A 244,167-nucleotide genomic window follows, 5' to 3' on the forward strand; every position below is an offset into this window, starting at 1 on the left:
GACGTACTTTGACCCCCAGAGTTGACATAAAGATTGTTTTTAAGTGAAAACATTGAGCTACAGAAGATATAGAAAGAAATCTTAATGAAACTTCCCTTATCTGACTAAAGCAGAACCTCCCGAAAACATGGTGCCATTAAAAGCCTCTCGGAGTATTCAGCTGCCAGGAAGACAGACTGTCCCATTACCATTAGCACCAAAAAAACCCAATGGGCTGGGTGCTGTGGCTCAGCCTGTAATCCCAGCACTTTAGGAAGCCGAGGCAGTGGGAGGATTGCTTGAACCCAGGAGTTCAAGACTAGCCTGGGCAACATAGTGAGCTCTCTTCGATAATAATAATAATAATAATAATAATAATAATAATAATAATAACCCGGGCATGGTGGTGTACACCTGCAGTCCCAGCTACTCGGGAGCCTGAGGTGGGAGGATTGCTTGAGCATGGGAGGAGGCTGCAGTGAGCCGGGATTGTGCCACTGCACTCCAGCCTGGGCGATAGCACTGAGACTTTGTCTCAAAAACACAAAACAACCCAATCAAAACTTCCAAACTCTCCTACTGAAGCCCTAAAAATTTCCTTTTCGTTAAGTTGAGGTATATAAACCTTTCTTTACTTTTGAGTTTTCTGTTACCAGAAGCTCCTGCCTGCATGTGTAAATAAACTTTGTCTTTTCTCCTGTTTATCTGTCTAGTGCCAGTTAATTTTTAGGCCCCCAAAGACAGGACACAAGTTGAAGAGGAAAAAGTTGTTTTTTTTTTTTTTTTCCAACATCTTCAAATAAAATAGATGGGTCATTGATCAGATAAGAAATACATCTTTTTAAAAAATAATAGAATCTGGTTGCCAACTTAGAAATACTTCAAAATGATTAATGAGAATTCTCCTCAGTTTTGTCATTCATGGTATATAAACCCTCTTTCAGGAATAGAGTACTTTGTTATGAAAACCAGCCAAACATGGGGGCCACATAGGATCATCTTAGGATGTCTAAGAGGGACATCTTGTTCCCTCTAGTTGCTGCTTCTATAGTTGTCTTTTAATCCACTTGGCCTTATTTGTGGTCTGACAGGTTCCCAGGGACCTTTTATTATCAAATCAACTAAGTTCTAGATGTTTATTGACTATCTTCTATGTGGTCTTTACATTAGTTAGTAATGTAAGAACATGCAGAAGTTTAAGAAACAGTCCCTGCACTCAAGGAGCATGTATGCGAAGACATGAAAAAATGCCTGGAAATATAAGCAAATTCGTGGGTAAATGCCCCAATGGGAATATAGAAGATGAGAGACCGAAGAGTCTAGATTGGCTACAGTGGTTGGGAGTACAGGCATAGAATTTCCTCCAATTTGAAGCCATGAAAAATGATTTAAGGGCCAGGTGCAGTGGCTTGTGCCTGTAATCCCAACACTTTGGGAGAACAAGGCAGGAGGATCATGACCATCCTGGGCAACATAGTGTGAGATCCACCTGGGTAACATAGCAAGACCTCATCTCTACTAAAAATAAAAATTAGCCAGACATAGTGGTATGTGCCTGTAGTCCCAACTACTTGGGAGGCTGCGGGGAGAGGATTTCTTAAGCCCGGGAGTTCAAGGTTGCAGTGAGCTACAATTGTGCCACTGCACTCCAGCCAAGGCAACAGAGGAAGATCCTTTTGGAAAGGGAAGAGAAGAGAAAGGGAAAGGGAAATGGAAACAGAAACGGAAAGTGAAAGAGAAAGGGAAAGGGAAAGGGAAAGAGAAAGAAAAGGAAATGGAAAGGGAAAGGGAGGGAAAGGAAAGAAAGGAAGGGAAAGGAAAGGAAGAGAAAGGAAAGGAAGGAAGGGAAAGGAAAGAAGGGAAAGGAAAGAGGGAAAAGGAAGGAAAAGGAAAAAAGGAAGGGAAAGGAAAAGGGGAAAAAAGAAGAGAAAGTGGAAGGAAAAAAGAAAGGGAAAGTGAGAGAGAAAGGTGATTTAAGGAGTTCTGGGAAGGGAAAAGGAGACATTTTGAAAAATTTTGAAGTATGTGCCATCAGAGATTGGGTTCTCCAGGAAGGAGATCCTGAAATGGAGTTAAGAGTGCAGAACTTTCTCTGCACTTTTTCTGGGGCATAATGCCAGAAAAAGTCAAAGGAAAAAGCATGATTGATCTATGGGGCCTATTAGACTTTGGTGCGGACCTGACAAAGTCTCTGCCAGCCCAATGAGGAGCTCTGGAGTAGGAGTCCAGCTTTGGACAGAAAAGGCTAGGCCCTTGTACTGCCTTGCTCAGCCACTGGTGGGGGCCACCGGAGAAGTGGATGACTTCAGCTCTAATGCTGGGGCAGATCTTGAAAGAGCTAAAGCTGGAGGATTTCAGCTAAACATGCTCCTCAAAGCTGGGCTGCAAGCTTGACCTGAGTGCCACACTGTGTCAGCTGTAGTCCACCCTTTGTACCACATGGCTTTCTTTATCCATTTGTATTTAGGGAACAGACTTTTCAGAGTCATTCTTCCTACAAGGAAGCTTACAAGAGGGAAATTAATGGAATGAACTATAGTCCTTGTCACTGTAGTTGGTCTCAAGACCACAGCTGGTGGTCTGGTCCTCATCATATCCCTCCACCACTATCCATTCCAATCCCTCTCACCCTTGGCCACCACCTCAGCTGCTCTCAGTAGCTTAATCTGGTCAGGTGCCCTATTTGTAAGTGGTCTGAGCACATCTCAGGCCCAGCTGGGCAAAGGATTACCAAGAGGCACCAAAATAGGTCACCAGAATTCCATACATATTCCACCTGCCCACATTGTGTAACAACAGCCACACCTCCTGGTGACCAGCAACAGTTACCTCGGATAAGATGGCCATTCCCTTTCTTACTTGCTAGTCTCTGACCATTAGGAGGCCAAAGTACCTGGTGACAGCCATCACTGTAGTCCAGTGGGATCTCTGCTGTATCTCCAGGCAAGAGTGTCCCCCTTTGGGGAACCAGGACCTCTAACTCTGCAGAGCCCAGCATTTCAGGGAGAGGAAATTGCAGGGGGTCATTGGAATTATACTAAGTAGGGCCACTCAGGCTTACCCATTCTTTCCAGACTCAAGTATGGACACAGTACCATACTAACTTGACCGATTCAAGGCATATACCACAATGTTCTGGAGTCTATGTCATCATTGTAGGGTATCACTTCCATGCTGGTGCTTTGACTCCATCTTTAACTGGCCATTCCAATACTTTATCCTATAGCTACTGAGTGGTGAAGTGTGTGATAGGACCATGGATACCATGTTCATGGGTTCATACTCTCCACTTTCTGTGCCATGAAAAGATTCACCTGATAAGATGCTATGTTAAGTGTGATTCCATGTCTGTGGATGGGGCAATCTTTAAGGCTCCAGAAAGTGGTGCTACTGGCTGGGCACGGTGGCTCACGCCTGTAATCTCATCACTTTGGGAGGCCAAGGCAGGTGGATCACTTGAGTTCAGGAGTTCCAGACCAACCTGACCATCATGGTGAAACCCTGTCTCTACTAAAAATACAAAATTAGCTGGGTGTGGTAGCACACGCCTGTAATCCTAGCTATTTGGGAGGCTGAAGCAGGAGAATTGCTTGAACCCAGAAGGCAGAGGTTGCAGTGAGCTGAGATCGCACTATTGTACTCCAGCCTGGGCAACAAGAGTGAAACTCCGTCTAAAAAAAAAAAGAGTGCTACTACTGAGGCTCTGCGGGGAGGAAGGGCAACCCCAAATCCAGAATAACTGCTTCTTCCTGTGAGAACCACCACTGGTTCTGCCAGGACAAAAGGGGCCCGATGCAGTCTGCTGGTCACCAAGTAGTCTATTGGTCTCCTTTAGGAATAGAGCTTAGCGTTGGTCTTTTTGGCTGGCAGATCGGACATTCAGAGATGGCAGTAGCTATGCTTATTTCGGCAAACGATAATCTATGCTGTTAGGTTCTTGCATCGCTTCCATCTTGGCCACCATGGCCTCTTTGTGCAGCAGTGGGGGAGGGGGCCTCTCACTAAGCCTGGCCAACATTAACTGGCCTAGTTATTTTGTGTAGTTGGCATATCTTTTGTGGGTCTTAATGTAATATGAACTGCCCACTTCCATACATCTATTCATATGCTTCCTTTTACTCTTAGGCTCCCAAACTCCCAGCCAGGCCACCATCACTGCCCATGAGTCCATGTATGTTCTAACCCTAGGCCATACTCCTTCCATACGAAATGATGACTAGGTACACTCTCAAAGCTCCTCCCGCTGGAGAGATTTTCCCTTACCACTGTTTTTCAAGGCCTTCCCTGAGTGAGACTGTAATATAGCTGCCATGCATTTTCAGCTTGTACCCACATATTAAGCTAGCCTATCATTAACCCAAACTTGGTCTTTTTCCCTCCTCCTTTAGCTGGTTGAATGGGACCCCCTCACATGACCACAGGTGAGGCTGGGGGAGGGGTGCTGGTGCAACTGTAGTGAGTGACATGGAAATCTGGGCTAATTGCTCATGCAGCTTGCGTGTGCATGTGCTCTCTGGTCCCACTTGTGTTCAGTCCCAGATGTACCAGTTTTACCCTATGATGGCTTTGATAGTGACCCTGCCTGACCTTATCACTTGGTGTATCTAACAGACATAGCTGACGGCAGCCAGTTTTGAATCCATGATCACTTGGTGTCTCCACCAGGGCCCAGTAGAAGCTAGGAGCTGTTTTCTGAAAGGAGTGTAATCCTTCACTGCAGTTGGCATGACCTTGTTACACTGTCCAAGGAGTCTGCATTGTGATTCCTCTATTGGGACTTACCATAAATGCCATACTACATCTTTTTCCATCACTGACATCTCCAACATGAGAAACTGTGCCAGATTTTATGGTCTAAGCAAAACAGCTGCTTGTATCACAGCCTGGAGAGCTCTTTCCTGTTCTGAGCCCCACTCAAAGCTGGTAACCTCTGTGTAACCCAGTGTATGTGCAGCAGCAGTATTCTTAGGTGTGAAATGTGTTTTGTCGAGAACCCAAAGATTCCTAACAGACTTTGTGCTTCCTTCTTTCCAATAAGTATAAATGAGGCAACAACTTTTGTTTTGCCTTGGAAGGAATGTCCCAGCACACTGGCGACCATTGGACCTTTCAAATCGTTAGTGAAGTGGCAGGTAACCGTATCTTTGTAGGATTTATTTCCCACTCTCAGGAGCACATGTGTCATACCAAGGCCTCTACCATGCTCTTCACCTCTTTCTTATCCTGCCTGAGCAGCATGACATCCTCGATGTGACGGATCAATATGATGTTACATGAGATGTCCAAATGCTCCAGTTCTCTTTGGACTAGATTATGGCAGAGGACTGAAAGGAACATAGCCCTGTGGCAAAACTGTAAAGCCTTGTTGCTATGCATTCAGTATGAATATGAACTCTCTGATCCTCTTTCTTGATTGCAATAGAAAAGAATGCATTCACCAGATCAATGGCCTCAAACCACTTCAAACTGCATAAATCTGCTCTGGCAAAGATGCTATATCCAGTACAGAGCTACTACTTCCTTGCAGTAGTCTGAAGTCATTCTCTAGGAACCATCCCATTGCTGCAGGGTCCACACTGGCAAATTAAACAGAAACATGATAGGGACCATGCTTCTTCATCCTTTAGATATTTAAGAGTGGCACTAATATCTGCCATCCTCCTCATCCTAGACTGCAAGGCTATTTTGTAGTTACTACATTGGCTGGGGTGGGGGACAGTTTCAGATACTTCCACTTAGCCTTCCCTACTGTGATAGCTCCCACTCTACAAAACCAGGATGTGAGAGTTAACCCAATTCCCAAGTGTGGCAATCCCAACCACAAATTTGGGGATTAGTAGGACGATTGGTGGGTTCATGGACCCAGGGAACGCACTGTAAGCTGGACCTAGTCAGGACTCCATTTGCTCCCACTCTAACATGGAAGCGATGAGAATGCTCCAGTTCTCTGGGCATCAGTTGACCTCTGACCTTGTACCCAACAGTCACCAAAATGTCTGCATATTCTCCTATCCCCAGTGTTCCATCACTGGAATAAATATTGTAGATCCCTTTAGGGGAAGAATCAGAGGAACTGTGACAATACGTTCTTGCCATAGTGTTACAGGTCCTTCATCTTGGTGACTTGGCCACCACTTCACTCAGTGGGTTCTGAGTCTGAACATTGGTTCAGGAATCGAAACCAGGCAAGGAAATGTTTTCTCATTGTCCTGCTTATTAATTCTTTTATTTTAGATTATACATATGAAGCAGGACAGATGCTCCTTGACCTACAATGGAGTTATGTCCCAACAAATCCATCATACATTGAATATACTGTAAGTAAACAATGTATTTAGGCCAGGCACAGTGGCTTATGCCTGTAATCCCAGCACTTTGGGAGGCTGAGGCAGGCAGATCACTTGAGGTCAGGAATTTAAGACCAGCCTGGCCAACATGATGAAACCCCACCTCTCTTAAAAAAAAATAACAAAAATTAGCCAGGCGTGGCAGCTCACACCTGTAATCCCAGGTATTCGGGAGGCTGAGGCAGGAGAATTGCTTGAACCGGGAGGCGGAGGTTGCAGTGAGCCTAGATCACCCCACTGCCCTCCAGCCTGGGTGACAGAGCAAGACTCAGTCTCAAAGAAAACAAACAAACAAACAAAAAAATCTATTTAATACACCTAAACTACCAAATATCATAGCTTAGCCTAAGCTACATTAAATGTGCTCAGAACAATTACATTAGCCTACAGTTGAGCAAAATCATCAAACACAAAGCCTAGTGTATAATAAAGTTCTGAATATCTCATCATGTAATTTTTGAATTCACTACACTGTACAGTATCAGTTGTTTACTCTTGTCATCATGTGGCTGACTGGGAGCTGTGGCTTGCTGCCACTGCCCAGCATCACAAGAGGGTATCATATGGCATATCCTTAGCCTGAGAAGAGATCAAAGTTCAAAATTCAAAATGCAGTTTCTACTGAATGCACAACATGGTGAGGCAGAAAAATCATATGTTGAGGGCCATTTGGACTTTTTGACTCCCCATGCGTCTATGTTCTTCCTAGAGAAACTATGTGCTATTTACAATCCCTACAACTCCCGAAAAGTCAGGTCCTGTTAGCTGCCACTCTGATTTGGTGGTTCCGCCCTTAAGTGCCATCATTCTGGAGTCTAGTGCATCAGGGTCCCATCATCTTCATTGCTGTCAGTGAGCCAAGTTCCAGGACAGCCCCTCCTTCCATCAACTATGTTCTACTGGGGAAAGCACCACTGAACTTACTAGCGATGTTGCTGTCCCTCTCACCAATGCGTTCCCTATGGCCTTGATGAATATGGCTCCTTGAGCCATCCTATGGGACATAATCCCCTGGTGGGTGTTCTGGCCTAACCTTACATCTGTTTCAGCATGTCCCCTTTTCTGAGACTTTTAATCCTTTCCTCTGCTGCCTGACATAGCAAGTTAGGCACTTCAGACTCACTCTTCATGAACCAGCACTTCTCCAGGATTCAGGGAGCCACCCTAGCAGCAATTTTGTACCATCTCCTGGTTCTTTTTTTTTTTTTTTTTTTGAGACAGAGTCTCGCTCTGTCACCCAGGCTGGAGTGCAGTGGCGTGGTCTGGGCTCACTGAAAACTCTGCCTCCCGGGTTCACGCCATTCTCCTGCCTCAGCCTCCTGAGTAGCTGGGACTACAGGCACCCGCCACCACGCCCGGTTCATTTTTTTGTATTTTTGGTAGAGACGGGGTTTCATTGTGTTAGCCAGGATGGTCTCGATCTCCTGACCTGATGATCTGGCCGCCTCGGCCTCCCAAAGTGCTGGGATTACAGGCGTGAGCCACTGCGCCCAGCCCATCCCCTGGTTCTTGCCAGGATGCTCAACCTCGTATCCTGAGATGTGCCCTTATATCAATAAATTCTCCTGTATACAATCTCATATTATTCCAGCTCACTGACAGAGCAGTTCTCTCAGAATGCTGAAGTTGGAAATCAAAGTGTGTGAAGTAAAGAAATAAAACAATTGAGTACAGAACATTCATTTTAGAGGATTGACAGAGAAGGCAAGGGAATGGGAGGGGAGGAGAAGAGAGGGAAAAGATTGTTCAGGCAATGAGAGGGAGAATTTTTTTTTGTTCAATTGATACTTGCCCTTGTTTTGATTTTTTTTGTTTTTGTTTATTATTATTATTGTTTGTTGTTATTTTATTAGAAGATCTGGGTATTTGTGAAAGTTTCAATGAAATAGATCTGAGGAGAGTGCAAAGCTGAAGTTGCTAGGGCATGTTAGGGTGACATTGAGCCATATGAACTTGTTGAACCACCAATCAGAGAGGGAAGCAGAAAACACACAGGCTGCAATGAGTCAGCTATGCTAAGTCATAGAAATGAAAAGTACATAAACATCAGAGAGTTGAGTCAAATTTGGACATTTGGAATGTCCAAAGTCCATGCCAAACAGGTGTTCTACAGGAGATATGGGAGTCGAGAGAGGCATTAATCAAAGGTCAGACAAATAGGGGAAAGCTGCAGTGGGGGGCAGTCACCAGGGATTTCCCTAGCTCGAACCTGCATCACTGCAAGTGCCTCCGGGAGTACTGTACTGGCAAGGGAAGGAATTGCAGGTATACTTTTAGAGTTGGAGAAGGGCCATATTCCTCTCAGAGGATTATTTACAAACTTTGTTTTGGTGATGTTAAAATGAGGCTGCAACCCTTCTTCCAGTAACGTATCTGAGAGCACAGAAAATGGGGATGTAGAAATCCAGAGGTGGGGTTAACTTGGTGATGATGGCCTGATGTGGTAACCAGCTGGCTCCCAGTGGGTTTTACCCGCAGGTATTTGTACCTTTGTGCACCCTTCCACACTAAACAGCACAGATCTGTGTAATCAATAGGATACTGTCAAAATAACAGTGTGACTTTCAAGACTAGGTCATAAAACAACTCTGTGGGTTTCTCCTTGCTCTCTCTTGGATCCCTTGCTTTGGGGAAGCCAACTGTTATGTTGGGTGGACACACAAGTAGCCCTAGAGAGGGGTCCATGTGGCAAGTAACTAAACCTTCCCACCAATGGCCAGCACTAACCTGCCCAGCATGTGGGTGAGCCAGTAGGAAGGGGAGCCTTCAGCCCCACTCAAGGCATCACATGACTGCAGCCCCAATTAACTGTGACCTCACCGAGACTCTGCACCAGAACCACCCAGCGAAGCCACTCAGCAGAAACTGAAAGAGATAAGAATGTTGATTGCTTACATTATACTGCTTCATGCTTATGTATCTGGTGAGTCTTAAGAAAATCAGTGAGGTAAATTTAATTACCTCGACTTACAGAGGAGAACACTGAAACTCAGGTTAGCACACATTGGAGGCAGCAGAGGCAGGATTCAAATCTGGGTCTTGCTGACTCCAAGGCATACAACCCTATGTCACCTTCAGTTCTTGCTAGCAGCTGCCTTCAGCACTAGAGGAGGAAGTGAACCACGCAACACAACAGGGCCTGGCACCTCAGAAGCTAGCTGACATAGAGGGGCCCTCCTTACAGGGCTCCCTGCATTGGAACACCTGATGTTTTCCCATTAGCATCCTTTTATGTTTATATTGCTTTCTGATTTCTCAATCATCTTTCTGCCAAATAAATGGTTACACTAGCAATTACAAGTTGAAAATTATTTTTTATAGTATCCTCACACAAAGCCACTTAGTTTTTTTGTTTTTACTTGTTTATTTTTGAGATGGGGTCTCTGTCACCCAGACTGGAGCACAGTGGTGCAATCTCAGCTCACTGCAACCTCTACCTCCCGGACTCAAGCGATTCTCCTGCATCAGCCTCCTGAGTAGCTGGGATTACAGGCACATACTACCATGCCCAGCTAATTTTTGTATTTTTAGTAGAGACGGGGTTTCACCATGTTGGCCAGGCTGGTCTCGAACTCCTGGCCTTAAGTGATCTGCCCACCTCAGCGTCCCAAGTGCTGGGATTACAGGCGTGAGCCACTGTGCCCAGCCCAACAAAGCTACTTCGTTTTAACTGCTACAAAGATAAGTTACCAGGAAGGACGTAGTGGCTCAGGCTTGTAATCCCAGCACTCTAGGAGGCTGAGGCAGGAGGATTGTTTGGGCCAGGAGATTGAGACCAGTCTGGGCAAAATAGGGAGACCTCATCTCTACAAAAAAAATTTAAAAATTAGCCAGGCATGCTAGCACATGCCTGTAGTTCTACCTACTAGGGAGGCTGAGGTGGGAGGATCGATTGAGCCCAGGAGGTTGAGGCTACAGTGAGCCATGGTTGCACTACTGCACTCTAGCCTGGGTGACAGAGCAAGACCCTGTCTCAAAAAAAAAAAAGAAAAGAAAAGAAAAAAAATAAGTTACCTTTTATATTGAAATAAATATTGACTCCCATATCTTTAACTCATTTCAGTTAAACTTCGGCCATAAAGAAGAATTTGGGAATTTTCTTTTTTTTTTTTTTTTTTCCTGAGACAGAGTCTCGCTCTGTCACCCAGAGCGGAGTGCAGTGGCCAGATCTCGGCTCACTGCAAGCTCTGCCTCCCGGGTTTATGCCATTCTCCTGGCTCAGCCTCCCCAGCAGCTAGGGCTACAGGTGCCCACCACCACGCCCGGATGATTTTTTGTATGTTTAGTAGAGACGGGGTTTCACCATGTTGGCCAGGATGGTCTCGATCTCCTGACCTCGTGATCCGCCCGCCTCAGCCTCCCAAAGTGCTGGGATTACAGGTGTGAGCCACCGTGCCTGGCCGAATTTGGGAATTTTCAAATAAATTTCTTTTTAATTTTAGATTACAGAAAATTTCTACACAAAAATAGAATAGTACAATAAATGCCCATGTATTCATCATATAGCTTCAACAATTATCACCTGTAGCTGTCTCGTCTGCCAACGTACTCATAGTTGAGCCACAACATGGTTGTCCCTTAGCACTTGTTAAATCATTTTTTAAAAAGCACCAAAATGTTAACAGGTGTTGTTTCTTGGTTATAAATTTTATAGATGATTTACATTTTCTTGATTTTACTTCTCAGTACCTTTCCAAATTTCCACAGTGAACATGAAGTAGTTTTGTAATAAGAGAAAATGCTATTTTAAAATGATTGAAAAAATGTCTTTTTTTTGGCCAGGCGCGGTGGCTCACGCCTGTAATCCCAGCACTTTGGGAGGCCGAGGGGTGTGCATCACGAGGTCAGGGGTTCAAGACCAGCCTGACCAACATGGTGAAACCCCGTCTCTACTAAAAATACAAAAAAAAATGAGCAGAGTATGGTGGCGGGCGCCTGTAATCCCAGCCACTCAGGAGGCTGAGGCAGGAGAATTGCTTGAACCCGGGAGGCAGAGGTGGCCGGAGGTCGCAGTGAGCCGAGATCGCGCCACTGCACTCCAGCCTGGGCGACAGAGTGAGACTCCATCTCAAAAAAAAAAAAAAAAAAAAAAAAGTCTTTTTTTCTCTTTTCTTTTTTTTAGAGAGGGGATCTCACTATGTTGCCCAGATTGTAGTGCAGTCATTGTTCACAGGCATGATTATAGTGTACTATAGCCTTGAACTCCGGGGCTCAAGGGATGCTCCTGCCTCAGCTTCCTGCATAGCTGGGACTACAAGTGCATGCCATGTCACCTGGCTTGAAAAAAATGTATTTCTTTAAGGAGTATATTTTCAAATGCTTGGTCCAGGAGTCATTCTTGTTCTTGCTTGGAACAAGCCATCAGTAATCCTTCCCCATGATTTCATATAGTTCACTTAAGAGGGAGCAGAAAAATATTTGGGCTTTATTTTTGAGACAGGGGCTTGCTCTGTCATCCAGGCTGGAGTGTAGTGGTGTGATCATAGTTCTCTGCTGCCTTGAACTGGGCTCAAGGATTCTCCCACCTCAGCCTCCAGAGTAGCTAGGACTATAGGTGGCACACCACTGCACCCAGATAATTTTTTATTTTTTGTAGAGCTGGGATCTCACTATGTTGCCCAGGCTGGTTCTTGAGCTCCTGAGCTCAAGCAATCTTCCCACCTCTGGCCTCTTGAAGTGCTGGGATTATAGGTGTAAGCTACCGTACTCAGCCAAAATATGGTTTTTAAAGCCTTCTCTTTTTTCAGAAGGAATAATCTCTATCAAGAAAAAACAAAACATTCTTTTGGTTTTTTGGTAAGGCAGAATATTTGTAAACCTAGCAAACAAAAAGAGAAAAAACTAACAGCCCTCAAACAGAGCCAATGAATAGATTTACTGTGGCTCTGCAGCAGAGAGTGGAGGATTCTTCCTTTCATGAGATTTTTTTTTTCCTTAAGGAAAATCAACCCTAGCAGGAAATGCCAACACTTAGTGCCTTGGCATTCCTTCAGCAACTCATGGCCCTAGTCAATGACAGAGACATGATTTCTACAGTGATTTCTAAGGACCTAGGGTCAGTATCACTGTGTATCAAGGCTGAATTGGAGAAACAGAGACTCCAGAGCAGCACTCTAAGCTCTGGGCTGGATTATCGTTAAAATAAACAAACGAACAAAACCAGATTTAGCAAGATACAATTTACTTACTGTTAACAAAAAGAGTCAAACTCTGTAAAATACATGAAGAAATTTATTCTGAGCCAAATATGAGTGACCAATGGCCTGTAACACAGCCCTCGGGAGATCTGAGAACATGAGCCCAAGGTGGTCAGGCTACAACTTGGTTTTATATATTTTTAGGGAGACATAAGGTATCAACCAATACAGGTAAGCTATACATGGGTTGGGTCTGGAAAGGTGGGACAGTTATAAGTAGGGGCTTCCAAGACATAGGCAAATTCAAAGATTTTCTGATTGGCAATTAGTTCAGAGTTATTATCAATAGAAAGGAATGTCTGGTTTACAATAACGGTTTGTAGAGACTGAGGTTTTATCATGCGCATGAAACCTCCAGGTAGCAGGCTTCTGAGAGAATAGATAATAAATGTTTCTTATCAGATTTAAAGAGTCTATTCTATCTGTAATTCCAAAAGCGAGGAGAGTATAATGAGGTATGTCCAGCTCCCCTGTCCCATCATGGCCTGAACTAGTTTTTCAGATTAACTTCGGAATGCCCTTGGTTGAGAGGAGGGGTCCATTCAGATGCTTGTGGGGGTGGGGCGGGAGCTTAGAATTTTATTTTTTGTTTACAGTACTATATAATTCACCTATTCAAAGTGTACAATTCAATGCTTTTTTTTTTTTTTTTTTTGAAACAGAGTCTCACTCTGTTGCCCAGGCTGGAGTGCAGTAGCATGATCTCAGCTCACTGCAACCTCCACCTCCCAGGTTCAAGTGATTTTCCTGCCTCAGCCTCCTGAGTAGCTGGGATTACAGGTGTACACCACCATACCAGGCTAATTTTTGTATTTTTAGTAGAGATGGGGTTTCCCTATGTGGGTCAGGCTGGTCTCGAACTCCTGACCTTGTGATCCACCCACTTCGGCCTCCAAAAGTGCTGGGATTTCAGGCATGAGCCACCGCGCCTGGCCAATTCAATGCTTTTTAATAAATTTTTATAGTCATACAATCATCAAAACTTGGATTATGTTTTACAGTCCCTCAGAATCCACTGCTCCATTGCAGCTGCAATGAAATTGCAAGTTCCAACTTTGCCTGTTACCTATGCAACCGGGTTTTGTGTGCCTATGTTATGATGTGTTTCATAATACCATTAGAGCCGTAGTTAGGAATAATAACTTCTTCGCAAGTACACTCAATGTCATATTCTGCCCTTCATAACTACAGCTACAGTTCAAACAGTCTCTACCAGGATGTAGAGATTTAAAGCTAAACCCAACTGTTGGAAGTCAGTGGTCATTTCAATTGATTTAGGAAATTCAGCAGGGTTGTTTATAGTATCATCAGCCCTTTAGACCCTGGCAAGAGAAGCCCCTGCTCTGGGCTCTGTACTGTGGCCACATCCTAAGCCAGGTATGAAAAGTCCATGGAGCTAAGGGGTCATTGCACCTCTCCTGACCATGCTGTGGTGCCCAGGACTCTGAATTCCCTGCTGATGCAACCCCAAGCCTGTTTCCACACCTGAGCAGGTCTCTTCCTGGGGTCTGTCCTCCCTATAGGTCTATTAGGAAATGACAGATCACAGGTGAGTTGGGTGACTACAGCTTGAGTTTGTGGGCTGGGTGTCCACACACATGCACAAAGCCCTATATGGTGTGGGAAGAGAGAACCTGGAGTGAGACGAGATGGGTTGTGGGCTGAGGGTTGGGGCTGGATCTCTTTGCACTGCCACATCCACAACAGAATTTTGAGAAGTCTGAGAATTCCAAATTGGAGTCTGACCTTCTTCATAATGGTATATTTGTCAAGGTAGGAGGATAAAACATCGTATTGAACAGTTTGCTAAGCTGACTTAAAATTTTCCAGCATTTAGCTGCATGGTATATGGACCTCCATATGTATGATTTCATTTATATTAAATGTCCAGAATAGACAAATCTATAATGACAATAAAGAGATTAGTAGTTGCCAGAGGCTGGGAGGAGGGGAGAAACAATGAGTGATTGCTGACGGGTGTGGGGTTTCTTTCTGGGGTGATAACAGTGTCCTGGAATTCAATAGTGATACTGGATGCACACTGTGAATATACTAAAAGCCACTCACACTTTAAAAGTGTGGGTTTTGGCTGGGCGTGGTGGCTCACGCTTGTAATCCCAGCACTTTGGGAGGCCGAGGCAGGCGGATCACAAGGTCAGGAGATCGAGACCACGGTGAAACCGCGTCTCTACTAAAAAATACAAAAAATTAGCCGGGCGTGGTGGCGGGCGCCTGTAGTCCCAGCTACTCGGAGAGGCTGAGGCAGGAGAATGGCGTGAACCCGGGACGCGGAGCTTGCAGTGAGCCGAGATTGCGCCACTGCACTCCAGCCTGAGCGAAAGAGCAAGACTCCGTCTCAAAAAAAAAAAAAATAAATAAATAAAAGTGTGGGTTTTATGGTAATTTGAATGATATATCAAGCTATCACCAAAAATACACAATGGGAGTTCAGAAATGCCACCCCAAACTATGATGCTTTGACATATTCATTACTTTGAACTGATGTCACTTGGGGAAAAACAGATGCAGGCAGAGGCTTTCTCTGAGCTCTGCTTATCTGCCTAAGACAGATCAAGGGATCCTCCAAAAGGAACTCAATTGTCATGAATCCCCTCCCCTGGAACCTTATCAACCAGGGACAATGAACTTGGATCACAAACGGGGAGACTGGAGGTTGACATCATGCCTAGACAGCCATCTCTTCTTCTGAGGGCTGCTCCAAGAGAACCTTTATTACTTGAGAGGCTTCTCATTTGCATAACAAGAAACCTTTGTTCACCATACACTTCCTCCCCTCATATTCTCATAACTGGTGTCACCACCACCCACACAGAAGTCTAAAGCCTCTATTCCCTTCTGTACCTTAGGGTGCTATATAAGCTTCAATTGTCTGACCCTTCTTTGAATCTCATATTTTGTGGGCTTGCATGGGTATGTACATAATTAAAAATGGATTTCCTCTTGTTATTCTGTCTTATGTCAATTTAATTCATAGCCCAGCCAAAGAACTTAGAAGAGTAGAGGGAAGTCATTTTTCACTCCCCTACAAGAACATTCTGCTGTAAAGAGGAGCTAGAAATAATTTTTGTTTTAAATTCAACCAAATATAGGGATAATTCTGAAATTTGGAACCAAAAGAATTATAAGTACACTACTGGTGAATTTGTGCTTATCTGAAATCTACACATGTAGCTGTCTTTATGTATCTCTGTATATTGATGTTTTTCTATATATATAATCAGTGAAGTAAGATATCCAGTCATTCATTTACTCACCAAGTGACTGCAGTGGGGTGACAGGGACAGTGGGGGGTGTGGTGGCGGGTTGCCAGAGCATGAGGAGTATGTAATAGAATCCAAGAAATCATACCTACTCAGCCAGGCACAGTTGCTCATGCCTGTAATCCCAGCACTTTGGGAGGCAGAGGCAGGCAGATCACTTGAGGTCAGGAGTTCCAGAACAGCCTGGCCAACGTGGTGAAATCCCAGCTCTACTAAAAATACAAAAAATTAGCTGGGTGTGGTGGCACATGCCTGTAATCCCGGCTACTCTGGAGGCGGAGGCAGGAGAATGGCTTGAACCTGGGAGGCGGAGGCTGCAGTGAGCTGAGATTGTACTACTGCACTCCAGCCTGGGTGACAGAGTGAGACTCCGTCTCGAAAAAAAAAAAAAAAAAATCAGACCTGCCTTCCATGAGCTCGTGGTATACTTGAATCTCCATAGGCTAGTTATTCAGGAGGGTATGTAATGTAACTCAACAATGCAATTACTTAAATTCGCTTGGGAGAATTGCCTCACTTTGCCCAACTTGTTACTGTGAAAAAAAAAAAAAAAGAAAGAAAATTTCAGGACCTTCCAAATTTATTATGCCAAAGGGAAGAGTCAAGCCCTGGAAACCAAGTCATGTAACACGGCTGTTTTTCTTCTCTGGTGCATGACTGTTGCTTCCTGATCTTTTTACTGATGTTATACATTAACCAGGCTCTCTATTCTTTATTCAAACCTAGACTAAATGACGTTGGAGATGGAGACTCTTGTGATTGTTACCTCTTTACAACAAAATGTTAAACAACCCCCTTAGAGTGTAATCAACAATAGTGAATTAAATCTTCTGTGTATATTAGTCTTATATAGAAAATGCTGGCCGGGCACGGTGGCTCACGCCTGTAACCCCAGCACTTTAGGAGGCCGAGGCAGGTGCATCATGAGGTCAGGAGATCGAGACCATCCTGGCTAACGCAGTGCAACCCTGTCTCTACTAAAAATACAAAAAAAAAAAAAAAAAAAAAAAAAAAAAAAAAAAAACATTAGCCAGGCATGGCAGGCACCTGTAGTCCCAGCTACTTGGGAAGCTGAGGCAGGAGAATGGCGTGAACCCCGGAGGTGGAGCTTGCAGTGAGCCGAGATCGTGCCACTGCACTCCAGCCTGGGCGACAGAGCCAGACTCCATCTCAAAAAAAAAAAAGAAAAGAAAAGAAAAGAAAATGCTGTAATATGCTGTAATTCTGTGCAGCACACCTGTGGTTGCCTATATATACCACCCTCACCTTTCCCTACATTGGGGAGCACTGATCACCATTCTGTCTTTGGTGTCTGTGTTTACCTGATGGCCGCTCTCACACTTCGCACTTGAATAAACTCTTTTAACTGGATCCTGAGCTGTTTGATTATATTAGATTGACATTTTGATGATCCAGAGACTCTAAGTGGGCCTCCTTAGATCTGTGCCTCTTCGCTGACATTCGGAGCTTTGGTGTCTACAGGAGTGGCTTTTGCTCGTCCCACCTCATTGGAACTGGCAGGGGGCTCTGGCAAGGCTCCTCTCCGGTTTTGAATCTCCCTGGCTTTGACTGAGATTCAGACTTTACGCAAGCGATTCAGTTCTATGCTCCACAGAGATGGAATTGAAGCTCTACTTTAAGATAGAAGTTTTGTTTGCTTGTATTGTCTTTCACAGATTTATGACGTTCACTTTTCTTTGAGGTTAAGGTTTGTTTGTTGAACTACTTGCTAGACTTTGTATGGTCCTTTTGGTCATTCGAATTTGATCAGAGAACAACATAGGTTCTCTCTCTGAAAAGAGAAAGTGAATGTTTGTGGCTTTAGGTAAGTTTGTGGTTTTAGGCCAGGCCCAGTGGCTCACACCTGTAATCCCAGCACTTGAGAGGCTGAGGCAGGCAGATCACTTGAAGCCAGGAGTTTGAAACCAGCCTGGCCAACATGGCAAAACCCCATTTCTACTAAAAACACAAAAATTAGCCAGGCATGATGGCATGTGCCTGTAATCTTAGCTACTTGGGAGGCTGAGGCAGGAGAATTGCTTAAACCCAGGAGATGGAGCTTGCAGTGGGCCCAGATCATGCCACTGCACTCCAGCCTGGGTAACTGAGTGAGACTATGACTCAGAAAAAAAAAAAAAAATTGATTGTGGTCTTAAACTGGACCCAGGTTGGTGACCCAGGTTTTGGAGCTCAGTAAAAATTGACATTTAAGTTTTCTTCTTGAGTGACCAAAAATTTATAAAAGGGTTCATATGAGAACATAAGTCCCAAATACAAAAGACCTTGTTCCTCCCAGAAGAAAAGCACCTTAGGTGATTGAAGTCATGTAAGAATGTCAGAGTTCATAGCTTGGGATGTGTAACTATGCTCTAGGGAAATCTGCTTAACTCGGTGGGCACACATAAGGGGTTGGGCTCCCGGTGCCTTAAACCGCCAGAAATCTCTGGGTTTCATTGGGACACATAAGAGGGGAGAGGTGACTCATGGGTGAAACCTTGAGGAGTAAAAACTATTAAGCAGCACACTAGACCCAAAACATCTTTCCCTTTCAATCTTTGGTCAATTTAAAAGAGGATACAAATTATGGACAACTGTTCATCTAAAACAAAGTCCTCTTTAAGGGTGGACCCACTTTTAGAAACTCCAGCTAAATTTATGTACAAGACTTATGGTGCCACCTCCTGTGTGTGTGTGTGTGTGTGTGTGTGTGTATATATATACACACATATATATATATACACAACCTACATACATAAATATGTGTGTATGTGTGTCTGTATGTTTTATGAGGCAGGGTCTCACTCTGTCATCCAGGATGGAGTGCAGTAGTACGATCTCGGCTTACTGCAACCTCCACCTCTGGGGCTCAAGCAATCCTCCCACCTCAGCCTCCCGAGTAGCTGGCACCACAGGCACACCCCCATACTGGGCTAATTTTTTGAGTTTTTATAGGGACAGTCTCACTACATCATCCAGGCTCATCTCAAACTCCTGAGCTCAAGTGATCCTCCTGCTTCAACCTGCCAAAGTGCTGAGATTACAGGTGTGAGCCATTGCACCTGCTACCTCCTGTCAGTATTGGGAAAAATGGTCTTACTTGACCCAAGAAGATCTTGAATTACAATGGCCAAAGTGGGGTACTTGTGAAATGCCTAAGTTAGTTTGCTCACATGCACAATTAGAAAAAGCCAGCTCTAGAATTAAACAATATAATTTGGAGAGTTATTTCCAATGCTACCCAGAAGCATGCAAAAGAGGCTGTGACAGAGTTCTTTTCCTATAGAAAGAGAATGAAAAGCCTCTAAAACTTTAATTCAGAAAAGCTGCTGAAACTGCTGCTTCTCCTCCTTCTGCTCCCCCTTCTCTCTATCCCTCCTTATCAGAACTACCTTGCCCAGACTGACCTTCTCTTCCTTCTCCTCCCCTTCCACCTGCTCCCACTTTTTTGGCTTCATTTCATGAACATCCAGCATCTAATAGAGGGAAACCTGCTTTAGTTTATCAACCATGGTCTAAGGTAGAACTTAAAGACATAGTTAAATAATTCCCCGACCTTAACCAGGATCCTGTTGGTTTTGCCAGGGAATTTGAATTAAATATCTGAGCTTATGGCCCTGGTTATTCTGATTTATATCAACTAACTCACATGTGACTATCAGAAAGTAAAGCTAAAGATTAGACAGACACAAATTGTCTCTGTTTGCAGATGACATGATTGTATATTTAGAAAACCCCATCACCTCAGCCCAAAATCTCCTTAAATTGATAAGCAACTTCAGCGAAGTCTCAGGATACAAAATCAATGTGCAAAAATTACAAGCATTCTTATACACCAATAGCAGACAGAGAGCCAAATCATGAGTGAACTCCCATTCACAATTGCTTCAAAGAGAACAAAATACCTAGGAATTCAACTTACAAGGGACGTGAAGGACCTCTTCAAGAAAAACTACAAACCACTGCTCAACAAAATAAAAGAGGACACAAACAAATGAAAGAACATTCCATGCTCATGGATAGGAAGAATCGATATTGTGAAAATGGCCATACTGCCCAAAGTAATTTATAGATTCAATGCCATCCCCATCAAGCTACCAATGACTTTCTTCACAGAATTGGAAAAAACTATTTTAAAGTTCATATGGAACCAAAAAAGGGCCCGCATTGCCAAGGCAATCCTAAGCCAAAAGAACAAAGCTGGAGGCATCACGCTACCTGATTTCAAACTATACTACAAGGCTACAGTAAACAAAACAGCATGGTACTGGTACCAAAACAGAGATATAGACCAATGGAACCGAAGAGAGCCCTCAGAAATAATACCACACATCTACAACCATCTGATCTTTGACAAACCTGACAAAAACAAGAAATGGGGAAAGGTTTCCCTATTTAATGAATGGTGCTGGGAAAACTGGCTAGCCATATGTAGAAAGCTGAAACTGGATCCCTTCCTTAAGCCTTATACAAAAATTAATTCAAGATGGATTAAAGACTTAAACATTAGACGTAAAACCATAAAAACCCTAGAAGAAAACCTAGGCAATACCATTCAGGACGCAGGCATGGGCAAGGACTTCATGTCTAAAACACCAAAAATAATGGCAACAAAAGCCAAAATTGACAAATGGGATCTAATTAAACTAAAGAGCTTCTGCACAGCAAAAGAAACTACCATCAGAGTGAACAGGAAACCTATAGAATGGGAGAAAATTTTTGCAATCTACTCATCTGACAAATGGCTAATATCCAGAATCTACAAAGAACTCAACAAATTTACAAGAAAAAAACAATCCCATCAAAAAGTGAGTGAAGGATATGAACAGACACTTCTCAAAAGAAGACATTTATGCCGCCAACAGACACATGAAAAAATGCTCATCATCACTGGCCATCAGAGAAATGCAAATCAAAACCACAATGAGATATCATCTCACACCAGTTAGAATGGCAATCATTAAAAAGTCAGGAAACAACAGGTGCTGGAGAGGATGTGGAGAAATAGGAACACTTTTACACTGTTGGTGGGACGGTAAACTAGTTCAACCATTGTGGAAGACAGTGTTCTAGATTCCTCAAGGATCTAGAACTAGAAATACCATTTGACCCAGCCATCCCATTACTGGGTATATACCCAAAGGATTATAAATCATGCTACTATAAAGACACATGCACACGTATGTTTATTGTGGCACTATTCACAATAGCAAAGACTTGAAACCAACCCAAATGTCCATCAATGATAGACTGGATTAAGAAAATGTGGCACATATATACCATGGAATACTATGCAGCCATAAAAAAGGATGAGTTCATGTCCTTTGTAGGCACATGGATGAATCTGGAAACCAGCATTCTCAGCAAACTATCACAAGGACAAAAAACCAAACACTGCATGTTGTCATTCATAGGTGGGAACTGAACAATGAGAACACTTGGACACAGGAAGGGGAACATCACACACCGGGGCCTGTCGTAGGGTGGAGGAAGGGGGGAGGGACAGCATTAGGAGATATATCTAATGTAAATGATGAGTTAATGGGTGCAGCACACCAACATGGTGCATGTATATACATGTAACAAACATGCACATTGTGCACATGTACCCTAGAACTTAAAGTAAAAAAAAAAAAAAGATTAGACAGACAAGGCCCATTATAGAAATCTCTCAGAATACTTTCATAAATGCTCAGGACTGTAGGCAGACACACAAAACTGCAAAGGCATTGCTTCAAGCCACTCCTCACTGTTTCTAAGAGTAGCTGACTGTAGTTAAAATACAACAAGGTCAACAAAATCCAGATGATTCAGTAATATATTTTGAGAGGTGTGAGTAAACTTAAACAATATTTGGGTTTATTTGAATAAAGCTAAGCTAATAATCAAGATGATATTCTTCTCAACTACAGTTTTATAAATGGGTTAGATGAAGAATTAGCACTAATAGTGAAAAGACAAAACTCTCGCTGGGACACTTCTCAAATTCATAATTTGGTCAGTCTTGCTGCCCAGTTGTCTCATAACTGAAGACGAAACTGAGAAGGAGGCCAAACAAAAGAGCAAGGTTAATAAAATTATGAATTTACAGTCGAAAGAAATGTCCACACAATTTGGACCTTCAAAATATCCTTATAAACCCCCAAATAGACCTAACCATACACTTTCAATTAATGCAAAAAGCCTGATCACATTAAAAAGAACTGCCAAAAACTAAAAAGGAAAGAACAACAGGTGGAGGCAGAAAATAAAGAATGGGGGTGCTCCATGGAACTTAAAGAGGCCTTTCCTTTTCTCCTTACACTCTGGGAGAAAAGAAATTGTTTAAAACTCCCCTTACTGTTTTCATCCCTCATTCTGTGGAAGCATTGCTAAACTGACACCACACTCAACATTATTCAATGAGTAGACTAGCTTCATAGGAAGTTTCACTTCTTTTAGCTTCTCATGTCACCATCTCTAGATGTAATAAGCTAAATATTGCAACTCTTCTTCCTTCACTTTCAGATGAAACACCACACAATTGCATAACTCTAATTGATAAACTTGTTTTCTCCTAGGACTGATCTGCAAGAGACTTTTCTTACTTAGGCTGATGTTGTTTGGTTTACAGATGGATGTTATTTAAAGGATGAATCTGGAACTTACTGTAAAGGTTTACGCAATAGTGTCTTTAACAGAAGAAATAGAAAGTTCTTACCTTCCAGAAGCCACTTAGATTCGCTTCTGTCTTTGTACCACAACTGGGTATTGAAGATGTCATTTGCCATGTAGAGGCCCTAACCAATTACACACAAAAGGCCCCAAATGACCGCCACATGAATGTCTCATTATTAAATAATGAAGTTACTCTCATGAGAAGACTGTATTACAAAACTGTATGGTCTTAGACATACTCACTGCAGCCCAAGGAGGAACCTGTGCTATGACAGAAACTGAATGCTGTGTTTCTATCCCAGATGAATCAAATAATGTCACCAAATTAATGACTGATTTGAAAAACTCTAATAATTAACCTTTCGGATCCAAAACCCTCTCTAAGCTACTGGTTAAGTAGTTGATTGAGATCTTGGGGAACTTGGTGGCAAAAGCTGTTATGTATTTTAGGAATTACCATAGTTCCTGTTTTGTCTTGCCTTTGTCTGCAGAGCTGTTATGGTATTTATCTGCAATTGGGTCAACACACAGCTGAGAAAATTAGAACAAAGACTACTCAGAGAATTGTTTGATTGAAGAGGCAGCCACGTAGCCTGAATCAGGTTCCAGAACTACTTTCCCTTGTTGCATTATAATACGGACTTGGTCCTTTCCAATTTCCCCTCCGCCCTGGGATGTGACTGCCAGGAAGGGGCCTTCCTAGTGACATGAGGTTTGATCAAATACACGGCCTGAGAATATAATTCTTCTATAATGCTTTCTCTGAAAGCTTTTGAAGAGAAGGGGAAAATGTGAACAGAAAACTTCAGCACCTTCCAAACGTGTTACGCCAAGGGGAAAAGTTAAGCCCTGTAACCTAAATCACAGAATATGGCTGTTTTTCTTCTCTGGTGCATGACTGTTGCTTCCTGATCTTTGTGTTGATGTTATATATTAACCAGATTTTTTATTCTTTATTCAGACTAAATGACGTTGGAGATAGAGACCCTTGTGATTGTTACCTCTTTACAATAGAATATTAAACAGCCCCCTTAGAGTGTAATCAATAGTAGTGAATTGAATCTTCTGTGTACCTTAGCCTCATCTCGAAAATGCTGTAATTACGTACAGCACCCGTTTTGGCGATATAAACGACCCGCACCTTTCCCTACATCAGGGAGCACTGATCGCCATTCTTTGCTGTCAGTGGTTCCCGGGATAGCCGCCCTCACACTTTGCACTTGAATAAACTCTTTCAACTGGATCCCTGAGCTTTTTGGTTATTTTAGGCTGACATTAGTTAACTAACAAGATGTTAGTTCTTCAGTCTGTTAATTCTGAGGGGTTGACCAGAGGTCCTGTAAGGTCCCTTCCAACTTTAACATTCCACGATTTCGTGAATTTAAAGACTATGGTTGCCCCTGTATTAACTGGGTTCAGGAGTAAGATAGATAAATTAAGTCATTCAATCGACAAATATTTATTACAGTTCTCTATTGTGTGTAGGTGTATCTGTGGAAATAGGAAACAGTATTTTGGTGCACTCCTGCCTCCAAATCACAGAACTACAACCCCTTCAACAGAAATTTTCTAAGCTTCCCGCACCAGCCGGAGACCAAGATTCTGCGGTGCACATAGCCAAGGGTTGCTATGGAGTCCAACGCGGCCCAAAACGGAAGTGGTCCCTGAAAATTTATTTCCCAGAAAACTTGCATTTGAAAAACAATGCCATTCCAATTCGCCTTTTCCTAAAGTAAACTCATAAATAGAGACACAACCAAACTTTCGCTATCAGCACAGAGAACGACGCTCTCCTCCCAAGAGGAACCTCTGCTCTTCCGCTGCAGAAGCTGCACGGAACCAAGAAGCCGCGGGCGCTGGTTCTCCAACGAGCTTTTCTCCCGTACGTACCAGCCTCCCGGCGGGGTTGCCGTGGAGACAGAGCGTGCTGTGTGGATGCGGCGAAACGCTGAGGAGCGGCCTTTGCTATCTGGAGGGGACTCACAAGACCGACGTCAAGATGGTTAGTGGCTCTGAACAGTGAGGGAGTACTTTGAGTAGGTCCTGAGGCTGGCGATTAGAGGTTCCCAGCACACTTCTGTGTAAAGTCTAGGTGTGTCCGCAGAGGGTAATCACCAGCTCTCCCCGTGTTCCCACGGGGGACAGAGATACAACTGTAAATACCTCGATTCTTTCTTCCCTCCTGCTTCTCCGTTTACCCAGTCTAAACCACTCGTGGGATGGGAAGCAGAGGAAGGGAAAGCTGAGATGACAGAAGCTGTGCGAAAGCATCTCTAGCCAGAGAAGATAAAGTTAGGAATAGCTTTTTGGTCCTTCCTAAGTATTGGGTGATGGCTCTTCTAGTAGAATACTTGTTACAAAACGAGTTTGAATAGGCTTTCCTGGGGTTCGTTGTTAAGGATTTGACTTATAATTTTTTTTTTTTTTGAGATGGAGTCTCGCTGTGTCGCCCAAGCTGGAGTGCAGTGGCGTGATCTCGGCTCACTGCAACCTCCGCCTCCAGGTTCAAGCGTTTCTTCTGCCTCAGCCTCCGGAGTAGCTGGGACTACAGGCGCGTGCCACCACGCCCGGCTAATTTTTATATTTTTAGTAGAGATGCGGTGTCACCATATTGACCAGGCTGGTCTCAAACTCCTGACCTCGTGATCCGCTGCCTTGGCCTCCCAAAGTGCTGGGATTACAGGTGTGAGCCACTGGGCCCGGCCTTGATTTATAAATTACAGAGCTGTCATTCTCAGTTTCAATCTGATAATCAGAACTGGACCATACAGCTGTCTTTGTTTCTTTTACAGATGCTTTCAAGGGCCAAACCTGCTGTAGGCAGAGGCGTACAGCACACTGACAAAAGAAAGAAGAAAGATAGGAAGATTCCAAAACTAGAGGAGCTACTTTCAAAAAGAGATTTCACTGGAGCTATTACCCTGTTGGAGGTAATGCCCAAAGAACGTTGCTTCTTAGCGTATGAATACCAGACTGTAGATGAATGCTTGGGTGAATGCTGGTTGCTATGCTGTTGAAATAGGTGGGTGCGGGCCGAGCGCGGTGGCTCACGCTTGTAATCCCAGCACTTTGGGAGGCCGAGGCGGGCAGATCACGAGGTCAGGAGATCGAGACCACGGTGAAACCCCGTCTCTACTAAAAAATACAAAAAATTAGCTGGGCGTGGTGGCGGGCGCCTGTAGTCCCAGCTACTCGGAGAGGCTGAGTCAGGAGAATGGCGTGAACCCGGGAGGCGGAGCTTGCAGTGAGCCGAGATTGCGCCACTGCACTCCAGCCTGGGCAACAGAGCGAGACTCCGTCTCAAAAAAAAAAAAAGAAAAAAATAAAAGAAATAGGTGGGTGCATTCTGGGGCTTCCTGTACAAATCCCCTGTAAATCTAGTCAGGCACAGATTCCAAATTCCAAGTTAACTATAAACCTGATAAAAAATGAACTAAAAAAACTAAACTTGGCCGGGCGTGGTGGCTCACGCCTGTAATCCCAGCACTTCAGGAGGCAGAGGCGGGCAGATCACGAAGTCAAGAGATCGAGACCATCCTGGCCAACATGGTGAAACCCCGTCTCTATTAAAAATACAAAAATTAGCTGGGCGTGGTGGCACGTGCCTGTAGTCCCAGCTACTCAGGAGGCTGAGGCTGGAGAATCACTTGAACCCGAGAGGCGGAGGTTGCAGTGAGCCAAGATCATGCCGCTGCACTCCAGCCGGGCTACAAGGCAAGACTCTGTCTCAAAACAAAACAAAACAAAACAAACAAACCAAAAAAACTTATTTCTTGAGGGCCACTTTTGAGTATGTCTAGTTCACCAATGGTGATTACAATCTAAAAATATGAAGAGATATTTAATACAATGTCATTTCACACATTGCTTATCCCAACCCTTGTTCAATGTATGATTTTTTCCTATTATGTGTTCTAAAATTTTGATCAAATTTAAATAATTCTAACATGCTTATGGTTGAAAATATAGCCCCAGAAAATATTTCAAATCTCCAAGGCAGTAGTTCTCACCTTTTAATATACATTGGAATTACCTAGGGTACTTAATAAGAGATCGATTCCTGGGCTTCTGCTCTAGGTCTGCAGTGGTGCTCAGGAATCTGCATTTTAAGGTGAGTAGTCTAAGTGCTTCTGATGGAAATGGTCCCAGGAGACTACACTTTGAAAAACTGCTTTGTGGGAAACACATGTTATAGGAGGGTGAAGGGTTGCACCAAAGAATGAAGAGTTCTGACAGCATGGTCTGGTTTTCTTGTGCCACACTCATTTCTCTTAAAATGCTGCTCCATCCATGTTACTCTGAATCTACCATTAATAATTGTTATAATTAGGTTTACATATATTTCTCCATCTTCCATGAATAGTTCACTTTCTTTTTTTTTTCTTTTTTCTTTTTTTGAGATGGAGTTTCACTCTTGTCACCCAGGCTAGAGTGCAATGGCGCAACAGCTCACTGCAACCTGCACCTCCCTGGTTCAAGCAATTCTCCTGTCTCAGCCTCCTGAGTAGCTGAGATTAGAAGTGCCTGCCACCATACCTGGCTAATATTTGTATTTTTAGTAGAGATGGGGTTTCACCATGTTGGCCAGGCTGGTCTCAAACTCCTGGCCTCAGGTGATCCACCTGCCTTGGCCTCCCAAAGTGCTGGGCTTACAGGCGTGGGCCACCGCGCCCGGCCTAGTTTGCCTTCTTACTAAGTGCTCTGGCATTGAGCGTGTTGTTTAGCTTTTTGGGCATCAGCTTTCTCATCTTTACAGTGGGGGAGTTGGCATGGAAGAAACTTCTAGTTCTGTGAATCAGTGGACTGAGTGCTATGTATGTATCTATTTTCATCAGTCTGTTTTCCTCTTTTTTCTCTAAGACAATGACCACATTTTCCTTATTGCATAACACCAGGTTGCCTTTATTTATTTTATTTTATTTTTGAGACAGGGTCTCATTCTGTCACCCAGGCTGGAATGCAGTGGTGTGATGGTGGCTCACTGCAGCCTCAACCTCCCAGGGCTCACACAAGTCTCCCACCTCAGCCTCCCAAGTAGCTGAGACTACAGGCACGTGCCACTATGCCTGGCTAATTTTCATTTGATTGGCTATTTGTGTGTGTGTGTGGAGACAGGGGTCTCACCATGTTGCCCAGGCTGGTCTTGAACTCCTGGGCTCCACGGATCCTCCTGCTTCTGGCCTCCCAAAATGCTGGGATTACAGGGCCAGGCTGCCTTTAAGTTGGCAGGGAGGCTCTGCTCTTTGCTCACATTCTTAGGTCGTTAGTTGGAGTACCCTGCTGCGTGGGAATGGAAACTGCTATGGTTTGGAGTAAGGAAGTCTCATGGGCTTTCCTGTAGCTCCAGGGAATTCAGGGAAACCTCACATGAGAATTTCTCTAGAATTAAGGCACGATACTCAAATTCATAGCATTTGGTATGAGAGGATTTCTAATGTTGTAGAGTTAGCTACAGGAGTAAATTCTTAGCCCAGACAAGAAAATATCAAAGGGATGTCTTCATCTTGTAATGACTGAGGCACCTGAAGTTCTATAGTGATGCTCCGTAAATATGTGTTGGCTCCCTATTTGATTTACACCCTGTAGAGTGAAAAAAAACTCATCTTACCATGGAAATTCAGAATTCTCTGTCAAGGTCTCAGTCTTTTCCTCCAAAATAAGGCTTTTCTTTTGTTGGCTGAGGAATTCATAAATATTTGTTCACAATGGACATAAGTGAGGCCAAGTCTTCTGAACATCCTTAACTCTTGTAGGCCTTGTAAGCTAGCCTGCTCAAGGGTAATAGAAAGATTTAATGGCTTGTCCTCAGTGAAAGGTTACAACCTATTAGTAAATATATGAGTGTGTTAATGCAACAGGACTCAAGCGGGAGGTTAAATGCAGTAGAGCATGGAGGGTGACAACACGGGCTTTGGAGTCAGGCATTTCTTTAAGTCCCTGCCAGCACACATGCTGGCCGTGTGGCCTTGAGTTCATGGTTCAGCCTCTCTAACCTTCAGTTATTTGGCTTTAAATATTTTACATAATTCTCTTCCTTATATATCACCCAGAATTGTTAGGCAACTCAAATGCTTTCTGGAGTATAATATCGGTAAATACAGAAAGCCAAATATGAAATACTTGAAAATATAAATTTCTGTGACAATTAGAAGATACTTGTCCTATAGGTATAGGTTTAATTAAACCTCATATTGTCATGTTTCTAATACTTAGATTGCCTGTTGTTCGTCAGTAACCCAACATAGCATTTTTTTTTAAACAGAGAGTTTACTATTCAAAATTTTCATGTTTTTTAAATACATTTTTAACCTGAAGTTCAAACGTCATGTTGGGGAAGAAGAAGAGGATACTAATTTGTGGATTGGATATTGTGCCTTTCATCTGGGTGACTACAAGAGAGCTCTGGAGGTTAGTGTAAAAAAATTTTTTTTCCTAACAGAACTGTGTTTAAAATGTTATTAAACTTTATATTATAATAATACATGTTCATGGTAAAATTCAAACAATGCAGAAGGAAACAAAAAGAAGTTACCTATTTGCATTCCTCAATTATACTTGTTAATGAAGGTGACCACTAACTTTTTAAAAATTTATGGCTTCAGTAATCATCTGATGTTAATATGTTCCATTACAGTAGTTCCCCCTTGTCTATGGTTTTGCTTCCCGAGGTCCATCTGAGTTACCCAAGGTCAATCTCAGTCTAAAAATAGGTGAGTACAGTATAATAAGATATTTTCAGAGAGAGAGAGCAAAAGAGACCACATCCTCATAACTTTTGTTACCATATAGTGTTATAGTTCTATTATCCATTATTGGTGTTAATCTCTTATTGTGCCTAGCTTATAAATTAAACTTTATCACAGGTGTGTATGTGTAGGAAAAAAACATAATATATATAGGATTCAGTACTATCCAAGATTTCAGGCATCTACTAGGGATCTTTAAACATATCCCCTGTGGGTAAAGGAGGGCTACTGTATATGTACATGTATCTTGTGTACGTTTTACTTTTACATGCATACTAATGAGATTGTACAACATATTGGTATTAGCATTTATTAAGTCAATCTTCAGAACAGGGAAATTAAGCCATTTTGATAAAAACTTTCATGAGTCTTCTCTCAAGAGAATTTCACTTTTCCTTTGCTTGGTTATTTTTAGACATAGGAATGATTATATTTATATTTTTACAAGTAGAATTGTTTTGGGGAAATTGTTTTTCTTGGTCATTGTAAACCCTACCCATCTACAATAATTAATCAATAGGATTATGGATTTACTTTCTTTTTTTTTTTTGAGGAGTCTTGCTCTGTCGCCCAGGCTCGAATGCAGTGGTGCAATCTTGGCTCACGGCAACCTCCGCCTCCTGGGTTCAAGCAATTCCCCTGCCTCAGCCCCCCGAGTAGCTGGGACTACAGGCATGCGCCACCATGCCCGGCTAATTTTTTTGTGTGTTTTAGTAGAGATGGGGTTTCACCATGTTGGTCAGGATGGTCTCGATCTCCTGACCTCGTGATCCACCCGCCTCGGCCTCCCAAAGTGCTGGAATGACAGGCGTGAGCCACTGCGCCCGGCCACGTTTCCTACATATTCTCATTCCCAAGATGTAATCTAAGCAAATTTGAAGAACCTTCATAACTAAAATGAAAATATTCAAGGACAGGTAATGAGGAGGCGAGTTGAAGAACAAAGGAACAAAGTTGGTGAAGGAAAAGGGAAGATGTGAAAAGGACAGAATAGAGGCTGGTAGTATTAGTAAAAGGCATAGGAGGATAGAAAGAACAACCCACTTGTAGTAAGAAAATGAAATAAAGGCACCTGGGAAAGACCGATAAAAAGTGAGAGTATATGGAAAATGTCACTAACAAAGTGAGTCTTAGAAAGTGTCCTTGGCAGGAAAAACAAAACATTTTAAAAATATGAAGGCCCCCTCAATGCCAAAAAAGCCAGAAAACAATTAGAATGAAATGAAACTTGTAGTGTATTAAAGCCATCAGATTTTAAGAATGTGTGAATTTCTTAAAGGGTATCTTGTATGTCTTTTTAAGTTAGCAGAAATAAAATATTTCAGTTACTTTTTTGTTTCTACTGTTTGTTAGTCCCTATCAGTATTAATTGGGGGACAAAAACCACAAGTATAAGATTATATGGACAATAGCCCTGCAGATGCAGGACTGAGCTTTAGCTTCAGTATTTAACCTTTTCAGGATAGAATAATTGCAGAGTGTGTAGGATTCCCTAAATGTGAAGTTGCTTAATCTCAGTATGAAATCCTATTCCATTATGGAAGAATGGCCCATCAATTGCTTTGCTGCCAAAACGAGATCACTGCTTACTATATATTTCAGGAATACGAAAATGCTACGAAAGAGGAAAATTGTAATTCTGAAGTCTGGGTGAACCTAGCTTGCACCTACTTCTTTCTTGGGATGTATAAACAAGCTGAAGCAGCTGGATTTAAAGGTAAAGGGGCTCTTATATCTGATATTCTTCATTCATAGTTAAGAGTTGTTTTGAAGATTTTAAAACTTAATGTATTCCTTCTTCTCTTGAGAAAAAAAATTGATATTAGAAAGCTAAAAAAATAGCTTTAATCCTCAAAGAATATTGGATTAGAGTAACTATGTTTAAAGAGAGAGTTAGTGCTACGCCCCACCAGGCTACAGCCAAAAAACAGAAGGACAAAAGAAGAAAAAGGTCCATGTGTCTTTCTTAGGCCCCATCACAGGAGGGTGGGCATGCTGTTGGTGGTAGTTAGGTATAGTTTTGTTCAGGCTCTTATGGCTGTGGACTTTATGGCTGCTTTTCCTGTTTCTAAGTGAGAAACCCAGCAATTTCAGTTTGAAGAATCCAGAAATCATCCCTTCTGCTTTCTTACATATGATATTCATCTCAGGGCGATTGTACTCAAATTAAAAAATAAGAATAAAAGGGAAACATGGTAGAAAAAGTTAAAGATGGCTGGGCGCGGTTGCTCATGCCTATTATCCCAGCACTTTGGGAGGCTAAGGTGGGCAGATCACCTGAGGTGAGGAGTTCGAGACCAGCCTGACCAACATGGAGAAACCCCATCTCTACTAAAAATACAAAAATACAAAAGGTGGTGCATGCCTGTAATCCCAGCTACTCGGGAGGCTTAGGCAGGAGAATCACTTGAACCCGGGAGGTGGAGGTTGCAGTGAGCCCAGATCACGCCATTGCACTCCAGCCTGGGCAACAAGAGTGAAACTCCACCTCAAAAAAAAAAAAAAAAAAAAAAAAAGTTTGTTAAAGTATGAACCAAATTAAGTTCAAGGAAATGCAGAGAAAGTGGGCACTGTAATGTTTGATTGGGAAGAATGTATTCGAGGTAGAATTAATTTATACATATAAAGAATTTCAGCCCAAATTCATGGCAAACATGGAACTTGAAGACTTTTTTATTTTTTTAAAGAGACAGAGTCAGCCGGGCGCAGTGGCTCACGCCTGTAATCCCAGCACTTTGGGAGGCCGAGGCGGGCGGATCACGAGGTCAGGAGATCGAGACCATCCTGGCTAACACGGTGAAACCCTGTCTCTACTAAAAATACAAAAAAATTAGCCGGGTGTGGTGGTGGGCGCCTGTAGTCCCAGCTAATCGGGAGGCTGAGGCAGGAGAATGGCATGAACCCGGGGAGCGGAGCTTGCAGTGAGCCGAGATTGCGCCACTGCACTCCAACCTGGGCAACAGAACAAGACTCTGAAAAAAAAAAGACAGGGTCTCACTATGTTGCCCAAGCTGGAGTACAGTGGCTATTCATAGGTCCGAGCATAGCATGCTATAGCTTCAAACTCCTGGGTTCAAGCCATCCTCCAGCCCCAGCCTCCTGAGTAGCTGAGACTACAGACACGCCTGCCACCACGCCCAGCAAAGCCTCTCTTGATTTGCACCCAAATTATTTCATATGTACTAGTGTAGTTTTTCCTAATTTAGTTATAAGGTCTTTTATATTACTTACTTTATCTCATATTTGTAGGCTTTATCTGTGCTAAGAACAGTGTTAGACACATATAAGGTGATCGTGGTAGCTATCTCTATTTCCATATTTTTTTTTCTTTCTTATGCATTGAAGTATGACTTTTTCTGTAAAAGAGATAGAATCGGGTATCCAGAGGCCGGGCGCGGTGGCTCACGCTTGTAATCCCAGCACTTTGGGAGGCCGAGGCGGGCTGATCACGAGGTCAGGAGATCGAGACCACAGTGAAACCCTGCCTCTACTAAAAATACAAAAAAGTTAGCCGGGCGTGGTGGCGGGCACCTGTAGTTCCAGCTACTCGGAGAGGCTAAGGCAGGAGAATGGCGTGAACCTGGGGGGCAGAGCTTGCAGTGAGCCGAGATTGTGCCACTGCACCCCAGCCTGGGCGACAGAGCGAGACTCCATCTCAAAAAAAAAAAAAAAAAAAAAAGAATCGGGTATCCAGAATCAGAAAGTTTTCCAAGAGTGTAAAGGAGATTTGGAACTTAAAAGCTGTTAACATTTTTGCTTGACTGCCTGTTTCAGTATGGCACATAATTATGCTAGAAAATCTGTGGGATAGAGACTGGGCTAGTATTTAGGAAAATATGGCAGTATAATTGTGGAAAAGGAGATATCAGAAGGAATTAACAAAGAATACTGGGACTAAGAGGTGAATGAGAGTGGATTCATACACACATTGAGATGACCGTGGTTGTCTCTTACCACTGTTTGGTTTGGTATATGAACAACACAGAGGCGGGCTGCTACTATAACCCTGTGTGTGGAGTGTTGCGTCGTGGATCACCGTAATAAGATCAGGTAGAACAAGCAGTGGAGAAGAGCAGAATCTTAGCACATTTCTCTTCTAGTTCTTGATGCTGTTTTCGCTACTGCAGGTGGAGACCAGACTCAAACACTATGTATTCTAGCAGAGACATATTAGGATCAGATAAGTAAGGTTTGGGAAGATTCATCCGAGTCTCATTTCATTCCTACAAGGGACTGCTAGACTGTTGAGTTCTTTAATAAGCAGCTTGGATTTTTTTTTCAGCTTCAAAAAGCCGACTCCAAAACCGCCTCCTCTTCCACTTGGCTCACAAGGTATTTATGTTCTCATTTCACATTTTTTTGTTTTAAAAATATTTTTATTTTTCTTCCTTCTTGTTACTAACACTAGTGAGAGATACTTAATTAGAAATTCTTGTTAATGGTTTTCTAGAACAAGTGGAATATAACTGTTAATTGTATAGAGGAGAAATTGATATTTTCTCCTCTATCAATGTTCTTTACCTGCTGAATTTTTTCAGAGATGTTAGGTTTTATTTCTCCTTAAGCAACAGTCATATAAGAAGTTTAGACTGCGCATGGTGGCTCACGCCTGTAATCCCAGCACTTTGGGAGGCTGAAGCGGGCAGATAATCTGAAGTCAGGAGTTCGAGACCAGCTTGGCCAACATGGTGAAACCATGTGTCTACTAAAAATACAAAAAAAATTAGCCGAGCTTGGTGGCACACGCCTTTAATCCCAGCTACTGGGGAGGCTGAGGGAGGAGAATCACTTGAACCCAGGAGGCGGGGGTTGCAGTGAGCCGAGATCGTGCCACTGCACTCCAGCCTGGGCGACAGAGCGAGACTCTGTCTCAAAAAAAAAAATAAGTTTAGTTTGTGTCAACTATCCTATTATCTCTTAGGAAACAGACTCAGAGTCTCCTTCTCCTGACTCCTAGAAATAAATATACACTTTTCAGAATTGCTGTATAACTTTGTAAAAATTTTGATAATGATAAAATTATTTTTAAATAATTTTTCAAATTTAAAATTTTAAATAATTGTTTATTTAAAAAATTGTTTTATAGCATTCCACCAAATGCATCATATGTGCCATTATTTATTCAACTTTTCTTAGTTATTTGACTTTTGGATTATTTATAATTTTAAAAATTTATAAAAATGTCATTCTGAACATCCTAGAAATGGACATACCTATTGGATATGAGCAACTTTAAAGCTTTTAATTGATATTGCTAAGTTGTTTTACAGAAAGTTTAATCATCCACAGGCATTATATGAAAATAATTATTTTTGGTACATTTAGAAATTCCACATGGTAATTGTCACTTTGTCTCTTTCTCTTTTTAGTTCTGCGTTACATGTTTTGCAGACTCTGCCATTAAGTGCACACAAACTTAGAATTGCTAGTAGACTGTCTAGCAATAATGTCTTCCTAGTAGACTGAAACATATTATCATGAAATATCTCTCATCTCTAAAAAATTTCTCTTTGTCATATTTGTAAGCTATACTAGCTTTTTTGGGTAGCATTTGCCTATTATATCTCTCATCTATCCTTTTACTTTCTACCTTTCTACGTCCTTAAATTTAAGGTGACTCTTATAAACAGCATATAAATGAGTTTTGTGGGTTTTAAAATCCAGTTAAAATCTTTATTAAAAAAAAACTCTAGTATATAATCCATTTACTTAATGTATTTACAAATACGGTTAGCTTCATAACTGCCATCCTATTATTAGTTCTCTATTTGCCCAGCTGGTCCATGTGGTCTATGTTCCTTTTTCTCTCCTTTCTTGTCTTTTTTTGGATTGATTTTAAAAACTATGTATTTATCCTCAATTTGCTTGCTAGTTATGTACATTCTTAATATTATTTTAGCAGTTACCATATCATGTGTCTTTTGCATATTAAAAAGTTTGATATTGATTAGTACTTTTACCAATTTCTAGAAAATTAAAGGACCTTAGATCATTTAAACTCATTTACTCTCCATCTTATGTGCAAATTTGAAATATATTTTAAGTGTCTATATGTTTCTAATCCCATAAGACTGTTTTATTACTGTTTTATGCAGTTAATATTCATTTGTAATTAGCCATATTTATCCTTTCCATTGCTCTTCATTTCTTCTTGCATGTTTGTGCTCCTATCCAAAATCATTTTCCATTTGAGGAATTTCCTTTAATATTTCCTTTAGTGGTGATGAATTCTCTCAGTTTTTGTCTAAACGTATTTTTATTTGACTATCTTTTTTAAAGGATTTTTTTCTCAGTGTAGAGTTCTAGGTAGGTAATTATTTTTGCTTAGCATTTTGAAGATGTTGCTTTATTGCTTCCTAGGTCCTTGTCTCTACTGAGATGTTAGCCATCAGTCTTATTGTTGCTCCTATGAAGATGTTTTTTTCTGATCATGTTTAAGATTTATACATTGGTTTTTGTTATTAGCACTTTTCCTATAATATTCCCAGATACGATTTTCTTTGTATTACACTACATCAGGTTCATAGTGCTTGCTCGAGGTCTTTTCTTTTTTTAATTAAGAAAATCCTTGGTCATTGTTACTTCAAATTTTGCTTCTGCTCTATACTCTCTTCTTTCCTTCTAGGCTCCCAGTAATATGTATGTATATAGACCTTTTATTTGTATCACATGTAAACACTTTGTCACATTTTCTGTATATTTCCTGCAGAAATTTATTTTACTAATCATCGTCCTTCAGCTGTCTAATCAGCTATTCCATTTATCTATTTCGTTCTTAATTTCAGTTATTGTATTTATTTTTAGAATTTACATTTTATTACTTTTTAAATTTCTAATTTCCAGTTAAAATTTCCTACTTTTAAATTTAATTTCTTAAATATATTGATAACAGTTATTTTTAAAGTCCATGTCTAGTAATTCCAATAGTAGACAGCTGTTTCCTGGTTTTCAGTCAAATGTTCTTATCTCCTGGTTTGCTTGGCAATATTGTGTTTAATGCTGGCTATTGTATATTAAAATATATAGAGATAATTTGAGTCTCTGGATGCTTTTGTCTTCTTCCAGAGAGGATTTAGAATTTACTTTTACTTCTGGCAGGCACATAGAAAAGGGGCAAATCAACGATACCTGTCAGAGATTGTAACAATTTAAAGCTGGTCTATTTCCATTTTACCTCTGTTTCTAGGGTAGCTTTCCAATGGTCCCAACTGATAGCTTGGTGGGCCCCAATCTCTATTTTTTTGTCCATTAAGCCCATAAGACTTCTTGAAGCTCTGCTTAATTTTCAGCAACTCAGCCACCAATTGAGAATTGGTAGGTACCATTAGAGAAAAAATGGTACTAAATATCAGAATCACCTCTTTGCACTTTTGTTCTGCTTGGGATCTTGGTATCTCAAGTCTTCACTCACTTGGTAGCTCTCTGAACCCTTCACACAGATTTTTTTTGTTTGTTTTTTTGAGACAGGATTTCACTCCCCGTCACCCAGGCTGGAGTGCAATGGCGCCATCTCAGCTCACTGTAACCTCTGCCTCCCAGGCTTGAGCAATCCTTGTGCCTCAGCCTCCCAAGTAGCTGAGATTACAAGTGTGCACCGCCATGCCTGGCTAATTTTTTTAGAGACAGGGTTTTACCATGTTGCCCAGGCTGGTCTCAAACTCCTGAGCTCAAGTGATCTGCTCACCTCAGCCTCTCAAAGTGCTGGGACTACAGGTGTGAGCCACTGCCCTGGCCCCTTTTACACAGATTTTTCAGTAGTTTTTAAGATTTTCTAGATGTTCTTGGTGGGAGCACTGCATACTATAAGCTACTCTAATATTATTAGTAGTGAAAGTCTTTGAATTTAAAGAAATATATTTTATCGTGTTTTTCTTCTGATTACAAAAATAATACATGTTCATCACAGTACTTTTAGGAAATAGCAAATTACATACATACAAAAACCAAGATTTCATGTAAGATTGCCACATAGAGCTAACACTGTAATATTTTACTCTCTTTTCTTCCAGTCTTTAAAAAATTTGTATTTTTATGTGTGTATATATATCTATATTTATATTGCCAAATTTGGATCATAGTGTATATTCTGTTTTATAACCAGGCTTTTCACTTAAAAGTGTATCATGAACATTTTTCCATGTAACTAGATAGTCTACAGAAGACAATTCTTTACAAAATTTTTAAGCTAATAAGTCATTCTCTGTAACAGGCAGGAGTGAGCAATCTACATATTAAGGGTCACTGTCAAAAATATATCTGTTCTGCCCCATATATAAGCAAAAGGCAACTAATATTTGCAGCAGCCGTCTAACGAAATAAGCATTACAAGGTTGGGATAGAATTCTGACAATCTCAAACAACAACAATGTATAGTAACTGAAGAAAGGATGAAAAAATGTAGAGCAGGAAATTAAAAATTGAGTACACTAGGTTACCTGATGAGAAATACATTTTGATTCCCTATTGTCTACCAAGAAGAATGAAATATGAAAGAACAGATTGGCTGGGCACAGTGGTTCATGCCTGTAATCCCAGCATTTTGGGAGGCCGAGGTGGGCAGATCACAAGGTCAGGAGTTCGAGACCAACCTGGCCAACATGGTGAAACCCCATCTCTACTAAAGATACAAAAAATTAGCTGGGCGTGGTGGCACGCTCCTGTAATCCCAGGGACTTGGGAGGCTGAGGCTGGAGAATTGCTTGAACCTGGGAGGCGGAGGTTGCAGTGAGCCAAGATCGTGCCATTGCACTCCAGCCTGGGGGACAGAGCAAGACTCCGTCTCAAAAAAAAAAAGAAAGAACAGATTAAAAATGTTACCAGGTAATAGTAAAGAGAGTAGACAGAAAAAAAAGGAAAGGGAGAAAATATAAAGAAAAAGAAAAGATAAGGGGAGGGGTCAAATAATATTAACTCTAACCTAAAGGCTTTCCATTGTCATTGTCAAGCTATGCCTCCAGAGGCTATTTCCATTCTTTCTTTGCAGGGGAAATGAAGTAGAAGACAAAGAACCTAAGGGAAATAGGAAGAAGAGAGAGACACAATGGCTAAAGAAGGAAGAGTTAAAATCTCTATCACATAGATAGTGATTTCTCTAACAACACTAATAAGAATCTTTACATGTCTTTTTCACTCTCACAATTTTAGTTTAATGATGAGAAAAAATTGATGAGCTTTCATCAAAATCTTCAGGATGTCACAGAAGATCAACTCAGTTTGGCCTCAATCCACTATATGCGATCTCACTACCAAGAAGCTATAGATATATATAAGCGAATACTGCTAGATAACAGGTCTGTGTCCTTTTATGCCTACTCTACATTTCTTTCATTTTGTTAGTTTCTTCTGTAACTAGTTTGAGAATCTAGTGTCCTCTGGATCTAGTACCACTACATGTTCAAATCTGTTTAGTTGATAATTTGGTGAGATTAAGAATTAGATATTGTCTAAATCAGGCTTTCTCTACCTTTTTTGTGCATTGTCACCCTTCTAAAAGACTTTTCCCCCCAAATGCCCTCTCATGAAATTTTCATATACTGATAGATGTATATTAATATATATCCATTTATGTACCATATGTATAACTGTGCTTTACATATAAAATGAATATGATTTTTTCATCCTCCCATTAAGAACCAATTTTTCCCCTTTGGGGGTGATATTGATATTACCCCGGTTGAAATGTATGGTCTAGATGTATCAAACTTAGTGTTATAGTTACATTGTAGGTAACTTGCTGACAAAATTAGATACAAACCATTCTTAAGAATTTACATTCCAACTTTATCACTAAACACTTGGCCTCTCTCTCCCTTCCCAAAAATATCTCATCCCCCTTCCTTCCATCCTCTTTTGCATTACCTTCTTAGTCTCCTACCTGCTTCCATTTCCAGCCATCAAGCCTACATGTCTTGTCTGTTGGTCTTCTGTGTGGAGTGTGCTTGTGTTTATGTTCAATTATTGCATATATTAGTTTTTCGGTATGAACAGCATGAACTTTCCCTTCTCTGGTTGTCATCTTTCACTCTACTTATATCAAAACACCCAAATATTGCAATGCGAAAAGAAAAAAATTATACTGATTATATCTTGCCCTCTTTCTTCATAAGGCAGGTTCATGAACTGTCCTCTTTGCCTTGTCCATTTGAGCTTTGTAATTTGACATTTCCGTGAAGTAGACTTAAATGGTTAACCCTAATTCTTTCATCTAATAGGGAATACCTTGCCCTCAATGTTTATGTAGCCCTTTGCTACTACAAGTTGGATTACTATGATGTGTCTCAAGAAGTTTTGGCTGTTTACCTTCAGCAAATTCCTGATAGTACCATCGCACTCAATCTTAAAGCCTGTAATCATTTTCGCCTTTACAATGGCAGAGCAGCGGAGGTATTGATGGAAGTGTGTTTTTAATGTACTTCATTCCAATTTGAATTACTTTATACTTTCCAAGTTATTCATGAAACTCTGTTATCTGTAACTCTTGATTAATATCCCTTTGTCATTGCCAGTGTGATTCTATAAGAACCTAATTATATGTTTATCGGGTATTCTAAAAAGAATGTTGACTTCTGAATTCTCTGTGTTATGTCCATTAAATTGTAGATTATGTTACTGAGATGCCTTACATTTAAAACCAAATGCTTATGTTTAAAACCAAATGCTTCTGACCGGGCGCTGTAGCTCAGCACTTTGGGAGGCCGAGGTGGGCAGATCACTTGAGGCCAGGAGTTTGAGACCAGCCTAGCCAACATGGCCCCATCTCTACTAAAAATACAAAAAATTAGCCGGGTGTGGTGGCGCATGCCTGTAATCCCAGCTCCTGGGGGGTTTGGGGGCCGGCGGAGGTTTCAGTGAGCCCGAGATTGAGCCACTGCACTCCAGCCTAGGCGACAGAGCGAGACCCTGTCTCAAAAAAACCCAAAAACCAAAAAGCAAATGCTTCAGCTTCTTCCTCTAAAATCTGTGTGTGGCTCTGTGATTGAATGTCACCAACATACATCCAGTAAACCACATTAGAAACCTGGCATATCTGGGCTGGGTGCAGTGGCTCACGCCTGTAATCCCAGCACTTTGGGAGGCCGAGGCGGGTGGATCACAAGATCAGACCATCCTGGCTAACACGGTGAAACCTCATCTCTACTAAAAACACAAAAAATTAGCCAGGTGTGGTGGCGGGCGCCTGTAGTCCCAGCTACTCGGAGAGGCTGAGGCAGGAGAATGGCGTGAACCCGGGAGGCGGAGCTGGCAGTGAGCCGAGATCGTTCCACTGCCCTCCAGCCTGGGCGACAGAGCAAGACTCCGTCTCAAAGAAAAAAAAAAAAGAAAGAAAGAAACCTGGCATATCTGTTGGCTGTCTTCTTCATCTCCATATAATCATCCCTTAGTTCCTGTCAGCTATACATCCTAGATATATCTTTTATCTATCCCTTCCTCTCCTTGGCCACTATTCTAATCCAGGAGTTTCTCACCTCTTATTTTGGCTCTTTAAATAGTGTTCCTGCCTTTAGTCAGTCTTGTTATCTTCAGTCCAACCACTGAATTTGTTCTACATGTCATACTCTCTTACCACCATAGCTTCATGTGCAGCATTCTCACTCCTGGAATGACTTCCTTCTTTCTCTGCTTGGTACACGTCAACTTCTTTTTTAAGGTTAGCCCAAGAGGCAAAAATAGTGGACATTTTATAAATACTTAGAAATTGGCTAACTTGTAGGCACCATGCAGAACACTTTAAATCCATTATTTAATTTCCCTGACAAGCCTGTGGTTAGAGGCTATTGTAGTTCTCGTTTTGTAGGAAATCGAGAAAACACAGGAGGCCATAGATTATTACCTCCTTTTATTTAATTTAACATGTTTTAAATAACATGTAACTTTACTAACATTTTAATAACATAATTTTATTTAACATATACACATATATATACATAGATAGATATAGGTAGATACATACATAGATAAAGAATAGAGAATATGTTCTACACTATATCTATATACAAATATATGGATAGAAATAGATAATTTAACATGGTTATTACTTTAGTTGACGTCAGAAGCCACCAAAATTTAAATGTAAAATTTCTGCATGTGTCAAACTTTAAAAATCCTACCCTTGCCCTCCAAACTGAATTGCTTAGTATACACTTGAGCACATAATATATACTTATATATTAAATAAAATACATTCTTGGGATAATAGTCATTTCAACTAAAGAGTCCCCCAAGTCTGCCTAATTGGCTTGTTTCCAGCATCAGCAGTTTAGTAATAGACTGAATTAGCAATTTGGTGTCTTTAGAGTTTTCACCCATTAGTAAGAACAAATAAATGAAATACATTCTTGCCCTTCTACCTGGAGTCAATCAGTCTTGGGGAAATTTACCAATTTTGGTGTATGGTCCAATTTATTAAATGTTTACATTTTGTCTGTATATGTCATTTCCATAGTATGGTTACTCAATATCCTATCTATAGTACACACCTAGAATTATCCAAGTTAGGACATCAGAGTGTACTTCTAACCCCAAAAGACAAGCTTTTTCCTTTGAAATTGTGTCAATGTAGTTTATATATTGATTTTATAATGTACTCCAGCAGTAGAAGGCTATGTCAAATGTACCAGAAGAACCTTTTTTTGGTAGCAGTAAGATAGAGTTTATGTTTAATTACTATAATTTTAATAAGCTATTTAAATTCAGACACTCTTCTAACTTGTATAACAGGGTCTATATTATATTGTTTAGTCTCTCACAAACACCAATAGCATCCTGCTTTTCTAAAGTAAACAGGAAATAATTTGTAATGATTGACTTAGTTCTTAAAGTACTTTGAGTAACTTGTTCAGACTTATGCAACTAACATAACAAGTGGCAAATTCAAATCTCAAACTTTTGTCTATCTGACTCCAACATAGACTTAACCACTAAAATGTCCTGCCATACACACACACAAAATGTCTCCATTCTGCTTATTATTTGTCAGTTGCCTAATTATCTTCAATCTAAACAAGCTCATTGATGGTTGAGACTGTGTCTTTTGACATTTGTGTCCCAGGACTGAGCACAATGCTTGCACAAAGTTGATGCCAACTACTTATTTGTTGAATGAGAAATTAAAAGTATGACTGACAAGTTAAGGAGAATCACATTTAAAAGAAGGAGGAGGTACAAAAGGTCAGCAGAAATGAAGACTGAGAAAAGGCCATTTTAATTAGAGTTTCCTACATTTCCTTATCTGATTAGGATATCATTTTTTTTTTTTTTTGAGACGGAGTCTCGCTCTGTCACCCAGGCTGGAGTGCAGTGGCCCAATCTCGGCTCACTGCAAGCTCCGCCTCCCGGGTTCACGCCATTCTCCTGCCTCAGCCTCTCCGAGTAGCTGGGACTACAGGCGCCCGCCACCATGCCCGGCTAATTTTTTGTATTTTTAGTAGAGACGGGGTTTCACCGTGGTCTCGATCTCCTGACCTCGTGATCCACCCGCCTCGGCCTCCCAAAGTGCTGGGATTACAAGCGTGAGCCACAGGATATCATTATTATTGGAGCTTGAAGCTAGGTTGCAAGGAGATCAGGAGTGAGTGAGTAACAACTCAGATTGAGAATTCTCATAAAGGGTGTGGCAGAAAGGATGGCAAGTAGATGATGAAAAAATAGAAACATTGAATGTAAGATGCTGGTTTAAAAAAATAAAATAAAAAAGGAGGAGAAAGCTGCTGGTTTTAGAGACTAAAGAGTTGAAGAACTTTCCCCCCAAAACTGGCACAGCCTCTAGGGTAGTGATTATGAGTTTGGGCTTGGAATCGGATAGACCCAAATTTCAACCCTGGCATAGTTGCTATGTGACTTCAGGTGAAATACTTAACTTCCTTAAGCATCATCTGTAAAACAGGGAAAAAATAGTATTGACTCATTGTAGGTTCTTGTGAAGATTAAATGGTATGAGGTATGTAAAGTCCTTAACTTGATATACATAGTAAACTGTCAGTAAATATTTGTAATTATTAAAGATTTTATAGGCTGAAACATAGTCACATTGATCTTTTTCTTTATGTTTAGTGCTTTCTGTATCTTAAGAAACCATTTCTGGCTAGGCACAGTGGCTCACGCCTGTAATCCCAGAACTTTGGGAGGCCAATCTGGATGGATCACCTGAGGTCAGGAGTTCGAGACCAGCCTGACCAACATGGTGAAACCCCATCTCTACTAAAAATACAAAATTAGCTGGGCGTGGTGGCACATGCCTGTAATCCCAGCACTTTGGGAGGCCGAGGCAGGCAGATCACTCGAGGTCAGGAGTTCCAGACCAGCCTGACCAACATGGTGAAATCCTATCTCTACTAAAAATACAAAAATTAGCCAGGCATGGTGGCATGCACCTGTAATCCCAGCTACTTGGGAGGCTGAGGCAGGAGAATGGCTTGAATCTGGGAGGCAGAGGTTACAGTGAGCCAAGACTATGCCACTGCACTCCAGCCTAGGCGACAGAGCTAGACACCATCTCAAAACAAAAACAAAAACAAAGTAAAAAAGGAAATATCCTTGTAAGGTTTTTTATCTCAAAGGAAAAGCTTTTGATGATATTTCATCATTAAGTATGATGTTTAACGTAGATTTTTAAAGATATCCTTTATCAGATTAAGGAACTTCCCTTCTAGTGTTAATTTGCTAAGAGGTTTTATAAGGATCAGATGTTGAAGTATAACATCTTGTATTCTTCGTCTATTAAGACAGTCATATCATTTTCCTTTATTCTTGTGGCAAATTATTTGAAGTATTTTCTACTGTTAAATCAACTTTAGGCTGGACATGGTGGCTCATGTCTGTAATCCCAGCACTTTGGGAGGCTGAGATAGGTGGATCATTTGAGGTCAGGAGTTTGAGACCAGCCTGGACAGCATGGTGAAATCCCATCTCTACTAAAAATACAAAAATTACCCTGGTGTGGTGGCATGTGGCTGTGGTTTCAGATACTTGGGAGGCTGAGGTGGGAGGATCACTTGAGCCTGGGGGACAGGGGTTGCAGTGAGCTAAGATGGTGCCACTGCACTCCAGCCTGGGTGGCAGAGTGAGACCCTGTCTCAAAAAACAAAATATTTTAAAAATCAACGTTATACCAGAATAAACCCAGCTTCATCATGGTTCATTCTTCTCTTTACATATCACATATTAGATAGCTATTATTTAATTTGTTGCATCAATACATATTGGTTCGATTGGTTTATAATTTGCTTTTTTGGTATAGTTCTTGTCAGGATTTGGTGCAAAGATTATCTCAAAGGAAAATGAATGAATTGAAGCAGGTACCATATGTTTCTATTTTCTGGAAAAGTTTGTATAAGATTGGCTTTTATATTTCTTAAATGTTTAGTAGAACTCATTGACAAAACTGTCTAGGTTTGGAAGATTTTAAATTACCTAATTCAGTTCCTTTAGTGGTTATAGGACTATGCATGTTTTCTATTTCTTCTTGTGTTATTTTTGGTAAGTTGTATTTTTCTAAAAATTTGACAATTTCATTTACATTTTCACATTTTTTTAGTCTTTTCAAAAATCAACTTTCAAAAATCCTATTATATAACTGTTTTTTTATTTTATTAATTTATGTACAAGGGGCCCCAAAAAGTTCATAGGAAATTCCATTTTATCCTTCCTTTGCCAGTGTAGCTCTTTAGTAGTTCCTGCTGATTGTGGGAAGGGTCTTTCACTAGACTTCCCACCTTGTGCTGGTATTGGGCTTTCTTTTTTGTCCTTGTCACCTGGCACCATATGGTCTTAAAATAGATCAAATGCAGATACAGATATGACAATCCATCTATCCCCTGTTAAGCCAGACATTAAAGAGATTTGCAAAAAGTGTAAAACAATAACACTGTTCTCACTAAATTTTTGATTTGATAAATACAGTTTCTTAAAGTAAAAAATATGTATGTCAATATGTAGTGGGGTCTATTATTGTTATTTTTAAACTTTTAAAAAATTTAATTGTTTTTATCTTCAGTAATGACAAGTTGCTCTGAAATTGAGACCAAATGTTAATTCCAACATATTTTAAGGCGTATTATTACTACCATTTTCAATGAATTGAATACTTAAAATTTTCTGTTTTAATTTCTGATATGATAAGTATTGATGGCCATTTCCCACATAAACAAAAATTCTTTGAGATTATTTATAGAGTATAAAAGGGATCTTGAGACCAAAAAGCTTGAAAACTGCTGATGTAAACTAATACTACCCAAAACTTTGGAATTGTACTGTGGACAAGAGAAGAGTGATAAAAAAAAATTGCTGAGCAGACATGCACTCCCAACTATGAGATCAGGCAGAATGAGTTTGTGGTAGTTAGTGAAGAACAATCAAGAATTTAATGATTTTATCCAGAAAAGCTTAGCAACCCACTCATAGAAATAGAAAAGGGATGAAAGGAGGATTTCTTAACATCTCCTTTCAGATTAAAGAATCAACCTTAGTTGTTTAAGGCTTAGCTCGTTAATCACCTTTGACACTGAAAGAAAAAACTAACTCTAGGAGTCTTCAGACTTGAGTATCCCAGTTTTCAAACTTGCTGCTTAGTATAAGTTTCAAGTCACTTAACTTTTTTTTTTTTTTGAGACAGTCTCGCTCTGTCACCAGGCTGGAGTGCAGTGGCGCAATCTTGGCTCACTGCAACCTCCACCTCCCAGGTTCAAGTGATTCTCCTGCCTCAGCCACCTGAGTAGCTGGGACTACAGGCGCGCGCTACCACGCCTAGCTAATTTTTTTGTACTTTTAGTAGAGATGGGGTTTCACCACGTTGACCAGAGGAAACATGGTCTCGATCTGTTGATCTTGTGATCTGCCCGCCTTGGCCTCCCAAAGTGCTGGGATTACAGGCATGAGCCACTGCGCCCGGCCCAAGTCCCTTAACTTTTATAAGCCTCATTGTTTCCATTTATTATTGCCCTCATTTGAAAATGTGGATAATAATAATTACATTGACCTAGAGTCATGAGGATCAAATGAAATAGCATGTTAAATTCCTTGTAAATTATAAACCATTGTGTCAATATATGGTATAAGAACTATACACTTGTCATTTTCTTAAGCCTTTCTTTTTTAAATTTCAGGCAGAACTCAAAAGCTTGATGGACAATGCTTCTTCATCCTTTGAATTTGCTAAAGAACTCATCAGGCACAATCTGGTGAATAACGATTTCCCGTCTCGACTGAGTTCAGTCCTATTCTGCTTTGGTACATCACAGCAATTAGAAAGATGAATGAAAGGAGATGCCCCAGCAAATAATGCTTTACTCCAAGGAAACCCCTCCTCACTGTGGAGGAGATAAGTTTTAAAGTACTAATCTGTTTCCTTAAGGAAATCCTTGTGAGAACAGGAATATATTTAATATTTGGAAAGAAGCACAAGGCAGTGTAGATCCAGGTGTCTGTTTTTTTGAGCAAGACAAAGGAACATATCCCCCTGTGGTTTAAAATAAATGGGAAATATTTTTGCATCTTTGAAGGATGACTGAGAGTTCATTCTAGTCAAGGACATGGAGCTAGAATGAGGCTGACATATGTAAAAGATTGTGAGCAGATTGATCTTACTAGAACAGTAAATTTGTACTGGGGAATAGCAGACACTCAAGTTGGATGGGTGGTTGGGTTTAGGGCTAGATTATGATTCTGTTGACCAAGTAATATAGTGAGATGCAGAACAGCTGCTCTCAATTCAGATACCTGGGAACACTGGGCAAATCAACTAATACTACTGAGATTCTTCATCCAAAAGTGGCAATAATAATAACTATGCTTTTTCCTTCTGATTTCTCTATTCCTTTTTGTAGTACCGATTCTTCCAGTAAACCACAGCTGTTTTAGACTCCCCTTCTCTTTATCTCCAATCTCTATTCAGTTACTAAATCCTATTCTCTTCTTGTTGACAGTATCTTATATTTACTCCATTTCTTCACTAGTTCAGGCCTCCATCACAGATACAGTTTTATTTGGATAGTTACTACTATGAGTTTCTGCATCTAATCTTTTAACTTCAAATTTAGTTTCTAAATTGAAACCAGATTAATTTTTCTGGAGAATTATGGGTTATATAGTAGTCTGGAATTTAAGCTTGGAGAAAGATAAAGACTTGAGAATAGATTTAGGAGTTATTGTAAGAGTCTTGACAGATTAATATGGAAGGTTTTCAATTGCTGAAGTGAAATAAATACTGTAGAAAGGATTAAAAATAGAAAAATATGGTTCCAAAACAGCATCTGTATTTATGGGACAGGAGGAAGGAGTATCAACAAATGAGACAAGAAAGGGCAAACAAGAAGAAGCATCTAGATAATGTAATGTCATTTACAACTGCACATTTTAATCACCTGGGAGGCTTTCGAAATTAATGATGCATGGGCCCCATCCCCAGGTAATCTTATTTAATGGTTGGTCTGGAGCCCAGCTATCAGTATTTTTTTGAAAGCATCCCAGGTGGATATAATGTACAGCTAAGGTAAAGAACCACTATATGAATATATGACTGAAAGGAACATATGAAATAGGGATAATTCTTAGAGAGTAGGATTAGAAAGAGAAGTAACGATATGGAAATTTTTCTTTCATAATACTTTATTTAAGTTTTTTCCAATGAACACATATTACTTTTATTTTTTTTTTTAAACCTGAAAAATATCAGGGCAATATAAGTGGTTGTTAAAAAACATCAACTTTTGAAGTTAGATTTGAGGTCAAAATCAAGTTCTACCATGTACTAGCTTTGTAACTTTGAGTAAGTCACTTAACATTGCTGAGTCTGTGTTCTCATATGTAGAATAGGGAAAATGAAAGTACTTATTTTGGCTGGGTGCGGAGGCTCATGCCTGTAATCCTAGCACTTTGGGAGGCCAAGGCGGGTGGATCACAAGGTCAGGAGTTCAAGACTAGCCTGACCGACATGGTGAAACCCCACCTCTACTAAAAATACAAAAATTAGCAGGACGTGGTGTCATCCGCCTGTAATCCCAGCTACTCAGGAGGCCAAGGCAGGAGAATTGCTTGAACCCAGGAGGCAAAGCTTGCAGTGAGCCAAGATTACACCACTGCACTCCAGCCTGGGCGACAGAGTGACACTCCATCTCAAAAAAAAAAAAAGTACTTATCTTGCTTTTTTTTGGGAAGATTACATGGGTAATATGTGTAAGGTGCTTCACACAGTATGCATTTAGAAAATGGCATTGATAGGCCGGGCGCGGTGGCTCACGCCTGTAATCCCAGCACTTTGGGAGGCCGAGGCGGTCGGATCACGAGGTCAGGAGATCGAGACCATCCTGGTTAACATGGTGAAACCCTGTCTCTACTAAAAATACAAAAATTAGCCGGTCGTTATCGTGGGTGCCTTTAGTCCCAGCTACTCGGGAGGCTGAGGCAGGAGAATGGTGCGAACCCGGGAGGCGAAGCTTGCAGTGAGCGAAGATCGCACCACTGCACTCCAGCCTGGGTGACAGAGTGAGACTCCGTCTAAAAAAAAAAAAGAAAAAAAAGAAAATGGCGTTGTTATTATTGGCATCTTGGAGGCATCAGTGTCAAGACTGCAGACACATCATGGGAGCAAGAGAACAGAAAAGTCCATTGAATTTGGCTAAAGAGATTAATTTGTGACTCCTGAAAGTGAGTTTATTTGTATACTGAGAGCAGAAGCCAATGTTTTGAGAGGTTAAGGAGTGTGAGGATGAGAAGAAAGTAGAAGCAGTAAGCAACATACTTTTGAAGTGTGGCATTGAAAGAAAAGAGAAAAATAGGGCACTATCCAGAGGAAACAGTGGGGCCAAGTGGAAGATTTTTCAAGAGAACAAAAACCCCTTGTGTGTGTTTAAAGTGAGAAGTAGGACCAGGGCTTTGGGAAGATTGAAGGTACAATAATTAATGGAGAAAAGAGGTTCAGATGGAGTTAGAAGTCATGGGATCAAGAAGACAGGTGAATGAATCTTGGCAAAAGAAGGGAATATCTGAAAAAGGAACCAAAAAAGATCACTAAATAGATATTTCGGGATCGAGAGAAGAGATTATGTAGTTCATGCTGGATGACCTTGCTTTCTGTGCATTTATTTGTGAAACAGCTTGCTACATTCCAGACACTATGCTAGGCTCTAGAAATACAACAGTACACAAAATAAATTGTCCTTTCATGGATTTTTTTGTTTGTTTGTTTTGATTTCTAAGCTTTTCTCTGTAACACTTATTATCACCTGATAACATATTTATTTGCTTGCTTTATGGAGGTCTGTCCCCACTTGACTAGTCTGTGGTGACAGAGGAGTGGCCTGTTCCTGCTATAACCCCTGTGCTTGTTACAGTAGTGGGCATATAGTACACGCTAATGAATGTTTACTAAATTAATTCAATGAAACACTGAAATATGTGCCACACATTTAGCCCACTTGTGCTCATTTAATCCTCATAATAACCTGAAAGGTAGGCATTACTAATGCCATTTAGAGATGAGGAAACAGGCTCAGAAAGGATATATAAATTCCATCATGGAGTTTTTGATTTAGAATGTCTGCCTAGAAAAGAGTTTTGTTAATTATTGGGTACTTTAGGAGTTTTCTGCAGTTCTTATGAAGAGGAAAAGAGAGGTACACAATAAGGGTTATGCTTTTATTCTATTTCTCATAGTTATAATAATTTTATGTTTTAATCTTTTTAATTTAAATTTTTGTGAGTATACAGTAGGTGTATATTGTTATAATTTAGATCATGGCTTTCTTTCAATGAGGTCAAGGTTATATATATAAATAGAGCTTCAAAAATATATTCGTCCTTTCAAAAAATAACTGAGTGCCGACTATACTAGTCACAGTTCTCGGGGCTAGGAATACACAGTAAATGCAAAGTTCCTTGCCATATGGAGCTTATATTCTGGTGGATGTAACAGATAAACAGATAAAGAAATATACAATAAAATAAGGATATAAGTGCTGCGAATACAAAAGAAGGGCAAGGGTATAGAGAGAATGATAATGGAGGTAGGTTTTACATAGGGTTAAAAATAAAATGTTTAATTATGACAAGGCTGTCAAGAAGGATCAAAAGCAGAGAGGAAAGAAAAGAAGAGAGATGGTAAGAAGCATAGGGATTACGTAGGCAATAATAAATTCAGCCAATAGTAAAAGTTCTCAATATATCAACTGATTCCCAGAACTATTTTAGTTGAATATCATAAACCCAGTTATATGTGCCAGCTCCTTAAACATTGTCACCAATAAATATATACATCATTATTGCCATAATAGCATGATTTCTGTGTCTCTAGGTTGTTTTCCGAGGAGGTGAAGGGGCTTTGCAGGTTTTACCTCCCCTAGTTGATGTCATTCCTGAAGCTAGGCTAAACTTGGTGATTTACTACCTTCGTCAAGGTAAGAAAAATTTGTCCTGGTCTTACTTACAATGAGATATTTTAGAATAGTTAAATATGTCTGATGGAACTATTTGCTTCACTTTTTAAATTCATACTTCCAAAAATATATTTGCAACGAGTTCATAGAACAAGTTTATTGGTGGTTATTTGTTGTGCCTTTTTTTATCCTCTTTCCTCTTCTGTCGCCTCCTACCTTCTCCCTCATTCTGCTTTTTCTTTTTTCCTTTTATTTTTCTGCCTTTATTCCCTATCCATTCTTTCTTTTTCATTGTTTTTCCTCCCCTTCCCTTATAGTTCTTTTTTCTTTTTCTAGTTTCCCCGTTGTATAATGTACATTCACATTTTCTTGTGTCTTTTGGAAAAAGTATTAACTGTTTCTTATTTGCTTTGATTGTCTGCCTTTCTGTTTCTTTGTACCCCAGGCTGCTTATGAGAAATACTATGATTCAAAGAGGATATGATATTTATTTCCCCTAATTAAGATTAAAATTGTCAGACACACACCTAAAGCAGCCTTTTCTAACAGCTATGAGTACAGGGTAGTAGCCACCATGCATTTGTGGTGGCATTTGGTCATGGGCCCTGGACTAACAATGTGGGCCTTTTTAGGTGCATGGTAGAATCCAACCAGGACAACAGATTCCTCATGGAGGAAAATGTATTTATTAAAATAAGAATATGAACTTGCAAACAGTCCTATTTTATTTTATTTTATTTTATTTATTTATTTATTTATTTATTTATTATTATTTTGAAACAGTCTTACTCTGTCGCCCAGGCTGGAGTGCAGTGGCGTGATCTCCACTCACTGCAACCTCTGCCTCCCAGTTTCAAGCGATTCTCCTTCCTCAGCCTCCCAAGTAGCTGGGATTACAGGCGTGCGCCACCATGCCTGGCTAATTTTTGTATTTTTAGTAGAGACAGGGTTTCACCATGTTGGCCAGGCTGGTCTTGAACTCCTGATCTCAGGTGATCTGCCTGCCTCAGCCTCCCAAAGTGCTGAGATTACAGGTGTGAGCCACCGTGCCCAGCCTCTCTTTTATATAAAAGCAAAAAGAAATATGTTTTGGACAAGAATGAAATAAACAGCATATATATTTTATAAATTATTTTTATTATGGAAAATTTCAAACATAGACAAATAGTACAATAAACACCCAAATACTCACCCTGGATTCGGCACTTTTCAAGATATTTCCAATCTTCTTTTTTCATAACCTCTTTTTTGTTCCTGAAATGTTTTAAAGCAAATCTCAGACTTCATGTCATTTAATTCCTATATACTTAATATATATATCTCTCTTTTTAAAAAAAAATCGTTGCTTTTCTTATCTAATACAATGCCATTGGCATAGAATGCCTCATCCATGTTCTTAGCTTCAACAATTTTTAAGGTACTTCATGGCTTAATATGAGTTTTCTAAGGATATTTCGTTATTTTTAGCATAACTACTCAACACCGAACATGGAGAGTTAGAAGACAGATAAAACAGATCATATTTCCCACGAATATTTAAGTACTGAAGGATCTTATCTTTTGGGAGGACTGCTTCAGGAGGGTTTTCTGGAATACAGGCTAGTATAATTACTTTGTTGTGTTACAGATGATGTACAAGAAGCTTATAACTTAATTAAGGATCTGGAACCTACTACTCCTCAGGTAACTGAGAATGTTTTACATTTTTACTAACCAAGTTCTGCTAAAAGTGGAACTTCAGAAATTTAGTTGGAAGTCATATTAGAGAAGATTAGGCAGACTCCTGCCTGTAGAATCCCAGGAAAAGACCATATGTATTCATTTAGGAATGTTATATGCGACTTGTGATATGAGAATGAATGTTCTAGGCTTTTTGATGTTTTTAAACCCCCTTATATGTAGTCATTTTGTCAAAAAGGGTAAAGAAATTTGGAAAATTCCTTTAGTATTTGGAAATATGAAAATTTAGAATTCTGATGAAAGTAACAACTGGATACATGCAATTATCTCATAAATTGTCTGTAACTTGTCTTTCTTCCCCATTGGATTGTTAACTCCTTGTAGTCAGGGACTGTGTCTATATTGTATCTCTAACACTATGTACATAAAGTATATAGTAAACATTCCATTTATTGAATGAAAGACTGAATGAAAAATATTTCCAGACCCCATGGAGTTTAAACAACTATATTTCTCAAGTATATTAAAAGATTCAGCTTCTTTCATGCTGTTCTTTGTGAGCTCTCTTAAATGAAAGATTGATAAAGCTGCTAGCTAGGGAGGGTATCTATTAAAGAATTGAACCAAGTCTGAAAAAAGGGATACACGTGAGGCCCCAGGACTCCAAAAGAGAGAATACCTTATAAATGGACATCAGAGGACACTTTTATTTATTTTTTTTTTAGGAAAAGGATTTCTAGCAAAGAAAAGTTACTATAACATTGGAAAGGGGCCAGGAGTGGTGGCTCACACCTGTAATCCCAGCACTTTGGGAGGCTGAGGCGGGTGGATCACCTGAGGTCCAGAGTTCGAGACCAGCCTGGCCAACATGGTGAAACCCCGTCTCTACTACAAATACAAAAAAATTAGCCGGGCGTGATGGCTGGGGCCTGTAATCCCAGCTATTCGGGAGGCTGAGGTAGGAGAATTACTAGAACCCTGGGGTGGAGGTTGCAGTGAACTGAGATCCTGCCACTGTACTCCAGCCTGGGTGACAGAGCGAGACTCGGTCTCAAAAAAAAAAAATTGGAAAAGGAAAATAATATATATGATATGGTCACAGAGAATGGCAGTGGTTGAGAAGGTAATAAAAATTATTATATCAACATTTTACTTTTTTTTCCATAGAATTGAAATAAAATGAAACTTATCTCCTGGAGCTTCCACTGAATTATTTTTGCTTAAGATTGAGAATTTGCAAATATGGTAAATTATGTTATATAGATACTTGGCTGCTGGAAACTAAATGAGTGTCTCCAAATTCTTTCATTCAAGCCAGGGATAGAACAGAGAAAAGTAACTGTGGGTAATCTTTGATAATTTATATAAAGTATTGAGTTAATACAAGGGGTTAATTCGAAAATGATCTCATAGCTCCATATTCCTCTTAATCAATGTTATTCCATGTTTCTAGGAGTATATTCTCAAAGGAGTGGTCAATGCAGCCCTTGGCCAGGAAATGGGTTCAGTGAGTATGAAATCACTGATAATCTATAGGTTGCAAAGTTATAGGTGTATGGAAGAGAACAAAATGACTATCAAAGTGCAAGCAGCAATAGGCTCTCCGGTAGCTCCTTTTATTTCTCCATATCCCCCAATCCAGACAGCATTGTGAAAAGAATGTTATGTTATTTAAAGACAAAAAAAAAACAAAAAACTTGTAACCCTAAAGACTCCTGCTTGTTTAAAAGGGTCCAATTTTTAAATAGCAACTTATTTAATAACAAACTTAAAAATCATTGCACAACTTCATTCTTATTTGCAGTGACTTTTTTTAACTTACATATATCTAGTTGTAATTTTGGCATCTGTAAAGTGGGGAAAATTGTTTCTCTGGAGAAGTTATTTTTATAAACACCAAAACACTGTCTAAAATTAAGCTCTTATCCATCTTAATACAGCGTTATTTGTTCTTTTTGGAACAAAATGGGATACGAATAAATCTTTTTATCTCAAGTTCATTCTACAGTGCCTTGTGTAGTAGATAGGCAGCAAATATTTATTAAATAAATGAGTTTAATAAATACTCTTTGTTATATCTAGAGCTCCTGTTCCAAGGTCTGATATACGGTAAAAGAGCAATAGATATTTGTAGAGTGATTGCGTTCATTTAATGAAGTTTTAGGATAGAATTTAAGGATTTGATTCTTTTTCTTCTTTTCTGCCTGTCCCCGCACAGGTTTTAGTTCAGTTTCAGGTCTAGTTGTTATGTTAATGAGAATTAATATTGTTTGGGGCAAGATTTAAAACAAGGGTATATTTTAATCCTGACAAATATGTTAGAAAGATAAAGTATAATAAAATAAAATATTTTTACCTTATTCCTCTATATCAGCTCAGTTTGTTTTTCAGAGGGATCATATGAAAATTGCCCAGCAGTTCTTCCAGCTGGTGGGAGGATCAGCTAGCGAATGTGGTATGTCTGAAATCTGTACTTATGATCTGCGTCATAATTGGAGTGGGGCATATATTGACTGTGAAGTTTGATTCTCTGTCTAGGGATGTATCTATTAGGCTTCACATTATAAAGTGTGAGGTCAGAAATAAGAGAATATTTGAATTAGTTCTTCTCAACATCTCAGTGAAAGTGGGATAAGAGAATAAATAAAGTAAATTTGCTGTTTTGTTCCTGAGAGTTTTAAAACTTTGAATCAGTTTTAGATATAAAATGTTATTTTTTACTGAGTTTTCAAGAGCTCTTTTGAGCATTAACTTTTGTCACATTCTGGTAGGTCATTTGCCTTTAAACTTTGCCTATGATATTTTTTTCCATATAAAAATATTAAAACTAGCCAGGCATGCTGGCTTAGGCTTGTAATCCCAGTACTTTGGGAGGCTGAGGCAGGCAGATGGCTTGAGCCCAGGAGTTCAGGACCAGCTTGGACAACATAGGAAGACCCCATCTCTACAAGTAATAATAAAAAAATTAGCCAGGTATGGTGGCACGCACCTATGGCCCCAGCTACTTGAGAGGCTGAGGTGTCAGGACTGCCTGAGCCCAGGAAGTTGAGGCTGCAGTGAGCCATGTAATTACACCACTGCATTCCAGCCCGGGCAACAGAGTGAGACCCTCATCTCAAATATGTATACACCATACAACCAATACTACAGAAATTCAAAGAATCACCAGAGGCTACTATGAGCAATGATATGTCAACAAATTGGAAAACCTAGAAGAAATGGATAAATTCCTAGACACATACAACCAACCAAGATTGAACCATGAAGAAATCCAAAACCTGAGCAAACCAATAACAAGTAATGAGATCAAAGCCATAATAACAAGATTCCCTGTAAAGAAAAGCCCAGGACCCATTGGCTTCACTGTAGAATTCTACCAAACATTTAAAGAAAAACTAATACCAATCCTACTCAAACTATTCCAAAAAAGAAAGCAGGGGGGAATATTTCCTCTCATTCTTCAAGACCAGTATTACCCTAATAACAAAACCAAAGACACATCAAAAAAAGAAAACTAAGGTCCAATATCTCAAATGAAGAGGGATGAAAAAATTGTTAACAAAATATTAGCAAACAATTCAACAACACATTAAAAAGATCATTCATCATGACCAACTGAGATTTATCCCAGGAATGCAAGAATGGTCCAACATATGCAAATCAATGGGATACATCATATCAGCAGAATGAAGGGCAAAAACCATATGATATTTCAATTGATGCTGAAAAAGCATTTGATTAAATTCAACATCCCTTTATGATAAAAATCCCCCAAAAAACTGAGTATAGACGGAACATGCCTCAAAACAATAAAATCCATATATGACAGACCCACAGCTAGTATCATATTGAAGGGGAAAGTGGAAAGCCTTTCCTCTAAGATCTGGAACAAGACCAGGATGCCCACTTTCACCACTGTTATTCAACATAGTACTGGAAGTCCTAGCTAGTAATCAGACAAGAGAAAGAAATAAAGGACATCTGAATTGAAAAGGAAGAAGTTAAATTATCCTTGTTTGCAGATGATATGATCTTATATTTGGAAAAACCTAAAGACTCCACCAAAAAACTATTAGAACTCATAAGCAAATGCAGTAAAATTGCAGGATACAAAACCAACAAACAAAAATCAGTGACATTTCTATATGCCAACAGCAAACAATCTGAAAATCAAAAAAGTAATCCCATTTATAATAGCTACCAATAAAATGAAATACTTAGGAATTAACTTAACCAAAGTAGTGAAATATTTCTACAATAAAAACTATAAAACATTGATGCAAGAAATTGAAGAGGACACACAAAAAAGGAAAGATATTCCATGTTCATAGATTGGAAGAATCAATGTTGTTAAAATGTTCATACTACCCAAAGCAATCTGCAAATTAAATGCAATCCCTATGAAAATACCAATGATATTCTTCATAAAAGTAGAAAAAATAATCCTAAAATTTATACAGAACCACAAAAGACCAGAATAGCCAAAGCTGTTCTGAGCAGAAAGGACAAAACTGGAGGAATCACTGTACTTGACTTCTAATTATACCTCAGAGCTATAGTAACAAAAACAGCATGGTACTGGCATAAACACAGACATATAGACCAATGGAGCACATTAAGAGAACCCAGAAATAATCCATACATCTACAGTGAACTCGTTTTTGACAAAGGTGCCAAGAACCTTTAGGGAAAGGACAGTCTCTTCAATAAATTATGCTGGGAAAACTGGATATCCATATGCAGAAGAATGAAACTAGACTTCCATTTCTCACCCTATACAAAAATCAAATCAAAATGGATTAAAGACTGAAATCCAAGACCTTAAATAAGGAAAATTCTACAAGAAAACATTGGAGAAACTCTCCAGGACATTGGTGTGGGCAAAGACTTCCTTTTATGTTGTTGTTCTTGTTTTTGTTTTCTTTCAAACAAGATAGGCTTTATTTAGATCACCAAAACTAACATTTTACAGAAAAGTAACCATAACATTACACAGCAAAGTATAGCTGTAAAATCTCAAACAAGAAACGCAATGCTTTCTTTAGACCACCAAAAATAATGTTTCACAGAGAGGGAACTGTTAGAAGCAAATGTGTAGCTGCAAATTTTCTTTTGCCATCAATATCGAGTCCCTCTAAAATACTTTGAGACTACTTTGTGGTTTCCAAGTACAAACTAAACCTTGTTGGACAGAGTTGCTCAGCTTCATCAAAGGAATGAAACCAATTTGCAAAAAAAAAAAAATTATTTAATGCTAACAAATAACAAAACAATGTGGTTCTAGCTAATTAACTGCAATGTCTATTGAAATAGCCTAACCTATGTACGCTTCCACGAACATTTCACTGTGGACCCAGTTGCTTTTTCCCTGCCATCACAGATGGCCTGCACAGTAGCAAGTGTTGTGTTAGAGCACTATAGGCACCCAGGAAACAATTCCTAACAGAATAACTACAGTATGTGGGCAACTCAGGACCTACCTCTGTCAGAGCTGCCAGGTGGGCATTGTGTTTGTGCTCTGGGTAAAGACCCACTACCTGGATAGTTGTTCATCTGGAACCCAGAGCGCTGAGCTAGACAGAGGAGTTATTCTTACAGAACCATCAACACTGTAATAAATTGCTCGGAGATTCTTGCTGCTGTAATGCACCTCACAGGCAGCAACACAAGCTGACTCTGGGAAAAAGTAATCACAGTATTCTGCTAAAAACCTCAAATAGAGATCAAAGTGCTTCAACAAAGCCTTCAGATTTTTCTCAGAAAAGGACATCTTTCCAAGGATTTCTAGAAGTTTTAAAAACAATCGCAGCAAATGTTATGCCCCATAAATGTAAAAGGGTGGAAGCGGCTGGTCACCTGGTGGGTAATTGTCAGGCATAAGCTTCAGGACAGGACCTCGTTCATTTCATTAGTTTTTCTCCCTTCAAAGCCAGCAAACACTGCACTTCCTTCCTTGCTAGGGGTCAGAGGAATAGGTGAAGACAATCTGCTATGCACAGGTGTCTTCTTTTCCAGGTGCAGGAACAGCTTGGTTATACTGGCGGATGTGTCCTGCTGCTGGCACTTGGGCTGAGGTGAGGTGCTGCTGTCAGAAAGTCTATCACAGTTGGTGGTGTGGCTCATGGACGGCCTCAGAGACTGCAATGCTTCCAACTCAGCTTTGCGCCTTTTGTGGGTGGCTGGTTCACTAACGGTTGGCTGACTCTCTGTGGACTGTGGCGTGGATGGATTCAACAAAGGCAGGCTGGGAGAGAGTTCCTCCTGGATCGTATTACTGTTTGTGGCACTTACCTTAATTGGAAAAAAAAACTTAGACAAAGTCACCTTTTTTTTTTTTTGAGATGGAGTCTCGCTCTTGTCGCCCAGACTGGAGTGCGGTGGTGCGATCTCAGCTCACTGCAACCTCTGCCTCCTGAGTTCGAGCGATTCTCTTGCCTCAGCCTCCCGAGTAGCTGGGGATTACAGGCTCCTGCCACCATGCCCAGCTAATTTTTGTATTTTTACTAGAGACGGGGTTTCGCCATGTTGGCCGGGCTGGTCTCCAACTCCTGACCTCAGGTGATCCACTCACCTCGACCTCCCAAAGTGCTGAGATTACAGGTGTGAGCCACCGCACCCAGCAAAGTCACCTTTTTATACTGAGCTTGTTCATACGGATAGAGTAAAACCAACAGGAGAGTGTAATCAAAGGTTATTCTTAATCCATCCACCATCTCCTTAAAAAGGTCAACATTCTTTTCTTCTGGGATATAATGCACGTTCATATTGGCATGTGGCATAGCATGATGGTGACGAGGCCTCTCATTGGCTGAAAAGGCTGCATTGAGAGCAAAATGCTTCCAAAATCATTATGATGTTGGTCCGGCATGAAAGTTTCATTAACCATTTCCTCTTGTTAATGTAATAACAATCATCCTTCTGCTGCTTCAGAACTTCAGGTATTTCTATAGTTATTGTTGTTGCTTCCATTTCTCTTTTTGTTTGAAGCTCTGGTTCTTCTTTCACTTCAGTCTTTTCTTCAATATCACTTTCTTCACTTATTTCTTCATCCTTTGCTGCTGTCAGAGGAACTGCCTAATGAGTTTTCATCATTTTCATCTTTTTCATCAATGAGGAGGCCTTTTAAGACAGAGTCAATCAACACTAGGCAACCTGCAGGACTTCTTTCTTCCTGTGCTCCTCAGGAGAGCTACAGCTTTTCTTGCCAATTTATGCTGTAATCTACGATTTTCATCGGTATCATGAAGCACATGATCTTCGGTTGCCCATTTATCCCAGCTTCTGTTCCAGCCATTAAAATGGATCAGATATTCTGGGATCTTTCTGCCTTTTTTGTCTTTCCCAACAATAACATTAACAATCTGGGTCTGACAGCAGGGCGTCCCATGGGAGCCCACCTGGCGCTGGGCCACACTGGAGGAGAGATTTAATATGAAGACAGGAACTGTAGTCCAGAGGCCTCCTCCACTGGCAGCCCACGGTGGCGTCAGGGGGTGCAAACAGTAACAATAAAGCACACTTGAGGTTCCTGACCTCGTGTGAGTGGCCTGGCCCAAAGATTTCTTGAGTAATACCGCACAAACACAGGCAACCAAAGCAAAAATGGATAAATGGGGTCGCATCAAGTGAAAAAAGCTTCTGCACAGCAAAGGAAACAATCAACAAAGTGAAATGAGAACCCACAGAGTGAAGAAAATATTTGCCATCTGACAAGGGATTAATAATCAGAATATAGAAGGAGCCCAGACAACTCAATAGTTAAAAAATCTAACAATCCAATTTAAAAGGGGCAAAAGCTCTGAACAGACATTTCTTAAAAGGAGACATACAAGGCCAGGTGTCATGGCTCACACCTGTAATCCCAGCACTTTAGGAGGCTGAGGCGGGTGGATCACCTGACGTCAGGAATTCAAGACTAGGCTGGCCAACGTGGGGAAACTCCGTCTCTACTAAAAATACAAAAAATTAGCTGGGCATGGTGGTGGCGCCCGTAATCCCAGCTACTCAGGAGATTGAGGCAGGAGAATCGCTTGAATCCAGGAGGCGGAGGCTGCAGTGAGCTGAGGTCACGCCATCGCACTCGTCTGGACAACAAGAGTGGAACCCCGTCTCAAAAAAGAAAGAAAGAAAAAAAAGACATACAAATGACAAATGGGTATATGAAAAGGTGTTTGACATCACTGATCATCAGAGAAATGCAAATCAAAACTACAGTGAGATACCATCTCACTCCAGTTAAAATGGCTTTTATGCAAAAGACAGGCAACAATGAATGCTGGAGAGGATGTAGAGAAAAGGTACCCTCGTACACTGTTGGTGGGAATGTAAATTAGCACACCTACTATGGATAACAGTTTGGAAATTCCTCAAAACACTAAAAATAGGATGACCATATGATACAGAAATCTCACTGCTAGGTATATAGCCAAAAGAAAGGAAATCAGCATATCAAAGAGATATTTGCACACCAATGTTTATTGCAGCACAGTTCAAAATGGTGAAGAATTGGAAGCACCCCAAGCATCCATCAACAGGTGAAGGAATAAAGAAAGTGTGGTACGTATACACAATGGAATACTTACTGTTCAGCCATAAAAAGGATGAGATGAGATGAATGAGATGAGATCCTGTCATTTGCAACAACATGGATGGAGTTGGAGGACATTATGTTAAGTGAAATAAGCCAGGCACAGAAAGACACACTTTTCACTTATTTGTGGGAGCTAAAAAATATTAAAACACTTGAACTCATGGAGATAGAGTAGAATGATGGTTAGCAGAGCCTGGGAAGGGTAGTGGAGTGGGAGGACAGTGAGGATGGCTACAAAAAAAAAATTAGAATTAATAAGATGTAGTATTTGTTTTTTGTTTGTTTTGTTTTGTTTTTTGAGATGGAATCTTGCTCTGTCGCTGAGGCTGGAATGCAGTGGCATGATTTCGGCTCACTGCAACCTCCACCTCCCGGGTTCAAGCAATTCTCCTGCCTCGGCCAGCCTCTCGAGTAGCTGGGACTACAGGCGCCCGCCACCATGCCCAGTATTTTTAGTAGAGACAGGGTTTCACCATGTTGGCCAGGCTGGTCTTGAACTCCTGACCTCAAATGATCCACCCACCTCAGCCTCCCAATGTGCTGGGATTACAGGGGTGAGCCACCACACCCAGCTTAAGATCTAGTATTTGACAGCACAACAGAGTGACTACAGTTAACAATATAATTTATTGTATATTTCAAAATAACTAGAAGAGTATAATTGGATTGTTTGTAACACAAAGAAAGGGTAAATGCTTGATGTGATGCATACCCCATTTACCCTGATGTGATTAGTATGCATTGTATGCCTGTATCAAAATATACTGGATATCCATATGTAGTATGGATATATGGACTACATACCCACAAAAATTTAAAAAAAAAGTAGGTTAACAAAAAATATTAAGACCATATTTAATTAAGTTTTTCTTTTCTATAATGATTTCTTGCATGGGTATTAAGCTTAGAAAATGCTTTCTTTCTGCCACAGTTATATAATGTTCACCTATATTGCCCACTAGTAGTCTTGAAACTTCATTTTTATGATTAAAGTATTTCATCAGCCAAGATTCAGTGAAAGATTTGAGAAAGGGGTATAAAAAGAGATGCTAATTAGCCAGCATGAACCAATATGGTGCTGCCTGTACTGGTTGTCTGTGCCTGGCATCTATTCTGAGTAACAGTGTTCATGCTGAACTGAAAATTAAATATTTTTATCACTCCTGGAGATTCGCAAATGTTTCACCAACACTGGTTATTGAGTACAATTTTCCCCATTTCATTCATTCATTCATTCACACAATAAAAATTTATTGAGCTGTTGAGGATGCAGCAGTAAACAAACAAAACTCCCAACCATTATGGAACTTAAGTCTAGTAGGGCAGATGGACTAGAAACACTATACGGTGGCCGGGTACGGTGGTTCACGCCTGTAATCCCAGCACTTTGGGAGGCCGAGGCAGGCGGATCACGAGGTCAGGAGATTGAGACCAGTCTGGCCAACGTGGTGGAACCCCACCTCTACCAAAAATACAAAAATTAGCCAGGTGTGGTGGCGTGTGCCTGTAATCCCAACTACTCGGGAGGCTGAGGTAGGAGAATCACTTGAACCCAGGAGACGGAGGTTGCAGTGAGCCAAGATCGCACCACTGCACTTCACCCTGGGCAACAGAGCAAGACTCTGTCTAAAAAAAAAAAAAGAAAAGAAAAAAAGATAATATATCATATATATATATAGTATGTGTGTATATATGTATTTATACTACATATGTATATCTGATATGTGTATTCTGATCCTTATCCAACTTTTTGCCTGATATCAGATTCCTATTTGAGTGGTGGAGGATTAGTATAACTCCCACCCTTGCCACAGGCATTCCTAAGACTCCTTATTCTGTTTAATTTTTTTCCTTTATCAATTATCACAGTCTGATATTCTATGTATATCAGATATATATATATATATATATATACTATATGTATGTACATCTCATCAGATATACCAGAAAATTTTGTGTGGTGGCATTAGTGGCATCAACTAATCCTTAAGATTAGTTTTGTGTTTATCTGGTATAACTGATGGTTTTATATTTTATATGTATATCTGATCGGATATACATATATATAGTGTGTGTGTGTGTGTGTGTGTGTGTGTATCAAACGTACATCGTATATCAGACTGTGATAAATGCTAAAGGAAAAAAATTAAACAGGATAAGGAGCCTTAGGAATGCCTGTGGCAAGTAAGGGTGGGAGTTATACTAATCCTCCACTACTCAAATAGGAATCCGGTATCAGGCAAAAAGTTGGATCAGGATCAGAAGCAGATGGTTCCATGGCAAATTATTTTTCCGTTTGAGATTGGAAGTGCTAGGTTGATTTAGAAAAGTGATAATGGAGACCAGGCCACACTAATTGAATGTGCACATGTTGGATGAGAGAATCAAAGCCCTGGAAAATGACCTGGGTAATGTCATAGTTAGTGAACGTGCAGGGTGTGTGTTCATTTTGGACTCTGGGAGTTAATCCCCAGAGAGATTATTGGTCACTGTCAAGGACTGTGACCTCCATTATACTGGGGTTTTGTCCACTGAGCAAAATATATAATGTCAGAATCTAGAAAGATATTTTGGAATATTTTCCTGTCTCTAAATTATTAAATAACTCAAACTTCAGCTAAAGAGGATTTTAGTTTCATGAATATATGTGGGTTTTTTTCCCCTGCATTTCAGATACAATACCAGGGAGGCAGTGCATGGCTTCCTGTTTCTTCCTGCTTAAGCAATTTGATGATGTTTTGATTTACCTCAACTCATTTAAGGTCAGTATAGAATTATCTACAAGACTTTATATACAAAATACTATAGAATGTGTCAGAGAAGATAAGATACCCTTAGAGATGGCCCATTTTCTGTGGTGGCATTAGTGGCATCAACTAATCCTTAAGGATAGTTTTGTGTTTATCTCGTATAACTGATGGTTTTATACTTTATATGTTCATTCGCAATGTGACTTGTTCTTGGGATGTTTTTCAGAGTTACTTCTATAATGATGACATCTTTAACTTTAATTATGCCCAAGCCAAAGCTGCAACAGGCAATACTAGTGAGGGTGAAGAGGTGGGTACCTGCTTTTGAAAGCATTTGAATGATTCTGCCTAAAAACATCCTTATCTTTTTCTCACTGGAATAAAATGGTCAAGGGTTAAGGATTATTAAAGATTCCTCTATTCTTAGGATGCATTAAAAAGTACACTGTGGAGAAGGTGCAGTGACACACACCTGTAGTCCCAGCTACTTGGGAGGCTGAGGCAGGACAATGGCTTGAGCCTGGAAGTTTTAAGCTGCAGTGCACTATGATCATGCCTGTGAATAGCCACTGCACTCTAGCCTGGGCAACATAGCAAGACCCTGTCTCTTCAAAAAAAAAAAAAAGTACAATGTGAATAGACATAGATTTTATAACCATATTAAAATTTTCCCCTTTTAGTAAATTTTATAGAACTATAACATATGTACAGAAAAGTATACATAAGGATACAGCTTGATGACTATCAATATGTTTCTTATTTGATTTCTAACTCAATTGTATTTTTGTGGTCATAGAATGTGCTCTGGGCTGGGCGAGCTGGCTCACACCTATAATCCCAACATTTCAGAAGGCTGAAAAGTGGGAGGATCACTTGAGCTCAGGAGTTTGAGACCAGCCTAGGCAATATAGTGAGACACCATCTCTACAAAAATTTTTTTTAAATAGCTGAGTATAGTGGCATGTGCCATTTGTTGAGGCTTGCCTTAGTGACCTGTGTGTAGCCTGGTCATATATGCTTAAAAAAGAATATGTATCATACAGTTGTTAATTATTCTGTTTAAATCTTCTATATCCTTACCAACTTTTTGTCAACTTGTAATATCAATTTCTGGTGTAATATTTTAAAATCAGCACAATTTTGTCCCTCACTTTTCTTAGCAGCCTGTATAGAATTTGGTTATCTATAATGCTACAGTGATTATCAATCTAAGGCAAGCCAATAATGGGTATTTTTATTGCAAAACCATCCTCATGTGTATTCCCCTTTCTTTCCTCTTCTTGCAGGCGTTCCTCTTGATCCAAAGTGAGAAGATGAAAAACGATTACATTTACCTCAGCTGGTTAGCTCGGTGCTGTGAGTCTTCTTTTTTTAAAGTTACAAGAAGAATCCTCTTTTTCTTTTTGGTTGCATGATCTGTTCGGAAATGACATTGAATGTTTTCTAATTTTATTTTGCATTTTGTTCTGTAGAATGAGTAAACACTGAAATTAAGGGTTGTTAATGCTACTCAGTAAGAGTTGCCATGTAAATGTGTCATACAAGTTTACCCTGTGATTAGTTCTACTATATAGCATTGACCTAGTACTTATAGCCTGAAAAATGTCAAGTTCTTCCTAAAGTCTCATTAAAGTTTCCAGAGTCTCAGTTTATAGTGTTGTTTGTGAAATGATGTTGTTACACTGATTTTAACTTTTCACTATGGGTCAAGTCTGAAAAGTGGCAAAATGTCGAAAATGTAATTTTTTGGTATGTTATAGAACTTTACGTTCTGTCTCTTTCTCTCTCTCACTCACTATCGTTTCTTGTTCCTTTTTAAAACTCAAGATTTAAAATGTTGTCCAGGCACAGTTGCTCACACCTGTAATCCCAGCACTTTGGGAGCATGAGGCAGGCAAATCACTTGAGGCCAGGAGTTTAAGACCAGCCTCGCCAACATGGCAAAACCTCAGCTCTACTAAAAATACTAAAATTAGCTGGGTGTGGTGGCACACACCTGTAATCCCAGCTGCTTGGGAGGCTGAGGCACGAGAATCACTTAACCTGGGAGGCAGAGGTTGCAGTGAGCCAAGATCGCACCACTGCACTCCAGCCTGGGTGACAGAGCAAGACTCTGTCTCAAAAAAAAAAAAAAAATTAAATTAAATGTTCACTGAGTTTTTGTAGTCAGAGGAAAATTTAGCAATCTTATCTTCTAAGTGAGATTGAAATGATGAGTAGGATTGAATGAATGATAGGTATCCTCTTTTAAGCATATGAGCAAAGTAGGAACTACCAGAAGTCAATCCAATCTGAAAGACATAATTATGTGACTCCTAACTTAAATATTTTAAGTATGGTAGAATTCTGGCAGGGAGCCAGCTTAATGCCAACATTGCAAGCTTTCCATGAAAGCTTTCCATTACTTTATTTGGAATATAGAACGAAATCCATAGAATAATAAAGGTGCAGAAATTATTTTTTGTACATGTAAAAATGACTCATTTGTTTACAACTCTTTGTTTCCTTTTGCAGATATTATGAATAAGAAACCAAGACTAGCCTGGGAACTTTATCTTAAGATGGAAACCTCCGGCGAGTCCTTCAGTCTCTTACAGCTCATTGCTAATGACTGCTACAAGGTGAGTCTGACTGAGACTAAAGGGAACGTTAAAGATTCGTATCACGTTGCTGCATTGGCTAAATATTAGGGGAAAATGTCCTGCAGACTAAATGGCTAGTAGTGAGAGGATTCACGTAGTGTTATAAGAGATGCCGTTCTTTTTATGAATTAACTGAACTCAGAGATAGGCAGTATTTCAGAGATTTACGTGTATATGAAATAATTATTTAGACAGGAAGTTTTAGATTTCTAAAGGATATGAATCTTTAGTCAGCGCTGATGTATAGATATTCGTCTGGTAGTTGGAAATTTGGTTCTGAAGTTCAAGAAAGATGTCTTCTGACATCTAGAGACATAGACTGGGAGTCATCAACATTTAAGTACAGTCCTGTGTTGCTTAATAATGGGGATAAGTTCTGAGAAATGTGTCATTAGGTGATTTCGTCATTGTACAAACATCAGAGTGTACTTACACAAACCTAGATGGTATAGCCTACTATACACTTGGGCCATATGATATAGCCTATTGCTCCCTAGGCTACAAACCTGTACAGCATGTTCCTGTAGTGAATACTGTAGGTAATTATAACACAATGGCTAATATTTGTGTATTGAAACATATCTAAACATAGAAAAGGCACAGTAAAAATATAATATTATGATCTTATGGAACCACAGTCATATATGCTGCCCATCATTGATCAAAATACGGTTATGAAGTACATGACTGGATTAACTGAAGCCCTGAAAAACAGTGAGATGACCCAAGTAAAATGTAAAGCGAGAAGAGGTGCAAGCCAAACTTTGAGGTGCAAATGGTAGACAGGAAAGACAAAGGAACCAGAAAAAGAGAATAAAAAATTAGTCAGATTTAGTAAAGAAATGGCTGTTTTGTGTGCATGCTGGGGTGTGTGTGTGTGGAGGGGCGGGGGGAGTTGGAAAGGCTGGTAGTAGTTTGGGGACCTAGCCTATAGATTAAGATTATTTTTAAATCAGCCTCAAATTCTGGAAGTTCCTATTTTTGGAATATTTCTTCCAAAAATGTCAAAAATCAGGTAAATGTCAGGTAAAGAGAATCTCGTATTAAATTAATCAACAAAAGCTCATTTCAAAGTGAATCATTACCAAAAAAAGAGGTGAAACCCCATCAGTGGAAAATACTTTAAGACGGCCGGGCGCGGTGGCTCAAGCCTGTAATCCCAGCACTTTGGGAGGCCGAGGCGGGCGGATCACAATGTCAGGAGATCGAGACCATCCTGGCTAACACGATGAAACCCCGTCTCTACTAAAAATACGAAAAATTAGCCGGGCGTGTTGGCGGGCACCTGTAGTCCCAGCTACTCGGGAGGCTGAGGCAGGAGAATGGCGTGAACCCGGGAGGCGGAGCTTGCAGTGAGCTGAGATGGCGCCACTGCACTCCAGCCTGGGGGACAGAGCAAGACTCCGTCTCAAAAAAAAAAAGAAAAGAAAAGAAAAGAAAATACTTTAAGACACAGGAAACTTAAAAATAATAGTTTAACATGACTTGGTGGGTGGCAAGGCTCTTAAATAAGTTAGGGGAGGCAGAGGGAAGGAAAACATTAGTAAGACAGGAAATTATTTCAGTTTTAGATGTATTAAATCTGAAGTGTCTTTGAGGCTCCCAGCAGAGATAACAGAAGTAGGAAATTAACAGGCTGTGCTTGGAGCTTTGGTATTCATCAGGATTAGCAATGTAGATTTAGTAGTTAATAATGTAGATTTAGAAGTCAACCGTAGTTAGTGGTGGTAGTAGCAGCAGCAGCAGCAGCAACAGCAAAGTATGAGAGAGAATAAGATTAGCCAGTAAATGGGGTGAGGAACCTTGCGGAACAGCAGTGTTTAAGGGCTAGAAAGAGAAAGAAGAGTAAATGAAAGAGAGGATGAACAGAAGAGAAGGAAAACAATGAGGACAGGAAAAAAAATGCTTTTCATTGCTTTTTCTTGCTCCCATTTAATCAAAAACCAAGGCAGGAGAGTGTCAAATCTGCAACTGGATAGAAATGCATGAGGACTGAGAAGACAGTAAGGGTAGAGAATAGACTCAGATTACAAAGCAGATGCAGCGAGTGTAATGTAGACCACAGTCTTAAAAAATTTGATATTAAAAATAAGGAAAAATGTAATGCTAACTTAAATGGAAAATCAGGGTTTGGAATTGGGGGGGATGGGGTGGAGAGTTCTTTTAGAATGGAGATAGGGGAGTATATCTGTAGGCAGAAGAAAATGAGCCATTGAACAGTAAGATTAAAGATTCAGGAGGATGGGGCATTTTTGATGGAGTTAGGCCCTGAGCAGATGAGAGGGGAATAGGGTTAACATCAAAGGAAGATAACTACTTGAAAAACAAGTTGGCATTACCTAGTGTCTCAGTGGTCCCATGACCACCCACTAGTTTGGTGATTTACTAGAAGGACTCATATGACTCAATATATAGTTATACTCACGGCTAAAATTTATTACACTACAGGAACAGCAGGAAAAAGATAGGTATAGGTGAAGGCTAGAGAAGCCAAATACAGGTTTTCTTATCTTCCTTCTGTGGGGATCACACAGTCAAGTCTTTATCAAGCATATGTGTGAGGTCCTTGTCAAAGAAAAACAAAGAGAATAAGGGGGGAAATGGCAGAATTAAGCCCTAACATGTCAATAATTAAATGTAAATGGTCTAAGTATGCCAATTAAAAGACATCTATTGAGAGAGTGGATTAAAAAACATAACCCAATTATGTGTTCTCAACAAGAAATTCACTTTAAATATATTGATATACATCGGTCAAAAATAAAAGGATTAAAAAAAAACCCACCATGAAATAGTTTGGCAGTTTCTTTTTTTTTTTTTTTTTGAGATGGAGTCTCGCTCTCTTGCCCAGGCTGGGGTGCAGTGGCGCAATCTTGGGTCACTGCAAGCTCCGCCTCCCGGGTTCACGCCATTCTCCTGCCTCAGCCTCTCCGAGTAGCTGGGACTACAGGTGCCCGCCACCACGCCCGGCTAATTTTTTTGTATTTTTAGTAGAGACGGGGTTTCACCGTGGTCTCGATCTCGTGACCTCGTGATCCGCCCGCCTCGGCCTCCCAAAGTGCTGGGATTACAAGCGTGAGCCACCGCGCCCGGCTGGCAGTTTCTTTAATAAACATACTTGCCATATGACCCAGCAATTGCATTCCTGTGTATTTATCCCAGATAAATGAAAACCTATATCCACAGAAATATATAAATGTTAATAACACAAATTTTAATATTTAAATGTTAATAGCAGCTTTATTTGTAATAGCCTAAAAATGGAGACAGTCAAAGTCTTTCAGTAGGTGAATGGTTAAACAGACTGGTTTGGCATAGAATACTACTCAGTAATAAAAAGGAACTATAATGAGAAGTCTGACTCCATTTCTGGATGTTTGACTGCTGACAGCTTTTAAGCCTCACCCCTGCCTCTTGCCCTCATGCCCCACATCTGGACAAAATGATAAGAAAACCTATGTGCTCCCTTCTTTGGCACCATAGGGTGATTTAAACCACACAAGTCCCTGCCCACGCACAGGAACCTTCACCATGGCCCCACCTCCTAACCACAGTAAACACCAAAGCCAGTCTCCTTTCCTTGCTCTCTCAGGCCTTTTCAGATCTGCTTAATAGAGCCGTTCTACTCTCCCTAGACTTCAACTATGTAAGAAAACGTTTCATATCCTCTTGCTGTGTGTGTGTGGCATCATCAGTTTCACCATCCAAACCAAACTTTGGTTGGGAGTCCCTCTTGCATTTGCAGGATGACCAGAACAGGAGCAAGCTATTGGAACACACAGTAACTTGAATTAACAGGGAATAACAAGGACATTATACTGAAGGAAAAAAGCCAGTTTCAAAGGGTCCCATACTGTTTGCTTTCATATATGTAACATTCTTGAAATGACAAAATTATTGAGATAGAGAACAAATTAGTGGTTTTTAGATGTTAGGGATGGTGAGCAGGGAGGGCTGTGCATGTGACTGTAAAAGGGTAACAAGGGAAATCTTTGTGATGATATAATAGTTCTGCATCTCTTGGTCAGGCATGGTGGCTTATGCCTGTAATCCCAGTACTTTGGGAGGCCAAGGCAGGAGGATTGCTTGAGGCCAGGAGATCAAGGCCAGCCTGGGCAACATAGTGAGACATTGTCTCTATAAAACATTTTTAAAAAGCAGCTGGAAGGCCGGGCGTGGTGGCTGATGCCTGTAATCCCAGCACTTTGGGAGGCTGAGGCAGGCGGATCATGAGGTCAGGAGATCGACACCATCCTCGTTAACACAGTGAAACCCTGTCTCTACTAAAAATACAAAAAATTAGCCAGGCGTGGTGGTAGGCGCCTGTAGTCCCAGCTACTCAGGAGGCTGAGGCAGGAGAATGGTGTGAATCCGGGAGGTGGAGCTTGCAGTGAGCCGAGATCGCGCCACTGCACTCCAGCCTGGGTGACAGGGCGAGACTCCATCTCAAAAAAAAAAAAAAAAAAAATTACCTGGGCATGGTGGCTACCTCAAGAGGCTGAGGCAGGAGAATCACTTGAGCCCAGAAGTTCAAGGTTGCAGTGAGCTGTGATTGCCTTACTGCACTCCAACCTGGATGACAAAGCAAGACCTTGTGTCCAAAAAAAAAAGAGTAATTCGGTATCTTCATAGTTGTATGGCTGTGGTTACATGAATCTACACATAGGATGAAATAACAGGACCATCATCAACATACATGGTACCAGTGTCAATTTCCTGATTTTTATATTGTGATATTTTACTATCCTTATTTAAGCTGTAACCTTTGGAGGATACTAGGTGAAAGGTACATGTGACCTCTGTCCTTTGTCCATGGATCTATAATTATTAATACTTCAAAATAAAAAAAATTTTTAAATGAATCAACTAGAGCTATATACAGCAATAAAGATGAGTCTTATAATATTGAATCATAGGTACAAGACATAATAGAATATTTACAGTATTCGTTCACATAAAGTTCTAAGAAGCAGAACTCAATTATATTGTTTAAAGATGTGTATACTGAAGAGAGAACATAAAAGTCAGAAGAGTAGTTACCTCCGGGTATGGAAAGAGGGAGTTATGGTCTGGAAGTGACACACAGAGAGCTTTTGTGTTGCTCTCAGTGTCTTGACCTGGGTAGTGTTTACAGTATTTTCACATTATAATTAGTGAGATGTACATGGATGTTTCATATACCATCCTATATGTGTGTTATTTCACAATAAAGAGTATTGTTTTTTTTTTTTTTTTTGAGATGGAGTCTCGCTCTGTCACCCAGGCTGGAGTGCAGTGGCGCAATCTCGGGTCACTGCAAGCTCCGCCTCCCAGGTTCACGCCATTCTCCTGCCTCAGCCTCCCGAGTAGCTGGGACTACAGGTGCCCGCCAACACGCCCGGCTAATTTTTTGTATTTTTAGTAGAGACGGGGTTTCACCATGGTCTCAATCTCCTGACCTCATGATCCGCCCGCCTCGGCCTCCCAAAGTGCTGGGATTACAAGCGTGAGCCACCGCGCCCGGCCGATAAAGACTTTTTTATTTTATTTTATTTTATTTTTTTTTTTATTAATTTTTTTTTGCACACAAAACAATAAACATTTTCTAAAAATACATACAAACAAAAAGATGCATATCAAACATATTAGGAAGGTTGCACATGGGAAGACGGGGAATAGAAATGGGGGGTGGGAATTAAAGAAAATAAATGAGAGAGGGACTTTGTATGGATCAATGATAATAACTCAATCCTCTATTTGACAAAGAAGAAGGAGAAGGAAGAGGAAGAAAAAGAAAGTGGGATAAAGGATCAGAAAGGGAGGAAAATAGAAAAAATTAGAGTATGACTCCAGGGTAGACCTGTTTTGTTGTCACTGGGTTGGTTGGTTGGTTTGTCTGTTGTATTTTTCATATGTTTTGCCATGTTGGCCAGGCTGGTGTGGAACTCCTAGCCTCAAGTGATCAACCCGCCTCGGCCTCGCAGAGTGCTGGGACCACAGGCGTGAGCCACCACGTCCAGCCCCCACATTGCATCTGGCCTCCGTGGTAGATCTCCCAGACAGGGCGGCTGGGCAGAGGTGCTCCCCACATCCCAGATGGGGTGGCCGGGCAGAGGCGCTCCTCACTTCCCAGACCGGGCGGCCGGGCAGAGACGCTCCTCACTTCCTAGACGAGGTGGCGGCCGGGCAGAGGCGCTCCTCACTTCCCGGACGGGGCAGCCGGGCAGAGGCGCTCCTCACTTCCCAGACGATGGGCAGCCGGGCAGATGTGCCCCCCACTTCCCAGACGGAGCGGCCGGGCAGAGACGCTCCTCACTTCCTAGACGGGGTGGCGGCCGGGCAGAGGCGCTCCTCACTTCCCAGGCGGGGCGGCCGGGCAGAGGCGCTCCTCACTTCCCAGACGATGGGCGGCCGGGCAGATGCGCCCCCCACTTCTCAGACGGGGCGGCCGGGCAGAGACGCTCCTCCCTTCCTAGACGGGGTGGCGGCCGGGCAGAGGCGCTCCTCACTTCCCAGGCGGGGCGGCCGGGCAGAGGCGCTCCTCACTTCCCAGACGGGGCGGCCGGGCAGAGACGCTCCTCACTTCTTCCCAGATGGGGTGGCCAGGCAGAGGTGCTTCTCACTTCCCAGACGGGGCGGCCGAGCAGAGACGCTCCTCATTTCTTCCCAGACGGGGCGGCTGGGCAGAGGCGCCCCTCACTTCTTCCCAGACGGGGTGGCTGGGCAGAGACGCTCCTCACTTCTTCCCAGACGGGGCGGCCGGGCAGAGGTGCTCCCCACTTCCCAGACAGGGCGGCCAGGCAGAGGCGCTCCTCACTTCTTCCCAGACGGGGTGGCCGGGCAGAGGCACTCCCCACATCCCAGACGGGGCGGCCAGGCAGAGGTGCTCCCCACTTCCCAGACAGGGCGGCTGGGCAGAGGTGCTCCTCACTTCTTCCCAGATGGGGTGGCCGGGCAGAGGCACTCCTCACTTCTTCCCAGACGGGGTGGCTGGGCAGAGAAGACTTTTTTTTAAAAGAGTACATAAATAGAAGGACAAACCTTGAAAATAATAATAAAAAATCTTTGCGTGAGATTAGGCAGAAAGGAGGAAAGGAAGAATGAAGGTGTAAATATAATTTGAACTGAAGAGAAGAAAGTTGTGTTTTCCCTATGAAGTACAGAATAAGGCTAAGCTAAGAAGGCTGTCTTAAGGAAATTGTCAAAGATTTAGAAAAACATCTGTCAGGAATAAAGAAGTAACTAAACCATAAAGAGAGTTGCCCAGCAATTTGAAGCCTTAAGTGAAATTGGTAACAGTATGTATTTATGATTGCCAAGTAAGAAAACTCATCTGGCCAGGTTTCGTTCTTTTGATGAAGCTGAGCAACTCTGTCCAACAAGGACAACATAGTGAGAGCCTGTCTTGCAAAAAGTTAAAAATTAGCTGGGCATGGTGGTGTGCACCTGTAGTCCCAGCTGCTTGGAACAGTAAGGCAGGAGGATCTCTTGAGCCCAGGAATTTGAGGTCGCAGTGAGCCATGATGGCACCACTGCACTCCAGCCTGGGCAATAGTGCAAGATCTTATCTCTAAAAAAAATATGAATAAAAAATTTTTTTAAATAAAACTAATTAAGCAAAATTTAATGGCATTCAACATGTTCTATGAGGCCAAGGAAATGTGTAGTATATTTGGGAAAAATGTCTGTCAAAATGCACTAAACATTTAAAAGATTTAGTGTTTAGAATAGTAGTCAGTATACATCTAAGCATTGTGAGAATGTAGGAACAAGACTAGGGAAAGACCATCCTGGAGTTGAACATGATCAAATTAGCATAAAATGAATGATAGTAGTCATCTGAAAAGAATGTATTGAAGAGACTTGAAAAATACTCAGTTCAAATCACAATCCTCAGAGTTTATCCTCAAGATTAGAATACAATTAGAAGAAAAGGCAAAAGTGCTGATTGTAGCATAACTTGACTCTATGTAGAAAAAATGTTATACTGTTGAAAACTGAGTGAACATAAGGTAGTTTAAACTGAACCCGTGTACCCAAACTGTAATTTTCCTTCTTATTGTTTTAATTAGGAATTGAAGTTTTTCTAACTTGCTAACTGAAAATGTTGTCAGCACCCATGCACTTATTTCATACAGTCCCGTTTCATGTTATCTTTATGTTCAGGTTCTTTCTGTGCAATCTTTTTACTGCAAGTATTACCACATACTTTCTCTTATTCAGATGGGCCAGTTTTACTATTCTGCCAAAGCTTTTGATGTCCTTGAGCGGCTGGATCCTAATCCTGAATATTGGGAAGGCAAACGGGGTGCCTGTGTGGGCATTTTCCAGATGATCATAGCTGGGAGAGAACCCAAGTAAGTCAACAGGCAAGAAATACTACCTCTACTCATTTGCTGGTTTGGGAGGGAAAATAATTGTTCTCTTGGATGATATCTTCTGAAAACGCATAATTATAATGATGTTTTAGAATGATGAAAAAAAGGTTGATGTTAAATATTTCTATCTGACCATTTTCCTCCAGAATTCATTTTGTAGAATCAGATAATTCTAAATCATATATAATAGGATCAGATCATTCTAAGTCATGTATACATTGAGTACACTAACAGCCTCCAAATATAAGAGCAGGGTGTATATTTGGTTCAAAATAAATAGCCATTTTTATAAACAAGGTGTTTTTTTTTACTCTTCTACTCTTCGGGGTTTTTTGTTTGTTTTTTGGTTTTTGCCTATTGGCTTTTTCTTGTGTCCTTTAGTTTAGGTCTCAAAAAATTAGGAATGGAGTAGATGTGGTTGATAACTCTTTTGTTTTCTTTCACCTTCTCATATTCTAGGAAATACTGAGATATTAGTTTACATAAAATTAATAAAATTAAGTCATTTATACTTTCTTTTTTTTCTTTTCTTTTTTTTTTTTTTTTTTTTTTAGATAGAGTCTTGCTCTGTTGCCCAGGCTGGAGTGCAATGGCGTGATCTCAGCTCACTGCAACCTCTGCCTCCCGGGTTTAAGTGATTCTCCTGCCTCACTCTCCTGAGTAGCTGGGATTACAGGCACGTGCCACCATGCCTGGCTAATTTTCGTATTTTTAGTAGGGACAGGGTTTCACCATGTTGGCCAGGCTGGTCTCAAACTCCTGACCTCAGATGATCCTTCCACCTCAGCCTCCCAAAGTTCTGGGATTGCAGGCATGAGCCACCATGCCCAGCCTATAGTTTCATTTGAAACAAACGTTAAAACACAACTCGATTCCATTTTCTAAAAATAACTTCATGGAATGTATTTGTTACTGATATATGAATAGGAAATGTGATAATTTTATAAGAAAATAATCTATCAAAAATTACTTCCTACCTTATAGTACTTCTAGTTCTAAGTAAAAGTTTAAAAGCATTTGGTTAGGTGAAGGAGGTTGTTTGTGGGGAAAAAGAAGTAGAAAATATGAGAAGACTCTTAAGCAAATAGGTTCATAGGCAGTCGCCTATAGATTTGCTAGGGCAATAGGGAAATTTTAGCATTCATTACTTAAAATATGTTTTAATTTTAATTAAATTTAAATTACTTCAAATATAAATGCTAGGCTTAGTCCTTAATGTTCATCTCTTCCATATTTATTCATGTATTATTTTTCTTGAAAAAAATCCCTTATTCCTTTGGCTTTGTAAAATTTTATGAATTTGACAGTGATGCCTAGTTGAAGGTGGTTACCACCTTAAACAAGGGAGAAATCCATGAGTTAGATAAACTAAGTGACTTGCTGGTGTTAGAGCTAGAACTTGAACCCCAACTTCTGGATATACCCTTTCTAGTCATGCAGAATAAGAATAGAAATGGGAATGTTTAGGCCATCTCAGAAAGGACAAAAAGATTATCAGTATGTATATAGGTAGTATGGATAAACAAGGAACACTTGGATTGATAAGAAAGATTTCACATAATTTCCATTTTACTATGCCACCATAAGAACATAAGGCTAGGCAGTTTGTAATTGCTTTATGAATACACAGTGGAAGAGTCTATTACCAAAAATGCCCTACAAGACATACAGTCCGAAGGACAGATCAGAGTTTATTTTATTTTTTAATTTTCATTCTTCATTGAAACACTTTGTCTTTTCAAATCTTTTCCTCAGAGAGACCCTTCAAGAAGTGCTCCATTTACTAAGAAGCACAGGTAACACCCAGGTAGAATACATGATCCGGATCATGAAGAAATGGGCCAAAGAAAACAGAGTGCCCATCTAAAATAGCTCCAGCATCCTAGGAACCAGCTTCTACTTTGACATAAAACTGGAAATCATTTTCACTCCAGTTTAATCTGTGATACAGGGCTCTGTTTTATTGATATTTTCCTTCCTTGCTCTTTAAGCCTCAAGGTCAGAGACTGACTTGCTGAGACCTAGTCTCCTGGCTGAACAGAGTGCCATAGTCTGTGACCCTGTATGATCCTAGTAGCAATAAGACTTTGGACTTATCTGGTGCCTTTCTTCCAAAAATGCTCAGAGTACTTTTATGCAATTTACTGACTTTAAGGAAAACAGTATAACTTTTTTTTTTTTTTTTTTTTTTTTTTTTTTTGAGACGGAGTCTCGCTCTGTCACCCAGGCTGGAGTGCAGTGGCGCGATCTCGGCTCACTGCAAGCTCCGCCTCCCGGGTTCACGCCATTCTCCTGCCTCAGCCTCTCCGAGTAGCTGGGACTACAGGCGCCCGCCACCACGCCCGGCTAATTTTTTTTGTATTTTTAGTAGAGACGGGGAACTTTTTTTTGTTAGCATTTTATGGCATTGTTTCCTGGCTGCAATAACAAATATCTTTGATGTTCAAGAATCAGCATCATTGTATCATTTAACTTTAAGGCATCTCTGTACCTTATCCCATTTTATTGGGGAATTCCATAAAGGGTTTTATAACTTCACCTCTGAATCTTGGGAGAATAACTAGCTATGTGATTCTAAGAATGGCAGTAAGCTACTTTATCAAACTGTCCAGTCATTAATAGGATAGATTTATGGGATTACTCTTTCAGTAATTAAATTGTTGATGATAATAACATGTTACAGTGCAGTAAGATGAGTATTGCAATGTTTTAAAAGGTGAGTACTATGAAAAAAATTGTAGTACCTCTAAAGGTATTCAAGAAACAATGTTTATGAATCTCACTAGTCCATTATATTTTGGTACCATCATATTTTCGGTAACAAAGCAGGTTAGGTTTTTGTTCATGTATCTCGCTGAACAAACATCAGTTTTTGTTGTTGTTGTTGTTGTTGTTTTGAGAAGGAGTCTCGCTCCGTCGCCCAGGCTGGAGTGCAGTGGTGCAATCTCGGCTCACTGCAAGCTCCGCCTCCTGGGTTCACGCCATTCTCCTGCCTCAGCCTCCTGAGTAGCTGGGACTACAGGTGCCCATCACCACGCCCGGCTAATTTTTTGTATTTTTAGTAGAGACGGGGTTTCACCGTGTTAGCCACGATGCTCTCCATCTCCTGACCTCGTGATCCGCCCGCCTCAGCCTCCCAAAGTGCTGGGATTACAGGCATGAGCCACTGCACCTGGCCCAAACATCAGTTTTGAAAGTAGGGCTACAGTGATTTATATGCATTGTAGGCACTTATTAATGTAACGATAATAAAACATGAATTATATAAAGTCCTTTGAGGGAATCTCCTAATGGCTAGGCTGTCTGTTGTAAGTCATATTCCAGCCCCATGTTTCTGAGCTCTTATAACATAAACCTGCTATACAACTGAGCATTCTTAAGCTCACAACCTATTTCCAGAAAAGAGACCCACATCTTTCTATGTTTTATACTACCTTTGTTTTTACACCATATAGTTTTTTTCTATTAGTTTAAGGTACCTAGTGTTACAGGTCTAGAAAGTGCAGAGCCATCCCTACCTAGAAGAGAATAGATGGGAAGAGAACTGAAAGAAAGAATTCCTTAAGCACTGAAGTCAGGAAAATCCCCGTAGGCACTGTATTAGTTGTTCCACTTATCCCAGCACTCCACTTGTGGGTGAAGGAGTTGTATAGAAAGGAGATGAGAAAATGGCAGGAGTGGAAGAAGCCAAGAAGAGATCAATGACTGAAGATCGCCTTCACCTTCAGGACTGTCGCAAGGGGTTATTTCACCTCTACTCGTGAAGATGGCCAGTTTTTCTGTCTTTTATCTTAGACCCATATATAATCAGTTGAGAGCACAAATCAAAATAAACTGGCCTAAATAACTGAATTCTAGGAAGCAAAGCTACATCTTTTTTCATATGCCAAAGCTTCTGTTTCCTCATGTTGTTCCTACTTTTTAAATAATAAATGGCTCTCAGCATCTTAGGAACTAGGTGGGTCCTATCTGGGTAGAACCTGCTATAATTTTTAGAATCATTCTTGTAATTCTTACCTCACTTAAAATATTAGGAAACACAGTAATAGACAAGACAGGGAGAACTCGTCAGCAGGTTTTGGCAGTGAAATTTGTCTTCCAGTGAATTGCTATTATTTTCAAATTGCCTGTAGTCAAAAATTGCTTTTCCATTGATGGAGACTTATTTCAAATGAGCTTTTGTTGAGTTCAACACTCTAGATTCTCTCTGACATTTTCCTGTCTTTTGGGAAAAAAAAGCAGATATTCCAAAAATGGCAGAAATCTAATTTTTGTAAACTTTTTCATCTATAGGACTGAGCCAAAAAACATACATACTATTTTAAAGAAAGGTACCATCTAATTCTGTTATTAAAGATAGCTACTTCTGAAGTGTCTTAACAGAGTTTCGAGATTGCAAAGTAGTATTGCACAGCTGGTTTTCTTACATGTAATGATGGAGGAGAGAGGAAGACCCAGACTTAGGCATGTAGTGAAATATGTACAGTTTCTGGCATTTATAGTCTATAGCATACATTACTTGCAAATGGGAAAAGTATTTTATAATTATTTTTGTACCTCAAAATAATTATTCTACTGTATTATATTCAAATTAAAGTTTATTATTTGGTTCTTAGTATGATATTCTGTTGAGTGCGATGAGGGTGGGACCTAAGTATGTCATGTGCCTTCTACCCTTTCTTTCCTAGCCCTGGAATGAAAGGAGAGAAATTAAGTTTTGGGCCCCATAAGTTACTCTTTAGAAGAGAGGAAAGTACATATTCCCCAAGAAGCCCTTTCCACTAAGAGGCTGGTGGTTCCTGCTGAATCATACTAGGCTTGGCTCTTTGCTGAATTACAGCCCATTCAGAAGTTATATGACCAGTGCATAGTGTAGTACCTCACACATAGAAAGCTCTCAAATACTTGTTGACTGAATAATTAAACATACAGTAACTGGTAGAGCAAGTGACTTGTGAAGTCTAACCTCATATATTCAGTTCCCATTTAATTATTATTTTATTGTGTGCTAAGCATATGCCAGGTACTTGGGATGCAAAGGTAAATAATGCACAGGCCTGACTCTCAAGGAACTCTAACAGAAGTATACACAACTAAACACAATATAACGTGATTGATATAATCAGTGGGAATAAAGTATTGAGCAATAAAAGAAGGCAATGGAATGTTTGTATCCATGTAAATGGGATGCATCCTGCCTCATTTGGGAGAAGCAATCAGAATGGATCCCAAAGCTCAACAGCTAGCAAGATGCCCACGGCTCTGCCACGTGTGCCACACACATCACATGCATCCAAGTAGACGGAAGCCAAGGGACTGCTTTCCTCCTCTGTGGCTTAGTGCACTTTCAGAAAGGTGCTAGCAAACAGGCATGATATCACAATAGTTATATCTACTTTCTAATGGCAAAAATGAAGTAGTGATTTACTAGATCCTGTATTAAGAACATCTCTGTCTTAGATGAATAGTTGTCTTATCTCTCTTTTCTTCATCCTGTACAATACTTCTTGGTTGGGCATAGTGGCTTATGCCTATAATCCCAACACTTTGGGAGGCTGAGGTGGGAGGATCACTTGATGCCAGGAGTTTGGGACCAGCCTGAGCAACATACCAAAACCCTGTCTCTACAACAACAAAAAAAATTTTTTTAATTAGTCAGGTATAGTGGCACATTCCTGTCATCCGAGCTACTTGGGAGGCTGAGAAGGGAGGATCACTTGAGACCAGGAGTTCAAGGTTATAGTATGTACTTTATAATAATGTTCAAACAGTACTCCAGACTATTAAGATGGTCTCAGAGCAGCAGAGCTAGGGACTTAGTGACTTGCCTGTAAACTACCTTAACACAGAGCTTCAGGAATATAAGAAGAATATAAGACAGCACACAACAAAATGAATGTCATCAGTCAATGTGTGTGTGTTGAGTGTGGAGTGTGTAGAGAAGTTTGCACATTTGTTGCCATCAAAACTTTTTCTTTAAATGAAATCTGAATACCAAAAACACCTAGGGGCTGATTTGGTGATTGTAGTGAAGGAGGAAGGAGATGGCCGGTCACGGTGGCTCACGCCTATAATCGCAGCACTTTGGGATGCTGAGGCAGGTGGATCATGAGGTCAGTAGTTCGAGACCAGCCTGGCCAACATGGTAAAACCTTGTCTCTATGAAAAAATACAAAAATTAGCCAGGTGTGGTGGCAGGCACCTGTAACCTCAGCTACTCAGGAAGCTGAGCCACAAGAATCACTTGAATCTGGGAGGCAGAGGTCGCAGTGAGCTGAGATTGCACCATTGCACTCTAGCCTGAGCAAAAGAGCGAAACTCCGTATCAAAAAAAAAAAGAAAAAAGGAAAAAACCCCTAGGCTAAGGACATAAATAGACAATTCTCAAAAGAAGACATAGAAATGGCCAACAAACATGAAAAAATGCTCAACATTACTAATGATCAGGGAAATGCAAATCAAAACCACAATGTGATGCCACCTCACTCCCACAAGAATGGTCATAATTAAAAAATAGAAAAATAATACATGTTAGTGTGGATGCAGTAAAAAGAGAACACTTCTACACTGCTGGTGGGAATGTAAACTGGTACAACCACTATGGAAAACAGTGGAGATTCCCTAAAGAACTAAAAGTACAACTACCATTTGATCCAGCAATCCCACTACTGGGTATCTACCCAGAGGAAAAGAACTCATTGTATGAAAAAGATACTTGCACACACATATTTATAGCAGCACAATTCATAATTGCAAAAATGTGGAACCAACCCAAATGCCCATCAATCAACAGGTGGATAAAGAAACTGTGAATATATATATATGATGGAATACTACTCTGCCATGAAAAGGAATTAATTAGTGGCATTTGGAGCAACCTGGATGGGATTGAAGATGATTATTCTAAGCAAAGTAATTCAGGAATGTGATTTACTAGATCCTGTATTAAGAACATCTCTGTCTTAGATGAATAGTTGTCTATTCATTGGAAAACCAAATATCATATGTTCTCACTCTTAAGTTGGAGCTAAGCTATGAGGATGCAAAAGGCATAAGAATGACACAATGGACTTTGGGGACTCAGGGGGAAAGGGTGGGAAGGGGGTGAGGGGTAAAAGACCGCAAATTGAGTATATACTGCTCAGGAGATGGGTGCACCAAAATCTCACAAATCACCACTAAATCACCACTACTTACTCATGTAACTAAATACCACCTGTTCCTCAAAAACCTATGGAAATAAAAAGAAAAGGTGGCATGGGAGTAGTGTATCTTAAGATGAAATTTGAAGTATAAAATTTAACTACCTGTCAGAACTGTTCCCAGGAAAACCTAGAAACAACCCAAATATCCATTCACAGGAGAATAGATAAATAAACTGTAGTAAAGTCACAAAGGAATATTATACATAATAAATGAACTACAGCCTCTTGCAACAATATATTGCTGGCCGGGCACAGTGGCTCACGCTTGTAATCCCAGCACTTTGGGAGGCCGAGGTGGGCGGATCATGAGGTCAGGAGATCGAGACCACGGTGAAACCCCGTCTCTACTAAAAATACAAAAAATTAGCCGGGCGTGGTGGCGGGCGCCTGTAGTCCCAGCTACTCGGAGAGGCTGAGGCAAGAGAATGGCGTGAACCCGGGAGGCGGAGCTTGCAGTGAGCCGAGATCACGCCACTGCACTCCAGCCTGGGTGACAGAGCGAGACTCCGTCTCAAAAAAAAAAAAAATATATATATATATATATATTGCTTAGAGCAATAACCTTTTATAAGTTAAAGACAACTCACATATACACTCATAAGGAAAGCAGGGGAATGATGAACGCCAAGTCATCGTGGTGGTTACCAAGTTGGGGAGGAGGGGCTGAGATGGAGAGGAGGCCACATAGGTAATCATCAGGATTCATCATGTCGTATTAGGTTATTATCAGGATTCTAGTTTTCATGTAGATGTTGAGTCACAGCGGTTTATTCCTTAATAAACTATAAATATACTATTAAAAATAAACTATAAATAGTTAAATAAAAGAGGGCCAATGGTGAGAGAGTGTCCTCTTGAGCCAAAGAGTATGACCAACCCAATCCTGTGCAACTGAGGTAAAACAAAGCAAAGTTTATAAATATATAGCTAGAAGGAAATGCTCCTAAATATAAGAACAATGATTATCTTCAAATGATGGAACTGGGTATCGTATATTCTTCTTTCTGTATTCTGTATTTTCTGATTTTTCTAGAATGAGCACATATTATTTGTATCATCAAAAAAATTTTTTTGTTTTGTTTTGTTTTTGAGACAGAATCTCGTTCTGTTGCCCAGGCTGGAGTGCAGTGCCACAATCTTGGGTCACTGAAACTTCTGCCTCCCGGGCCCAAACGATCCTCCCACCTCCGCCTCCCAAGTAGCTGGGACTATGGGCATGTGCCATCACATCTGGCTAATTTTTGTTGTTGTTGTTTGTTCGTTTGTTTTCAGACAGAGTCTCGCTCTGTCGCCCAGGCTGGAGTGCAGTGACGTGATTTCGGCTCACTGAAAGCTCCGCCTCCCGGGTTCACGCCATTCTCCTGCCTCAGCCTCCCGAGTAGCGGGACTAGAGGCACTCACCACCACACTCGGCTAATTTTTTGTATTTTTAGTAGAGACGGGGTTTCACCGTGTTAGCCAGGATGGTCTCAATCTCCTGAGCTCGCGATCCACCTGCCTCGGCCTCCCAAAGTGCTGGGATTACAGGCGTGAGCCACCGGGCCTGGCCCACACCTGGCTAATTTTTGTAACTTTTTTTGCTAGAGCTATGTTGCCCAGTCTGCAAAACAAACAAACAAACAAACAACAAAGTGTAAAATAAAAGAAATCTTTACATCTAGCAAAATAATTTCTTCATATCATCTAATGCCTAGTCTTTATTCACATTTTTCCAGTTGTCTCCAAAATGGTTTACTATAATTAGGATCCAAACTAAGTACAACACTATATTTAGCTATTGTATCCCTTACACTTTTTTTTTTTTTTTAAAGTTAGAGATGAGGTCTCGCTATGTTGGCCAGGGTGGTCTTAAACTCCTGGCCACAAGTGATCCTCCCCGCCTCAGCCTCCCAATGTGCTGGCATTACAGGTGTGAGCCACTGTACCTGGTCTACACTTTTTTTTTTTTTCAAAACAGAGTCTTCACACTGTTGCCCAGGCCAGAGGTGCAATGGCACGATCTTGGCTAACCGCAACCTCCACCTCCCGGGTTCAAGTAATTCTCCTGCCTCAGCCCCCCGAGTAGCTGGGATTACAGGCGCCCACCACCACGCCCAGCTAATTCTTTGTATTTTTAGTGGGGACGGGATTTCACCATGTTGGCCAGGCTGGTCTCGAACTCCTGACCTCGTGATTCGCCTGCCTCAGCCTCCTAAAGTGCTGGGATTACAGGCGTGAGCTACCAGGCCCGGCCCACTTATTTTTTTAATGGCTATCCTTTCCCCACTGTTCTCCCAAGCCATTGATTTGTTGGAGAAACTGAGTCATTTGTGTTGTGGAATGCCCCATGTTACAAATTTGGTTGGCTGATTCCATGTAGGATTGTTGAACATGTTCCTGTGTAACTCAGATTGCCTTTACATTGGTAATTGGATGTAAAGGCTGATGCTAAGGATCAGTCCGCTCCCTCTGATCCCTCCATTGCAAAGCTCGCCTTCGACCTTTAATTTAACTGTTGGAGCAGCCATGATGATCATGCTGAGAGGCCTTCTTTTATTTAGGGTTGCAAAATAGTGAGTTCCTAATTCTGTCATTCATTATCTGCTTTTTGACTGAAATTCTGTAAAGAAGAACTTTCTCATTTAACTATTTGATTACTCTCAAAATCAGTTTATACAGGGAAGGTGAGAGGAAGGAAAATTCTTTTATCAGTTTTCAAAAAAATAAATAAGTGCCCTAGCAACCTTCTATAGTAACCAACGAGGTTTTCTTTCCTTTCCTATTTTTTTCTTTTCAAGTATCATGAAACCATGGAGATTTTTTATTTTTTAATTTATTTTTAATAATAATTTAATAATTTAATTATTTTTTATTTTTATTTTTTAAATTTTATTTAAAATTTTTTATCTATTTATTTATTTTGAGACTGGGTTATGAAACTGGCTAATTTTTGTATTTTTGGTAGAGACAGGGTTTCGCCATGTTGCCCAGGCTGGTCTGGAACTCCTAGGCTCAAACAATCTGCCTGCTTGCTGGGATTAGGAGCCTTGAAACCATGGAGTGTTACATATTTTATATGTATCAGTTAACTGCAAACACTATTTATTTTGATGTTTGAGCTTTCCAGCAAGAGCTCCTTTAAACTGGCTCCTGTGAACTGTAAAAAAATGTTTTAAATTGTGCTAAAATACACATAACATAAAAGTTACCATCTTAACCATTACTTGCAACAAATTATTGTAAATTGACAATTTATAATTGTATAAGTTTATGGGTCACAAAGTGATGTCATAATTTTTGGGTACAATGTGGATTAACAAAATCAAGCTAGTTAACATAACCATCAATTCAAATACTTAACATTTTTGTGATGAGAACATTTGAAATTTACTCTTAGCAATTGTGAAATGTATAATACTCTATTATTAGGGCCGGGCGCCGTGGCTCACGCCTGTAATCCCAGCACTTTTTGAGGCCGAGGCGGGCGGATCACCTGAAGTCAGGAGTGCGAGACCAGCCTGACCAACATGGAGAAACCTTGTCTCTACTAAAAAAATACAAAATTAGCCAGGCATGGTGGTGCATGCCTGTAATCCCAGTTAGTCGGGAGGCTGAGGCAGGAGAATCGCTTGAACCCGGGAGGCGGAGGTTACGGTGAGCTGAGATTGCACCATTGCACTCCAGCCTGGGCAACAAGAGTGAAACTCCTTCTCAAAAAAAAAAAAATACTCTATCATTAACTATATTCACCATACTGTGCAACAGAACTCAAAGTATAAAACGTCTTCTTCCTGAGATTTTGTACCTGGACCATCATTTGAATTTTTTTTTTTTTTTTTTTTTTTGGAGACAGAGTTTCACACTTGTTGCCCAGGCTGGAGTGTAATGGTACGATCTCAGCTCACTGCAACCTCTGCCCCCCGGGTTCAAGCGATTCTCCTGCCTCAGCCTCCAGAGTACCTGAGATTACAGGCACCTGCCACCACCCCCGGCTAATTTTTTGTATTTTTAGTAGAGACGGGGTTTCACCATGTTGGCCAGGTTGGTCTCAAACTCCCGACCTCAGGTTATCCACCTGCCTTGGCCTCCCAAAGTGCTGGAATTACAGGCTTGAGCCACTGCACCCGGCCTTAAAATTTTTAAATGAGACAAAATATCAATTTCAAAACAGCATTAAAACAAGTGAGCATAATTATTCATACTCAGCTCATAATGGAGCAAATGGGTGAATAGAATAATAATTCATGCTATTACATGTTTAATGAACTGGCAGCAAGAGAAAATTGGTCAAAGAAAGGCAGAGGAAACTGGCAACAGGAGGAAAATTGGTCAAAGAAAGGCAGGGAAACTTTGTCTTGTAAGAATTAGAATCCAGGGACTCCATAATCATCTGTCATTCATTTGATGTTATATCTATGGTTAGAAATGTACATGATAAGAACTCCCAGAATCTTACAGATTCTTCTTTTAAGGTCCTGGTCAACCGTGGCCACAATGTAACATTTGTGCTGAGTTTCTCTCTGTACTAAGTCATCTGCGTAGGTTCCTTTGTGTGTGCATGGTAATCATTCAAATGCTGGATCCTTGGAGATCCTTAGGACCACTCAATACTTCTGCCCCAATTTCTCAATTTTAGCCATTACATAATCAGTTATATAAGGGATACACTTGGCCTACGGACAGTCCATCATTGACTGCACTAAGTCTGGTTTGGCTTTAATGGAAAAGTTGATAAAGTTAGTATCAACAAGGATGTGGTAAGGTGGCCCAGCTGTGTATTATATTGGAAAAATAAGCAGGAAGGGTGTTGAGGAACTTCTCTTTCCTTTAGTATGTTGGAATCTTTCTTTTCTTCATGGCTTCATGGTCGCATAATTCCTTGCTTTCTTTTGCCTCTGCACACTCACATCACGCTCTTGTTTCTTCTGGAATCCCATGTTAGCCTTTTTTTTTTTTTTTTTTGAGACGGAATCTCACTCTGTCGCCCAGGCTGGAGTGCAGTAGCATGATCTCATCTCGTTGCAACTTCTGCCTCCCGGGTTCAAGTGATTCTTCTGCCTCAGCCTCCCGAGTAGCTGGGGCTATAGGCGTGCGACACCACGCCAGGCTAATTTTTGTATTTTTAGTAGAGACAGAGTTTCACCATATTGGCCAGGCTGGTCTTGAACTCCTGACCTCAGGTGATCCGCCCGCCTCAGACTCCCAAACTGCTGGGATTACAGGTGTGAGCCCGGCCCATCTTAGCCATTTGAAGTATACAGTTGAGTGGTGTAAAGTACATCACATTGGGTTTTTCTATATAATATTTTTATCTGCCTTTCATTTGTGTTTAGTGCATGTTATAAAACTGCATAAGGCTATCAAGTAACCTGAGGAGTTATAGGCCAGGTGCAGTGGCTCACAACTGTAATTCCCAGCACTTTGGGAAGCCTAGGTAGGAGGACTGCTTGAGCCCAGGAATTTGAGGCTACAGTGAGCTATGATGGCACCACCGCACTCTAGCCTGGGTAACAGAGCAAAACCTCATCTTAAAAAAATAAAGAGGTTAGGCTGAGAGCGGCGGCTCACGCCTGTAATCCCAGCACTTTGGAAGGCCAAGGCAGGTGGATCATCTGAGGTCAGGAGTTCGAGACCTGGTCAACGTGGCGAAACCCCGTCTCTACTAAAAATACAATAATTAGCTGGGGATGGTGGTGGGTGCCTGTAATCTCAGCTACTTGGGAGGCTGAGGCAGGAGAATGGCTTGAAACCAGGAGGTGAAGGTTGCAGTGAGCCGAGATCGCACTGCTGCACTCCAGCCTGGGCAACAAGAGTGAAACTCCATCTCAAAAAAAAAAAAAAGTTATAATAAGAAATAGCTCAGGCCAGGCGTGGTGGCTCACGCCTGTAATCCCAGCACTTTGGGAGTCTGAGGTGGGCAGATCACGAGGTCAGGAGATAGAGACCATCCTGGCTAACACAGTGAAACCCCGTCTCTACTAAAAAAAATACAAAAAAAATAGGTGTAATGGTGGGCGCCTGTAGTCCCAGCTACTCGGGAGGCTGAGGCAGGAGAATGGCATGAACCCAGGAGGCGGAGCTTGCAGTGAGCCGAGATGGTGCCACTGCACTCCAGCCTGGGGGACAGAGAAAGACTCTGTCTCAAAAAAAAAAAAAAAAAAAAAAGAAATAGCTCTTAATGAAGACTTTTTATAGTTATTAATCTTTCTTTCCCCATATTCTTTTTGTCCCTAGCTTTATGAGGTATAATTTACAAATATGATTGCATAAAACTAAGATGTACAAAGTGATTATGTGATATATGTCTATATTGTGAAATAATTACCACAATCAAGTTAGTTAACACATCTATTGCCTTACCTAGTTACCATGTGTGTCTCTGTGATGAGAATACTTGAGATCTAGTCTCTTAGCAAATTTCAAGTATACATTGTTATCAAATAATGTCACTATGCTACATTAGATCTCCAGAACCTACTCATCTTATGACAGTTTTTATCCTTTGACACACATCTCCCCATATCTCCTACCTCTTAGCCCCTGCAGCCACCATTTTACTCTTTCTGTGAGTTCATCTTTTTAAAATTTGACATAGAAATAAGATTATATAGTATTAGTCTTTCTCTGTCTGATATATTTCACCTAGCATCATGCCCTCAAGGTTTATACTTGGCTATTATGAATAATGTTGTTGCAAATAGCAGGATTTTCTTTTTGTGCCTGAATAACAGTCTATCACATCTCTATATGTACATGTGTGCGTGTGTATATGTGTATGTATATATATATAACAATGTATCCATTCATCTACCAATGGACACTTAGGTTGTTTCCATGTCTTGGCTATTGTGAATAATGCTGCCAAAGAACATGGGAGTGCAGATGCCTCTTTGACATACTGATTTCATTTCTTTCAGATATATACCCAGAAATGGGCTTGCTGGATTATATGGCAGTTCTATTATTAATTTGTGGAGGAATCTCCATAAGGTTTTCCATAATGGCTTCTACCAACAGTGTACAAAGGTTCCCTTTTGCCCATATCCTTGCCAACACGTATTATCTCTTGTCTTTTTGATAATAGCCATCTTAACAGGCATGAAGTTATATCTCCTTGTTGTTTTAATAAAATCACATTGTTGTGCAGCCAATTTCCAGAACTCTTTTCCTCTTGCCACACAATATCTACACCCACTTCTGTCCTGTGAACTTTGTTTTTAGAGAATGGAGTCTTGCTGTGTTGCCCAGGCTGGACTCTAACTCCTGGATGCAAATTTCCTCCCACGCCAGCCCCCTAAGTAGCTGGGACTACAAGTGCACACCACCATGCCTGCTGGGACCACAGGTGCACACCACCATGCCTGCTGGGACCACAGGTGCACACCACCATGCCTGCTGGGACCACAGGTGCACACCACCATGCCTGCTGGGACCACAGGTGCACACCACCATGCCTGCTGGGACCACAGGTGCACACCACCATGCCTGCTGGGACCACAGGTGCACACCACCATGCCTGCTGGGACCACAGGTGCACACCACCATGCCTGCTGGGACCACAGGTGCACACCACCATGCCTGCTGGGATCACAGGTGCACACCACCATGCCTGGCTCCACATTGTTGTTGTTTTTGTTTGTTTGTTTGTTTGTTTGTATTTTGAGATGGAGTCTCGCTCTGTCACCCAGGCTGGCGTGCAGTGGCATGATCTCGGCTCACTGCAACCTCTACCTCCCGGGTTCAAGTGATTTTTCTGCCTCAGCCTCCCTAGTGGCTGGAACTATAGGCATATGCCACCACACCCGGCTAATTTTTGTATGTTTAGTAGAGACGGGGTTTCAAACTCCTGACCTCAGGTGATCTGCCCACCTCGGCCTCCCAAAGTGCGGGGATTACAGGCATGAGCCACTGTGTCCGGCCTACATTGTACTTTTTAATGTAACCTAAGAACAAAGGAATCTTTAATAATCCTTTACCAGCCAGGCACAGTGGCTCATGCCTGTAACCCAGGGCTATGAAAGACTGAGGTGGGAGGATCACTTGAGCCCAGAAATTCAAGACCATTCTGGGCAGCACAGCAAAACGCCATGTCTAAAAAAAAAAAAAAAAAGAAAAAGAAAAATTATTACCCTTACGTGGTGGCAGATGTGTGTAGTCCTAGCTACTCGGGAAGCTGGGATGGGAGGATCACTTGAGCCCAGGAGTTCGAGGCTACTGCGAGCTATGATCGTGCCACTGCACTCCAGCCTGGGTGATGGAGCAGGACTCTGTCTCAAGAAAAATAATAATAATTCTTTACCCCTGATCATTTTATTTCAGTGAGAAAAAGATAAGGATATATTTAGATAGAATCATTCAAATGCCTTCTAAAGCAGGTACCCAGCAACAGCCACCGTGCCTGGCTTCCTGTGACTTTTTTTTTTTTTTTTTTTTTTTTGAGATGGAGTCTCGCACTGTCGCCCAGGCTGGAGTGCAGTGGCAGGATCTCAGCTCACTGCAAGCTCCGCCTCCTGGGTTCACGCCATTCTCCTGCCTCAGCCTCCCGAGTAGCTGGGACTACAGGTGCCTGCCATCACACCCGGCTAATTTTTTGTATTTTTAGTAGAGATGGGGTTTCACCGTGTTAGCCAGGGTGGTCTCAATCTCCTGACCTCGTGATCCACCCGCCTCGGCCTCCCAAAGCCCTGGGATTACAGGCGTGAGCCACCGCACCTGGCCTCCTGTGACTTTTGACATGACTCCATCAGTCTTTGATAATTTCCTTGCTCTCTGACGCAAGTTGTCTCTGATTTATCTTGTTTCTTTTCTACCCTAGACTTGGAATCATTCATTCTTCTGAGGAAAGCTAAGGGTTCATATTGATTTTTAAAGTAATACCTTTCTTTCTTTCATTTGTTATTTCTTTTTTTTTTCTTTTTTTTTTTTTTTGAGACAAAATCTGGCTCTGTCACCCAGGCTGGAGTGCAGTGGCATGATCATGGCTCACTGCAACCTCTGCCTCCTGGGCTCAAACCATCCCCCCACCTCAGCCTCCTGAGTAGCTGGGACCGCAGGTGTGTGCTACCATGCCTGGCGAATTTTTGTATTTTTGGTAGAGACGAGGTTTCACCATGTTGCCCAGGCTAGTCTTGAACTCCTCAAGCAATCCTGCTGCCTCAGCCTCCCAAAGTGCTAGGATTACAGGCGGGAGCCACCATGCCTGGCCTTAAAATGTTTCTTATAGGTGCCTCTTCCTTCCTATATCACTAAGGCACTTGTACCTAGGAATCCAAGATCCAGATGAGAAATTTATTTAAAATTTTTGATAAACATATGACAAAATATTCAATCTCCAGGATAATGATATTTTTAAAAGATATTCAGTCTCACTAGAAAGCAAAGATATGCAACTGTAAATTTTGTCACTTCTGTGTTGGGTAAATGTTAAAAATTTGAGAATAACCAGCTGGGAAAAGAGTAGAAAAAACTCTCATGCACCAATTATGAGAAAATAAAGATACTACCTTTATTTGGCAAGCAGTATGACAACTGTATCAAAATGTAGACTATCCTTTGATCCATCATTTCCAAATCTAGGAATTTATTCTAAGGAAATAGTTGGAGATATGCATAAAGATATAGGCACAAACCTGATGATTAAAATATTGTTTATAGTAGTGTAAAAGGGAAACAACATAAATGATTGCTCCCAAATATATCCCTAGCACCTAACATGCAATATGGTAGGTATCCAATGAATATTTCTTAGGTGAACTAATAAGTGAATATTCAGCTACAAGATGTTGGTTACATAAATGCAGGTGCATCTATAAAATATAATACTTTGCAATCATAGGCTGGGCACAGTGGCTCATGCCTGTAATCCCAACACTTTGAGAGGTCAAGGCAGGAGGACTGCCTGAGCCCAGGAATTCAAAACCAGCCTGGGCAACATAGTGAGACTCTATTGCTACAAAAACATTAAAAATTAGCTGGGCATGGTGGCCCAGGCCTGTAGTCCCAGTTACTCAGGGGGCTGAGGTGGGAGGACTGATTGAGCCCAGGAAGCCAAGGCTGCAGTGAGATCTGTGATCACACCACTGCCCTCCAGGCTGGGTGACAGAGTGAGACCCTCTTTCAAAAAATAATAATACTTTGCAATCATCGAAAAATGGTGAGGTAGATTTACATTTAATGACTGTGGTAGTCAGAATAATGGTCCCACAAATATGTCCATATGAAAATCCCTGGAACCTGAAAATACTTGCAACTACATGGCAAGGGGGAATTAAGGTTTCAGACAGAACTAAAGTTGCTATTAAACTGGCCTTAAAATGGGGCAATTATCCTGGGTTATCCAGGCAGATGTGGTGTAATCACAGAGGTCCTTAAAAGTGGAAGAGGGCGAACCAAAGAGATGGCAGCATGAGAATGACTCAGCTGAAGCTGCTGGCTTTGAAGATGGAGGAAGAAAGCCATGAACCAAGTAATGTAGGCTTCCTCTAGAAGCTGGAAACAGAAAGGAAATGGATTCTCTCCTGGAGTTTCCAGAAAGGAATGCAGTCCTGCCAACAATCTGACTTTAGCCCATTTTCAGACTTCTGACCTATAGAATTGTAAGATAAAATTTGTGTTGTTTTAAGCCACTAAATTTGTGATAACTTGTCACAGCAACAATAGGAAACTAATAACACTACAGAAACATTTATAAGATATACTGATAAGTCTTAAAAGTAGGTTACAAAATAACTTTGTGTTGTCGTTATAGTTTGAATGTATCCTCCAAAACTCATATGTTAGAAACTTAATCCCCACTGCAACAGTGTTAAAAGGTAGGATCTTTTGGGAGGTGTGTAGGTCATGAGGGTTCAGCCCCCATGAATGGATTAATGCCACTATGAAAAGGGCTTTTGGGAGTGGGTTTGCTGTCTCTTGCTCTTCTGCCTTCCTTCATGGGAGAACTCAGCAAGAAAGCACTCAGATGCTGGTGCCTTGATTTTGGTCTTCCCAGCCTTCAGAACTGTGAGATAATAACTTTCTGTTCATTATAAGTTACCCAGTCACAGGTATTCTGTTATAACAGAACAAAATGGACTAAGACACATGTGATTTTGTTTGTGCATATATATTTGTATATGCATAGAGACGTTAAGAAGGGTACTCATGAAAAGTTAAATTTAGACTTTTATTAATAATCATTATACATCTATCTATGAGTAGCTGAAGAAAAAATATTTTCTTCTGGTATAACCAAAAGACTGGAAGAGGGTTTAGTGGCATAGTTTCAGTGGAAGGAGAAATGACTACCCAATGGTCTTAGGGACCCAGTGAACCCACAGTAAGATGGACTTTGGCCAGGACTGCACTTATTACCTTGTCTGCCAACTCCAACAAAGGGGACCAGGATGACATTTTGGGTCTCTGTGTATAAATGCTAACTAAAACCCTGTGTCTCATAATCCTCAAAATAGCTGGATATTCCCTAGTGTACTGTCCCTGAGCAAATGGCGATAGGTCCTTTTGGGAAAGGACTGAGGATATCATTAATGTACATGTATATGGTAGTCATTACATTGCTGTATACATTTGCCAACACTCATAGAAATGTACGTTTTAAATAGGTGGAGTTTTTTGTATAATAAAGCTATTTTTGAGGGAGTGGAGTGAGGGTTGAGAAATTAGTATTGGGTACAATATTCACTATTCAGGTGATGGGTACATTAAAAGCTCAGACATCACCACTATTCAGTATATGCATGTAAGAAACCTGGACTTGAAATTCAAAAGATCATAGAGGCTACTGTGGGCAATAATAAGCCAATAAATTGGAAAACCTAGAAGAAATTGATAAATTCCTAGACACATACAACCTACCAAAATTGAACCATGAAGAAATCCAAAACCTAAACAGACCAATAATAAGTAACAGAATCAAAGCCATAATAAAAAGTCTCCTAGCAAAGAAAAGCCCAGGACCCAATGGCTTCACTACTGAATCTTACCAAACATTTAAAAAAGAACAAATACCAGTCCTATTCAAACTATTTCAAAAAAGAGAAGAGGAAGAAATATTTCCAAACTCATTCTATGAGGCCAGTATTACCTTGATACCAAAACCAGACAAAGACACATCAAAAAAAGAAAACTACAGGACAGTATCTCTGATGAACATGGATGCAAAAATCCTCAACCAAATACTAGTAAACAAAATTTAACAACACATTAAAAATATCATTCATCTTGACCAAGTGAGATTTATCCCAGGAACGCAAGGATGGTTCAATAGATGCAAATCAATCAATGGGATACATCATAACAACAGAATGAAGAACAAAAACCATGCGACTATTTCAACTGATGGTGAAAAGAATTTCATAAAATTCAGTATCCCTTCATGATTAAAAAAAACCTCAAAAAACTGAGTATAGAAGGAACACACCTCAACACAATAAAAGCCATATATGACAGACCCACAGCTAGTATCATATTGAATGGGGAAAATGGAAAGCCTTTCCTCTAAGATCTAGAACAAGACAAGGATGCCCACTTTCACCAATGTTTTTCAACATAGTACTGGAATTCCTAGCTAGAACAATCAGATAAGAGAAATAAATAAATTGTGTCCAAAGTAGAAAAGAATAAGTCAAATTATCCTTGTCTGCAGATGATATGATCTTATATTTGGAAAAACCTAAAGACTCCACCAAAAAAAACTATTAGAACTCATAAATTCAATAAAGGTGCACCAGTACCATTTCTACATGCCAACAGCAAACAATCTGAAAATGAAATCAAGAAAGTAATTCCATTTACAATAGCTACAAAGAAAATGAAATACCTAGGAATTAACGTAACTAAAGTAGTGAAATATCTCTACAATAAAAACTATAAAACATTGATGCAAGAAATTGAAGAGGACACACACAAAAATGGAAAGAGATGCCATGTTCATGGATTGGAAGAATCAATATTATTAAAATGTCCATACTATTCAAAGCAATCTACAAATTCAGTGCAATCCTATCAAAATACCAATGACGTTCTGCACAGAAATAGAAAAAAAAAAAATCCTAAAATTTTTGTGGAATACAAAAGACCCAGAATGGCCAAAGCTATCTTGAGAGAAAAGAACAAAACTGGAGGAATCACAGTACCTGACTTCTAAATATATACCTGACTCCAGAGCTATAGTAACCAAAACAGCATGGTACTGGCATAAAAACAGACACATAGACCAATGGAGCACAATAGAGAACCAAGAAATAAATCCATACATCTATAGTGAACTCATTTTTGACAAAGGTGCCAAGAATATATATTGGGGAAAGGACTGGATATCCACATGCAGAAGAATGAAACTAGACTCCCATCTCTCACCCTATACAAAAATCAAATCAAAATGGATTAAAGACTTAAATCTAAGACCTCAGACAAGGAAACTACTACAAGAAAACATGGGGGAAACTCTCCAGGACATTGGTATGGGCAAAGATTTCTTGAGTAATACCCCACAAGCACAGGCAACCAAAGCAAAAATGGAGAAATGGGATCACATCAAGTGAAAAAAGCTTCTGCATAGCAAAGGAAACAATCGACAAAGTGAAGTGACAACCCACAGAATGGAGAAAATATTTGCCAACTATCCATCTGACAAGGGATTAAAAACCAGAATATAGAAGGAGTTCAGGACCAGGTGTGGTGGCTCATGCCTATAATCCCAGCAATTTAGGAGGCTGAGGTGGGTGGATCATGCAGTCAAGAGTTTGAGACCAGCCTGGCCAATATGGTGAAACTTCGCATCTACTAAAAATACAAAAATTAGCCGGGGTTGGTGGCGTGCGCCTGTTGTCCCAGCTACTCGGGAGGCTGAGGCAGAAGAATCGCTTGAACCCAGGAGGCAGAGGTTGCAGTGAGCCGAGATCGTGCCACTGCACTCCAGCCTGGGCGACAGAGTGAGACTCCATCTCAAAAAAAAAAAAAAAAAAAAAAAAAAGAAGGAGCTCAAACAACTCAATAGGGGAAAAAAATGTAATCCAATTTGAAAATGGGCAAAAGATCTGAATGGACATTTCTTGAAGACATACAAATGACAAATGGGTACAAGAAAAGGTACTCAACATCATTGATCATCAGAGAAATGCAAATTAAAATTAGAGTGAGAGATCATCTCACCCCCTTAAAGTGGCTTTTATGCAAAAGACAGACAACAACGAATGCTGGAGAGGATGTGGAGAAAAGGGACACTCCTACGCTGTTAGTGGGAATGTAAATTACCACAACCACTGTGGAGAACAGTTTGGAAGTTCCTCAAAAAACTAGAAACAGGATGACCATGTGATCCAGCAATCTCACTGCTAGGTATATGCCCAAAAGAAAGGAAATCAGTTTATCAAAGAGACATCTGCACACTCCTGTTTATTGCAGCACTATTTACAATAGCCGAAATTTGAAAGCAGCCTAAGTGTCCATCAACAGACAAATGGATAAAGAAAATGTGATACATATGCACAATAGAGGACAATTTAGCCATAAAAAGAATAAGATCCCGTCACTTGCAACAGCATGGATGGAACTGGAGGTCATTATGTTAAGTGAAATAAGCCAGGCATGGGAAGACAAACTTCACATGTTCTCACTTATTTGTGGGAGCTAGAAGTTAAAACACTTGAACTCATGGAGATAGAGAGTAGAATGATGGGTTACTAGAGGCTGGAAAGGATATGGGTGGGGCACACTGTGGGGATGGTTAATGGGTACAAAAAAATAGAAAGAGTGAATAAGATCTAGTGTTTGATAGCACAACAGGTGCTAAAAATAAAAATAGCCAGGCACAGTGTTGTAGGGCTCTAGTTCCAGCTACACAGCAGACAGACAAGAGGATCCCTTGAGCCCAGGAATTCAAGGCTGCAGTGAGCTGTGATCGTACCACTGCACTCCAGCCTGGGCAATACAGCAAGACCCTGTCTCAAAAAATAAAATAATAATAATAATAATAATTTAGTTGTACATTTTAAAATAACAAAAAGAATATAATTGGATTGTTTTTAACACAAAGGATAAGTGCTCAGGGTAATGAATACCCCCATTTACCCCCATTTACAATGTGATTATTACACATTGTATCCTTGTGTATGAGATATCAAAGTATCTCATGTGCCCCGTAAATATATACACCTACTATGAACCCACAAAAATAAAAAATTATAAAAAAGAAACCTGTACTTATACTCCCTAAATATATAAATATTAAAAAAAACTATAAAGCTATTTTTTAAATCCCAGGTTTAATTTACTTTTTCCAGCCTTAGTAGTGCTCACTCTCCATGATCACAACTACTAACCAGAGACTAGAATTAGACCTAGGCATCATTCCAGGGTGTCAATGAAATTGAAAAAGAAAATTATAGGAACACCAGAGACAAAGAGAACTCAATCATGGGGGGAGATGGGCACAAGTTGCAAACGATCAAAAATCACATCAACAAATGACATCGGACTTTTTTTTTTTTGAGACGAAGTTTTGCTCTTGTTGCCCAGGCTGGAGTGCAATGGCAGGATCTCAGCTCACTGCAACCTCCGCCTCCCAGATTCAAGTGATTCTCCTGCCTCAGCCTCCTGAGTAGCAGGAATTACAGGCACCTGCCACCACGCCTGGCTAATTTTTTGTATTTTTAGTAGAGACAGGGTTTCACCATGTTGGACAGCCTGGTCTTGAACTCCTGACGTCAGGTGATCTGCCTGCCTCGGCCTCCCAAAGTTCTGGGATTACAGGCATGAGCCACCATGCCTGGCCGACATCAGACTTCTCAGTAGCAACTCTGGACACTAAAATAATGATGCGATGCCTTAAGAATTCTGAGGAAAATATGTTTCCAACTAAAAACTGTCATTCAAATATGTAGTAGAACAAATATCTTTTCAGACATGTATATAGCATAAAATTATTTCCTGAATAATGTACTCCATCAAAAATAGGGGAACAAATTCAGGGAAAAAGACATGGCGTATAAGAAACAAGGGCTCCAACTTGAGTACAAGAGAGATGAAGGGACTACCCTGACTAATGGTGGGGACATATTTCAAGACAGGTCAGAGGCAGGTCAGAAGGCTCTAAGATAGGCTCAAGCAAGATTAAATACACAAACACCTCATTTATCAACACTTCAATAACATGTTTATTAACATTGTGAGAGTTTGGAGATGAGTTACATAGAAAACTAAGCAAATGAGAAGACAATTAGAAGGTGTACAAGAAACGAAAAGTATTCAGAAGATACTTCATGGATCAGCCGTAAAAAGTATTTATTTGGTCCTAAAACTGTAAGCACTGAACACTGATTCAACCAAAAATTGACCCAACTGTATTAGGAGGATGGGGAGATAGGAACTATCCATGTGTGGGGGTTATGTGTGTGTGAGAGAGAGTGTGTGGGCACCAAATCCTCATATTTCATTGCCATATGATAGATGCAATGCATTTAGACTGAAACTCTCATATTTATTTCTGAGAAGCAGAGGAAGCTGAGCAAAGCAAAGAATCACAGCGACAAGCCATATTTGTAGGAAGCACTTTGCCCTGCAGAAGAGAAGACATCATTGTGAACAGTTCCACAGCTGCTTATCAAATAGGATGGAGAAGAGTAAATGCAAAATTCAGAGTCAGGTAAATGCCCGCTAAATAGGTAGGCACTTGGCTCTGGGGTCCCCCTACAAGTATATTCATCAAAATAGCTGGTCCAGGAAAACTCTTCCTCAAAGATGAGCAACTACACAGACAACACAGCTGAGAGTCTATAGAAAATTAACAGAAGAGAAAAAAAAAAAAAAACAGAAGGGAAAGGAACAAAAAAATCAAATGGTGGACAGAGAATATCAATAGAAAATAGATAACTAGAACATTCATGTATAGGAAAGCTATCACCAAACATTTTACTCTGACAGTGTATTAGTCTGTTCTCGCATTGCTGTAAAGAAATACCTGAGAATGGGTAATTTATAAAGAAAAGAGGTTTAATTGGCTCATAGTTCTGGAGGCTGTAGAGGAAGTCTGGCAGCATCTGCTGGACTTGCGGGGAACCCTCAGGAAACTTACAATTATGGTAGCAGGCGAAGGAGGAAGGGGGAAGCAGGCTCATCTTATATGGCCACAGCAAGAGGAAGAGAAGCAGGGGAGGTGGCACACACATTTAAACAACCAGATCTCGTGAGAACTCACCACACAGTGCCAAGCGGGGGATTATGCTAAACCATTCATGAGAACTCTGCCCCCATGCACCAGTCACCTCCCTTACCTCCAGCAGTAGGGATGACATTTCAGCATGAGATTTGGGTGGGGACACAGATCCAAACCATATCGGACAGAAAGGTAGAAAGTAGTGTTAGTACATTGATATTAGGTCGGTGCGAAAGTAATTTTTTGCCATTACTTTCAATGACAAAAAATGCAATTACTTTTGCATCAACTTAATATATTTAAGATATCATTTAAAGGTGATAAATCAAATAGTAGGACTGAGTGTATTTTGCAATACCAAGTTAAACACAAAATGTAGAAAAAAACCCACTAATTTCATCATTGAATTATAGTATGAAATGATAGATGTGTTTCCAAAAATTAAAGGTTAAAGGCATAGAGTAAGACCCTGTCTCAAAAAAAAAATAATAATTTAATTGTACATTTTAAAATAACAAAAAGAATATAATTGGATTTTTGTAACATGAAAGATAAATGCTAGAACAAAAATATAAACCTTCCAAATTATTGGAAGTAACATACACAAAATAAAGCAAATGGAGAAGCTCATGGAGGATTTTTTTTAAGGTTTAAAGGAGAGAGAATGACATAAAATAATGTGATAGATCTATGCTCAAACATACCTCTGGTGTCAAAAATGCAAATAGGCTGAACTCACCTATTAAAAGAAAAAGATTGGCAGATTGGACCACAAAGCAAAATCTAACTCTGTGCTGTTACTTCTACTCAGAACAAAGTGATGCATAAATGTTGTTAATAAAAAGATGGGCACTAGTACAATTAGGCAAATGCAAATAAAAAGAGCAGGTGTCACAATCAAACAAGGTTGAATCCGGGTCAAAATCATTAAGCAAGTCAAAGAAACACGCGTTGAATGATAAAGGATCCATTTCTCAATGAAGATATAGCAGTTATGAATATGTAGCAAATAAAATGGCATCAATATTCAAAAACAAAAATGGTAAGAGTCACAAGGACAGTAGTAACAGAAGATTACAGGTCATGAGAGTTGACATGAAGAAAGGAGTAAAGCTTATAGGCAATCTAAATATCACAAATAATAAAGAATAGATTGTAAATATAGCTTATGCCTTGAAAACAAAGAATAGGATCCATAGCATGTTCAATAAAACTGGCTGTACCTTAGGTCACAAGAAAATAACACTAAACACTTACACAGCTTACTATGCCCCAGCCATCCTTCTAAGCAATTCATGTATGTTAACTCACTTAATTCCAGCAACTTTTAAAAGTACATATATTATGATTCCCATTTTGCAGGTGGGGAGACTAAGGCACAGAATGGTTACCTCACTTTTGCCAAGATTGCAGGGAGCATGCTAGTGAGCAGCAGAGCTGGAGTTTAACCCAGGCAGCCTCACTCCCAATCTGCTCTTAACCACTAGGCCAGAGACTTTTTTCAGTGAAGTCTCAAAAGTAGAACCGCTGCAGATAGTTTCCAATCACAATGCCCTAAAAGCAGAAGTTAATAGTAAAAACAAAAAAGCTTAAGAACTCTGCCACCTAAAATTTAAAAAGAAAAAATAAATGAACGAACCAACCAATCACCCAAAGAAACAAACAGTTAACAAACAAAAACTACCCTTTAAGTTTTGGGTAAAAGACAATCCAAACTGGACTAGAGTTAAAGCACAGAAGGTAAGGTCTTTAGTTTTTATATTAATAAACAAAAAAATAAAAATGAATGACTTAAGGATCTTATCAAGAGGTTATAAAAAATAATTGAAATAAAAATAAGGAATCCACAAAGAAAAATAAAATGAAATTAATGAATTTACAAACAGAAAAAATGGTACTACCAATAAATACGTGAAGGAGCTGGTTCTTTGAATAAAAGGTAAACCAATAAAACAGAAGAGCCTTTAAACAATCAAAAGAAACGAAAACATATAAAATATTATAGATCTTAGAAAAATTCACAGAAGTGGAAAATCCTGGTTAGAGAGTATGAACGTTTATAATTTTGACAGATACTGCTGATTTGCCATATACAGAAGATTTTTCCAATTTCCATCTCCACCAGCAATGAATGCAACTGATTGTTTCCTCACATGTTCAGCAACGCAGTGTTAGCCATTTTTACAATGTGTCAACCTGAAAGATGAAAAGTAGTGCCTCTGTATAGTATTATAGATAAATGTCTATTTTGTTTTGTTTTGTTTTGTGGTTATAGTCTTTGCCAGAATTGGAATCTGTTTTGCTTGAGTCATGATAAGAAGTTGGAAGGTTTTCTTCCATGCTGTATTACTTTAAATAATATTAAACCTATTTTTCTATAAATGCTTGGTTGGATTCCCCTGTAAAACTGTCTGGTCCTAGTTTTTTTGTTTTGTTTTGTTTTGTTTTTGAGACAGGGTCTCACTCTGTCGCCCAGGCTGGAGTGCTGAGGCGTGATCATGGTTCACTGCAGCCTTGAACTCCTGGGCTCAAGTGATCCTCCCACCTCAGCTTCCCAGGTAGTTAGGACTACAGGCATGCACCACCATGCCTGGACAGTTTTTTAAAAATTTATGTAGAGAGAGGGTCTTGCTATGTTGCACAGATTGCTCTTGAACTCCTGGCCTCAAGCAATCTGGCCTCAAGCAATCTTCCCAAGCAATCTTCCCACCTTGGCCTCCCAAAGTACTGAGAATACAGGGCAACATTCTTGATTTCTTTTATAGTAACTCGTCTGGATTTTCCGTCTTTTCTGAAACCAGTTTTGTTATCCTTTTTTATGGATAAGCCATCACTGTAATTCACATTTTTACACAAAGCTTCCTGAATCTTTTTTTTTTTTTTTTTTTTTTTTTGAGACAGAGTCTCGCTCTGTCACCCAGGCTGGAGTGCAGTGGCGCAATCTTGGATCACTGCAACCTCTGCCTCCTGGGTTCAAGAGATTCTCTTGCCTCAGCCGCCCGAGTAGCTGGGATTATAGGTGTTTGCCACCATGCCTGGCTAATTTTTATATTTTTAGTAGAGAAGGGATTTCAGGCGTTTGCCACCATGCCTGGCTAATTTTTGTATTTTTAGTAGAGACGTGATTTCACCATGTCAGCCAGGCTGGTCTCACACTCCTGACCTCGTGATCTGCCTGCCTTGGCCTCCCAAAGTATTCGGATTACAAGCGTGAGCCACCGCGCCTGGCTCTTTTTTTTTTCTTTTTGAGACAGAGTTTCGCTCTGTCCCCCAGGCTGGAGTACAGTGGAATCTTGGCTCACTGCAACCTCCACCTCCAGGGTTCAAGCTATTCTCCTGCCTCAGCCTCACGAGTTGCTGGGATTACAGGTGCCTGCCACCAGGCCCGGCTAAATTTTTTTTGTATTTTTAGTAGAGATGGGGTTTTGCCATGTTGGGCAGGCTGGTCTAGAACTCCTAACCTCTAAGTGATCTGCCCTCCTCGGCCTCCCAAAGTGCTGGGATTACAGGCGTGAGCCACTGTGCCCAGCCCATCCTGCATTGTTTTGTTCTGCTATCTCATGTTGTAAACATCAGATGGATTGCCTGACAGGCCCCTTACCCTTTCTTGGAATAGCATCTTGCCCCCTAAGCCCCTTCCACCTAATCAGAAGCTCCTGGTAGCCATACCTTTCCTCACAGTTGTTTGACCTAGGAGTGAGCCTTGGCCTCCCAAAGTACTGGGATTACAGGCATGAGCCACCGAGCCGGCCTAAAAATTTTAAAAGATGCAAATGTTCTGCTATCAGAGTTTGCCCCAAGGCTAAACAAGCACAGCTGGGCTGTCTCCATAGTTAAATCTACGGGTCTCTCTTCTGTTTCTAAGACTGTCCCAAAATAGGTCAATCACAGATCCTTCCCTAGAATTTTGGAGGTAGGTGTAAGGGTCTTCAGTCTTAGTCTGGACTGGTCCCTTCAACAAAGAAGGTATTTTTTAAAATTGCTAATTATAATAAGGCCATATTTTTAACCATGTAACTTGGGGAGTAGAGAAAACTAATCCACAGAGAGGGGAACAGAATGAAGTAGATCTTAGATGCATAAATGAGACAGAGATAAAATTGCCTGGAATCCATATGATTTTTTAAACTCCCAATTCTGGTTCCATCTTCTTGGGACCTGACTGCAATCCTTCCCTTGGATTCTGGGAGATATCCCTACCTCTGCTATAAAAACTTTTCTGTTTAAACTAGCTTAAGTTGATTTTATAGTGCATGCAACCAAAAATTCTAACACATTCTTCAGTTCTAATTCCCACTGCCCCTCTTCTGGCTGTGTTCTGTCGGGGCAGCTCACTCCACCTTCCCAGGCTGTTGAGTTCATCTCTAAACTATAGTCATGCCTGCCTCTTTTCTTTCCCTTCTTTCCTCTTTCTTTCTTTCTTTCTTTCTTTCTTTCTTTCTTTCTTTCTTTCTTTCTTTCTTTCTTTCTTTTCTTTCTTTCTTTTTCTTTCTTTCTTTTTCTTTCTTTCTTTCCTGCCTTCCTTCCTTCCTTCCTTTCTTTCTTTCTTTCTTTTTCTCTTTCTCTCTCTTTCTCTCTTTCTCTCTTTCTTTCTCGGAGTCTCGCTCTGTCACCCAGGCTGGAGTGCAGTGGCATGATCTCAGCTCACTGCAACCTCCACCTCCTGGGTTCAAGCAATTCTCCTGCCTCAGCCTCCTGAGTAGCCGGGACTATAGGCATGTGCCACCATGCCTGGCTAATTTTTGTATTTTTAGTAGAGGTGGGGTTTCACCATGTTGGCCAGGCTGGTCTCAAACTCCTGACCTCAGGTGATCCACCCGCCTCAGCCTCCCAAAGTGCTGGGATTACAGGTGTGAGCCACCGTGCCCAGCTATGCCTGCCCTTTTCTATTTATCCATATTCTCATCAAGTCCCCATTTCCTCCATCAAGTTTTCCCTGACTATTCTAAATTTCGTTGATTTCTCCCTCCTCTGAATTTCCATGTTGCATTTATATATTGGAAGAGCTGAAAAATGTTACCCCAGCTATGCCAAATAACACTCAAAGCTTTTTAAATCTCAAGCCTCTGAGTGAATTTCACATGGAATCTTTTAGTCTTTCCGCTTCTGCAGTGAAATTCCCACAGCCTTGACCCATGGTTACAATCTCATCAACCTATTCAAGACTAAATTGGCTGGGCGCGGTGGCCCACGCCTGTAATCCCAGCACTTTGGGAGGCCGAGGCAGGTGGATCACCTGAGGTCAAGAGTTCAAGACCAGCCTGGCCAACAGGGCGAAACTCTGTCTCTACTAAAAATACAAAAAAAAAGATAGGCGGGCATGGTGACAGCCACCTGTAATCTCAGCTACTGGGGAGGCTGAGGCAGGAGAATCACTTGAACCTGGGAAGCGGAGGTTGCAGTGAGCCAAGATCGCGCCATTGCACTCCAGCCTGGGCGACAAGAGTGAAACTCCATCTCAAAACAAAACAAAACAAACAAAAAAAGCCAGGACTAAATCTACTATTAATTTATTATTTCACCACTTCCAGCACAATTTGCAACAAAACAAGTTTTGCTCAAGGGAACTGTTCAACATTAATTAAAAAACAAAATTAATATACTTTATAAGCACAAAAACTGAATAGTACATAAAATGTCCATTATAAGTTCACAGTATAAACAAATGGTGGTATATTCATAAATGGAATACTATACAGCAGGAAAAAGGATAAACTACTGATGATATGCAGTAACATGAATTTCAAAACCATTGTGTTGAGAGAAAGAAGCCAGACATAATATATAAATACATATTGCAATGATTCCATGAACGTAAGTTTCAAGAACAGGCAAAACTTATCTGTGGTGATGGATGTCAGAATGGTTACCTCTGGGAGCATATGGACTGGAAAGGGGAAAGATGGACCTTTAGAGGTGATGGAAATCTTATACATCTTGAATGGATAGTGGTTAAAGGAATGTGTGCAAAGGGTAAAATTCATCAAGTCGTATGCATCTTTCTGTAAGTCTAGAATCCCTTAATTAAAAAAAAAATTTTTTTCTTTTTTAGACAGAGTCTCACTTTGTCACCCAGGCCTGGAGGGCAGTGGCACAATCTCTGCCCAACCGATTCTCCTGCCTCAGCCTCCCAAGTAGCTGGGACTACAGGTGTGAGCCACCATGCCAGGCTAATTTTTTTTTTTTTTTTGAGAGGGAGTCTTGTTCTGTCACCCAGGCTGGAGTGCAGTGGTGCAATCTCGGCTCACTGCCAGCTCCGCCTCCCAGGTTCACGCCATTCTCCTGCCTCAGCCTTCTGAGTAGCTGGGACTACGGGTGCCCACCACCACCACGCCCGGCTAATTTTTTGTATTTTTAGTAGAGACGGGGTTTCACCATGTTAGCCAGGATGGTCTCGATCTCCTGACCTCATGATCCGCCTGCCTTGGCCTCCCAAAGTGCTGAGATTACAGGTGTGAGCCACAGCGTCTTCTTTTTTTTTTTTTTTAAACTAGAAATGGGGTTTCACCATGTTGGCCAGGCTGGTCTCGAACTCCTGACCTCAGGTGATCCTCCTGCCTTGGCCTCCCAAAGTACTGGGATTACAGGCATGAGCCACCGTGCAGGCCTAAAAATTTTAAAAGATGCAAATGTTCTGCTATCAGTTTGCCCCAAGGCTAAACAAGCACAGCTGGGCTGTCTCCATAGTTAAATCTACAGGTCTCTCTTCTGTTTCTAAAACTGCGCCACATAATATCCCTTTTGAGATCAGTTCTCAGTGTTGTAAATATACACCAAGAGATTTTTTTTATAAATTCTTATATACATACACATACATAGATACATGCATATACAAATAATACATTAGTTCTCCCTTTTAACAAAATGTTCCTCTTTTTATCCTAATGGTAGTATATTAAATAATAGTCTGCATATTCCTTTTTTCACTTAAGAATAGATTTTGGTAATTAATGTTTTAAAAGATTGCATAGAATTCGATTGCATGGATTTACTCAAAATAAGAGACATGTACACCAAAATCATTTTTTGAAATATATCATCTTTTGGCAAAGATTAAAACATTTGATAACATAAGTTGCCAAGGGGATTGGGAAATACAGACCCTCATGTATTGCCAGTGGAATATAAATCAGTACTTTCTATGGAAGGCAATTTATCAAAGTTAGAAATACACATATTATTTTGTTCAGCAATTGAGTTAGGTTGAACATATTTCATTCATATAAGAGCCTCATATTTCCTTTCCTGTGAACTATTTGTTCATATCTTTCTCCATTTTTCTTTTTTTTTTTTTTTTTTTTTGAGACGGAGTCTTGCTCTGTCGCCCAGGCTGGAGTGCAGTGCAGTGGCACGATCTCGGCTCACTGCAAGCTCCGCCTCCCGGGTTCACGCCATTCTCCTGCCTCAGCCTCTCCGAGTAGCTGGGACTACAGGCGCCCGCCACCACGCCCGGCTAATTTTTTTGTATTTTTAGTAGAGACGGGGTTTCACCGTGGTCTCCATCTCCTGACCTCGTGATCCGCCCACCTTGGCCTCCCAAAGTGCTGGGATTACAAGCGTGAGCCACTGCGCCCGGCCTATCTTTCTCCATTTTTCTAAGAGGTTATTGTTGTTTCTTTGATCTGCAGGAGTTCCTTATAGATTAGGGAAATTTACTCTTTGTGAAATGTATTGTAATTTTTTTTTCCAGTTTTGTCATTAATCTTTTGATTAATGCTATTGAAGCAGTTGAAATTATCAGTCATACTTGGAAAGGCCTTTCTTAGTCTGTTATTTTTTTAATCTCAGCCTATTTCTTCTACAAATATTATAACTTCTTTTTTCTATTTAAAACATTTATTCACTAGAAATTTATCCTTTTGTAAGGTGTGAGATAGAATTTTATTCTAGTCTAGATAATTACCTATTTGTCTTAAGCTATTTATTGAATAATCTAAGCTTTCCTCACTGATTTGAAATGCTTGCATATTCAACCAGAAAAAGACAGGAACCATAATAGAAATATGAATAATGATTATAAACAGGCAATTTACACAAGAAGAAACTTAAAAGACTAGCAGACATATGAAGACATGCTCAAATTCCTTAGTCATCAGAGCAGTGCAAATTAAAATAATAATGAATGGCAGAAATTAAACTGTATTTATTGGTGGCAATGCGGCGGGAGAAGAGGAGGTGATACAGCAACCCTCACACCACTGGTGTGACCATTTTGGAGAATAGTCTCTTAATGTGTACAGGCCTGAAGATCCAACGGTTCTTTCCTGGGTCTGTGTCCGAAATAAATTCTCATATAGACTCAAAGAGCACATGACTGAGGATGTCCATAGTTTCACTGTGGTGGTGGTGGGGTTGGGGGTAGTTGGAGGCAAGCTGAGCATCCATCACTGAGGAAGTAAACAGGCAAAATATGCGATTGCAGATTACCACTCAAAAGTTGTTAAAAATAAAAAAAGTTGCAAAGTGAATATATTATACACAGCAGCATGAGTGGTTCTTAAAAATACGGTGTTGAGCAAAAAAAGAAACAGAATGAGATATATAACATAGTAACAAATTACAAATATATGCATGTAAAATAATAATATATACAAGGTCACATACAAAAAGTTAAAATTGGCCAGGCGCGGTGGCTCATGTCTGTAATCCTAGCACTTTGGGAGGCCGAGGTGGGTGGATCACCTGAGGTTAGGAGTTTGAGACCAGCCTGACCAACATGGTGAAACCTCGCCTCTACTAAAAATACAAAAATTAGCCAGGCATGGTGGCAAATGCCTATAATCCCAGCTACTTGGGAGGCTGAGGCAGGAGAATCGCTTGAACCTGGGAGGCAGAGGTTGCAGTGAGCCGAGATTGTGCCACTGCACTCCAGCCTGTGCGACAGAGCGAGACTCTGTCTCAAAAAAAAAAAAAAAAATTTAAAATTTTAGAATTTTTGCCATTGGATGCAATGAATGGAAATAAAGAGGAATTTCACAGAGAGAGAAAAAGACTGATGATGATAATGTGCCACAAACTGTGAAATATGATTAATTCAACCTTCTTTGCCTGAAGTGAAAATTAAAAATAAAAAGGTCGTCAAGGTTACCAATATCTCAGCTCTCATCTTACTAGAATTCTTGGTAGCATTCAACAGTTAGTTGGCTACTCCTACTTTCTTGAAATGTGTTTGTTATAAGATCATGTCACTTTTCTACTTAAAATTTCCCCAATGGCTTCTGGTTTCATTTACAGTAAGATCCAAACTCTTTTTTTTTTGTTTTTGTTTTTGAGACAGGGTCTTGCTCTGTTGCCCAGACTGGAGTGCAATGTTACGATCACAGCTCATTGTAGCCTCAAACTCCCGTGCTCAAGGAGTCCTCCCACTTCAGCCTCTTGAGTAGCTAGGACTACAGGTGTGTGCCACCATGCCTGGTTAATTTTTTATTTTTAGTTTTTTAAGAGACAGGTCTCATTATGTTGTTCAGTCTGGTTTCGAACTTCAGGGCTCAAGTGATCCTCCTGCCTTGGTCTTCCAAAGCGCTGGGAGTATAGGTGTGAGCCACTGCACCTGGCCAGATCCAATCTCTTTATGCCATTCCACGACCTGGCCCTTCGCTCCCTCTCAGATTCCATCTTTGCCCACCCTGCTCACTGCACTTTGGCCACCCTCACCTTTCTTCCAACTCACCAAACCACTCCCTCCATAGGCTTCGTACTTGCTTTTCTTTCTGATACTCTTCCTTTGGATCTTCACAAGGCATTTTGGTCTTTAAACTTATATGTTGTCAAGAAGGGATGAGTAACTTGATCTCACAGGGTATTTTATTATGTATTCATTTATTTGCTAAATAAAACAAGAGTGCCTGATCTGACCTTATAGCATTACAGTTAAATAATATTAAAGGTATTTTGACTTTGTATTCTACAGGAATTGACTTTGACCTCTTCTCAGCCTCCTTGAAGGGCCCCCACTACCCAACAAACGCATTTTGGATTTTCCAAATTTACATGGAAATGCATAAGTAGGTGTGCTCTACCCCTAGTCCCTAGTAACAAAATTACTTTCTCATCACCTGCTCAGTCTCTGCTGGAAGAGACTGAACTAACTTTCAAATTGGTGATCGCAGCCAATTAGAAGTTTGTGAAACAGTTTTGAGGATCACAAGCAGCATTTTAAAAACATGCAATATATTACAACAGAATCTTATGGAAAATATCAGAGTGTACACACTGATCCTTATCCAGGAATACAGACACTCTAACTGCTGATGAAGACAAGGACAGGGAGGGAGGGGTGACTGCAGTCACTGGGATCTCACTGGAGCTCCTAGGTTCCTTTGTTGGACAGAAGACATGGTACAGCCTAATTTTATGTTATCACAACTGCCCATGACTTATGAAATGAAGTAAAGGAGAATTTCATTCAGTGATAAAAAACTCATAATTTTCAACTGGGTTACAGTGAAGAGCTTTAAGTATGTTTTTGGGAAAGCACCATCAGTATGACATGTGTGTGTGAACTATGATATATTAAACTAGTATAAATTGCTCTCAAAGAGATTGTTTTATTATTAGAAGAAAAAGGAATAAGAAAGTGAAAAATACAGAAACATATTCCAATTCAGCTGCTGGGTCTGGAATTATAGTGGAAATACTGAGAAAATGTTAACTCTATCATCAAACATTGACTTTACATCTCATTCTAAAAAGAAAAAGCACTTTTCCTGCAAATGAGTTTAATACCTTCAAAATTAAAAGGACATCTGAGGCTGGGTGCAGTAGCTCACACCTGTAATCCTAGCACTTTGGGAGGTTGAGATGGGCAGATCATGAGGTCAGAAGTTCGAGACCAGTCTGGCCAACATGGTGAAACCCCGTCTCTAAAAATACAAAATTTTCTTTTCTTTTTTTTTTTTTTGAGACGGAGTCTTTCTCTGTCGCCCAAGCTGGAGTGCAGTGGCGCAATCTCGGCTCACTGCAAGCTCCGCCTCCCGGGTTCACGCCATTCTCCTGCCTCAGCCTCCCGAGTAGCTGGCACTACAGGCGCCCGCCAACACGCCCGGCTAAATTTTTTGTATTTTTAGTAGAGGCGGGGTTTCACCGTGTTAGCCAGGGTGGTCTCGATCTCCTGACCTCGTGATCCGCCTGCCTCGGCCTCCCAAAGTGCTGGGATTACAGGCTTGAGCCACCACGCCCGGCCCCAAAATACAAAATTTTCAAAAAATTTCTAAAAATACAAAAATTAGCTGGGCATGGTGGCGCGTGCCTGTAATCCCAGCTACACGGGAGGCAGAGGCAGGAGAATTGCTTGAACTCAGGAGGCAGAGGTTGCAGTGAGCTAAGATCGCACCACTGCACTCCAGCCTGGGTAACAGAGCAAGACTCTATCTCGGGAAAAAAATAAAAGGACATCTGAAAATTTAACATGATGAACTTGTCAATAAGTCCCTCAAATATGTTCCTAAAAAAGGGGGGGAGGGGAGTAGAGTTATTGGCACAATTTCTCAGTTTTTCCACAAATCTTTTTAATTTTTTTAGTTACATAAATTAACCCATTTATTATAGGCTAGTGATGTCTCAAAGAGTAGAGGAGCGTCTACTGGTCTTTCAGTCACTTCAGTCTTCTGATGGTGGACTTTACCGTGAGAGCGGAAGTGGTATTGTAGGTCCACACAATGTGGTTCCTGGATGAAGACACCGCTACTGTCTTCATGCAGGAACCACAGCGCCAGATCCCCACAGCTCATCTCTTCATCTTGGTTTTGCCACAGAAAAGAGCAAAGGTACTTGGCGTACTGGCTGATTTCAATTTTCTTCACCATTTTCTGGAGGGAGGCCCCATAGCGGGTCCTGTATTTACCAACGATTCCAACTTCTTGGTTTAGCGATGTGGCCGTTAACTACGTCCGAGCTCAGAGAGCTGTTCCACAAATCTTAAGGATAAAGACAATCAGTGTGCAAAAGAAATATGGGTCATAGTTAAGTGCTGAAAAACTTCATCCAGTATTTATGGGTATGGTGCACATGCTTTCAGTGACAAATCAGCTGATCAATGAAAAACTATATTTCTTGGCAAAAACACAGTATCAGTGTATTACCTACCACAGAATATTTACAGCAACAATAACTATGATGTAGTAACAGTCCAACTTGCTGAGAGTACTAATACTGAAAGTTGCATAATACTTTTATGCCAGATATGTGTAGCAAGATAACTTTATAGAGGAATTATTGACTGTATAAAGAAAAATATATTCAGAATTTTAAAATAGTTCCCTTGGCTCCATCATGGCAAGTAGTAGCAGCATCTGGGCAGCAGCAGTGATCAGAATGCGGTGAGGGAGATCGTGGACATTCTGCTTGTAGTCCCAGCTACTTTGCAGGCTGAGGCAGGAGAAGGTGGTGAACCTGGAAGGCAGAGCTTGCAGTGAGCCGAGATCGCGCCACTGCAATCCAGCCTGGGCGACAGAGCAAGACTCCATCTCAAAAAAAAAAAAAAGAGATTTCAAGAATTCTGAATACTGGCTTACTGGAAACTCTGGCTATTTGTGTAAAGCTTTGTGAGCAAGGACTTAACCCAGAATTAATAAATAACCAAGGAAATATCACCGGTTATTAAGGAGCTTCGAAAGACTACCAAAGCACAAAAGGCTGCTGAAAACATGACAATCTAACTTTCTGGAGAAATCCTGATATGTCGAGCTCTTTAAGAGGATTTGAAGACTGTGTTGTAATCAAGAACGTACGGGGAAATTACTGCATGCAGTAGTGTAGAAAAATCGTCCTTTTTAAAAGAATTATAGAACCATAGCTTTATAAATCAGTGGGAAAGTGGCTTACAGAGGGAACTATCAGGTGTGTTTACACTGCATCTTATTCACTTTTTAAAATGGCACTGATGTATTGGCATTGATATGTTTATATTTAGGCATTCCTTATTTATAGCTCTAACAACTTTAATTTTCTGAGCAGTCTATCAGATGTTTCTATCTGCTGTGCCTGGGTGAAGTGTGGTGAAACCCATTAGTAATAAGGTGTGGTGGTTATATGACTTGTTGGCGTTTCCTTTATAAACTAATTTTGAATTGTTTATGCACAATAACTATGGATTTATGTTGTACTCTGACAGGATTTCAGCCACCATTTGTGAATTTTGATTTAGGTTCATTATATGAGAATCTTGTTTTTTAAATTAAGAACATGGAAAACATTTCTTGTAATCTGCCCTTTAACAAAGAATATATAGTTTTCAAACAGTTTGTTGGGCAGTTAATAGGGTGAACCAGATCATTTTTATTGACTTAAATAATTAATTTGATTAAACTTGGTATTTTATGAAGAGAATACATTATTACAGCTTAGTACTTCATTTACACAGAAAAATGATTGTCAGGTATGAAATTTATCATGATGTCAGACTAAGATTAAAGAAGAATTTATTACTATGTCGAACATGCATATGCATTATTACTATTCATGACTGCCTATATATCTGAACTAGGTTTTTCAATTTTGATCAGTTTAGAAAAAGAAAAAGATCAAGCGCCATAGTGGATCAGATGTTCATGTACCACTGTCCTCATGAATTCTGGAGTGCAATAAACCTATGAACAGGCAAGAACTTCCATGGCATTAAAATCTTTCCTAATTTGCTTCTATAGGATGTTAACTTTTTTTTACACTGTATTATAAAATATTTTATATTAAATTAACTCTGTTGCGTCTGTTGCTTTTACTTTATCCTAAGCAGTAGGGAAGTATTGTGAAACTTATATTTCAGATATGCACATATATGTTATGTATATATGGGTGTATATTCTGGGTTACAATGTAAAATTTCTTACTGTGGGTTGTGGATCAAAAAGTTGGAAAACTCAGTGGGTTAGAAGATAATGTTGGATAAGTAACACACCTGTAGGAGGATTTGGCCCACAGACCACCAGTTTGCAGTCTCTGAGCTAAATTGTGGAGGATATTGAATACGAGTATACACACATAGAACTCAGTTTGTAGGTAAGTTGTAGCCAGAACAGAGAACGATATAATAAAAACTCTTTGAGAGATATTAATATGACCCCTTCTCAAGGCTGGCGGGAATAGAGACTGAAGGCAGAAAGGTCATTTAAGTATCACTAAGACAATCTAAAAATGAGACCCGAATTCAGAATCAGAAAAGGAGCAACAGGGAAGGAGAGAATGTAGGTAAAACATGGTGCCGAGTAGAAAAGATAGGGTTTTAGAGCTGGGAGAGACCTTTGGAATCATAGATTTCATCACCATCTTCGTCCACGTAGGGAAAGTAACAGGAGAGGAAAAAACGTAACCCTCTCAGAATTTGTCTATGACGTCACACTGACTTAATAAAAGAGATTTCAATAGTTAATCCAGTTAATGCAATTAACAGAAGGCTCGGATTCCCTTCAGGATGTGAAGGGCGAGCCCTCAAATTTACTTTTTATTCAATGGATTAAAATGGCCAGTAATTCTTATCCTTTTAAACCCCACTTCCAATTAATTAATTACAAGTGAGCCTATGGGGCGTGCCCAATCAATTCCTTCCCCATCCTGAAATGGGTCTTTTAGCATTCTTTTAAACAGTACGTTTCCTGAAATACCACTAAACCCTCTTAAGCAGTTTTCTATTATTTCAGCAGTTTAAGCCTTCTGAATGAGCCCAGAACTCCTCATCTGCTTGTTAATTTTCCAACTGCAAAGCGTTATTGAACATTTAATGACCCTGCCCCACGCAACGCCCACTGCGGCCGGGCGAGGGAAACCAGAGTAGGTCGAGGAAGGGGAGCCCTGCGCTTTCGGGAGGGAAGCCGCTGGGGCTAGTCTGGCTGAAGCTGGGCACTTCCTTTTTTCCCTCGATACTTAAGGGTACGGGGACACAGGGCGGGCAGGCAGGCACAACGGCTGGCGCGTCTCTCTACCCTTGCCCAGAGTCTGCCTTGAATAATCAGCTAACAACCCCAATTCCCTTGAACCCAGCGCCGGAGACCCGGCGCCAATGGCTAGGTCGGTCTCAGTCCCATCCCGATGCTAGCCCCGGGAAGCTGCTGGAGCGCCTCTGGTTTCCGGGTGCGAATAGTAAGCTACTCGGGAAACCCCAGAACCCTCCCTTTGAGGAAGGGTGCAGACGGCGTCTCCGTTTCCACGGAAACAGGCCGAGCCATGTCGTCACTTCCGCCGACCTGTCTGGACTCCAGACTGTTGGGAGGAAAAGAGGAAAACTGAGCAACAGCCACGACAGTGGACGCGAGCGTCTCCTCTGTGCGCATGCGCCCGCTCAGCGGCCTGCTTCTATTTATGTGGGGGATCCAACATGGCGGCCGCGGCGACCCTGGCGATGGCGGTGAAGCCCATCAGAACGTAGTAGCGGGGAAGGCGACACGGTCCGCACTCACCGTGGCGTCGGCGGAGACGGCTGAGGGTGGTGGAGGGAAGAAAAGCGAGGGAGAGCAAGAGGAAGGGCGGGCAGGCACGCAGCGCGGCGTAGAAGCGAGCGCCGGCTCGAGCAAAAGCGGAGGGCCAGAACAGTGGGGATGGCGGAGCCGCGCAGAGTAGCGTTCATTAGCTTGTCACCGGTGCGGCACGCGGGGCCCGAGCGTGAGCCCGAGTACCCCCGCGAGCCCCCCCGGCTGGAGCCGCAGCCGTACCGCGAGCCGGCCCGGGCGGAGCCACCGGCCCCGCGGGAGCCTGCCCCCCGCTCGGACGCGCAGCCCCCGCCGCGGGAGAAGCCGCTCCCCCAGCGCGAGGTCAGCCGCTCCGAGCCGCCCATGTCGCTGCAGCGGGAGCCCCCGCGGCCCGAGCCGCCGCCGCCGCTCCCGCCGCTGCCCTTGCAGCCGCCCCCGCCGCGGGAGTCGGCTTCCCGGGCTGAACAGCCGCCGCGGCCGCCGAGGGAGACGGTGCGCCTGGAGCTGGTGCTTAAGGACCCCACCGATGAGAGCTGCGTGGAGTTCAGTTACCCGGAGCTGCTGCTGTGCGGAGAACAACGGGTACAGAAGATTCCTCTCTCCTGCCCCAGACCCCGGGAGCCTCAGGACCCGCCGCCTTTCCCAGCTGGTTTGCACCTTGGGACGCCCACCGAGCGCGTCCAGGTCGCCCCGAGGGTGGGGTGCGGGGGGCCGGGGCCGAGCGGGTGGACGGGGCGGTGAGCGCTGCTTTCTCCACTCCCCGGGGTGGCCGAGGCTCTCACCCGGCTGCGCCGAATCTCCAAACCCCCGGCACTCGCTTCCAACGCCGCGCCGAGCCTGTTTTCTTGTGCACCTTTCGGAACCTCAGATTTTCCTTCTTTCCTTTCTGCTACCCACACAAAATCCTGGGGCCCTGCAGGCCGTGTGGCTGGGTTCTCCCTGTGGCGCTACAGCTGTCGTTCCAGTAGAAAGGAAGAGAAAACCTTGGGGGACACGCCCCCGAGTCTGAAGCAGAGAGATTGTGTAACCCCTCTCGTATCATCCTCATCCTCATCACTGTTTGTTTTGCTGGGCGCCGTGGCTGCTGAGGTGTGCTTGCGTGCCTGTGATATTTTTCTTAATCGAAGGGAATTTAAGAATAATTAAAGGTTTTCAGAGACTTTAGGAATGGAGAAGTGGGTTAATCTGGTTACTAATTTTTCTCTCGTGTTGGTGTTGGAAAACCTTTTTAGCTTTCCTTTTTCGTGGAGTTCGTTCATATTGTAATTGAATGGGAAGGTGTCTCCTGTTTTATTTGACACCTACCCGTCATATTATTTAAGTGTACTATCATTAGTTTATAGAAGAATATTGTACTCAGCCTTTGTAATTTTCGGAGGATGATGAAAAAAATCTCAGCTTTGAATTTTTTAAAACAATTGAAAATATGTAGGTATGATTTTGATGTAAGAGGTGAACAATGGAGAAAGAATAGGGGTTATGTTCGTAATTGTAATTTTTATTGTTGTGGGTTGGTGAATCTTCAGAAGTAAATTAGAAAAGGAAATGATAGATTAACAGTAAAGAAAGAACAGTTTTCTCTGTTGCTTAGCAATTATGCACGTTATTGGGTTTTGCTTTAGCTTGGGTCTAATGGACTCCAGAAGTCACTTGTTTTGTTTTCATCTTCAACTACCTTTATGGTCAAAATGACTGACTGCTTAGTCACAAAGTATCATGTTGAACAGTTTCACTAGATTTTGTTTACTTCATGGCCAGCTAATGTTTTCATCATTATTTAGAAATGTTGTGTGGTCAAATCATTACAAAATGTTTTCAACCAAATTGAGTTGTTTAAAGGTAGAGATCATTTTGGTCACGTCCACCTAAGATTTTGCTCTTTAGACTCACTTGAATGCTCCCTCTTTATAAATGTGAGGTCACTTTTTTCCCAAAAGAATATTAAAAATATTGGATTGGAGCATTTTTCAAACATTGTATTTGAGCTGCTAATCTAAGTTCGTTTGCAGTTTTTGTAATTTTCATAAATTACAGGAGAAAAGCATTATCTTTGGGTAAAAATACATAGCAATAACTACATTTACTGAGTTCTTACTGTATGCTAGACACAGTTCTAAGCACTGCACATGGTTTTTCTAGTAGTCCAACAGAACTCCATGAGGTAAAAACTATTATCCTCACTTTACAAATGTATGTAATTTTATTAGTACTTCTTTCCATAGTGATACAATTTCTTAGTAAAACAAAATTTCTTAAAATTAACTCATATAGTTTAGAGGATTCTGCCAAAATGACGTAAAATGTAAGTCATAGTAGAAATACAAAGACCTTTATTATGTCCCTGTTTATGCTGTAATATTCACACGATGGCAAATTAATAATGTGTATCATTTAATTATAAAAAAGAAAAAGGTTTGACACCCTAGCTTTGTTAACTTGATAACACCGGAAGTACTACTTTCATGCAATAGGAGAAAGAGGAATAATTCCATTTAATTTTTCTTTTTACTTATTAACAGTGTAGGTGTCTATTGGCCCAATTATCTCGTATATCACCTTCTATTTTTTCATATACCTCTGAACAAAACAAAATCCATTGTATATAATCACCTTTGCAGCAAAGATTTGCCACATTTTCCTGTGATTGCTATCAGCGTATATCCTTATTATGCAAGAAAGCATAGAAAACATCTGTTTAAGTAAAATTGTCATGGTTTCATGAAAGGAAATCCTAGAAGAGAGACCATCAAAAAGCAAAATGCGAACATTAGGATTCATCTGGAAAGTTGGTGGTTCCCAAAATTAGAAGAATTAGAAAAGGAAGGGCTCCACATTTTTTGAAATAGCCATCTATCACTAAATAAGATTTTAGCTCCAGATGCTGAAATTGGTAGATGTGGGGCTATTAAAAAAAAAACAAACAACAAAAGGTATGTTACATATGGATACCATTCATATGGGTGCATTTAAATCAGTTCCCTTCTTAAATACTAAATGAACAGTAAAACCCTGATTTACTGGAACACAATCAGAAATTTTTCTATGCTCTATTTGTATTAATGAGGAAAGCACAATTAAATAATTTACGTTGGGAAAATATGAAAAAAGCAAAACCACAGGTTAGCTAAACCTTTAACCTTATTGTCTCTAGGCAGTACAGTGCTGTGATTGAGATGGTTTAGGATGATGACCGGCATTGGAATCATCTCTATCCTGAAAGATTAATTTGGTCACCATTTCTGGCTAAAGGGTAATAGTGCATTTTAGAAATAAATTTTGGCAATGATTGATACACAAGAAAAGGTTTAACTCTTAGTAAACCAGAAAAATCAGTTAACCAGAACACCCATTTGTGAACATGCTTAATTGAACATTTACTGTAAAAAGAAAAATAAGTGATTATAGTGTGTTAATATAACTATACTATTTGAGAATTCCATGGTATTTCATTGTTTGCATATTTTTGATGAAATTTGTGAAAGACCTCCTGAAAATGGTATTGATGAGTTAAGATCAAAGGACAAAATTATTGCATCAGTTTTGCATGTGGGTAGTTGGTAATTTTCAGATTTTTTTTCACCTGAAAAAACAAAAATGCTTAGTGTTGATTGGGGGAGGGTGTTTATTCTTAACTGTAAAAGAAAAGTGAGTCCATTTTCTTAAATTTGTTTTTGTAGGCTGTCAAGAGAAAATAAGAGCTGTACTTTTGATACCTACATAAAGTACATAAAATATTTTAGAATGGCATATAAAGTGATTCTTATTAAAAATATAGATCCATGTGTTTATATTTATACATATAAAATGAGTCATACCGTAGTAAGTATTTGGGCTTCACAGTGCATGAGGGAGCAGTTTGTAATAGGCATGGCAATTGCTTACTGTCCGTAACCTGAGCCTCTAGTTAAGGCTATACCCTGGACATGCCTAGGATTCCTTATTAGTTTATTCTCACTAGTTTATTCCCTTTTGGATCATGTTTCTGTTTTGCATTGGTAAATTTTTATATATTTATTTATTTATTATGTTTTTTGAGATGAAGTCTCACTCTGTCTCGACCAGGTTGGAGTGCAGTGGCGCAATCTCAGCATGTCAGCTCACTTGCAACTTCCACCTCCCAGGTTCAAGCGATTCTCCTGTCTCAGCCTCCTGAGTAGCTGGGACTACAGGCATGTGCCACACACCCAGCTAGTTTTTGTATTTTTAGTAGAGATGGGGTTTCACCATGTTGGCCAGCCTGGTCTTGAACTCTTGACCTCAGGTGATCCACCCACCTTGGCCTCCCAAAGTGCTGGGATTACAGATGTGAGCCTCTGTGCCCGGCCTTTCATTGGAAACTTCTATTGGGGTGAACTTTTCTATAAATTTATTACTTATTACAATAACTTTAAAAATTGATTCTAAAGTTAACTCCTTTAAAGAAGTATCCCTATATTCTAATGTCCCAAGTGTGAGGAATTGTCTCATATTCATTCTGTCCACATTTTTCTATCGTGTTTTTTAGACCGATCATGTCTCAACCTTTATATCCAGGATGAAGTGTCTCAGTTTCAAAGTGTGCAAATCTTCTTCTGCATTTTTTCTTGCTCTTCAGGGTCCATTGAATCTATATCAGTATTTCAGTTGTAGTATACCTTCATTTTTAATTACCTGAGTCCATTGTCTGAAATTGGATAAAAGTAGTATTTTTATCCTTGTTTTGGTTTTTTTGTGCATTGAAAACCATATATATGTTTGTATACTAAAATAGAAGACTTAAGGATGTGATCGCTATTTTTGTTTTGTTAAATAGATGGTTCATGTGGGCTTCTAGCTCTGTGTGTGTGTGCTTTAAACCATGTATTATAATAAACTTTCACTTTCCCCTACTAGAAGAAAGGCATGGTAATGTAATCTTTTTGCAGCTATTTCTCTTTTCTAGCTTTGTTTAAAAGTAATGTGTATTCCCTGAATGGATATCCATTGACAGGATATTGGTGATACAATGGTTGTTGATACTGGACCTCAACAGAAAGCCTTAGCCGCTACACACACAGTGTTAACTCACAGGCAGATGATTAAGTGTTGATTTTAATTAATAATCTAGAGCTCCTTTTAGAAGCATTTCCTGATCAAAGTAGTTAATCTTTGTTAGTGAAGATATCAATCTAGAGTTATAAGTGAGATTGTCGTATTTAGCTAGGGTTCCTGGGGATTTTTTTCCTTGTTATTTTGGATGAGGTGACCATATGATCATTTTGCAGGTGAAGACAATTTGGATTGTTGAGTTCTTACTCATCCAAACACTGTGAAATGTATATGAGTCCATTACAACTGGAAATATTTTTTGCTATAACCAACTTTTTTTAGTTTTAATACTTCTGACTTACTTGTTAGTATTAGGAAAAGTTGTCTCATATTGATTAAATTTAAGATGCAGTCTCTGAGTAATAATATAATTAATTATATAACATGTTATATATTCTCACTAGTTTATGTCCTTTCAGATCACATTTATTGAAATAGAATTGAGGTGGTTGTTACATAATGATAAATACATAAACAATAATACTATTTGTAATACTAATGGATACTTCTGTTTCTTTTCCCATTCACCTTGAATCAGAAGAAGCTCATTCACACGGAAGACCCGTTTAATGATGAACATCAGGAGAGGCAAGAGGTGGAAATGTTGGCTAAGAAGTTTGAAATGAAATATGTGAGTATAATAAACTGATCACTTAGGTAATTTTATCGTTTTGACCTGTTTGCTTTCTGTGGCTGGTTGGGAGGGCCTATAAATATCCATTGCCTGCGTTACCTTGTTCTCACCAATGGAAACCAAATGAATGGTTAGACAGTCAAAGATTCCAGTAGGCTTGTGATAGTTAAAGTAGCCATCATTCATTTTTATTTTTATTTATTTATTTTGGAAACAGGGTCTCACTCTGGCGCCCAGGTTGGAGTGCCGTGGTGCAGTGTTGGCTCACTGCAACCTCCGCCTCCCAGGTTCAAGCGATTCTCATGCCTCAGCCTCCCAAGTAGCTGTGACTATAGGGGCAACACCACACCCAGCTAATTTTTTGTATTTTTAGTAGAGATGGGGTTTCACCATGTTGGCCAGGCTGGTCGTGAACTCCTGACCTCAAGTGATCCATCCTGCCAAGTAGCCATCATTTATTATAGTCTTTCTAGAGTCTGAGCGGTTTGCTTTACATATATTATCTCCAATCTTTGTAATAAAACCACAAGCTAAGTAATATTGACCATATTTTACAGATGAGGAAACTGAGGCTCTGAGTTCAAGATTAAGTAGCTGATATAATGTCACACAGTGGCAAGAGTAGGCTACAGGTCCAGGTCTGTGTAGCTTTAACTCTATTCCCTTTCTGCCACCATCGAGAATGCTATTTTAATTCCTTTGGTATAGTAGTTCTGAAACCTTCCTGCCTCCTAAGAGTTTGAGAGTGAATGTGTGTACTTCTAAGCTCATTGCGTCAGACTCAGAACCAGCATGAGACTTCTTTGAAAGTGTCCGGTTTATGCTAAATATTCATGTACATTTTATATTCAATGCCACAACATAGTGATGTTTGTTTGAATATAAAAATATTTTTTAATTACCTGATTAAGTTGCTTAACATTTTTCTCAAATTTTCTAGTATTACTAAATTTGTAGAAAGCCCCACTCCTCACCCCACATTTACACTATGGCTTTAAATACTCTTGGCACTTTGCTAAAACATAACCCAGTTGAGAAGCAACATCTTATCCCTCTGATTCCTCTGTGAGCATTGAAAAATATCCCACAAGAGAAAGGATATCAGCTCACATTGGCCTTGTCATTCATACTACCCTCAATATACAACTGGGATCTTGACCCATATGTGCTGGCTCCTTGTGGTAATTAAGAAACCATTTGAAGGTAGAAGAAGTAGATGAGAATAGATTGGAATTGGAGTCAGGTCCTAGGCCATACTTTGTCATCTACCAATTGTGTCCTTTTGGTGAGGTTTTTTAGCTTTGGGCCACAGTTTTCTTTTTCTCTCTTTTTTCTTTTTTTCTAAGACAGAGTCTCTGTCACTCAGGCTGGAGTGCAGTGGTGTGATCTGGGCTCACTGTAACCTCCACCTCCCGGGTTCAAGCAATTCTCCTGCCTCAGCCACCTGAGTAGCTGGGATTACAGGCATGCACCACCATGCCTGGCTAATTTTTGTATTTTTAGTAGAGATGGTTTCACCATGTTAGCCAGGCTGGTCTCGAACTCCTGACCGCAACTGATCTATCCACCTTGGCCTCCCAAAGAGCTGGGATTACAGGCGTGAGCCATTGGGCCTGGCCAAGGCCACAGTTTTCCCATCTATAAATTGAGAGGTTCAGATTTTTCAGAGACCCTATTGGTTCTCTATTCTGTGACTATATAATAATAAATTTAGGGATGGACTGGTGGGTTTTTAAATAGAAGGAATAGCGTTGTAGTATTTAATTACAATGTAATCTTTTGAGACTATATTGTATCATGATGTATAAATCGTAAAATCCTATAGGATGTATAAATCCTAGCATGTATAAATCGTAAAATACTGTGCTTTTTATACAAGTTACACATTGGTTACACTTAATGTTTTAACCAGCTAGTACACTTATGTGGCTCAAAATTCAAAAATTAAAAATCTTCCTTTTGTTGTATTGCCCACCCATGGAATCCCACTTCCTAGGCAAGTAACATTCCTATGGTACTAGAGATATATCTCTGTACATATGCATCTATTCCTTTCCCACCCCCTTTTTATACATATTATAGAATTGTACACACTTAAGCTCTTTGCTTTTTATTTACTGTATCTTAGTATATTTGCGGGGGTCATACCAGGACAAAGTGCTTTCTCTCCCTTTTTTTTGAGGCTGCATGCTGTTTCATTGCATGGAACTGTCACACTGTAACCAGTCCCCAAATGATTTAGGTTGTTTTCAAAAATTTGCCCTTATTAATAGTGCTGCAGTAAATTAGTCTGTAAAATGGCATTTTACACAATTTCAAGTTTATCTCTAGGACAGATTCCTAGAAGTAGACGATTCAGGTCGGAGGATTTATGCATTTATAATTTTAGTATATATTACTAAATTACCAGTCCTACTCCCTCCATCACTATATTAGAGTGTCTTTTTTTTTTTTTTTTTTTTTTTTGAGACAGTTTCACTCTTGTTGCACAGGCTGGAGTGCAATGGCGCGATCTCGGCTCACTGCAACCTCCACCTCCCAGGTTCAAGCAGTCCTTCTGCCTCAGCCTCCCAAGTAGCTGGGACTGCAGGCATGCACCACCATGCCCAGCTAATTTTTTGTATTTAGTAGAGACAGGGTTTCACCATGTTGGTCAGGCTGGTCTCGAACTCCTGACCTTAGGTGATCCACCGCCTTGGCCTCCCAAAATGTTGGGATTACAGGTGTGAGCCACTGCGCCCAGCCTAGAGTGTCTGTTTTGCCGTGGGTTACAAAATCAAGGATTAGAATTGCCCTTTGCAAATGGAAAAATTCCTATATATAATCCTATAAGTAAAGTGATTCAGTATATGACGCACTACCTTAAAGTTAGCATTAAGTCTTCTTAGTTAACCCTAGGATAGTATCTGGCATAGAAAGACCAGCGTTCTGAAGAAGTTGTTTGATGCGTGAAATTGAGTTTCAGTTGACTTAGATATATTCAAGCCTTGTTATTTTGATTACAGTGATAAAATATTACTCTTGTTATAATCTAAATTAATAGGCCATATTTCTTGTCTGGATTTTTATTTTGCTGACTTACTCTCTTATTTCCATTCTAATTAGAGATTGTATGTATATTAACCAAAAAGCATGCCCAAGTGTTATATCTATGAGTATTAAGTGTGTGTGTGTGTGTGTGTGTGTGTGTGTGTATGTATATATATTTATTTGGTAGAGACAGGGTCTTGTTGTGTTGCCTAGGCTGGTCTTAAACTCCTGAGCCTAGGCAATCCACCTGCGTCAGCCTCCCAAAGTGCCGAGTTTACAGATATGAGCCACTGTACCCAGCCTAAATATATATATATATATTTTTTTTTTTTTAAATAATTATTTGGAACCTTTTAAGAAAATCATCAGGCCAAAAGTGACCTGAGAGAAGATACATTGTCCTGCCAGGTGCTATAGGCCTAGAGCTCTAGGCTATCACAAAATCTCTCTCTCAAGCTACGATGATCTTTATTGGTGTTTGGGGCAGGTGTTGCAGCAGTTGAACATCAGTGATATCAGAAATTATAGGGAGTATAAAATTGTAAAAAGAGCACCCTGCATTGAATTTATGGGGTTCTCCCTCCCATTGTGTCCTATTTTTGTGGCCATGTTCTGTTTTCTGTTATGTTGTTCTTATGCTCAGGTAATGTGACAGTTCATATTCAGCATCAATTACTAAATGGTTTTTTGGGAAAAGGTCAATATGACTATTAAGTACTTATTTTTACCTAGATTATACTAAATTGGTTGTTGTACATAAATCTTTTTAAATAGCTAAGTCCAAGTTTTGACATTTCTACAACTGTCTAGGCTCCAGATTCATCTTGATGGTTAGAAAGGAGGCAGGATACAGGTAAAAGAGGCTCCCATGCCTCTCTTTATTCCCAGTTAAGGCTCCAGAATGTTTAGGCAAAACATCTTGGTTTCCAATTCAGTTTTTAGATGGTCTCTAGGTAATATATGCCTTTTATGAGGCCACCTATACTCTATACTCGGGAGTAGGATGCTTCAGTTTGATGGGTATAGACTTGTTCTCTTAGCCTTATAGGACATAGGATAACCTATAATTGTTGGAAGATTTCTCTTAGTGATTTTTTTCTCACTCCATTACCCCAGCCATTTGGAAAGATCATACTGTCCTAGAATTGGATATAAATTCAATAATCTAAATGAAAGCACCTAACACAATACCTTGTGCCTAGCAGGGGCTCAGTTAAGACTATTTGAATCTGAATGACTCTCTGAATAGGAAGACATATATTCTGCCAGGCATTTATTAATAATCATGAAATCACATTATAACTTTAAAAAAAAATCTGCTTACTGTGCTATATAGACCTTGAATACCATCTTTCACGCTTAGTTCTATGTGATTTTGGGCTCTCAGAGCCCTAGTAGTTTCATATTTGTTTTAAAAAGAAGGGTAAGGGTAGATTTGATAGTAGAAAAGTAATTCTGAGCAGTCTTATAAATAAAACAGTTGACCAAATGGAATAACACTGTTTTTACTCAAAGACAAATTATTCTTCTAAATACTCTTGATTTTCTTGAGACCCTGTCTCTAATAAGAATAAGAATAATAAAATCAGCTAGGTGAAGTGGCCCGTGCCTGTAATCCCAGCCCTTTGGGAGGCCGAGGCGGGCAGATCACCTGAGGTCAGGAGTGCAGCCAGCCTGGCCAACATGGTGAAACCTTTCCATCTCTACTAAAAATACAAAAATTAGCTGGGCATGGTCGTGGGTACCTATAATTCCAGATATTCGGGAGACTGAGGCAGGAGAATCCCTTGAACCCAGGAGGCAGAGATTGCAGTGAGCCGAAATCATGCCATTGTACTCCAGCCTGGGTGACAAGCAAGAATCCAGCTCCCCCCCCCAAAAAAAGTCTTGATTTTCTTTTGTATGACTTGTAAAAGTGATTCTTTCCAGACAATGTTTTAAAGAATGGCAGTATCCTGGAATAACTAATTTCTGATGAGTAACTTCTTCACAGTAAATACTACTTGGCTAAGTGGAAAGAAATATAATTTTGTCTTAAAATAATTATAGATTATTGTTTTAAACTGTCTTCAAATGTGAAACTGATACCAAGTAGTTAGTTTTGAAAGCATTTGTGTACTGTTTCTGGGAGTTGTAAGAATCATATCAATTACTCATATTATTAGTTGATCATCCACACTTGCTGAGGGGTTAGAGCTTCCTTGGGAACTTCATAGGCTGGTTAACCTGTTTGTTTTGGCCTTATGTGAGGTCTGGTCCCTAAGGATGATCTCCATATAGAGCTTTGGGCAAACTTGTTGACACCACCACAAAGTAAATTCTACTTGCAAAACACAAATACCAGTGGATTTAGGGTTTTGTAGACCAATACTAGTATGATATTACATGTACAATAAAAATGTAAAATAATCTTTCAGAGCAAACTGGGGGAGGGGAGAGGGCCTTAAAAAAAGGGCAAAGAGGAATCCTAGCTCAAATAATAATTTCTTTATTGCAGTTACCCATTCTAATCACTTGCTGTGACATGCCCTTTTAATTCCTTGGCCTCTTTGAATTGAATAAATTCTCTTCAGCCTTCTTTAATCCCTTAGCAACAATTGAGAATCAGCAGTTTTAGGGTATTTAGGAGGAAGGACTGGTATCCATATGTGGTGATTATAGAAATTCTGTATACTATTTTTGTGCTATGTAGTCAGCTCTTGGCTGTATTTCCACTGCCTTGAAACTCAGCTCCTTTCTATTGGTAGGTTGAAGAAATGGGCATAGATGTAAAGAGATAAGGTTGTGGCAGGGCTGGGACAAGTAGGGAGTCTTGTGATGACAGGATGTTTTCTTCTCACTTACAGGGCTGGTGTGTTTTTTAGCCATCAGGGTCATTCTTGCTCTGTCTACTAGAGGTGATCAATGAATGTTGGTTTTTGGTTTGGTTTACTATTAGCTGGAGGCAATTTGGGGTCAGGGGGTCCAGTACTAAGAACATCTTGTTTGTTTGTTTTCCAGTTTAGTGTTACACTGTAATGAGGCGGCATTGGCCTAAAACACTGATTGTCAGGTTAAGCAAGTACTAATGACTCAGTAAGGAATATTCTTCTGAGTCACAGGGAGCTAGTGCCTAGAAGAGTAGATAAGAAGGAGGTTCTTCACTTTAGATGTAGCAAAATTCAGGGTTTTTTTTTGTTGTTGTTGTTCTTGTTTGGAAAATAAGTTTTGATTTTTATAAGATCTACTTAATTTATAAACTGTGTAATATCAACTGCGGAGGTTCAGAGAATTTATCAAGTAAGACTTTGATTCTGCTGCAGTAAGGGTACTGAAAAAGAGTAATTCAACAGAAGTCTTTCTAGTAGGGAAGATACTGTAATCCTTTGCCAATGTAACTTGAGTTTCTTTAGGTTAAATTTTAATATTTGTGAATTAATTTATATGTACCTTTCTGGCAACTGCCAAAAGTTTGGTTCCAACTTATACAATTTACACATTATTGAATTTTAGCACAGTTAAGGAACCGGAGGGTGGAGAATAGATATGGGGTGGTAAGGCAGGAGGCAGGTCAGGGTTAGAAGTTTTCCAGGAAGACCACAAGTGAGGAAAAGCAAACTGTACCTAGAAAACTACTCTAATGACCTCTGTGATGAAGGAGGGAACTGGAGATTGTGCCTTATAGTTGGCAAAAATCTATTTATAAGTGGAGCAATGCCTTTGGAACTCTGGTTGTTGGAGAGTGAGTTAAGAAAGAGCTACTCAGGTATGGGTGTGTCAAATACAGGTTATCCAAAACTCCCCACAGTGGGACTGGGAAGTAGAGCCAAATGAGGAGGAGTTGGAAACTTTGGTAGTGAACATTTCGTGGGCCAAACCTAATAAAATAAGATTTATTGAGTGGGTAGTACGTGTCCTTAATAAAACTCGGAAGATACAAAAGCTAATGATAAAAAGTAAATCTCCTTTCTACCCCTGACTCCCAGCTAACCAGGTCACTCCCTAGAGACACTGTGAGTTTCTTGCCCCAGAGAGCTATGTGTATGTGGGCAGTCACATATTTCAAAGATTTTTTTTTTTGGTTACTGTTCACTGTAAGAGGATATATAAATACAGATAAATGAAAAGATCAAAATAAAAATCAGCAAATCACCTGTAAGTCCACTGCCAGGCAGAACCACTGTGAATAGTTTGATGGTTTAAAGTGTATCCTTTCAGGAGTTTTAAAAATGCATGTGCAATTACATTTATACTTTCTTACACTATAAAAAAATTTTTTTAGAGCCTGGTGTGGTGGCTCACACCTGTGATCTCAGCTAATTGGGAAGCTGAGGCAGAGAAGATGTCTTGAGCCTAGGAGTTCAAGACCAGCCTGGGCAACATAGCAAGACCCCATCTCTTAAAAAAAAAGTTAGATCACCTGAACAATACATGAATATGTTCCTTTTATTAAAAACAAATTCAAATAATACATCAAAGTCTTCCTGCACCACTGCTTCCAGTTCTATCCCTTCTCCATCGTAATGACCATGGTTATCTGCTTGTTGTGTATTCTTTGAGCATTTTATACATATCTATAGATATATATTGCTATGTTTTGTTTTTCATAGATGAGAATATTCTGTTCATATGATAGTGGAAGAAACAGTATCTTGTTATTTAGATGTTGTCTCCATAATTACCAGTTAAGTTGAGGACCTTTTCAAATGCTTAGTGAACACTGATAGCACCTTTTCGTGAATAGCCTGAGCTGTACATAACATTTAGGAAACTCTTCTTGTTACCTTCTATATTAATAAATACTCTGTATCACAACTTTTAAAAATTTATTTTGGAGACAAGGTCTTCATCACCCAGACTGGAGTGCAGTGGTGTGATCATAGCTCACTGCAGCCTTGACCTTCTGGGCTCAAGCGATCCTCCCACCTCAGCCTCCCAAGTAGCTGGGACTAGAGGCATGCACCACCATGCCCAGCTTTTTTTTTTTTTGGAAAAACAGGATTTCACCATGTTTCCCAGGCTGGTCTTGAACTCCTGGGCTCAAGAGGTCAACCTGCTTCAGCCTCCCAAAGTGCTGGGATTATAGGCATGAGCCACCTCGCCCAGCCTACCACATTATTCTTCGATGGCTATTAACATTGAATGGATATGTGATAGTTTGTATAATTTATACTTTAATAATTAATATGCTTGGTGAAGACCTTATACCTGTAAGATCATTTTGGGGGGAAGCATTTTGGTCAGATTAATACTATTATGATCAAATAAAGCTTTAAGTCTTTTATTTGCTCCCCTTGATAAGATTTATACTTATTTAACAATACTAATCATTTTACTACTTTGATTAGATTATGGACTCAGAACTATTATGGTTTCTGGTGGCAACAAACTAGTCACTTTGGCTAGACATAGATGTTCCTAAATCTCTAATTACCCATAAATTGTTTGCACTTCTGCATATATCTGATTGTGCCCATTACAACAGAATCTGTTTGTTTAGTTTTCCCAGGTAAATCTTATAGGCAGCTATTTATGCCTAGACAAAAAATATGTTAGGAGAGCAGAAAAAGATCATTGTCATTGTGATTTTAATTAGAAAGTATCCTGGAGAAAAGATTGAAAATATAGGCTGATACGTGAAAGCTGGGAGGATTAAGTGAGTAGCAGGAGACTATCCCAGATGGGGAGAAAGCACAAGGAACAGTAAGAAGGTGTGTTTGGGGGAGAGTTGGTAGACAGTTTGAATGGATGAAGGGTTCGTGTTGGAAAATTGTAAGAAAAAAGTTGGAAAGGTGGTTTGAGTCAACATGCAGAAGGCATTTAACTGGTGCCATGTTAAGGGTTTTCTTTACTTTTTTTTTTTTTTTTTTTTTTTTTTTGAGAAGGAGTCTCGCTCTTTGACCCAGGCTGGAGTGCAGTGGCGCGATCTCGGCTCACTGCAGGCTCCGCCCCCCGGGGTTCACGCCGTTCACGGGGTTCACGCCTCAGCCTCCTGCGTAGCTGGGACTACAGGCACCCGCCACCTCGCCCGGCTAATTTTTTGTATTTTTAGTAGAGACGGGGTTTCACCGTGTTAGCCAGGATGGTCTCGATCTCCTGACTTCGTGATCCGCCCGCCTCGGACTCCCAAAGTGCTGAGATTACAGGCGTGAGCCACCGCACCCGGCCAAGGGTTTTCAATTCTTATAGGTGGAGTGCTTCTGAAGCATTTTGAGCAGGGGAAATAATAGGGTATTTTCAAAATATTAATTAGGTGGTAATTATATAGGATAAATTTGAGGGAAGAGGCCGGGTGCGGTGGCTCACATCTGTTATCCCAGCGCTTTAGGAGGCCAAGGCAAGCAGATCACCTGAGGTCAGGGGTTCGAGACCAGCCTGGCCAACATGGTGAAACCCTGCCTCTACTAAAAATACAAAAATTATCTGGATGTGGTAGTGCGCACCTGCAGTCCCAGCTACTTGGAGGCTGAGGCAGGAGAATCACTTGAATCTGGGAGGCAGAGGTTGCAGTGACCTGAGATCATACCACTGCACTCCAGCCTGGGCGGCAACAGAGTGAGACTCCACCTCAAAAAAAATTTGAGGGAAGAGAGGCTAATTAAGACATTCATTATATTTAGGTGAAAAACAAAGGCCAGCATTCTAGCATTGACAGTTAGAATGGAAAGGAAGCTGTAGATGTGGTTAATCATGGCAACAAAGATTTATGGGGAGAGACACTTGGAAGCAGAAATTATAAGAGACTTTTGAAATAGCATTATTGAGGTATAATTTAAATAAATATAATTCATCCGTTTCAAGCGTACAGTTTGATGGATTTTAACAGATGCATGCAATCCTGTAACCACTACTACAATCATGATACAGAACAATTGCGTCACCCCAGAAAATTCCCTTTATAGACAGATCTGTCCCTCCAGACTTAGCCTCTGGCATCCTCTGATCTGGTTCCTGTGACTCTAGGCTTTTTTGGTGTTTGTTTGTTTGCCTTTTCTAGGGTTTCCTGTAAATGGAATCTCACGTCTTCTGCGTCTGGGTACTTTCACTTAGCATAGTACTTTTGAAATTCCTCCATCTATTGCCTGTGTCCCTTTTTATTGCTGAGCAGTAATCCACTGTATTCCTGCTGTGGATTATGTACCACAGTTGTTTATCCGTCCACCAGATGATGACCGTTGGGTTGTTTCCGGTTTTTGGCTGCCATGAGTCAAGCTGCTATAAACGTGAGAGTACAAGTCTGTGTGTGAATACACGTTTTCATTTCTCTTGGGTGCATGTAACAGTGGGGTTGTTAGCTCCAATGGTAACTGTATGCTTAATAAGAAATTACCTGATTCGTTGAGAGAGAGCTTTAAAAGAAAAAAAAAAACAAAAAACTACCAAACCATTTTCCAAAGTAGCCACATCATTTTGCATTCCTGCTAGTGATGTATCAGAGAACCAATTGCTCCATGTCCGTGTTAGCATTTGATGTCATCACTCTTTTAATTTTAGCCAATAATGGTTTTAAGGCAGAAAAAATAGTCAGGATGAACAAAATGGAATGTCAAGTGGGAGAAGCTAATTTGGAGACAAATGACAGTGGAAACACTAATTTCAGTTTTGCTTTATTAGAGTTTAAGGTGTTTTCAACTAAAAAAATGGCCCTATAGGTTCTATAACTTCTCATATAGAATTTTTAAAAGAATGGCCTGTTGGAGTTAGGCAGTCATGAGTTTGAAGATTGGCTCGCCTACTCTCTGTGTGACCTTAGATAAGTTACTTGTCCTTTCCTAGCCTTCTTTTTTCCCATTTGTCAAATGTGAAATAATAGATGGTTGTACTTAGTATAGGATCTGATGCAAAGTTGGCATTCAGTGAATGGTAGCTTGGTATTTAAATATATATTTTATGCCCCCAGTAACTTGTGAATTTCTTGCAAATCTGAGCATTTTTTTTCTTTCTAGCTGTTTTATTCTCCAACTGTGTTAATTCCCCATACCAGTAGTCAGAGTGGTTTTGTTAAACACTGATCTTGTCAGTTACCTCCTTGTGCTGATGCCTTCGGTGGCTTCCACAAGTGCTTAACTCCACTTGCCCTTGTCTGGGTATGAATATCTTAGGAAGAAGCCTTGATGAGGTCCTCTGTTGAAAAGGTCTCCTTTCAACCTTTTTCCTTTCTACCATTTATAACTACTGTAGTAATTTGTTTAATCTTTCTCTTCCCCTCTCTGTACTTAACTGCTTGTGTATAACTATAAAATCCATGAAGGCTGGCATATGGTAAGTGCTCAGTAAGTTTATTTAATAGATTATCTTGTTTTAAGTTACTTGAAGACAAGGACATTTCATACTAAAACTCTGATGTTTTAACATATTGCTTTCTATGGCATAAGTTCTTAACAGATATTTTTGACTCTAAGTAATAGTTCGAAATAAGCTATGTAGAATTATTGGGTCAAATAAGATGAAGAGTTTTAAAAATTATTTTAGCATATTTCTGTTATAACAGTAATACTTCAGAGGAAATTTGGAAATCATAGAAGAGGCAGAAGAAGAAAATGTAAGAGTATTGCAAAGTCTCTTGGCAGGTGCTTTCAGATTGCTTTCCAAAAGGGTTTTATTGGTACATTCTTTATCAGCAGTGTTTGAGCAGTCCTATTCTCCATCTTTTCAGAATTTAAAGGTTTATAATTTGATAGAAGAAATTGATACCTTTCTTTAATCTCATTTATTTATTGATCATTTTCCATTGAGTTGTAATGCTGCCTTTTTCATCTTTAATTCTTAAATAGTAGGGTAGGTTTCTGAACAATGCTGTTCATTAATCTTTTTATTCTTATATTCCTGCCTCATCTATTTTAAATCCCATAACTTTAAAAATATTTCGTATGTGGCAAGACTAGTCCTCTTCATTAGTTTTGTCTGTGGATTTTTATATATTTCTTAGATCTCTTCCTCTCTCTCTCAGTTTAGGGTGAAATCATCCCTCATGTCCTTAACTGCTTGTGTGTAACTTTTTCTCAATAGACTACCTCCTACCAACCTCTCTTTCCTTTTCCTGAATGCTGATTCTCACCGTAATTCTATAACATAATGTAAAGGTCTCAGTCTGCAGACCTGCCAAAATGGGAAAAATAAAGGACAATCTAATATGTATTTTGCATCTAAGCACATGGGTATGTTGTATGTATATATGTGTATATGTGTGTGTGTATATATATATATATTACATTGTGTGTATGTGTGTGTGTGTGTATATATATATGTATATGTGTGTATGTATGTGTATATATATATATATATATATATATATATGCATGTATGCATGTTGTTTAAGGTTGCCAACTGGCATTTCTTGAGAAGGATTGTCATTGTTCTGGGATTATACCCTCAGTAGCCCTGTTTAGCAAGATGTTGCCACCCTATGTTGCTTCCTAGAATTGTACTTGAAACTTTTACCTAACTTGTAAAATCTAAAAATATGGGAACCATTACTTATATTTCGCACCACAGTACCTTTCTTGGTGATGATGGTATAGTAATCGTGTTGTTTTGTCCACTGAAAAGTGTACAGTGGAGGCACAGCTTATGTGGGAGTTAGGTTTTTTTAACATCACTGTGTAATACAGACATAGCAGTTAGTCAGAATTGCTTTTGCAAGTTACTTGTAAAGTAATGACACCATGTTGGAGATGTCTTTCATAAGTCTGGCATAACTTTTTTCCCTCAAGCACTGGAACAGATGAGTGTTTCTTTGCGCTGAAACAAGGCGAAGCAATTTGCTTTTATTTAAGGGCCATGTTACATACAACTTACTCATCTTTAACCGTTAGAATCACACTTTTCATTGAGAGGTATGCGGTTTGAGAGCTGAAACCAAATGAGGTGACTAGAGATTTACATCTTGCATCTCATGCTCTCAACAAGGCTCACTGTAGCTTAGTGGTGGCATGTTGGTTTGCAGAATCTTTTGCACTAATCGTTTTCTTGGTTTTGTTTTTGCTTTTGTTTTTAGAGATAGGGTCTCGCTCTGTCACCCAGGATGGAATGCAGTGGCATGAACTTGGCTCAGTGTAGCCTCAACCTCCTGGGTTCCTCCTGCCTCAGCCTTTCAAGTAGCAAGGACCACAGGCACATGCCACCATGCCTGGCTAATTAAAAAAAAAAAAAAGTTTGTAGAGACAGGTCTCACTATGTTGCCTAGGCTAGTCTCAAACTCCTGGGCTCTCGCAAACCTCCTGCCTTGGCCTCCCAAAGTGCTGAAATTACAGGTGTGAGTCACTGCATCTGGCCTTCTCTTCTCTTTCTAAGCATCCTCTTCCCCCCTCCCCTACCAAAAAAAATATCATGGGACAGGGAAGTCTTAGAAGATGCATAGAAAATTTAAGATGGTTACCATAGCTTGTGTCTGTAGTCCTGGCTACTTGGGAGTGTGAGGCAGGAGGATCACTTGAGCCTAGGCGTTCAAGGTGAGCTATAACCATACCATGGCACTGTAGTCTGGGCTACAGAGCCAGACCCTGTGTCATTTTTTTTCTTTTGGAGACAGAGTCTCGCTTTGTTGTCCAGGCTGAAGTGCAGTGGTACCATCTCGGCTCACTGCAACGTCCGCCTCCCCAGTTCAAGTGATTCTTGAGCCTCAGCCACCCAAGTAGCTGAGACTACAGACGCATGCCACCACACCCAACTAATTTTTTTGTGTTTTTAGTATAGGTGGGGTCCCGCCATTTTGGCCAGGCTGGTCTCGAACTCCTGGCCTCAAGTGATCCGCCTGCCTCGACCTCCCAAAGTGCTGGGATTACAGGCCTGAGGCACTGCGTCCGGCCCAGACCCTGTATCAAAAAAAAAAAAGAAGAAGAAGAACTATAGACTCACAAAAGGTTGTAAATATACTACAGAGAAATCTCATGTGCCCGTTGAACCCAGCTGCCTCCAGTAGTAATATCTTACATGTCTACAGTTATCCAAACTAGGAAATTGACATTGGCATAATACAGTTAATCAGATAATAGATCTTAACTCAGATTTCACATACTCATTTCAGTTTTTACATGCACTCATTTTTCATTTTGTTGTATGTCTGTGTATATAATTATAATTATTAAAACAAATACTTTTAGGCTGGACCCAGTGGCTCACACCTATAATCCCAGCACTTTGGGAGGCTGAGGCACAGGATTGCTTGAGCCCAGGAGTTCAAGAGCAGCCTGGGCAACATAGGGAGACCCTGTCTCTACAAAAATATTTAAAAATTAGCAGGGCTTTGAGGCATGCACCTGTAGTCCCACTTACTCAGGAGGCTGAGGCAGGAGGTTCACTTGAGCCCAGGAGGTTGAGGCTGCAGTGAAGCCATGATCATGCCACTGCACTCCAGCCTGGGTGACAGAGTGAGACCTTATCTCAAAAAACAAACATGCAGTCAGCCATGATCATGCCACTGCACTGCAGCCTGGGCAATAGAGCAAGACCCTATCTTTAAAAAAAATAATAATAATTTAAAACATAATTTTAGGTTTATAGGAAAGTTGCAAAGACAATACAGAGAGTTCCCATACAGCCTTCACTCACTGTCCCCCGTTGTTGACATCTTGAAATTTGTACGTTTGTTACAGCTAAGGAGCCAGCATTGGCACACTACCATTCAACTCCACATTTTATTTGGATTTTACTAGTTTTCCCCTAGTGTCTTTTTTCAGTTCCTGAATCAGCCAGGTTACCATATTACACTTAGTTATTATTTCTCCTTAGGTTCATCTGTACTGTGGCAGTTTTTCACATTTTCCTTGTTTTTGATAATTTTGACAACTTCGAAGAACGCTGGTCACTCATTTCATAGAATGTCCATGAATTTGTTTTGTCTGATGGTTTTCTCAGGGTTAGGCTGGGGTTATAGGCTATTGAGAAGATCACAGAGGTGATGAAGTGCAGTTTTTATCACAGATAATGGATACATGCAGTCAGTATGATATATCCCTGTTGATGTTGACTGTGATCACCTAGAGAGGTAGTGTTGGCCAGGTTTTCTACTATGAAGTTACCCTGTCCCTCCCCTTTTTATACTCTTTGGAACAAGTCAGTAAGTGCAACTTGCACTCAAGGTGTGGGAGGACTTAAACCTCCTGGAGAGGGGGATTATCTACAAAAATTATTTGAATTATTCTAACAGGTCTTTTTAAACTTTATGGAAATAGCATGAGCACCAAATCAGTCTAACGTATCTGTTCTTTGCAGGGTGGGAAACCCCGTAAACACCGGAAGGATCGGCTACAAGATTTAATTGATATAGGCTTTGGCTATGATGAGACAGATCCATTTATTGATAACTCAGAGGCTGTGAGTAATGTATCTTTAATATAGCAGCAAATTCATTGTTTGTATGGGATAGTACAAATCAAGGGTAAAGTAACTTAAATAGTGCAGTGAATGTTTTTGTTTGTGCTTTTTAAAGCCATGTTCACTACTTAAAGATTTTTTTAACCTTTTTTTTTTAAAGAATACTGCAGATTGAGAATTATGTAATTTCAGGTTTGTCTGTGGTGAGTTGTTATTACACTGTTAAAATAGACCAAATTTTATCAAACCTTTTTCTGTAAAAGGCCACACAGTATTTTAGACTTTGTGAACCCTATGGTTTCTGTCACAACTACACAAGTTTGCCATTGTAGCATGAGAGCAGCCATAGATAATACCTAAAGAATTAGCGTGGCCGCGTTACCATGAAACTTTATTTATGGTCTGTGAAATTTAAATTTCATATAATTTTTCGTATGTCATGAAATATTAATTTCTTTTGATTTTTTTTCCCAATAATTTTTAAAATGTAAAATCCATTTCTAGCTCGCAAGCTGTTTGAAAACAAGTCGGTGGACTGGATTTGGCCAGTGCATCTCATGGTTTGCTGACTCTGTACAATGTCTTTATTTTCATATGCTCTGTTCCTTTCCAGTTCCGGAAAGAATCTCTTGGGATTCTCTAGTCGTTGCTCATTTTCAGAAGTCTAATTATAGTGTTGACTCCATCCTCACCCCTTGCTGAAACAGAACAAAAATAAGTTTTTTGAAAAAAAAGAGAAAAAGGAAAATCAAATGCTGAAAAACATTATGTTAAGCTAATGGTTCTCAATCAAGGGTGAGAGAATATTAGTACACTTGTCTTAACTCAGACTTAAGGAATTAGGATTTCTGGAGGTGAGGCCTACAGAGATTTTAGTGTTCTTTTTTTTTTTTAATTTTAAGATTAACATACGCTTATGGTAAAACAGCAATAAAGTACAAGGTGGTTATGAAGTAGAAGGTAAAGTACCCAAAGGCCCCACTCCTGAGAGGTAAATACTACAAATCTTCTTATGTAGTTGTCCAGAAATTTCAATGATACTTACATATTAGTATATGGATATAATCCTTTTAATGGCTGCTAGTGAATATACCTAAATTACATAATGTATTTATCTACACCTATTTGATGTACATCTAAATTGTTTCTGGTTTTATGTGCATACAAATAATTGAGCATCTGGGTGCATTTATCTACTTAAGTAAATGTGTATGAAGGGTATTTAGGGGGTGCATTTATATGGGTAGGATAAATTTCTAGCAGTGGAATTTATTGGTCAAAGGGCATTTATTTGCATCTTGATTTTTATTGATATTCCCAAACTTGGGCAGGTGTGTTTCAAAATGACTTCCAAGATAAGAACCACGCAATCTTAAAGATTGGTGCTACTGGGTTGAAATTAATCTGGCAGACATCTCTAATATCTATTTAATTCTTTATTGCTGCCAGGATGGTACATTGAATGCCAGTCTTTATCACCAGTCTGTTTTGATTGAGCCCTACAGCTTTTCCCCTGAAATCCCCTTTCTCTTACAAAAGGAAGAGGAATTTAGGAAAGCATTTAAGGACTGTAGCAGCCCCTTAATCACATAGCAAATAAAAGACAGTAAGTCATGTTTTGCAGTAGAGAAGGTATATGTTCTTCCATTCTTGTCCGTGTACTAGAGTAATCTAATCCCTGGGATTATGATATCCTCTGCAGTGTGCAGTAATTAAGCATGTACAGAAAGTGACACTAGGTGACTATTACACTACCCACAAATTATATAGTATGTCTTTTTTCCTGTTGCTACAGTGCTTGCTTATAAAGTTGATGACAGAACATATAAAGGTAGGAGAGTGACAGTAAGGACTTCAACAGGAGACACATTGGATACTCTGTCAAACTCCTAAGTTAATTCTGTTTTCCTGGCCGGGTGCGGTGGCTCATGCCTGTAATCCCAGCACTTTGGAAGGCAGAGGTGGGCGGATCACGAGGTCAGGAGATCGAGACCATCCTGGCTAACACTGAAACCCTGTCTCTACTAAAAATACAAAAAATTAGCCGGGTGTGGTGGCGGGTGCCTATAGTCCCAGCTACTTGGGAGGTTGAGGCAGGAGAATGGCGTGAACCTGGGAGGCGGAGCTTGCAGTGAGCCGAGATTGTGCCACTGCACTCCAGCCTGGGCGACAGAGCGAGACTGCGTCTCAAAAAAAAAAAAAAAAAATTCTGCTGTCCCGACGTAAACTTATTTACCATACTAGGCAGTCTGGTCTGTAGAAGTAACCTATTGCCAGTGCCCTTTGGAGTAAAGTGGCCTTCGTCTTACAAAAAAGGTTGTCAACCAGTAAATCCGGGCATGGAATGTTTTCCAGAGTCTTGACCTTGATTTGTAACTCGGTGCAGAAGTCTAGATTGTAATCTTAATTCAGTTTCTAATTTGCTGTGTAGCCAGGAGCAAGTCTTTTAGCACCACCCGGTTTTCTCTGCTATGACTTGCTTACCCCACAGAATTATTGAGCCTTAAATAAGGTAATGAATGTAAACCACCTGAAGAACATGAAGCAAGTGCAAAGCATCAGTAGAAGTGTTATGTGTACATTTTGAATTCTAAATAACCCAAGAAGGAACTTAGCCATATATAAATGGGCATCACGTGTACTCACACTTACATAAATAGCTTTTTTAAATTAATAAACTTCATTTTCTTAGAGCAGCTTTAGAGTCACAGCAAAACTGAGCAGAAAGTACAGAGTTTCCATGAACACCTTGCCCGCATGCACACGCTACCTTCCCCCACCATCATCCTGTACCACAGTAGTACATTTGTTATAGTTGATGAGCCCAGACATTATGACACATCATTGTCACCGAAGTCCATAGTTCACATTAGGGTTCATTCTTGGGATTGTACACTTCGTGGGTTTGGACAAATGAATAATGACACGTATCTACCATGGTAGTATCACACAGAAGTATAGTTTCACTTCCCTTAAAATCTTCTGTGCTCTGCCTATTCATTCCTCCTTCCCTCCTAATCACTGGCAACTACTGGTCTTAACTGTCTTCAGAGTTTTACCTTTTCCAGAATGTCTTATAGAGAAAATCATATAGTATGTAACTTTTATAAATAGCATTTTTAATATCTCCTTTTGTAGCATTTAGGATATTTTCATGCTGACTTTTGTAACCCATAATTGGATTATGTATCAACTTAAAGGGCATGACTGGTATTTTTAAAGAAAATGAAATCAAATAGAATAGGAACTAGTACGTCATTGGTAGACTATACAGTTTTTATTGTGTGTGTATGTGTGTGCTAGATTTTGATGGGTAATGTATTTTCCACTTGGGTTGTGGTGAAGAAAAATTGAAAACTTCTGTTTTAATAAGTCAGGATAAATTTTGTAGATACAAATTGTTTAGTCAAACAACTAGTTTCTGAACAAGGTGGGTTCCTGTTTTATAAGAAGAAATTGAACTGAAATGCAGGTTGCTTGACTTAACAAAATAACTTAGTGTCTTTGCCCTTGACATATTATTTGTTTTTTTTTTTAGTGAGATACTTCAAACATAAAACAACTATGGTTGAACCGAATGATTCTTGTTCTTTTCATTTATTGTATTGCCAGTAAGCTTTCAGTGTTGGCATATTATTTAATATATTCCGAATCATGCACTAATTACTAAAAATAAATACCTGAAAATAAATGCTTTTGAAGATTATTTTTAGTCTCATATTTATGCTACCAAATTGTAAAAGAGCTGAAAGAAAATGTTTTATTTATTATTAATAAATAATGATACCAGGCATGAATCACACTTTTATTTAGATAGTCTCTTTTAAATTTCACTAGAACTTTGTGAAGTAATATTGTCCCTGTTTTATAACCCTCCAAAATTGATGTTAAGTGATTTTCCCTGGGTCGCAGTAGCTAGTCATAGGCAAAGAATCTAAATCCAGGCCTTTTGATTCTTAAGTTCAGTGTGTTACCTCTTAACACATTCTACTGAAATGACTGAACTAAATATTCACAAAGAGTGTACTCCCCTGAAGAGTTTTCAGATAGGAAAAGCTCAGCAGAATACTGCATAAGAAAACAGACTTTGAGCACATCAGAATTGCCCTGTATACCTGGAGATGAACATATTTCACTCCCACGTGAAGCTGCTTGGTATAGTAGATGGGTTGGAGGCAGCCACTGACTTTGCCATAAACATATGTATAGAATTGCTTTGGTAAGGCTTTCATTTTTAAAGTGGGAGTAATATTTGCCTTTCTTACCTCACAAGGGTATCATGAGGACCAAATGAAATAATTTATATGAAGAAGTATTGAAAATTATAAAGCATTGTACAAAACAATGTAGACAAAGAGTACAGGTGTTTTTATCTTATCACAGTTAGTTTTCAAAATTATTACTGTCTCACATTTAATCCCTCACTCCTCATATCACTTTATTTGCAGATGGTACTGCCCCTTTTCTGTAAGATCTTTATAATAGTGTAGATCTTTGTAGTAGATCTTTCTAGTAGTGTATCAAGTAGAACGATAAGAAAGTAGTTCATTTTTTTCTTTACCTTTCTTCAATCATTTTATTTCTTCTTAATTCAGTGTGATTAAACTAGACCCTCTTCCTTTTTCCATTCTCCATATAACTGAAAAGGATACAGGTTAAAATTACAACTTTTGTACTTAGCCTTAATATTCTTACAGTAACTAATAGGATATGTATATTCCTTGCCCATGGCAATGAAGTTTCCCTAAAAATCTGACTTTCTTAAAGACTAGTTAGATGATGAAGAACCTTGGAAGTAGAGGTCTGGAGATACCAGGTGACAGATATCTTTCTACAATCAAATAAGTTCCCTTTTTCTTTCCTACTTTGAATACCTTCATTTGGTTAAGTTGTCCTTCACTTAGTGTTTGCTTTTTACCCATCTTCATCAGGTGAGGTAATGATAAACCTTAAGATCCAGCCTTTGGGAACATAAGTGTGATTTAAACAAATTGAGTTCCTTGCTCCAAGCAAAGTACCTCCTCATTCTAGGTCCTCAAGTATGTGCTTTCTGAACTGGGCAGTTGTTTTTCTATGCTATTCAATTCTTTTAAAATATGTGCTATTCTTTTTATAAAATATATTTGCTATTTTTCTTTCTTTTTATTTTTCTTTTGAGACAGAGTCTCGCTGTGTCACCCAGTCTGGAGTGCAGTGGTATGATCTTGGCTCACTGCAACCTCCACCTCCCAGGTTCAAGCGATTCTCCTGCCTCAGCCTCCCAAGTACCTGGGACTATAGGCACCCACCCCACCACGCCCGGCTAATTTTTTTTTTTTTTTGTATTTTTAGTAGAGATGGCGTTTCACTATGTTGGCCAGGCTGGTCTTGAACTCCTGACCTCATGATTCGCCTGCCTTGGCCTCCCAAAGTGCTGGGATTATAGGCGTGAGCCACCATGCCCGGCCTAAATTAAATGTTTTTAAGGTTTTCTCTGCTTAGAAGCGTACGGCTAAGACAGAAAAAATAGTTTCTGTTAAATAGAATGTTGTTGCTGTTTTTTGTTTTTTTAGACCAAGTTTCGCCCTTGTTGTGCAATGGTGCGATCTCAGCTCACTGCAACCTCTGCCTCCCAGATTCAAGGGATTCTCCTGTCTCAGCCTCCTGAGTTGCTGGGCTTACTACACCCAGCTAATTTTTGGTATTTTCAGTCGAGACAGGGTTTCACCATGTTGGCCAGGCTGGTCTCGAACTCCTGACCCCAGGTGATCCACCTGCCTCAGCCTCCCAAAGTGCTGGGATTATAGGTGGAGCCACTGCGCCCAGCCAGTTTTGTTATTCTTTATAAAATCTCCTTATGGTAGGAAATGAAATTTACTCCTTATCTGGACACTTAGTCTTTTTTTTTTTTTTTTTTTTTTTTTTTTTTGAGACGGAGTCTCGCTCTGTTGCCCAGGCTAGAGTGCAGTGGTGCAATCTCGGCTCACTGCAAGCTCCGCCTCCTGGGTTGACGCCATTCTCCTGCCTCAGCCTCTGCGAGTAGCTGGGACTACAGGTGCCCGCCACCACGCCCGGCTAATTTTTTTGTATTTTTAGTAGAGACGGGGTTTCACAGTGGTCTCGATCTCCTGACCTCGTGATCCGCCCACCTCGGCCTCCCAAAGTGCTGGGATTACAAGCGTGAGCCACCACGCCCGGCCTATCTTTTTAAACTTGGTTTCTCATCAGAACCATTTGTCATTAAGAATAGTAGCAGTGGGAAGGAAAAAAAAAAGGAATAGTAGCAGTGATCCTTAAATTTTTCTTAGCAGGTGATATATTTAGAATTTACTTTATTATTTCAGAAGTTTTTTTCTTATACCAAATTATCAGAACTAATTTTTATTTCAGATAGTAACCTTTTCTAAATTTATTTTACAAACATCCTCATTGCAGTCTGTGTTGCAGTTAGGATTTAAGGGAGATGCTGCCATGGTGGATGAATTTCTTTGACATTTATAGAGTTAAAGACAATAGGATATAGCTGAAAGTTTTTTGTTTTTTAATCTAGTATGATGAATTAGTTCCCGCTTCTCTAACAACAAAATATGGAGGCTTTTATATCAACACTGGCACTCTACAGTTTCGCCAAGCTTCAGATACTGAAGAAGATGATATTACAGACAACCAAAAGCACAAGCCACCCAAGGTGAGTTTATCAAACATTGCAACAGTAATGAGAATGTTCAATTAATAGGATATATTTTTTTAATGTTACTTGTGTCACAAGTGTGAATGTAAGAAAAAGTAAAATACAAACCATTGTGTCATGAATATATAATTACATGCTTTAAAATTAAATTATGTAGATATGGGAAAATTGGTATTTACATCATAGAATTATATTTTCTTGTAAAAACTTCTCTCTACAAATGTGGACTAATAATTTACTGTTTCTGGGAGAAGGTTATATTTCTCGGATAGGTTAATACTAATAGCTGTTACCTTTCCTAAGATGTCATTTTTAACAAAATCTATAGAATTTGTATACATTGTCTTTGGGAAAGATATAGTGTCCTTAGATAAGTGTTTCTTGAAGTGTGGTCCAAAGACTTACTTATACCAGAATCACCAGAATGCGTGTTTAAAATGCAAATTATAAGGTCCTAACTCAGATAACTGAATCGAAACTGGAGGTGAGAGTGCTCTTGAACCCCAAGGATCTGCAGTTGTAACAAACGATTGTAATGCACACTGACATTTGAGAAAAACCACTGCCGATGCTGGATTGCTAACATCAAAGAGTAAAGCATTGATACTTACATAAATGATCATTCTTTTATCATTTCGCAGGTCCCCAAAATAAAAGAAGATGATATTGAGATGAAGAAGCGGAAGCGGAAAGAGGAAGGGGAAAAGGAGAAGAAGCCAAGGAAAAAAGTTCCCAAACAACTGGGGTACGTTAAATTAAACCTAAGAATGGAACTGGCGTCACAGTCTGACTGTCTCTCCCTTTAGAAAGATATACTTACCATTAACTAATTCAACCTAGCTGAGTCTAATTTAGTACGTTATTGACAAATATTAGTGACTTACATTTAATAGTATTGTAGTATTTGTTCTTAAGTAGAAGGCTTTGTCATCTTAGAGACTCATAGTGTTTTAGGTGAAATGCTCATTACTACTTTTACCAACAAGAACCAGTTTGAAAAGATATTATAAACATTGAAAAAACTGTTCTAATCTTTTTGGTACTAAAACTAAGTTTAGATGCCTGGGGAATGAGGATTGGCAGTAGCCTATATGTAAACAATTTATGGTTGTTTTAAAAATTTTGATTTGAGTGATTTGAGACAGAGTCTCACTCTGTCACCCAGGCTGGAGTGCAGTCGCACAATCTAGGCTCACTGCAACTTCCATCTCCTGGGTTCAAGTGGTTCTTATGCCTCAGCCTCCCAAGTAGCTGGGATTACAGGTGTATGCCATCACACCCGGCTAATTTTTGTATTTTTAGTAGAGAATATTTTAGTAGTGAAACATGAGGGTTTCACCATGTCGGCCAGGCTGGTCTGAAACTCCTGACCTCAGGTATTCTGCCTCCCTCAGCCTCCCAAAGTGCTGGGATTACAGACGTGAGCCACTGCACCCAGCCAGAATTTTCATTGATTTTATATAGCTATTCTTCTTTTTTTTTTTTTTCTCCTTGAGATAGGGTCTTGCTCTGTCACCCAGGTTGGAGTGCACTGGCACAATCATGGCTCACTGCAGCCTCAACCTCCTGGGATCAAGGGATGCTCCTGCCTCAGCTACCTGAGTAGCTGGGACTATAGGCATGTACTGCTATGCCTGGCTAATTTTTATATTTTTGTACAGATGGTGTTTCGCCATGTTACCTAGGCTAGTCTCGAACTCCTGGGCTCAAGTGATTCACCAGCCTCAGCCTCCCAAAGTGCTGGGATTACAGGCATGAGCCACTGCACACAGCCAGTATATAGCTATTATTAATGATATTGCTGCTAAAAAACAAATAGAATTTCTTAGAAGCCTTACATAAGAAGAATAAAATATTTGTATAATGCAGTCAAAAACTACCAATTGCCATGACTTCTCTGTGGCTTTTTTCACAGAGCTAAGGGAAAGATGCTTGTGAGAGGCTGAATTTTCTTACTCTACTTAGCAGTGGAGGTGCATCTGAATTTTGGGTTATCAATGTCCATAAGATTGATGTAGGGTTTATTTCTCCCCTCCTAAAACTTGGGATTACAGTCATTAAGAAATTAGGAGAAAAAATGTATATATTACTAATGGTTGTCTTAAATGTTCATTATTTACAAGTAGACTTCTTTGGGAATGTAGGCTACAAGTAATCCCTTTTATTGAATGTATTGTTTTTCAACTTTATAATTTATTCATTTTTTCAGCTAATATTTATTAAGTACCCTGCTGTATACCAGGCACTGATATAGGGTTTGAGTTGTATAACAGTGACTGAAACATGGGGCTGCCTTCAAGATGCTAATAACCTTTTAGGTTCTGTAATGCACATGGAAGCATTTAAGCCATAGGATTTAGAAGAGATTTCTAGGAGGAAGTAATAGCTAAACTGAGCTGTTTCCCCATTTTCTTCACTGTAATGGCCATTTACCTATTTGCCTTTCGTGGGTGACATTCCAGATTATACTGAAGAAGTTGCTATTGTAATAGTATAAGTTAATAAGAAATTAAGAAAACTGCTCTGTCACCTGTCAAATGATTATTTGAATTCTGTGCCTGCTTATTTATGTGACACTTTAACCTTTAAAATCACACATAACCTAACTGATCATTTTTTTCTTCACAGAGTTGTGGCTCTAAATTCACACAAGTCTGAAAAAAAGAAGAAACGTTATAAAGATTCTCTTTCTCTAGCTGCCATGATTAGAAAATTCCAGAAAGAGAAGGATGCATTAAAGAAGGAGTCTAACCCCAAGGTCCCAGTGACCTTGTCAACCCCTTCTCTGAATAAACCCCCATGTGCTGCTGCAGCACTGGGGAATGATGTCCCGGACTTAAATCTGAGCAGCGCTGATCCAGACCTTCCCATTTTTGTTAGCACAAATGAACATGAGCTGTTTCAGGAAGCTGAAAATGCCCTAGAGATGCTAGATGATTTTGACTTCGACAGATTACTGGATGCTGCTTCTGATGGTAGCCCCCTATCTGAGTCGGGGGGTGAAAATGGAACCACCACCCAGCCAACCTACACTTCTCAGGTTATGCCCAAAGTGGTACCTACACTCCCAGAGGGTCTACCTGTACTTCTTGAAAAACGTATCGAAGACCTTCGTGTAGTAAGTATAATAATTCTCTTGCTTTTTATTTGCTGCACAAACATAGGAATTAATGCTTTTGTTTGTTTTTTTTTCTATGTTTAACACTGATATAATTGCTTTTGTTTTTTAAAGATAAAAATAATAAACTGCAATCCTAACATTTTTGTAACTTTTTATTTGCCATGTTTCTTTTTAGACCTTTCTTTTTTCTTTCTTTCTTTCTTGTTTTTTTTTTTTTTAGTAGAGACGGGGTTTCACCGTGTTAGCCAGGATGGTCTCGATCTCCTGACCTTGTGATCTGCCCGCCTCAGCCTCCCAAAGCGTTGGGATTACAGGCGTGAGCCACCGCACCCGGCGTTTTATTTTATTTATTTATTTATTTTTTAGATGAAGCCTTGCCCCGTTGCCCAGGCTGGAGTGCAGTGGCGTGCTCTGCTTACTGTAACTTCTGCCTCCCAGGTTCAAGAGATTCTCCTGCCTCAGCCTCCTGAGTATCTGGGATTACAGGTGCACACCACCTCCCCCGGCTAATTTTTGTATGTTTAGTAGAGATGGGGTTTCGCTATGTTGGCCAGGCTGGTCTTGAATTCCTGACCTCAGGTGATCTGCCTGCTTTGACCTCCCAAAGTGCTGGGATTACAGTCGTGACCCATTGTGCCCAGCCTAGACCTTTTCTCTTAAATAGAAATAACTGTCTGGGCATGGTGGCACATGCATGTAATCCCAGCACTTTGGGAAGCCAAGGTAGGTGAACCACCTGAGGTTAGGAGTTTGAGACTAGCCTGGTCAATATGCTGAAACCCTGTCTCTACTAAAAATACAAAAAAAAAATTAGGTGGGTGTGGTGGCGCGTGCCTGTAATCCCAGCTACTCGGAGGCTGAGGCAGGAGAATTGCTTGAACCTGGTAGGCAGAGGTTGCAGTGAGCCGAGATGGTGCCACTGCACTCCATCTTGGGTGACAGAGCGAGACTCCGTCTCAAAAAAAAAAAAAAAAACCCAAATAAATAAATAGAAATAACTATAGTGATAACATCAGTAGAGTTGATTCTTTTATTATTAAACAGCAGGATTCACCTGACTCCAGAATTGGTGGCATAGGTTTTTTATTATCCCATGTGGCCCCATCTGTACAATCTTAGTTTCTTTTAGGTTTTAAAAAGTGCTAATGATGTAATTCAGGTTTTTCAAGGTGTAATTATTAATAATAGCTATCGTTTATTTAGCAAGAACCAATCCTGTATGTTCCTTATTTGTAAGATAGGGACTATAACACCAACTTTTTTGGCTGTTACGGAAGTTAAACATGGTGATGAGTATGAAGTCAGACACATGGTAGGCAGTAACGTGCATAGAAAATGAGACATCTGTTTCTGTCTCCTTTCTGTTACCTTGGAAATCACAGCAAGAATTAATAAACCTATGGATAATCAAAATACACAAGACATCCAAAGTATTTGCCTCATTTTGTGAATTTAGGAAGACAAATTATTATATGTATGTATATCAAATATGAAAGAAGGGTATGTATGCTAAATTTCAACACTCTTTAATTGCCTACTTTATGCCAGGTACTAAATTGCATACCAAGGATACAAAGTTAAGTGAATTATAGCCCTACCCTCAAGGAGCTTATTTTTTAGTAAATAAATGTGGAAACAGTATCTTGTTTTTTAAACTGTGGATTGAGACTTACCAATTGGTTGGAAATCACAATAGTAGGTAAAGGCCAGCATTTTTAAAAAATGAAATAAAAATGGTCAGGCACAGTGGCTCACACCTGTAATCCCAGCACTTTGGGAGGCCAAGGTGGGCGGATCACCTGAGGTCGGGAGTTTGAGACCAGCCTAGCCAACATGGTGAAACTCCATCTCTACTAAACATACAAAAATTAGCCCCGCTTGGTGGCGGGTGCCTGTAATCCCAGCTACCTGGGAGGCTGAGGTGGGAGAATCGCTTGAACCCAGGAGGTGGAGGTTGCAGTGAGCATGCCACTGCACTCCAGCCTGGGCAACCAAGCAAGACTCCATCTCAAAAAAAAAAAAAAAGATAGGAATATGTGCTAATACATCAAAAGTAGGTTCCAAAAGTATTGTTGTATGACATGTTTGTTTATATACATGTGTGACTACTGGATGACTAAATCTAATTTTCTATAACTAGGTCATATAAAAAGTCTTAAGGTTATAAAGTTTAAAATTCCATCAGAAATTCTTCTAGGTGTTTTTACTCAAAGGAAATCTATTTTTTATTCACATTAGGGTTTGGTGAGTACTGTATGCATCATGAAGAGATTATAACTTAATTTGCAGTTTGATACCTTTTATGACCTGTGATGATGATTGAATCTAAAAATAGGCAGTACTAATTTATTATTCACATTACTTTTTAAAAAATACTGTTTTTGCCTTCACCAAATCATCAGTTAAATGACCTTTTAAAAAAATCCTTTATTTCGACAGTTGTACTTTCGATTCCGTATTACTTTACTTATTCACTACATGTTTGGCTTTTTAACTTCCTCTTAGAGAGTGCCAACTCTACTGATTTTTTGTTGTTGTTGACTATATCTAAGGTTATTTTTTTCCCCAAAATACAGCATACTGCCTCCAGCCACACATTTCAGCTGGATCATTGACTGTATTCTGGTCAACGATCCTCATGGAATGTAGCTAACTCTATTAATAATTATGATGTCAGTGACTCCTTAAGGACAGAGTCATAGAGTCTGTCTTCTTAGATTCAAGTTAGATATGGCACCAGATTCTTTTGTCTGCTCGTAGAAGTCTGCAACTTCAACGTGGGTTAATGACACGATTTGGACCTTTTTTTTTTTTACCTACACTATTTTTGTTTGTTTTGAGACGGAGTCTTGCGGTGTCCCCAGGCTGGAGTACAGTGGTGCGATCTCAGCTCACTGCAACCTCCACCTCCCTGCAACCTCCGCCTCCCGGGTTCAAGCAGTTCTCCTGCCTCAGCCTCCCAAGTAGCTGGGACTAGAAGGTCCACATGCCACCACACCCAGCTAATTTTTGTATTTTTAGTAGAGATGGGGTTTCACCATGTTCGTTAGGATGGTCTTGGTCTCTTGACCTCATGATCCATCCACCTTGGCCTCCCAAAGTGCTGGGATTACAAGTGTGAGCCACCATGCCTGGCCTACACTATTTTTTAATTGATACATATAAGATGTATATATTTTCGGGGTACATGTCATAATTTGATACATTCATATGATAAAGTCATGGTAATTGAGATAGCCATCACCTTAAATATTTATCTTTATACCAGGAACATTTGAATTATTGTCTTCTAGCTATTTTGAAATGTGCCATCAATTATTTTTAACTGTAGCTACCCTACTGTGACCTATACTATTTCTAAATATCTTTCTATTTGATTCTAAAGACTCTTAACCTTGATGGGAATTTATCTTTTTGTTTTTTCATATTCTTAGGATCACAACTTTTACAGATTTTTAAAATATCGGCCAGGCGCAGTGGCCCACGCCTATAATCCCAGCACTTTGGGAGGCTGAGGCAGGAGATCAAGACTATCCTGGCTAACACAATGAAACCCCATCTCTACTGAAAATACAAAAAATTAGCCAGGCGTGGTGGCACACACGTGTAGTCCCAGCTACTTGGGAGGCTGAGGCAGGAGAATCACCTAAACCCAGGAGGTGGAGGTTGCAGTGAGCTGAGATTGCGCCACTGCACTCCAGCCTGGACAACAGAGTGAGACTGTCTCAAAAAAAAAAAAAAAAAAAAAAAAAAGAAATTTTTGTATTAAGGCTTACAAAAGATAGCCATATTCTAATCCTTGGAATCTGCAAATGTTATTTTATATGGCAAAAGAAGGGTGGAATCTTTGTGTGTGTGATTAAGTTAAGTATCTTGAGATGGGGTTGTTATCCTAGATTAGCCTATGGCCCATAAATGCAATCACTTGTATGCTTAGAAGAGGGAGGCAGAAGGAGGTGTTATACACACAGAGGAGAAGGTAATGTAAAGGGAGAGCCTAGAGGGATTTGAGGTTGGAGTGCTGCGGCTGTGTCTGAAGAATGCTACAGCTGTGTCCAAAGAATGCTGGCAGCCACCAGAAGCTGGAAGAGGCAAGGAACGAGGTCTTCCCTAGACCCTTTGGAGGGACCATGGGCCTGCTGACACCTTCATTTCAGCCCAGTGATACTGACTTTGGACTTTGGACTGAGGAAGGATACATTTCTCTTTTTTCAAGCCATAAAGTTTGTGGTATGGTAGCTGCAGGAAACTTTTACACAATACCCAGCTGAATTTTAATCTCTCAAATGGCTTTGCCTCTCTGTTCATCACAACTCATTTGGTGTTCTACTGATAGGAGATTCTTTTTTTTTTTTCCATTGGATGTTCATCTCAAAGTAATTGTTTATTGCAGCAGGGCACAGTGGTACATACCTGTAATCCCAGCTACTTGGGAAGCTGTAAGGTGGGAGGGTTGCTTGAGCCCAGAAGTTTGATACCAACCTGGGCAACATAGTGAGGCCCTATCTCAAAACAAACAAACAAACAAAAAAAAAAAACAAAAAAAAAGAACCTTTGAACACGTGTCCTAAGAATACAAAATACAGTAATGGCCTATTTTGAATTATGATCATCTTTCTTGTTTCTTTAGGCTGCCAAACTTTTTGATGAAGAAGGAAGGAAAAAATTCTTTACACAGGATATGAATAATATTCTTCTGGAGTAAGTAATTTTCTTTAAAAAAAAAAGAAAACCTTAAGAATGATTCATTAAAAAATGTAATAGGCCTTTGAGATACTGAGTGTTTGGCAAGTCTTGGGCGTGAGTTCTTCCCTTTAAGCCTTACAGCATGTATGATTCACATTTGTTTCTCAGCAAAATTATCTTTCTGTATATATTGGTTTTCCTGGACCACTTAGGATAATCAAAGCTTCCAATAGTTACAACTGCCAGAGCAAGTGACGACTATACAGGTTGGATATTAAGCTAGACTTAAAGTACTTCATATCACCTTATATGAAAGTATCTTTCTGGGAAATGTTAGAGCGTTTATATACAGATTTGGCATGATTTTCCATCTACTTTTATTACTTACAGTGGGGAATAGTAATTCCATTGATATCTAGTGAGGTTAATTATAATTTGTACAAACTTTTATAGTCAAATGGAAAGTAGTTTTATAAAGAAATTGTGGTTGTGAGGTAGGGTAGAGATAATGTAGAGGAGATAGCAGTTAGATTGAGAATAAGAAGGTGAAGGTAGATACATAATATAGATTGTATTTAAATTAGCAAATTTTGTATTTAACTTAGCAATAATTTCGCACTCAGAGTTTGATACTAATGAAGCTGTAGGGTCTAAGGTTGTGGTCAAATAAACTGAACTTATAAACCTTGTCCTTAACTTAGATTTTAACCATCGTTTACTGGAATCAGGTATATAATTGGATGCAGAACTGGGCAAAGCCAGGTGTGGTAGTGCACACCTATCATGTGAGCAACTCAGGAGGCCGAGTTGGGAGGATTCATTAAGCCTGGGAGATTGAGCCTGCAGTGAGCTGTGTTCATGCCACTGTACCCCAACCTGGGTGATAGGGTGAAACTCTGTCTCCCCCCCCAAAAAAAAAACAGAAGGAAAAGGGAAATAAAGGGAAAAGGAAAGTAATATTTATAATACGATGATTCCCATCTTTTAAATATATAATGGAGATAGTTTCTCATGAGATGTGAAGAAAGACAGATTGATCATTGCTTCTGATAATGCTTGTAATTTACTACTGTCTATTATTTTAGAGTGCTTAAAAATAGACTCAGAAAATGTATAACTTAGCCTGCTGCTAGTGTGGTGGCAGAGGAGTTTCTCATTTCTGTTCCTAGTTTAACCAGGAATTTTCAGATGGAGTCTTTCTGCCTGGCAGCCAGGCAAATGCTTTCTATCTACACCACCTCCTTTTACCTAGCTCCCTTTAAAACCCCGGATTCAGTGAACAGTGCAGCCATTACTTGTCAGAGCTGACCCAGATTCCATAGTCAGGGATCTGACCAACTCTTCTTCTTTTTCTTTCCACCTGGGAACCCGAAGTGTGTTCAGGTCCTTCTCTTGTGACTGAGGCTGTTCTTTTTTATTTTGCTCTTCTGTAAAAGGGAACAACTGTTTCTCTCCCAGGAGAGTCAAAAGACCATCCTTGGGACATAGCATCTCAGATAAGCAGAATATCAGCATTCCATTAACAGACTTTCCTGTTTATTCCTCTCATGTCTGTCTTAAAACGAGTCTTCTCATTTTTTGGAGCCCATCTGCTTTTTATTTCACAGAGGGTATGCCTCCAGTTTCACAGGTACTAGTGTTCTGAGTTGAATTTTTTCCCTTTTAGTCACTTTCTTATTCTCTCAGCCTCTTTTTCCACTTTCCTAAACAAACATGTCTTATTTTCTGTATTGAGTTGCCCTTCTAAGAGAATATGGAACATGATTATTTAGAGTAGGAACTCCCATGAAGCTATCCAGTTGTGTTGGTGATGCCTCGCCATTGCTTCCTTATACTAGGGAAAAAAGAGATCAATTTGTTGGAATAGGGAACCCCCCCCCTTTTTTTTTCCTGATTGAATTTGACCCGGATCAGTAAAGATAAAACATGCTGATGATTTCCTTGCCTACTACCTAGAGCAGACGTTGCTCATAAATGTTTTTTTCTTTTTTCTTTTTTGAGACAGGGTGTCACTCTGTTGCCCAGGCTGGAGTAGTGATGTGCTCATGGCTCACTGCAGCTTTGACCTGCTGGGCAATTGCCAGTGGTCCGGGGGGTACTATAGTATCTCTTTGAGGAAAGGAGCTTTTGGTTAATTACAAATTTATTGTGCTTTACCTGAAAACATAGAGTTTGCCCCTGTAACCCAAAAAATATTTCCAGCTTGTTCATGGTTATAGAACCATGAACTAGACTGATAGACTTAAACTAGACTGATAGAATACTTTTTTTTTTTTTTTTGAGACGGAGTCTCGCTCTGTCACCCAGGCTGGAGTACAGTGGTGCAATCTCGGCTCACTGCTAGCTCCGCCTCCCGGGTTCATGCCGTTCTGCCTCAGCCTCTCCGAGTAGCTGGGACTACAGGCACCCGCCACCATGCCCGGCTAATTTTTTTTTTTTGTATTTTTAGTAGAGACGGGGTTTCACCGTGGTCTCGATCTCCTGACCTCAGGATCCACCCACCTCGGCCTCCCAAAGTGCTGGGATTACAAGCATGAGCCACCGCGCCCCGCCAAGAATACTTTTATAGCATTGCTATTTATTGGTATGGGGCTGGGTGCAGTGGCTCACACCTGTAATCCCACACTTCGGGATCAAAGGCCAAGGCGGGTGGATCATCTGAGGTCAGGAGTTCGAGACCAGCCTGGCCAACATGGTGAAACCCCGTCTCTACTAAAAATACAAAAAATTTAGCTGGGCATCGTGGCGGGTGCCTGTAATCCTGGCTACCTGGGAGGCTGAGGCAGGAGAATCGCTTGAACCCAGGAGGTGGAGGTTCCAGTGAGCCAAGACTGCACCATTGCACTCCAGCCTGGGCTACAAGAACAAAACTCTGTCTCTAAATAAATGAATAAATAAACTATTTATTGCTATGGGTTTTTTTTTTTCCTTGAAGAATACTGTTTAGGAAATCATGAAAAGATAAAATGAGAACAAGAACTGGCTTTGCTTTCTTGTCTGTACAATGCCACCTAAAATAAATTTTATACTATTCATTGTTGCTAACTTTTTTGGCCAGCATTGAGTTACAGCTACAAGAACTAGGCCCTGTCATTCGCAGTGGTGTCTACTCCCACCTTGAAGCTTTTGTGCCATGCAATAAAGAAACACTAGTAAAACGTCTGAAGAAGTTACATCTCAATGTCCAGGTAAGAGGAAGAACAATAATATCTACATCTTGGGTTTCATAACCTGTAAAGATACTTGTTTCTGTTTGGGGCCTTTGCACATTAATAGATTTATAGTCATATTGTATGTATTTAATAACCATGGGAGGTTATTAAAAGTATGTTGGATCCCCTGAAAAATAATTGCGTCTTCAACAATTGTTAAGTTTAGATGAGAAATGTTTTCTACGGCATAGATTGCTGGATGTAAGTTAATATAGTAGGTATGCTCTGACAAACAGTATTTTTTAATATAAGTACTCACCTTTTTTTTTTTTTTTTCCTTTTGATACAGGGTCTTGCCCTGTTGCCCAGGCTGGAGTGCCGTGGCGTGAACATGGCTGTCACTGCAGCCTTAACCTCCTGGGCTCAAGCAGTCCTCCCACCTCAGCCTCCCAAGTAGCTAGGACTGCAGGCTGGTGTCATCACGCCTGGCCATTTTTTAATTTTTTTCTGTAGGGACAGGGTCTCACTATGTTGCCGAGGCTGGTCTTGAATCCCTGGCATGTTTGAAGTTATTTAATATCCCTTTGGCTATGGAAGAAAGATATCTTATCCTTGTTTTTCTTTATATGGTTTTATCACATATATTTGTATCCCTAAACATTATATTTAGTTTTGCATATTTTTGAGCTTCATATATATAAAGAAATACTGTCTGCTTTCTTCTGTAGCTTGTAATGCTCAATATTGTGCACCTGAGATTCATCTTACGTCTACATATAGCAGAAATACTTTTTTTTTTTTTTTTGAGACAGTCTCACTCAGCCCAGGCTGGAGTGCAGTGGCGCGATCTCAGCTCACTGCAACCACCATCTCCTGGGTTCAAGCAATTCTCCTGTCTCAGCCTCCCGAGTAGCTGGGATTACAGGCACCCGCCATCATGCCCAGCTAGTTTCGTATTTTAGTAAAGATGGTCTCCATGTTGGCCAGGCTGGGGTCTTGAATTCCTGACCTCAGGTGATCCGCCCAGCTCGGCCTCCCAAAGTGCTAGGATTACAGGCGTGAGCCACCGTGCCCGGCCAGAAATACATTCATTTTTTACTGCTGGGTACACAGTGTTCCATTGTGTGAATATTCCCAATTAATTTGTCCATTTTACTATTTATGGATATTTGGGTTGTTTTCAGGCAGATAGTCTAAGCTAAATAATTCTTCAAAGTAATTGAAGAATTACTTTGTAATCATCTAGGAACCAGTAATCATCTAGGAACCATGATACTGGATGTTCACTTTTTAATTTTTTTTTTTGAGACAGAGTTTCACTCTTGTTGCCCAGGCTGGAGTGCAATGGCGCAATCTCGGCTCACCACAACCTCCACCTCCCAGGTTCAAGTGACTATCCTGCCTCAGCCTCCTGACTAGCTGGGATTACAGGCATGCGCCACCACGCCCAGATAATTTTGTATTTTTAATAGAGACAGAGTTTCTCCATGTTTAGTAGAGACGGTTCTCCATTCTCCAGGCTGGTCTCGAACTCCTGACCTCAGGTGATCTGCCTGCCTTGGCCTCCTAAAGTGCTAGGATTACAGGCGTGAGCCACTGTGCCTGGCCAGATGGTCACATTTTTAAACAAAGGATTTTGTCATATGTGCTATAATATTTATTTACTGGTGTTCATGGAATAGGTTAATATATACATTTTTAAACATAGGATTTTATGTTATATGTGCTGTAATATTTACTGGTGTTCATGGAGTAGGTTAATATGCTTATTTGTAATGTTTGTGTTTTAAAAATCTTTTCTTTACCAAAAATCACATTTTAAAAACAGTTGTTTTGGCTGGGTGGCTTATGCCTGTAATCCGAGCACTTTGGGAGGCCAAGGCAGGCAGATCACTTGATGCCAGGAGTTCGAGACCAGCCTGGCCAACATGGCAAAACTCTGTCCTACTAAAAATAGAAAAATTAGTTGGATGTGGTGGCACACACCTGTAGTCCCAGCTACTCAGGTGGCTGAGGCACGATAATCACTTGAACCCAGAAGGCGGAGGTTGCAGTGAGCCAAGATGGTGCCACTGCACTCCAGCCTGTGTGACAGCGAGACTCTGTCTCCAAAAAAAAAAAAAAATTGTTCAGTGAAGAAAAGTCTTATAATATTTCTGCATCTATGATGGTGATAAAAGTATGTTTTAAGTAGTTACATATATATGGTTGCTTGCAAGATGAAAGTAATAAATTGGTTGATTAAAACTGTCAGATGCAAACCTACTTTCTTTTTTGCCCTGAAAACCCACGTGAATAAGAGTTTTTGGGTTCCTTTCACTTTGGCCTTGACCTTGCATTTTTACTTGCAGCCTGAGTCAGAATTACTAACCATAACTGAGAGAACAGGATACCAACATCTGGTTGGTAGTCACCCAAACCAAACACATGTCTTCGTGTTCCAGAGCAGTGTCTCTTCTTAGGGTACTGGTTTCCCATCATAATGGAGATTAACCAGCAGTAGTCTATACAAGTAGAATACAGTGATTTTGTTTTCTGTATGAAAGTGTCCACGGGACATTTTTAAGAGTGTAACGGAACACTATTAATAATTCTGCTGGGCGACAGGGAAAAACTGGGACTCTTCTTGGCTAACTGGAAAATGTCATTCTAATTTTGTATCCAGTGTATCTTACGAAAAGTCAGTGCTGTAGAAGAAATGCCCATATTTAGATATGCTAATATTTCAAATCTATAGTTGGTATCTAAAACATAAATTTTATCTTTTGAGGACCTGCTTACAAGATTTTGTAAATATGTCTGATAAAATTTCTAGTATGTTTTTCTTTTTAGGATGATCGTTTAAGAGAACCTCTGCAAAAACTGAAACTGGCTGTTAGCAATGTCATGCCTGAACAGCTATTTAAATACCAGGAGGACTGCCAGGCTCGTAGTCAAGCTAAGTGTGCCAAGTATGTATCTCTTCTATTTGGACTGGCTTTTGCATTTGAGAAGTGTGTGTACATATGTATGTATGTATGTATGTATGTATGTATTTTGAGACAGAATCTCAGTCTGTTGCCCAGGCTGGAGTGGAGTGGTACGATTTCAGCTCAGTACAACCTCTGCCTCCCAGGTTCAAGCGATTCTCCTGCCTCAGCCTCACAAGTAACTGGGATTACAGGCACGTGCCACCACACTAGGCTAATTTTTGTATTTTTAATAGGGACAGGGTTTCACCATGTTGGCCAGGCTGGTCTCAAACTCCTGACTTCAGGTGATCCACCTGCCTTAGCCTCCCAAAGTGCTGGGATTACAGGCGTGGGCCACTGCACCTGGACATGCATTTGAGAAGTACTTTTAGCTGTTCTGATGTTAAGTGGACCTCATTCTCAAGTAGAAATCCACATATACTGCTGACATGATATAATTGAGTATTTTGTAAATGGCACTCAGTTGCTTTGCAGTCAGAGACAAAAGGTGTCTGTTGATTGATTGTATGGAGGTGATCAAGCAAGAGCTGACACTGGTGAGAGATTTCACAACCCCAGCTTGACTGACTGTGGTTGAACGCAAGTATTTTCTGACCTAAAAGATAAAAGTTGGTGCCTTTACATTATAATCAAAAGTCCTTATTTACCAAACTACTTTATAACTCCTTTCAAATTTGAAGTATTATGTGGAAAGGTAGATTTCGTCTTTACCCTCTCTTTTAACATTCAGTTAAGCAATTCAACAAGTATTTATGGAGCATATTATATAGGCAGTGTTGGGTTAAAAGTTTGTTTTGTAAAGTGTTTTTCATTTTTAGATTGCAGACAGATGAAGAACGAGAAAAAAATGGATCTGAAGAGGATGATGATGAGAAACCAGGAAAACGTGTCATAGGACCAAGAAAGAAATTCCACTGGGATGACACCATCAGGTAAGATTTAATTAGTTTTCACTTTTAATATATAATGCAGAAGTAAGATTCCTCATTTAAAAAAAAATCTATAATAAATATAAAACTAGATTGGAAGCAACCAAAGATTAGTGTGTAGGAAAAAATTATTCAAGAGAAGATTAATTGGGCTCTAATATCCTCAGAGTATTATTGCTTTTATTTTCATATACACTGTAATACTTTTTATAAACTAATCTAATAATGGAGTAAGTCATACTGGTTTCAGAAGGTGAAATACTTTCAACATATTTCTTCTTTAGCCATCTTTCTCAATAGTATTTCTATACCCCAAGTAGAGAACCATCCCTTTCAATCTTTGGTGCTTTGATTAAAGATATCAAAGGAAATTGTTTCATATTGCGGGTTTGACTGTGGTGCAATGAATGATATATGTTGGAAATTGTTTGTTATTTTCTGAATTTTTCACATAATCTGTATTATTGCTGCCAAATGTATGTTCTAAAAAAGTTTCAAATTTAATTTTCAATCTGTTTAGAACTTTGTTATGTAACCTTGTTGAGATCAAATTGGGATGCTATGAGTTAGAACCAAATAAAAGCCAGTCTGCTGAAGATTATCTTAAGTCTTTTATGGAGACAGAAGTGAAGCCCCTGTGGCCTAAGGGCTGGATGCAGGCAAGGTAAGAAATGTGACTTACTGGATTTTATTTTATTTTATTATTATTGCTGTTATTAAAGATACACATACACATACGTGACATTGATTTTGCTAAGAACCTAATATATTCAGCATGCTGTCTAGTCATCTCAGATGATCCTTGCTTTGAAAACCTTAAGCACTTAAATGACAAAACAGTCATGCACACACAGAGATAGATGTAAAGGTGATATTTTACTTAACTTTTTTTTTTTAAACACCCAAATTTGCTAGTAGAGAAAAAGAGAGGAGGGAAGACTCCCAAATGGTTATGAAGTTTGGGAGAGGAGCTTCATATGGGTAACATGAAGATAAGGAAACTAATACGGGATTAGAACATAGGAAAAGAGACACAGCCTTAGATTCTATTGAAAATAGTCAGTGTAGAGGCCGGGCGTGGTGGCTTATGCCAGTCCCAGCACTTTGGGAGGCCAAGGCAGGCGGATCACCTGAGGTCGGGAGTTCAAGACCAGCCTGACAAACATGGAGAAACCTCATCTCTACTAAAAATTCAAAATTATCCAGGCGTGGTGGCACATGCCTGTTATCCCAGCTACTTGGGAGGCTGAGGCAGGAGAATCACTTGAACCCCGGAGGTGGAGGTTGTGGTGAGCCGAGATCACACCATTGCACTCCATCCTGGGCAACAAGAGCAAAACTCTGTCTCAGAAAAAAAAAAGAAAAAGAGAAAAGAAAATAGTCAGTGTCGGCCGGGCACAGTGGCTCACGCTTGTAATCCCAGCACTTTGGGAGGCCGAGGCAGGGGGATCACGAGGTCAGGAGATCGAGACCACGGTGAAACCCCGTCTCTACTAAAAATACAAAAAATTAGCCGGGCGTGGTGGCGGGCGCCTGTAGTCGCAGCTACTCGGAGAGGCTGAGGCAGGAGAATGGCGTGAACCCGGGAGGCGGAGCTTGAAGTGAGCCGAGATCGTGCCACTGCACTCCAGCCTGGGTGACAGAGCGAGACTCCGTCTCAAAAAAAAAAAAAAAAGAAAATAGTCAGTGTAGGCCAGGTGCAGTGGCTCACACCTGTAATCTCAGCACTTTGGGAGGCCAAGGTGGGAGGATCACTTTGAGCCCCAGGAGTTTGAGACCAGTCTCAAAAAATAAGTAAATAAATAAGAAGATCAGTGTAGAGAGATACCTCAAGAAACAAAGAGTCGCTCTGTTTAAAGTCTCAAGGATTAAGAATGTGGCCCATTGTGGTGGCTCACACCTGTAATAGCAGCACTTTGGGAGGCTGAGGCTGGCGGATCACCTGAGGTCCAGAGTTTGAGACCAGCCTGGCCAGCATGGTGAAACCCTGTATCTACTAAAAATACAAAAATTAGCTGGGCGTGGTGGTGGGCACCTGTAATCCCAGCTATGCAGGAGGCTGAGGCAGGAGAATCACTTGAACCCAGGAGGCAGAGGTTACAGTGAGCCGAGATTGCACCGTTGCACTCCACCTGGGCAACAAGAGCAAAACTCTGTCTCAAAAAAAAAAAAAAGAGTTAAGTAAAAATTAATAAACTTGGCTAGTTCAACCCATGATCTTAAATTGCTCCATCTTCTATCAACAGAAAAGATCTGTTGGCCAGGTGTGGTAGCTCACCCCTGTAATCTCAGCACTTTCGGAGGCCAAGGGCCACAGTGAGAGGATTGCTTGAGGCCAGGGGTTCAAGACCAGCCTGGGCAGCATAGTGAGACCCCTGACTCTGCAAAAAGTTTTAAAAATTAGCTGGGCGTGGTGTCATACACCTGTAATTCCAGCTTCTTTGAAGGCTGAGTTGGAAGGACCATTTGAGCCCAGGAGACCTAGGTTATAGTGAGCTATGAATAAAACTCTCCATAAAATAGATTATTGAGTATACTGTACCATTATAACTTTTACTTGGTAAATAAGCAGTAATAGTCTATTGAAAATTAAATTACTTTAAAAAATAAAACAATTATGTTATTATCTGCTATAAAGAAAATAATAATTTTGTTCTTTAAATTTTTCCAGAATGCTTTTTAAGGAAAGCCGGAGTGTTCATAATCATCTTACTTCTGCTCCGTGAGTAAATGCAGACCCCAGATTGCTTCATTTATTCACATTATGTGCTTTAGTGAACAAAAGTATCATTTATTAAATGCTAGTTGGAATAGGACTTAAAAAGATCATTTTGACCATTGACTATTTAGACTTCTGAACACATTTATCTATTGAAATAATTGTCAGGCTACTCTCTAAACACCTACTAAATCCACACTGTGACACATAATGGCCTGGGATTCCGGTAGTAGGGAAGCGTGAAGGCTCAGGGGTTTTCCTTTGTTTCTGGGCCTTCTACCTGCCAGTCTTTTTCTCCACCTCCTAACGTCCATCTGCATTTGTAATCTACAGCCCTCTGTGTCCTGAGTTTACCAGAACAGATCCATATGCACACCCACCCTTGCTGCACTGCAGAGTGTTTTATTCCACAAAATTAACCTATTCTTGAGGTCTTCTGTTCAAAACTGGATATTTCCTTAGTGATGTGATTACTAGAGAAAGCTTTTATCCCCCCAACATACAACAAAAAGGCAAGTTTTTTCTGTGGTCACCTTTTTGGTTGAATATTGGTCAATTCCAGAACAGTTTTATTTTTCCCTACAACTTAGGGCTACTTCTCTGTAGCCTGCAAGGGTGGCATTAAGGGTTATTAAAGCCAGGCACAGTGGCTCGCTTCTGTAATCCCAGCACTTTGGGAGGCTGAGGCGGGTGGATCGCTTGAGCCCAGCAGTTTGAGACTGGCCTGGGCAACATGGCGAAACTCCATCTCTATAAAAACTACAAAAATTAGCCAGGCATGGTGTGTGTGCCTGTAGTCCCAGCTACTCAGGAGGCTGAGGTGGGAGGATGGCTTATGCCAGGGAGGCAGAGGTTGTAGTAAGTGGAGATCATGCCACTGCCCTCCAGCCTGGGGGACAGAGCAGACTTTGTTTCCAGAAAAAAAAAGGGGGTTATTAAAATATAAAATTAGCAAGTTACTGAGAATTTACTGAACACTCTAATTCAATATTCTGCTGAGAGGTCTGTTTAATATCTTTTGGGCAACATTATAAAATTCGTACTCTCCTTGTATGCAGTTATATAGGAATTTTTTAGTTTTTAGGAAGAACACTTCATTACTACAATTGACCCTTGGAACAACACGTGAGTTAGGGATTTCACCCCCTCATCCCACACAGAAATCCACGTGTAACTTTCAACTCTCCCAAAACTTCACTGCTAATAGCCTACTGTTGACCTGAAGCCTTACTGATAACATAAATAGGTCATGAACACATTGTATGTGTTTTATGTACAGTATACTATATTCTTACAATAAAGTAAGCTAAAGAAAAGAAAATGTTAATAAGAAAATCATAAGGAAGAGAAATTGTATTTACTATTCATTAAGTGGAAGTGAATCATCATAAAGGTCTTCATCCTCGGGTCAACTGTATATCAGAAATGCGTTGAGTTGGTTGTGGTTTTTGGTTCTTACTGGTTTTTTTAGTATAAATTCTAAGTAGTTTGGTTTCATATATTACAAGTTTACTTTGTTGCAAGAGTTTTTGTTGTCTTTGAAATAAATTTTATATACATATGTATATGTTTGTGTCAGTAGTATTTTTGCCTTTAATTTCCCTATACAGTAGTCCCCCTTATCCTCAGATGATATACTCCAAGATGCCTGCAGTAGATGCCAAAACTGCAGACAGTACTGAACCCTACATAGACTATTTTTTCCTATACATACATTCCTATAATAGATTTTAGTTTACAAATTAGGCACAGTAAAAGATTAACAACAACAATAATAAAAGAGAACAGTTTAACAGTATAGTATAATAAAAGTTATGTGAATGTGGTTTATCTCTATTTCTGGAATTTTCCATTTAATGTTTTCAGACCTCAGTTGACCACAGGCAACTGAAACCGCAGAAATTGAAAACTGTGGATAAGGGGGGCTACTGTAGTTCTAAAGCCATATATGCATTACAATTCAGGTACAAATAATGCATTCCTTTAATTCTAAAGGTGTTTACAAAAGATGTCTCCCTCTCTGTCTCTCTGGCTTTTTTTTTTTTTTTTTTTTGAGATGGAGTCTTGCTCTGTCGCCCAGGCTGGAGTGCAGTGGCACGATCTCGACTCACTGCACCCAGGTTCAAGCAATTCTCTTGCCTCAGCCTCCTGAGTAGCTGGGACTACAGGCGTGTGCCACCAAGCCCGGCTAATTTTTGTATTTTTAGTAGAGACAGGGTTTCAACATGTTGGCCAGGCTGGTCTCAAACTCCTGGCCTCACGTGATCCGCCTGCCTCAGCCCAAAGTGCTAGGATTACAGGCATGAGCCACTGCACCCAGCCTCCTCCTCCCTTTTTTTAAATAGCTTCATTATTATCATTAACTTTGTGTTTTGTTTAACTTTGTGTTTTGTTTTATACCAGAAAGTAGGAATCTATGGGATAAGTGGGCCTAGAGGTCGTTTCCCTAAATGGCCTTCATCAAAAAAAACTCAGAAAATTACTGTTGCCTAAATGAAGTTGTAAATTGACAGTTTTAATCAAGATTCTTGTTAATCTAATTGATGACATTTTAGCCAAGTGAAGTAGACAAGGTGAAGTATTTTAGCTTGTCAACACTTTAATTGTTCAACAAACATTTGAATACTTTGACTTACTGTGGAACTCGTTCGTTTTTTCATCTTCAAACTTTATCATAGTTTTCCAAAAGTTCCAGGATTCCATAGTAATTTTTCTTGCCCTTTTTCTCCCTGTCATTTTGACATTTTTTATTTGAATTTTTACATTACAAAAATTTTTCTTTGAAAGCTCAGGGGTTTTTTTGTTTTGGTTAAGTTAAATCACATTCACAGCTTCTTGGCATGGTTTAATTTGAGCCTGAAGTTCCTTGAAGCTCTTTTTTTGGGGGGGTTATTTTATAGCTTATTTACATTTAATTTTTTAAAAGTTGTATTATTTACGTTTCATGGTTTACTAGTTGTTTGGCCTTTCAATTAATCTGAATTGGGGAAAATGTTGCTACATACTTCGTATAAACTGAGCACTTAAATACAGTTCCTTCAAAGAGCTTTCCAAATGGCAGAAGGAATTATTTACCACATAATTACAAAGCTATATATTATAACTTTCTAATGAGCAATATAACTGCTACTGAAATAGCCTTTTAAAATCTTTTTATCTTAGGGCAAAGAAAAAGGTGATTCCTGCACCTAAACCTAAAGTAAAGGTAAGTATTGAAACAAAATATTTAATTAGTTATAGTTGGTGAATGTTGAAATACATTCCTAAGATGAAAAAGATGTATTTAGCAGAGGTCAGTAGGCACTATAAGATAGATGTTTTCAACTTCATAATAATCTTAGTACTTCTGTATTTGGGAGAATAGATTCCTGTGTAGCAGTGGGAAATATGCATACACCAATTGTAAAGCTTAACTCTATTAATACTTGGAAATGCTAGGTAAAATATAACAAATATTCTTTCATAGCATAGGTGAGATTGAAAATACGTAAGAAAGGCCGGGCGCGGTGGCTCACGCTTGTAATCCCAGCACTTTGGGAGGCCGAGGCGGGCGGATCACGAGGTCAGGAGATCGAGACCACGGTGAAACCCCGTCTCTACTAAAAATACAAAAAATTAGCCGGGCGTGGTGGCGGGCGCCTGTAGTCTCAGCTACTCGGAGAGGCTGAGGCAGGAGAATGGCGTGAACCCGGGAGGCGGAGCTTGCAGTGAGCCGAGATCGTGCCACTGCACTCCAGCCTGGGCGACAGAGCGAGACTCCGTCTCAAAAAAAAAAAAAAAAAAAAAAAAAAAAAAAAAAAAAAAAGAAAATACGTAAGAAAAATTCATAAGACCAAAACCAAAAAAGGAGCTGACAGTGTTAATCTGTCGCTTAAACTTTGGTTGCCCTTGGAGGCATTTGGCACTTTCTACCCATCACTTTATGGTTTCTTTTTACGTTTCTTCTCAGAGCATAGCAGTTAGGGTTTTCTTGGGCTTGTGCAGGTTAAAACTTGGGATGAAATCTGCATAAAGCTGGACCTTCAAACAATAACATCTTTAGTAAAAGAGAGGACTAGAAAAAAATCCAGCCACCCACAGAGACATTAAGTGGCTGTCTTGGACTGGGTTCTGGTTTGGGGGAAGAATGTCCTTGCTGAAAAATTTTCTTGGCTTAGGAATTTAAGTTACACTACCTCTACAATCTGAGAAAAACCCAAGCTGAAAAAGTAACTTAGTTACTGGATTAGTAGTAACCTGGGGCCACTGGCAAAAGCAAATTCTCTCTGGTATAATGTTCCTGCTTCAGAGGCCTCAAAGTCCTTCCTCCTATAAACCATGTCAGACCTGAGCTTACAGTCTGAAATACAGAATACATGAGAGAATAAGTTACGATGAGTGAGAGTCAGTAGGAACAATAAACAGCAGTTAGATCCCTAAGATGGACAAGTAGTACATTTATGGAATTTAGTACATAAAATAATTTTACTTAAAAATGTTTAATATTTAGAGAAATAGAAAAGGGAATAAAAAATATCCTATCAAAATAAACAAAGTAGATTTGAAAGAGAATCAAGATATAACCTCCAGAAGTAAAAACTGTAATGATTTGAAATTAAAATTTTAATGAAAGCTCATACCCTTTAGGTTTTACACTTTGCTCCATAGCCTTTGTCTCTTTGGTTTGTTGTTGTTGTTGTTGTTGTTTTTAATAGATGAGGTTCTTTGCTTATAAGATTGTGGCCAGATGGTCAATATATATTATTCTGTGGCCTTCCTGACTTTTTTGGTGTTAGAGCCTCTTTAAATGCAGGGTAAATAGTCTTCTTTTTCTTTTTTTTTTTTTTTTTCTTTTGGAGACAGAGTCTCGCTCTGTTGCCTAGGCTGGAGTGCAGTGGTGCGATCTCGGCTCACTGCAACCTCCGCCTCCCAGGTTCAAGCGATTCTCCTGCCTCAGTCTCCTGAGTAGCTGGGATTACAGGCGCGCACCACCATGCCTGGCCAATTTTTATATTTTTAGTAGAGACGGGGTTTCACCATGTTGGTCAGGCTGGTCTTGAACTCCTGACCTCGTGATCCACCCGCCTTGGCCTCCCAAAGTGTTGGGATTACAGGCGTGAGCCACCACACCCAGCCAGTCCTCTTTTTCTTAATAGCCTACTTTGTCTTCTGATCCAAATAATATTGAGCCAAGCTTTCATTAAATCTGTTGAATTTAGACATTGTTTTGACACTTGACTTTATTAGAATACTAAAGTCTTAATACCCTCCATAAAGGATTGGTTACATTTGATACATCTATGATTAATAGAATAATAGGATAGGAAATTTGTTAAATTCTAATAGTGTTGTGTTAGGATGATATGGGGGAGTCATCAGTTTTTTTGTTTCCTTCTCTATGATTAAATTACTTTTTTCATTTTCCCAAAATGGAAAAGCTATATTGTTGATGTGGTTTTTTTCTACTGTAACTCCCCGTACTGTTTCTAGTTATAAAGGTAAGATAAGGAAATGACTACAATAGAAAATGCAAATAACCCAGAAAAGTAAGGAGAAAAGTAAAAGTATCTATAAATTTCTCCTCAGTCAGAGAGTAAAAGCTCTTAGCTTTCTAAGACACATCTTCCTTCCCTTCTTCTGAAACTCTGTTCCTCCCTCCCTCCCTTCCATTCATCCATCCATCTATCCAGTCAGCTATCTATTTATTTAGTCTCTTATATAAATGGGATAACCTGCTTTTTTGACTCAGTTATATGTCCTGAACAATTTTCTCTGCCAGTATAAATCTTCACAGTATTCTATTGGAGTGGATTTAATGTTTTTATAAATAAAAATTAATCAAAAAGTTATTTTAAAACAGCAGTTTTATACTAGTAATACTTCCAACATTTGGATACATTTCCTACCCTTTATTCTGTACTTTTTATAATGGAATTTTCACTAATCATGTGAGTGGATGGCATATCAAAACAAACATGTTTCATCTGCATTACCCATTCTTCTTAGCAAACATTTGTGACCTTAATGCAGTTACACTTGTACTTCTAATAGGTACTGAGTTTTTTAATCAGGGGTTTTAGAATAAAAGCTTAGAAAAAATACTAAGGAAGTTAGAGTGTAACAGTATTCTTAACAGCTTGCTTATGTAATACCTTAGGAGGTGATGGTAAAGACCCTTCCTCTCCATTCTTTCCCCACTATGCTTAAGGTAAGTGCTATGGTTGTATAAATCAGTACGTAATATAACACTTTAGGTTTGTTTGGGTTTGTTTAAGAAACTAATTGAAGAGACTTTGATATGACTTTTATGTAATAGGCTTTTGCTTCTCAATCTTAAAATGAGTCAAATACTTTATCTTTAAAAATAAATAGTTGCTTTTTAATTATTTTGCTCTTTGAATATTATAAACTGTGCTCTAGTTCTTTTTCTTAAATATTAAGAAGGTTGATTATTTGAGAAACAGACTAACAACTCTTAGGTATTCAGAGTTGTAATTCTTAATATCCTTGTTTTCTTAGCATAGAGCCCTGTTCACAGCGGACACTTAGTGGATATATTGAATAAATGACAAATGAATAATTTACAAGCAAATTACAGATTCACCATAATAAATAGCGTAATTTATTTGTGCTTGGATTGAATCATCTGCCACTTTGACGTACCAGTTTTTCTATGTACTGGCTGTAGGGTAGCTGCAGGACAGGGCATACAAAGAGGCAGAAATGCATGGAAGCAGAAAGTGAAGGTCAGCCTCCTAGCAAACCATCCCAGACGAGAAGGAGAGAGTCTTAATATAAAGGCAGAATTTCCTCTGAGTGCAGGGGAATAAAAAGATAATAATCTGAACGATGGATTTGGAGCAGGATTTGAAGATCTGATGCAGGTGAGGGAGGCTCATCAGTAATGTAACTAGTATATGAATGTTCCTTCCACTTGGTGTTAAGCTTACCAAGGTATGACAGCTATGTGCAATATATCAGATACTTTGTCTTGTGAGGACAGCTCAGTCAGGAGCTCTGTCATCTCAAAAATTATTTTTGTTTTGATAGTCTCTAAAGATTTCCAGTAGAAAAACAATTTTAATTGCCATGAGAATCTTTTAGTTATTTAAAATTAACTTTGTAATTTTTTATTCACCATTTCTATTTTTTTCCATATGATGCTTTACATTAGGAGTGTAGTCCAAAAAAGGACCAGAAAACTCCAGCATCCCTGGTGGCTTCGGTTAGCGGTCCTCCAACGAGCTCCAGCACAACTACCGTTGCTGCAGCCAGCTCTAGCTCTGCACCAGCCCAAGAAACCATCTGCCTCGACGACTCACTAGATGAAGACCTTTCTTTCCATTCACCTTCACTGGATCTTGTTTCTGAAGCTTTAGCGGTTATCAACAATGGGAACAAGGGCCCTCCAGTTGGCTCAAGGATAAGCATGCCGACCACAAAGCCTCGTCCAGGACTGAGAGAAGAAAAATTAGCAAGTATCATGAGTAAGCTGCCACTAGCTACTCCCAAAAAACTAGATTCTACTCAGACTACACATTCTTCAAGTCTTATTGCTGGTCACACAGGGCCAGTACCAAAGAAACCCCAGGATTTAGCTCATACTGGCATCTCTTCAGGCCTTATTGCTGGTTCTTCCATTCAGAACCCTAAAGTTTCTTTAGAACCTTTGCCAGCCAGGCTACTTCAACAAGGACTTCAGAGGTCAAGCCAGATTCACACTTCTTCCTCTTCACAGACCCATGTCTCCTCTTCTTCCCAAGCCCAAATTGCTGCCTCTTCTCATGCTCTGGGAACATCCGAGGCCCAAGATGCTTCTTCGTTAACACAAGTAACAAAGGTGCACCAGCATTCAGCTGTCCAGCAGAACTATGTGTCTCCATTACAGGCCACCATCAGTAAATCCCAGACCAACCCCGTCGTGAAGTTAAGTAATAATCCCCAACTCTCCTGTTCCTCCTCGCTTATTAAGACTTCAGATAAGCCACTTATGTACCGCCTTCCCTTATCTACCCCCTCACCTGGAAATGGTTCTCAAGGGTCCCACCCCCTGGTTTCTAGGACAGTACCTAGCACCACTACCTCCAGTAACTATTTAGCCAAGGCTATGGTGTCACAGATCTCCACGCAGGGTTTCAAATCTCCCTTCTCGATGGCTGCCTCCCCAAAACTTGCGGCATCTCCCAAGCCTGCCACATCTCCTAAACCCCTGCCCTCGCCTAAGCCTTCTGCCTCACCCAAGCCCTCTCTGTCAGCTAAGCCTTCAGTATCAACTAAACTTATTTCTAAATCCAACCCAACTCCCAAGCCTACTGTATCCCCAAGTAGTTCCAGTCCAAATGCACTAGTCGCCCAGAGTAGCCACTCCAGCACTAACAACCCAGTCCATAAACAGCCCAGTGGAATGAACATCAGCAGACAGTCTCCCACCTTGAATTTATTGCCCTCTAGTCGCACTTCAGGCCTTCCACCTACAAAAAATCTTCAGGCCTCCTCAAAGCTAACAAACTCATCATCCACTGGAACTGTTGGGAAGAATAGCTTGAGTGGAATTGCAATGAATGTACCTGCCAGCAGAGGTAGCAACCTTAACTCAAGCGGAGCTAATAGGACTAGTCTATCTGGGGGAGCAGGAAGTGGAACACAGGGTGCTACCAAACCGTTGTCTACTCCACATAGACCATCCACTGCCTCAGGGTCTTCAGTGGTAACAGCCAGTGTGCAGGTATGTATGTTCTGTACATCCGTGTGATAAACTGTAAGATTGTATAATGTCATCTGTCTTGCGGGTAACTTTAATAAGCTTTTTATGATGTGTGGATTGTTCTCAATTGGCTTATTACAGCCTGCGGCCATGGAATGTTCCTGATGCTGACATCACAGTGACAGACACACTTGTAGATGAGGTGTTTGTTGGGATATGGATTTTTCTTAAACAAAGTAACAAAGGTGCACCAGCATTCAGCTGTCTGACAGAACGATGTCTTCATTACAAGCAACCATCACTAAATCAACTTTAAAATTATTTGAAAAAACAAAACTAAAATACTTATTTCAAACTTTCTCTCTTACCAAGTCCAGAACAAAGTAGTAACTTAGGAATTTAACAAACATTTGCTTAGCTCTTCCCTTCCCTTTTTCTCCTGCCAATTTTCTTATTTTTAAATCAAATTTATACATTCATATTATTTTTTAAATCATTTATCTTCTCAAAATTTTTATTTTGCGTTAATTTTGTAGTTATATATAATTTTCTATGTCAAATTAGTGTCATTTGCCCTTTTATACCACAATTTTCCCATTCATGAATTTTTAGTTTAAACTTATATCTCAATTAGCTGAGTGCCTCACTCAAGCAATCTTTTTAAGAAGGGTAGCCGGGCATGGTAGCTCATGCCTGTAATCCCAGCACTTTGGGAGGCCAAGGCAGGAGGATCACTTGAGGTCAGGAGTTCAAGACCAGCCTGGCCAACATGGCAAAACCCTGTCTCTACTAAAAATACAAAAAAATTAGCCGGGCATGATGGCGCATGCCTGTAGTCCCAGCTATTCGGGAGGCTGAGTGAGGAGAATCGCTTGAACCCAGGAAGCAGAGGTTGCAGTCAGCCGATATCATGCCATTGCACTCCAGCCTGGGTGACAGAGCGAAACTTCGTCTCAAAAAAAAAAAAAAAAAAAAAAGGGTAATATAAATGCTATTTTACCTTAGCTCATGTACACCTGATAATTTCTTTCTGTGCTATCACACTTGAGTAGGCATAGCCTTCTTAGGGCACTAACTGCTCCACTCCAAATTTTGTAAATACTACTCCACTGACTCTTGCTTAGTGTTTAGGATTATGGAGAAGTCTGAGGCCATTCTCAGACTCTTTCTCATTCTCCTTTTGTTCCGTTATCATTAATGTGTTTTCTCTGCCTAGTTTTCATTAATTGTATACCTAGAACATAGTAGTAGCTTTCCATCTCAGACCTGGTTATTTATTTTAGATCAAGAATATTTTATTGTATTATGTGTCTGATTACTGTTTCTGATCTATTTATTGTAAGTTTTTTGAGAACTCTTTATTATGTATATATTTTTTTATTTTTCCCTGAGACAGAGTCTCGCTCTGTCGTCCACGCTGAAGGGCAGTGGCACAATCTTGGCTTACTGCAACCTCCGCTTCTCGGGTTCAAGAGATTCTCCTGCCTCAGGCTCCCGAGTAGCTGGAATTACAGGCACCCACCACCATGCCTGGCTAATTTTTGTATATTTATTTATTATTATTATTATTTTTTTGTGACGGAGTCTCCTCTGTTGCCAGGCTGGAGTGCAATGACGTGATCTCTGCTCACTGCAACCTCCACCTCCTAGGTTCAAAGCAGTTCTCCCTGCCTCAGCCTCCTGAGTAGCTGGGATTACAGGCATGGGCCACCATGCCCAGCTAATTTTTGTATTTTTAGTAGAGACAGTGTATTGCCATGTTGGCCGGGCTGGTCTTGAACTGACCCCAGGTGATCCGCCCACTTCGGCCTCCCAAAGTGCTGGGATTACAGGCATGAGCTACCACGCGTGGCCTAATTTTTATATTTTTAGTAGAGATGGGGTTTTACTATGTTGGTCTCAAACTCCTAACCTCAAGTGATCTGCCCGCTTCCACCTCCCAAAGTGCTGGGATTACAGGCATAAGTTACTGCGCCGGGCCTGTATTTCATCTCTCTGTCTTCCATATCATCTTCTGTTATTGTTTTCATCTCTATGCCACTTCTTTGTATTCTGACACTTTCTCAGATTTGTCCTTTATGTTAATGATTTAGCTTCTTTAACTTTTTTCCCCTGAAAGTAATATGTGTTCATTGAAGGCAAATTTAGAAAAAAGGAAATAAAAATCACCTATTAATCCAATACTGTTTATGCTTTGTAGGTACTTTTTAAGACTTTTTTCAACAAAATGTGTTTTATATAATATTTTGTTTTATAACCGGCAAAAAAAAAATACCATTTTATGATATGCAAGTTCTTAGGTTCTTAAATATTCTTTGGAAACATAACTTTTATTTATTTATGGAATTGTGTTGTCTAAGGAAGTGCTCTTTGTACTGCCTCCTATTTATGTGGAACAGGAACATGTAATGAGAAGAGTTTCCTCTTGCTGTATGTCAAGGTTTCCTGCTGTTCAATATAGTCTAAGGGTTGATATTCAATATACATTGTGTATTCAAATCATCATTCTGCTACTATGTAGGCATAGGAATGACTGGATGCCAGAATTCTAATGTAGAACGAATTCAGCTAACTGGTAGTTCATTAATTGAAATCTAGGATTAACTGATGTTTTATGTATGTACATTTACTTTCATCAGAAATAAAATAATAAAAACATTGATATTAGGGATTATATGTTAAAATGTATATGGAGATGGATGAATAAAGACCTTCCCTTATGAAAAAAAAGGTATATGGAAGATTGGAGTTAGTCTGCACTACTGTTTATTAAATAGTTTACTCTTCTTAAAATTCTTAATTTGATCAAAGGAATAAGTGAAAAGATAGCATAAATGTAGTTCCCTGCCCCATATCCTCCTCCTAGGGTTAACTACTTTTAACTCTCTCAGCATTTTCTTTTTGCTTTTAAATAAGAATAATAAATGGAAAACTCTTGACTTTATCAATTTTATAAAAAATTGGAGAGTTATTTCTGGAATTAAAAATTCATTTTTATTTTCATTTGCTTCATTTTCTTTGAACTTAAGATTAAATCTTTCTTCATCCTTTGTCATCTCTACATTCTGTCAGTTCTATTTTGTTCCCAAAGATCTTCCTGTATTTCATTATTTATTGCAAAAGAACCCCTATACTGTCTAACAAATAATTGGTTTGTCAGCATGGCGGCTACTTGGCAAAGTATGAGTTTCTGAAGACTAACTACTCCCTCCTGGTTTTCTTCCTCTCCCAAATGGCTTTATGATTTGGAGACTGAAGTGTTCCTGCCTTCATATCTTATCTTTTTTTTTTTCTGTCTTACTGGTTTGACTGAAGAAAAGGTTAATAATTGAATAAGGTCATTTCTACCCTTTGGCGAAAGTAAGGTTCTTTTTGTTTTAACATAGCGTCTCAATGAAGTCTTATCAGCTATCTTGTGGCCTCTAGAACCTGTCTATAGCTCTCCAACACTGAAAACAGAGTTCCTATCTATGCCTGTAAAGCATTCACCTTCTGTCTGAAAGGCATCTGTGGGTGTCTACTCATTTGCAGAGTGAAAATGACAGGTCCTTTAACAAATGGCAAAAGTTAAACTCCTTCTGGGTTCAGCTTGTTAGCTCTTCTTGCTTTCTATTTAATAACTTTCCACACAGGGGTTTCCTCCTCTTTCTTACCCTTCAACTTACTGATATTCTGTGAATCCTGTCTTTGCCACTTTATAATTCCAAACATCATTCATTCATTAAGCAAATGTTTATTGAGTGTTTACTATGTGCCAGGCACTCTTCTAGGTGCTGGGGATATAGGTATGAACAGCATACTCACGCATATAGTCTAGGTAGGAAGACAAGGAAAAATACAAGTTTTTTCAAAATGTGGTAAGTGCTGTGAAAAAATAAAATTGTAGGATAATATGATAAAGTGATTGCTGCTAACGTAAAGAAGGTTAAGAAGGTTTGAGGAGGTAACGTTTGTTCTGAGAATTGAATGAGCAGAAGCCAGCCATGTGGAGAAATGAGGGGGAAAGTAGTTCAGGCCAGAGGGAACAGTTGTATGAAGACACTGAGATGGAAAAGAGCCTGAAGTGAAGGCCTGCATGGCTGGACCATGGGGAGAGAGTGGTAGGTGATGAGATCAGAGAGAGACCAGAACCATGTCATGGAGGACCTTGTGGACCATAGTAAGGACTTTGGATTTTATTCTCTGTGCAGTGGGAAGCTATTGGAGGTTCTTAAACAGGGGACTGGTATGGTCTGATTTGCATCTCAAAAGGTTACTCTGGGTGTTGTGGGGAACAGGGGACCAGTGCACTCACCAAAGTGGAGTATGTGGTTTAAAAAAAATTTAATTGCGGCTGGTCGCGGTGGCTCATGCCTGTAAACCCAGGACTTTAGGAGGCCGAGGTGAGTGGATCACGAGGTCAGGAGATTGAGGTCATCCTGGCCAACATGGTGAAACCCCATCTCTACTAAAAATACAAAAATTAGCTGGGTGTGGTGGGACGTGCCTGTAATCTCAGCTACTTGGGAGGCTGAGGCAGGAGAATCACTTGAATCCTGGAGTTGGAGGTTGCGGTGAGCCGAGATCGCACCCCTGCAATCCAGCCTGGCAACAGAGGGAGACGCCATCTCAAAAAAAAAAAAAAAAAAGAAAAAATTAATGCCCACTATGGGAAGAGCAAGGTTTCCCTTCAATGTTTTTTCCCCTGGGAATAAAATGTAGAGGTCACGGAAACTCTTTTTGATTCTGGGACATAATCCGGAACTATTTACCTGCTTCATGCTGACTTCTTGTGCATGATCCCAGATGATATCAACATTGGAGTACCCCACTGCTGAAAGGTCTCCATCTTTTAGGATAGAGAGATTTGCAAATACCCATGTCACATTTAGATTATCTGATGCTTCCATTTATATTTGTAAACAAATTAAAGTGGATATAGAAGTTACTTGAAAGTGTAAAATGTTAGTTATGGCATAGTATCACTTTTTTGCTATACTTGAGTTATTTAATTTTGGAAATTGCCCTCCCTAATTTACATTTTGCTTTTTTTTTTTTTTTGAGACAGGGTCTAACTCTGTTGCCCAGGCTGGAGTGCAGTGGCGCAATCTTGGCTCACTGCAGCTTCCGCCTCTAGGGTTCAAGCAGCTCTCCTGCCTCAGCCTCTGAGTACCTGGGATTACAGGAGCGTGCCACCACGCCCGGCTAATTTTTGTATTTTTAGTAGAGACGGTGTTTCACCATGTTGGTCAGGCTGGTCTTGAACCCCTGGCCTCAGGTGATTCACCCAACTTAGTCTCCCAAAGTGCTGGGATAATAGGAGTGAGCCATAGCACCTGGCCCTCATTTTGCATCTTTTTTAATGCTTCAATTACACTCCTCCAGAAAAGCTTTAAAAGATTCCTTTTATTAACAGTATTTAGTGTTCCTCACTAGGGAACTCCAACTGGGGCACACAGCCTTGGAGACTCTTTATCATCCCAAGACTGCAGTAGAATTATGATTAGAAGAAGCAACTCTGGTTAATTTTTTTTTTTTTTCCGAGACAGAGTCTTGCTCTGTCTCCCAGGCTAGAGTGCAGTGGCACAATCTTGGCTCACTGCAACCTCTGCCTCCCAGGTTCAAGCGGTTCTCCTGCCTCAGCCTCCCGAGTAGCTGGGATTACAGGCACGCGCCACCACACCTGGCTAATTTTTGTATTGTATTAATGAATTAATTATTGTAATTTTGTATGTTTAGTAGAGACCACCATGTTAGTCAGGCTGGTTTCGAATTCCTGATCTCATGATCCACCCACCTTGGCCTCCCAAAGTGTTGGGTTTACAGGCATGAGCCACCGCGCCTGGCCAACTCTGGTTAATTTTTAAGTTGATGCAGGATCTTTTCTATCCTAGTTGCATTAAGATACTATTATTTCTAACTTGGTAATTTTTTCCTAAATTCTCCCATTTTATATATTGTGGTTGGCACAGTACAGGAAAAGACAGGCAAATAAGAAAAACTGTCAGGTTCAAACATGGAGTGGTGAAGGTTTGTACTTAAGTGTAAGAGGAAATTTTGGTAAAAAAGAAAGAATGGGGTTTTTGACTATAATGTTATCATTTTATAATGCCTGAAAACTAAGGTTTCAAGCCTAAGGGACTGGAAAGAATGGAATTCCCTGATGAAAGCAGTTGACAGAAGATGGGGGAACCCATTGGAGAAGATGATTTCAGCTTTGGATATGTCAAGTTGGTGCTAGATATTCAAGTGGAATTATTCACTTGAATCTCAGATATGCAGGATGGAAATTGAGATGAGAGGCCAGAACTACGGATATAAATTTCAGTTGTAAAATTTGTTATTTTTATTAACAAATAAAGGAGAACAGGGGAGGGAGGCAGTTAAAGAACCAGAAAGAAGGCTGCTTGCGGATATTCTTCATTTGTTTGTTCAGCAGTGGCGTAGCCTCTTAAGTGTATAAATATATGTAATGTTATGTGGCATATGTGTGCGGAAAGATTGTCTGCATTTTTCTTATACATTAACTTAAGAAATACCCCACTAGGAGCAAAAGGACAAAGATTTTTAAAACAATCAGTCCTTAATTAATAATGCTTATTGATATACATAATAAAACTGGAAAGAGCTAACATTTTTAGTTATTTTTAAAATAGTCAACAAATTCTATTTTCCTGAACAAATTTAGATTTAGATGGACACAGTGGCTCACGCATGTAATCCCAGCACTTTGGGAGGCCAAGGCAGGCGGATCACTTGAGCACAGGAGTTTGAGACCATCCTGGCCAACATGGTGAAACCCCGTCTCTACTAAAAATACAAAAATTAGCTGGGTCCGGTGGCATACACCTGTCTGTAGTCCCAGGTACTTGGGAGGCTGAGGTGGGAGGATCACTTGAGCCCAGGAGTTTGAGTCTGCCATGAGCTACAATTGTTCCACTGCTCTCTAGCCTGGATAACAGAGTGAAACCCCGTCTCTAAAAAAATAATAATAATAATAAATTTTTTTAAATAAAAAAGTCAAGATGGAAAAAAATGATTTAATTGCTATGTAGAAAATTGTTCAAAGAATTATACTAGCTATAGGAATATATTTGCCAGGCATTCTGGCTCACGCTATAATTCTAGCACTTTGGGAGGCCAAGGCAGTGAGGAGATGGTTTGAGCCCAGGAGTTCGAGCCCAGCCTGGGCAACATGGTGAAACCCTATCTCTATAATAAATACAAAAAATTGTTAGCCGGGTGTGGTGGCATGTGTCTGTAGTCTTAGCTACTCGGGAGGCTGAGGTAGGAAGATCACTTGAGCCTCCAGGAGGTTGAGATGGCAGTTAGCTGTGATTGCACCACTGCAGTCCAGTGTGGGCAACAGGAGACCCTGTCTCAAAAAAAAAGGGGGCGGAGTTTGGGCAGGGGGAATATATTTAAGTAAGTTCTCTGTGAAAGTCCATCCATGTTGGCATATTTCTTATTTATTTTATTTTTTTAAAGTCCTCCCTGCAGTCCAGATGTGTTAGCATATTTCTGATTTCAGTGTTTTTATTCATAAACATGGCATCAAAGCCCAGGTAGGGGAGTGTGAAAACACTGTCCAATTTATCTTTTACCTCAAGGAGTGTAATTTCAAAAAGTAATAAAGTGAAAACCCACTTTCAGGAGTTAGAGACTAGAACTAAGGAAACTGAAGTCTGTCATTCTGTTTGATAATAAAAGGAAGACAGTTGCTAGGAGCTGGGGAAGAGCTAGAATAACAGCGTGGTTATAAAAAAATAATAAGTTTTTGTATCTGAGAAGGCAGAGGAAACATGGAAAAGGTGCAGTACTAGATATTTATACAAGAAAGTTCCACACGGTGAGAATTCATGGAGTAAGTCAGGTGGTTAGCTTTGGAGAAGGGCAGGTGAGGCTCATGGCGAGGAAGAACACCTCGGCCTCGTCTCTCTAAGCTGATGTGATGACAGTAAAGGATACCAAGTAGGGCCCTGAAAGCAGCAGTCTAGAGCAGCTGCTGCAGGAGACATGATGAGACAAATAGTAAAGTGAGCATTTTCAGAGACCGAGCTGAAATTGCACAGAATTATTTACTCATGGTTCAGGTGTTTGGGCTAGGAGGCAAAAGTGGAGGAGTGCGAGTGGAAGGTTGGGAATTAGTGGATTGAGAGAGTGCGTGGGTGTTCATGTAAGTGCCACTAAAATAACAGCATCTAAGGAACCTACAGTGATAATGAAGAGTCTGTCTCACAACGTTTCTGTCAGAGCAGATGTAAGGCACAGTCTTGCATCTGTGAGGATATTATAGAAAATAAATCAATTTGGGTTACTTTATTTCTTATGTATTTTGACCCCTGGTTTCTGCACAGTCCACAGCAGGAGCATCATTATTGGCTAATGCCTCACCTCTGACTCTCATGACATCACCTTTGTCTGTAACAAATCAAAATGTGACTCCTTTTGGGATGCTGGGTGGCCTAGTTCCAGTGCCCATGCCCTTCCAGTTTCCCTTGGAGATACTTGGCTTTGGAACGGACACAGCTGGAGTGACAACCACCTCGGGATCTACCTCAGCCGCTTTCCACCATAGCCTAACTCAGAGTAAGTGGGGCTCTTCTATTTGGTTGGGCTGTCTAGCTTGACAGAACAGGAAACCTCACAAATTTATTCTAATTAAGAGTAGTCCAGTTGGAGTTAATGAAGATTATAGTTTTTTTTTTTTTTTTTTTTTTTTAAGAAATGCAGTTTAGCCAGGCGCGGTGGCTCACGCTTGTAATCCCAGCACTTTGGGAGGCCAAGGCGGGCGGATCACGAGGTCAGAAGATCGAGACCACGGTGAAACCCCGTCTCTACTAAAAATACAAAAAAAATTAGCCGGGCGGGGTGGCAGGCGCCTGTAGTCCCAGCTACTCGGAGATGCTGAGGCAGGAGAATGGCGTGAACCCGGGAGGCGGAGCTTGCAGTGAGCCGAGATTGCACCACTGCACTCCAGCCTGGGCGACAGAGCGAGACTCCATCTCAAAAAAAAAAAAAAAAAAAAAAAAAAAGTGCAGTTTATATATAGTAAGTCAAATTATTGGACACTGGGGTTTTATGTACAATTTTTAAGTTATCTATACCACATTTCCATCTTAATGAAAATTTTAAGAGGAAGTCAATTGTGTTGGGTTATGTGCATACACATACATTAACATAAGTAAATTTTTAAAAACGTGCTGTAGTTTTAGAAGGCCTTCGAAGTCAGGTGCTGTGCCTGCATTACATAAATCAGTTTTCATTTTTGGACTAAAAGGGCTCAAATCTGGATTTAAAGATGACTGACAAGTCTGTTTTCCTCTCAGATTTACTAAAGGGTTTACAGCCAGGAGGAGCTCAGCATGCAGCAACGCTTTCCCACTCACCTCTGCCTGCACACTTACAGCAAGCATTTCACGGTGAGAATGCCACCTCCTTCTTCATCTCTTTCTTATTTGTATAGGCTTGTAGATATGGATTATACTTTTCTGAAAACAATGTGAATGGAATGACAAAGGTTGGAAAATGCAAATTTTCATAGACTGAATCCTCATTCCTCATTAGCAACAAATTCCTTTTAAGAGGAAGGAAATAGGTAAATGAGATCTGTAACATAAAAAGAACCTTTTTGAAGGTGTTTATTATGTGGAAATGATGACTAATCAGAGGATTCATAAGATAGTTAAAAGTTATGTACAGTAATGATAGTAGTTTACATTTATTGAAAGCTTACTAAATGCCACATAGTCTTGTGACAGCTTACATGGATTAGCTAACTTAATCCTTACAGCAAGCCCCTGAATGATAGATGACGATCTCCATTTTACCGATCACGAAACTGAATCAGAGAGCTAAGCACCTTGCCCAAGATAATACACAACTTTCCCAGATAACAAACGCTTGATCTGAGATACAAACCCAGGAAGTCTGACTCCATGGCCTGTATTCTTAGCCATTAAATGTCTTGGCATTTTAGCGGAGATGAAATTAATATGATCCTGTCAGGCACAGTGGCTCACTCCTGTAATTCCAGCACTTTGGGAGGCCAGAGTGGGCAGGTCACCTGAGGTTGGGAGTTTGAGACCAGCCTGGCCAATATGGTGAAACCCCGTCTGTACTAAGAATACAAAAGTTAGCCGGGCCTGGTGGTGCATGCCTGTAGTCCCAGCTACTTGGGAGGCTGGGGCAGAAGATTTACTTGAACCCGGGAGGTGGAGGTTGTGGTGAGCCGAGATCACGCCACTGCACTCCAGCCTGTGCAACAGAGTAAGACTCCGTCTCAAAAAAGAAAAATTAATATCATCCAAGCTGTATGCATTATGTCCTTGTAGGCAGCCAGATGGCTCTGAAATCTGACATTAGGCAGTCAGATTAGGCAGTGTGCGTAACACACTGGGCTGCAGCTTCTCGTTTTCCCCAGCAGTCTACCTCCACAGACACTGATATTATTCTGAAGCCCATTTTCAGGATCTTTTGCGCAGAAATAACTGCTCAGCTGCCCTCTTAACTTTGGAAGTTGACTAGGCCTCACTTTTTTTTTTTTTGGCCACTGCATTAAAAATGATCTTTGAACCAGTTTACTGTTAACCACAGTGCAGAGATGGGAACTGAGAGGCAATCTTGAGGCAACAGATTGCCATTAATCCTCCGAAAGAACTAAGTGGTGAGCTGTCTCAGTCTTACCCTTGACAATGAGCATAAAACCACAGTTGTGTAAAATGGGTAACACAGAGTCGCGGCACAAATGTCAGCAATCCCGTTCTTCCTGAACTCTGACTAGTTTAAATATCTAAAGAGAATTGCCCTGTGACTAAAGCACGTCCCCCTCCCCCTGGGTGTAGACAACTGCTTGGTATAATGAATCCAGCTGAGGGTAGTGTACTCATGGGCAGATTGGCATGAATGTGGCCACAAGGAATTAAGCAGGATTCTCACAGCTCAAAAAGACCCCAGTGTTCGCTCTTACACGAACTATCAAATTTATCTATGCAGCACTGCTATTCCAGAGGGAGAAAGGAAATACGACAGTATTTTCCAAATAACTAAAGTTAAAAAGTTTAAAATTTTTCAACCAGGCATGGTAGCTCATGCCTATAATCCCAGCATTTTGGGAGGCCAAGGCAGATGGATGGCTTGAGTCCAGGAGTTCGAGACCAACCTGGTCAACATGGTGAAGCGTTCTCTCTACAAAAAAATAACAACAAATTTTCTGGACATGGTGGTGTGCACCTGTAGTCCCAGCTACCCAGGAGGCTGAGGTGGGAGGATCACCTACACCTGGGAGGTTGAGGCTGCAGTGAGCTCTGATTGTGCCACCGCACTCCAGTCTGGGTGACAGAGTGAGAATCTGTCTCCAAAAAAAAAAAAACTTTAAAATTTTTCCTTTAAGAAACATTTTAAAGTATAAGTCACTGAACTTGAGGATCAGACTTGGATTTTTGAATTCCAGAACTGCCAGTTTGAGTAGGCTTGTTTGACCATCACTTTCTCTTGCTTGTAAACTGGAGACAATAAATGTTTTTAATGACTTCATACGAGAATTTAATAAAAAATAATTGATTTAAAGCTTCTAACATGGCACCTGGTGCATAGTAAGAGCTTAATTAATGTTAATTAATTTTATTTGGTCTAAAACAAAGATCAGTAAACTTTTTCTATAAAGGGCCAAATAGTAAACATCTTAGGTTTTGCAGGCCATATGGTTTCTGTCGCCACTACTCAACTGACCATTGTAGTGAAAAACAGCCATAGGGAGTATTTAAACACATGAGTATGACTGTATTTAAACACATGAGTATGACTGCAAAAGCAGGCAGGGAATCAGATTTGGCCTGTGGGCTGTAGTTTGCCAAACCCTCGTCAAATTTGGTCCTTTTCACCTGCATATTTCTGCCATTCATGCCTCTTCCCTCAGAGTAAAAGGTTTCCTTCTCCTGTCCTTCGCTGTCAGACGTGGGTTGTCTTTGAGGCCTCATTTTTCTTGCTAAGGCCATGACCTGTTGGAGACTTTCTCCATATTCTGTTGGCTCTCCAAGTCACTGGGCCTTACCCTTGCCCTGGTATCACCCCTTTCCTCTCCTCCTGTCCAGTTTTTGTACGTAATTTAGTTGAGGCTTAAATGAAGTAACCAACATTTTTTCTGCAAGCATTTAAACAGCAGTATGTAAAAATAGAAATTATTTTGAGCTGGTGTGGTGGCACACACCTGTAGTCCCCCTACTTAGAAGGCTAAGGCAGGAGGGTCTCTTGAGCCCAGGAATTTGAGGCTATAGTGCGCTGTGATCGCACCTGTGCATAGCCACTGCACTCCAGCCTGGAAAACCTAGCAAGACTCTCTCTTAAAAAGTGAAAGAGCCAGGCGTGGTGGCTCATGCCTGTAATCTCAGCACTTTGGGAGGTTGAGGCGGGCGGATCACGAGGTCAGGAGTTTGAGACCACCCTGACCAACATGGTGAAACCCCGTCTCTACTAAAAATACAAAAATTAGCCGGGCATGGTGGTGTGCGCCTGTAATCCCAGCAACTCGGGAGGCTGAGACAGGAGAATTGCTTGAACCTGGGAGGTGGAGGTTGCAGTGAGCTGAGATCGCACCATTGCACTCCAGCCTGGGCAACAGAGCGAAACTCCGCCTTCAAAAAAAATAAAGGAAAGAGCCTTGTCACAGTAGCAGACTTTCCTGTCACTTAAAGCTAGGTTAGAATGAGCACACAGACTCAGCTGGATGTTTTTCACTACAGATGAAAAGTTTGCTACATTTGTTTACACAAATAATCAGGAATTACGAAATGCTGTGTCCTGGCAAGAAATTTTATTTCACTTACAAAAAAAAAAAAAAAGATGAAATTGACCTGTCTTCCAAAGGAATTGAAAGGTGTAGTGGGTCCCTCGGAGGTAGAACACTGGAAACCACAGTCATTTGAGAGAAGAGGATCATTGTTGTTGAGTTTTTATCTCCATGATGTTTTATCAACCTCTATAATGCTATATGGGATGCAAGATATTAAAAGTTATATCTTTTCAGAGATGTCATCCACAAAAGATAAAAGTTAATTGTTCTTTTTGCTTTGTTTTTCTTAGCTGGTTTTTGTAACATGTGGACCCATACCAATTTAACATCTCTTTTTCTCAGATGGAGGCCAAAGTAAAGGGGACACTAAATTACCACGGAAATCTCAGTGACTGCCCAGCAAGCAAAGGAGACGAAATGTTTAGTTGACTGATGGAATCTACCTGATGGGAAAGTACTTATGTGGTCATAGGGCTGCTGTTTCTGTCGATGTTTACATTCTCTCGTCCCAAGCACTGTGGTGAGGAGGAAAAAGAAAAGAAAACATTACTTGAGCAAAGCCAGGTGCAGGAGGAAGAAATGCTTTTGTGCAAAGTTAGTGACCTTGGGTCTCTTCTAAAGAATGACAAAGTTACCCTATTAACAGACTTGAAAGAGACTCAGTTGTCAAACCCACAGAACTACAAATTTGATTTTTCCCGGGGGAGGAAGAAGGAAGTCAAGAGAATTTGGGTAAACTCCATCCATCCTGGGGGTTGGATCTGAACACTTACAGACATAATTGCTAATAAAAGGCATTAAAAACTGGAATTAGGCCAGTTTGTCAGGAATAATGATCATGTCTATTTGAATGGACTGTGTAGCAGATTTGCCACAAAAAAAAATAATGATTCTATCTCCGATAGACAGTAGCTGAAGGAATACCACACCCTCAAAAATCCTGAACAAACTTGAATCTCCTCCAGTGTGTAGCAACTCCCCTAAATCAGTGGACTAAAGATCCTTCAGGAAAGTTATTTTAGCACAGTGATATATATTATTAAATCATCTAGATTTTTAAAAATCAGGAAGTTGAGCCTGTTGCTCTTAAGAGATGAAACCTAGATGTCCCCTTTTTGTAAAAGGGTCAATTTCATCTTCCGTTCAGAAGCAGGTACTTAACTCTTTTCTTCAGGTGATTTGTGCATCTAGTATTGACTGGTTAATTCTTATTTCCATTCTTGATGTTAAAATGTGACTGTGTTCACATTTTTCTCTTGAGAAATGGGGATCTTTACAGGGTTATTGCTTTGCTGCTTTTAGCCCTTGCAGCAACATAAACTCTAAGTTTCCCCAATTCATCTAACTTCACAACTTCTCCTTCTGTTCTTTTAGCTAGTGGTCCTTCAGGTGATTATTAGCTATTGGTATAAACAGGTAGAAGTGTACACTATGTTTCTTCATTGATCATTCAAATGGCATGAATATAGTTTTTGAATTTTTAAGATGGTATTTTAAAGGGAGGAATCATGTTAGGATCACAATCACGATGTATTTTGACTCCCTGTTTCCAGTGTGGTGAAATTGTTTGGAGCATTTGAGATCCTAAAGCTTTACTAATATTTGCTCAGTGTATTGATATGTGAGTAAATCTGCAGAACATAAGACTCCTTAGTTATTATAGCTTCCTTATGCAAATAGCATATTCAACAAAAGATGTTAAGGGAAGAATTTATGGTTCTCCTTGGATACATTTGATTTGATGTTTTTTTTTTGCCGCATTATTCTAGTTTTTTAAGCTTCTGAATATTTTCATACTATATCAGAGAATGGTGTAAACGCTACATGGTATAAGCTTGATCCATTTATAATGACACTAACTTTAAAAAAATAGACTGGTAGTGACAAGATTTATTGCATATGTGTTTATTATACATTACCCTATCCATTAGATTTACTCAATTAAGAGTATTAACCAGGCCGTTTTTTCTTTTATACACAAAAGTCCCAGATATCCTACAGGACTGTGAATAAATAACCACAGATCGGTTCAGATCTGTATGCCTATATTTTGACTTCAAAGTCACATTGGCTTGCTTCATAGCGAAAAAGTTAATAAATAACTGAAAACTTTAGTTCCAAGAACTTGTTACGGTACAGGGAAAGGATTATTTCAAAGGAATCACTGATATAATTTCTTGACTCAAAGAATTTAGTTGATCAATAAAACAAATATGGATGTAGTATGAACCCCAGCAGATATTTTAGGAGGATACTGGGAGGATGTTGCAGAGAGGTTTGACTTGAATTCGGTATGTTTGATGAAGATTTGCTTGGTTTCAATTAGGGAAGCTTGTCCAATTTTTTTTATTTTTTCAAATGTAGTGGACCTCTTGCTTTTACAAAATTTGAATAAAAAGGTCTTTTCTTCATACTAGGGGAAGTGATGGGATTTCCCTTTGGGAAGGTAACCTTTGTTTTACTTCTCATACCACAAGAGAAGTCGAAGTGCATATTAATTTCTCTTCCTGAATACTTTATATATGTTTTTCTGTATGTATATATACATACACACATATATTCATATAAATGACTAGTTTGAGTCAAAAAATCATTTGAATTTCTTAAAACCATCAATTCTGAATCATGCCACATGAAGATCCCTGGTGACTCTCATCATTAGAAAAGAACAAGATAATCAGTTCTTTTCCCTGTAACATTTTATACTAACCAGTAAAAATATCTGAAGGCCCTTGGCTCCAAGAATATAATATGGAGATTCTTCTGTGTTCTCTTTAGTCTTGATTCCTTGAGGACTACTGTCAGATCCCTACCTTAAACCCCCATCTGCACTGACGACTTACATTCATTTCAGTCAGGACCCCCCTTTTATGTTGTATGAATCAGTCAAACATCATTGTATTTCTGTGTAGATAAAGTATGATCAGAGAGTTTCTACATGTAAATAGTAATCTATTTCTTTTCTAGATCATAACATTGAAAAAGGTGCCCATACTTTATGGTCACCTGTCTTTACCGTTTTTATTACTAAAAACAAACATATAAATTGGTTATTTTTTAGCACAGAGACTTGTGACTCATACTGTATTTTTGCACTTAAAAATCAAATTATGTTATTTTTTAAAATGGTGAGTCATTGGAAAGGATATCTATAGAGCAACGTGTATTTCTGAAGAGCATTAGCAACATCCAAATGCAAAAATAATCAGCACACATGATTATATCCCACTCCTCGGGATTCTTGATTCAGGAAGATTAAGCTGTTTGTTTTCAACTGTTTTATATTTTAAATTGCCTTCACTGATATATAAGCTGTTACTGTACATACAAGTTAATCCTCAGTATTCACAAGCAATAACAGTCAGCAGGGTTGTCCTCGGAGATAGCTGTGCTGAGCCTCAGTTGGAGACTGGGAGCAAAGTGTCAAGCTCATTCAGAGCATCCAGAATAAATGCAAGCAATAATTTCCATTATAAGTCAATTATAATTCTTGTATGCTTTTGAGGTCAGAGGGTAAATGAAATCATGATTTTAAAACATCCTGAAGAAAAAGGTTTTGAGAAAGGAAATGAGGCTAATTTGTAGTCATAAAATTCTGATACTTTGCGGAAATTAGAAGATGGTGATAGTGCATTCTTTCGTGCCCACCCCCCCTCTGATGGATGTTGTTAGCCCAAATTACATTTTTCATATCACGGACATTGAATAGGGTTTATTGAATCAGGAAGGTAAGGGGAAAAACCGGGTACGTATGTGTTGGAATACTGTGGGTTTGACACCTGGTTGAAGACAACTTATTGTTCATGATTTTTAACCCAGGATATTTTTTTCCCAAAGCAGATCTAAATTGTTTACTACCCAGGGTTGGAAAGGGCAGGCACCTCTAATCTAGTCTTTCTCCTCTGGTTGCCCTCTCCCACACCCCTTTCCACCTATACTTGGTTCAAGACATTTTCTGAAACGAAAATTCTACTGTTATTCAAACTGCCATTGGTTATGAGAACTCTGTGTCCTTTGGGATCATCTCTTAGAACTCCAGTGATCTATCATATTTGCTGCTACATTTGTAAAATGAACTTTGCCTGTATTGGTTGACTTTAATTTACAGTTATTTCTAGGATGTTTTATCCTCTAGTTTGACTCATGTATAGAATTAGGATACTTTATTTTAGGAGTGTACCATAAAAGCACACTGGTCCCTTTGTTGTTTTTATTATTTAGGTTTGGAATTTCTGTTTGCTTTTTTTTTTGTTTTTTGTTTTGTTTCTGTTTTTGTTTTTTTTAAAGTTGGAAATGGAAGAATGAGAAAAATCTATAATCAGGCCAAACTTGAGAACTTTCCTGTGCTTCAGCACTGTAATTCTGCTGACCTAATGTTCTCAAAAGAGGCACTTTTACTTTCTATTGTGCATGTATGATTGTTGTTTTTTGCTTTTAGGGGGGCTTTTGTGTTTGTAATAATGAAGCAGAAGAAAAGTGCAGTAGTAGATAAATGATGACAACATGTTATGCAATTTTATTTTTATAAAATTGTAAGGGGAAAAGTTTAACTCTTTGTAAATCATTTCTTAGCTCTGGTAAAATGCTTATATTACTCCTCTAAAACATGCTCAATTCAGGCCTTTGTCTTTGTTAAGTGCCTTTTTTCTTTCTTTTTTCCTCTCTTTTGAAACTATTGTCAGATTATCTTAAAGTACAGACTGATAAGTCAGGGGATTCAGGAGGAAGAATCTCACACTTGCCAATGTCATGTCATGCTGTGTAACCCTCTTCCTTTTCTTTCTATGTATATGGATATATGTGTAAGATACATACATTACATATATATAAAACTAGGAGCTGCTGTACCATTGCATCCTTTCCAAACACTCCCCTTTCAATGTTTGCAAAACTTCTGCCTTGTTTATTCCATTGCTTTTAGTTGATTAAAGTGGGTGGATTAGAAAAGTATCTTTTCGGCCGGGCGCGGTGGCTCACGCCTGTAATCCCAGCTCTTTGGGAGGCCGAGGTGAGTGGATCATGCGGTCAGGAGATCGAGACCATCCTGGCTAATATGGTGAAACCCCATCTCTACTAAAAATACAAAAAATTAGCTGGGCGTGGTGGCAGGCGCCTGTAGTCCCAGCTACTTGGGAGGCTGAGGCAGGAGAATGGCATGAACCCGGGAGGCGGAAGTTGCAGTGAGCTGAGATCGCGCCACTGCACTCCAGCCTGGGCGACAGAGCAACACTCCATCTCAAAAAAAGAAAAGAAAAGTATAGAAAAGTATCTTTTCACAAGAGGCCATCTTCGCCATTTGAATATCTGCTTGTAGAAGTTAACAATAACAATACACACACACGTCAGTTACTACAAGTAAAATAAACTTAGTGAATCATTGACTATTCTTGGATATAGCCCACTTTTCTGTGCTCTTTAAACTTGGCATAAGTAATATAGGAGACAGCACTGGAATAACAAGAGTACCTTGCAAGTCACATTGGTAAGGTGCGCTAGACTAAACATGTGAGAAGGCTAGCGTTAGAACCACGGTTTGGTATCTAAATAAGTTTAGAAGGAAGTTAGCAACTGTCAATGTTAAAAATGTGTGATATTTTCTTCTGGAAAATGATTTTTGAAGAAATCATATAGCTGCATATCTATCTGTTAAAAGGTTAATAAACTCAGAAGTAGAAAGACTTCAGATGCTGAGGAAAACATTCATATAATCTATAGCATTCTTGAGAGGTTTTTCATTTGCTTTTTATTTGCTAGACAATTACATTTGGCTTAATCTGATTTTATGGTTATTTAGATTTCTCCCTTGAGCAAAATAACATAATTTTCAGTATCTAAGATTCATCGATTTCTTGTTGAAAACAAATAGATGTGACATGTTAAGGGAGACCAAGTTGAACCATCCCTCAAACCCAGTACAAATATACCTAGTAAGTGCCCCCCTTTCAATACATTCTAATTGGGAAGAAGAAGAGACTAGTGGCTTAAAAGGAGAAAGCAGAAGCTCCTGGTATGTTACCCGATAGCAGAACTTACCAGGCAGTTGGAATTCATGAGTGTTATTCTTGAATGACTATGTCTAGGGGGAATATTGTTTAACCTTCGTGCCTCAGATTACCCATTAGACAATTGGGTATAATCATATTCACCTACCTCCCAGGGGTATCAGAGACTTTACTATTTCAAAAATATTTTGAGTTTTTGTAAAATGTCCTATATAATTAAAAATAGTATTATCATCTTCCTGCAGAGGCTAAAAAATGTTTTCCTTATGAGTATAAAAAGCACCCTATGATTTTTAAATAAAAATCACTGGAATTTTAATTTAGATACCTATTCGTTATTTAAACATTATCTTTGAAGTGGGATAAAATGTTTAGTTTCAGGTTAACAAGGGAGAGAAATAACACTAAGTTTAAGTAGTTTTTTTTAGCCTTTTACGGTGTTATTGTGATTTTCGTCAAGGTTGTGGAGCTGAAGTTAGATAAAGTTATGATGCTTGGTTACTGGAGTTGATAAATGATCCTGGAAGTTTTAACTGCCTCACTTTTCCATCTTCTCAGTCTAATTTCCTTTTATTGCTTGTTTGGGGACGGATAGCTAAGCTTTTTAACTTTCTAAGAATGAGTAGGATGCCTCATTCTTGCAAATCAGAGATTGTGTACTAATTCCATTAACTGTAGGTGTATCCAGCTCTGCACTGAAGGGGTGAGCACTACACACAGCCAGCTGGATACTCTTGTAGCCATTGCACCTTTGTAATTCATGCTTCTTCAACCCATGAAAGAGGTGGAGCCATCAGCTGCTCAGGTTGTAAGAAAATGGGAGACGGAAGGCAGGATTCACTTTCTAACTGGGTCGGGGTGGGGAAGGTCAGGGTAGAAGGAAACATGTTTTCCCCAGCTCCCAGGAGGAGACGAAGATCATTTTATCCCACCTTCTATCCCTGTATATTAAGTAGTACTACTACATAGAATTTTCCCGTTATCGTTTAAAATAATAGCAACAGGAAAAAAAAATGGATGCTGCAGTTTTAGTTGGGGCTAAATGCTGAGCAGCGATTGTTGGAGTGTGTGTGTAAATTTAAATTGTAGCACATATTCAGGGTCAGGAAAGGAGAATGTGGGGGATGAGGAACCAATTTTATCAGGTTCGAGTGAGTTAGTAGAAAGCACCAGTTCCAAGCAGACAAAGCATCTGGTTAATTTCCAGAATTGGCTAAGGTCCACTGAATCGCTAATGATAGGATGCGTGTGTGTGTGTGTGTAAGTCACTTTTTGAATTTTTGTTGCTTTTTCCAGATAAGGCCTTAGTAGCCTCTAAATATCAACTATGCAGATAAACATACTCCTTTTTTTTTTTTCACATTTCCCTGTCTTTTCCATTCTCAGATAACAAATGTTAAGACCCAAAGAAATAAGGCATAAGGGTTTTTGTTGAATGTGTGTTTGTTCCTCTAGGGAAAATTAACAGAAGCATAAAATAGAGATACTTTGTGTGTTCATCTATCCTAAAATGTGAACTCTGTATTCAAAAACTATCTACAGATCCTTTCACTGGTGCAAAGCTGTAGTTAGTATCATGGAATGTCTTTGGGTTGTAAATGACAAAATCATCCCAGTGTTCAATTCTGAGAGTTTTAGATTATATGACACAATGTTCAGGTTTATAGAGCTGAATGGGTGGTCAAACTCTAATTAAAAATAGCTTTGAATATTAATGTTGAATTCTTCTTTCTTGGTTTCCTTTAGTCTTCATTCTTTATTCAGAGCTCTTAATCATATTGCTACACTAGAATATGAGTTGTATATTAGGAGTCTGGGGAGGAAAGGTTAAATTGTCATTTACATCCTCTTCTCACTCACTCTGGCAACCTATCCTGTGTCCCCGTAGAACTGAAAAGTAAAGTCCTGTGCAGGCCTGCTTTAGAAGACTGTTTACATCCCAGCAGAGGAATCAGGCAGGGACTCTCTTAGGATTTTAATCAGACTGCCTTTGAATAATGTGATATTAAATTTTATTTTTCTCATAGACTCTCAAAGTACCACTTGCTTGAAAGTAGCTACTTGTGATCTTTAATTTCCTTATATTGTAATAGTTCTACTTCTGAGTCTTTCCTGTGTATCTCCATTTCATAGTGGGTTAGTACTTAAACTTCGGACACTTTTCCAAACTGTTAAACAAGTCAGGAATGCTTTTCAGAATCGCAGTAGTATTATTAGGGTCTCTGTGTCTAGGACTTAACAGTCATCAGTGGTCATCACTGGGACTAGAGGTTGTTTTTTTTTTTCCTCTTCTCCTTTGTATTAAAAAATAGATTTTGCTACTGTATAATGCGGCATTTCATGACTTCCTCTTGTTACTTTTCAAGGTTATTCTGAAGAGATGGAGATCTTTATTAGGGGCTATTTCTCATAATAGTCTGCCTTGCTTATTTTCATACTCCCCCTGAAATAAGCCTACTTTTGCAAACAGGCCATATGAATCAAATTTTATGTTGGTTCCTCACAAGATTTTCTATACATTATTTGTTTCCACTTTGCTAATAATAATATAATGATTTTATTGTAAATCTGTGTTTTAAATATTTTATAATAGAGCACTAATGGAAACCTAATAAATACAAACAAGATGACTATTACCCAAGATAACATGGAAATACTTCTGTTTTTGAAGTTAACAACACCGTCTGCCCTCAAAGCACATTTAGGAGTATCAACCAAGACCAGCCAGTTGACATGTTTTTCTGTGTGACAACCTGCCCTTAAATTGTCAGATCTTAACTACCTTGTGTTTGCTGTGCTTGCAGCCATAAGCTTTCCTCCTTTTTTGCTTATCCCTGCTGTTTGTAGGGTTAGTGTGCCCTCTGTCAGAAAATTGAGTTTTCTTTACTATACCTGCAAAATTACCAAGGGTTACCCCAATATTGTCTAGAAGAATTAAAAAGAACTTATTCTCAGTTGACAGAAGTATTACTGTTTTACATAGTTAATTGGAAAGTTGGGCAACTTTGGTCACCTGTTTTTGAGTCTTGGCTATGCCTTTGTAATTAGTTACATATACCTTCTGAGACCTTCAGATAATCAATGGGCCCTTCCCCATTAGAGGTAGGTTCCCAGCCTACAAGTAATTTCCTGTGATCCATGGCAAGCCTCCAGAGAAAAGATTCAAGCTTTGCACTGCCCTTTTGTTGATTGTCATTGAAAACTTACTTTATTTCAGATAGTATCAAAAATACCAAATTGGTCTTTCAGAGAGTATGTAAATTTGGGGCTTGCCCTTGGATTTCACTTGTTAAACACCCTCAAACATAAAAGAAGAAAATAAATCTCCAGCTGGTGAAAATTTTGTGCCCCAAATAATATATTAATCCAAGTCTACCAAGGTAACTAAGTGATGGGTGTTTTCTCTCTTTTTATACAAGCAAGAAAGTTTATTTGCAGTTGTAAAAATTATTACCGAACTCCAGACCTATTTGCTATAACTGATTGGAAATAGTGATTCTGATTTTTAGTCTGGGTAAGCACATACTTCCAACCCTTACGGTGTGAATTTTGATAAGGGAAAGACTTGTTTGGTAGCCCAAGGAAAAACAGGATGTATTTATACAGTGACTATTCACTCTGCAGAGGAACTTCCCTCCAGTTACATCTTCCTCATACATTGGCCACCTCCACACTTGACATAGATGCCAACATGTTTCAAAACCAATCTCGAAGGAGCCTAAAGAGTTGATGGTCCTCTAGGTGAAAGACACGAATTACTGTATTGCATTTGCTTATAGGGAGGTGTGTTTTTGCTAACTTGAAGGGATATACTGTATTTCAAATAAGTGTGTGACTTAATATTTTGGGATTTTTTTCTCCTCCTTTAAAAACTGGACCTGAACACAAGCTTTGAGTTGATATTTGTAATAATCTCAGGACCTGAAAGATTGTAGCATTTAGTGTGTCTTAAAAATTATGTACTGTACCAGCCATGGATTTTTGTAAATATACCTGTCTCCCTTTTTTGTATTTTAGTAAAAAAAATAATAATAATAAATTTAAATAAAAGGGGGTGGTGATGACATGTGAATGGGTGTGGGTATGTGTGTGTGTGTGTTTGTATAAGGCTCTTTTGAGATGAACTGGTGCTTGTTTAATTTCCAGCTCAAATCGGAGCAGGAATATGGACAAACTGCTGCTACTGAACCCTGCACTGAGCCGAGGTATTTCCATTTGGTTAATTAAGCGCTAGCTACCAGGAAATGACGCAGAAGTCACGTTCTTCTTCCCACTGCCATCTTGCCTTTGCATTCTCAGTTCTACGTGCCCTTTGAACTTTAATGGTAAAACATTTCAAACTTTGGGTGGTTTGCTTGTCTCTAGTTTTTAGAAAGCTCTTACCACTCCTTCCTAAGAAAAAAGAAGGGCAGGTAAATTTTTTTAACCAAAAAAAATTACACATTTCATAAAACCCTGATGAATTTTGGATATGTGAGAGGGCATAAACATTCCTAAATATGGACCTGTGAATTTAGTAAATTACTCCCGTGAATATATTCTTTCAGTGCAGGGATTTTTGTGTTTTGTTTTTTTTTTTTAATTTTTTTGCAACAGCCTTGCTCATATTCCACATGTAGCTAGCAAACCCCTGTTTTTGAAGCAAGAGCCTTATTTGATTCAGTGTAGATGTTTCCTGTCTATCCTTTGTGACAGGGCCTTTTAATGAGTGTTTTTTCTTTTTGTATATGTTACGTGTTTGTTGTTGTATTAAATAAAGAGGAATGTACATACTATCCTCGTGTCTGTTGTGTTATTGAGTTACCTTGGGTTCTAACATCACACTCTCAGCTGTCGGGGAGTATCTGCTGTCCATATCACACTATGCTAGGTTTATAGGGTACAAGAAGTAAAGGACACGGTCTCCTGCCTCCCAGTATACTCACAATTTGTAGTCACATGATAAGTTAAAAGATAATGGTTCAAAATGTGTCACAAAGGTGTGGTCCATTGCTACCTGACATTTGAGTTCACAGTGGGGAGGAAACAGGACTGGAGTAATCTGGGAAGACTCAGTGCAATGGGTGGCACTTGACATGGGCCTCCAAGAACTGGTGGAATTTGGCCAAATCAGGAAGGTAGATCATTTGCTGTGAGGGGCATGTTTGGACAAATAGAGGAAGGCAGAGCCTGGGAGTCTTTGATTGTGACTCACTCTAGGTTTTTTGGGTAATAGGGTATATGTGTATTTGATGATGCTACTATGGTCAGGACTTGAAATGTAGATGTGGGAATCATACAAAAATAATTCAACCTTAGAAATTCAGGTAAGAGGCCAGGCGCGGTGGCGCACGCCTGTAATCCCAGCACTTTGGGAGGCAGAGGCGGGCGGATCACAAGGTCAGGAGATTGAGACCATCCTGGCCAACATGGTGCAACCCCGTCTCTGCCGAAAATACAAAAATTAGCTGGGCATGGTGGCATGTGCCTGTAATCCCAGCTACACGGGAGGCTGAGACAGGAGAATCGCTTGAACCAGGGAGTCAGAGGTTGCAGTGAGCCGAGATCGCGCCACTGCACTCCAGCCTGGTGACAGATCGAGACTCTATCTCAACAAAAGAAATTCAGGTAAGGGGTGGGAGAACGATGAAGAGAGAGAAAGCAACTTGTCAGAGGAAGTGAATATAAGTGTACATGTGATCTGCATAGAAAATATCAAAGGTTCTTGCTGAAATGGGGGTGTAGGAAAAAATATCAAAAAGGACATACACCCCAAAATAGAGTGATGGTATGAGTGCTTTTTATTTTTTCCTTTTAAGTGTATTTTCAGTGTGTTGTCATGAAGATGAAAAGAACTAAGAAATTCAAAAAGACATGGACCTCATACATTAGGGGATGAGGGGGACTGTAAGTGCCTTTAACATTTACGGACAATTTTGCAAAAGTGTGTTGTCAGCAGTACTCCTCAAGATGATTTTTGACAAAACCAGAAAACCCTGTGGTTATGTAATTCAACTATACTTAACCATGTTTTCACCATCTTGTAAGTGTATGTTAACATATAAACGTGTCATTGTTAAATTTACTTTAAAAACTCCTATTTTACCAAGAGTATTTGGCATGGGACACTTTTTTCATGTAATTCCAATTAACATTAAATTTTAAAAGGTGGCCAAGGCGGGTGGATCACCTGAGGTGGGGAATTTGAGATCAGCCTGACCAACATGGAGAAACCCCGTCTTTTTAGTAGACTAAAAATACAAAATTAGCTGGGCATGGTGGCGAACACCTGTAATCCCAGCTATTCAGGAGGCTGAGACACAAAAATCACTTGAACCCAGGAGGCAGAGGTTGCAGTGAGCCAAGATCGCGCCACTGCACTCCATCCTGGGTGATTGTAAGTGTAAATACATGTGTGTGTACGTACATGCATTAGAAAATATACAAAAGAACATACACCCCAAAATGTAGAGTGGTGGTATCAGTACTTTTTCTTATTTTTCCTTTTACTGAGATATATTTTCAATGAACGTGGATAACATGAGTAAGTTGTTTTGTGTAACAAATAGGTGACTTTTTGGTTGAAAAGAGGGAGAAAGAAATGGGAAGGGGCCTCTCCCTGTCTCATCACTGGAAGAAGGGGAAAGAAAGGAATGTATTTCTTCCACTCAGGCCTTAGTAGATCCTAACATTGGATTTGGCTTGGAGGGTCAAACGTTTTGCTTTGGGAGGCTGAAGTGGGAGGATCACTTGAGCCCAGGAGGTTGAGGTTGCAGTAATCTATCCTGGGCAACAGAGCAAGACCCTGTGTCTTAAAAAAAAAAAAAGTTATATTTGGTAGGGAAAAAAAGTTATAAAAAGGTTATATTTGGTAGGGAAAAAAAGTACAAAGTACATGGGGATAAATGTGTGCAAAGCAAATCTTCCTTCCCCAGAGCAACCACCTATCAATTTCTCCACTTATAAGCAGTGATATGTATCTGAGTTTGTAATATAAACTTAGCATACATGGCTAGGCACAGTGGTCACGCCTGTAATCCCAGCACTTTGGGAGGCCAAGGGAGGCGGATCATTTGAGGTCAGGAGTTAGAAACTAACCTGGCCAATGTGGTGAAACCCCGTCTCTACCAAAAATACAAAAAAATCAGCTGGGCATGGTGACGCATGTCTGTAATCCCAGCTACTCAGGAGGCTGAGGCAGGAGAATCGCTTGCACCTGGGAGGCAGAGGTTGCAGTGAGCCGAGATTGTGCCACTGCACTCCAGCCTGGGCGACAGAGCGAGACTCTGTTCCAAAAATAAATAAACTTATCATACATATACACTGTATCTAGCATTTTTCAGTTATCTTGGAGGTTATTTCACATCAGCACATAGAGATCTGTCTGGTTCTTTGAACAGCTTCATAGTATTCTATAGTTGTGATATCACTTATTGATGGGTGCTTAGGTTACTATCAGAGATAAACCACAATATCCTTTATATATTGGCCATCTGTATATATTGCAAACGGACAGTCAAAAGTTTGCTTTGCCATGGACAATAAATGATCTAACTCTAGATTTGAGTCTGTCTGAAATCTGTACCACTGCTTCCTATACATACAAAGCTTTGAGAAATACTTGAGAAAATTAGTCTTTTGTTTAAGATTTTTGATAATTGGAAACAGGCAGAAGAGATGCCTTTGAATTTGGTAAGGGTTGGGTTAATCGTGAGATCGTACACTTTTCAAAGGACAATGACAGTCTCTTCTCAGGCAGGCATACTCTGACGTGTCATGGGTGTCCTTCAGAAAACATCAGGCCTCCATATGTGCCTAGGCGTAGTTTGTTTTTTCTCCCTCTGTATATTTGCCTCTTCTGTGTCTCTGTGTTTGTCCCTTCTTCATTTCCCCATCATCTTTTCTAGTAGGGTGGCGTGGTGTGAAGGACAGGTTGACAGCAGACAGACGGGTTCACAAGACCCCACTGTGAAGCCGCGTCACTCTAGACAAGACGCTTTCCCTTTCAAGCCCATTTCCTCATCTGCACAGGGATCAGACCCCAGGCGGGTGTATTGCTCGGATTAGAGACAAGGTATGGAAAGCACCTAGCACAGTGCCTAGCACATAATAAGACCTTATAAATGGTGGCTACTATTATTCTGTCTCTCCTCTGCCTTTTTACTTCTTAAATGTGTGCTTCGTCTTGCTCCCCTAATTTCCCAAAAGTATAAAAGTGAAGCCATAGTGTTATTTAAAAATCTGGTGTAGTTACTGCTTACAGTACAGGCATAGATAGCCGTTAAAATTCTTTCATCACAGGTATCAGAAACCCCTGGCTGAAAAAGTCAAGGGAATCTGGTTCATCTGAGCGGTCTTACAGATACTTGGTGTAGATGAAGCGTCATGGAGTGATTCCACGTCTCCGAGATCCAGCTCTGTCTCCACTCTGCCATTCCAAGGGCCTGGCTCCGCAGGGAGTCTGTGACAGCCTCAGTCTCTCTCTCTATAGTCAAATGCCTGCTGTTGTTTCAAACTATATGTGAGTATGTGCTGTGGATAATTTCTTTTTACTTTGTACTCAAATGCAAAGTAATGCGTCAATCATATGCCTTGATTCATAGCACATCGTCATCAGTCACCTCGAGAACTCGTTCCCTCACTTCATTATCCATTAAGTTTCTCCTCTTCCTCAGTCCCCACTCTACTCTGTCCCATAGGCACCACTCTTACTTTTTTGATATGTGCCCCTTGTTTTGCAGGCATTCTTCGAAGTAAGTAATATTGTGTTGTATGTATACAATTTTAATTCATACCAATGGTACTGTGGTAGCCATGTTTACTGTTTTCTACTTACTTAGATACATCCATGTTGCTATGCGTACATTTAGGGTGTTGCTTCTTACTGCTGCATGGATTCCCTAGTGTGCACGTACCACGTTATATATACCTGTTCCCCTCACAGTGGATAACTAGGTTATCTTCAATTCCTTATTATCAAAAATAAGGTGATAGTTAGTCTTCCCTTCTGTCAATTGTGTGTTGATCTTTGCTCATTGTGCAATTGCATTTTGGTTTCTTGTTGTGGACATTAATCTCTTACCAGTTTTAGATGTGTCAGTTACTTTTGTCTGTTACCTGTCTTTTAACTTTGTCTGTGACATCCTTTATTGAACAAAAATCCTTACTTTTTAATTAATCTACTTTTTGTCTTATGTTTGTGTTTTGGGCAGTTTACTTATGAAATATTTCCCTAGCCCTACACCACAAAGATGTCCTCCAGCATTTTCTCCTATGAGCTTTATAGTTTTGCCTTCACATTTTCATTGACAATCCATCTGGCATCCACCTTTGTATATTGTGTAATGTAGGGAATCCAGCTTTATTTTTCTATATTTAGTGAAGCAGTTTTCCCAATACCACCTAACAGATCAATACTTCTCCCATTAATCTGTGGTACCATTTTTATCATATATCCAGTTCTTATACATGGAAAGATCTATTTTTGAGCTCTGTTCTGTTCCACTGTTCTTTTTATTTCCACACCAGTATCTTACTGTTTTCTATTACCATAGACTTAAAAATATGCCTTAATGTCTAGTAAAGAGAGTCCCCGTCTTTGTTATTCTATGTTGGCCCAGCTAATTATGGATTTTTATTCTTCCATATAAATTTTAGAGTAAAATTTTCCACTTCCATTTAAAATCCAGTTGAAATATTGATTAGGATTGAATTTGCATTAAATTCACATTCTTTGGGGCCTGTAGAGTGGTTTAAGAAGAATAATAGAATCTTTAAGTTACAGATTTTTTTTGTGTCTTCCAATAAAGCTTTTAAAACTTCTCTACGAAGGTCTTGTTTATATATTAATTTCTAGGTATTTTATAGTGTTTCTTCCATGAATTGTATCTTATTCTTTGTTTTCTGATTTGTTGTTGGTACTAAGGAATGCTATTGATCCTTTAAAGTTGATTTTATATCCAGCAATTTTGCTAAACTGTTATTCTAATAACTCATCTGATTATTTTACTAGCTTTTCGATGGAAGTGACCATATAATGTACAAATAATGACAGTTTTATCTCTTTCAATTTCACGTTTTACATCTTGTCTTGGAGTATTAGACTGGTCCTTTAATACTATGCTAAACAGTAATGGGGAAAGTGGCATCTTTGTTCCATATTTTAATGGGAACATTAAAATCTTTGTTCCTTATTGATCTAAGTCTTCTCCATTAAGTATGGTGTTATTCTAGATTTTTGGTATATAGTTTTTATGAACTTAAGTTCTATTCCTAATTTTCTGGGAAGGTTGATTATATGCATGCGCTGAATTAGATCGAGTGCTTTTCCCATAATACCTATATATGATCAACAATGACAGAATTTTCTTTTTTTTTTGAGACAGAGTTTTGCTCTTGTTGCCCAGGCTGGAGTACAGTGGCACAATCTCAGCTCATTGCAACCTCCACCTCCCGGGTTCAAGTGATTCTCTTGCCTCAGCCTCCCAAGTAGCTGGGATTACAGGCGTCTGCCACCATGCCTGGCTAATTTTGTATTTTTAGTAGAGATGGGGTTTCACCAAGTTGGTCAGGCTGACCTTGAACTCCTGACCTCAGGCGATCCACCTGCCTCAGCCTCCCAAACTGCTGGGATTACAGGTGTGAGTCACTGCGTCTGGCCCAGAAATTGTAGAAGTATATCTGTGGCCGGGCGCAGTGGCTCATGCCTGTAATCCCAGCACTTTGGGAGGCCAAAGCGGGCGGATCACAAGGTCAGGAGTTAGAGACTAGCCTGGCCAATATGGTGAAACCCTGTCTGTACTAAAAATACAAAAATTAGCTGGGCGTGGTGGTGGGTGCCTGTAGTCCCATCTACTCAGGAGGCTGAGGCAGGAGAATCACTTGAACCCAGGAGGCAGAGGTTGCAGTGAGCCAAGATCGTGCCACTGCACTCCAGCCTGGGCGACAAAGAGAAACTCTGTCTCAAAAAAAAAAAAAAAAGTGTATTTGTAGGATTACTTATTTATTTATTTTTTTAGACTGAATCTCACTCTGTCACCCAGGCTGGAGTGCTATGGTCTGATCTCGGCTCACTGCAACCTCTGTCTCCCAGGTTCAAGCTAGTGTCCTGCCTCAGCCTCCCGAGTAGCTGGAATTATAGGCATGCGCCACCTCACCCAGCTAATTTTTGTATTTTTCGTAGAGACAGGGTTTCACCATGTTGGCCAGGATGGTCTCGAACTCCTGACTTCAGGGGATCTGCCCACCTTGACCTCCCAAAGTGCTGGGATTACAGATATGAGCCACCGTGCCTGGCCAATTTTTAATTGTTTGTAATCTCCTAGTTCCGTTTGTTTCCTAGTTCCTGTGTTTGTTTCCGTTTTCATGCTGTGCTTTGTTTAGATGCGTCATCTTACTCTTAATCAGTCTTGCCATTCTTCCTTCTCAATAACTTTTCGAAGAACCATGAATGTTTTTGGATGCATATATGTTCATTATGGTTACATCTTTTTGATATAATTATTTTTTAAAATATGGAACGCTTCACGAATTTGTGTGTCATCTTTGCGCAGGGGTGGTGCTAATCTCTGTATCATCCCAGTTTTAGTATATGTGCTGCTGAAGCAAGCACTGATATAACGTTCTTTTACCAATATGATGTCCCTCATTTTTCTTTGTGACTTTTTGCCTGTCTAGTATTAAATTTAATATCCATATATCTATACCCCAAATAGTAACTTATTGTATGCATATGTCACGGTTTACCCATTCATCAGTTGATAGACACTTGGGCTGTTTCCACTTTTTAGCTATTATGAATAATGCTCCTTTTAACACTTGTGCACAAGTTTTTGTGTGGATATGTTTTCAGTCCTCTTAGGTATAGACCTGGGAGTGGAATTGCTGAATTTTATGCTAACTACGTTTCATTCGAGGAACTACCAAACTCTTTTCCACGGTAGCCCAACCATTTTACATTCCCACCGGCAATGTATAAGAGTTCCAGTTCCGGCCAGGCACGGTGGCTCAGGCCGGGCATGGTGGCTCACACCTGTAATCCCAGCACTTTGGGGGGCAGAGGCAGGCGGATCACCTGAGGTCAGGAGTTCGAGACCAGCCTGGCCAACATGGTGAAACCCCGTCTCTACTAAAAACACAAAAATTAGCCAGGCGTGGTGGCGGGTGCCTGTAATCCCAGCTGCTGGGGAGGCTAAGGCAGGAGAATCGCTTGAACCTGGGAGGCAGAGGTTGCAGTGAGCTGAGATTGTGCCATTGCACTCCAGCCTGGGGGACAAGAGCGAGACTTCGTCTCAAAAAAAAAAAAAAAAAAAGTTCCAGTTCCTCTACATTCTCATCAGCATTTGTCATTTTTCATTTTTTAAATTATGGCTGTCATCTCCTAGTGGGTATAAGTGGTATCATTTTTCTTTTGATTTGAATTTTTATAATAACAGTGTTGAACATCTTTTCATGTGCTTAGTAAGTTCTTAGTATATTAAGTATAATGTATTAAGTATAAAAGTACTTATTCCAGGAGAGTTTTTGAAGGGGCTTTTGTGCTGGTTTTAAACTTTGTATGTCTGAAAGTATTTGTATGTCTGAAAGTATTTGTATGTCTGAAAGTATCGTATCATCTTTGCTTCTTCACGTTTAAATAATAGTTTAGTGGGATGTAATTTTCTAGGTTCTTTTCCTTCATCACTTAGAAATATAATTTCATGGCCGTGCACAGTGGCTCACGCCTGTAATCCCAGCACTTTGGGAGGCCAAGGCGTTCAGATCAGCCTGGCCAACCTGGTGAAAACCCGTCTCTACTACAAATACAAAACTTAGCTGGGCATGGTGGCAGGGGCCTGTAATCTCAGTTACTCGGGAGGCTGAGGCTAGAGAATCACTTGAACCCAGGAGGCAGAGGTTGCAATGAGCAGAGATCACGCTACTGCACTCCAGCCTGGATGACAAGAGTGAAACTCTGTCTCAAAAAATAAAAATAAAAAAATAAAAAATTATGTATATGTATATATATGTATAATTTCATTGCTTTTTTGTCTCCAATTTTTCTGTTAGGAAGACTAATGCCAATCCAATTTTTATTCTTTTGTGAACTATATTCCATCTTTCTATAAGCTTTTTGAATTTTTTTTTCTTCTTTTTTGGTCTTTGATGTTCCTAAGTTTCTTTTTTTTTTTTTTTTTTTGAGATGGAGTCTTACTCTGTCACCCAGGCTGGAGTGCAATGGTGTGGTCTCGGCTCACTGCAACCTCTGCCTCCCGGGTTCAAGCAGTTCTCCCACCGCAGCCTCCCGAGTAGGTAGGACTACAGGCCAGTGTTCCTAAATTTCATTACAACACGTCGAAGTTTAGGTTTTTCCTTCTCTTTTCTGTTTGATATTCCACAAGACCTTTGCATTGCGGTCTTTTTATCATTAATCTTTATTATTATTATTTGAGATAGAGTCTTGCTCTGCCACCCAAGCTGGAGTGCACGGCTCACTGCAGCCTCAACCTCCCAGGCTCAACTGATCCTCCCACCTCAGCCTCCCAAGTAGTTGGAACTATATGGTGCACGCCACCACACCCAGCTAATTTTTAATTTTTTTAGAGACAGGGTCTCACTACATTGCCCCGGCTGGTCTCAAGATTAATCTTTAAAATTTCACACTTAAGCTTTTTTTTTTTCTTTTTGGCTCCCAACATGAAACACACACACTATTTTTTAATACATTCTCTTTCTTACATCCATTTTCTCTTTTTCTGGAACTCCTATTAGGCAGATATTGACACTAATATTTTCCATCTCTCTTAAATTTTCTTTGGTATTTTCCATCTCCTTATTACTTTTCAGTACCTTCTAGGAAAATTTCTTCAGCTGATTTAGATCATTATTCATTTTTCAGCTATTCTTGTTGTTTTTGTTGTTGTTGTTGTTGTTTTGTTTTTTGAGACAGAGTCTCGCTCTATTGTCCAGGCTGGAGTGCAGTGGCACAATCTTGGCTCACTGCAACCTCCACCTCCCGGGTTCAAGCGATTCTCCTGCCTCAGCCTCCCAAGTAGCCGGGATCACAAGTGCCCGCCACCACGCCCAGCTAATTTTTGCATTTTTAGTAGAGATGGGGTCTCACCATGTTGGCCAGGCTAGTCTCAAACTCCTGACCTCAGGTGAGCCACCCACCTCGGCCTCCCAAAGTGCTGGGATTACAGGCATGAGCCACCGCACACAGCCCAACTATTATTCTTTTTATCCACTTTCCTGAGTTTGTTACCAACTTCATATCAGTGTTTCCACTGGATTCTGTGCCACTGCTCGTTCCTCGTTATCCTCCTCTTATCTCTCTGAGGATCTTTGTTGTGCTTATTTTAGAGTCCTGATCTGTCTTGTTCCATTCCGGTTTGTGTAGGACAGTTTGTCTCCTTTGATGTGATTGTACTCTTAAAATATCTGGTGATATATACCTCCGAGCTTGTTTTTCCCTGAGCTTATCAGCTTCCTTAGCTGGTGACATACAGTCAGGGGCATGGGCAAGGTCCAGCTCCTAGCCTGTGCTTTAGCAAGTGGGCTGGGAGCACCAGCAGCCTTTCCCAGAGCAAACTTCCAGGCACCTGAGTCAGACCTGAACTTAAACTGTGGGTCTGATTCTGCAGTTTACTGTTTTCTACTAACTTGCTCATGGTGGCTTCTTTCTCTGTGTGTTTAGTGATTTTTGTATGATATATCCCTGCACTTCAGAACTTTATGGACATTCTTTGAGGCCTGGATATTTGTTTGTTTGTTTTTTAAGGCAGGGTTTCACTGTATGCCCAGGCCAGAATGCAGTGACATGATCATTCCTTACTGCAGCCCTGACCTCCTTGGCTCGAGTGATCCTCCCACCTCAGCCTCCCAAATAGTTGGGACTACAGGTGCGTGCCACCAGCTAATTTTTTTTTAATTTGAGGACTGGATTTAAAGAAGAAGGATTTAAAGAAATCCTTCTTCTAGAGAGGACTTGATTTGCTTCTTCCAGGTTCCTAGGGACATTACCAAACCAAGACTGACCGCTTCAAATTAATTTTCAGCTTGGGATTTCCGGGCTGCGAAGTTAGGATGGATTTCAGCCACAAATTCATACGAGTGGTAAGGGCTGGTGGTTAAGGACTCCTGTGGGCGGTTCTCCGGTTGGTGACTAAGGACTCTTGTGGGGGGGTTCTCCACCCTGCCACCCACCCAACACTGCAGTCGAGACAGAAAAGCCTCTTCTCAGCAAGGTCAGGGATGCTTTTTTCATTCTCAGCAATTCCCCATCTTTGCGGCCCCAGCATTATGCAAGAGTCTTTTTTTTGTTTGTTTTTTATTTGAGATGGTAGTGCTTCTCTGTTGCCCAGGCTGGAGTGCAGAGGTGTGATCTTGGCTCAGTGAAACCTCTTGCCTCCCGGGTTCAAGCGATTTTCCTGCCTCAGCTTCCCGAGTAGCTGGGATTACAGGTGGGCACCACCATGCCTGGCTAATTTTTGTATTTTTAGTAGAGACAGGGTTTCGCCATGTTGGCCAGGCTGATCTCGAACTCCTGACCTCCAGCAATCTGCCGACCTGGGCTTCCCGAAGTGCTGGGATTACAGGCATGAGCCACCGCACCCGGTCCACAAGAGTCTTAATCTGCCGCCCCACCATGCCTGTCTGGGGCCTTCTTTCCTTTTGGCTGCCTGAGGCAAATTAAAAATCCAGACTCAAAAGCCAGTTGTGCAGATGCTCACCTGTAGTCCCAGCTACTTGGGAGGCTGAGGCAAGAGGATTGCTTGAGCCCAGGAATGCAAGTCCAGCCTGGGCAACATAGTAGACATTCCATCTCTAAAAAATAAAAAGTGATAAAAATTCCAGCCTCTAGGCCACCAGGGATTAGCATAGGCCCTCAGGGCAAACAACGCATTCCTGCTCTCTTTCTGGGTCCTCCTCCTTCTGACCTCCAGTTCTTCTAGTTTCCTTTACTTCCCTGTTAGCTCAGTCATGCTTTAAAGTATTTTTTGTGTATTTATTAAAATTTCACCCAACACTCGGGCGGGTGTGGTGGCTCATGCCTGTAATCACAGCACTTTGGGAGGCCGAGGCGGGCAGATCACAAGGTCAGGAGATGGAGACCATCCTGGCTAATACGGTGAAACCCCGTCTCTACTAAAAATACAAAAAATTAGCCGGGCGTGGTGGCGGGCGCCTGTAGTCCCAGCTACTTGGGAGGCTGAGGCAGGAGAATGGCACGAACCCAGGAGGCAGAGCTTGCAGTGAGCCAAGATCGCGCCACTGCACTCCAGCCTGGGCGACAGAGCGAGACTCCGTCTCAAAAAAAAAAAAAAGAGAAATTTCACCCAACACTCAAAGTAGTCTCTATTGTCAGAGATTTCTCTGCACATCTAATTATCCATAATTTCAAAAACAAAAATTCTGACCAGGCGTGATGGCTCACGCCTGTAATCCCAGCAGTTTGGGAGGCCAAGGCGGGCGGCTCACTTGAGGTCAGGAGTTTGAGACCAGCCTAGACAACATGGTGAAACCCCATCTCTACTAAAAATACAAACATTAGCCGGGCATGGTGGCAGGCGCCTGTTATCCCAGCTACTCAGGAGGCTGAGGCTGGAGAATCGCTTGAACCAGGAGGCGGAGGTTGCAGTGAGCCGAGATCACGATACTGCACTCCAGCCTGGGTGACAGAGAGAGATTCCATCTCAAAAACAAAACAAAATTTCACCCAACACTTTAAGGTAGCCTATATTGACGGATATTTATCTGCACATCTAATTATCCATAACGTCAAAAACAAAAATTCTGGCAAAGTGCTGGGATTATAGTTGCAGTGGCTCATGCCTATAATCCCAACACTTTGGGAGGCCAAGGCAGGCGGATCACTTGCGGTCAGACATTCGAGACCAGCCTGGTCAACATGGTGAAACCCCGTCTCTACTAAAAATACAAAAATTAGCCGGACGTGGTGGTGGGCGCCTGTAATCCCAGCTACTCAGGAGGCTGAGGCAGGAGAATCGCTTGAACCCAAGAGGTGGAGGTTGCAGTGAGCCAAGATCATGCCACTACACTCCAGCTTGGGCAACAGAGTGAGACTCCGTCTCAAAACAAAGCAAAACAAAACAAAACAAAAAAACATTCTCTATATATTTTGTATAAAAAGTCATATTAATATAAGGATGTAATATATAAATATGTAATAATTCTATATTAGCTATACCTTCACACAGCCCACTTCCTAAGTCAGGCTGTCATGAGACACCTGCGGTGCATCAGGTATCCTGGTGTGAGGAAGGGGTTACTTTTTATAATGATAACTTCTTTTACTAAAATGGGACTCTTTCTGTGTCAGTTTCACCAGAGGCCCCAAAGGCTGAGAACAAAACAGTAGGTGCCAAGTACTTCCACATTCTAAAGGCAGGAGGAGCTAGATCACCTTCCCAGCTCATGCTGAGTTTGTAAAACCGTTAGCTCCACACTGGGAAGGATTAGCTTGGCATCCACGTCCTGGCCTTGGCGGAATGCAAGAGGATTGCTTTGGAGCAACTGTCTGTGTGCTGGACATTGCCCTTCTCCCCAGGCAGGAGGGGGTGGGTGCCTCATCTTCAGCTCATGCCAAATAAGGGAGCACTTCAAGAGGACCATTTGGAAAGTGTGACATGTCTTCTGGAGTTTGAGGGACACGTGGACTGGGATTTGACTCCGTGTTGGGGGCTAGCCCCTGGAGATGGCTGCCTTTGGCATGGTTTGCACTCTCAGAGTTCCTGTAGGCCTGCTGTGGCTCTCTAGAAGGGGAGACAGCCTTGTTCCAGCCAAAGGGAACACCGGAGGGATGGGATAACCTCAATAGAGGGGAGGACTTCTGGAGCCTAAGGGGCTGGGCAGGTATCCTAGTGTCCAGCTGGAGAAGGTGTAACCTCTGGGGGACAGCAGGTGGCCTGGGGGTGGAGACTCTCCAGAACCCATGAGAAAACGCCTAGGAGAAAAGAAGCGCCATTTGGAATCTGTCACTCCCAGACTCAACTCATGGAGTGAAACCTGACCTTCCTTCCCCTGCTTCCCCAGGACAGCAGCAGGCCAGGGACAGCAGCCAGCAAGGCCGGAGGAGGCAGTATGAGAAAGAGAAATGACACTGACCGTGACCCCACAGACTCCAGGCTGGAGGAGGAGAGAGGCTTTCAAGTCAATGACATTTGAAGTTTTGAGATGACACTGGATAAGACTGACTAATGCCTAGAAAAAGAGAGTCTTTTTTTTTTTTTCGAGACAGAATCCTGTGTCGCCCAGGCTGGAGTGCAGTGGCGCAATCTCAGCTCACTGCAACCTCTGCCTCCCAGGTTCAAGTGATACTCCTGCCTCAGCCTCCTGAGTAGCTAGGATTACAGGCATGTACCACCACGCCTGGCCAATTTTCGTATTTTTGGTAGAGACAGGGTTTCACCATGTTGGCCAGGCTGGTCTCGAACTCCTGACCTCAGGTGATCCACCCACCTTGGCCTCCCAAAGTGCTAGGATTACAGGCATGAGCTGCCGTGCTCAGCTGAGACCATTTTTTAAGTAAAAGAACAAAAAACAAAACAAAAAACTCTTTAACCTGTTTGTTACCCAAAAGAGCCTGGAAAAGCTATAAATGTCATCCAGGCCTAGGAAAGAACGTATCATTACAACTGATTTGTAGGGGCACTCCTAAGAAAGCAAAGTTGCTTTTTGTTCCTACCTTAGCTCCTTCAGCAAAAGGCTGCATGAGAGTGTAGAAGGTCAGGTCAGGGAAACAGGTGAGCCATGTCCCCTGGCCCTCTTGGCCCACTTCCAGGCTGGGGCAAGCTAAGCTAGCAATGGGGAGACGTTTCATTGGAACTTTGGAGTTTTCATGTTTTTTTTTTTTTTTTTTTTTTTTGAGACAGAGTCTCACTCTGTCGCGAGGCTGGAGTGCAGTGGCATCCCACCACACCCAGCAAATTTTTGTATTTTTAGTAGAGACGGAGTGTCACCATGTTGGCCAGGATCGTCTTGATCTCGATCTCCTGACCTCATGATCTGCCCGCCTCGGCTTCCCAAAGTGCTGGGATTACAGGCGTGGGCCACCGCGCCCGGCTGGATTTTTTAAAAAAACCAAAGAGGAAGATTGTCCTGCTATTTCCTGGAAAGGCTGTGTAAACCACCCCCAGTTTCACACAGGACAGAAAGAAGTCACCCAGGAAGCTGACGAGTGGCAGTGATGAGAAGGAATCACTCACTCTCTCCTTGCATCCAGCAGGTCCCTGTTATGAGTTTCATAATATACTGAGTATTGTCATGTACTGCAGTTTCCATGCTGCAGTATGTCATCAGTGGGTTAACTTGATTAAAAGCAAGACCTTCAAATAACAGAAACGACTATGTAATGGAAAGAAGCCATGAAAATCTCATATACAAGAATTGTTGGCTGGGTGCAGTGGTTCATACCTGTAATCCCAGCACTTTAGGAGGCCAAGGTGGGCAGATCACTTGAGGTCAGGAGTGCGAGATCAGCCTGGCCAACATGGTGAAACCTCGTCTCTACCAAAAAATACAAAAATCAGCTGGGTGTCAAATGTCAAAATTAATCACCTCGTTTTCTTTTACAAAAGAGTCAAGCATTTCTCATATGCTGACCTCTCTCCTTTGATGACAAGAGGCTGTCAGGAGTGTGCTGCCCTGAGGTTCACAGCATATTTTTGGCAATCAGGCTTCGTTCCCAAATTTTTATATGCTACTCTCCGTATTACAGGGACTAAAATTATGGAAACTGCATTTCTCAATTTCTCTTGCTTGCAAGCTTCTGGACCTAATTATTATTAATATTATTATTATTATTATTATTTTTTTTTTTTTTTGAGACGGAGTCTCACTCTTATCATCCAGGCTGGAGTTCAGTGGCGCGATCTTGGCCCACAGCAACCTCCGCCTCCCGGGTTCAAGCGATTCTCCTGCCGCAGCCTCCTGAGTAGCTGGGATTACAGGCGCCCGCCACCAAGCCCAGCTAATTTTGGTATTTTTTGGTAGAGACGAGGTTTCACCATGTTGGCCAGGCTGGTCTCGAATGGATGTGATTTTTTTTGTACTCATGCAAGTTTTCGTAGGTGCAAGGAAAAAGTGGTATTATTATTTTGGAGGCCATGGCAGACCTAAAATCCCACAGTAGCCTCCAAGTGATCCATTAGCCCCATCTCAGTGCTTTGGGGCCTCTGCCATCAACAGGGGTTTCCTGCATTTTTCTGACCTGGGTGACATCAGCAACCAACCTCCTGTACTCTGAAGTACTGTGTGGTGGCAGACTTCCCCTAGCTCCTAATTCCCGCTGCCATTCTTATGATGTCATAAGCATTTAAATATCCTGCACTCAATTCCTGTCTGCTTGAAAGGCCTACAGTGGTTCTCTTTTTCTTGCTGAACCCTGACTAATATGGATGCCTAGCTGATATTTTGAAAAAAATGGAGATCTTTACGCCGGGCGCGGTGGCTCACGCTTGTAATCCCAGCACTTTGGGAGGCCGAGGCGGGTGGATCACGAGGTCAGGAGATCGAGACCACAGTGAAACCCCGTCTCTACTAAAAATACAAAAAATTAGCCGGGCGTGGTGGCGGGCGCCTGTAGTCCCAGCTACTCGGAGAGGCTGAGGCAGGAGAATGGCGTGAACCCGGGAGGCGGAGCTTGCAGTGAGCCGAGACTGCGCCACTGCACTCCAGCCTGGGTGACAGAGCGAGACTCCGTCTCAAAAAAAAAAAAAAAAAAAAAAAAAAAAAAAAAAAATGGAGATCTTTAATGGGTCTCTTTAAGTTAAACATTTTTTTAAGCTTTAATGAAACATTAACTGCCAATTTTAAAAGAAACTTGGCTGGGCGCGGTGGCTCACGCCTGTAATCCCAGCACTTTGGGAGGCGGAGGCGGGCGGATCACGAGGTCAGGAGATTGAGAACATGGTGAAACCCTGTCCCTACTAAAAATACAAAAAATTAGCTGGGCGCAGTGGCGGGCGCCTGTAATCCCAGCTACTCGGGAGGCTGAGGCAGGAGAATGGCGTGAATCTGGGAGGCGGAGCTTGCAGTGTTTATCACTGTGCAATTTTGTTGCCTGAAATAATGTGCTAAAGATTTTTCAGAATATGGCCGGGCGCGGTGGCTCACGCCTGTAATCCCAACACTTCGGGAGGCTGAGGCGGGCAGATCTCCTCAGGCCAGAGGTTCGAAACCAGCCTGGCCAATATGGCAAAGCTCCGTCTCTACTAAACATACAAAAATTAGCCAGGCGCAGTGGTGTGTGCCTGTAATCCCAGCTACTCGGGAGGCTGAGGCAGGACAATCGCTTGAACCTGGAAGGCAGAGGTTGCAGTGAGCCGAGATTGTGCCACTGCACTCCAGCCTGGGCGACAGAGCAAGACTCCATCTCAAAAAAAAAAAAAAAAAATAAGATTTTTCAGAACAACAAAACATACTGAATTACGTGTTTTCAATAAAATACGCAGTCATAATCTTTCTTTACTGAGAGAAATTAGGACTTTTTAAAATGTTGATAAAAATATTTTCAAAATATGTATTTCATTTTTAAAACATTTCTATTTTTTCATGTTTTATAAATGCTTCCGTAGTAAATGTATATAATTTAAAAATAAATACAAAGGATTACAGGGGAGGAACAAGACTTTTACTGATATGAGTACATAATAAAAAAGTTTAGAAATCACTGCTTTCTTTTTCTTCTTTTTTTTTTTTTTTTTTGAGACAGAGTCTTGCTCTGTCACTCAGGCTGGAGTGCAGTGGCGCGATCTTGGCTCACTGCAACCTCCGCCTCCCGGGTTCAAGTGATTCTCCTGCCTCAGCCTCCTGAGTAGCTGGGATTACAGGTGCCCACCACCACGCCCGGCTAATGTTTTGTATTTTTAATAGAAACAGGGTTTCACCATGTTGGCCAGGCTAGTCTCGAACTTTTGACCTCAAGTGATCCACCTGCCTCAGCCTCCCAAAGTGCTGGGATTTGAGGCATGAGCCACCATGCCTGGCCGAAATCACCGCTTTCAGACACAACACCTATAGCATCACACTCGACAGAAGTGCATGCACACACATGTATACTCCGATGTATACTCATTTTCATCAGTCCTGACACTTGCCCACCAAAATCTCCCTCCAATTATGGTAGCACATCCAGGTTGCCAGTCCTTGCTGTAGTTGAAGAGTAAAGATTGGGCCCTTGAAGTCTGTCCCCACAGTTTCGCTGGGCATAGTAAACTGTTGTCCCAGAGCTCCTTTACCTTCACATAAAGCTTGAAGGACAGGATGGAGGTGACCTGACAACGGCTGGGGAGTGGAGGTAGGGTTTCTTTAGTTAAAAACATGGGCATTGGGCCGGGTGGTGGCTCACGCCTGTAATCCCAGCACTTTGGGAGGCCAAGGGGGATGGATCACTTGAGGCCAGGGGTTTGAGAACAGCCTGGTCAACATAGAGAAACCCCATCTCTACTAAAAGTACAAAAATTAGCCGGTTCGACGACCAGCCTGGTCAACATGGAGAAACCCCATCTCTACTAAAAATACAAAAATTAACCAGGCGTGGTGGTGTGTACCTGTAGTCCCAGTTACTTGAGAGGCTGAGGCAGGAGAATCGCTTGAACCCAGGAGGCAGAGGTTGCAGTGAGCCAAGATTGTACCCCTGCACTCCAGCCTGGGCAACAGAGCAAGACTCTGTCTCAAAACAAACAAACAAAAAATGGGCGTTGCCCCATACAGCATATGTACACGCACGTTGAAAATGGCAGAACCCTCCTATCATTTGCCTCTCAGCTCAAATATCACCTTCTCAGGAAGGACCTCCAGAACACATTACAAAGCAGCAGGTCCAGTCCCCAGCCCTGGCTTTATTTTTCCCCATAGCACACATCACCCTTTGACAAACTTTGTTTTATTTGTTATTTATTATTATCTGCCCATCTCTCGAACAGAAGCTTTGTGAGTATAGGAACTTTTACCTATTTCGCTTGCTCTGATTTCCTTATCACCTAGAAGAGTGCCTAACTCATAGCAAGTGTGCAGTAAAATTCGTTGAATGATAAAATATTTGCTTTCCCAGGCTTCCTTGAAGCCAAGACATGGGCACATCACCCAGGCCATGCCAATTAGAACCACTCACTTGAGAACATGACTCAGATAATGACTTAGACTCATCCTGGCACATGTGGGAGCAGAGAAGCCAGCCACTGCTAGTGTGCTGTAGCAGCAGCTTTGGTGCCGGTGTCCAGGTCCGGCCCAGGGCCACTGTGTCAGCACTGCAAACTGTGGTGACTGTGCCTGAGGATGTTCTCACTGGACCAGATCTGTGGCAGGATTTGGGTGAGGTTGTTGGCTATGTCATTCCCAAGCCTGGTCTCTAGCCTTACCAGAAAATTGTGAGAGGCACCCTGCATCCTTTTAATGAAAGTATTTTCTTCTTCTTCTTTTCTTTTTATTTTATTTTATTTGTTTATTTTTGTTTTGAGACGGAGTTTCACTCTTGTTGCCCAGGCTGGAATGCAATGGCACGATCTCAGCTCACCGCAACCTCTGCCTCCCGGGTTCAAGCGATTATCCTGCCTCAGCCTCCTGAGTAGCTAGGGTTACAGGCATGTGCCACCACACCCAGCTAATTTTGTATTTTCAGTAGAGACGGGGTTTCTCCGTGTTGGTCAGGCTGGTCTCGAGCTCCCGACCTCAGGTGATCTGCCGGCCTCAGCCTCCCAAAGTGCTGGGACTACAGGTGTGAGCCACCACACCCAGCCCAGAGCCAACATTTTATTATTTATTCTGTGTATTAGTCTATTTTGTGTTACTATCACAGAATACCACAGCCTAGGTAATTTATAAAGAAAAGAAATTTATTTCTCATAATTCTGGAGGCTCGGAAGTCCAATATCAAGGTGCTGGCATCTGGTGAGGGCCTTTGTGTTGTGTCAGAAGGCAGAAGGGCAAGAAAGCAAAAGGGGCCCAAACTCACTTTTATAACAAGCCCACTCTAGTGACAACAAACACTCTGCAATAACAATATTAATGCACTCTGCCCTCATGACCTAATCACCTATTAGGCCTCACCTCCCAATACTTGTACTGGGAACCTAGTTTCCAACATATGAACTGTGGGGAATACATTCAAACCATAGCACTCTGCCTTAATGAACTAATAGCATAGAATGGAAGATAAGAGTCTTCTGGCAGTTCAGTAAATCCAGAATTCTTATCACCCCTTACCACAACAGTTATTGAAGACCTATTTCCAGAAATTTATCCCACTTCTTCAAGGCTGGCTAAAATCTGCTGCATCTTACAAAACTGCTTAAATTTCTATCACAAGGAGAATAACTGATAGATTTCTCCCTAATCCCTCCTGTGTATTTGCCCTTTAAAACCATATACTTGTGAACTAGAGGTTGATAAAATAAACATGAGTGTGAGTGGGACAGATTAATTCGTTCTCCTTAAGTTATATAGTTTCCTCTTCTGTTGACTCTGAAAGTGTCAGGATTCCAGCTGGGGTTTGAAAGATTATATCAAAAAGGGCTGTATTAGTCTATTTTCACACTGCTATAAAGAACTACCTGAGACTGGGTAATTTATAAAGAAAAGAGCTTTAATTGATTCACAGTTCCATATGGCTGGGGAGGCCTCAGGAAACTTACAATCATGATGGAGGGTGAGGAAGAAGCAAGGCACGTCTTACATGGTGGCAGGGGAGAGAGTGAAGGGGGAAGTGCCACACTTTTAAACCATCAGCTCTCATGAGAACTCACTCACTATCATGAGAATAGCAAGGGGGAAATCCACCCCCATGATCCAATCACCTTCCACGAGGCCCCTCCCTTGACATGTGGGGATTACCATTTGACATGAGATTTCAGTGGGGACACAGAGCCAAACCCTATCGGGGCTACAGCTAGAGCCAAACCCTGACAGGGACCTAGGACAGAAGAGCTGCTAGAGTGAGAAGTCCTTACTCTGAGCAGTTGCATCCTGGCTCACATGGAAGATGATGGAGCTGAGACATAGGTCATCTAGCTTGTACTGGGAAAGAGTCCAGGGAAAATTAGGATGAATCATGACTCACACCAAAGATGAACCAGCATCAGCATTATGAAACTCACAAAAACATGTTAAATCAGAAATCAGATAGTCAGGTATGGTGGCACATGTCTGTAGTCCCAGCTATTCAGGAGGCTAAGGCAGGAGGATCGCTTGAGCTGGGGAGGTCAAGGCTTCAGTGAGCTATGATCATACCACTGCACTCCACAACAGACTGAGACCCTGTCTCAAGAAAAAAAAAAAAAAAAGGAAAAGAAATTAGAAACCCATCAGTAGAAACTAAAGATTAAACTCAAATGCAGAGGTTTTTAGCAGCAATTTAAAAATCATGAACTTCAGGCAGGCCAAGATGGCTCACACGTGTAATCCCAGCCCTTTGGGAGGCTGAGATGGGAAGATCACTTGAGCCCAGGCATTTGAGACCAACCTGGGAAACATAGCAAGATCCAATCTCTATTTTTTTTTAAACTATAAACTTCAAGGCCAAGGGCAGAAATTAGTGTGAAATAAAGCCAGGGAATGATTTAGAGGTCAGTAAGGCCAGTTGCTGTGAGCAAAAGATTTTTTTTTTTTTTTTTTCAAAAATAAGACTTGTTTCTTCTTTTCTTACAGGGGCCTTGCCTTAGAGATGTCTCTGAACAATTTGGACCCTGACAAGAAGAGTCAAGGAGAAATCGGATACTCTTGTGATTCCCCCAGTCAACCACTGTTCCAGTTGCTTATCTGCTGAGACAGCAGTTCTTGACACCAGCTACACATTAAGCTTAAAAAAAAAAATTACTGTTGCCTGGACCCTAGCCCAACTTGTGAATCAGAATTTCTGGGGGTGGGTCCCAGCCACTGGCGTTTTTGAAAGTTTCCCTGGGTAATTCTAATGTATATTCAGTACTGAGCCCCACTGGCCTGACACTTTCATTCCCACTGAAACAGAAGTAATCCACTACAGAGGAGAGAAGGTTGTTCCATTCTAAGCCATAGGAGTTTTTAGTTATCATAGCTCCAAACCCATAGGAACTGGCAGGAGAGCATTCTTACGTGGGTGATGGATGTAGGAGCTCCAGGAAGCCTTGGAACATCTTGCCCAGTATGTTTCTACTTGTACAGGTATTCAAAATGAGGGCCAAACCCTTCTTTGGAACCCAACTCTGCTCTAGGCTAGTTGGCTGCCCCCAGACCAGGATTCAGCACCAACAAACTGAGAATGTGATCAGAGGATTGGGGCCACTAACATAACTGGAAAAGAAAAGCAGAAAAGCATTCTCCCAACTCCTGTTCAATTAATTCAACAAATAGCTGTGACCATGGCTTCAAAGGTACCAAGGTGCAATGATTAAGAACTTTAGCTTTGGGGTCAGATAGTCCTGGGTTCTCATGCTGGCTCCACAAGGCCCACAAGCTGTGCACTCTGGGCAAGGTACCATATGAGCCTGAAGTCCCCAACTCCCCTTACGAAAATCCCCAGAAAAGAATTGTCTTGTAGTCAAGGCCTTACAACACCTCTCATATTATAGGGTGCCCTCTCAATTACTTTACTTGGAAAAAGAACTATTTGCTTCAAATGTACATCACCTTAGATGACCTCAATTAATCCAAGTTTGGGGTATCTATAGAGGCCAAAAATCAAACAAAATCAGTTTTTTTAAGTGACAGATAAATTTTTCAATTTTTAAGTGTATGAGAAATTCATAACATTTATCATAACTATGTTTTAAGTGTTAAGTATATTTTCATTGTTGTGAAATAGATCTCCAGATCTTGTAGAACTGAAACTGTGTACTCATTAAACAACTCCTTTTTGCCTCTTACTTCCAACTCCTGGTAACCACTATTCAACTTCCTTTGTCTATGACTCTGACAACTGTAGATACCTCATATAAGTGAAATCATGTGGTATTTGTCCTTCTGTGACTGGCTTATGTCACTTAGTGTAATGTCTTCAAGGTTGGTCCATGTTGTTTGTCATGTGACAGGATTTCCTTCCTCTGTAAGGCTGAATAATATTGCATGGTATGAATAGACCACATTTTATTTATCCATTCATCCATTGATGGACACGTGGGTTGTTTCCGCCTCTTGGCTATTGTGAATAATGCTGCCATGAATGTGGGTGTACAAATATCTGTTTGAGTTTCTACTTTCAATTCTTTTGGATATATACCCAGAAGTGGGGCTGTTGAATCTTATGGTAGTTCTATTTTTAAGTTTTTGAAGAACTGCCATACAGTTTTCCATAGTGGTTACACCATTTCACAATACCACTGTTGGGTTTTTTCTCACACCTCTTCAACACCAAATGAGGGTAGTTGTTTTTTTCCCTTCCTGACACCAACCTATTCTCCAACTCTCCAGACACCAACCGAGAATCCTACTATTCAATTCCATTTTGACAGTAACTACCCAGAGTTACTATAAGACTCACAGCTTTAAGCATTCAGTCCCACAAGACTGCCTTCACTTACACAACCTGGGCCAGTCTCCAGTATTGGGTCCGCAGGTTACCCACACTTCTGTCTGACATAACTATAAATTCAGGGGTTCCCACAATCCTCCCAGATTGGATTATTTGCTAGAATGACTCACAGGACCCAGGAAAGTGCATTACTTACTATCGTCAGGTTATTATAAAGGATACAACTTAAGAACAGCTGAATGGAAGAAATAAATAGAGCAAAGTATGGGAACGGAAAAGTGGAGCTTCCATGCCCTCTCTGCATATACCACCCTCCTAGCACCTCAATGCGTTACCAACCCAGAAGCTCCCAAAACCCTGTTGTGTAGAAATTTTAGTGGCAGTTTCATACACAGTCATATGTAGGCCTGACTGATTTGATCATTGGCCATTGCGGATTAACTCAATCATAACCTCTCTCCTCACCCAACAGAGGCATGGCTTTCAGGAAGAGAAAATATTTCCCCTCTACTGAAACCAGGGCAGGCAATTAGGAGGGTTGTGGAGAGAGGATGAGAGGGTTTTTCGTGAGTGAGCTACTCTGTTGAAAAGTGGATCTGGGCCGGTCGCGGTGACTCACGCCTGTAAACTCAGCACTTTGGGAGACTGAGGTGGGCGGATCATGAGTTCAGGAGATCGAGACCATCCTGGCTAACACGGTGAAACCCCGTCTCTACTAAAAATACAGAAATTGGCTGGGCGCGGTGGCTCATGCCTGTAATCCCAGCACTTTGGGAGGCCGAGGCAGGCGGATCACGAGGTCAGGAGATCAAGACCATCCTGGCTAACGCGGTGAAACCCCGTCTCTACAAAAAATACAAAAAAATTAGCCGGGCATGGTGGCGGGCCCCTGTAGTCCCAGCTACTCAGGAGGCTGAGGCAGGAGAATGGCATGAACCCGGGAGGCGGAGCTTGCAGTGAGCCGAGATCGCACCACTGCACTCCAGCCTGGGTGACAGAGCGAGACTCCGTCTCAAAATAAATACATAAATAAAAGAAAAGTGGATCTGCCGGACACAGTGGCTCATGACTGTAAACCTAGCACTTTGGGAGGCCAAGGTGGGTGAATCACTTGAGGTTAGGAGTTCAAGACCTCACTGGCCAACATGGTGAAATACCGTCTCTACCAAAAAATACAAAATTTAGCTGGGTGCAGTGGCATGCGCCTGTAATCCCAGCTACTCAGGAGGCGAGGCGGGAGAATTGCTTATTGAACCCGGGAGGCAGAGGTTGCAGTGAGCCGAGATGGCGCCACAGCACTCCCACCTGGGAGACACAGAGAGACTCTGTCTCAAAAAAATTAAAAAAAAGAAAAAAGAAAAAAGAAAGTGAACCTAATGGAATACAGTATTTCCTTTACTGAGGTTTCACCTTCCAGTTTGTTACCTGCTATCAACTGATGTCTGAAAATAGGTGAGTACAGTACAGTTAGATGTTTTGAGAGACCACATTCACATAAGCTTTATTATAGTATACTGTTATAATTGTTCTATTTTATTAATCATTAGTCTCTTACTGTACCTAATTTATAAATTAAACCTTGCCATAGGTATGTGTGTATAGGAAAAAACAGTCTATATAGGATTCAGTACTATCTGCAGTTTCAGGCATCCACTGAGGGTCTTGGAACGTACAGCCCTCAGATAAGGGGGGACTACTGAATAGGCATAGAGTGAAAATACAATTGTTTGAAAAAGCCGATAATGTGCTGGGGAATGCTGCATAGAAGCTAATACTATGGCACTGGCTTTTGAGGGAAAAAAAAAAGCTTTATTATCACAAGTCAACTGGCAAGGAGATAGGAGGGAGGCAGCAGTCAAATTTGTCTCCCCAGTCTGCAGGTGGGTCCAGCCTTTATGGCCTGGCCATCTAGTCCCAGGTGATGCCAATGCAGCTGGTCTGCCAGGCTGGTGGTAGTAACAATTAGGAGGTTACAGCCCTTTCTATTTCACATGCCTGGACAATTTTGGCTCCGTGTCACCTGTCGCAAGTAATGGTTAATCAGCTTGAGCTTGTCCCACGGCTACAAAAGGAAGCTCAGCCCCTAGATGACATTTTAGAGCAGAGCTGCCCTACTAACCTGGAATGACCACTTCTAGGCTATTATGCAAGAGAAATATTTTTTAATTTTTAATTTAAGCTACTGTGTTTGAGGTCTGTTACAGCAGTTTAGCCTTTAATTAATACATATAAGAAATTAGTTGAGAAGCTGGACGCGGTGGCTCATGCCTGTAATCCCAGCACTCTGGGAGGCTGAGGTGGGCGGATCACGAGGTTAGGAGTTCAAGACCAGCCTGACCAACATGATGAAACCCCATCTCTACTAAAAATACAAAAATTAGCCAGGCCTGGTGGCGCGTGCCTGTAATCCCAGCTACTCGGGAGGCTAAGACAGGAGAATTGCTTGAACTCAGGAGGCAGAGGTTGCAGGAGCCAAGATCGCACCATTGCACTCTAGCCTGGGCAACAGAGTGAGACTCTGTCTCAAAAAAAACAACAACAAAACAAACAAACAAACAAAAAAAAACAAAAAAAGAATCAGTTCAGAAAGAGAAGACAACTGATATACACAGAGCTTTCTGACCTGACTTCATCTGCTTAAATACACAATTTTTTTTTTTTTGAGATGTAGTTTCACTCTTGTTGCCCAGGCTAGAATGCAATGGTGTGATCTTGGCTTACTGCAACCTCTGGCTCCCCGTTCAAGCGATTCTCCTGCCTCAGCCTCCTGAGTAGCTGGGATTACAGGTGTCCACCACCACACCTGGCAAAGTTTTGTATTTTTAGTAGAGACGGGGCTTCACAATGTTGGTCAGCCTGGTCTCGAACTCCAGATCCACCTGCCTCTGCCTGCCAAAGTGCTGGGATTACAGGCATGAGCCACCGCTCCCAGCCAGAGTCTTGCTCTGTCACCCAGGCTGGAGTGCAATCTTGACTCACTGCAACCTCCGCCTCCTGGGTTCAAGCGATTTTTGTGCCTCAGCCTCCCAAGTAGCTGGGATCATAGGTACGCGCCAGCAAGCCCAGCTAATTTTTGTATTTTTAGTAGAGACAGAGTTTCACCATGTTGGCCAGGCTGGTTTTGAACTCCTGACCTCAAGTGATCCACCTGCCTTGGCCTCCCAAAGTGCTAGGATTACAGGTGTGAGCCACCATGTCTGGCTAAAGTATACAATTTAATGTTTTTTTTTTTTTTTGAGACGGAGTCTTGCTCTGTCACCCAGGCTGGAGTGCAGTGGCGCGATCTCGGCTCACTGCAAGCTCCGCCTCCCGGGTTCACGCCATTCTCCTGCCTCAGCCTCTCCGAGTAGCTGGGACCACAGGCGCCCGCCACCACGCCCGGCTAATTTTTTGTATTTTTGGTAGAGACGGGGTTTCACCGTGGTCTCGATCTCCTGACCTCGTGATCCGCCCGCCTCGGCCTCCCAAAGTGCTGGGATTACAAGCGTGAGCCACCGCGCCCGGCCAATTTAATGGTTTTTGATATAACTGAAACCACTGCCCCAAATGAGATTTTTGTCACTATAGATTGAGTTGCATTTTGTATAAATGGATCATATAGTATGTAGGCTTTGTGTCTCGTTTTGCTCAGGATAATGACTTTAGATTCATCCATGTTATCACATGCATCTGTAGTTTGTCCTTTTTTATTGCTGAGTAGTATTCCACTGTACCGATATGCTACATTTTATTTATTCATCCCTGTTGATGGACATTTTAATGAATCTATTATTTACACATCGAGGGTGACTCCAAATGTGACGTCATTTCTTTTATATTCAACCTCATTTTCAAGTGGTCAAGCAGTCCCTAAGCAACAGCTCAGTGCCTAACACTGCAGTAGTTTCTAGGCTGACTTGCCAAACTTCGACAGACCCAGTCAAGAAGGAGACAATGAGTCCAATGGGTTCAGATAGTTTATTATTTACACAGACAGCAAAAGCAAGATGGTGCCTGCTCCCATGTCCCCAGCCCAGCAGGATGATGATGAATCATAGCTCACGATGATGAAGATAGCTCAAGTGGTGGAATGCTCTGCCATGGAGCCAAATCCAAACTACAACCAAGGCATTTTATAGACTCACACAGAAGTCTGCAGCTGTACCATAAGTTAGAATAAAGTGGAAAGTTCTGTGCTCAACTGAAATTAGAGAAGTTGATGAGAAAGGGCCTTGTAGCAGTCTCCCAAAAAATAGGGATGCGAAACTGCCTTACAGTAGCTCCTTACCAGGCATATCCCCTTTTGCATCAGGAGCAATCACAGGGCATTTTACTGGAAAATGGGGAAATAGATTTTGGGGGTGCCTGACTGCAATATACATGGCCTACATGGAGACGTGCATGGTTGCCAAGATGTCGTGGCAGACCATTCCTACACTCATCATATGCCATAATGACATCTTTTTTTTTCTTTTCTTTTCTTTTTTCTTTTTTTAGATGGAGTTTTGCTCTTATTACCCAGGCTGGGGTGCAGTGGCACTATCTCAGCTCACTGCAACCTCCACCTCCCGGGTTCAAGTGATTCTCCTGCCTCAGCCTCCTAAGTAGCTGGGATTACAGGTGCCTGCCACCATGCCCGGCTAATTTTTTGAATTTTTAGTAGAGACGGGGTTTCATCATGTTGGCTGGACTGGTCTCAAACTCTTGACCTCAGGTGATCCACCCACCTCGGCCTTCCAAAGTGCAGGGATTACAGGCGTGAGCCACTGCACCTGGCTTCCATAACGATATCTTAAGTCACATGCTATAACAACAAAAATGCACTAAAAAATGACTAGCAGAATGAATTTGTGTAATTCACTGAGCTTGAGATTTCTCACATAAAAGTAGCACCTAAATAAATTCCAAGGTCACTTCTATGTCATTTGAATCAATTCAGAATTGTGACTGTACCAAATGGTTGTCATTAAATTCACCATGCTAGGTGCATACAGTCAGGTTTCACCTCAGTATTATATACTTTTCCTCAAGTCTTCTTATTACAAACAGCACAACAAATAGGAACTAAAGAAGTAAACTGTTTAGGTTTCTTTTTCTTTTTCTTTTTTTTGGAGATGGAGTTTCGCTCTTGTTGCCCAGGCTGGAGTGCAACGGCACAATCTCGGCTCACTGCAACCTCTGCCCCCTGGGTTCAAGCGATTCTCCTGCCTCAGCCTCCCAAGTAGCTGGGATTACAGTCGTGCACCACCACACCTGGCTAATTTTGTATTTTTTTTAGTAGAGACAGGGTTACTCCATGTCGGTCAGGCTAGTCCCGAACTCCTGACCTCAGGTGATCCGCCTACCTCGGCCTCCCAAGTGCTGGGATTACAGGCATGAGCCACCGTGCCCAGCCAATTGTTTAGGCTTCTAAGAGTCTCAGGAAAACTGTCCTCCTTGGAGGTTCTATGTGATCTCTATTTGACAATTACTAGAAAAATGATGGCAACCGAGAGAGCTGCCTCAAGATATCATCACTCAGGTACGACATATTCCATAATGGTGGGCCATCTCCAAACAACAGCACTTTGCAGGCTCTATCGTGGAGATCAGCTATTCCAGGGCCAGCCCAAAGACCAAAGACCATAGCTCCACACGGGAGCTATATTACATCATCATAACGACCCAGATAGGTACCAAACTCTCTGGGTGATGGTTTTAATTTAATTAATTCATTAGTTTTAATAATTATTTTATTATGTTTTAATGTTTTTACTCTTTTAAAACCTTCTGGCTGGGCGCAGTGGCTCATGCCTGTAATCCCAGCACTTTGGGAAGCCAAGGGGGGCAGACCACTTAAGGTCAAGAGTTTGAGACCAGCTGGGCCAACATGGTGAAACCCTGTCTTTACTAAAAATACAAAAATTAGTCGGATGTGGTGATGCATGCCTGTAATCCCAGCTACTCCGGAGGCTGAGGCAGGAGAATCGCTTGAACCTCCTGGGAGGCGGAGATTGTAGTGAGCTGAGATCGCGCCACTGCACTCCAACCTGGGTGAAAGAGAGAGACTCTGTCTCAAAAATAAATTAATTGGCCGGGCGCGGTGGCTCACGCCTGTAATCCCAGCACTTTGGGAGGCTGAGGCGGGCGGATCACGAGGTCAGGAGATCGAGACCATCCTGGCTAACACGGTGAAACCCCGTCTCTACTAAAAATACAAAAAAAAAATTAGCCGTGCGAGGTGGCGGGCGCCTGTAGTCCCAGCTACGCGGGAGGCTGAGGCAGGAGAATGGCGTGAACCCCGGGGGGCGGAGCCTGCAGTGAGCCGAGATTGCGCCACCGCACTCCAGCCCGGGTGAAAGAGCGAGACTCCGTCTCAAAAAAAAAAAAAAAAAAAAATTAAATAAACCACTTCAAAAAGAAAAAACAAAATGCCTGGTGCAATGACTCACGCCTGTAATCCTAGCACTTTGGGAGGCCGAGGCGGGTATTATCACTTGAGGTCAGGAGTTCGAGACCAGCCTGGCCAACATAGTGAAACCCCCATCTCTATTAAAAATACAAAATTACCATCCTGGCTAACACGGTGAAACCCTGTTCCTATTAAAAATGAGAAAAATTAGCCAGGCTTGGTGGCGGTGCCTGTAGTCCCAGCTACTCAGGAGGCTGAGGCAAGAGAACGGCGTGAACCCGGGAGGCGGAGCTTGCAGTGAGCCAAGATCGCGCCACTGCACTCCAGCCTGGGTGACAGAGCGAGACTCCGTCTCAAAAACAAACAAACAAACAAAAAACAAAATTAGCTGGGCATGATGGCGTGTGCCTATAGTCCCAGCTACTCGGGAGGCTAAGGCAGGAGAATCGCTTGAACCCGGAAGGCAGAGGTTGCAGTGAGCTGAGATCATGCCACTGCACTCCAGCCTGGGCGACAGAGTGAGACTCCATCTCAAAAACAAAAACAAAAACAAAACAAAATAGAAAAACCTTCACAAAAAGAAAAAAAAATTTTGAGACAGAGTCTCATTCTGATACCCACCACGCTGGAGTGTAGTGGTGTGATCAAGGCTCACCACAGGCTCAAGCGATCCTCCCACCTCAGCCTCCCAAGTAGCTGGGAATACAGGCACACACCACCACACCTGGCTAAATTAAAAATTTTTTTGTATAAGTGGGTTTTCACAGTTGCCCAGGCTGGTCTCAAACTTCTGAGCTCAAGCAATCCGTCTGCCTCAGCCTCCCAAATTGCTGGGATTACAGGCGTGGGCCACTGCTCCCAACAATTATTATTATTTTAGAGACAGTGTCTTGGTGTCATCTAGGGTGCCATGCAGTGGAGAGATAATAGCTCAGTGCAGCCTTGAACTTCTGGGCTAAGTGATCCTCAAACTACTGCATAGCTAGAACTACAGTCATGTACCACCATATATACAGCGATTTATTTTTTTTTATAGACACAGGATCTTGCTTTGTTGCCCAGGCTCCTGGGAGATTTAATTCTATCACTGTACACTCAGTTAAATAATTAGTTGGTGTGTCTAGCCAAAAAGTACTATCCGAAAACCCTTAGTATCTGGAAATACGTAAGAGTGGGGAACTTTTTTTTTTAGATAGGCTCGCGCTTGCTGTGTCACCTAGGCTAGAGTGCAACCTCTGCCTCCCGGGTTCAAGCAATTCTCCTGCCTCAGCTTCCAGAGTAGCTGGGACTACAAGCACGCACCACCACGCCCAGCTAATTTTTGTATTTTTAGTGTAGAATGTGTTTTTGCCATGTTGGCCAGGCTGGTCTTGAACCCCTGGCCTCAAGTGATCCGCCCACCTTGAGCCTCCCAAAGTGCTGGGATTACAGGCGTGAGGCACAGCACCCGGCCAAGAGTGGGGAACATTTAAAATGGTAATCTTGAGAAGGCTGTTTAAGATGTTAAAGTTCCTTAATTTAGCCAGTGTGGTAATCAGCTGAGGGTGCTGAAGAGTGACTAAAATGAGACTGGGTTTTTTTTTTTTTTTTGAGACGGAGTCTCGCTCTGTCGCCCAGGCTGGAGTGCAGTGGCACGATCTCGGCTCACTGCAAGCTCCGCCTCCTGGGTTCACGCCATTCTCCTGCCTCAGCCTCTCCGAGTAGCTGGGACTACAGGCGCCCGCCACCACGCCCGGCTAATTTTTTTGTATTTTTAGTAGAGACGGGGTTTCACCGTGATCTCGATCTCCTGACCTCGTGATCCGCCCGCCTCGGACTCCCAAAGTGCTGGGATTACAAGCGTGAGCCACCGCGCCCGGCGAGACTGGGTTTTAAACAGAATCTCACATGTTAATACAAATGAGTTTACTATATTTTGTATTTATTATCAGGAGCATTTTTTTTCCTAAAGATAAGGCTAAGGAGACGATAGGAAAGAAAAAAAACATTTAAAAACTTAAAAAGACAATAAAGTTTTTAAAAAGTTTTTCTAAAAAGAAAAAATAAAAAGGCAGGATCATCAAAGCATTGCTTTTTTTCCCACGAAGTAGGCACGCCACACGTATTTACCTTTTCTTAACTTCAAATCCTGTCGCCCTTTTTTTCTTCTTTCTTTACAGACTAGAAGTCTGTGGGCTGTTTTGTTTGGCATGCAGTACTTTTAAAGTATTCATTAGTGGCCAATATTTAGAAGGAAAGCTATAGCATTAAAACAGATTTCCAGAGTTTCCTGAAAAAAAAAAAATGTTTTTTAAAGGATTTGCTTTCCTAAAATGGCAACAATCAGTGGAGGTGAGTAATGGCTGCACCCTGGACAGGTGGGCTAGGCGCTGTCCAGTTCACCAGGTTTCCAACCAAGCCAGCTTTACTCATTAATGAACAATTGATGTTTCATTTGTTTGTCATTCCTGCTCAGTAGCTTATGTCTCTTAGCCACTGGGGCCAGACAGTGCCAATCCCTTTAGGAGCTTCAGACTAAGCTGTTATGACTATGCTACCAAGGAATAAGCCTGGTGAAGAAACAGGCTTTTCTGTTAGGCACAGGGCTTTCGGAGCTCAACAACTTCCCAGTCTGATGGAAGAGACTGACAACTACAGTATGGAGTAGTGGCCATGTACCTACATTGTTATTTATGATGAGTAAATAAAGCGAGCAACGGGGGACCAGAGGAGGTGAAATGAATAATTTTCACCTTGCCGTACTGACCTCAAGGGCCTAGAGAAGCGTCTAACCTAGACTTCTGGAGTAAGCTGAAGCCCAAAGGGTAAAGAGGCATATTAACACAAATGGTTAAGTTTCAGGCAGAGGGAATATCAGGTAAGGTGTGTGGTGGGGAAGAGACAATGAAAGTAGAGATACCTGGAGCAGAGGGTGACAAGAAGCGAAAAGTGAGAGATGAAGATTAAGGTACAAGCGAGGATCAATTTATGTCGTCTGAACTTTATCTCAGGGACAATGGGAAGCCCCTGTGATACTATAAGTAAGGGTAAGTTTACTGGGACTCCGAAGTGATTTGTTTAAGTTACACAATTAGGAAGGGAACCAAAAAATGAACTAATTTTTAAAATTAAGTCCTAATCAATGTACTATTACTTCCCCGCTGTCCCATGTTTATCGCTGACCCACCAATTCAAAGGACACGGCACATGTTTCTTCTTTTTTGAGATGGAGTTTCGCTCCTGTTGCCCAGTCTGGAGAGCAATGGCGCGATCTCGGCTCACTGCAAACTCCGATTCCAGGGTTCAAGCAATTCTCCTGCCTCAGCCTCCTGAGTAGCTGGGATTACAGGCATGCGCCACCACGCCCGGCTAATTCTGTATTTTTAGTAGAGACAGGGTTTCTCCGTGTTGGTCAGGCTGGTTTCAAACCCCCGAACTAAGATGATCCGCCCGCCTGGGCCTCCCAAAGTGCTGGGATTACAAGCGTGAGCCACCGCGCCCAGCCTGCGGAAATGGCCTCAACGCTTCAACCGGAAAGAGAAACTGACCGCCGCAGGCGCCATCTAACGGCCGCTGGAGCAAGGCTCCTCCCGGAAAGTCGCAACACCGGAAAAGGTCCGGCTGCTTCCGGTAAAAACCCAACAGAACTGACGTTCAGAGGGCGAGTCTCGAAAATCCGGCCAATTTGTCGAGGGCGCTGTGCTCCGCGACGACGCATGCCCGCTTTTGCGCAGGCGCGGGGACTAGGGCGCAGGCGCGGAGACTATTGCGCTGGCAAGCGCGTACGCAGAAGCGTGCGCGCGCCCGTTCAACGTCCGGAGCATCGGTGCAGTTTCGAGGGTAAAGCCTTTGGCGCAGTGATGTGGACTTTTGTTCTCTAACTACAACTCCCAGCATACGTCACCCCTCACGTGGGCGCTAGGTGTGGTTTCGTGGGATAGGGTAAGGCGAAAATGAAATGATGTGACGTACCAAAGAGGAAAATAGTTGAATATGTTGTGTGAGGTATCCTTCATAGAAGCCCCAGTGGCCTAATGGATAAGGCATTGGCCTCCTAAGCCAGGGATTGTGGGTTCGAGTCCCATCTGGGGTGGCATGAGATTTTTTTTTTTTTTTTGGGCCTCTAAAATACTTTTTTCCTCTTCTAAACAAAGCGAAATATGTCAACTTTTTTTTTTTTAAATGGGAGGCGTGTGTGTGTTTTTACTAGCTGGTGGGCTGCAATTTTCGAGAATCTCCACACTCCCATGTCCTTTCGCTGAGCCGCAGGTCCCCTGGGATTTGGGGAAACGTCAGTACGTTGAATTTTGATATCCCTTCTATAAATCATTTAAAAATGTCTTCTCAGCGTGTTCCATATCAAATCCACACCCACACCCCCCGCCGGGCCCGCTTCTCCTGAGACTCAGCGGTTGGTCGGCTAACGGGCATCTTCAGTGACGCAGTGAAGAAAGGCCCTTGTTTCCCCAAACCCTTGTTCTGGGTTAGAGGACCTGGTACCGTCAGTTAACAGTCGGGTTTCGTTTGGTTTTCTTGTTAGGGCGCCCCTCGGCCTTCGATTAATAAGGCTCGGTACAACAGACAAGTGAGCGGTTCCACTGCTCGTCAGTCGATAGGGGGAGTCGGTAGTCGGTCTGACCGTACCATTAAGCGCCTGGGCGGGAGGAGGGGTTTTGCAGGGTCGTAGGACGCCGTCGGGAACCAGGCTCGGAGAAGGACAGGAAAATGGCGGCCTTAGGGTCCCCGGCGCACACTTTTCGAGGACTTCTGCGGGAGTTGCGCTACCTGAGCGCGGCCACCGGCCGACCCTATCGCGACACCGCGGCCTATCGGTACCTTGTGAAGGCTTTCCGTGCACATCGGGTACGGGAGCCATGTCCCGGGTGCTCTACGTGCTGGGGAAGGGAGGAAGAGCCGGGTCTGGGCTAGGGTGGGGAGCACGGTGTTTAATTCCTGCACTTCTGAGGCGAGTCCTCCCACGGAGCCCTGGTTCCGACCAAACCACCCCAGGCCCTAGGCTCCATGCTCTGGCATAAACTCGGGGACCAAAGGACTGGCGGGGGCGCAGAGTCGCTCTGGGGACGTCAGTCTGTCCTGCAGAGGGGCGGACCCGTCCCGAAGGATTTCATTGGCTGGTCTGTTGCCTCTGCGGAGGATAAAGTCAGGAAAGTGGAATGGAGGGAATGCTGGGGATAAAAGAATGAAGATGGCGTTGAAGGGTGTACTGTCGCTAAACTTAAAGCCACAGCATCTGGCCAACAATTTGCTCACCCGTCCCCTAGAAAAGTTATTCTAAGAAGCATTTCTTTTTGAGGCGGAAAAGAACAACTGGGCTTTAGGGAAGGAAACTTGCTGCCCTTGAGCAATGTGGGGAAAGGGAGAACGATCAACTGTCGAATTTCTGAGCCATGGACGTCAGAATGTAAAATCTTAGAACTCAAATTCACCTAGTTTTTAAAAGATGACAACGTTAGGGGCTGTGCTAGGAACCTGGTCTAAACAGGAAGAATCAGATGCACATGGGTCCTGTCCTTTAAGAAGCTTGCTGCCCACCTGAGGAGCCGTGCAGTGAAGTACTTAGGATAAATAAGTGCTCAATGTGTAGACAACAGGGGCTGGGGTATAAAGAAGGGGTAGTTAGGGAAGGTTTCCAGAGGAATTAATCAGGGACCTGAAGGCTAATTTAGAGTTAGCAAGTAAATTGGGGTTAGGGTCCAGGTTTAAAAGCTACACAATTGAAAGCCCAAGGGGAGAAAAATTGCCAATTGAGAGTGGTTTAGCCCTAGGGTGTGGAGGGTGAAGTGGAGGTAGATGAAGTAGTAGGCCGAACAGGAATTTAAACTTTATTGTAAGTGTAATGGGAAGCCCTTCTAAGATTGCGATCGCCTCCCAGGTTCAAGCGATTCTCCTGCCTCAGCCTCCCGAGTAGTACAGGCAGGCGACATGCGACACCATGCCCGGCTAATTTTGTATTTTTAGTGGAGACCGGGTTTCTCCATGTTGGTCAGGCTGGTCTTGAACTCCCGACCTCAGGTGATCCGCCTGCCTTGGCCTCCCAAAGTGTTGTGATTACAGGTGTGAACTACCGAACTTGGCCCCATTCTAAGATTTTTAAGGAGGTGACATGATTATAGTTGTACCTTATGGGGATAACATTATTACCCTTGAGACAGAGACTTGGTAATGGTTCTGAAATTCATGGTACACTCTGCAAATACCGCTCTGGAATGCACTTGAGCATAGGGGAAACGGTTTCTATTTCCTTCAGGCTCAGAGCTAACTCAATAACCATCCATTTTCTCTATCCTTTCCCTCCGGAGAAGGGATTCTATTAGGGAGAAACCTCTCCTTTCTCCACAGGGAAAATGCAGTGTTCTATTTCATTTGATCTCTTTTGGGTTCTTGTGATCTATTTACTGTTTCCTGTCTATTGCTGACCCTTTTGTCCTCATCATTCAGGCTCAACCGAATCAAGAGCAGTATTCTATCCTACATTAACCTAGAATTCCCATGTCAAATTCCACAAATTTGGGCTTATATATTAATAGAAATGGATGCTATGATTTGTTAATGGTAGACATTGGTGTTGATTTCTCATAAAATTTAAATTACTAAAAAGTTCAATTTGTATTAAAGCAGATTAATTATGTTTTTAAGCAGCTAATGAATGTTGCTTTCAACACGATCTGCAGATCCTAAAACCCACATTCTAACAGCATGGGCAACATAGTGTAGTGAGACCTCGTCTCCAAAAAATTTGAAAATTATCCAGGCGTGATGGCCCATCCTCTAGTTCCAGCTAATTGGGAAGCTGAGGTGAGGGGATCACTTGAGCCCAAGAAGTCCATCGAGGCTGCAGTGAGCCATGTTCATACCACTGCTCTCCAGCATAGGCCACGGAGCGAGACCCTGTCTCAAAAACCAAGAAGCCACACACATTCTAGTTTTCAGATTCTAACCCTAGATATTCAGATAGAGAAAGGGGATTAGGCCAGGAGCGGTGGCTCATGCCTGTAATCCCAGCACTCTGGGAGGAGGCGGCGGGTGGATCGCTTGTGCCCAGGAGTTCAAGACCAGCCTGGGCAACATGGTGAAACCCTGTTTCTATACAAAATACAAAAATTAGCCGGATATGGTGGCGTGTGTCTGTAGTCCCAGCTACTTCGGGGCTGAGGCAGGAGGATCACTTGAGCTGGGGAGATCGACAGCCATGTTCATGCCATTGCACTCCAGCCTGGGCAACAAAGTGAGATCCTGTCTCAAAAAAAAAAAAAGTTGGTAGGGGGCAGATTATGTAGGCAGTGGTGCCCAGATTCATCCACACTTGGACATGGCTCCTTTAGTCCCTCAAAGCTATGCACACATCCCCATCTCACCTTTCCTGCCCCTTTCTCACAGCCTTGAATACAGAACTAGTCAAAGAGGGTGCATTGAATCTCAAAAGTTAAGTATGATGAAGAAAAAAGGTTTTGAGTCATTTGGGGACTTTGGAATGGATATGGAATTTCTAGCTTCTTAAAGTCATGAGTCCAGATTTTTCAAGATGGATAAGCAAATTGTGAGAGCGAGAACAGCCATTCCTCAGTAACTGTGGGGATTGGTTCCAGGATGGGGATTGGTTCCAGGACACCCCCCACCCCCGCTCAGGTATACCAAAATCCATAGATGCTCAAGTCCCTGGCATAAAATGCTGTAGTATTTGCAATATAACTATGCACATCCTCCTGTATAGTTGGTCATCTCTAGATTATAATACCTTATGCAATGTAAATGCTATGTAAATAGTTGTTATACTACATTGTTTAGGGAATAATGACAAAACATATGTTTGGTAAGACATGATCATCCTTTCATTTTTTTCTGAGTATTTTTTATCAGAAGTTGATTGAATCCAAAGATGCAGAACCCATGGATATGGAGGGCCAATTGTAATAAGTAATATGAACATAAGCATATTACTTTTATACATAAAACCTTCATTTGTTACTATTTAGCACAAAGCTATCATTTTTCAGACAAAAGTTTTCAATTTTCTTTTCTTTTTTTTTTTGTTGAGATGGAGTCTCCTTCTGTCACCCAGACTGGAGTGCAGTGGCCCGATCTTGGCTCACTGCAAGCTCCGCCTCCTGGGTTCACGGCATTCTCCCACCACAGCCTCCCGAGTAGTTGGGACTACAGGCGCCCACTACCACGCCCGGCTAATTTTTTTTTTTTTTCTATTTTTAGTAGAGACAGGGTTTCACCGTGTTAGCCAGGATGGTCTTGATCCCCTGACCTCGTGATCTGCCCGCCTCGGCCTCCCAAAGTGCTGGGATTACAGGCGTGAGCCACCGTGCCCGGCCAAGTTTTCAATTTTCATTGTAATGAAAGGTATATGCCACATTAATCAAAGTCCCAGAAATATAAATAAAGCAGTCCTTTATTTGCTTGAAAGGGAGAAAGTTCTACATAATATTCTTTAGGTGACATTAATGATCAGTGACCTAATTATAATTTCCATATCTACCATTAACCAACCTCTGAGCATCTCTGGACTTTAGTTTCCTCATCTGTAAAATTAAGGAATTGAAACTAGATGACTTCTTGCAGTACTGACTGAATACAGGGACATTCAATGCAACTCCTTTTAAAAATCTGAACTAGAGGTCAGCTTTACTAATAATTATAGAGTGCCTCTATAGATGTATTAAGTATACATGTATATACATACATGTCTGTATTTCCTCTGTGCAATTTACTTTCACTCTAGTGAATGCTTATTTATTAAATCTTTCTCTGTGGACCTGTATCTGTAGCTGGGTTAAGAATTTCTGACTTGCTGCTTCTCTAGGTCACCAGTGAAAAGTTGTGCAGAGCCCAACATGAGCTTCATTTCCAAGCTGCCACCTATCTCTGCCTCCTGCGTAGCATCCGGGAACATGTGGCCCTACATCAGGAATTTCATGGCAAGGGTGAGCGCTCAGTGGAGGAGTCTGCTGGCTTGGTGGGTCTCAAGTTGCCCCGTCAGCCTGGAGGGAAGGGCTGGGAGCCATGAACATGGAGAGTATCCTCGGATGCTGCATTCATAGGAGAATTGAATAATTTCTATCAATATGTATTTATCATTAAATTTTTTTTTTAAGTTTAAGGTTTTTCTCTGTAATTTTGTTTACTAGTTCTAAGGGGAATTAACTGAAGGTTTCATCTTTACTCTCAGTGAATTTACTGAACTTTTTGCACTAGACTGATGTTTTTCTACTTAAAAAAAAAATTTTTTTTTTTTTTTTTTTTAATTTTAAAAGTAGTACAAGCCTTGGCCAGGCGTGGTGGCTCACGCCTGCAATCCCAGCACTTTGGGAGGCCAAGGCAGGCGGATCACCTTAGTTCGGGAGTTCAAGACCAGCCTGACCAACATGGAAAAACCCTGTCTCTACTAAAAATACAAAATTAGCTGGGCATGGTGGCACATGCCTGTAATCCCAGCTACTCAGGAGGCTGGGACAGGAGAATCGCTTGCACCCGGGAGGTGAAGGTTGCCGTGAGCTGAGATCGCGCCATGGTACTCCAGTCTAGGCAACAGGAGCGAAACTCCGTCTCAAAAAAAAAAAGTAGTACAAGCCTTTTGTGTAAGGAATTCAAATGTTATAAAAGAAACCTTTTCCTTTGTCCTCCTCCTTTGTCCCCATTACCAGGTGGTCACTATTACTAACAGTTTGATGTGCGTCTTTCCAGATATTTCCTATACATATACAATTATACATACATATCTCATTTAAAAACACATAAATTTGATGTGTTACAGTCCTGGCAGGAAATAGGTGGCACACTCAAATAGGGTCATTGAGGAGAGTTAAAGGGATACATAAAGATGTGGGCGAATTAAGGTCGAGATGGTGAAGCTCTTAGGGATTCTCAATAGTAGAGAGGTCTTTTTATATTTTATTTTTAATTGGGCAGCCCCTGGACAGAATAGGTTAAGAGAGACTCTCTAATGGAGAGTTCTAACCTCCCTAGGCCTGACCAATGCAGGCCCTTAAGCTGAGGAACATGGCCACAGCTCAGCTATAACCCACAGAGAGGGATGGATAAGTACATAGACATCTCTTTCTGTATCCTAATCTTGTCAAATTGTTCCTCCTCTTGAACTCCCTATCTGGGCAAATAGTTCCACCATGCACTTGCTAACCAAGACAGAAACTTGGGCTTCATTTGGTATTCCTGTCTCCTTATTTTTCACAATTATTCAGCAATTTCAGCTTCTGCAATAGCTCTAATAACCTTCTCCCCCATCTGTCTCCACTGCCTCTGTCCTAGTTCAAGCACTGAGAATCTTTTGGCTGAACCAATAAAATAGTCTCCTAAAGGGTCCCTTTGCTTCTTATATCCTTATTTCCTCAAAAATCATTCTCTTTCTGTGAATTGCCAACACTTATTTACCTTTGGCTCCTTTATGGTATATGTCAGTTTCTTCTGGTAGATAGATAACCTCTTTTCTCCTGGACTATGTCTCATTCATCTTTGCAATTTCCAAAGCACCTTCCACAGTGACTTACACATTGCATGTATTAAATGTTTTTGAATACATAACTTAGCTCCACTCGGAGAAGTACAGTCTCAACAGAACTATTCATAAAGCAATTCAAGCTGGGTGTGGTGGCTCACGCCTGTAATCCCAGGACTTTGGGAAGCCGAAGTGGGCGGATCACCTGAGGTTGGGAGTTCCAGACCAGCCTGACCAACGTGGAGAAACCTCATCTCTACTAAAACTACAGAATTAGCTGGGCGTGGAGGCTGAGGCAGGAAAATCACTTGAACCCAGGAGGCGGAGGTTGCAGTGAGCTGAGATTGCACCATTACACTCCAGCCTGGGCAACAAGAATGGAACTCCATCTCAAAAAAAAAAAAAAGGCAATTCAAAACACCATCTCTTCTAAGAGGTTAACATTAAAATAATAGTATTAATAGGTCAAACAAGCATTTATTTGACTGAATGTATTAAAAGAAATGTTTAACATACTCTTTTTGTTTTGTTTTGTTTTGAGACAGGGTCTCACTCTGTTGCCCAGGCTGGAATACAGTGGAGTACTGCAACCTCTGCCTCCCGGGTTCAAGTGATTCTTCTGCTTTAGCCTCCTGAGTGGCTGGGACTGCAGGTGTCCGCCACCACACCCAGCTCATTTTTGTATTTTTAGTAGAGATGGGGTTTCACCATGTTGGCCAGGCTGGTCTCGAACTCCTGACCTCAAGTGATCGCCTGCCTGGGCCTCTCAAAATGTTGGGATTACAGGTGTGAGCCGCCATGCCCAGCTGACATATGTTTATTTGTTCTCTGCTTTATTTCATGGATGCAGGTTTGTTATTAATACTGATATTTTACTTTGGTAAGAGTGAAGAAAGCAAAAGGGTGAGGATAGGTTAATGTTTTGATTTCCTTTGTTGTTACCATATTGAATATATACAATAATATAATAATTACAATATGTACATTATAATATACAATCTTATATACAATATTATAATATATACAATAATATATAATAATATTTTTCCTTTTTTTTTAAATAGAGATGGGGTCTCACTGTGTTGTCCAGGTTGGTCTTGAACTTGTGGGCTCAAGTGATCCTCCCACCTAGGACCCCCAAAGTGCTGGGATTATAGGCATGAGCCACCATGTCTGGCCATTATTTTTCAAGAGAGAGATTTGAAGCAGAATTGTCTAATGGTAAGAAATAGTATGGTTTTGAAGTCATATAGATTTAGATTGTTAAAAAATAAATATTTAGGCCGGGCACGGTGGCTCATGCCTGTAATCCCAGCACTTTGAGCAGCCGAGGCAGGTGGATCACGAGGTCGAGAGATTGAGATCATCCTGGCCAACATGGTGAAACCCTGTCTCTACTAAAAGTACAAAAATTAGCTGGGCGTAGTGGTGTGCGCCTGTAGTCCCAGCTACTCTGGAGGCAGAGACAGGAGAATCGCTTGAACCTGGGAGGCGGAGGTTGCAGTGACCCAAGATCACACCACTGCATTCAAGCCTAGTGACAGAGCGAGACTCCATCTCAAAAAAAATATATATATTTATATTATGATTCTACTTTTTTTTTTTTTTTTTTTTTTTTGAGACGGACTCTTGCTCTGTCCCCCAGGCTGGAGTACAGTGGCGCGATCTCGGCTCACTGCAAGCTCCGCCTCCCAGGTTCACGCCATTCTCCTGCCTCAGCCTCCCGAGTAGCTGGGACTACAGGCGCCCGCCAACACGCCCGGCTAATTTTTTGTATTTTTAGTAGAGACGGGGTTTCACCGTGTTAGCCAGGATGGTCTCGATCTCCTGACCTCGTGATCCGCCCGCCTCGGCCTCCCAAAGTGCTGGGATTACAGGCTTGAGCCACCGTATGATTCTACTTTTATAATTTACCGGACGTGTGATCTTGGGCAGGTTAGTTGACCTGTGCTTTTTCCTTCTTATATTAAATGGGAAGGCCAACAAGGTTGTTGTAATAAATGAGAATAATGTTTATATAAAACACTTAGGGCTGAGTGTGGTGGCTCACGCCTGTAATCTCAGCACTTTGGGAGGCTGAGGCAGGTAGATCACTTGAGGTCAGGAGATTGAGACCATCCTGGCCAACATAGTGAAACCCCGTTTGTACTAAAAATACAAAAAACTAGCCAGACGTTGTAGCACACGCAAGTAATCCCAGCTACTTTGGAGGCTGAGGCACAAGTATTGTTTGAACCTGGGAGGCAGAGGTTGCAGTGAGCTGAGATGGCGCCACAGCACTCCAGCCTGGGCGACAGAGCAAGACGCTGTCTCGGAAACAAACCAACAAGCAAACAAAAAAATCAAACACTTGCATGGTGCATAATGAGTGTTGAACAAAGAGAAAATCTTACTGTTTTTATCTTTTTACTTTATTCTCATTCCTTTTATTATGAACCCTTTTCTAAGCCCTACTGCCACCAGTCTTCAGAAGTATATACGTATTATGTTATTATGGTTTAAATAATTTGCTCAGGCCGTTTCTGTTCACATATAACCAACCTGTACCTCCTATTCATAGTCGCACCATCAATAATCAGCTGAAGTCAGTGTTAGAAAGAATTGATTCTAGAACACAAACTATATTGGCAGTAAACTCTCTATACTGGAAGGTCCCAGCCTGGGAATCCTGAGGTTTTGGTTACTAGTCTAGTGATAAGTGATAAAGCACTAGTGATAAGTGCTTTACTTCATTTTGCTGTCTCTTGCTCACCTCCTTTAATGTCAACTGCTCCCCCTCTCTGGATTTTCCTTTAATAGTACTTAAATATGCTTAAGACTTTTCCTTCTAAAAACCACTCTGCCTCTATCTCAAATGCTTTTTCAGCTACTACCCACTGTTCCTCTTCACAAATGAATGAATGTATTCAAAGACTTGAATGAATTATATTCACTTGCTGTATTTTTGAAACTTCTGAAGTTGTATCAAGGTAAATTTACATATAATAAATATACCCATTTTAGGTGTACAGGTCAATGAATTTTGACAAATGACTACACCTGTGTCATAAACATCTCAGTAAAGTTATGTAACATTTCCATCACCCCAAAAAGTTATCTTGTGCCCCTTTGCAGTCAATTCCCCTTCCCCACACCTGGTCTTGGCAACCACTGACCTGCTTGTCACTATAGATTTGGCTTTTCTAGTATTTTATCCAAATGCAGCCATACAGTATGCACTCTTTTGAGGCAGCTTCTTTTGTTGAACGTACTGATTTTGAGCCTTAACCTTATCTTTTTTTTTTGAGACGGAGTCTTGCTCTGTCGCCCAGGCTGGAGTGCAGTGGCACTATCTCGGCTCACTGCAAGCTCCGCCTCCCAGGTTCATGCCATTCTCCTGCCTCAGCCTCCTGAGTAGCTGGGACTACAGGGGCCCGCCAACACGCCCAGCTAATTTTTTGTATTTCTAGTAGAGACGGGGTTTCACTGTGTTAGCCAGGATGGTCTCCATCTCCTGACCTCGTGATCCGCCTGCCTCGGCCTCCCAAAGTGCTGGATTTCAGGCATGAGCCACCACGCCCGGCCACCTTATCTTGTTAGTAATCCATGTTGTTGTTATGTATCCATTTTCTGCATTTTCACCACTTACTCATCCTCAGTGTACTGCAGTCTGGTTTCCACCCCTCTACTACCACCAAAACTGCAACCCAGAGGTACAGATGACCTTCAGGACACCAAACCCAGTGGATCCTATTTATTTTTTATCTTGTTTGTTGTCTAGGGAGCATTTGACACTATGGGCAATTCCCTGCTTTTCCCTTGGCTTTGATGACACCACATTCTTCTTTTTTTTTTTGAGATGGAGTCTCGCCCAGTCGCCAGGCTGGAGTGCAGTGGTGCGATCTTGGCTCACTGCAACCTCTGCCTTCAGGGTTCAAGTGATTCTCCTGCCTCAGCCTCCTGAGTGGCTGGGATTACAGGCACCCGCCACCACGCCTGGTTAATTTTGGATTTTTAGTAGAGATGGGGTTTCACCATGTTGGCCAGGCTGGTCTCCAACTCCTGACCTCGTGATTTGCCTGTCTTGGCCTCCTGAAGTGCTGAGATTACAGGTGTGAGGCACTGCACCTGGTCCACATTCTTCTGTTTTTTTTTTCTTACTCTAGTCATTTTTCAGTTTCATGTTCTGTGTATCCCTTACGTGTTGGGTATTCCTCAGGGTCCAGACCAAGGTCCTTATGTCACACCCTACATGGTTTCCCCTGAGTGATCACCTTCACTTCCATGACTTCAATTATTCTCAAAATGCTGATAACTCCAGTTCAGCCTCCTCTGGCATGCTGAAGACCTGTATGTCCAATGGCCTGGCAGATGACACCACTTAGATAACTCAGGTATCTCAAATTCAATGTGTCCAAAATGGAACCTCCTCATCTTCCCCTACAAATCTCTCCTGGTATTCCCTCTCAGTTCAATGACACTTTCACTCAGTCCCTGAAGCCAGAAATCTAAGTTATTCTTTACTGCTTTCTCTCCTTCATATCTTCAGTTAAACAATCACTAAATCAGATTTTACCTCCTAACAAGCTCTTCAATTTTTATCGCTGCTATCCTGGTATAGACCTCTTACATCTCTTCCCTTAACCACTGCCCTCCCTAATTGGTCCCTTTTACCTCCAATTGTGCTCTCTTCAAGTCCATTTTCCCCTATGCAACACAGATCGGATCTTGTCATCCTACTCAGAACCCTTCAAAGAAAGACTTTTAACAAGAACCTCCAGGGCCTGGCCCTTGCCAGACCTCTTCAGCTTCATCTCTGTTCTCTGTGTTTGACAGTCCAGCTAGAACTGAATACAGAAATTCAGTTATTGGGAGCCATGGTTTGTTTTTTTTTTTTCTTGGAGACGGAGTCTCGCTCTTTTTGCCCAGGCCGGACTGCAGTGGCACTATCTCGGCTCACTGCAAGCTCTGCCTCCTGGGTTCACACCATTCTCCTGCCTCAGCCTCCCGAGTAGCTGGGACTACAGGCGCCCGCCACCGCGCCTGGCTAATTTTTTTGTATTTTTAGTACAGACGGGGTTTCACCGTGTTAGCCAGGATGGTCTCATCTCCTGACCTCGTGATCCGCCCGCCTTGGCCTCCCAAAGTGCTGGGATTACAGGTGTGAGCCACGGCGCCCGACCGCCATGGTCTTGATTTCAACATTTTGCTGTTCCTTATACAGGGAAAGCTTTTCTTCCAATCATACTCCCCTTCAATAGCTCTTTCCTATTCATTCTTCAGGATTTCTGGTTAAATTTCACTTTCTCTCTTTTCTTCCTTCAACAAGGATTTATGAATGCCTACTACATGGGTGATACTGCCTTAGCTACCCTTACCTTTTCACTCTTAAACGTGTGGAGCGGTGGCTCCTGTTTGTAATCCCAGCACAGTGGGAGGCCTGGATGGGAGGACTGCTTGAGGCCAGAAGTTTGAGACCAGCCTGAGCAACATAATGAGACCCTGTCTCTAGAAAAAATGTAAAAATTAGCCAGGTGTGGTGGCATGCCCCCACAGTCCCAGCTACTCAGGAGGCGGAGGTAGGAAGATCACTTGAGCCTCCAGGAATTAGAGGCTGCAGTGAGCTATGATCATAGCCACTGCTCTCCAGCCTGGGCGACAGAGAAACACCATCTCTAAAAAAGAAAAAAAGCCAGGCATGGTGGTCCACACCTTTAATCCCCGCACTTTGGGAGGCTGAGGCAGGAGGATGGCTTGGGGCCAGGAGTTTGTGACCAGCCTGGGCAACATAAGGAGACACCTTCTCTACAAAAATAAAAATAAAAAAATTAGCTGGGCATGGTGGCTTATGCCTGTAATCCTAGCTGCTCAGGACGCTGAGGTGGAAGGATCCCTTGAGCCTGGGAGGTCAAGACTGCAGCAGTGAGCCATGATTGTGCCACTGCACTCACCCAGGTGACAGAGCAAGACCCCATCTCAAAGAATAAATTATTTTAAAAAGTTTCAAGCAATATAGTTTGTATGCTTACTGATTTTAATTCCCCTGTCTTGAATAAACCAATTAACTAGTTCTTTTGGTTTAGGTTTGGCTCTTGTCATTTCTCCTCTCCACAAGCTTCAGATATTAATACATTTTCACTAGAACTGAGGATGTTTCTGGCTATAAAGTATTAAGTTCCTTGTCTGGTTAAGTGTTAGAGATACAAATACGAACATGTGATAAGAATAAGATGTTCACATACTAGGATTTTGTGGTAGGAAAAGAAATCTGTGTTGCTCTGAACTAAAGGCAGGCTAATCCAAGGCAGTCTGTAAAGTAAGTTTTAATTTATCCAACTAAAAGATGGTAATTTTCAAAAAATTTGAATTTTAAAATCTACATTAATAGGCACCAGCCGGGCACGGTGGCTCACGCTTGTAATCCTAGCACTTTGGGAGGCTGAGGTGGGCAGATCACCTGAGGTCAGGAGTTCGAGACCAGCCTGGCCAACATGGTGAAACCCTGTCTTTACTAAAAATACGAAAATCAGCTGAGCTTGGGGACGGGCACCTGTAATCCCACCTACTTGGGAGGCTGAGGCAGGAGAATCGCTTGAACCTGGGAGGCAGAGGTTGCAGTGAGCCGAGATCCTGCCACTGTACTTCAGCTTGGGCGACAAAGCAAGACTGTCTCAAAAATTAATAGGCACTATGTTTATAAAATTTGATTGTATGTACTGACGCCCCAAGTAAAACTGCAATATTAATTTGTATGATATAGCCTTTATTTACCGTATTTAGTTAATAAATTACAATAAATTGAGGAGTTGTCTGTTCTGGACAGCTAGCAAAACATGTTACTTGTACCTATTCTGTTTTAATTACCTAGTTTTAAATGTATAGTTTAATCCTACTTTATATGATGTTGTTTCCCTCTGAGACCTTGTTCCTGGAAGAGGTATGGTTATCATTGCTAAAATGTAGACATAGACATACAGAGATTTTTTTTTTCAGATGCTAAGATGAATACATGGTTACTACATTTAAAAATTTTGCTTTGGGAGGCCGAGGCGGGTGGATCACGAGGTCAGAGACTATCCTGGCCAACATGGTGAAACCCCATGTCTACTAAAAATACAAAAATTAGCCGGGCATGGTGGCAGGCGCCTGTAGTCCCAGCTACTCGGAGAGGCTGAGGCAGGAGAATCACTTGAACCTGGGAGGTGGAGGTTGCAGTGAGCCTAGATTGTGCCACTGCACTCCAGCCTGGTGACAGAGCAAGACTCCGTTTCAAAAAAAAAAAAAAAAAAAAATTTAAGGCCAGGCACGGTGGCTCACACCTGTAATCCCAGCACTTTGAGAGGTCAAGGCAGGCAGATTGCCTGAGCTCGGGAGTTCAAAACCAGCCTGGGCAACATGGCGAAACCCCGTCTCTACTAAAATACAAAAAATTAGCTGGATGTGGTGGCTGGCACCTGTAATACCAGCTACTCAGGAGGCTGAGGCAGGAGAATTGCTTGAACCTGGGAGGCGGGAGTTGCAGTGAGCCGAGATCACGCCACTGCACTCCAGCCTGGGCAATAGAGACTCAGTCTCAGAAAAAAAAAAAACTTGAAAAAATTTACAAACAGGAGAACAAACTTCCAATTCTGTTAATGGCAGTCTAGGTAATTTGGAGTGACCCTTCTGTTGACGACAACTGAAAAAAAAGTCAAAATTTTTTTAAATTCTTGAAATCATTAAAGAGCTAATAAAACTGGTGGTGAAATGCTGGGTCAGAACATAGGAGAAGACAACCAAGACAAGTAGTGTAGCACACAAAGACACATTGTTGGCATGATGGCATTTGTCAATTTATTTATTTTTGAAGCAGAGTCTCTCTCTCTCACCCAGGCTGGAGTGCAGTGGTGCGATCTTGGCTCATTGCAACCTCTGCCTCCTGGGTTCAAGCGATTCCCCTGCCTCAGCCTCCGGAATAGCTCGGATTACAGGCATGCGCCACCACAACTGGCTAATTTTTTTATTTTTAGTAGAGATGGGGTTTCACCATGTTGGCCAGGCTGGTCTCGAACTCCTCACCTCAAGTTATCCACTGGCCTTGGCCTCCCAAAATGCTGGAATTACAGGCATGAGCCACTATACCCTGCCAGCATTTGTCAATTTAGTAGAAATAGCTTCAGTACTGAAACTGAGCTGCACTTTGAGTGAGCTGTAGGACTGAGAGAAAAAAAGCAGTTTAGGCTCACAAAGGTAGGGACTCTAATAAATCACACCCACTTTAAGCTAGGATCCTGAAATTCAATCCCAAATGTGAATTGGAAGTAAATAAAACAAAACAAAACAAAAATTGTTCTTGCCGGACTTTTTTTTTTGAGACAGGGTCTTGCTGTGTTGTCCAGGCTGGAGTGCAGTAGTAAGGTCATGGCTGATTGCAGTCCTGACCACATGGGGCTCAAGAGAACCTCTTGCCTCAGGCTTCTGAGTAGCTGGGATTACTGGCACACAACATGCTCTGCTAATTTTTATTTTTTTACTTTTTGTAGAGACGGTTTCTCCATGTTGCCCAGGCTGGTCTCAAACTCCTGGCCTCAAGTGATTTTCCTGCCTGGGTCTCCCAAAGTGTGGGGATTAGAGGTGTGAGCCATGGTGCCCACCCAGCCTCCTTGCCAGACTTTCCGCCCAGATTTTTGTCATTTGTTGGTCAAGAGAAATGAGGCCTTGAACCTGTATTATGGTGGTTCCTGACTAGTAATCTCTTCAATTACCTAACAAAGTAAAATAAAAATCCTCTCTAGAGGAAGACAGGATTATACTTAGGGCTTATATTATTTCTTTTTTTTTTTTTTTTTTTTTTTTGAGACGGAGTCTCGCTCTGTCGCCCAGGCTGGAGTGCAGTGGCGCAGTCTCGGCTCACTGCAAGCTCCGCCTCCCGGGTTCACGCCATTCTCCCGTCTCAGCCTCTCCGAGTAGCTGGGACTACAGGCGCCCGCCACCACGCCCGGCTAATTTTTTTGTATTTTTAGTAGAGACGGGGTTTCACCGTGGTCTCGATCTCCTGACCTCATGATCCGCCCGCCTCGGCCTCCCAAAGTGCTGGGATTACAAGCGTGAGCCACTGCGCCCGGCCATATTATTTCTATACATATTTTTTTTTTTTTTTTACAAATACATGTTTAGCACACAAAGAAAACCAGGCACACAAGAAAAGACTTCATATGTGAGAACCAACACGAACGACAGACCGCAAAAACCTTAAGATACTAGAATTGGCCAACTCAGATTACACAATTGTTCACTAAGGTCAAAGAAGCAGCCAAGCTTGGAAATTTCATCAGGGAATCAGAAACTGTAAAATGACATTATAGGTTTGATAAAGAACCTAATACAAATTCTAGAACTGAAAAAGAATTCAACTGATGGATTTAACAACAAATTAGATACAGCTCTATAGTGACATTAATTAACTATAAAATTTGTCAGAAAAAGGCATCAGCTTTGAAAGACCAAGGTAAAAAGTGCAAAACTGAGAGTAAAGAGATAGGATACAGTGAAAACTATCTAATATGCATGTATTTAAATGTCCAGAAGTTGATGAGAGAGGCAGTATCTGAGGAGGTAAGAGCTAAGAATTTCCTAAATTGACAAAAGATGTTAGTTGATGGATTCTCAATGAATGAATAGATGAAAGCTCATTGTTCAGTGAGTCCATAGCACGATAAAGTAGCCGGCTATCTTTAAAAGAGTGAAAAACAGAACTGACATCTTAGGAGCAGTGGAGGGTAAAAGGTCAGGTAGAACGTATGTGCCCAAAGAAAATAACCACTGGGCGTGGTGGCTCACACATGTAATTCCAGCACTTCAGTAGGCTGAGGTGGGCAGATTGCTTGAGCCCAGGAGTTTGAGACCAGCCTGGGCAACATAGAGAGACCTTGTCTCTACAAGAAAAATTGTAAAAATTAGCTCAGTATGGTGGTGCATACCTGTAGTCCCAGCTACTTGGGAGGCTGAGGTGGGAGGATCACTTGAGCCCAGGAAGCCAAGGCTGCAGTGAGCCAAGGCAAGATCTCGCCACTGCACTCCAGCCTGGGTGACAGAGCAAGACTCTATCTCAAAAAAATAAAAAAATAAATAAAAAAATAAAAGGAACCTCCAACCTAGGATTTAGCTGATAAAAATATCCATCTAGTGCCAGGCGTGGTGGCTCACGCCTGTAATCCCAGCACTTTGGGAGGCCGAGACGGGTGGATCACGAGGTCAGGAGATCGAGACCATCCTGGCTAACACGGTGAAACCCCGTCTCTACTAAAAATACAAAAAATTAGCTGGGCGCGGTGGCAGGCGCCTGTAGTCCCAGCTACTCGAGAGGCTGAGGCAGGAGAATGGCGTGAACTCGGGAGGCGGAGCTTGCAGTGAGACAAGGTCGCGCCACTGCACTCCAGCCTGGGCGACAGAGCCAGACTCCGTCTCAAAAAAAAAAAAAAAAAAAAAAATCCATCTGGAATTTAAAGCAAAATAAAGATCTTTTTAGATAAACAAAATGGGAGCGTTCCCCCAACTAGCCGACCAACACAAAAGCAAACCCTGAAGCAAGGTAGGCAAACTTTATAGTCAGGCCGGGCACAGTGAGTGGCTCACCCCGGTAATCCCAGCACTTTGGGAGGCCGAGCAGGTGGTTCACTTAAGTTTAGGAGTTTGAGACCAGCCTGGCCAACATGGTGAAAACCCGTCTTAAAAAAAAAAAGTCAGATAGTAAATATTTGAGTCTTGTAGGCCACACAGTATGGGATCCCTCACAAACCACTCTATTGTGGGGCAAAAGCAACCATAACAATATGTAAATGAACGAGCGTGGCAGTATTTGAATGAAACTTTATTCACAAAAATAGGCCGTGGGCTGCATTTGGCCTGTGGACCATAGCTTGCTGACTCCTGTGCTAAAGGATAAACTTCAGACAAAAGGGAAATGATCCCAGATGGACATGCAGAAATTTCCAAAGGAATGAAGAGCAAAATAAGTGGTAAATGAAGAACATTGATTATATAAAACTTGGTTTTAAAAAATAAGAGAACTAAAAGACCTGGTAACAAGAGCATATAACTTGGGATGACAGTAAATGGAGTTAGTGTTCTAGGTTCCTTGTATTACTTCTCTTGGGGGAGGGGGGTATAAAGGTATTGATTAAATTAGACTTTGATACCTTAAGGATACACATTATAACTTCTAGGGTAATCACTGAAAAAATAAAAATATAGTAAGATGAAACTTCCACACTACTAGAGCAGAAAAAATTGGAATGATTAAAAATCAGGCAAGAAAGGAGAGAAAAACATGAAATAGGTGAGACAAATAGACAAAAATAACAGTTTTAAACCCCAACACAGGAGTAATTACATGAATATAAATCATCAATGCTTCCAAGAGTGAACATCACTTAATTCACTCCTCAATTTCACTCCTCAATTTTGATCATTATGTATTGTATAGACTATTTTTTAAGCCCCAATTTTATGCTGTTTATAAGAGACATCTAAAATATAAACAAGAACTCAGATCTCTTCACCAAAACATAATTATTTGTTTTAGTTTATTTCCCTAAATACATTGTTTTTCAGGGTCAGATAACATTGTGTACATAATAGTGTATCCCTGTAAGACATATTAATTTGCACATTTTTCTATTATTGTAAATCAGTTCCCAAAGGATATCCTAGTATTTGGAGTTTGGAATTCAGAGTTCCCTGAATAACTGGAGAGAAGCTATTTTGTCTATTACTAAAGATAACGTGATTCAAAAGAAATTTTTTTTTTTTTTTGAGAGAGTCTCACACTGTCACCAGGGCTGGAGTGCAGTGGCGCAATCTCGGCTCACTGCAACCTCGGCCTCCTGGGTTCAAGCGGTTCTCCTGCCTCAGCCTCTGGTGTAGCTGGGAGTACAGGCGTGCGCCACCACGCCCAGCTCATTTTTTCTATTTTTAGTAGAGACAGGGTTTCACCATGTTGGCAGGCTGGTCTCAAACTCCCGACCTCGTGATTCGCCTGCCTTGGCCTCCCAAAGTGCTAGAATTACAGGTGTGAGCCACCACGTCCGGCCTCAGAAATTTTCATTGGCCTAATACACATTTATTTTTGAGATAGAGTCTTGCTCTATCCCGAGGCTGGAGTGCAGTGGCATAATCTCTGTTTACTGCAACCTCCACCTCCCGGGTTTAAGTAATTCTCCTGCCTCAGCCTCTGAGTAGCTGAGATTACAGGCGCGCGCATCTATGCCGGGCTAATTTTTGTATTTTTAGTAGAGATGGAATTTCACCATGTCGGTCAGGGTGGTCGCGAACTCCTGACCTCAAGGTGATCCGCCCGCCTCTGCCTCCCAAAGTGCTGGGATTACAGGCATGAGCCATCGCTCCCGGCCGCAATATACATTTAAAGGAATTTTGGGACTATTACTACTATTCATGTTTTTTATTGATCTGCTAATAACAGTTCCAAGGCGATGAATATACAGTGTTAATGGAACACAAATCTCTATTATTTCCTTTCAAAGTATCCAGAAAGTGCCTGTCTTCTTAAACATTTGATTTTATTAACATTCATTTTTCTTACCGTTTTAAATTTTTTAGGCGATGAATATACAGTGTTAATGGGACACAAATCTCTATTATTTCCTTTCAAAGTATCTAGAAAGTGCCTGTCTTCTTAAACATTTGATTTTATTAACTCATTCATTTTTCTTATAAATTTCTTTTTAAGCAGCCTTTCTTCCTGCACACTGACCTATATGTCTGTCTTAAGGAATTTTTTTTTTTTTTTTTTTAGACCAAGTCTCGCTTTGTCGCGCAGGCTGCAGTGCAGTGGCGTCATCTCGGCTCACTGCAACCTCCGTCTCCCGGGTTCAAACGATTCTCCTGCCT

The 244,167-nt window shown here is 40.9% G+C and overlaps 3 protein-coding genes, 2 non-coding genes and 1 pseudogene across 18 annotated transcripts; 4 read left to right on the forward strand and 2 right to left on the reverse strand.

Annotated features, from left to right (window-relative positions):
- Positions 1-24,340: 24,340 nt before the first annotated feature.
- On the forward strand, positions 24,341-109,145 carry IFT56 (intraflagellar transport 56). 7 transcript variants are annotated; one of them, XM_063641658.1, is made up of 19 exons: positions 24,366-24,460; positions 25,251-25,388; positions 28,774-28,866; positions 30,807-30,921; positions 33,487-33,536; positions 38,349-38,494; positions 39,416-39,587; positions 46,304-46,378; positions 50,488-50,590; positions 52,197-52,252; positions 53,703-53,756; positions 54,641-54,704; positions 63,513-63,601; positions 63,816-63,899; positions 64,876-64,945; positions 66,104-66,210; positions 74,434-74,567; positions 76,344-76,395; positions 108,835-109,145. In XM_063641658.1, exons 1-19 carry the CDS (start codon positions 24,458-24,460, stop codon positions 108,865-108,867), a joined length of 1,638 nt encoding a protein of 545 aa, XP_063497728.1. In that variant the 5' UTR covers positions 24,366-24,457; the 3' UTR covers positions 108,868-109,145. The 7 variants fall into 7 exon arrangements, 6 of the variants coding, with proteins under 6 accessions (XP_055140147.1, XP_063497728.1, XP_063497727.1 ...); XM_063641657.1 differs by lacking the exon at positions 108,835-109,145 and adding an exon at positions 88,690-88,918; XM_055284172.2 differs by lacking the exon at positions 108,835-109,145 and having other exon boundaries at positions 24,341-24,460; positions 76,344-79,203.
- A 1,308-nt stretch (positions 109,146-110,453) lies between these two features.
- On the reverse strand, positions 110,454-110,801 carry LOC134736926 (large ribosomal subunit protein eL43-like; annotated as a pseudogene).
- Positions 110,802-114,106: 3,305 nt separating this feature from the next.
- Positions 114,107-213,774, forward strand: UBN2 (ubinuclein 2). 6 transcript variants are annotated; one of them, XM_055284160.2, is made up of 18 exons: positions 114,107-114,904; positions 119,928-120,020; positions 135,246-135,347; positions 141,877-142,014; positions 142,659-142,762; positions 144,646-145,135; positions 149,769-149,839; positions 152,883-153,012; positions 155,809-155,927; positions 156,767-156,880; positions 157,398-157,541; positions 159,549-159,599; positions 162,759-162,801; positions 165,733-165,783; positions 166,750-168,300; positions 176,616-176,847; positions 177,588-177,680; positions 181,391-191,825. In XM_055284160.2, exons 1-18 carry the CDS (start codon positions 114,452-114,454, stop codon positions 181,438-181,440), a joined length of 4,029 nt encoding a protein of 1,342 aa, XP_055140135.1. In that variant the 5' UTR covers positions 114,107-114,451; the 3' UTR covers positions 181,441-191,825. The 6 variants fall into 6 exon arrangements, with proteins under 6 accessions (XP_055140135.1, XP_055140136.1, XP_055140137.1 ...); XM_055284161.2 differs by having other exon boundaries at positions 119,931-120,020; XM_055284162.2 differs by lacking the exon at positions 165,733-165,783.
- On the reverse strand, positions 198,537-198,640 carry LOC129485511 (U6 spliceosomal RNA). The gene has a single exon (XR_008658663.1). It is a non-coding gene; the product is annotated as a U6 spliceosomal RNA (small nuclear RNA).
- An 8,647-nt stretch (positions 213,775-222,421) lies between the features above and the next one.
- On the forward strand, positions 222,422-229,947 carry FMC1 (formation of mitochondrial complex V assembly factor 1 homolog). Of its 3 annotated transcripts, none has more exons than XM_063641675.1 (4): positions 224,490-224,762; positions 225,169-225,321; positions 225,486-225,652; positions 229,651-229,947. In XM_063641675.1, exons 3-4 carry the CDS (start codon positions 225,546-225,548, stop codon positions 229,886-229,888), a joined length of 345 nt encoding a protein of 114 aa, XP_063497745.1. In that variant the 5' UTR covers positions 224,490-224,762; positions 225,169-225,321; positions 225,486-225,545; the 3' UTR covers positions 229,889-229,947. The 3 variants fall into 3 exon arrangements, 2 of the variants coding, with proteins under 2 accessions (XP_063497745.1, XP_063497746.1); XM_063641676.1 differs by having other exon boundaries at positions 224,517-224,762; positions 225,489-225,683; XR_010121418.1 differs by lacking the exon at positions 225,486-225,652 and having other exon boundaries at positions 222,422-224,660; positions 229,651-229,789.
- Positions 224,841-224,913, forward strand: TRNAR-CCU (transfer RNA arginine (anticodon CCU)). The gene has a single exon. It is a non-coding gene; the product is annotated as a tRNA-Arg (tRNA).
- Positions 229,948-244,167: the final 14,220 nt, after the last annotated feature.

Source organism: Symphalangus syndactylus, chromosome 6 (genome assembly GCF_028878055.3).
Source record: "Symphalangus syndactylus isolate Jambi chromosome 6, NHGRI_mSymSyn1-v2.1_pri, whole genome shotgun sequence".
Taxonomy (NCBI): Eukaryota; Metazoa; Chordata; class Mammalia; order Primates; family Hylobatidae; genus Symphalangus; species Symphalangus syndactylus.

Excerpts from the sequence above, each read along its gene's own strand:
- IFT56 (XM_055284172.2), top strand. Across the intron at positions 39,588-46,303 it reads ACAATGGCAGAGCAGCGGAG|GCAGAACTCAAAAGCTTGAT; the intron begins GTATTGATGGAA and ends TTTAAATTTCAG. Across the intron at positions 64,946-66,103 it reads CAGCTGGTTAGCTCGGTGCT|ATATTATGAATAAGAAACCA; the intron begins GTGAGTCTTCTT and ends TTCCTTTTGCAG.
- FMC1 (XM_063641675.1), top strand. The coding sequence starts at position 225,546 with ATGGCGGCCTTAGGGTCCCCGGCGCACACTTTTCGAGGACTTCTGCGG. Across the intron at positions 225,653-229,650 it reads CGCGACACCGCGGCCTATCG|GTCACCAGTGAAAAGTTGTG; the intron begins GTACCTTGTGAA and ends CTGCTTCTCTAG.
- UBN2 (XM_055284160.2), top strand. The coding sequence starts at position 114,452 with ATGGCGGAGCCGCGCAGAGTAGCGTTCATTAGCTTGTCACCGGTGCGG. Across the intron at positions 114,905-119,927 it reads TGCTGTGCGGAGAACAACGG|AAGAAGCTCATTCACACGGA; the intron begins GTACAGAAGATT and ends ACCTTGAATCAG. Across the intron at positions 156,881-157,397 it reads CACTGGGATGACACCATCAG|AACTTTGTTATGTAACCTTG; the intron begins GTAAGATTTAAT and ends CAATCTGTTTAG.